At 38.7% G+C, this 207,887-nt stretch overlaps 3 protein-coding genes, 2 long non-coding RNA genes and 2 other non-coding genes across 13 annotated transcripts; 3 read left to right on the top strand and 4 right to left on the bottom strand.

The window, feature by feature from the left end:
• Positions 1–13,380: 13,380 nt before the first annotated feature.
• Positions 13,381–26,524, top strand: LOC141417186 (uncharacterized). The gene is made up of 3 exons (XR_012441773.1): positions 13,381–13,577; positions 13,685–13,806; positions 26,319–26,524. It is a non-coding gene; the product is annotated as an uncharacterized lncRNA (long non-coding RNA).
• Positions 26,525–57,604: 31,080 nt separating this feature from the next.
• Positions 57,605–167,002, top strand: Nfat5 (nuclear factor of activated T cells 5). 7 transcript variants are annotated; one of them, XM_074055749.1, is made up of 15 exons: positions 57,605–57,814; positions 59,518–59,571; positions 102,577–102,702; positions 115,945–116,503; positions 122,527–122,719; positions 125,505–125,695; positions 127,282–127,454; positions 135,303–135,437; positions 135,547–135,599; positions 142,724–142,856; positions 145,362–145,445; positions 154,147–154,295; positions 155,052–157,542; positions 158,135–158,374; positions 158,932–167,002. In XM_074055749.1, the coding sequence occupies exons 1-14, from the start codon at positions 57,742–57,744 to the stop codon at positions 158,368–158,370; spliced, it is 4,650 nt and encodes a 1,549-aa protein (XP_073911850.1). In that variant the 5' UTR covers positions 57,605–57,741; the 3' UTR covers positions 158,371–158,374; positions 158,932–167,002. The 7 variants fall into 7 exon arrangements, with proteins under 7 accessions (XP_073911850.1, XP_073911849.1, XP_073911851.1 ...); XM_074055748.1 differs by having other exon boundaries at positions 158,135–158,379; XM_074055750.1 differs by lacking the exon at positions 59,518–59,571 and having other exon boundaries at positions 57,606–57,814; positions 158,135–158,379.
• LOC141417732 (small nucleolar RNA SNORA51) lies at positions 81,317–81,448 on the bottom strand. Its single transcript, XR_012442371.1, has one exon. It is a non-coding gene; the product is annotated as a small nucleolar RNA SNORA51 (small nucleolar RNA).
• A 3,667-nt stretch (positions 167,003–170,669) lies between the features above and the next one.
• Nqo1 (NAD(P)H quinone dehydrogenase 1) lies at positions 170,670–184,178 on the bottom strand. The gene is made up of 6 exons (XM_020165507.2): positions 183,995–184,178; positions 177,270–177,434; positions 177,043–177,173; positions 175,070–175,183; positions 174,268–174,369; positions 170,670–172,576 (listed from the first exon to the last, which is right to left on the bottom strand). Exons 1-6 carry the CDS (start codon positions 183,999–184,001, stop codon positions 172,271–172,273), a joined length of 825 nt encoding a protein of 274 aa, XP_020021096.2. The 5' UTR covers positions 184,002–184,178; the 3' UTR covers positions 170,670–172,270.
• Positions 184,179–184,482: 304 nt separating this feature from the next.
• On the top strand, positions 184,483–199,607 carry LOC141417373 (uncharacterized). The gene is made up of 4 exons (XR_012441915.1): positions 184,483–184,697; positions 188,414–188,471; positions 192,836–192,905; positions 198,853–199,607. It is a non-coding gene; the product is annotated as an uncharacterized lncRNA (long non-coding RNA).
• On the bottom strand, positions 191,581–191,718 carry LOC141417693 (small nucleolar RNA SNORA8). Its single transcript, XR_012442337.1, has one exon. It is a non-coding gene; the product is annotated as a small nucleolar RNA SNORA8 (small nucleolar RNA).
• On the bottom strand, positions 194,316–204,808 carry Nob1 (NIN1 (RPN12) binding protein 1 homolog). The gene is made up of 9 exons (XM_020165458.2): positions 204,657–204,808; positions 204,426–204,558; positions 202,687–202,817; positions 200,537–200,608; positions 199,889–200,017; positions 199,602–199,790; positions 198,915–199,012; positions 196,647–196,791; positions 194,316–195,030 (listed from the first exon to the last, which is right to left on the bottom strand). The coding sequence occupies exons 1-9, from the start codon at positions 204,717–204,719 to the stop codon at positions 194,761–194,763; spliced, it is 1,230 nt and encodes a 409-aa protein (XP_020021047.1). The 5' UTR covers positions 204,720–204,808; the 3' UTR covers positions 194,316–194,760.
• Between the last annotated feature and the right edge of the window lie 3,079 nt (positions 204,809–207,887).

The raw sequence follows: 207,887 nt of genomic DNA, 5'->3' as shown, positions 1-207,887 counted from the left end.
CTTTTTGAGATAGGGTCTCTTGAACTATTTGCCCCAGCTGGCTTCCAGCCATGATCCTCTTGATCTCTGCCTCCTGAGTAGCTAGGATTACAGGCGTGAGCTGCTGGTGCCCAGCCTGATTCCAGTTCTTACAATATTGTCATCCCTGACTGGCAGGTGTAGTTCAGGACATTGAGAAGATCCTAATAACATCAAGGCTTTCAGGATTTTAGTACTCCTTGGATGAGTTATGGGGGTACAGTGACCTTTTCAGATCACGAGTATTTGTAGGACAGTAGATCTCAAGATTGACTTTTTAAGATCTTCTCCAAAGGTCAAGATTTCCCAATGCCCAGAATCGAATGAAGAAGAGGGAGTTTGGGTTCTGAGATAAACAAGCTAAGTACCCAGCAATAAATCAACTAGCATGAGATCAATTAAGGCCAACTGGAAGGCAGAACTAATGCCCTCTGTCTGGTCTCTTTCAAAATGAGAAACTGACAGTGGCCCCCCCCCCCAATGTATCCCAGGAAAAGACACTCATGACAAAGATATCCTATGTAGCAAAGTCCAACTCCTTGATCCTTCCTTCACCACCTGTCTAGCTGACATTACAGGTGTGTGCCACCACCCCTGCCTTGTTTGTTGAAGTAGGGTCTAGTTAATTTTTTGCCCAGGTTGGCTTCAAATCTCAATCTTCCTGACCTCTGCCTCCTGAGTAGCTGAGATTATAATGTGAATTACCATATCCAGTTAGATCTCAGGACTCTTGAGGGAAACCCAGACGAAGTAGGTTTTGCAGTTCCACCTGGTCGAATTGCCAAGTACTGTGTGAGGGAAAGGCTGGGACAGAATTCCTGGTGATTATATGTAGGAAAGCCAGGCAATCAAATATAATCAGCAGCTTAATCATACCCAGTGCCATAAACAAATGCATGACGCTGTGCTCCTTCTGGTTGGTGCTTGTAGCTCTCTGGTGGATGAATCTGCCTACTGGCAGAGAGCAATCTCCTTAAAGGGAGGAATTTGTCTGCTATTATTACTTGTTTTCTCTCTCTCTCTTTTAGTGGGACTGGGGTTTGAACTCAGGGCTTTGCACTTGCAAAACAGAAGCTCTATGGCTTGGACCACACCTCTAATCATTTTGCTCTGGTTATTTTGGGGGTAGGAGTTTCTCAAACTACTTGCCCAAGCTGGCCTCGAACCTCATTCTTCCCAATCTCAGCCTCCCAAATAGCTGGAATTACAGGCGTGAGCCACCAGTGCTGAGTATCACAACTTTTTGATTGAGACCCAAATTCTAGTCAATTTTGTTGAAAAAAATGTTGAGGGACATGGGAACATTTTAGGGTGACAGATAACTTCCTTGTCCTGATTGGGGTGATGATAGCATGATTTAATTATTATAAATCATTGACCTCTACATTTAATGTGCATTTGGGCTGGAGGTGTGGCTTGCCTGCTTAGCAAATCTAAGTCCCTGAGTTCATACCCAAGTATCTCCAAAAACAACAAAAACTGAAAACAAATGCATTTTATTCCATATAAATTAGATCTCAGGCTGTGGAAGTAGTTCAGTGGTAGAGTTGCTTATCTATCATGCACAAGACCCTGGGTTTCATCCCCAGTACCCCACCCCCAGAAGAACCCAACACATTTGAAACATTTTGATTTGATTAAGATGCAAGTCAAATTCCATAAAGCCACTCTGGGTTTTTTTTTAGGAGGGGAGTGTTGAACTCAGCCTTGGGCTTGCTAGGCAGGTGCTCTACTACTGACCTTGAACGCAGATCCTTCTGATCTCTACCTCCGAAGTGATTAGGCTCAGCTTGTTTTTGATTTTTGCGACAAGGTCTCACTATGTACCCCAGCCTGGCTTTAAAATAAAGATTCTCTTGCCTCAGCCTCCTGAGTGCTGGGGTTTTATAGACCTGTGTCACCACACCCAGTTAAAATTCACTCTTTTAGCCAGGTGCTACTGGCTCATGCCTGTATCTTTGCTACTCAGGACGCAGAGATTAGGAGGATGGCAATTTGAAGTGTGCCCTGGGCAAATAGTTCATGAGACCCCATCTTGAAAAAAAACCATCACGAAAAAAGGCTGGTGGAGTGACTCAAGTATTGAGAATGCCTGTTACCAAATGTAAGGCCCTGAGTTCAAACCCCAGTGCTACCAAAAAAAAAAATTAAAATTCACTCTTTTAAGGTGTACAATTTAAAACCAGTCATAGTGGTTCAGGCCTGTAATCCCAGCCCTTGGGAAGTGAAGGTGGAAGGATCACCACTCCCAGGCCAGGGGATGGGGGTAGTGCTCAGTGGTAGAGCACTTGCCTAGCATGTTTAGAGCTCTAGGTTTGATCACCAGCACACATACACACAAAAGAAGCAAGTGGTGGCGGTGATGGTGGTGGTGGTGGTTGTGGTGGTGGAGGTGGTGTTGGTGGATACAGCTTGGTGGTTTTTAGTGTGTTTCCACAGCTGGTTTCTAATTCCAGACATTTTCATCACTCCTAAAAGAAACTCTGCACTTATTAACAGTTACTCCCTGTGCTCCTACCTGCAACCCTGGACAATCACTAATCTCTCCCTGTCTCAATGGATTTGCTGGTTCTGGTCCAATGGTGCCAGGAGATTTTGAGGGTCGAGCAGGAGATTTTGGGCTTCTGAGAGAGGGGATGTGCCCACCACAACCTGGCAAAAGCCTGAACTGGAGTTTCTACTTGGTGCAGGTATTGGGTGGTGAAATCCAAGAGCATTTGAGATACCTATAGGTGACTCATGCCCTATGTCCCCACTTCCTCCCTACACCACCCCAGGTCCTGTGGAAGTGCAGCTTCCCTCCCTCCCCTATCTGTGGAAGATGAGAGCACTGAGGCACCCAATGCTTCAATGGAGGCACCCAATGGAGTTGTGGAGAATGGCCTCTCCCAAGGTCAAGGTGGCAAACACATCCCAGAAATGCAAAGAGGTGAAGAAAAAGTTAGAAATGTGGCCAACAAGGTGGGGGCTGGAAGGGGGTTTGAAATTGAGGCTGGAGGACATGGATCACTGTAAGTGCTGTTATTGGCTGCCTGGAGAAGGAGAAAGGGACCTGCAGGTGCCCGTAGGTGACTTGTGTGTATGTCCCTACATCCTTCCTAACTCAGGCCTGGTACTTTGGAAATGACCCTCACTCATGTCACCTTCTCTGCCTGGGAAAGGTGTAGACAAGACACTCAAGGAAGGGAGAGGGCAAGAAGAAAGTGACCTTACAAAGTCAGTGCAGCAAGCCCACCCCAGGAACTTCCCTAGCTGGCTGGTAGGAGGTGAGGCCTGGCAGTGTGACTGGGGCCACCTAGACCAATAATGCTAGCTCTGTGATCTTCTGGAGAGGGGAGGTCTCAAAAGAGCTGCCAGGGAGTGAGAGAAAAATTTCCTGAGGCTTTTGAAACCTTTTGTTCCCAACCAGTATCTCCAGGAACATGGAGGGACTCTGATGACATGTAAAGAAAGAACAAAGGCCTACCAACTAGATCCAATGTCTAGGTGTGGTTACTGGGGAAGGAAGCATGCCAGGGAGCATAGGTGCCAGCAATCCTTTAATCTCATGAACATATCATGTGTGACTATTTCTAATATCCCCACAGCTGCAAGGAACCTCACAAAAACGTCCTTCAGGGGAAGGGGCCACAGGGTCTGCCATTAAATTTTTTAACCAACTGTGTGCTGTTCATGCAATTTATGTTGTTTTTATTTGTTTATTTTGTGGTGGTACTGGGATTTGAACTCAGGACCCCACATAGGCACTCTTACAGTTTGAGCCACTCCACCAGCCCTGTTTGTATAATTTAAATATATGATCTATTCTAAAACTGATCTCTGTTTCTATTTTTATTATTTTTGGGGGCTGCTAGGGATCTCAGGATTTTGTGCATGTTAGGTAAGTGTTCTACCACTGAGCTATATAACTCAGAACCCTTTAATCTATTTTTAAATAAGTAATATAGTCATATGAAGAATCTCCCAGTCTTGTCCTCATGTCATAGGTAACTAATGTTCCTAATTTATCCTTCTACGTTTTTTTTTTTCTCTCCAAGTACTGGGTGTTGAACTCAGGGCCTCTTACTTGCTGGGCAGGTGCTCTACCACTTGAGCCACTCTGCCAACCTGGTATTACTGTTTTTGAGATAAAGTCTTGCTAACTTTGCCTGGGCTGGCCTTGAACTCCCAACCTTCTTGCCTCCACCTTCTGAGTAGCTGGGATTACTTTCATGTACCTCCATTTCTGACTTTAAACAAACCTACAGGTGGCTAATGATTGATTTGGATTTTTTTGACATATATATGTATGTGAATAATTGATAAATGCTCACAAAGGAGTCAATAAATACAACAAAGAGTAAACCATCCTAAATTCTCCACCTCAAAATAGTAACAATTAAAATTGAACATTATTCTGGACCAATGGTGTCCAGTAGAACTTTCTGAGAAGATGGAAATGTTTTCCATGCTATCAGTTACAGTAACTACTGGTTACAGATGTATGTTGAGCACTTGAAATGTGGCCATTGACATTGAGTAACTGAATTTTTTAATTTTTAAAGTTAACTTTAACCTAAATAGTCCCGCACAGCTAGCACCTACTGGAATGGGCAGCCCATTTTTCAGCCTTTTTTATATGAATATATGGTAGAAGGATATAAAAAAAGGCAGGGATACATTACCATTTTGACAAGGCCTCCCCCAAAACTTACAGTTGTGATTAATCATTAACCTAGGAATTCTACCTTTAGAAATTATAAAGGAAAGTTATGATCAAGAGGCTGAGGCAGAAGCATCATGAGTTTGAGGCCTGCCTGGGCTGCATAGTATACTCTGTCTCAAAAAAAAAAAAAAAAAAAGGAAAGTAAAAAAAGAAAAAGAAAAGATCATAAATTTGCTCAAAATCTAGTTCTGAGAGTATTTATTATCATGAATAACTGGACCATTGTAGGAAAATATTTACCAACATGGGAATGTGTTTACCACTGTATTCAATAAAATTCAGTTTACAAAGCAAGATGATTTTATGAAAATAGAAATAGCCTTAGGAATCTTTCAAACTGCTCGGTCTATAGAAGGTACTTGAAATAAGTCTCTGTTAAATGAATGAGTAAATGTTAATAAGAGTGGGTGGTAAAATTATGAGTGATTTTCAGTTTTCTTCTGTACCCTTATTTGTATTTCCTAACTTTCTATGGTGAACACATATACCTTTGTACTAAGAAAAAGCATGTATTGAAAAAAGAAGGATCATTATGGTGTCAGAATATCTCAGAGCTGGCAAGAAGTTTAGAGACAAAAGGCACACAGGGTCAGTTAACGGTAGAAACCCAGATTTCCTGACTACACACAAAAATCTTCTGACGCTAAGGAGAAAATAGTGTTGGATTATCTCCTGTTCTGGATTACCCCTGGTCAGGACAAACTCTCCATGTAGAATTCAGGAGTGGAGATGCAGGGAGGAAAACAAAGGGTCTTAATGCTTCTGAACAAGATACAAAACATCACAAAATATCCCACTGACAAACCACAAGCATCTTAACCTTTGCTCTAGCTGGACGTCCCTCCCCTGCAGGACCCCAAGTTGGGACATCACAGGGACACTCTCCAGGACTCCCTATGCAGCCAGAGTGAGGGATAGAAGTCTCTGTCCCTTGTAGGAGGAAGTCGACTGGTTGTCCTCACATTTCTGCTCTTCTTCAAATCCTTTTTCAACATTCTTAACTGAGTCATTAAAGTGCCTACTTCAGATGTCTTCTCATTTTATTTAGCCTTTGTCACTGTCACATCACAGCTCTTAGTTCTGTGACTTAGTTCCTTTATCATTTTTTGAGTACTGATAAGGTGTGAAGCATTGGTAGATAGGAAAATGCACAAAAAAGGTATTTATCCAAGAGAAATAAAAACAACTTTTGCCCATTAAAAAAAGACTCATGCAAGCTGGGTGTGGTGGTACATTCTTGTAATAACAGCACTCCTGAGGCTGAGGCAAGAGGACTGAGAGTTCAAAGCCAGCTACATAATGAGACCCTGTTTCAAAAAACAAAACAAAAACAAAAAACAAAAAAGATCTACACAAGAATGTCTACAGCAGGTTTTTGGTTTTTTTTGTTTTTTTGGTGGGTGGGACTAGGGTTTGAACTCAGGGCCTCGCACTTACAAGACAGGTGCTCTACTGCTTGAGCCACTCCACCAGCCCACATAGCAGGTTTATATTCAGAATAACCCAAATTTATAACAACTTTCATGTCCATCCACAGAAAGGATAAATAAGTTGTGTCATGTGAATCCAATGGATAGTGCTGAGCACCAGAGAGGGACAAAGTCCCGACAAAAATGACACCTGAGTGAACCTGAAATGCACTGTACTCAATGAAAGAAGCCAGGAAAAAGAAGAGTCCAAAAAAGATAAATAAATGGAAATAAGCACATGCATGAAAATGTGCCTACATCATTAATCCCTGGGGAAATGCAAATCAAAATGAGCTACCACCTCACACCCGTTAGGATGGCTCCTATCAAAAACCAGAAAGCTACGTGTTGATAAGGATGTGGAGAAAATGGAACACTTGTGCACTGCTGGTGGGAATGTTAAAGGTGCAGTCATTATGGAAACAATAGGGTGGTTCCTCAAAAAATTAAAACTAGAATGGGGTCCAGTGGCTCATGTCTGTAATCCTAGCTACTTGGGAGGCTGAGATGGGGAAGATCGAGATAAGAGACCAGCCTGGGCAAATAGTTCTCAAGATTCCATCTTCAAAATAACTAGAGCAAAATGGACCGGAAGTGTGGCTCAGTGGTAGAGCACCTACTTCCAGAGGCAAGCCAGAATGGATTCAAACCCTGGTTCCTGCAGAATCTATTTATAAAATCTTAGACAATTCACTTGGACTGAGCTTCAGCTTCCTTAGCTATAAAATAGGATGAATGATGTCTATTTGAGGGAAGAGGACAGAGGCAGACAATGCCCCGGCATAGTGTGGGCACATGGTCAGCCCTTGGCCAGTGGGAACTGAACAGAGAAATGAGTTGCCCAGAAGTCCAGGGGAGGAGCAAATGTAACTGCCTGGGCGTGGGGAGGAGGCCACAGAGAGGGGCCAGCTGTGGCTTCTGGACTGAGGCTGCTGATGGCCTGCTGCACAGTCTTGCAAGTTCCTGTGTGACCTCCCCCGCCCCCACCCCCACCCCATGAGGTCCTCCCAGGTCCCACTGGGACACAGCCTCTGTCTGCTCTGTTTGAACTCTGCTTAGGCCCTTATCTCACTGGCTTTGCCCTGTTTGGCTGCCTGTCACATTCAATCCCCTTCCAGGGAATTCATCCTGCCATGGGCTGAGTCTCCCTGAGCGTGAGTTCTGGGACCTGAGGCCTGGTCTTGATCATCCTGTGTTCCCACAATCCTGAGCAGCATGTCTGGAACACAGCAGGTTCTCATTATGTGGCTGTGGAAGAGAATAAAAATCAAGAGGAACCAGCTTCTGGGCTTTGATGTAGTTGGATTTCAAGGCACTGAGAAACACCCACACACATCCCTCTTCAAAAATACCTTCTTTCTTGGGATTCTTTTTTGCCCAAAATTCTATGCTTCAAGGTTCATTTCTTTGGCTTAAGCCAAATAGGAATCTTGTACCTGACAAAAATACAACATTTTGAGTTAGAAACCTAGCAGGAAACAGAAGCACATTCAAGAGGGTTTAGCCGAAGAATTTAATTTTTTAAAAAATAGAAAAACTTAGGAAAGGCACCCTTTAGGGTGAAGTGGTCAGGATAAACACAGAACCCCGCAGGGTGGGCGAGGCACCAAGGACTTACAACAGCAGGAAGCTCTTAGCTCCAAAGGGCTGAGTGCTGAAGGGTCAAAGGAAGTCCAGAGGGCTGAGCTGTGAGGAGCTGTGAGGAGCTGGGGATACAGCCACTGCCTAGTAATAGAGGCTGAAGTAGGCATGAGTATCTCCATGTTGCTCTCTCCTCTCTGTTAGATCTCCTAGCAGCAACCCTCATTGGCCACACTCAACCAGGAACCAGAGGGTCAGGAGGCCTAAGCCATGCAGTCAGTCCCCAGGGGTCAGTCTCCCAGGGGCAGAGAACAGGAGAAAACAGATCAAGGCAGGGCATGATGGTTCACACCTGTAATTCCAGCACTCAGGAGACTGAGGCAAGAGGATCTCAACTGGGCTACATAGCCAGACCCCAAAAAAGAAAGGCTCTTGGCTGGTGAGGGTAAGGGAGCAAACTGAGAATAATAAGCTTTCAGAGGTGGCATATTTTGCTACCATTAGTGAAAATAAAGACATCAGGTCCTTTAAGAAGTAAAGAATGGAAAGACAGAATGCTAAAAAAGAAAAAAAAAAGAAGAAGAAAGAAAAGTAGAGGAACTGTAATCACAGCTAGTCAGGAGGTGGAGTTTGGGAGGATCACAGTTCAAGGCCAGCCTGAGTAAAAAGTTCTTGATACCCCATCTCAACCAATGTCTGGGAGTGGTGGCATGCACTTGTCATCCCAACTATGAAAGGAAGTACAGATAAGAGGGTCATGGTCCAGGCTGGGCAAAAAGTGACCAGAGACCTGTAATCCTGGCTACTTGGGAGGCTCAGATTGGGAAGATTGCTGTTGGAGTCCAGTCTGGCAAATAGTTGATGAAACCCCATCTCCAAAACAAGCAGAGCAAAATGGACTGGAGGCGTGGCTCAAGTGGTAGAGTGTGGCTTTGCAAGTGTGAAGCCCTGAGTTCAAACCCCAGTTTCATCACACACACACACACACACACACACACACACACACACACAAAGTGATCAGAACAAGAAGGGCTGAAGGTAGGTCTCATGCAGTAGAGCCTACCCTGCTCCTAATTTCAGCACTACCCATACACTGTGATGCTTCTCTGATCACTTCACTATTTGTGTGCTTGGGTTTCATTTCATTAACTCAACTATGCTCCCTTTATATCCCCCATTCTAACACTAAGTGACCCTGAATTCTAAATCCAAGAAGATGAATGAATGAATGAATCAATCAATTAATGATACTGTGTAGATTAAAAGTGCCCCAGGTAACTGTGAGACTGGTTCCTTTTTCCTATAATCTATCAACCAGCTCTGCAGATCCTGTTATCCATTTTTCCTGTGTATACATGATTTTTGAAATGTGAATGTTTATTTCCTGTAAAGGATCTTTAGGAAGAGCTGTCAGGGCAAGATAGGAGGCCTAGCACAAGTTGATGTCTAAGAGCAGGGACTCAAGCCATCTGCCAGGGTTCAAATCCTGGCTTTGTTATTTACCACATAGCATACCAACTCTGGGTGTGTTATTTAACCTCTCTGCTAGAGTTTGAACCTGGAATGTCCCCCAAAAGTCCATGTGTTAAAGGTGTGGTCATCAGTTTGGTGCTATTGGGAGGTGGTAGACCTTTAAGAGCCGAGGTCTAGCAGGAGGTCTTAGGTCACTGGGGGTATGTCTTTGATGGGATTGTGGGAAGCTGGGTTCTTCCTTCTTCCTGTCTCTCTGCTTCCTGGCTGCCATGAGATGAGCAGGTTGCTCCAACATAGCTTCCTGCCATGGGACTGATTGACCATAGTATGGAAACCTCTAAAACTGTGAGCCAAATTGACTTTGGCTTTTTGGGGGGGTGAGGGGGTGGAAATGGGGTTTGAACTCAGGGCCTCGTGCTTGCTAAGTAGCACTCTACCACTTGAGCCACTCCCCAGTCCTTTTGCTTTTAATTTGTTCTTCAGATAAGGTCTCACACTTTTGCCCAGTCCAGCCTGGGACTGTGATCCTCCTACCACCACCTCCCAAGTAGATGGGATTAAAGGCATGTACCACCACACCAGGCTTTTTTTTTTTTGAGACAGGATCTCAAGTTCAAGGCCAAGCTGGATTACCTAGCAAGACCCTGTCTCAAAAAAAAAAAAATACTGAGTAAATGTTTTAAAACAGAAAAATGAGGTGAAGAACTGCTGTGTATTGGGGACTGCAGTTCATTTGCCTGATCTCGGGTAGTTAGGAAGGCCTCAGAACATCATCTGTGAATGGTGAATGGCTGGAGGAAGCTGATCTTTCCCCCACATGTGTGAGAGCTGGAGGAGAAAGGTCTTTGTCCCCAGGAGGAGGCCATCTGGGCCGTGCGCCATCACAGTCAGTAACCACTTTCATGGGAACTGGAAAGATCTCCTTCTGCCATCCCTCTCCCTGGGTGCTTTGTGATTGACTCTCTTGCTGGGGATCTCCTTGACCTCCTCCTCTTTGAAGCTTCAGGGCCCAGTGCCCTCTCCACTTCCTCTCACTGCTAATTGGAAGCCAGAGGGTTGGCTCTGGCAGGCAGATGGTGATACCCTGGCTGAGCTGGCAGTGAAACGATTCTGTAGAGCTGAATTTGTGAGCTCTGAAGGCCGAAGGACCAGTGTGTTTAACGTGGGTGTTTTGAGGCCTGGATGGGGCTGATTCTCATGTGTGTGGCACCCACACCTGCACTCTCCCTGTGTAGTGGAAAAGGGTTCGAGCTGTGAGCCCTGACATCTGACTGGCAGCAGGGGGAGGCTCCTTCCTCTAGGCCAGCTCAGAATCAGTTATCTTAAGCTTTGTCTCTAAGACATTCTTGGATTTTGCACCAGAATATCTGACCAGACTACCTGTACTCTGGCAGGGTCAGGAGACGTTTCTGTATTCTGGTCCCAACTCAGAAGGAAGAACTCAGCTGGGTGCCAGTGGCTTATGCCTGTAATTTTAGCTACTTGGGAGGCTGTGATCAGGGGGATTGAGGTTCCAGGCTAATAGTTTGGGCAAATAGTTTGTGAGACCCCCATCTCCAAAATAACCAGAGCAAAATAGACTGGAAGTGACTCAAGCTGTAGAGCGCCTGCCTAGCAAGTGTCCCACCAAAAGAAGAAGAAGAAGAGGAGGAGGAAGAGGAAGACGAAGAAGAACTCAATCTTGAGGAGCAAATAGGGAGCACTGTCACTTCCCAGAGTGGAACCACATAGAGGGGAGCCACTGTGATGTTCCCAGACTCCAGGGAAGGGCTGGTGCAAGTGGAGTTCCCTAACTCAGGAGCTGACTCAGGGGTCACAGGGACAGTGCAAAGTTTGGGTAGTGTTGGGTTCCTCACATCTGCCAGTAGATGTTATCATCTCAGATACTTGTCACTTGGGGCACTAAGACAGTGACAGCCTGATCAAATCACAAGGGTAATTGACAGCCACCTGACTTCTGCTTCTGTTTAACTTTCATGTTCTGTGAAGGAGCTAAGATATCTCAGTCTCTCCTTCCCTTGACAGGAGATGTTTAGGGGGTTCTTTTTCTTCTTTGGAACTTTTTATTGTCAAATAATTTCTATACAAGAACTCCCATATATCCTTCCCCTGGATTCATAAATTGTTAACATTTTGTTGCTTTTGTTTCTGTTTTTGTTTTGGGAGTTTTACTTGTATTTTTGAGACAGGGTCTTACTATGTAGCCCAGGCTGGCCTGATACTCAAGATCCTCCTGCCACAGCCTCCCAAGTGCTGGGATTACAGGCATGCACCACCACACCCAACAATATATGATGATTCTTTTGCTTTGGTATTTCTGAGGATTGAACTCAGGGCCTTGGGCTTGCTAGGCAGTTGCTCTATCACTTGAGCCATACCTCCAGCTTGCTTTTGTGGTTTTTTTTCTCTCTTTCTTTGTACCAACATGAGTTGGTACATGAATGTGTGAATGTGTATGTATATAGTTGTCCCTCAGTATCTGTTCCTCTGTACCTAGTTCCAGGGTCCCTCAAAGATACCAAAATCCATGAATGCTCAAGCCCTTATATAAAATGATATATATTTTCATATAACCTATGCATATCCTCTAATATACATTAATCATCTGTTGATTATTTACATGTTTTCTTCTTTTTTGGGGGGATGGCACTGGGGTTTGAACTTGGGCCTCATGCTTGCTAGGCAGGTGCTCTGCCACTTGAGCCACTCCAGCAGCCCTGTAGTCTCCTTTACTCTACTTTTGTCCCTCAATCTTTGTCTTTCATGTCCTGGGGACTTTTCTAAATGAAAGTAAACCTACAAGCCTTCTTGTGACTGTAACTTCTCTGAATGCCAACTCAAAGGAAAAGAAAGAAATCCTGTTTAGTTCCTTGCCTTGAAGCCTCAGAACAGGTAGATCCGACAACAATCTAATTTGGTCATGCCTGGGCATTTTTGGCTTATCCATCTACATGAGTCTCAAATGATCCTGAGATTTCTTGGGTTCACTGTAGATTAATAAGTACTTGCTGATTTGCCAGGAGAGAAAGAGGATTCTACTACTGTATTAAATAACCCAAACGATATTCCAGGAACGTTTTGCTGACGTGGATAGGGAGACAAAAGGTTGCTCTTTTAGAGGTGAATACCAGAGCGCTCAACTCCAAGGACAGCACATAGGCTTAGAGGGGTTTTTTTTTGTTTGTTTGTTTTATTTTGTGCTTTTTGTGGTACCAGAGTTTGAACTCAGAACCTGGCACTTGCTAGGAAGGTGCACTTGAGCTATGCCTACAGCACTTTTCACTTTATTTTCCAAAGAGGGCCTCACGTTTTTGCCTGGGCCAGCTTGGACCTCACCCTCCTACTTATGCTTCCACATAGCTGGGATGACAGGCTCACACTGCTGCACCCATATTTCATTGGCTGAACTGGGATCTTGCTGACTTTTTGCCTGCGCAGGCCTCAAACCACAATCCTCCTGATCTCCACCTCTCCAGTAGCTAGGAATTACAGGCGTGAGCCACCATGTCTGGCTTCAAATGCATTTTTAAAAACATGGATTGATGGATGGGTAGAGGATAGATGAAGTGATATGGCAAATATAATAAAATATTCATTTAGACTATAAGTGGTTTGTAGATAGATGTTCACTGTATAATTATTTCAACTTCTCTGTGTGTTTGAATATTTTGAAAATAAACTGTTGAGTTGGGTGCATTAAACATTAAAAATGTCTAAACATGTTCATAGCAGCACTATTTGTTATGGCCCCCAGATGGGAACAACATATATGTCCATCAACAGTGGAAGGGATAACTAGATTGTATTATGATCATATAACAGAAGGAATGAAAGATATATGACTATATGCAACAGCATAGACCCGTTCATGTAAGACACAAAAACAGGCAAAACTAGTCCATGCTGCTCAGAGTCAAGAGGGCGAGGGCCTCAGGCAGAACTGCACCTGGAAGAGGAGGTTCCTTTGGGGGTCTTGAGGTCTGGCTAATGGTCATAGCGGGGCTGGTTCCATGAATGTGTTCAGTGTGCAAAAACTTACTGACTGGTGCACATTCCTCTCTGTTATTTACTATATCCTCCAAGAAAAAGTTTTTAAAAATTAATGTTTGACTTCACTGCTCTTCAAACAGGTTCCTCAGGCCAGCCCCACCCCTGGGAATCCTTTGCCAGCCATCTTTCTTCCATCTCTCTTCTCCCAGTTCCCAGGCTCTGACATGCCTGTCTTCCTCACCTGCCAGGGAAAAACTCAGTGCAGAAGAATTCAGTTTCCAACCTCTACCCTCGTCTAGGCTGCAGATGGATCCAAGGAGGACAGCCTCATTATAACCCAGGCAAGTGAGCTGTGTGGACCCAAGATACATTCCTTTGCTGCCTTAAAAAAAACAACAAAATGCTGCATGCATTCTTAAGACGCAAAATTGGTCTTCCCTTTACGCAGGTGCATACATCTTCCCCTTTTACCACCATTAGATCAGACTTCCATCCTCCTGTCTTTGAAGCAACAACTTGTCTAGGAGATTGTTCTGGAACTTCAGCTCAGGCCCAAGGATACCTTGGCTGGTGAGTCAACCTTCAAATCCCAGCAAAGCTAGGGTAGGTAGGAGAAGAGGAGGTGAGAGACAGGAGAGGGGGAGGAGAGTGGTGGGGAAAGATAGAATTCTAGGAATAGAATAGAATACAGAATTCTGGGATACAACCCTGCCCTTCCCAAGGTTGGTTGAGAAGTTTCGGTGAACACACATCTAAACCAAGCAAAGAACTATAGTTAATTCTGTACTCCCTATTTTATCTGGTGGCTTAAATTTCAGTCCTCTTGTTACTTGACCAATCAGAAGTATTGCAGACAGTCACTTTTCTTCTTCCTTGAAACACTTCTCTGGGTTCCTCCTTATCTCCCTCCTCTTTCTTGGTCTTCTGCTGTTCTTCCTCATTTATGTGTTGACATGCTCCAGCCCATGGTTTTAGATCTCTCTCTCTCTATTTTGTGGGACTGGAGTTTGAATTCAGGGCTTCACACTCACAAAGCAGGCACTCTACCACTTGAGCCATGCCTTCAATCCATTTTGCTCTGGTTATTTTGGAGATGGGATCTCAAGAACTATCTTCCCAGGTTGTCTTTAAACCTCATTTCTCCCAATCTCAGCCTCCCAAGTAGCTAGGATTACAGATGTGGCCACAGGTGCCTAGCTAGACCTCGCTTTTTAAGTTACTTTCACTTCCTTGATTTCCCCCAATTTTCTTCCTTCCTTCCTTCTTCCTCCCTCCCTCCCTCCTTTCTTTCTGGTACTGGGTTTGAACTCGGAGCTTCAGCTTGCTAGGCATGTGCTATCCTATTTGAGCTACACCTCCAGTCTTTTTTTGCTTTAGTTATTTTCTTGATAGGGTCTTTTTGCTTTTGTCCTAGTCCAGTCTTGGACCATGATCCTCCTATCTACGCCTCCTGAGTAGCTAAGACGACAGGTACGTATCCCCATGCACAGCTTTATTAGTGGAGATGAGGTCTCCCTAACTTTTTGCCTGGACTGGCCTCAAATCTTGATCCTCCTGAACTCTGCCTCCAGGTAGCCTGGATTACAGGCATAAACCACCTTGCTGAGCTTAATTTCTCCCAATTTTGTGGCTTAAAATATACCATCATTTTGCTCTTGGATTATCAATAGCTCCTGACCTTGTCCCCCTTCGGCATGCTCTCAAAATAACAGCCAGGGGATTACTATGGAGATGTAAGTCTTCTCAAATTCCTCCAATGGCCTTCCTTTCCTTCAGGATAAATGCCAGTGTCCTCATGGTGGCTCTCACCAAGACTCTGAGTCTGGCCTCCTCTCCTTACCTATCACACCCTTTTCCCACTGCTCTTGCCTTTTTAATTTTTTTTTGGTGGTACTGGGATTTGAACTCAAGGCTTTGCACTTGCTAGTCAGGCACCCTACCATTTGAGCCCTGCCCCACTGTCCCATCCTTGCCATTCCTTGAACACACCGGGCACACTGCTCTGTGTCTTCAGAATTGCCCTTGGCTCACTCTTAACCTCCATTTAATGTTAACTCTGCTATTGCCTTCTAGTAAGGCCTACTCTGCTAGGCAGGTGCTCTACCACTTGAGCCACTCCACCAGCCCGTAAGGCCTACTCTGGCTACATCTAAAATCGTGCCTTTTCTTGAATATTCCCTATCTCTCTGCCTTCTCTCTTAAGTTTATTTATTTCTCCTCTCTCTTTATTTATTACTGGTCTTTAGCGTATGTTCCCCTCCACTAGAATGTAAAATCCATGAGGGCAAGGATTTTTATCTGTCACCACTAGAAAAAGCCCTGGACCAGGGCCTGATACATATAGGCGCTCAGTGTTTGTTGCAGGCATGAACGATTATTTCTGAAAAGCCTGGGAGGTGCTACAGACAAGAGGAAGTAAGCCAGTTAAGGGAGGGCCCAGAGTGGCTGCAGATATCTGGGAGGGGACAGAGAATGAGGCCTTGGGAAGGGAAGAAGAAAGACCGTTTCCATCGTGATTGAGAGCATGGAATTTGGAGCCAAACACATGGGTCTAGTCTTCCTATCTCAGCCACTTGCCAGCCATGGAGAAGTCACCTAACCTTTCTAAGCCTTGGCGTCCATATTAAAAAAAAAGATTGAAGATAATCATAACACCTACATCATAGTTTTTTATTTGTTTTTGTTTTAAAGATCTAATGAAAAACCATATAAATAACATCTAGGCACTCCGGAAGACTTTGCTCAATAAATGGCAGTAATTACCAGTATGGAGAGCTCAGGGCACCTGTAAACTAAGACTTCTTGCTGAAAGCATGGGGAAGGGGGACTCTAAACAGGGGACAGAGAGAAGGAGCTAGTTAGACTTAAGAGGTGCAGCCCCTTACCAGTATAGCAGTTTCATGTCCAGTAGGGTGGTGAACACCTGCAATTCAAGCTACATGGGAAGCAGAGGCGGGAGGATCTTGAGCTCAAGGCCAGCCCGGGCAAAGTTAGTGAAAGCTGAGGATATAGCTCAAGTGGTACAGCGAATGCCTAGCAAGTGGAAGGCCCTGACTGAGTTCAATCCCCAGTACTGCCAAAAAATAAAGACAAAACAAAACAAAAACTTGAGTGTAGGCAGCTAGGTAAACATGAGCAGACAAAATCATAAAACCCCTAATGGCCCATAGCAGGACAAGAATTGACATAATGGCCCACACCTGGACCAAGGATTAAGCTAATCTATATCCTTACGGAGCCCACCTCCCCTGTCAAGGTTGAACCGGGAAAGGCAAAGAGGACCAAATGCGCTCAAATGCGCATGCGCGGGCCTTCCTGCGCTTGGATAGCCCCTGCGCGTTGTCAAACCACTTGGGGAGGGGCCATAAGAATAGGCCCTCAGTTTCCCAACGCAGGTAACTCTTCTCTGTTAGATAAAATGCCAACCCAGCTTCCGGTCAGGTCAGTGGTCCTTATCCAACTGCCTGCTTCAGACTTGGAGGTGTGCTTAGGTTTTGCTAATCAATCACTCTTTGCTGTCTTTATATTCTTTCTGGCTCTTTTGTTGTATGGCCTTTTTGCTGCCTTTGGGGTCGTGTCCTAATCGTAGACACTGTACCCAAGAAGCAAGGAACTCTGAGCACTCCATATACTGCTAGCAAAACAAAAAAAAAAAGGGGGGGGGAGAGGAAGGTGGGGGAATTAAGCAAGAGCAACAGAGGAGCTGGAGACATGGTTCAAGTGACAGAGGACAGAGCACTTGCCTAGCAAGCAAAAGGACCAGCATTCAAACTCCAGTATTACTTAAAAAGAAAAAAAAAAGTAACAGCGATGTTGGGGCCAGGTGTGGTGGCTCGTGCCTGTAATTTCCCAGCTACTCCAGAGACAGAGATTGGGAAGATCGTGGTTTGAGGGCAGCCTGGACAAAAACTTACTGAGATCTCAACTAACAAGCCAGGTATGGTGGTGCATGTCAGTAATCCTAGACTCACGGGAGGCAAAGGCAGGAGGATCATGGTCTCAGATCAGCCCTGGGCAAAAACAAAACAAAAAAATCTTATTCTAAAAATAACTAAAGCAAAAAAGGACTGGAGGCATTGGACAAGTGGTAGAGTGCCTGCCTAGCAATTATGAGGCCCTGCGTTCAAACCCCAGTCAGCCAAAAAAAAAAGAGTAATACCAGGGGGTGAATCTGATCAAAGTACATTATATGCATGTGTGTAAAAATCATAATGGAACCTCTGTGCAATTAATTTATGCTAATAAAAATTATATTTAAAAATAAATAAAAACAAAAGGGTTGGGAGTATGGCTAAAGTGGTAGAGTGCCTGCCTAGCAAGCTCAAGACCTTGGGTTCAATCCCCAGCACCACACATTCACAAAAAAAAATCAAACAAAACCAGCTTGTGTGTCAGAATGCTCAGAATTGGGCACAAATGTGGTGTGAGGCCTCCGTTGGGGACTGAGTAGCTAGCCTGTCGCTGATGCAATCAGAGCAAAGAGGAGTGATTCACTTCAATCTTGCCATTCACCTTGGGATTTTGTCCAAGTGCAAGTTTGGGGTTGGTTGGAGGATTATTTTTTCCCCTTCTTAGGTTGAAAGGGTAACTTTGTGTTTCCAAAAGGCACTTTCTTTGTGCAGAAAAAAATCTGCGGTGAGGTTTTGCTGGGTTGGTCTGGGATGAACCACCTTTGCTTATATGTCTGGGGAGAGAATGAAATCTAGGCCCCTACTTTTTTTCCTTCCCACCCAGTAAAGGTGCAGAGCTGAAAGATGTCTTTCAGAAGGGCTGGAGGACAAGGGGAGTCCACTCGTAGGTAGAGGGAGGCTGGAGCCGAGGCTGCCAGAAAAGTGGTTTCTTGTTTGTTAGTGTGGGTTTGTGGTGAAGAGGCCTGCGAGCTCTCCCCCAGAGCACCAGGGACTACACAGAACAAATAAAACCTCTATTTGCTCCTCTCTACCCTGGATTGAGGTGGTGCTTTAGGGCCAGGGTTATTGGGATCAGCTGAAACCCAGGCAGAATGTTTATTATTGGGATGGCAAAGTCACACAAATATCTCTCTGTCCTTCCATTTTCCGGGCCAGGAGAGCAGGAGACACCTCCAATCTGGCAGCAGGCATTGAAGAGTGATTTTTTAGGTGCCTTCTGTGTCTCCAATGCTGAGGCACATAAATAAAATTTTTTAAAAAGTACAAACTCAGGCTCCAGCGCTCAAGGCATATAAACTCCACTTAGCAGAAGGAGGCTTGGTGGGCAAAACAAACTCAGGAGAATCTTAACAAACAGTAATGTGAGGTACTTACAAGAGGAAGAGGGAGAAGTGTGGGGGGGGGTTGTGGGCAGGGTCGTGGGGCTCTTGGAGGAGGCCATCAGCAACGTGGTAGCAGAATGCTCCATCTGTTTTGTTCTCCACTGGAGCCCAGCACTTAGCATAATGCCTGACAGAGTGGGCATTTAGTAAATATTTGAGGAATGAATGAAGAAGGAGGTGGCCCACAGCAGAAGGATAAATAGGTGAAGAAGGGGGAGGAGGGCATTCCAGCACAAGGAAAGGCCCAGAGAAGTGAGCTGGTGTCTCGGTGAGACTGGTTTAACCACAGTGGAGGGTGTGTAGTGAGGAGTCGTGGGAAATGAGGTTAGATATGGGGCTAGATGGGGGAAGACTGGAAATCCAGGCAGAGAAACTTAGAGGAGATAAACATCCTTTCATTAAGCTTTTTCTTTTTCCTTCTTTTTTGGTGCTAGGGATTGATCCTAAGGCCTCACCCAGCGCCCCTTTCTACCACTGAGCTGCCCTCTAAGCCCCTTCATTAAGCTTTTTTGAAGTATAGACCATGTGCTGGGCACACAGGTAAAGGATGCTAATGGAGACAGAAAGATAAATAAGAAAGACGTCACCATGCATTGGGGATAGGCAGAATAATATCCGTCCTTATGGTAATAACTAATAATGGCCTGAACAAAACATCTGGATGTTCTAGTCTCAGTTTAGTTGCAAGAAACGAGTTCATGTCAAACTTGCTCAAGTGAATTGGGAGGTTTATTGAAAGGCACACAAGACATCCAATGCTAGGAAGTGGGCTTCGAAAGTGATACAGTGGACATGGGGAGCTGGGGTGGGAGGGTAAGGGGTTTGATTCAACCTGGTAAACTGGGCATCACCCTTCCTCTCTTGCAGGAATGGCTCAGGATGGTCTCTGCTTCTTTCTCCGTAGGTTTCATTCTTTAGCTTCTGTTATGTGCCGGTGAAGGCAAGGACCCTCGACACCAGAACATAATATTTCCTTTTCTTATTATTAGAATTTTCCCTGATGCAACTTGACTTTAACACTATAATACCTTCCCACTGTCTAGGACCAGCCATCCTCACTCATTCTGAAATGTTGAGATGAGAATCTTAAGGATAAAGAAGCTGACTGGTTCATTTCAACACCTGGATCAGTCAGAACCAATCAGCTGTGATCAGAAGGCAAGACACATGAGAAAAACATGGCTGCCTAAGCCTACTGAAAAACTGGGGCTATAGGACAATTGCAAAGAAGGAATGTAGATGGGGAGGCAAAAATAGATGTTTAATTCCTCCAGGTTAACAACACAGCAAATCTACTCGGGAAGAGGTGGCTGAGGGAGAGGGCTTCATTTGGGCCTGGATTGTGTGTTAATTTCAGCCATCCATGCAAGCAGCATTTTGAAACAAGTAGACTGGCCACAGTCCAGAGGAGACACTGAAAAGGTTTTGGAAACTGAAAGGTTCAGACCATCTCGAAAGTCTTTGCCTAATCCAGAACTGAACAGGTTAGAGGTAAAGATTTATTTTTTGATGTAGCATCAATTTTTTTTTTTTTTTTTTTTTTTGGCCAGTGCCTGCTTTTCACTTATTGCTATAATCCCAGGCCGCAAGGTAAAGTTCAGGTAAAAACTCACTACACATTTTTTTAAATTGAATTGAATTTTCCTAAAACCCAGACAATTAACAAACATGTTGTTCTTTGAATTTGGTTAGGGACAGAGTCTGGACCAGGAACACAAAACAAAAAATAAAACATGATTTTTCTGATTACTGATGGCAGGCTCAGATCACTAGAGAAAGACATGGCAAGAAGTAAAAATGCAGTAGAAGGAGAATCAGAACCAAGGTGCCTGGTGGAGGGTGAGAGAAATAGATAGCACTATGCCCAGTGGCTCCCAGGCCAGATAAAAGCCAGCTACCGAAGCCCAGGGAGATCTCTCACCCAGCCCCCACCCACCCTCACAGATGAAAAGCCACACCGTTAGTGGTCACAACTTTGAACACTGCTAGCATGCAGGCATTTGTGATAAATTCTTTATAGTTTCTTATGTAGTTCTCCTCATCAGCTGTGAGATGACTGAGCCCGGGGGTTCACAATCCAGTCTGCCACTGGGGCAAGTGTCCCAACTACTTAACTATGTTGTGTCTTACTTTGTGTATTTATAAAACAGGGATAAGAAACTCCTTTGAAGGTACAGAGGTTGAGAAGATGAACAAAATAATATGCATTGGTTCATATGCGTTTACTCTGCTGAGCAATGAAAACATGGCTGGCACATAGCAAGCACGATTACCACAAGGGGTACCAAAAAAAAAAAAAAAAAAAAAACCTGCAGAGATGATCTTTCTTAACCTGGAGGGTCCTGGAGACCATTAAAACTCACACAGACCTAGCAACATGCTGGTGGCTATGATTTGATTCTGCCTAACATCTTTTCTTCTGGGAGCAGACCCCTTTATTGGTCCAGGAACAGAAATAGAAACTAAGCCAGGCCAATCAGAATTCTTCCCTGGGATTTTTCCAACTGGCAGAAAAGAGAATACCTCCTTCATCACTTTCCCCTCTTTTTGGATTTCAAATAGTAAAGGACATGAGTTTAGAATGGCCTTTACTCATGTCTTCCTCCACTGCGGAAGTTGGCTGAGAGGATGAAGCTAATTTACAGAGCCTTAGCTGGGACAGAGCCCAGAGTCTCTGAATCCAGTTTGCTGTGATCCAGACATCCACGCCCACTGACTGACAATTTGATTGCAGAACTTATTAAATCAATTTCTCTCTCTCTCTCTCTCTCTGCTTAAACTTTAGAGTCTGTTACTTCCAACTAGAATTTGTGTGTGAGAGTCAATTTTGCAGGAAAATATTTCAGCTTGCTCTTTATGTACTTGAAGTTTTCTGGCAAACAAGGTAGGTTCTTAACATTTATATGACTTCATTTTTTCTTATTTCTTTTTTTTTTTGTTGGGGGTCTGGGTTTGAACTCAGGGCTTTGCACTTGCAAAGCAGGCCCTCTAACTGCTTGAGCCACATCTCCAGTCCATTTTACTCTGGTTATTTTGGAGATGGGTTCTCACCAACTATTTGCCTGGGCTGACCTTAAACTGTGACCCTCCTGATCTGAGTCTCCTGAGTAGCTAGGATTACAGGCGTAATCATCAGTGAGAAAATTGATGGTGCTTTGTAGCCACTTAAAACGTTCCTATCTTGGAGCACTTGAAAAGGAGCAACCTAGCAGCAGCTTTTTTAAAGTTTTATCTCTTACATTTTTAAGCACTACAATGGCTGGATTGTGTATACATAAAGGATTACAAATGCCTATGCTATAGGGGCCAGACAGTAGTGAAGTGGACAGGTGAGTGAAAGAGACAAGAAACTGTGATAGGGACACTGGCAAAGTGGTGGGTGCTTGATCCAAGAACTGAATGGACTGTTACCACTTAGCCCCAGCCCATTGCAGGTTTTGTTTGGCTGGTTAGTTTTTTTGAGACGGTGTCTTGCTATGTAGCCCACACTGAACTTGAACTCGAAATCCTCCTGTCTCAGTCTCCCAAATGCTGAGATTACTCGGGCGTGGACCACCACACCCAGCTTCAACTCATTGTTTCTATGTGTCAGTTTTTAAAAGAAATTCTGCAATTTGAAATGTTTAATACAATATCTTCTAAGTTTTGGATACTGGCTACAAGTCTGATTTTTATTTGTAATGATTGTATGTAGGGTGACAACTATGCCAATTGACCCAGGACTAAGGGATATCTAAGATACAGACCTTCCATTGCAAATCAGGACCAGCTGGTCCTTATATGTGCAGATCAAATGAAATTCACGTGAGACCTCTGGCTTACACACCTGGTCTCATTTCACACCATGAGCTATCTAAGTAAGGTACACATGTTCTCCAGGTCCCCATCCTCACAACCTAAGAGGCAAATGCCATCATTATTCCTATTTACAAGTATGAGGCAGGGAACACGTTTATTCCACAGTCCAATGCAACAAGCTCCCCTTGTGGGATGGGCCTTGTGTGACCAACAAGACTTAGGCCTCTCCCAGCTGCTTCCAGAAGCTTCTTCATGGTTGTAAAATCTCCTCTCTGTTGGGGAGGGCAGGGCCTCTAGGCAGCCAGGAGATTAAGAACATTTTTCCCTAATTCCTCTTCTTTCTGCTGAAAGAAAAGCTACTTTTATCATTATATTCTGTGCAGTACATTTGGAGCTGGTCTGCTTTTCCTGAATGTGGAATCCAGAGACAGGAGGGGACTTCCTTGAATACATAGCAGAGTGGCAGTACATTAACCACTAGGATCTCATTCCCGGGTTTAGTACCTGTCTCCTTTCTTAGGGAAAGTAAAGGGAACCAACATGTGCTGCCCGCCTCTCTTGGGTGCCAGGCCCCACACAGGACACTCATATAGCCCTCCTAATTCCCCCATTACTCCCAAGGGAAGGATTGGAGTTCCAGGCCCGTAAGCTTTCCACATCACCACCCTGCCGATCCAGGCGTGCCAGGAGGGCGTTTGGAATTGCCAGGTTGTCGTTGCACAAGGGGAGGACCATGCGGCTTAGAACAGAGTGATAATAAGAGCCACAAATATGCTTTGTCTGTACACAGCTGACCAGGTGTTGGTGGCTCCGTGGGTGGCTTGCAGGGAGAGACAGGCCCACCCTCTTGAAGTCGGTCTCAGATGAGATGATGCATGTTAAGTGAGCAATAAACTTTTAAGAGCACATTCCACGCCCACTTATAAACATTAGGAAGCCTTCCCTTTGGGAAAGCTGATAGTCTCCAGGCAGTAGAGCGTAAAGGGGGCGCACTGGAGGGGCCACCCCACCTCCCCCAGTATATCCTCTCTGCACAAGTCAGCATTCTTGTAAGGGAGCCAAAATTAGAAAGTGAGGTTTGTTTTTTTATTAATCCCTTTAACCCTATGCTATTAGTGTCTTTGGACTTGAACACAATGATAGGAAGTCAGAATCACCTTAGTTCCCAGCAAGGAATAGTTTTGTTGATGTTGTCTTGTTTTTGGATCTGTGTTCAAATTCCATCTTTGTCACTAATATGCTGAGTGAGGTAGAAAGCCAGCCACTGAAGCTCTCTTGCCTTCAGATTCCAGTCTAGGAAGGAGCCTAGCAGAGCAGGTTAGAGGGCTATTGTAAAGATGAAAGTGAGATAACATGAAGATGATATTCTCTCTGCCATTCAGCAGTTCTGCTCCTGTGTATTCACCCAGCACTGAAAATGTCTGGGGCTGTGGGTGTGGCTCAAATGGTAGAGCACCTGCCTAACCAGCAGAAGGCCCTGAGTTCAAACCACCAAGACCACCAAAAAAGAAAATCTGGTTGAAACAAAACAAAACAAAAACCTATCTGTAAATGTCTGTAACCACAAACAATAAACAATCCAAATGTTCTTTTATTGACATACAGAGAAGCAAACTGTGGTACATCCATTTAATGAAATACAACTCACCAGTAATGAGGAACAAGCCATAGATAAATGGTATGTATATTTGTATAAAAGAACATTTGAGATTGCTGCATCATGTCAAGCAAAAAAAAAAAAAAAGCCATCCACAAAGATTGCATTTTGGCAGTATTGGGATTTGAACTCAGGGCCTCACACTTGCCAGGCAGACACTCGACTACTTGAGTAGCCTCCAGCAAAAGACTGCATCTTGTATGATTTCATGTATATGACATTCTGGAAAAGACAAACTATAAGGACAGGGAACATATCAGAGGTTGCTAGGGGTTGGAGATGGCAACAGAAAATGACCACTGTTCCGTATCTTGATTGGGGTAGTGGATATGTGGCTGTATGCATTTGTCAAAATTTGTGGGAATAGGGCTGGCAGAGTGCAGGCCTAGCAAGCATGAGGTCCTAAGTTCAAACTTCAGTACTGCCAAGAAAAAAAAAAAAAGATTAATCCAAAACTTGCAGGACTGTAAAGAAAACTTGCAGGACTGCCATTAAAAAGGGTGAATTTTACTGTAGGTACGTTATGCCCCATTAAACTTGACTTTTAAAAACATACAAAAGCCAGGGCCTAGCCGGTGCCTCCAGAAAGAAAATACCTATAGGTTCCTTTTCACTAAAGTATCAGTAACCAATGCATTCTTATTCAGCATTACTTTTGTAAAAGGAGTCTTCAACTTCTGTATAAAAAGAAGGGTGGTGGGTGCTCGAGTGTGTATTTGTATTTTTTTATATAATCATAAGGAAACTTTGAAAAATATGCAAGAGATTCATAACAGCAGAGATTGTGGTGGAGTTGAGTCTGGGTAGAAAAAGAACTTAGTAAGAGATATTTTTCAATGTAGTGTATGTGGTGTGTACAATGTATGGAATTTTTTTTTTTTTCAAAACTGTGGTTTGAACTCAGGGCCTCATGCTTGCTAGGCAGGTGTTCTACCCCTGAGCCACGCCTCCAGCCTTGTATGCAATTTAAGAATCATGTGAACGCATTACCTATAAAACAGTATATTATCAATTTGTTTAAAGTTTAAAAGAAAGGGGAATGCTTAATCCTCAGGCATGACTCCAGGCTGCTGGAATCTGTGAGGGGTGGCATTCTTCTTGTGACAACTCTATCACACGAGCATGGGCTCACTCTATCCTGGCTTTGCGTACCTTCAGCTAATAAACTGAAAACAAGGCTGGACTCCTGGATAGATGGCTGAGAGTGGCTCATGGTTTGGTTCAGAAGGGAGCAGAAGTGAGAGCACTCTTTTCCCTAAGACATCACCCCTATGTGTCTCCCAGTAACAGAAATTCTTTTTAGTGTTTCATGCCACAATTGAAGTAGAATTTCACCTGCAGGTCCTTCTTGAAGGAGTAAGGATGGACTTAAATTCATATTTAAGTGTAAATGTCTGATATCAGACTGGCTTTTTTATTTTTTATTTTTTGTATTGCGGGGATTGAAGCCAGGGCCTTGCACATGCTAGGAAAGCTCTGTACTAGTGAACCACAAACCCAGCCCCAGGCACCAGCCTCTTAGACTTTTTTCCATGGACATATTTTATAAGAGAGCAGGGAGACCTGGACAAATGAAATACAGGGCGGTGGAAACTTGGAATATACAGTTAATTATTTCCCAGTCTTGTCTGGGGCAGACCTAGTGAGTGCTCCAAGAAACCCAGACCGGCAAGGTCCAGCCATGTTTTGTTGCTCAGACGTTGGAATCAGGCCTGAATTTGAATCTCACCTCAGACTCCTTCTAACTGTGGCCCCTGTGCCAAGTATGTAATCTCTCAGTGCCTCAGTTTCCCCCAAGGGAAAATGAGACAGCTAATAACACCTATGTCAAATGTATTGACCTGATGGTGAGGGGGAGCCGGTAGTGACCACAGTCAGCACCTCAGCCCCCAGGAGCTGTTCCAGGCAAGATCTGCCTGGGCCACAATTCAAGGCTGAGCGTGTGGTTCAGGGGGAAAGGGTGACAGACGGGGGCAGCCACATGGAACAATACCAAGAACGAAAGCAGGGCGGTGGGACTGACTCACTGGGTGACTCACTTCCTTGCCCAGAGATGTTCTCAGCTCTGAGCATCCATGGAGTTGCTTCTCGCTCTCCTCATACCCACAGTTCCCTTTTTGTGGGGAAGATGTCCCTGTCCCCACAGGGAGAGGGAGTAGGATGCTGAACGTCTCTGTTCATAACCAAGATCAAAGGAGAGTTCAGCTAGCTGGACCATCATTTTTGAATTCACAAAATAACAGTCCTCCAAAGGTTTTACCAACAGTACAAGAAAGATAGAGGACAGTTTTTCCCTAGAACCAAAGATTCTAGACTCCTTTTGTCCTTTTCTAGCGTATCACAAGGATAGCTGTACCTCATAGAACATTTGGAGAAGCCCAGAAGAGTGTCAAGAAACTGAAAACACCACCCATAATGCTATCAATTAGACTCAATCCTAGTGATCAGGTTGGTATTTTTCTACTCAATTTTTTCCTCTACATTTTTTTCATTTTACAGCCAAATTTATATTACCTATATCAACAGTAACCAAAAGAAATATGCAAATGACAGATGTGAGTCACGTAAGTAATTTCAAAGGTTTTGGTAGACTCATTAAAAGAAAAATGGAAACAAACAGGTGAAATTAACTTCAATAATGTATTTCATTTAACCCAACACATCTCAAATATTCCCATTTTATTATATCAGTCCAAAAATATCAATGAGTTATTTTACAAATTTACACATCTCAAGTGTGGGAGTGGCCACATTTCACATCTCAGTAACAATGTGGGACTGGTGGCTGCCATAGGAAATGGCAAAAGTCTGTACAATTGCTTTTTGGTTTGGCTTAAATTATATCCTAAATATTTCCTTGTAGCATAAAATATCTTTTGAAAAAGAACTTTTTTTTAATGAGTCAAATATTTTGTTCATTTCTCACATTTGAAGTACTCTTCCATGACGTTGTTAGCCTAAGATTAATATATAGCTTTTTGTTTTGTTTTGTTTTGTTTTGAGGGGGAAGACAGGACTGGGGTTTGAAATCAGGATTTTGGGCTTGCAAAGCAGGGTGCTCTGCCACTTAAGCCACACCTCCAGTCCATTTTGCTCCAGTTTTTTTGGAGATAGGGTCTTGCAAACTATTTGCCTGGGCTGGCCTTGAAGGGTGATCCTCCCAATCTCAGCCTCCCAAGTAGCAAGAATTACAGATGTGGGCTACCAATGCCCCACTTTAAAAGATAACTTTTAAAAGCTGCAATAGCATGTATTACTCTCTAATACCAAAGGTAACACATTTGGTTTTTGGTGTGTCTCCTTTTGGGTTTCTCTCCATTCAAGGATGATGTGTGCCATCCTTATCATGTAATTATTTTAGAGTATTTTCTTAGTAGATATGCATATTAAACAAACATTGGGCACATTCAATATGTAATTCTTTAGAAGAGAGCCATGCTCCTTCAAACACTTGTTCTCTTCTCAGTGATGGGAGGGGTAGCATTTCTGTTCCTGTTTCTAAAAAATGGAAACTGAGGCTCTAGAGGGAAAAAAAAAATTTTTTTTTGATGGCACTAGAGTTTGAACTCAGGTCCTCACGCTTGCTAGGCTCTTGAAACTGGGGCTCTAGAAAAGTAAAGGGATTGTTGATTCTTGTGAAGTTGGGATTCAACCCAGTTCTGATTTTATCTCCAGAGCCTTCCATTTTCTTCCTTCCTTCCTTCCTTCTTTCCTTCCTTCCTTCCTTCCTTCCTTCCTTCCTTCCTTCCTTCCTTCCTTCCTTTCCTTCTTTCCTTCCTCCCTCCCTCTCTTTCTCCCTTTCTTTCTTTCTTTTTTCCTTCCTCCCTCCCTCCCTTTCTTTCTTTTTTTTGGTGGTACTGGAGTTTGAACTCAGGGTTTGCTAGGCAGGAGCACTACCATTTGAGCCTCTCTGCCAGTCCTGAGCCTCCCATTTTCATGGTCTCCTTCTGGAAGGAGGCAGGTAGGGGACCCAAGATATGCAAGAGACACAATTTACAAATTAACTTCTGGAGTAGAAGTGTCTACAAATTGGGACTTTCTCTACTCATAGTTTGGCATAACAAGTTATGTAATCACCCAGGTAAATCCTTTCCTCCCGTACCTCATTCCAGGGCTGCCATCCTCTCCTCTGGAACATTCTTTCTCTTCCAGGTTTCTCCTTCTCTGTAACTTCCAAGAAAGAATCTCAACCGTCTCTCTAAGCCAAGGGTTTCCAGCCTCAGCACTATTGACATTGAAGCCAATCTTTGTTGTTCTGTGCATTGGAGGATGGTTTGCCAGCATCTCTGACCTCTACTTATTAGATGCCAGTAACACCCTATCCCCATCCCTAGTGTGACATTCAAAAGTATCTGCAGACATTGCCAAATGGCACCTGTAGGGACATCCTCTCTTGGTGACAAACACTGCTTTAAATGACAGATGAAGGAGTCTTTTCTAAATCAGTCATCAAGTGTTACCCAGGAACTAGACAGGACAATTTCTTCCAACAAAGATGACATAGCTGACAAAGACAGGAAAACTTTCTCTCCACCGTGGACTCTCCAGTGTTTGTATATAGTAAGCACTCAATAAATGTGTGCACAGCCAGGTGCTGGTGGCTCATACCTGTAATCCTAGCTACTCAGGAGGCAGGGATCAGGAGGATCAAGGTTCGAAGCCAGCTCAGGCAAAATAGTTTGAGAGACCTTATCTGGAAAAAAAAAATCACAAAAAAAGGCTGCTTGAGTGGCTCAAGTGTAGAGCTCCTGCCTAGCAAATTTGAGGTCCTGAGTTAAAAAAAAAAAAAAAGTGTGCACAATGAAGGACGCTGGTGGTTTTTTATTTTACACTTTTCAGGACTGAGCCAAATGCACTCAAGACATGTCCCAGATGTCCCCTGTAAAGATTTGCTCCTTGTCTCCTAAAGTTCCACAACTTTCAGTTTCTGTTCATCAATTTGTTTTCTTATACCAAAGAGAATTAGATGCAATCTTAGTAATTACATACCAGAATACCTCATTACACTTGGGTTGTGCATATATGCCCTAGGCTAGATTGACAAATATTTTTACAAGGCAAAGGATAATTCTTTTCTGGGTTTTTGTTTTGTTTTGTTTTGTTTTGAGACAGGATCTTGCTATGTGGCTCAATCTGGCCTTGAACTCTCGATCTCCTGCTTCAGCCTCCTGAATGCTGGGATTACAGGTATGCATCACCACATTTGGCAGGAAGTATAATTTTTATCACTTACATTATACATTATCTATAGAGCATACCATCATTAAACCATTTTTCAAATTGTTTCCAACTTTACCATATTAAATAATATTACAATGAACATCTTTGTGTATAAATTTGTCTTCCTGCCTTTTTTTTGTTTTTGGTGGGACTAGAATTTGAACTGAGGGCTTCATGCTTGCAAAACAGGCACTCTACCCCTTGAACCACACCTCCTGTTCATTTTTCTCTGGTTATTTTGGAGATGGAATCTCATAAACTATTTGTCTGAGCTGGTCTCCAACCTTGATTCTCCTAATCTCAGTCTCCGAGTAGCTAGGATTTCAAGTGTGCACTGTTAGCATCTCTCCCTCTCTCCCTCCCTCCTTTTTTCCTTCCTTTTTTTCATTCTTTCTTTCTGTACTGAGGTTTGAACTCAGGGCCTCACACTTTCTAGACAGGTGCTCTACCACTTGAGCCCCATACCCCTAGCCCTTTTTTCCTTTTGATAAACTATCTTTGGAATCTATAAAGACAAATCTCTCCTGCTCAGCCCACAGACTCTTTTATTGAATTTTACACCTGTGCATTACTGTGATTCAGAAAAATAATCTCCAACATTAATTGAACTAATCAAATTTCATTAAATTTACCTCAAGTTGGCATCCATCTTTGTGAATATAACTTGAGTAGTGGTTTTGTAAATAGTGTCTTTGCAGACACTTCCCTGTCACTCCATGTCTTTAAACTTCAATTTCCTCACCCATCAAATAGGAGTGATGATAAAATAAAATAAAATAGGAGTGACGATAGTACCAACCTCAAAGAACATTTTTAAGGATTAAGTAAGATAATCCATGTAAGCTTCCTGGCACATATTTTTAAAAAACTAATGGAAGAATCACAGTAATGGGTATATGAGTGTCCCCTATACGGTCCTTTCCACTTGTCTATGTTTGAAGTTTTTCATATTAAAATGTTGGGGAAAGAAAACTTAAGTGGGATGGGATCAGCGGGAGTGAGAAGGGGGAAAGTTGAGGGCATGGGGGGGTGAGGAGAATTGAAGTAGGTTACACACACATGTGTACATGCATATATATATATATATATATATATATATATATATATATATATATGAAAATAGTATAATGAAACTCACCAAACATTGTTGGGGAAGGGGAGGAAGGAAAATAATAAAGGGCGTGAACATGTTCAAAGTACACAGTACACAGCCAGGCACCAGTGGCTCATACCTGTAAGCCTAGCTACTTGGGAGGCTGAGATCCAGAGGATAGAGGTTCAATGCCAGCCCAGGCAAATAGTTCTTGAAACTTCATCTCCAAAATAACCAGAGCAAAATGGACTAGAGGTATGACTCAAGCAGTAAAGCCCCTGCTTTGCAGGCATGAAGCCCTGACTTCAAACCTAAGTCCCACCAAAAAAATCCAAAAGTACATTGATACATCTATGGAATTATCACAATGAAGCCCCCTTGTACTATTAACATATGTTAATTTAAAAATAGCAAAAAAAAAGAAAGAAAAAGAAAACGTATATGTTAAATTCGTTAGTATCACAATTATTTACTAAAGAGTGAATTAGGCAAATATTAGAGAAAGTTAGGTGCAAAGTAAACACATTACACTGAGCTCAAAATATGAGTTCTGTACCTTGGATATCACATGGAGTTTATTTAGATCCTCTGACGTAGATGTGTGGCCAGAATGCTGGAAAGGATTTTTAGGTTTTGTTTTACCATCTGGCCTCAGAATATAAACCACAGCGTGGGGATAGCATATGCTATGAAAGCAATTTGGTGGGTTTTTTTTGGTGTTTTTTTTTTTTAAGTTTCGAAGACTAAAATATTTAGTTTGTTTGCAAGTTACTTTGAAACATTTGGAACAAGGACCTGCTTTGGAGTCAAGTACAAAGGATTTGGGTTGGAACCCTTTCTCAGCTGGCTTTAGAATGTGACATTGTGTGAGATGCCTCTCTTACCTGGGCTCAGTTTCTTTGACTATCAAATGGGAATGGTAGAGTGTATTGCTCCCAGTAATGTGAGGATTAAGTGAAAGCCATAAAAGTGCTTAATGCAGGGCTTGGCTGAACAAAGGCTAACAATCCAGAGAGCAGCTTCCTCTCTTCTAAGAGGCAACAATTTACCCTTTGTTTTGCTAGGGAATTATTCAGAATGCCACTCCACTAATGGATCCAAGGGTGATTTTTCTGTTGAAAAGGTCACCCAGGGCCCAATATCCTGAACTGCACACAGGCCAGTGGTGAAACCCTCAGCTTCTCGTTGTTTTCAATTTCCTCCTATTCAGAGCCTCTGCAAGTGGTGACTGGCTTTATGATTCACGGAGATCTCTCCCAGAAATTTCACTTTGACCTTAAATGTATGAAAATCCTATTCCTGGCAAGAAGAGCAATTGCTTTAAGAAAGAGAGTTGAAGGTGTTTTGTGTTTTGAATCCTTTGCTAATATCAGTTAAAACCAGAGGACCCAAAATATACTCCCCTCTTATGGGCTTGCTATATCATTCTGTGAAATTCCACACTCCTGTGTTTCCTGATATTTCCAGAATATAGTACCCTTCCTATCCTGCACTCATTATTTTCTACAACAATTATGGTCATGGCCAACCTCGCCTTCCTCTTGGCACAGGATGGAGGGAAAGAGGCAATCTGTGTGAGCCTTGTGCCAAATAAAGAACACCCCCCTTCCTCCAGGCTGACATAGCCCTTCCCTGAGTGCATGACTTGGACAGCATGTGCGTGCTTCCGCTTGCCAGTCGCCTGAGCCGGGGAGACCCTGGGCACAGCCTGGAGTTTGGAGTTACACAGTCAACTTAAAATCTAGTCTCTGACATTTGGGCCGGTTACTTAACCTCTCTGAACCTGTTTCCTCATTTGATTGTAATACCAATTACATTATGACTGCTTGCAGGGTTAAATGAGATACAATATTTTAAATCTCTGTATGTGTGTGTGTTTGAATAAACATAAAAGAAAGTACCTGGAAAGAGACTGAGCTATTTAAGTGAGGCTAGAATTTAGGAACTGAATTACAAGGCAGAAAGAAAAAACTTTAATTCTTTTTATTGATATTTCTTGAAACACTTCTGGTTTGTTTGAACTTGTTTTGATGTGCTTCTATTACTTTTTTTTTAATAGTGGCATTATTTTAGAATAATTTTAGATGTAAGAAGAGATATAAGAATAGTTCAGAGATTCCTTTTATTCTTTACCTAGTTTTCCCAATGTTGATATCTTATATAATGTTTGTCAAAACTAAAACACCAGGGCTTGGGGTGTGGCTCAAATAGTAGAGACCCTGAGTTCAAAGCACAGTACCACTAATAATAATAATAAACTAAGAAACCAGTATCAGTACATTGTTACTAATTAAACTGCAAACTTAATTGGGATTTCTTTGATTTTTCCACTAATGTCCTTTTTCTGTTCCAGCATCTCACACTGCATTGCATATATGTATTATATACACATATATTATACCTGTATATGTGTATAATATATAAATTAATATATCATAGAGCCTTTTGTTGCTCCCAAAGATAGAAAAAAGAAGAGATTAAGATGTTTGAATGGGGTGGGGGGGAGGGGAGATCTAACCAATGTACAATGTAAGCCTTTTTGGAATTGTAGCAATGAATCCCCACTGTACATACAATAAGTATACCCTAATAAAAAAGAAGGGAAAAAAAGATGTTTGAAAATGACTCTGCCATGCATAGCTATGCAATTTTGATCGAGATGCGTCTTCTCTCTGGACCTCCGTGTTTTCTGTAAAAGCAATGCATAGGGTGGGAGGTCGTAAATTCCTTCTCTCACAGGCCAAGCCTATTGTTTTCAGGGGAGGAAAAAAAATGAGTAAGTTATAATAAGATGCAAAGGTGCCTTTAAAATGGAATTCTTAAAATACTAAAATAGATGTCATAGCGCCAAAGAGTCCCTTTTGGCCTCATTAAGGAAAGGAACAGAGAAAGGTCTAGTCACATCTTCTAACTGGGGACTCCTGACTACCATGGTCCCTGAGGATGAAGTATTTGGGGAGCTAACAGGTCTTTTCCATTTCTTTCTACTAGGACTTATTTTTTTGTTATGAAGACTCTTAAGGAGGCAGAGGGAGATTTTGTCCAAATTCCTTCACAAATGAGAAATGTGGCAAACCCCTGTTCTTGTGTACCTCTATTACTTATGACCTTGAGATCTCTGTTGAGGGAGATAGGATCTAAGACTGGTCTCCATTTTTTACGAGCTGGTTTACTCTTAAGTTCATGGCAGCTTGCTTAAGGCGTGCCAGCTGAGTGAGTTTTAGATAGTAGGATCTGAAATGGATCATTACCCATCAAATCCTAGTCTACTGTGATTAGGGGTATAGCTCCATGGTAGAGCTTGATCTTGACATGCATGAGACCTGGGTTTAATCCCCAGCACCAAAACCACACACACATACAGAAGACAGTCCATCTTAGTTCTTAGCTCTTAGGAACCAGACATCTGACTTCCTTTCCCCCACACTATTGGCATGGACCTGTTTATTCAGAATTATGTTCATGGCAGATTCTGTCTGTGTTTGGCTACAAGAAGAGGTGATATTGTTGCATCCTCAGGGAAGCATTCCTCATGTACCCTTAAAATTAGCTCAAAGTAGCCCTCCTATCTCCTTTACTGTACTCAGCACACTTGTCATCTTTTAAATAATTTGTTATAATTTCATTAATGTCTATCTTATCTTGAGATTCTCAATGGGGACAGTCTTGTGCCCCAGGTCTATGTATAAAGACCTTTTCTGGTGATTACAACAGGGTAAGGGGTATGCTGTTAGCAATTAGTATGTAGAGACCAGAGATACTGCTGAACATCCAATAGTGCACAGGACAAATCCCCAAAACAAATAATTATCCATCCAAAACGTCCATCTGGATCCTGTTGTGGAGTATGAGGGCTGTGGAAACAAGCCTCTGTTTGTCTGTTGTTTTCAACACTGACCCCAGGACGCTTATAGTGTCTGCCACAGAAAAGGCATTTGGTGTAGAGTTGAGAACTGATGTCTGCCTAATCTGGCATCTGGGATTTAGTGGATCAGATTGAATTTTGTTTCTCAAAGACAGAATCAGGTATCTGTCGTAAGTAAATGATTCCAAATAAATGAAGAATTTGTGAATGAATGAATGAATGAATACATCCATCCATCTATCCATCTTCCTTCCATTTACATGACCCAAATGGGCCCTCCTGGCAAGAACACCTCAGTAATGGTCTTCGGACAGTAGTTTGGGTTTTACCACTACAGAGCTAAGTGATCTTATGAATTTGACATGTATTTTTCTAGACCAGTATTGATCCATGGACCTTACTGGAAATGTATACCTAATCTCCGGTACTACACACACACATAAAAAACGTTATATATCTATGCAGTTCAATGTAATGGTCATTAGTCACATGTTTGTGACATCTAAACACATGAACTATGGCCAGTGAGACTATTTTACTTAATTTAAACTTAAGCGTCCAAATAAGGCCTGGTAGCTACTGTATTGAAGAGCAATGTTAGAGCTTTTCAAAGATTTTTACATTCAATATAGCATCACATATCACAAACATTGTATTGGTATAAAAATACCCTATGAGTTTTTATATAAATATGCCTTCATACATTCTGAAACTTGGCTCTTTCACTTTATCTACTGCACAGTGATTTTTGGTTGACTATTTTACATTTTATTAGCCATTCTCCTACTGATGGATATTGTGGTTGTTATAATTTTTTTTTAATTATACAATTTTTTTTTTGGTGGGATTGGGGTTTGAACTCAGAGCTTCACACTTGCAAAGCAGGTGCTCTACCCCTTGAGCCACACCTCCAGTTCATTTTGCTGGGGTTATTTTGGAGATGGGGGTTTCACAAGCTAATTGCCCAGGCTGACCTCAAACCTTGATCTTCATGAACTCAGCCTCCCAAATAGCTAAGATTACAGGTGGGAGCCACCAGTGCCAATACTTTAATTAGCATCTTTGCATGTCTCTTTAGGCTTCTTCTCAGTACCTCTCAAGAATGGAATTGCTGGGTCATAATGTGCTCATAAGTTAAATTTCATTAGTTCTTGACAAAATTGTGCCCTAATTTTTCCAACTTGTAAAATGAGAGAGATCCAGTGATTTCTAAGGTTTCTTCCCCTAGCATTAAAACCCAATCCTTCTGGAACAATAGAGGTAAGAGGCAGACTCTGAGCTCTTGGCAGTGATCTAGTCTATACTGTGCTCCATCAGATGCAGCAGAAACAGATAGCATCCAGGGTCATGTGTCCCCACTTGTTCCCTCTGTGGGTCTCTGGGAAGAGAAAACTTCATAATACACCAGATCAGATTTTCTTTTAATCCTCTAAGTAATGAAGTGGATAAAAGTTTTTGGCAGTGGAAAACTCCAGTTATTCAATTACATTAAAATAAATCTATCACTAGACTTGGAAACCCAAGCTTCTCTTGCTCAGATAGCTACAAAAGTAAAAAGGTTTCCATGCTATGCACAATTTTTCTAACTTCCCCCATGTGACTGTGACTTAGAGTCATTTTACCCACTCACACCTGCTGTTACCCAACTGTTAATATCAATGCAATGAGTGATAAAACAGACTGTAAGAAGAACCCTCTCTAGTTCCAATAAATACCTCATTTTTACTAATTTTGAATGTGTCAATTGTTTTCAGGCAGTAACCATGATTCATTATTTCAGAATATGTACACGTGCAGGCAAACATATATCCTATTCCTTAGAAATTAAAGATACAATAGAACTGGACATCATGGGCCATGACTCATGTCCGCATGATCCCAAGCTTACGAGAAGGCTTTAATCCACTTATCAGGGTGAGAAAATATTGTTAGGACAATCTGGGCTTTCCTACCACTTACTTGGTATTAGGCAGTATATTAGTAATATATATGTAAATATATAATATAAATACACATACATATATAAGTATATATGTAAATGTACAAGGTAGCTAAGTGTGGCTTCCATACTGATATTAACTGCCTAAGACTATTAGGGTTAAGTTTGCTAGAATCGAAACTTTAGAACAAAACAAAATAATTTGGTGGTTTGTCTCTCATTATTATGAACTTCCTGATTACAGAAACTGGAAGTTATAGAAAAGCAGAAGGAAGAATAAAATGATGATCACTATTGCTATTTCGGTGTGGTTCCTTTTCATTTTTTTTTTTTAGAAATTCTTTTAAATTTTGAGAAAAATAAATTAAATTACACAAAAGTAGAAAGAATTTTTAAAACCACACCTGTATTTCCATCATTTAGAGTTTTGTTACGTTTGTGATCAGTCTTTGTTTCTTTCTTTCTAAAACAAACCTCCCCAAAACTTTGTAGGTAAAGTTAAAGACAGATTTTATCAGTCCCCTGTCATGGACTTTGAATTGTTCTCAGTTTGCTTAAAATTTTGTAAAACATAATAGCACATTAGAGATACATATATTGTCTGCCTTTGATATCTGCAGGCTCTCTGTCATGGTTCTGTATCTGAGAATTCAACCAACCATGAATCAAAAACATAGTTACACTTACAAGGGTTGAGTGTATACTGAGCATGTACGGATTTTTTGCTTTTTGCCATTATTACCTAAACAATATAGTATAGGTCTGGGGATATGATTAGGCAGTAGAGAGCTTGCCAGGCCCTTGGTTTGATCCCCAGCACCGTGAAAAACAAACAAACAACAATATAGCATATTGTTTTCATAGTACTTACATTATATTAGGTATTATAAATTATCTACATGTGATTTAAAGTGTAGGAGGATATATGTAGGTCATATGCAAATACCGTGCTATTTTTATAAAGAACATGAACATCTGCAGATTTTAGAAACCCCTGAGAGGCTGGAAGCATGGCTCAAGCAGTAGAGCGCCTGTCTAGTAAGCACAAAGCCCTGAGTTCAAACCCCAGTACCACCCAAAAAACCAAAACCAAACAAACAGAAAGGATGGGGACTAATCTTGGAATCATTCCTTTCAGATACCAAAGAAAAACTGTATTTTATGTAAAACAACATATGATTTTTTTTTTTTGTTTGTTTGTTTGTTTTGTGGTACTGGGGCTTGAAGTCAGTAAGAGTTGAGCAACTCCACCAGCCCTTCTTTGTGAAGGGTTTTTTCAAAATAGGATCTCATGGAACTTTTTGCCTGGGCTGGCTTCAAAACGCTATCCTCCTGATCTCTGCCTCCTGAGTAGCTAGGATTACAGACGTGACCATTGGTGCCTGGCTTTAGTGTTTTTTTGAATGAATGTTGAACTCAGATCCTTATGCTGGCTAGGCAGGTGCTCTACCATTTGAGCCACTCCACCAATCCTTTTTGCATTGGTTATTTTTGAGATAAGATCTTGCTTTATACCTGGCTGGGTCTGAGCCTCTTATTGTCCTCCTATTGTCCTTCCTAATGTAACTAGAATGACAAGGCACATGCCACCGCACCCGGGTATTGATTGAGATGAGGTCTCCTGAACTTTTTGTTGGGGCATTCCTCCAAACCTTTACCTCCCAAGTAGCTAGAATTATAGCTTGAGCCACCACACCCCATGAAGTTTGAAATTCTTTACTTTGTTTTGTTTATTTTTTGTGGAACTGACTGGAGGTTGAACTCAGGGCTTCATGCTTGCTAGGCAGGTGCTCTACTGCTTGAGCTATGTGCCCAGTTCTTTTCTCACATTTATAATGCAGATTCTAGTAATAAGTCATACCTCTAGGTTGTTGTGACATTGAAGTAGGACAATGAAGTGAGGCCTTGCATGGGACCTGGCATTTTGTAAGCACTAAGAAACCGAGAGTCATTGTTATTATTATCTCCTTATCTCTGGAAATCTATCTCAATCCTGTTCAATGAGGCCATGGAAAAAATGTTGGGTGGTAGCTAGCCCTTGACTTAAAGAGCATAGGAAGATATCAAAAGTACATTGTGGTAAGCAAAATAAGCCTAATACTAAATGGTCTCATTAATTTGTGGAATCTACAAAGATTGATCTCATAGGAGTAGAGTAGTATGATGTTTATCAGAGGCTGGGGAGGGTAGCAGGATGGGGGGAGGGGAGAAGAGATTGGTCAACAGGTACAAAACTGGTCTAGAAAAATACATGTCAAATTCATAAGATCACTTAGCTCTGTAGTGGTAAAACCCAAACTAGTGTCCGAAGACCATTACTGAGGTGTTCTTGCCATGAGGGCCCATTTGGGTCATGTAGATGGAAGATGGATGGATGGATGGATATATTCATTCTTTCATTCATTTACAAATTCTTCATTTATTTGGAATCATTTACTTACGACAGATACCTGGTTCTGTCTTTGAGAAACAAAATTCAATCTGATCCACTAAATCCCAGATGCCAGATTAGGTAGACATCAGTTCTCAACTCCACACCAAATGCCTTTTCAGTGGCAGACACTATAAGCGTCCTGGGGTCAGTGTTGAAAACAACAGACAAACAGAGGCTTGTTTCCACAGCCCTCATGCTCCACAACAGGATCCAGATGGACGTTTTGGATGGATAATTCCAAGAGGAATGAATCCTGGGATTCTATTGCACAATAAGATGGCTATAGACAATAATGATATGTTGTATATGTCAATTATCTAGAAGAGCAGATTTTGAATATTTTACCACAAAGAAATGATAAATGTTTGAGGTGATGAATATGCTAATTATGGGATTAGGGGATGGTTCAAGTGGTAGAGTGCTTGCTTAGAAAGTAATAAGGCCCTGAGTTCGATCTCCAGTACCACAAAACCAAACAAACAAAAAAAGAGTTTAAACTCATTATTTGGCAAATATATTTTCAAAAAATCTTTTTGTTCTACTCACATTTATAAACAACCCAAAGAAATAATTCTCTGTGTAGAGTGAATTTCGGGTATTAGTTCCAGGTATGACTCCCTCTGACTGCATATTTACATCTCAGTTGGAGGCCTTCTGGGACTTGGTTCACATAAGAAAGTTTAGCTGGCTACTCAAAAATCTCCAAGGTGAAAATATTAGGGTAATTCAGAACACGCGTGAACAACTATGTACTAATCCTCAGTTTCTCAGACAGTTTGAGCACCCTACAGATGCTTGGTTCAGTAACAAAAGAGCTTTTTTTATTTTAGAGGCAATTGTCCATTTCTCTGTTGGACAGATCTTTTTGACCTTGGAACATATCTCATAAAACCTTTAGTCATCGGTTGAGAATATGGTAGAAAATTCTTCTTAGCTATGAACTGGCTATAATGTCTAAGGTCTTTCAAATGTCCTAGGGAGTTCTGTAAGACAGATGACACCAGAAACCAAGGTAAAGGTAAGCCATGGATAGGGAGGAGGCATTTATAACATATAACCAACAACAGATTTGTATTCAGAATATACAAATGACTAAAACAAATCAGCAAGAAAAAAGGTAAGTCAAGTGATACAATGGGCAAAGGAAACAAGTAGTAGAGGAAATTTGATGGTCAATAAATATCTAAAAAGATGTCTAAGCCCAGAGCAGTGGCTCAAGCCTGTGATCCTCGCTACTTGGGAGGCTGAGATCAGGAGGATCAAGGTTGGAGGCCAGTCTGGGAAAATAGTTCTTGAGATACCACTTCAAAAACAACCAAAACAAAATGAACTAGAGGTGTGGCTCAAGCAGTTGAGTGCCTGCTTTGCAAGCATGAAACACTGAGTTCAAACTCCAGTCCCACCAAGAAATAAGTGAATAAATAAAAATTTAAAAGATGTCAATACTCTTTAGTAGTAGAAGAATGCAAATCCATGCAGGTATAATTTTTGAATTTGCATGTATGCATGTCTGTGTGTATATGTGTGCATATGTGTGTGTGCGCTCATATAAATGTAGTGCGCTCATATAAATTCTAAGAACAAGCAGGAGATATTATATCCTAACTCCAGAATAGTGGTTGCTGTGGGGAGGAAGAAAGGAAAATAGTATGGGAAATAGGACTTCTGTGCTATGTATAATGTCTTATTTCTTTCTAAAAATGTGAAAAAACATGAAGAAATACAGGTGATGTTGACATGTGTCTAATGTAGGTAGTGAAAAAAAGGCATCTATTTTCTGCATATTTGAAATATTTTCTCTTCTAAAATTAAAAAAAATGAAAGAAAAGACTTCACCTTGAACTGATTGATACAATAATAAACCTTTGTAAGATCTCACTTAATGAAATAGTCTTCTATTTTAAGGGTTATGTTTATTTCTTTCATTTGTTGATGCTGTGCTTTGATCAACAGACTTATCTGAAGTGCTTTGTACATGGTAAACGTCTGAGACGTTTAATGTTGTGGTTTAATTAGCCTCTGGGGCCTAGAGTGCAAGCATTCAGGCTTTGCTTAATATTTGCTGCCTTTTCTCCTTTAAAATAACTGGGTATGGATTTAGATTAATCTGATCATAATCTCTAGATCAGTCAAGACTAAATACAGTTGCAAATTACAGAAAAATCATCTCAAGCAGGCATAAGGTGGAATTTTATTTGGATATGTTCCTGAGGAGTTCTGAGTTGCATAGGAACCGGTCAAGCTTCAGGTACCATTGCGTCCAGGGTCTTGGGGGTTTTTTTTTGGTTGTACTGGATTTGAACTCAGGACCTTGTGCTTGCTAGGCAGGCACTTTACCTAGATCCAGGGTCTTAAATGATAACCTCTTGTCCCACTTTCCACTTTTTCAATATTATAATTTTGCAATAAATATGTCTATTTATTCAAATGAATGAGAATTTCTCAAACCTAAAAGTGGAATTGCCAGGTCAAGAGTGTAGACATGAACAGGGGTATGGCTCAGGTGGTAGAGTGCAAGTGTGAGGCCCTGAGATCAAACCCCAGTACCTCAAAACAAAAACAAAGAACAAAAGTAAAGACATTTCCAAATTTTCCAGATAGTGACAAGTTGTTAGCCAAAGCTGTGTGTTTTTTCCTTCCAATTTTTCTTCCACTAGCATCAGCATGTAGGCAACTTCTCATTTCCTCTCCCTTCCATTTTTTTTTTTTTTTTTTTTTTTGGTGTTCGATCTTGCTATGTTTCTCAGGCTAGTCTTAAACTTCTTGAACTCCCATGCAGCCTCCCATGTGCTGGGATTACAGGTGTGAACCACCACACCCAGCTTTTAATTTGAATTTCTTTTAATCTAGTGTAAGATAAGGAATTAGTTAATTTAACTTAATTTGTTTAAATAGGTAATAGGTCTGGTACCATTGAGTTTTTTTTCTTTAATCTTTTCCCATTGAGTTATAGTGGTATTTCTGTTTTATGTCAAGTTCTCTTATGTATTTAAGCTCTTTTTGGCCTAGCTGCTCTTTAATCTATTAGTCTATGCTGAAACAAATACCTATTTTTTTTTTTTAAATAAGGCTGCATGACAAAATTTTCTTACTCATTTGTTTCCTCAAAATTTTCTTGGCTATTTTTGACCCATTTGTTCTTTCATATAAAATTTAGGATCAGTTATCAGTTAACAAGAGGCATAAAAGTCCTTTTTGAGGCTATGGAGCACTTGCTCACCAAGCCCAGTCTTCAAACTCTAGTTCCCAGGGCAAAAAATAGTCCTCTTGGAATTTTGATTGGTGTTCCAATGAATTTTTTTGGGTGGGGAGAAGCTGAGATAGAGTCTAACTATTACAGTGTATTTATAGGCTAACTTTATAGTATTAAATCTTGTTCATGAACATAGTATACTCTTCATTTCCTTAAGTATACCTTTTATGTTCTTCAATAATGTTTTGTAATCTATCTTATAGTTTTGTTGCTCTTGAAATTGTACTTTTTATCATTAACGATACTATTGATTTCTAGAAGGCAGCTGTGTTCACCACTATTACAGCAACGCTACTATTGATTTTTAGATGTTTTCATTACCATCGAGTTGCTGTTAACTGGAGTTCTAGGCCAGAGGCCCAGTTATCTGGGATTCCACACATCAGTTCTGGTCACTCGCCCCGGTACACCAGAGAGGAGTAATGGTAAAGGGCAGAGAAAGGAGATTTATTATGTGACACAGACACATCAGGGGAAGAGGCAAAGTAAGCACATCAGCCCATCTTCAGGGTACAGAGATGAGCTTTAGGTTCAAGTAGAGGAAGAATTGGGAAAAGAGGGTAGGTATGTATAATTATTAAATAGCCCAGGTCACAGGTGTGGTGCAGTGACCAGAGGTGGTCTGGTTGCTCGTTTGGTCAGAAATGGCCAGGCTAGGCCTTGTTAAAATAAGTCAGTTGGGCACCTGTGGCTCATCCTGTAATCCTAGCTACTCAGGAGACTGAGATCAGGAGGTCCATAGTCTGAGACCAGTCTGGGCAAAATGTTCAGGGGACCCCATTTCAACTAATAGCTAGGTGTAGTGGTATATGACTATCATCCCAGCTACTGTAAGAAGCATAAATAGGAAGATTACAGTCCAGGCCTATCTGGGTATAAAGAGAGATCCTATCTCAAAAATTGCCAGAGCTGGCTGGAGGTGTGGCTCAAGTAGTAGAGCACCTACCTTCCTTGCAAGATTGAAGCCCTGAGTTCAAACCCTAGGCCTACAAAAAAAAAAAAAAAAGATGCTGTCGATTGGTCCTTTCCTCGAATCCAAGGTGATTACTGGAGACAGGAGAAAAACTCAAGAGTAAAGAGACAGATGCAAAATAGAGGTAAGGATGCCAAGCTTTCATCTTGAAAGCTTTGGACATTGGTAGACCCAAGTGAGGAATCACTGCTGTTCTGCACAAACAGTTGCTTTTTTTCTTACGTTCTTTCTCTTTTGGCAGTACTGGGGTTTGAACTCAGGGCCTCACACTTGCTAGGCAAGTACTCTACTACTTGAGCCATGTCCACAGCCTATCAGCAAAAGTGGTTTCTAAGCACCAGTTATATTGGTGAATTATTTGAATGTTTTTCTTAGGTTTCCTAAGTACACAATTATTTCAACTGCAGAGAACAAAGATTTTTTTTCTTTCTTACTTTCTAGTCCTCATTCTTCTCATTTATTTATTCTTTATTATATTGGCTAGAACCTCTAGGACAATGTTTCATGGTTACACAGTGCAGAAAACATCTTTGTCCTATTTCTTATTGCAAGGAAATTCTTCTGAAATTTCTCCATTAACTATGGTGTTTTTGTAGGTTTGGTAAGTACTTTTCTGTTTGTTTGGGTTTTTTTTGATGGTACTGTGGTTTGAACTCAGGGCTTCACACTTGCAAAGCAGGTGCTCTACTGCTAGAGCCACACCTCCAAGTCCATTTTGCTCTGGTTATTTTGGAGATGGGGTCTCAAGAGCTATTTGCCTGGGCTGGCCTTGAATCATGATCCTCCTGATTTCAGCCTCTCAAGTAGCCAGGATCACAGGAATGAGTCACCAATGCATGGCTCACATTCTTTCTTTTTTTGTGGTACTGGAACTTGAACTCAGGGCCTTGCACTTGGTAGACAGGCACTCTATCACTTGAGCCAGTCCAACAGCCCTTTTTTTTATTGGGAATGTTTGAGATAGGATGTCATGAATGATTTGCCTGGGCTGGTTTTGAACTGCAGTCCTCCTGATCTCTGCCTCCTGAGCAGCTAGGATTACAGGCGTGGACCACTGGCACCCAGCTCACATTCATTCTTCATAGCTGAGGTAGAACAGCTATCTTGATCCATGAGATAGGAAGATGGCAGGAAATCAAAACAAAAGGAATTTGGGGTAATGAAGATCTTGTTGCTGCCAGACTAGCCGGGAATTGCCTGTATTCACACAAGTAAGAAAACTGAGCTACTGTTGTTGTGCGTGTGTGCGTGTTTGGTCATTTGGGGCTAACTCTATCTTAATTAAATCTCTATTAGGTTAAGAAACTTTCTTTTGGTCCTAGTTTCTTAGAGTTTTAAAATCATGGCTAATATTACACAACACATTTTTCTGCATTGCTGGAGAATGCTCACAAATTTTATCTCCCATCTTTCTACCTCGTTTATTTCATTTATTTATCTTGTGTTTGTTCCTAACTAGGATTGGAAGATTTATTATTTCAAAACATAGATTGGAATGGTATGTTTTCTGTCTAATTAGAAATATTTTGAAAGCTGGTCAGAAATAAAGTGACTAAGGGACACAGAACTCTAAGTATTTTCATGTTGGGATGAATTTTGGGTTTTTTTGTTGGGGGGACTGGGGATCAGGATTGAATTTAGGACCCTGTGTTTGCTAGGCAAGTGCTGTACCACTTGAGCTGTGTCCCTAGTCCAGGATACTTTTTTTTTTTTAAATGGATTTGCCTAGGTAATTATAAACTTTAGAGAAACAAGGAAAAAATATGACAAAGAAAAAATTATTCTTTATATATTTAAAAATTATTAGAAATGATTCATGACTCGTAAGTGAACTGCCAAATATAATAGCATTCTTACCTACTATTTTTCAGTCCTTATTTAGATACTCTTGTTTGCACTTTGATGATATTGGAAAAATGCTTATTTTGAAAACTTAGGTCACTTTAAGCCTTCGTGTATGAAAAAACTACTTAAACAACAGCAATAAAAGTGTACAGAGTGAGGGCTTGGTGAAGTGACTCAAGTGATAGAGCGCCTGCCTAGCAAGTGTGAGGCCCTAGGTTCAGACCCCAGTGCCACCACCAAAAAACAAACAAAAAAACCAAACAGTACATAGAATGAGACTCCCTTCCCACCTAAGTCTTAGAATAAATTTTCTGAATGGGAGAGTATATTTTAATTCAAGCTTTTAAAGACTGATTTGAGTCTTTGTTTTTATAGGATTATTATTTGATGAGAGGTTTATTAACATCCTCTCAAATCAGTAAATTCTTATATTTATGGGCTGGGCATGGTGGCACATATCTATCTAACTACAAGGAAGGCAAAGGTAGAAGGTTCTTAGTTGGAGGCCAGCCTTGTCAAAAGTGCAAGACTCTATGTAAAAACAAACTGAAAGATAAAAGGACTGGGGTCATGGCTCAAGTAGTAAGCACTCAAGCACAAGGTCCTGAGTTCAACACCCCCCCCAAAAAAAATCACATATGCTTTCTGATCTTTGTGATAAGCTCTGTCTTAGTAAAGGGTAAAATTTTCAGTACTTCACCAAGTGCCATAGTGATTACTGGGAACATCTTGTGATGGCATTATATTTTTTTGTTTGTTTTTGGTGGATCTGGGGTTTGAACTCAGAACTTCATGCTTGCAAAGCAAGGCACGCTACCAGGCTACCAGTTGAGCCACACCTCTAGTCCATTTTGCTCTGTTTATTTTGGAGATGAGAGCTCTCAAACTATTTGCCTTGGCTGGCCTCAAATTGTGATCCTTTTGATCTCAGCCTCCCAAGCAGCTAGAATTACAGGTGTGAGCCACTAGTGCACTTTACAAAGCATTTTCTTACAATTTACCTCATCTCCCCCCCCCCACAAGACAAAGGTTACTATTATTAAGCCCATATTTCAGAGAGGGGAAACTGAGGTTTCGGAATGATTAGGAGATTATGAACTGGGGATATAACTCTGATATAGACCACTTGCCTACAAAGCCCTGGGTTTCATCCCCAGGGCTGGAAAACAACAATGATATTTATGCATTAAAAAGGGGTAGAGTGGAGACTTAAAATGAAATAGTCTCCTTTCTCACCTGCACTAGTAGTGTTTGAGCTCTACCAAATCAGATCATGCTAGCTTCATTCCAGTTTTGAGAAGAAAAATAATTAATGGGCCAGACTTCCTCAATGACAAATTTTTCTCTGATGTGTCTTCTTAAATAGATACCTCATGCTGGTCTTTTCTGAGACCTGTGATAAGAAGGTATTTGACTTAGCATGAAGTTATATGTTCTGTGTGTGTAAGTTTCCCCAGAAAGCTCAGATTTCCAGGTGTTGGGCTGTGGGAATGTATTTTAAAACCATTGCATTAGGTTATGCTAAGTAAGCCCTGGAATCTGCAAGCCAAACACATTTGAAGTCCCCAAATAATGGCAAAGTGCTACCATGGGCCTGCTTCAATTTCTCCCATCTCATATGAAATACATATTGTTTTTCCTTACATCCAAGTAAATCCTTGAGGAGTGTGTCCAAAAGAGTCAATGTTCAAAGGCCATAAGCACAAGTTTAGCTACAAGGATGTTTGTCTCAGTGGTATTTACACAGGGTTTTCAAAAAAGGGTGAACTAAATGCTGAGAGTATAAGATTGGCTAAAATAAAGTATTTCTTATCATGGAATTACTGCTCTCTGTCATTATGCATTAAGAATATTTGTTAAGTTGGGTGTTGGTGGTTCTTGCCTATAATCCTAGCTACTCAGGAGGCAGAGATCAGAAGGATTGAGGTTCAAAGTCAGCCAGGGCAAATAGTTCAAGAAATCCTATCTCAAAAATACTCAATACAAAAAAGGATTGTTAGAGTGGCTCAAGTGCTAGAGTACCTGCCTAGCAAGCATGAGGCCCTGAGTTCAAGCACCAGTAGCGGGCTGTGAACATGTGGACTCATGTTCACAGTTACATCAAGAAAGCAGGATACATGATATTTTTGTAAGCCAGGCATCCGTAGCTCATGCTTATAATCCTACCTACTTGAGGGGCTAAGATTAGGAGGATCAAGGTTTGAGGCCAGTCCAGGCAAATAGTTCTAGACACCCCATCTTCAAAATAACCAGAGCAAAAAAAAAAGGAAATGAATTAAAAAATTATATATGTGTGTATCTATATTGAGAGAGAGAGATACAGTAATATGTAGTGCAAAATATAGGTAGGAAAGAAAATTCCAGAAAGATATACAAACTAAATATTAAACAACATTCTCTATGTTATGTGTTTTTTTTCTTGTGGTTCTGGGGCTTGAACTCAGGGCCTACACCTTGAGCCACTCCACCAGCCCTTTTTTTCGTGATAAGTTTTTTCAAGATAGGGTCTTGAGAACTATTTGTCCCGGGTGACCTGGAACTGCAATCCTCCTGATCTCTGCCTCCTGAGTAGCTAAGCTTATAGGCCTGAGCCACTGGTGGACAGCCATGTTGTGTTTTATGGGTTTTTGACTAGTGGTTCTTACTTATTGACTGGGGTTTTTTGTTTTTTGTTTTTTTGGTACTGGGGTTTGAACCCCAGAGTTTGGGGATACTAAGCATGTGCTCTACCATTGTAGATTCTACAATGGGTACTTCTTGCTTTTGTGGTATAAAATCCCTACATAACTTATTTTTTATTTTAAAAAAGAAGCATTCAGTAATTATTTTTTCCTGGTTCTAGGGATTGAACCCAGGTCTTCGAGAATGCTAAGCAAGGACTCTGCAAATGAGCTGCAACCTCACTTCTTTGCTCAGACTTTTTCTTCTTCTCTGCTCCTAAGCTTACTTCTCAGATGCTCAGGCTTTGCAAAACATTGGTAACCGTGTTGCCTGCTGCATTCTGTCAACTTAGAGCGCAAAGGAAGAGGAAATGGCTGTGTACAGAATTTAATTTAGACATAGAAGAATTTCCTGAAGGTAAGGCCTTTAATCTGTTAAAATGGGAAGGAGCCTAGATAAAATCATCAGGCGAAGAGAGGTGGTCAGGGCAGACTCAGCTATGCAGGGCTGAAAGTGTAATGGTGGAGAGGATTTAAAGGTAGAAAATAAAAGGCTTTCTAAAGTTGGCTACCTAGGATACAAATTGCCGTGGTAATGACTCTGTGAGGCAGTCAGTTAACAAGCGTGCATTGAGGACAGCGTTCTGGGGAGAGAAAAGAAATAGAAACTTAGCTCTCAATTATTCATTCATTCATTTATTACTCAAACATTATCGATTGCTCACTACAAATCCAGCATTGTGCTGTGTTGGGCTTTGCGCTTGACAAGTTTACAATTCAGTGGGAGGGATGAAACTCAAGGCTATTAAATCATTGAAGAGGACTGGAGAGTAGAAGGGAAAGCCAAACAGTTTAGTTCACTGAAAGAAAGTATCAGAATAACTGGGATTAGTGAGAATAAGCTTCTTAGAGATTGGAATTTAAAAGTTTAAGCAAGTTTCAGGGAAAAGGTAGCAAATATGCAGAGCTTTTGGCTATCATAGGACATCTCACTTGTACCATTGTTATTTGATGTGTGGGATACACTTCAACTTCTCTAAAACTTTAGATTTAAAAAACGTGACCCCTTTCTGTTACTGGTGGTTGGGGTATTCCTGGTGTCCTTGATTCTCCAGTACAGTGTCTGAGATTATGGCATTGCCTCAGGTGCAGCAAAAGAATCGCAGAGGGACTGGCAGTGTCGCTCAAGGGGTACAGCACTTACTTTGCAAATGTGAAGCCCAGAGAGTTCAAACCCCAGTCCGCCAAGGGGAAAAAGGAAAAAAAAAAAAAAATCACAGAGTAGGGACATGATAAAGAGTGATTTATTAGGGAAAGCAGTTGCACCTGGATGGGTGAAGTGGGCAGTTCAGGTAAGAACTGATTGCCCAGAAGCTGGGGGCAGAGGGCTTTCGGTTTAATCCAAAGGGTGGGGTTACTAGATGGCACAAAGCTGAGGGCCCTCTCCTTGTGGCCCTCACCAAATGGTTTAGCCACTGGACAGAGGCTGCCCAGGTGTGGGAAGGCATAGGCTTGTTTATTTGATCCTTTTTGCCTTTCCAGTTGTTTAAATCTTGATATGGGGAGTGGGGTCCATAAAGACATACCTGAATTGTTGTCCCAGGGTGTGGGTCATCGTATCAGTCATTATGTCAATCACTGATCCAGGTGTAGGTCTTCTGGGGGTTTTAAGCCTCTATTATTTATTTATTTATTTTTGGCGGTGCTGAGGTTTTTAACTCAGGGCCTCATGAAGCACTCTACTACTTGAGCCACGAGCCACACCCATCAGCCCCGATCTGTGGGGGTTGAGAATGGAGTATTGTAGCCCATGGCATTTCCTCTTTTTTTTTTTTTGTTTTTTTTTGCAGTACTGGACCTTGAACTCAGGGCCTTCACCTTGAGACACTCCACCAGCCCAATTTTTTGTGATAGGGTTTTTCAAGATAGGGTTTTGCAAACTATTTGCCCAGGCTGTCTTCAAACTGTGATCCTCCTGATCTCTGCCTCCTAAGTAGCTAGGATTATGGGCATGAGCCACTGGTGCCTGGCTACTTTTTTGTTTTTTTTGAGACAGGGTATTACTATGTAGCCTAGGCTGGCCTTGAACTGGAGAGCCTCCTGCCTTAGCTTCCTGAGTGCTGGGATAACAGATCTATGCCACCAGGTTGGGCTAGCTCTTTTCATTAAGAAATGATTAGTGGAGCTGGGGAGGTATAGCTTTTTGCTGGAACATTTTCCTAACATGTATAAAGTCCTGGGTTTAATTCTTAGTACCACCAAAACAGAAGAGAGACGAGAAAAGGAAATAGAAAATAGAATTACAGAATTTCAGAGTTGGAGCTTTATCTTTGGCAGATATTGTAATTGTCCACCCAACATCTTTTTTTCCCACTTTTTTTTTTTGTACTGGGGTTTGAACTCTGGGCCTCACGCTTGCTAGGCAGGAGCTCTACCACTTGAGCCACTCCACCAGCCCTTTTTTGTGTTTGGTATTTTCAAGATAAGGTTTCATGAACTGTTTGTCTGGGCTGGCTAATCTCTGCCTCCTGAGCGCCCCACTCGATTAACAACTGACCCCAATTTTGTTCAGAGCCTCAATGTACCTACAAAATCCTACACATTTCCCAACCTTCTTTTCAAATGGGGTGACCATGAGACACAGTCCTGGCCATTGAGATAAAAGTAGAGGCAATTCCACTTAACAAAGCTGTCCCTTTTGCCCTTTTGCCCTTCTTCCCTCCTCTTTTTTTTAGACTGCAGACACGATGGCTAGAGAGGACAGCCATCTTGTAAGTATGAGAACAAGGCAGAGAGGAAAGTTTATGTGCTTCCTGGCATGGTGGGGCTGTGAGTACAGCCGTAGACAGTCTAACTCCAGACTTGCAGGAGAAAAAGAAAACCTCTAAGCCGTGGGTGTTTGCCGCTTATAGCCAAACAATCCTGGCACTGATTTCATACGAGACAGGCTCATTCCACAAACCTAGGCAGATTGTATCAAGTGAAGATTTTTCTTACTTTGAAGTGACAGATAATCCAAATTCCAAACCTCTTAAACTAAAATGAGGAATTTATCAGTTCAGATAGTTGAAGTCAGCTACAGCTTTCTTCAGACTCCAGTCTCCCTCCCTCCCTTCCTCTCTCCTCAGAGGAAAGACACAGAACTCAGGAGAAGTGTGAGTGCCTGGGGGGCTTGACAAAGGGGACATCCTCTGCTTAGTAGGTGTCAAAATAGAAATAGATGGGCTGGTGGCATAGTTCAAGTGGTAGAGCACTTGGCTAGCAAGCATAAAGCCTGAGTTCAAACTGCAGTACCACCACAAACAAAAACAAAAAACAAAACTAAAATTTAGGACTCCATCAAATAGCCTGTGAGAAACTTAACATCAACAGTTATATGCAGCATTCATGTGAAATATCAGATATTCCTTTGGATCACATAAATGATTATATGTTCCTTTGGAAGCTTTGATTACCGAGGCATGTGAGTGCAAAAGGGAACATACCAAATGTATGGAGAAAAATACTAATTCATTGGGTGCCACGACTAAAGATGACCCCAACACTAAAGACCAAGTGTGATTCTGAGTTTAGTGTTGACCTGCTCATGAGCAGTGATATGGGTTACATCTTCCTCTTTGCTTCTAGAGGGAACTTACTGGGACAACACTCTCTATTGGTTTTTTCTCTCCTGGTTTTCTCTTTTGATGTTGGAGATTGAATCCAGGGCTGCATGCATGCTAAACCTGGATATTTGCTTCTGAGTTATCCTCTTTGTCATGCTGCTCTTATACCAAAAAAGCGTTACTCGCCACAGAAGGCAGATAGATGACCTGCTTGTTCCTTCCAGCTTTGGTTCTGTTTCTCAGAGCTGAGTTCAGAGTTCCCTCAACTTGTTTTGTACGTGGCTTTTATATGCATTCATTCTTGGTCCTTATGGAGTAAAGCTTGGATTCATTATTACTTAAGTCTTCCATGAAGGAAAGATTTGTAGATTGATCCTCTTTGAAGTCATGATAAGTTGCTTTTTTTCATTTTTCAGAAGAATTGTTGGCCATTAGGATTTGTGAGTTTCTTTTAAGTTATTATTAAAGTGAACATTTAGTGACTTAAATAGTAATGCTCAAGTATGTTCAGAGTGAAAACTGGGAATGCTCATGTATATCTGCATTTACTTATTCATTTATTTATTTATTTTGTGGTACTGGAGATTGAACTCAAGTCCTCACCCTTGTTAGGCAGGCACTCTACTCCTTGAGCCACTCCACCAGCCCTAGATTTACTTTTTCACTGAGTTTCAACAGATTATGTTTACTTGGATTTTCTACTGGTAAGGAGTAACTCAACGATCATGTCTTTTCTGGTTAGAGTATTTGCTGTTCCAGATAACAAAGAATATAAAGTTTCTTGGGTGATTCATGTCTAGTGGTGTTTGCTTTGCCGTTAAATATCTTTTTGGTGGGTTTTTAGGTAGTGGATTGCAATGAGGAAGAGCCTATTTGTGGATGTTTCAAGTCTTTGTCCTGCCATCTCCTTTCTCAGATTTTCCCTCTTCCCGACTCTCAATGTGGGAACAATTACTGAGTTCTTTTGATTCTATTTCTACAGTGTCTTACATATACAATTTCTTTCCATTTTTAACTCTATACTCTTTAGGGCCTCATTGGCTCTTGGTGAGTTTATGCTCCACACTGATGCTTCTGTTACTTTCTTAAAATGTACTCTGGTCAGATTATTGTCCTCTTCAAAACCTTCTATAGAACCGGGCATGGTAGTACTTGCCTATAATGAGCCAGGAGTATTGTTGAGTTCAAGACTAGCCTGGGTTACATAGTAAGACCCTGTTTCAAAACAAACAAACACCACCAAACAAACAAACCAAAACCTTCAATGGCTCCCCAGTAACTATAGGATAAAGAATAAAATCCTTGGCATAATGTTCTAGGCCTTCCCCCTATCCTTTTCTTCCCTTTCCAGTTTCTTCTTCCATTCTAATAATCTCTGAACCCAATGTCAAATTCCTATTACAATGTCAACAGATGGCTACTGGAGAGTTTGTTTCACTCTGTCTGAGTGACAAGGCTATGTGCTTACACTCCATTATAAACTGTTTAAGGTATGGATTATATTTTATTAATTTTTTTAGGTGCTGGGGATCGAACCCAGGGCTGCAAGCTGTCCTCCAACCCCATGTTTTATTCATTTTTACCTTCCTAAATACTGTACAGCCAAGTGCTCTCAATATATCAGCAACAGATCCATGGACTATAATTCATTATGATGATTGCTGCACTAACAATTTGAATGAAATGCTGAGGGAATCCAGAAGACAGAACAATTAATATTGCGTAGAAGAGTTCAGGGTGAATTCACACAGGAAGCGATATTTGAGTTGGACTTTGAAAGTAAAGAATTTTTCAGGTGGAGAAATGGAATGAATGAATAAATAAATGAATATTCTAAGTCCCGTATAATTAGACTCTAACACTTGTCAGCAGATCCTTTGTATATCTCTTCCCATATTTGAGGCAATCCACATTTTTTTAAATTCTGCTAAAACAAATGCAATCTCAGATGTTATAGGTTACTTCTAAAGTTAGTCTAGTTTCTCTAATAACTTCTACTTGGCTGTTCAATTTGGAGCTTAGTTGTAGATGACCAGTTAAACTATTTTATCATTGTACCCTTAACCTGAGTATTTAGCCATAATCCTCAGTAAAGTTGATATAAAGACACTTGGTGTTTTTTGACCATCCACTGACAAAGTCCAACGAAGCCCAGGTATTTCTTGGAATATTTGCATCAACATATCATAGCTGTGATGCACCACACTGTAAACACGAGTGTGTCAGAACTTTGCCCTGCAACTGTCTAGCTTCTTTCAACCTGTGTAGGAAATTGCTGTTGGAATGAAGAGATAGCAGCTGTAGGGGATCGTGGGAGGAGAAGAAAGAATGTGGTATGTGAGATAGCATTCCTTTCTCTTCCTCCTCAGCCCACTAAGAAAGCAAATGGATAATTTATTTGTAGATACCTATATAGATTTCTAGCCTAGTGTCTGTCACAATGCATGTGTTTGCTTACAGGCTGAGTTTATTTCTTAGATTTATCTTTGTAAAATCTTTGTAGCTCCTATACCTAGAAGAGTTTCTGATGCCCATTTGCAGGATCAGAAAATGGATTTGCTTCCTATAGTGGAATGGTTTTTCCATCTTTTCTTTTTTTCTTTTTTTGAAGTACTGGGATTTGAACTCTGGGCTTGTTAGGTGCTCTACTACTTGAGCCATACCTCCAGCCTCTATCTTTTCTGGGTTATGGCTCTTTCCAAGTTTGTGAAGTCTCAACTTTTAACCTTTGTTTCCCAAAGAAAGAGATGCATGTAAGTACAAGTTGGTAAAAATTTGCATACCAGGTTAGGGAGATGACAAATGCCTTGAAGCAAACCAGTGAACCTCTGGTTAAAACTCCCCCAATTAAGTGAGAGTGTAATAGGAAATTGTAAAACCTTTACCAATTCAGTCTTGCTCAAACTAATGCCACGTGTTGAAGTGGGGCAACTAGCAGACTCAGTACATACTATGATTAAAGGTGGAAAAAGTATTTATAATGTAAAGTGGTTTTGGGGCCAGCAAGAATTAGGGCTTGCTTGGGGTGTTTGAAGACATTATCTTCTTTCTTTATTGGTTTACTGGGCTCAGGGATTTCTATTTCTTACTAAAATTTCTCCTCCTTAATCATCCTTTGCATCGCACTTGTCTTTCAGATTTTAGCTGATTGCACTGACTCTCTGGATTTATAATTGCTCTGTATCTAAAGAGACTTAACCCGTCTCTATAACTTCAGGAGCAAACTCTAACTCAAACCAGCTTATAAAATGCAGAAGTACCTCTTCCAAGTGAATTAAATGGCCGTTTATAATAAGATGTAGGTAGTTTTTGGAAGATTGAAGGAGCAGAGAATATTCTAGACCAAATAGTATAGAAACTAATTTTGCCTTCAGAAAGAGATGCTAGAACATGTTCTCAGGAGTGAAAACTGATATATAAACATAATGAAAGAAAAATTTGGTTATAATTTAAACACAAATGAGGTCACTGCTATTTCTCACCAGTATCAATTCTCATTATTATTAAGGAGTGCCCCCAAGGTGGGGCAAAAATAATTTTTGGTCTAAACTTTTTTGGGGGGATTATTACTGGTATTGCTCTGGAAATTTTCCTTTCAGATTTTGTGTTTGTTTAACTGGTTCTTCACAGTATATGTGTGACTAAAATTATTTTAACAGCCTTAATTGTTTTACAATGACAAAGATTCTGCAGATCTTGTGACAACACATTCCTCTGTTCTGTATGAGTTTATTTAATTCCTTTTCAGTGGTTGATATTTGAACCTTTTTCATTTAGAGTAGATTCAACTACTCAATTCACAAAGTGCCTAAACAGGTCCAGGAGGGGTTAAAGAACATACTGCCAATATAAAAACTGCCACTGTCTTGCATAATCTATACAATCTTGTAGTTGAATCGGGGTTCTTGTGAAATTTTAATCAAGTGACTAGGGAATGTGATATATGATTGGGAAGTAATATAAAAGAATTCTACAAACCACTGAGTCTGTATGTTTTGTTCTATGATCCTATTGTAATTTTCAATGAGAGGAAATTTCCAAATTTTACTCATGTAAACGCTTTACTTTTTATCATGCACTTCTTCACGTCTTATGAAGTGTTATGGTGGATAGTTTTTAAAATATATCATTACAGAGTCCTTACTTCCATTTCCTGCACAGAGAGCAAGAAATGTTTCTCCCTTTCTGCCCATTTCTCTTACTTTTATCATGTCATAGTAAATTTCTTCCCTGATAAACTTTGATATCACTTGCTAAAGACACAATGATCAAACCTTGAATAGCATGCTGGTCACATGGTATTTTTCTATCAGAGAATAGCAAACATCAATGAAATTTGAAAATCTTAGGTTTCTATGTTGCCATAAAACATGGTCATTAAAATTATCCACTTAACCAGGTTTTCTAAGGATGTATCTCTGAAAAGAACAAGATGGGCATGAGGTGGGGGGAAAGGACCATTAAATTTTCAAATACTTACTTAGATACAGTCAGTGCTTAATGGAGGGCCTGTTGTGGTGGAGCCTGAGTCCATGGAATCCCAGTCTAAATTTACAAATTCACTGTCTGTGAAAAGTGACACTTTGGGTTACCCCTCTTCATTTTGCTCTTATCTAATTAGGGGAAATCTGATTAACACAGCAACAAAGCATAGTGGAAAAAGAAGTCACAGAAGAGTAAAAAATTACTGAGAGAAAGGGGAAGAGGCCTTGACCATTCTTGACTTGTTAATTGGGGTCAGAACAGTAATGGGGGATTTCCTATACTCTAGGTTTGTTGTGGGATTGTGTAGGTCTGTGAGAAAGGAATATGCTTGGTGACTTACCCAGCTTTCTTAGTATTGGAACTCTTCACTTATTATCTAGTTACTGATGGAGGGACAGGTCTCCACCAGGGTTCCCTGCACCTCAAAAGCTATGGGATTTCAGTTGGTCTTAGCCTGTTGAAACCTCTCAAATGAGTAGAACTCAGTTATGAAGGGACTTCCCTTGAGACTTGTTACAACAGCTTACTGTGGTTGTAGAATTTTTTTTTCATTTTTTTGTTGTACTAGGGTATGAACTCAGGGCCTTGCACTTGTGAGGCAGGTGCTCTACCCCTTGAGCCATACCTTCAGCCCTTATTTTATTTTTGAATTATTATACATTAATAATATGAAGGGAATTTCATGATGATAATTCCATACTCCTGTCTTGCTTTGCTATCTTGGAGTGGCTCTGAAGACATTACTGCTCACATAAGGAAAATGTTCACAGAATTCAGTAATTGGGCAACGTGAATCAGATGTTCAGATGGAAAGAAATTTGATGACACAAGTTTAAGTTCTATGTCTGCAGATAAAGGTTTTTAATAGGCCACCCCAGAGAGACCGAGTCTTCTTTTGCTGGGAATTTCTTCCCTAATCCCAGCACTCCAATTCTAGATGAGATGCCCAAATTCATGGGCAAGGTCTGTAAATTATATACACATATATAATACATTTGTTTGATATGTCATTATCTTTGAAGTTAGAAAACAAAAACTAAATCTCCAATCGCTCAAAAACCTTGCCCATGTGTTTTCTGGCATCAATATTCCACACAAAATTAAAATTATTTCCCAAGATGCACACCCTGTGGTCCAATTGATATTTTAATAACTTGATTAAAAATTTCCCAGAAGTCTATTAGTCAGGAAACAGTCTGCGGTGTAGGTGAGGATTTTTGTTTTTTTGCAACGGAAATTTTTGGGCCCCACGAACAGAATAGCAAGAACTCATTTACGTGTCCTTCCTCCATTCTTTGCCTAGTCCAGAAGTAAAAAATGAAAACTTGTTTCGAAGGGTAGCGTTTTGGGTTTGCTTTCCCCCTCCCCCGTCAGAGGCCAGGTGAACTCACATGATCCAATTTTTAAATTGTCTTGTATTTTCCACTCCGAGTAAATAGGGGCCTTCTCGCATAATCAGAGGGATCTTTAAAACAACCACAAAATCAACTTCCAAAGGTTGGGGGCGCCCGGAGGGGGCGAAGGTACTTTAATTTACAAGAACCAATAACTTGGGCTCTTTAGGATATGGTTTGCCTTTTCCTAATTAAGAAATGAATTTGCCAGTCCTTTGTAGACAGTGCTATGAAAACCCCAAAGCCCTGTTCGCTGTCCAAGCGATGAAACTCCGATCTCGGCCGCCTCCTGTCCTCCTGGGGTCCTGCCCCTCCTAGCAGACACCTCGGCTCTCCGGGGTCGCTGTCCTCCAGCGCACATCGCGGCGGCACAGGGCCGGCCGCCTCAAGCTCGCCGCCACCAGGTCGGTGCAAACATCTTTCCCCTCCCCGGGGCCCCAGCGCGCGGTCACCTCCCTCCCTGCCGGCGGGGCCCTTTCCCGGCTCGGGATCAGCAGCGGCAGCTCGGGCAGCAGCGGCAGGAAGCAAAGCCCTTGTTGATGCTGTTCCTTGGCGCGCCTGCCCGCCCTCCGGCGGCTGCCGGGCTCTTCCCGGCTCTTGACCGCCCCCCCCTTCGCGCCTGCGCAGTGCCCCCGGGGGCGGGGCTCAGATTCCTGTCAGCGGCGGCGGCGGTGGCTGCGACCGTCAGTTTTTGCTGAGGAGAAGCACGAAACGGACCCGTTGGCTCTCCCCCCCTTCCCCTTCCCCGCCCTGAACCTCTCTCCTGGCTCGCCGGGAATCGTTCCCCGTGGAGTTTCCCTCCAGCCCACCGCCGTTTCGTTGGTCCTTGGCCCGGTGGAAGTCACTGCCCTCGAGGAAGGAGGCAGCTGCAGTCGCCTTCGCCTCGCCGCCCCCGGTTCGGTGCCCGCGGTCCCGGAGAGGAGGTGCCGCCGCCACCGCCGCTCCCCCCCCCCCCTCCCGCTGCCCACGGGCCGGGCTGGGTCGAGCTGCGATGCCCTCGGACTTCATCTCATTGCTCAGCGCGGACCTAGACCTGGAATCGCCCAAGTCCCTGTACTCGCGAGGTGAGTCAGGCTGGGGGTGGGGCGTGGGGGCCGGGGAGGGGGGCGGGGAGGGAGAGCGCCGGGAAGCCCCGGGGGTCCCCTTCGGCGCAGGGGCAGCGGCGGGGGCGGCGGAACCCGGGACGTCTGGAGTCTGGCTGGGGTCAGGGAACGGTGACGGGGTCGCGGGGATGGTGGAAGGGCAGGCGGAGGAGTGGCGGCCCCTCCCCCGCGGTGCCGCTGAGGTGGGGGGACTCTGGGGGGCTCCCCGATTTCCTGGGTCCCCCCGAGTCTCTGCGGCACCGCGGGCTCGGAGGCCCCGCCACTCTCCGCCAGGCCTTCCTCGGTTCGGGGAATCACCCTGAACTGGGCCCCGCTCGGGGGCCGCCGCTACCGGGCGCCCCGGCTCCTTTTTCCGGGACTCTGTCCCCCAGCAAAGTTGCCCCCACACCCTTCCACTAGACTGGATTGGGTTCTGGGGTCAGGATCTCCATTTTTTCTCCTCCCTTCGGTTTGTTTGTGCGCCGTCGTTGTACCCCGGCCTAGTCCACTCCCTCCCCTTGCCGGGACGGCCCCCCTCAACCAGGCGTTCTTCCTTTCCTCGTCATCTTCTTGCTGGAAAGAGCCCGAATTTTCTTCTCTTTCCCCCACCTCCGTGGCATTTTAATGACTGACTTCTCCCCTGTTTTACAAAGATCGGGGTGCTCTCCCTGGTTTAGTTTTATTCCTTTCCTCTCCCTGGAGTGTCAGGCGCAGGCACAGATGCTGTCCTTTGAGAATTTTCTCTTCTTTGCCGTTCAAAGGTTCCTTGCAGGGAGGGGGCACTGGGCAGAGATTCCCATTTAAAAACTCCGTTTGAGTAAAGACTACAGGGGATTCCCAGCATCTAAAATATTAAACACTTCAGGTGATCTCGACTGGGTTAAATTCCTACACTTGACACAAGAATGTGTCAAAACAGGTTCCGTGTGAGGGGCTTCAAACCAAAAATAGCTCCCACTGCACTCATCACCACTTTTGACATCACTGGGAGGGGGCAAAAGATGGAAGTGGGGTAACTATTCATTTCATCATATTAAAAAAATAGATGCCACCGTGAGCCCTTTTCCTGAGAAATTCAACCGTTCCCTGCTTTGGGTTTGAGATATCCATCTGCTGTTTTTACCCCCTCTAAAAAAATAGGGACTTGAGCTTCACAAGTATTTAAGTGAATCAGAATGACATGGTTTACTCTGGAAGTTACTGGACTTTATAGACTATTGAGTTTGTACACAGAGTCCTACTTAGTAACTGTAGCTATTGTCCGTTGATCCAGTGACTTAAGTTGGCAGTCATTATCCTGTAGGATGTTTTTCAGTCATTACCTGTAATTTAAAATATTGTAGTTTTGAGTGTCAGTCAGAAGAGACACCATCAAGAGATGATTCTTAGAACAGGGTAATGCCAGGGTAATGTGGTACAATTGGGTGCTAAAAATAGGCAAGACACTAACACCATTTGGGCAGTAATGATCAGATAATTTTCCATGAAACAAATGCTTTATCAAAATCTAAGTTTAGCTTAGAGAACAATGTGGAAGCATTCAACTTTCCTTTTGCAATGAATAAATTCACAAATATGAGCTTCAGCTCTCAAAAATGCATGATAGTTACATAAGAAATGTATGCTATACTTGGCATTTTTTAAATTCAGCATAAAAAGTACTTAATGCTTTTTGTGTTTTTCAGATTCTCTGAAGTTACACCCATCACAGAATTTTCATAGAGCTGGACTATTGGAAGGTCAGCAAAGTGCATTTTAAAGCATATTGTGTTAGTATGCAAAGGCTTTCTCTTACATGGAGTTTAAATGGGAAAGTGTGAAACTTTGCAAACTCACACAATGTAGTTTTCTCCTAAAGAGCCTGATCCTTCTTTTAGAGCAGCTAAATGTTTCAGTGGATTTTGTTGCTGTGTTTGAAGTGCTTGTTGGCTGTTGGATCTGCTTTGAGAAGACTTGGAAAAAAAACCCTTAAAAATCACTTAAAATTATGTGTTGGGTGTTTTACTTTAGAAATCCAGATCTTAATTCTATCTTTATACACAGATTCAGACATTAAGATGATGAATTAACAACTATAAGAGTGACACCAAACACGTCCTTAGCTTGAAAATGCCGAGTTTAGAACTTTTAGATACTGTGCATTTCAAAATGATATGTTAATTATTTATTTTTGAAAGCCTTGGTGTTTTTATTATTGCATTATATTTAAGGATAAGAAAAGCCAAGTAACAGAGAAGATGATTAAGCTCTGCTTAGAAAAAAGGGCTTTAGAAAGTTCTGGAAATGTTAATAGACTCTGTAGAACAAACAGCTGACAATTACTTTAGAAAGTTTTGTGTTTTTAGTAAACATTTTAAGACATAAAATACTCCACTTGTGTTGTTTTTGTAAGTTTTGTAGATTTTACACTTACCATCTTTGAATCTTGTAATTCTGGTATTAGACAGCAAAGATACTAATTTCTTCATTATAGAGATGAGAAAGAGGCTGAAATTAAGAAACTTGGGGAAAGAAAAAAGTCCCACAGCAGCAGAAACAATGCTTTCTGTGTTTTAGTTAGCACTCCTTACCCAAAGCCAAGTTGCCACTAAGAAATACATATATAACTAGCAACTTAAGCATTTTATGCTCCACTTTAAAAAGGCCCACAGTATTCAAGTTTGACTTGAGTATAGGTTTTTCCTCCCTTAGAGGTAGTCTTGTAGGTGTAGTGGGGGAAAAGTGGGTGTTGTAATTGAGCTTAAGTTTGAGTACTGGTTAAGCAACTTACTGGCTTTGTGACCTGGGGCAAATGATTTTTCTTCTCTAAACTTTAATATTCTTTCTATAAAAACAGGTATCTCAAGTTTAGTTAGCTCTTGTGTATTAAAGTGCCTACCATAGTGAGTCTCTGGTTTAGTAATGTTAACTTTCTGCTTTAGCATCATCTAAATTGTTTCAGCAATATAATGTATAGTATATAAAAGGGTTTTAAAATTATTGATTATATTTGTATATATATAGGAAGCCCATAAATACATATTCGGATGAAAATCAAATATTTTTAAAATTACAGTCTGAAAAGAGAAATTTTTAGAAGTGTTTCTTAATGAAGCAGATTGCTGGTTTTTATTCCTGTTGTTGAGTTTGTAACACTGTTATGGAGTCGTATTTGTCTGCACTGTCCCATCCATTTCCTGGGTAACAAACCAGAAAGTGTCATGATCATGGAGCTTATTGGATAGGAGAAAGAAATGGTGTTAATTATTTAAGCAAATATTTTTAATGAGTTGATGGCAATACAACCACTTAATAAATGTTTTTACATGGTTGTGTCAATATCTGTTAATTTTTCATTTTGGTTGAGGGGGATACTTAACTATTTAAGACCACCCGTGTACAGATTATGTAGAATACAAAATGTGTAAGTGTGTAAATATCAAGTATGTCAAGGCCTTTTTTTGCATTACTTGGATTTGAACTCAGGGCCTCATGCTTTCTAGGCAGGCAGTCTACCACTTGAGCTATGTCCCTAGGCTTGTTTTGCATTTTTGACACAAGGTATCATAAGAAAATTATTGATTGTTTAATGAAGCATTTAATCTATGCCATGCAATTGTTGCTTTTTAACCTATAATTTGCACATTTTAAAGAATACATGAAAGTAGAAAGAATAAAATAATGAACCCTGCATGCCCATTACCATACTTTAACAATTATCAATCTAGTTTCTTTTACCCCTCCACTGTCCCAAACTGTATTATTTTAAAACAGATGGTGGAGTAGTTCAAATGGTACGAGAGTCTACCTAGCAAACGCCAGGTCCTGAGTTCAAACTCCAGTGCCACCAAAAAACAAACAGATATCAGACATCACTATCATTTTATGCACAAATACTTCTGCATTAGGGTGACTTTTTTGGTGAATATGGGATTTGAACTCAGGGCTTTGTACTTGCAAAGCAGATGCTCTATCTCTTGAGCCACACCTCCAAGTCCATTTTGCTCTGGTTATTTTTTGGAGAGGAGATCTCGATAACTATTTGCTCAGACTGGTTGAAAACTTTGATCCTCCTGATTTCAGCCTCCTAAGTAGTTAGGATTATAGGTGTGCAGCACTTGATCCCTCTTGAGGATGACTTATTTGTTGTGTTGTTTTTTTCTAGTTTTTGAGGGATAGGATCTCCATATTTAACTCAGGCTGGTCTGAAAGTTGGTGTGTAGCCCAGGCTGGCCCTAAACTTGTGATTTTCCTGCCTCTGCCTCCTCAGTGCTGGGATTACTGGTGTATACCACCACCCTGGCTTTTACATTAGTTTTCAAAATACTCTGTTTTATTCCAAGAAATACATATTCTAGTTTATTCAGCAAAGTTGCCTGTGGCTACCCTGCACTCTTTTCAGTGTAGCATACAGCTGAAACTACTGCTTCTAGTGTGTTGGTATCTTGTAATTACCATTTAAGTTATAGTCCATGCTTTTAGACTTGGGTTCAAAAACTTATTCTGATGTTTACTTGTGGGAGGCCTTGGCCTAATTATTTAATCTTATTGTACTTTAATTTTCTCAACTTTAAATACTTGTAATAGTATCTTCCTATGTTGCTCACTTGAGGCGAATTCATGTAAAGCATTTATTTTGGTGGCACTGGGGTTTGAACTCAGGGCCTCACACTTGCTAGGCAGTCCACCAGCCCTTTGTGTTGGGTATTTTCAAGATAGGGTCTGGAGAACTATTTGCCTGGGTTGGCTTCGAACCTCAGTCCTCCTGATCATTTAGGATTACAGGTGTGAGCCACTGGCACCCAGTTTAAAACATTCAATTTAGTGCACAGTAGATGCTCAATAAATGTTTGCCAAATTAAAAATTGTTAAACAACAAATATCCACAGAGTGCTTACTCTGTGGGAAGAACTTTACAAAGTATGAACTTACTGAATTCTCATAACAACACTTTGGAGATGGTAAATAGCAATTATCTCACTTTAGAGATGAGGAAATAGAGGCATAGGAAAGTTCAATATAGAGTCACATAACAACTTATGATGTCATTTTTTTTTTCTTTTCTCCTCTTCCTCCTCCTCCTCTCTTTCTTATTTCTTTTGTAGTAAAAGTGATAGTAAAATTTATTAGGAAAGGAATACACTCTTTTTTTCCCTCAGTACTGGGGTTTGAACTCAGGGCCTAAACCTTGAGCCACTCCACCACCACTTTTTTGTGAAGGGTTTTTTTGAGATGGGGTCTCACCAGCTGTTTGCCCATGCTGGATTCAAAGTGCAGTCCTTCTCATCTGTGCCTCCTGAGTAGCTAGGATTACAGTCATGAGCCACTGGAGCCTGGCCAGGAATACACTAGAACGAAAGTGGGTTGTCTCTAGAATGAGAATGAGAATGAGAATTATTTTTACCCTGGTACCAGTTTTTACTGAGGTGGAAGGGACTTGGAACATACTTCCTCCTTGGAATGAGGTATTTTTTGTTGTGGTGGTGGTTTTTTGTTGAGACACAGTCTCATTGTATACCCCAGTCTGGCCTCCAATTTACAATCCTCTTGCCTCAGTTTCCTGAGTGCTGGGATTCCAGGTATGCACCACCTCACATGGCCAAATTTAAGTTCTTTTAGGAAAACAAGTTAGAAAATTTGCAATTGAGTATTTAAGGCTTAGAAATAGGTTGAAAATATCCTTACCATCTAGCTGAGTTTGCATTTAACCTGATTATTAAACAATGATGTTCCTTCCTGCTATGGTATTTAGTGTGGTGATTGCCTGACAATGGGAAAAGGGATGTAGCTGATTAATGCCATATATAGAACCAATAAAATGGTGTTTCTGAGGACCCTGTAATTAACATGTGATTATAAAAACGGTACTGTAATTATCTTAATGTTTAATGCAAAATATCCTGGACAAAAATATACGGATTTTTAGTTCTTGATTCTATTTTTGTATTTCTCTTCTTTAACATGGTTTGTATATATTTTTTAAAACATAAAATGATTTGCAGTTAGGTTTAAATTCAGACCTCTAAAACTAGGGATCTTTATTCAATTGACTAGAAAAAAAAATCAACTACATATAAAGTGTCACCATTTCTTACACATTCTGTACTGAAAAATACTCATTTTGGTATATGTTGTTTGCCATCCAAGAAAACCTAAGATGTGATATTAAATGAAAATAAACAAGTAGATTAAGAGGTTATTCTAGAAATACAGAGGTAGAGGGCTGGAAGTGTAGCTCAAGCAGTAGAGTGCTTGACCTGGGTTCAATCCCAAGTATCACAAAAAAATAATAAGATGAAAAGCCTAAAAATAATAGAAGTATAAGATAAGAGGGTGGAAAATCATAGATAAAACACGAAAAATAATATATGCAATTTGGAAAAAATAGAGAAATAAAACTAGTAGATTAAAATTTTTAAATGCTTTGAAAAGTGTGAGAGATTATATGATGGGGGTCTGGAGATACATTGCTCCATGATGCTGAGCTTGCTTAGCATATATGAGGCCCTGTTTTGATCCCGAGCACTGAAAAAACAAAACAAAACAAAAAATCCCAAGAATATGATGGATCAAATTAAAGATGTGGTTACATAAAAGCTAAGTGCCAATATGATGCAATCTTGAACCTAGGACCTTTCAGATGCTAAGTAAGCATTGTGTATCCCTGACCTCATTAACTATTTCTTTTTTTCTTTTGGTGGTACTGGGGCTTGAACTCAGGGCCTAAACCTTGAGCCACTCCACCAGCCCTTTTTTGTGATGGGTTTTTTTGAGATAGGGTTTTAAGAACTATTTGCCTGGGTTGGCTTTGAACCTCAGTCCTTCTGATTTCTGCCTCCTGAGCAGCTAGGATTGTAGGCAAGAGCCACCGGTACCCAGCTTCATGGAATATTTCTGACTTGTTATTAAGCCTGATTTCTCTTCCAAGGGCCCATGTTAGTAAGGTAGTTAGACTATAATGCTTATAATACATGGAGATATATTACTGGAAAGGATTTATTGAAAATATTTAACATTAAAAATGTATTGAATTTTATTCTTATTCAGTATCTATTGATCTATGTTGATCCATACCTAATAAACTAAAAATATTATGTAAATAATGAAGTCCAAACATGTCAGAAGTTGTATCTATTTCATCCTACCTGCTTGCCAATAGACCTACTTCTCTCTGATTTCCTATCATCTGTTTTGGGCTTTTTTTTTTCCTTCCATCACTTCACTTGATGGCAGATCCTCAACTATTACCTGGTTCTGTCTCTTCCTAACACTGTTTGTATTATTTTCATTCAATATTATAATCCTATTGTTTATTACAATAAATAGATTGAAATCCATACTCTTAACAATGTGACCCATGCCTGATTTTAAGTCACTCTTGACTCTATTGTAATTATTTAGGGAGTCCTCTAAAACTCAAAGTGGTAGTACAGAAAAACATTTCTTATTTTAAAAAGTAGCCACTTTTTATTATAAAAAGTTGACCCATGTTCTATTAGGAATAACCAGTACTTAGAAAAAAAATAGATTATATTATTTGAGAGATCAATTGGGCCTGATTGTTTAGTGGCACAGAATAGTACTCAGTTCTAGGGAGATAAAATGGACAGAGAGATAACACTTGCTTATCATTATTGTCTTTTCTTGCTGTTGGCTCAGATTTTATTTCAAGTTACATAAAAGATTCATGTTTTCTGTTTGCTGTGTGTTAATTGCTGTTATGTTAAAAGTCAAGATTTAAAAAACTAACAAGGTATAAGACATTAATTGTAAACATGTACTTGATAAACTTTGAAATATTCTTTATGGATTAACTATGGATGCTCGCTTCAGCTTTCAGAAATAAATAAAACCTGATGTGATAAAAGATCCTTATTGTTTATGATTTGAACTGAAGGAATGTTACGTGTGATTTCAATTTATTCTTAATAAGTTTTGAAAAATAGATGTTTTTCTCTGTTTTTTATTTTTTGTGTTGCTGAGTATTGAATCCAGGGCCCAGCACATGCCAGGCAAGGGCTCTACCACTGAGCTACACCCCCGACCCTCTCATTTATTTTTGATTGACTTGATAAAGAGGTGATGACCATTATTGCTGCCCAGCCATGAATATCACTTTTTTCCATTCAGAAAACATCGGTTAATTCTTTACTAAATTTGGTAATGAGTTTTTTTGGAGGGGTGGGCGGGGACCATATAGGGGCTTGAACTTAGGGCCTTGTGCTTGCTTGGCAGGCACTCTACCACTTGAGCCACTCCACCAGCCCTTGGTACCTAGTTTGAAAATGAGACAACAGAAAAGTTTCAGGTAGTGACTTATGTTGTTGATTACATTTATCTTTATAAAATTAGTTTAAATTTTTTTTTCTTTTGTCATCCTCGGGATTGAACCCATGGCCTTTAGCATGCTAAGCAAGTACTCTTATCACTTGAGCTGGGCCTCAGTCCTGTTTTGTTTTTTTTAATTAATTAATTAAGCTGGGGAGTACCGTGCAAGCTCTGTACCATTTGAACCATGTCCCTAATGTCCCTAGTGTTTTTTGCTTTTAGTTTGTTATCATATAGGGTGTTGTGCTTTTGCTCCTGTGGGCCTCAGATCATGAGATACCCCTACTTCCACCTCCCAAGTAGCTGGGTCCACAGGTATGCAATGCCACTCCCAGCTTGTTTTTTTTTTTTTTTTTTTTTTTTTTGCGGTACTGTGGTTTGAACTCAGGATCTCACACTTGATAGGCAGGCGTCTGCTACTTGAGCCACCCTGCCAGCCCCTTGGCTTGGCTTATTTTTGAGATATAATCTTGCTAACTTTTTGCTTGGGCTGATCTTGATCCTTTTATCTGTGCCTCCTGAGTAGCTGGATTATAGGTATGCACCACCATGCCTAGCTAAAATTAGTTTTAATTTTTAAAAAATCTACTTAATCTTTAATAGGAATGTTAATTGAGAGAAACAATGTTGGTAGTTAATCAGAAGAATGGTAAATTCAGTGTTAGTAATAGTTGAAAATCCTTTTTGAGAAATTTATGTGTCAGTTGATGTGTACCAGCATTTTAAAGATATTCTTCTCATTTAATTCTCAGAAACATCCTGTGAGGTAAAACCATTATCCCTATTTCATGAATGAAAAGAATGGGGCATGAAAAATACTATAAAGTGATACCAATATCCCTATTTTATAAATGAGCAAACTGAGGTAGAGGGTTACTTGCCTAATGAATGAGGCTGAATTGTAAACCTTAATGGTTTTACCCTGGAGTTGCAAGCTTATATATATAGGCTCTTATAGTGAAAACATTTTATAATTGGCATTTACACTTTGGGCCCTAATAAGATTATACCACTATTGAGATAGTATGTACAGAATACTTTGTGGTGCTGGCAAAAAGTTAGTGAGACTCCCCACTCATCTCAACAAATAAGCCCCAGGACATGGTCCTAACTACAGGGGAGGCATAGGTAGGATTGTAGTCCAAGGCTGGCCTGTGCAAAAACTCGAGACCCTATCTGCAAAATAGCTAAAGCAAAAAAGGACTCAGGGCATTGTTCAAGTAGTAGAGTGCCTGCCTGGCACTGTGAGGCCCTGAGTTCAAACCCCAGTACTGCCCTTCCTTCCCCCCTACCCCCCCCAAAAAAGAATACTTTTGTAGAATTCTTTAGCTAAGCAACTTCCATAAAGTAATAAAATAAGTCACACATTAGAAATCAGTAAAATATGGTGATCCTTTTGGGGAAATATTTAACATTTACAACTAGCAAATATTGCCTGACTTTTGTGAGCATCTTTAAGATTAGCTGAACCAAGCTGGGAGCCGGTGGCTCACACCTGTAATCCTAGCTACTTGGGAGGCTGAGATCAGGTAGATGGAGGTTTGAGGCCAGCCCAGGCAAATAGTTCACAAGACCCCATCTCCAAAAGAACTGTAGCAAAATGGACTGGAGGTACGGCTCAAGAGGTAGAGTGCCTGCTTTGTAAACCTGAAGCCCTGAGGTCAAACCTCAATCCCATAAAAAAAAAAAAAAAAAAACTAGCTAAAGCAAGTCAGTACCTTCTGTCTTGGCTGATGATGGGACTCAGAAGTGAAAAGTCAGAAGAAGAATCAGAAGATACCATCTAAGGAGAATTTAGAAATGGAGGTATTTGGGGCTCTTGATTTCTTTGGCAGTACTTCCGTGAAATCATGGAAGTCATGCTTGTGAATTTCAGAAACAGAAAATTAAAAAAGATATGGGCAGGGGCTGGAGGTATGGCTCAGTGGTAGAGCCAAGGGCAGGGCTGTGAGTTCAACTCCAGTACCTCCAAAAGGACAAAAAAAAGGAAAAAGGAAAAAAGAAAAAAGAAGAGATGGGCAGCAGAAGAAACGGTACTAATAGGAGCCTTAGGAATTAGTTGTCTTTCTTGCTGTGGTTGGTCTTTGTTTCTTGAATTTCTTGGAAGTTCTGTTAGGAATTAGATTTGGTTCTAATTCTAGTTTGGTGGAGACTGTGGAAATCATGGAAGCAGTCCTTCACCAGAAACATTGTCAGTACTCACTTAAGAGTTATGAGGGTGAGCTGGGTGCCAGTGGCTCATGCCTGTAATCCTAACTACTTAGGAGGCAGAGATCAGGAGGATTTTGGTTCAGAGCCAGCCCCGGGCAAATAGTTCATGAGACCCTGTCCTGAAAATACCCAACAATGAAAAGTAATTTGGATTATAAAATTTTTGCTTTAATCAAAATTCCTTAAACAGTTAAAAAAAGAAAATGCCCAATATAAAACGGCTGGTAGAGTGGTAGACTTCCTGCCTAGCAAGTGTGTGGCCCAGAGTTCAAACCCCAGCACCACCAAAAAAACAAAACAGAACAATAGCAAATAATCAAAAAAAGAAAAAAAAATAGTTATGAGGGCACTGGAGAGCACTTGTTTTTTAGCATTAAGTACTGAGTACAAAATGCTAGTACCATGAAAAAAAAAGTTACAAGGCAGACAACTGAAATAATGTTGAAGGGCTTTGAGAACTATAAAATGTAGAATCAGTAGTGATATTTTGTGTAGGATCTTATTAATTTACTTTGATTCTCCTTTCCTCTTTGTTTTTATCTCCCCACTCCACCTCTGCCCATGTGTTCATTTTCATGAATACTCTGTACATTTTTTTTTTTTGGCAGTACTGGGGTTTGAACATAGGACTTCACACTTGCTAGGCAGGTGCTCTTTGGCTTGAGCCATGTCTCCAGCCCTATTCTGTACATTTTGTTGGTTTTACTATTATTTCTTATATTTTTCCTTTCCTTTCATTTCCAAAACAATCTTTCTTTATAGATGTATAGATCTGCACACATTTTAAATGTTCCATGAGTTTTTAAAAGTGTATGTAAGTGTCTATAATTACCATAGTCAAGATACAGAATATTTCAATCATACAGCAAGACTACCTCTTGTTCCTTTGTTGTTAATCCTATGCACTCCAGCCCCAGACACCTACTAATTGGCTTTTCCTAACTGTAGATTTATTTTGCCTTTTTAAAAATTTTCATTCCAGCCAGGCGCCAGTGACTCACAACTGTAATCCTAGTATCTACTTCTTTGGGAGGCTGAGATTGAGAGAATCATGGTTCAAGGCCAGCCTGACAAATAGTTCAAGAGACGCCATCTCCAAAATAACCAGAGCAAAATGGACTGGAGATGTGGCTCAAGTGGTAAGAGCACCTGCTTTTCGAGCACCTGTTTTGCAAGCTTGAAGCCCTAAGTTCAAACTCTGGTCCCTCAAAAAAGAAACAAAATAATTTTTCATTCCTTTCCTAGTGACCTTATCACAGTCCCAGCCCAGTCCCCTGTCAAGTTATTCTCATCACCTTCAGGAGTCCCATATAAATAAGTAAATAAAAATGAAAGAAATTTTGTTCTGAAAAAATTCATGTACAGTAGGGAGGTATATTTTTCCAAAGGTAAGTGCAGGCAAACACTCAGCAGATTACACAATGATTTAAACACAACTGACGATAATGTGGGACTGACTGAGAGCTTCTCTGCATCCATTGAACTGTGGAATGTGTATGTGGGGAGGTAAGTGCTCTACCACTGAGTGTTACATTCCCAGCCTTACAACACAGTGTTTTTGTTTTTTGTGGTACTGGGTTTTGAATTTAGGGTCTTTTACTTGCTAGGCATGCGCTGTACCTCTTGAGCTATACTGCCAGCCCTTTTTTGCTTTTTAAGTTATTTTTCAATTAGGGTCTCATTTTTATGCTTGGGCAGGCCTTGACTGTGATCCTCATATTTACATTTCCTGAGAAACTGAAATGACAGGCATGCTACCATGTTCAGCTTTGTATTAGTTGAGATGGGGATTTTGCTGTTTGCCTGCTTGCCTCAAACCATGATCTTCCGACCTTTGCCTTCTGAGTAGTTAGGATTATTGGTGTGAGACATTGAGCCAGCTATAATACGGTGTTTAAAAGAGTTTACTAATACAGTCTAGATTTGCCCCTAGTCTCGATTAGTGTAAATTAAAAGTTTAGAAGTTTAAATTTTCTTTTTAAAATAGTTTACATCTTAGAGTTACAGTATGTGGGGATATGTACTTAATACTCTGATAAATAGGTTTCATAGCCAATCATAAATGTAAAAATAGAATATGTGCTTTTGGTCCCTTACAAGTGAGTATTGTCTTGTGCTTAACTATAATTTGTAAATATTGATTTCGAATGAAATCCAAATTTGATCAATAATTATATGTAGTATATTCTAAATGGCTAGTTTGTATGTTAGGCATTAAAATAATTTTTTTTTTTTGGCTGTACTGGGGTATGAACTCAGGGTCTGCTAAGCAGGCACTCTGCCACTTGAGCCATTCCATTACCCTGTATGTGTTGGATATTTTTGAGATATGGTCTAGAGAACTGTTTGCCCAGGCTGGCTTTGAACCTTGATCCTCCTGATTTCTGCCTCTGAGTAGCTAAGATTGGAGCCATGGGCCACCATTGCCAGACATTGGACATTAAAATAATTTTATTAGCAAAACAATGCAACACTTACATGCTTGGTGATGGGGTGCTGATTATACAATTCTTTTTGTTTGAATTAAAGTTTTCATTATAATCATCCCTATAAATTAGTAAAACAGGTCAAGTGTCTTGTGAGAATGACCGTAAACCAAACATAGGCTTAGGCTAAAAGGTAGATGTCTTTCACAGTGGAGTTATAATTAGAAGTCTTAGGGAATTTGTTAATGTTTCTTTTTTCCAGTTGTTTTTTTTTTTTTTTTTTTGTGGGACTGGGGTTTGAATTCAGGACTTTCTGCTTGCAAAGCAGGTGCTCTCCTACTTCAGCTACAGTTAAAGTCCATTTTTGCTCTGATTATTTTGTATTTTGGAGCTAGAGTCTTATGACTATTTGCCCAGGCTGGCCTCAAACTTCAGTCCTCTAGGTCTCAGCCTCCTGAGTGGCTAGAATGGATTATAGGTATGGGCCCTTGGCACCCTGCTCTTTTTTCCAGTTTTTGAAGTTGAAACTTGCTTGTTAGGTCTGCATTCTGAAACAAAGATTTTACTGGAAAAAATACTATTGTAAAATAGATTTATTGGTAATGTTCTCAAATATATTCAATTTATAAGTACCTAAATAATAGTTTTTAGACTTTCGAAGTGACATAAATGTTTACTTAAGGTTTTATAAAATTGTATTGTGAACTCCAAGACATTTTTCTTTTTCTTTTTCTTTTTTTTGAGACAGGGCTTCCTATGTAGCCCAGGCTGGCCTTGAGCTGTAGATCTGCCTGCTTCAGCCTCCTGAGTATTGGAATAAAGGCATGTACTACCACTCATGCTCTTACGACTTTTCTTTATTTTTTATTTGTTGCTAAATTATATCACCTAGACTATTAGGCTAATGTAAAGTGAATGACTATGTAGGCAGATTGAGTTTTATAACTTTTTTTTTTTTTTTTAGATAGTACGGTACTGGTGTTTGAACTCAGGGCCTCACGCTTGCTGGACAGGCACTCTACCACTTGAGTCACTCTACCAGCCCTTGAATTTTATAACTCTTTCTTTTGGCCCTACTTGGGGTGGGGAGGGGGGATGGTGAACTCAGAGCCTCAACTTGCTAGGCAGGTGCTCTAACCCTTGAACCATACCTCCCGCCCTTTAATTATTAAAGAACCTTTGCCGGGTGCTGGTGGCTCTCGCCTGTAATGCTAGCTAGCTACTCAGGAGGCAGAGATCAGGAGAATTTTGGTTTAAAGCCAGCCCAGACAAATAGTTCGTAAGACACATTGCTTTTTTTTAAAATCAAATTGAAGTGATTGAAATATAGAATGTCATTAATTAAAACAATTACTACTCTGTTATGGTAAATACAAAACCCATTTACTATGTATAGTAAATAAAAATTTAAAAATAACTTTCTCAAAAATATTTTTGACCACATCAAAGTAGTAGAATGGAATTATCATATAAATTCTGCACATAAAAAATTACTTTATACTAAACTGAGAACAAGAATTTTTCTTAGAAATTAAAAATAGTAAAGATGATAATAGGCAAATGAAAGTCTCATATATTTATCAGGCTTGTGATTGAAAACTCAGTTGCAGGAACTTGCATTACTAATTAGCTATGTGATTTTTAGGGAAGTTTCTTAACTTTTTATAACCTAGTTTATTCTTCTGTAAAATGAAGATAATAGACTTATTGATCTGCTCTGAGAATAAAATGAGTTAACTTTTTTTTTTTTTCGTGGTACTGGGGTTAAAACTCAAGGCGTCTCACTTGCGAGACAGGCGCTTTGCCACTTGAGCCATGCCTCCAGCCTGAGCTGACATTTCTAAAGCCCTTGGAGTAGTGCTTACACAAAGAACCAGGAGTTTGAACGCCAAATCAAATTTATATATTAAGGTTTAGGCATTCATTGTACTTTGTTATACAGGATCCATTTCCCAAAATACAAGTCTAATCTTAATCAGTTGCTTAAAAATCTCTCTATGTTATCCATGAACTTTAGGATGAAATTCAGGTTCCTGAAACTTTGTTCCTGATTACGTTTTTCCAAAAAAATGATAATGTTCATATAAGCACATCATTTTAACCTTTTAAATGTACAATTGAGTGTTTTTCAGTATATTTCCAATGTTGTACAGCTATTACCATTGTCTTAATTCTAGAACTTCTTTGGGGGTGCTATGTATTGAACCTAGGGCCTCTCCAGTGCTATGTATAAACTGTACCACTGAGTTACATCTCATCCTCTAGAACATTTTCAACACCTCAAAGGATAGCCCTTTACAAACTAGCAACCACTAATTAAACCTCTCCCTTTGGATTTTCTTATTTTAGACATTTTATATGAAAAGAATCATATACTATGTAGTCTTTTGTGACTAGCTTGTTTAATTTAGCATAATGTTTTCAAGGTTCATCCATATTGTTGTATGAATTAGTAATTCATTTTCTTTTCTTTTTTTTCATTTTTAAGTGGCTCAAGAAAGCCCCATGGCTGTGAGAACACAGCTGGGTGCTGTCCAGGCCAGTAATTTATTTTTTAAATGACTGAATAATAGTCTGTTACATGGAGATATCACATTTTTTTATTCTCATCTGTTCATTTGTAATTGATATTTGCTTCCACATTTTGACTATTGTAAACAAAGATACTGTGATCATTAATGTATAAATCTCTGTGTAGATACTTTTATTTCTCTTGGAATGGAATTACTAGGTTTTATGGTAATTTTATATTTAACTTTTTGAGGAACTGTCAAACTGCTTTCTATAGTGGCTGCACCATTTTTACCAGTAATACATGAGGGTTCTGATTTTTCTGCATCCTTTCCAATTCTTGCTATTATTTATCTTTGGACTATAGCTTTTTTAGTGGGTTTTATGTGGTATAGTGTGCCTTTTGATTTTGATTTATGTTTCCTTAATAACTAATGATGTTGAGGATCTTTTCATGTATTTACTGGACATTAGTATATTTTTGGAGAGATGTCTACTCAAAACTTTTGCCCATTGTTTCTTAATTAGAAGTTTTGTCATGATGTTTTGAAATATATATGCATTGTGGAATGGCTAAATCCAGCTAATTAATGTATGTGTTACATCACATTTTTACAGGGTTGTTTTTGTGTGTGTGTGTGATGAGAATGCTTACAATCTTCCCTTAGCAAATTTGAAGAATACAACATATTAATTTTCCCATTTTATTCATTTATTTGTTTGTTTCTTTGGGAGGGGGGATGCTCGTAATTGAACCCAGGACCTCATACATGCTAGGCATGTATGCTAGGCATGTTCTACTACTGAGCTATATTCCCAGCCTTCATTCTGCTGTTTCTAAAATTGGGTTATTTGTCTTTTTATTATTGAGTTGTAAGAGTTCTTTGTATATTGTTCATACAAATCCCTTATCAGATATATGACTTGCAAAAAATTTCTCCCATTCTGCTTTCAATTTATTGTTAGTATCTCTTTTTTTCTATTTTTTTTTTTTGGTGGGGGGAGGGTGGGACAGGGCTTTGAACCCAGAGCCCCACACTTACTAGGCAGGCTCTATATCACTTGAGCTACTCTGCCAGGCCTGGGAATATCTTTTGAGGCAAAATGGTTTTTAAATTTCATGAAGTTCTATTACTTATTTTTTCTTTTGCTCATATTTTGGTATCATATTTATGAAACTGCTGCTTAATCCAAGATGACAAAGATGTATGCCTACATTTTCTTCTAAGAAATTTATAGTATTTTTAGGTCAATGATCCATGTGTAGCCCAGGCTCCTACCTCAGCCTGCTGAGTGCTGGGATTCAAGTGTGTGCCACCATGTTTTGCCCCATTTTTGTTAATTTTTTCCATCTAGTATGAGGTAGCAGTATAGTAGCTTCATTCTTTTGTATGTGGATGTCCAGGTACCCCAACATTATTTGTTGAAGAGACTATTGTTTCTCCATTGAATGTGCCCTGCTAAACCTTTTTCTTTCTTTTTTTTAAAATCTTTTTTTTCCCACTGATGGAACTATTTTTTTTTTAGAAAAGAACCCCAGGAGTGTAACTGCTACTACTAAGCAGGAAATTAGACATGGAGGGAAATGAAGGGAGTAGAGAGCCCAAGGTGGGAGTAATGAGGGAAGAGGCCAGCCAGACTTGCCCCAGGTTTTGGGTTTCTGTTCTGGGTGGGGACAGAAGGGCTCTTGCCTTGTACTAGGAGTGAGAGGAGTGATCTCCAGGGAACTTGGTTGGGATAAGGAGAGAAGTTAGAAGAGACTCAGCATGGGGCAGCAAGGTGTCACAGAAGAGGAGCCTCTCAGCAGCAGTGTCCCTTCCCACTGCACAAGTGGTTGAGATAGACCTGTTACTTTATACTATAGGTTTTCCTGTTTCAAGTAAGACATTCAACAATGATTTTACCACACTGACATAGCTGACTCTTACAGGAGCCTTTGTTTGTGGCTCAGAAATTTTGCCTCTGCTCTGGCTAAACTTGTAACATTTCATGCTGCACCTCTGTTTCTCTAGATGGAAGTAGCAACAGTCATGGTGGTATAGCACTAGTCTCTGGCATCCTTTGGAGATCTGATGCCACCCAGGCCACAGTGGCAACTGTAGAAGCCACAACTGGTAAGGCATTCTTTCCTGTGGTGAACTTGATCAAATATCTGCCAATTCTGCCAGTTTTCCATAGGCCTGAGAGAAGCCAGGCATAATCACTGCCAGCAGTAGGAAGGTCTTCATGCTGGTGATGCTATAGATGTGCCACTGTTGATAACTCCAGTGACTCTTCAACATGGATTTCGTTGTTACTAGGGTTTGAATTTGGCTTCACACTTTTGAGGCAGGTGTTGTACTTCTTGAGCCATGCCTTTAGCCTTCATCAGTTTTCTTTTTATAAAATTGTTTGGGCTATTTAGTGTTTCTGGAATTTCTATACAAATTTTAGAAAAAGCTTCTCAGTTTCTACAAAGAATTCAGTTGTAACTTTAATAGGGATCTTGTTGAATCTGTAGGATAATTTCACAAGTTGCCTACCACTTGTGCCATACCTCCAGTCCATTTTGCTGTGGTTATTTTGGAGATGGGGATCTCATGAACTATTTGCTCAGGCTGCCGATCCTGTCTGATCTTAGTCTCCCAAATAGCAGGTGTGACCCACTGGCATCCGTTCAAGAAGTTGCCTTTTTTTTTTTTTTCTTCAGTACTGGGGCTTGAACTCAGAGCCTTCACCTTGAGCCACTCCACCAGCCCTATTTTTGTAAAAGGTTTTTCTTTTTTTTGTTTTTTTTTTAATTTATTTTGTTTTATCGTTTTTACATTTACTCACATGTGTGTACATTGTTTGCGCCACCTCGCCTTCTCCCCTCCAAGGGTTTTTTGAGATAGGGTCTCTCAAACTATTTGCCCAGGCTGGCTTTGAACCATGATCTCCTGATCTGTGCCACCTGAGTACCTAGGATTACAGGCATGAGCCACTGACATCTGGCAGGAGTTGCCATTTATCTAAGCCTTTTTATCCATGAACATGGGATATTTTTCTATTTTTTAGGTCTTAATTTTCTTTGAGCAATATTTTATAGTTTTTGAGAATAAGCTGTGTGCTTGTTTTAAGTTTTTTATTTTTAATTATTTTTCTTTAAAAATTATTGTTTATTATGTGTTAAAAGTTTAGAAATAAATTAAGGAAAGGTCTCTCAAACATTTGGGAAAGCTTTCATATTGGAATAACAGATTGCCATGAAACAGTGGCTTTTGCCTATAATCCTAGCTACTCAGGAGGCAGAGATCCAGGAGAATTATGGTTCGAAGCCAGTCCAGACAAACAGTTCGTGAGACCCTATCTCAAAAATACCCAACACATGCACAAAAAAAGGGGCTGGTGGAGTGGCTCGAGGTATTAGGCCATGAGTTCAACTCCCAGTACTGCAAGCAATAAATAAATAAATAAATACCAGATTATAATAATCTCCTTTTATTTGTGGTTTCACTTTATGAGATTTTAGTTATCCATGGTCAACTGTGGTCAAAAATACTAATATTTGGGACTGGGGATATAGCTTAGTGGTTAAGTGTTAGCCTAGCATGCACAAGGCCCTGGATTCAATCCCCAGTATCGTAAAAAAACAAAACAAAACAAAAAACTCTTAATATTTGTATTGATTCTATCAAAAGAGAGAGACCCCATATTTGTATAACTTTTATTATAGTATATTGTTAAAATTGTTTTACTTTGTCACTAGTACTGTTAATATATTACTGTGCTCAGTTTATAAATTAATCTTTATCATAAGTATGAATGCATAGGAAAATATATAGTATAACTAGAGTTGGGTACTATCTTGTGGTTTCAGGTGTCCCCTGGGAGTCATGGCATGTAACTCCTGAAGATAAAGGGCAAACTAGTATATGTATATATTCAGGGAAAGAAACCCAAATCATGGTAAGATAATCTTCTATAAAGTATTAGGATTAGTCACAGAAGTAGAACTGGAGTAAACCATAAAGAAAATCTACTGAAGTTAGGTTTTGCTTAAAAAGTTAAACAGGGCCAGGTACTGGTGGTTCACATCTGTTATCCTAGCTACTCAGGAGGCAGAGATCAGGAGGATCAAGGTTTGAGGCCAGCCCAGACAAATAGTTCGCAAGACCCTACCTCAAAAAAACTCCATCACAATAAAAAGGGCTGGCAGAGTGACTTAAGTGGTAGAGCACCTGCCTATCAAGTATGAGGCCCTGAGTTCAAGCCCCAGTACTGCCCCCTCCAAAAAAGTTACAATGGACTGTCAATTCTGAAGGCCAGTGACCATATTTTGCATTTTCATTCACTTGGCAAAAGTGTTTTGTTTATGACAGGTTCTTAATATTTATGGAATGAATGAATACTGCATCCAGAAAAGAAGGATGTTAGAAGTCTGAGAGATTGTGCTGCAGTAATATACAACCAAACTTCAATTAGAATAGTAATTGCATTAAAATGAGTACTATAGATGAACTAGGCTTCAAAGAATTGGAGCTATTTAATCTGTAAATATAGGAATTTAGATAAATAAGATAAAAATTGAGGTGGATTTGTCCACTAAACCCAGAATAATTGAATCAGAAATTTCTCTTAAAGCTTGAAAGAGGTAGCTTTAGGGCAAAAATATGTAACTATAAATGAGCAAAAATTCTCTTAGGGGATTTTGTATTTCTAACATATTAGAGTGAAAAAGTAGAATCTAGAGCAGTTACTTAAATTAATAGATAGTAGGACCTTCACAGATAATTGAGAAAGCTAGAATATGGCTTTAATTTTATGGTACAGAAAGATATCTATTGTCTATATCAGAAAGTATAATTTTTCCAAACTGGACTTGTTTTTTTCTTTTCTGTGTTTTGGAGGATTAGGCTTTGGAATGGGTCTTTGTAAATAGGGATTTCAAAAGTTTGTGGCCTACAGAACAGAATGTAACCAGTTAAAATGAGATGAAATAAGATAATTTTTTTTTTTTTGGTGGTACTGGAGTTTGAACTTGGGGCCTTACACTTGCTAGGCAGGTGCTTTACCACTTGAGCCACTCCACCAGCCCTAGTATTCTTTTTATTTTATTTTGGTGGCATAGGATTTGAACTCATGGCATTGCTAGGCAAGCAATCTACTATGTGGGAAATGCCCCTGGTCCTTTTGCTTTTCAGTTTATTTTTGAGATAGAGTCTAAAGTATCTTCCTGGTCCAGCCTTGGATGGTGATCCTCCTACCTTTGCCTCCTGACTCCTGAGTAGCTGGGACTATAGAAGTGCCCCACCACACCTGGCTTGTTTTTTGAGATAGGGTCTCCCTAATTTTTGCTGTGGCTGACCTTGAACTGTGATCTTCCTATCTCTGCCTCCTGAGTAACTGGGGTTACAGACATGTACAGCCAGCCCAACCCTGAATGATATTCTTGAGCATAGGAATTGATTCTGTTCATTTTTTATTTTCAGTTTTGTGTATTTATCAGTTTGTTAATTTTATTATTTATTAATTTCTCTACTTTTTTTTGTAGGATTGGGCTTCTCCCCTGTAAAGCAGGCATTCTACCTCTTGAACCACACCTTCAGTCCATTTTTGCTCTGGTTATTTTGGAGATGGGGGGGGTCTTACAAATTATTTGCCTGGACTGTCCTCAAACCTTGATCCTCCTGATCTCACCCTCCCAAGTGGTTAGTAGATGGCGGCAGAGTGACCGAAGTGATAGAGTGCCTGCCAAGCAAGTGTGAGGCCCTGAATTCAAACTCCATTAACTGCCCCCAACAAACAAAAAAAAGGAAAACCAAGTAGCTAGGATTATAGGTGTGAGCCACTGGACCCTGGCAGTTTGTTTATTTTTGAGATAAGGTCTCTCTGTGTGGCCCAGGCTGGCTTGAAACATGCTGTATAACCAGGCTGGCCTGGAATTATTATTTTTTTCTCTTTTTTGTGTTAGTGGGGTTTGAACACAGGGCCTTGTGCTTACTACACAGGCATAGCCTTGAACTCTTGATCCTCTGCTTAAGTGCTGGAATTAGATACGCACCCAGTCACTTGAGGCTTATTTTTGTTTTGTAGTTCTGGGGATTGATCCCAGGGCCTTATGCATACTGAGCAAGCACTCTACCACTGAACCACACCACCAGCCCAGGAATTAATCTTTTTAAAATAAAAATATATTAGTTAAATGAGAAAAATATTTAGTTGACTTACTATCAACACAATATGAATGGGGTCTGACTTTCATTTAGTGATTAGAACAACTATTTCTAAATTTTTACTGTCAACAAAATAATACTTGTACTGTTAAAGATAGTTTATATTTAAGGGCATATTGGCTTTAATATCTTTTTCATAAATATTGCTAAATATGTAAATGATGTCATTACATTTATACAGTAATATAACACTAATGAACACATGAGAAAAGTTGCTCAATATCGTTAACATTGGGAAATGAAAATCAAAACCTCAAGAAATACCATTTCACATCTTCTAGCATGGCTATAATGAAAAATATAGGTAAGCCGATGCCATGGTATATGCTGTAGTCCCAGCTGCTCATGAGGTTGAGGTAGGAGAATTCCTTTAGCCCAGGAGTTTCAGGCCAGCCTGGCAATATAGTAAGACCCTGTTTAAAAAAAAAACCCAAAAAACAACCACAACTCAAAAAGCGAAAAGATGAGAGCACATACTGGTGGTAGGAATGTAAATGGTACAGCTACTTTGGAAAGAATCTAGTAGTTCCTGAACAGTGTTAAAACATGGAGTTACCATATCATCCAGCAGTTCAACTTCTAGATATACATACCTGAGAAATTAAAAGATATATACACACAAAAATTTGTGGGTGAATGTTCATAGGAAAATTATTCATAATAGCCAAAATGTAGAAACATCCGAACTGATGAATTGCTAAACAAAATGTGGAATATCCATATAATGGAATATTATTTGACTATAAAAGGGAATGAAATACTGATGTACACGTGAACATAGATGAACTTTGAAAACATGTTAATCTCAAAAGACCACTATACTATATAATCCTATTACTCTCCTGAGGAGCTAGGATTACAGGCTGAGCCACTGGCCCTATTATGTGTGTTCAAAAATTTAAAGCGTGAGATACAAAAAATTTTGTTGTAAATATGACAGGTAATTGTGTGGTGGCACCTGGAAAAAGATTACTTCCATTTTGCACTTAACAAGAGTATATTTTAGTTGTCTTATCATTTATTTTTTTTCCCTGTTTTCACAGAGTGAATTTCTATTACTTTTTATATGGAACCCAGAATATTTAGCTTTAAATATAAATGAGATAACCTAAACTCACTAATATTGCTACATCTTTGATGATCTAAAACTCAGTCTGGTCTGGGTGCTGGTGGCTCACGTCTGTAATCTTAGCTACTTGGGAGACTGAGATTGGGAGAATCAAGGTTGGAGGTCAGCATGGGCAAATAGTTTGTGAAACCCCTCCCCCTCCAAAATAAGCAGAGCAAAATGGACTGGAAGTGTGGCTCAAGCACTAGGGCACCTGCTTTATAAGCAGGAATCCCTGAGATCAAACTCCAGTCCCACCAAACCAAAAAAAAAAAGAAACAAAACAAAAAAATCCTAGGGCTGGTGGAGTGGGTCAAATGGTGAAGTATGTGTTTAGCAAGAGTAAAGCTCCGAGTTCAACCCCCAGTACTGCAAACAAACAAACCCCCAAAACAACAACAACAAAAAGCAAACTAAATTTGGTAAACTAGTCTAGACTAAAATGACTGTAAATTTTGTGAAGTAGACATGTTAGCCTCATTCAGATTGGAAAAATTTTTTACTATTAATATGAATGGTTGATTCATCTTGTTGATTTTTAGAAAGCAAATGTTTATATTTAATAGCAAAATGATTACAGTTTTCTAATAAGTGTCACAGAATTGCGGCAGTGAGCCAGAAAAAAGAAAAACTCCATTAGTGAAGTGAGACATATTTTTTGTAGCTATGGAAACTATAAATCCTACTAAGTCTCAAAAAAGTACTCTTTTTATTTTTTTAATTCACCCCATGTCTCTCCATTCACAACACAGACCAGGCACAGGACCTGGACCCATGTGTATATTGGGTAAGTTTACTTTGCCTCCTCTTTCTGTATAGTCATTGTAAGAACACAACCTGTGGTGAGCACCAGGAGGCCTCAAAAAGGTATTCTTGTATTTGTATTATTAACTAGACATTATTAGGGGTTAATGAGGACCCTGGATGACTGGTAGATGAAACGTAGGTATAATTACATTTCTTGAACAGCTTGGTTAAAAGACATTGTTTGGTAATTTAATATTGTTTTGTGTGAACATTAAAATACTTTGTTTTTGTTTAATTTATATGAAGTTTTATGTGAAATAATTTTTTTGGTGAGACAGAGTCTCACTTTGTAGCCTAGGCTGGCCTCCAACTCTTCTTGATCTTTTTGTCTCAGTCTCTTGAGTCCTGGTATGTGCCCCTGAACCTGACTAAATTTGTCTATTCTTACCTTTTGTTAAGTTTTCTTTTGTATTACTCATTTTCTCCCAGTGATTAGTCAGATTTATTTTTTTTTAGATTTGATGAGAAATACTATCTTATTTTAATAAATATTTTCCCAATTACTAGTGAACTTGAGCTTCTTTTCAGATTGCCTTTTGGTCATTTGCATTTTTGCTTTTGTGAATTTCTTATTTATTTTCATTGTCTTTTTTTCTTGATAGATTTTTAAAATCATGTGTGAACTCTTATATAACCCTGACCTTAGTTATGTTATAGATACTTTCTCCTGTATCACCATAAAGAAATGGTTTCACCATAAAGAAATGGTTTATTTTATGAACCAAACCTATCTTTCTGAGTTTTCTGCTATGGCAAAAAAAGTTAACATTCTCTTTTCTGACTTCTTTGTTTTTTTATTTTTTGGTAGTACTGGGGTTTCACCTCAGGGCCTTGCACTTGAACCATGCTTCCAACTTTTCTTCTCAGACTTTAAAAGTTACTTGTATGTGTTTAAAAAAGATTGCTAACGTCACTTTTTTTTTTTTTTTCAGTACTGGTGTTTGAACTCATGGCCTCACACTTGCTAAGCAGGTGCCCTACCACTTGAGCTACTCCGCCAGCCCTAAAGTCCACTTTCTTAATTAACCTTAATTAACCTTATTTTTGTAACTGTGGGGTGCTTCTCTGTTTTTACATATAAATACATGAATCTATCTAAGATTTCCTTTGGGTTAAAAACAGTGAATATAAAATTAATATTTTTAATTTTATCCAAAAGTATACATGTGGGTGGGATATGGTGGCTCATGCCTGTAGTCCCAGTTACTTGGAAGACAGAGAAAGGAGGACCACTATTTGAGGCCAGCCTGAGCAAAAGCATCAGCACAAAACAAAAAATGTACAAATGCACAGTTTAAGAAGGCAAGTATTTCAACAAAATTTAGTATTCCAAAAAGTTGTATCCCAAGACTTCCCTATTTCATAGTGGAAAGAAACCTCACATTGTACAAATCGATGAAGTTTTTTTTTTTTTTTTTTGTGGGACTGGGGTTTGGACTCAGGTCGAACCCCAAGTGGTCCTCTACCACTTCACCCACACCTCCAGCCTTAATCAATGAGTTTTTAAACCATGTAATATGAAAAACATTACCTTCCTAAGAAAATTAGTAAAAATCTTTTCAAAGCTATGAAAACAATTAAGCTTTATTCTTTCTGTTTTTCTATGGTACTTATTGCCTGTTAGGCCTAGAGCATCTCCTACCAATAACCTAAAAGGGAAAATGATAATCATTTTCATATGGATAATATGTGGTACTTAGTCATCTTTATTTTTTTTCCCAGTCAAAAATTATTAGGGCTAGCTGGGTACTGGTGGCTACACCTATAATCCTAGCGACTTGGGAGGCTGAGTTCAGGAGGATCACTATTTGAGGCCAGCCTGGGCAAATAGTTCATAAGACCCCCATCTCAATGGACACAGTTGTCATTCCAGTGAAGGCGGGAAGCCTAAAATAGGAGGATTGGTACAGGCCAAACTGGGCAAAAAGCAAGACCTCCATCTCCATAATAAGCAGAGTAAAAAGGGATGGAGGTGTGGTATAAGAAGTAGAGTGTCTGCTTCGTAAGTGCGAAGTCCTGTGTTCAAACTCCAGTACCACCAAAAAACAAAGAAAGGAAGAAAGAAATTGTAGTGTTTGTAAACTTGTGAATATTACATACTCTAAAAATCATAATCTTAAGCAGTTTACATGTACTTTATTTACATCACTGAAATTAAAGTGGAGTTGTTTTGGTTCTTCAAAGACATTAAAAGGTTTTGTGTGTGTGTGTGTGTGTGTGTGTGTGTGTGTGTGTGTGTGTGTGTGTTTTGGTGATAGAGTCTTTCTATGTAACTCTTGTTTTGGTTCTTCAAAGACATTAAAAGGTTTTGTGTGTGTGTGTGTGTGTGTGTGTGTGTGTGTGTGTGTGTGTGTGTGTGTGTTTTGGTGATAGAGTCTTTCTATGTAACTCTTGTTTTGGTTCTTCAAAGACATTAAAAGGTTTTGTGTGTGTGTGTGTGTGTGTGTGTGTGTGTGTGTGTGTTTTGGTGATAGAGTCTTTCTATGTAACTCAGAATACCCTGAAACTTAAAATCCTGCCACTGTATCCCAAGTGCTGGGATTACAGACATGTACCACCATACCCAGCTTAAGTTTTTAAAGAGAATTAATACTTAAGAAATTCATAGTTTTATCATCTTTTAGCATTCCTCTCAATTCATCCTGCTTTTTTTGTTTATGGTACTGACTATTGAACTCAGGGTCTGACAATTGCTAGCCAAGTGTCCTACCACTTCAGCTAGTCCCTCAGACCTTTTGTTTGTTTATTATTTATTTATAATATTTGATGGTACTGAAGTTTGAACTCAGAGCCTTGTGCTTGCTCAGCAAGTGCTCTATCACTTTTGCTTTTTTAGTTCTTTGGGGGATAAGGTCTGGCACATATGCCCGTGCTAGCCTGGACTGCAATCTTCCTATTTATGCTTCCTGTGAAGCTGGGGTGGGAGGCTCACACTACCGTACCCAGCTTTTATTGGTCGAGATGGGGTCTTGAGAACTTTTTGCCTGGGATGGTCTCAACCGTGATTCTCCTAAACAGCTATAATTACAGGCATTGGATACCATGCCTAGCTCTTTGGCTTTTCAGATAGGGTCTCTCGCTTCTGCCCAGGCTCACTTCATTCTTCTTAAAAATATGTTTTAGTTGAAATGACATTAGTAGGGCTAGGTGAAGTGCTACAAACCTGTCTGTAATCCCAGGTACTTGGATGGCTGAGTTAGGAGGATCTCAGTCTGAGGTCAGCCTGAGCAAAAGTGTGAGACCCTATCTGAAATAGTAGTGGAAGTTATTAATATAATACTACTAATATAACATGCTATACTATACTGTATCTCAGTGTACAACTAGGGGGTGTAGATATATTCTTAAAGGCAAATTGTGTTTGAGCAGTTCATTATAAAATCTTCAGCTGTTCATATATAAATGTTTGTTAATTGGAATTTTAAAGATTTTTTCCTATGTTTTCTAAAGTATTCATCAACATAAATACATGTTCTTATAGTTACCAGTAGACTGACTATCTCTTTGTAAGCTCCAGTGTTAGGTGCTTAGTACTTCTGAGGTATATTAAGATATTTGTGGTAAAATTTTGCATCTCTTCAAGTGTCATTATTCCAGCGTAGCATGTAAGGAATTAGTGATGATTACCTAAAGTTGAAGTAATTGTTCTAATCTAAGTATAAAACTATGTAGCTGTTGATTTAAGAGGCCATTTAGGTTACTTTCTGTAAATATTAAATGGGACAATTTGGTTTTGGAGTAAAATAAGGTTTTTATTTCAGAATTTGAAGCTGGGCAGAGAAGTGTGGAGATAAGAGTGGATTAGCATCCATTTTCTGAATTATTTAAGAATTTAATCCTTTTTAAAATTCAAAAATAATGGGAATTATTGGTATGTGAAAGAGCCATGGAAATTCCAGGTTAAAATGCTTATTTTTTCTAGTTACATTACTGCCCAAAACTAATGAACTGGGTTCTGATATGTTTTCAACATTTTATATACGAGTTGTTGAATATGAATATCTGGAATCTTAGAACTTTATTTTTACCTGTCACCTTAAAAACATGTCACTTTTGCCAGGAAAGGCATGCTGATAATCCCAACACTTGGGAGGCAGAGACAGGAGGATCTCATGTTCCGGGCCAGATTGGACTACATAACAAGACGTTGTCTCAAAGAAACAAAAAAGCAAGACAACAGCAACAAAATGTTACTTTTGCTGAGTTCCTCTGTCTTTTTAGATGGCAGAGTGAAGCATCTAAGGAGGAACCTCAAATAAAATGATATTTGACAAATTAATTACTTTAATCATCTCTTGGTATTGCAGCACCCTTAAGTTCTTTTGATTTGTTTGGTGGGAGTGGGGAGAGCCATGGGCACCCGGCTCCCTTAAGTTTTTAGCAAAGTAATTTTGCGAACATAAGTAAGAGGAATGTGATCCTAAATAACTAGTTGGTGTGTAGAATGAGGCGATGAAAAGGAGAGGAAATTAAATTGAAAAAGAGAAAATGGTAAGTGGAAAATTTGAGTTTATTATTGGAAAACTATTCCATTTTTATATAATATAAGAATGTAAGGGCTTTAGAATTTTTCATATAAAATATATATTTTAACCTACTCTCTATTAAAGCCATTTTTCCCTTCAGATACTGTTTTTAGTTACAGTTTATGGGCTGAATTTACTTCAGTCTTCCTCGTTGTTCATTAACTTATTTGCACATTACTACAGTAACAAGTTCAGGAAAATCTACTTGTTAGTTGAAACTCCGAGAGCTGAAATTGAAACTGTTCTGCTCCTAGAATACCACCAAATGAATTGATTTTGTTTTGAGAGAAATTACTTTTAAGGTGAAATTTGTGACTTGAATTTTGTGATAAACAAGTTAGTATTATTTAGATTATAGGAGGATAGGAAAGTAGGTAATTTATACCAGTTTATACTATTGCATACAATTTGTAGGGCCCTTTTTTTTGGTACTGGGATTTGAACTCAGGGCCTTGTGCTTGCTAGGAAGGTGTTCTACCACTTGAGCCACTCCTTCCAGCCCTGTAGAGTACTTTGATATATGTTATATCCCTTAATCTTTTTGACACCTGAGAGATACAGTTATCACCCTTTCTATAGATCATAAGACAAAAACTCTAGATGATTAAGAGACTTGTCCAATTTGACATTGTTAGTAGAGAAGTAGGTCTAAAACAAAAGTGTTCTGACTTTAATACATTTCTTTTTTTGTCTAGCCAAGATCATTTAATGAGTTTCTGCATATATATAGTATGCCCTTGGTATTTGCAGGTATATGATTCAAGAAGACCTCCATTCACCATGAATGCTTCAGTACTATACAATCGATGCTTGATTCATTTTTCCACACCTTCACCTAACATCCACTAAAGACATGCCACCTTTCAACGCATCTAAAATTTTCAGCACATCTAAAATTTTCAACTTTATCACTTAAATTAAACACATTAATTCTTAGCTTATTTTTGAGGCACTATTTGCTTTTATGGAGGCCTATATTCATAAAATTAAGCTCAGGGAAACAGCAGATTACACAATGATTTAAACACAACTAATGATGATACAGGACTGACCAAGCTACACATCAGCTGAGATGTGCAATGCGTGTGTGGGAATTTAAAATTTTTGTTTTTGAAATTTCTTTTGATTAAAAAAAATTTTTGATGGTGCTTGGTCAAAGCTGCATGTAATAAATCCACAAATAAGGCAAGCTTATTATATAATGTTAAAAGACAAAAATATTTTTCCTACCTAAACTGAGATTACCTTACATTAAGGGAGACAGACCAGTAAATAATTGTAAGCACTACTAAGGAGGGATTAGGGAAGAGGGAGAGGATCAAGGATGGGGGGTATAAGGGAAAGTAGTGGGGGTGTGTATGATCAAAGTACATTATATGAATGTATGAAAATGTCACAATGAAAGCATTTTGTACAAATAATATATACACTAATAAAAATGTTTTTAAAATCCTATATTAAATACTCTGAAAAGGGAAAGCACATTGATGAGGTAGGGCCTAAGAGTTGTGTTGGTGTGCTTGGGGATCAGGAAGGCAAATAGAAGTCAACATCTAAACACAGTTCTAAAATCATAAAAATTAGTCACGTAAAGGTGAAGGGTCTGTGTTAGTAGAAGGGTGTATCAGGCAGAAAAGAGAATATCATGTTGGAAGATTTAGAGGGGAACAAATGCTTGGTGTGTTAAAATCCAGCATGGTTGGATAGAAGTAGAAATAATGTTTTTGAAGTATAAAGAGGCTTACCTGGACTGCTAGCCTGTGGAAAAAAGTGAGACTCTTTCTCAAAAACAAGCAGGGTATGATGTAGCATGTGTATAATTGCAGCTACTTAGGAGTTGGATGTAGGAGGATTTCTGTTCAAGGCTGGCCCCATCCCAAAGCATAAGACCCTATCTAAAAAGTAACTGCAGCAAAAATGGCTGGTGGTGTAGCTTAAGATGATAAAGCAGGAGGCCCTGAGTTCAAACCCCAGTACCACCAAGGAAAAAAGAAACCAGCTCACATGTTAATAGGTAGACAGATTTCTTTGCTCTATTAAAGTAGCACAGTTTCAAATGCTACTTTACAATAACTTTTTTATGCTAAAAAATAGCAAAAAGATAGTTCAGTTTAGAATATGTTGAAAGTGAGTTGCTTGTAGCATATTAAGTACCTACTGTGCACCAATCACTGATGTAGTTGAGAATATAAAAGTAAAGAAAATGAAGCTGGGTGTCCATGGCACATCCTTGTATTCCTAGCTACTTGAGAGGTGTAGATCCAGAGGATCATGGTTCATGTCTAGCCTGAGTAAAACATTCTGAAGACGCAATCTCAACCAATAGCTGGGAGTGCATTTGTCATCCCATACTATGCAGGAGGCTGAGATAGGAAGGAATGTAGTTCCAGGTTCTAGACTAGCCCATACAAAAAGTTTGTGTATTGGGGGAAGGAGTTCTTGAGACCCCATCTGAATAGAAAAAAGCTGGATGTGATGGTTTGCACCTATCATCCCAGAGAAGGTGGGAAGCCTGAAATACTGGAGAATCGCAGTCCATGCCAGCCTGGGCACAAAGTGAGATCCTATTTCCTGTCTTCAAAATAACTAGAACAAAAAGGGCTGGAGGCATGGCTCAAGCAGTAGAGCACCTGACTACGAAGCATAAAGTCCTGAGTTCAAACCCCAGTGCCACCAAAAGGAAGGGAGGAAGGGAGGGAGGGAGGAGAGAAGGGGAAAAGAAATACTTTCCTCAGGTACTTTATGGGTGGCTAGAAACAGACAATAAACAAATACAAAAGTTCAGGGATGAGAATAGGCAAATCTATAGAGACAGAATGAAAATTAGTGATTGCTAGGGACTGAGGGGATGTATGGGCATGGAGAATGACTTTTAATAGGCATGGGGTTTATTTTTGTGGGAGATGAAAATGTTCTGGAATTAGAAAATAATGATGACTATAAAACTTTGTGAATATACTAAAGCACACTGAATTGTATACCTTAAAGGTTGAACTTTATAAATTTTATCTAAAAAGTTCAGGGAAAGAAAAAATAAAGCATGGTTAAGAGGGATAAGACAGTGGTAAGGTGGTGTATTTTGCCTAGGGTGTTTGGACTGCTTCTTTGAGTGCTGCCTCATTTGTGCATACAGAGACCTGTAAGGAATTGAAATAGTAAGCAATGGGAGTATCTGGAGAAAAAATATTTCTTTTTTTGTGATACTGGAATTTGAACTCAAGGTCTCACACTTGTTAGGCAGGCAGTCTACCACTTATGTCACACCCCAAGCTCTTTTACCTGAAAATAGGTAGGGTCTCAAGTTTGTTGCCTGGGCAGACCTGGAACGTGACCCTACCTATGTCTTCCAGGTAGTTGGGATGACAGGCATGTACCACCACACCCAGCTTACTGGTTGAGAAGAAGTCTCCTAAATTTTTGGCCAGGCTGGCCTCAAATCATGATCCTCCTTTGCCTGCAAAGTAGCTAGTATTACAGGCACGATCACCATGCCTGGTTTTTTAAGTGCTTTACGAGTATGATTGCTAATTTCTGTGAAAGTTTATTCCTTTTTTTAAAAAAAAATAGGAAGTATTTTTTGTACTGCATCCTTACTTTTACTGTGTGGAAGATCAGGTACTTACCAGCTCTTGGCTGTTGTAGTCAGTTTCTTTCTTACTAAATTTGCCACTAAGGAATGGTGTCTGATCAAGAAAGCTGAGATCATTTACTCTTCCAGTCTCCTTAATAAACTCTTGTAATTCTTTCAAGAAAAAACTCATCTTTTGTCTTGTTCCACAAAAAAAGACCTCAATCTTACAACCCAGCTGTTGGAATTGAAAAGTCAGGCACCTGCATTACACAGACAGTTGTAATGCAAATCATTGAAACTGGCTAAATGGTACTTTCTGTAACTAGAGAGTAAACTAAAGTGGGTAGGCACCCCCAGCTTTTCTCCTGGGACTATATATAGGTTTTGTGTTGCCAGATCTTGTGGTTTGTCAAGAGAAGCCAAAAAAGTCTGGATTTTTATGTAAAATCCCATTATTCAATGTTGACGATGAATTCAAAATGTTTTAAAACACTGTACAAGCCAAAGGGAACACTTCTCCAGATATGTACAGGAAGTATAAGACTTATAGAAAGGAAAGCTGTATATTTTGAAGTGAAATTAAAGTCATCCTGAAGTGGGCATGAGGTATTTATGTGATTGCCTTTGGAATAAAAGAAATAATGCCCATAGAGTATTTTAGTAACACCTCCTCATTGGATTCCCATTTGAGAGCAGAAATTGTGGCTTTATGTTATTAGAAACTTCAGTTAATATAGTAATAATAGTTTTACACCTGATTGGTAGCACACACAAGTGCAGAAGATAGGTAGGTATTACCATTGTTTTATGAGACAATTAAGTGTTTCTATATTAAGTAATTTTCCCAAGGCTACAAAATGTATGATGGAACTATAATGACTTTCTTTGCTTTTTCATTATGACATGCTGTCTTCCTCTTATTTATTGCAAACAATAATGGTATACAGTAGTGTCTTCCCCTTATGTGTGGAGGATGCGTTCCAAGAAATTCCCATTGGTTGCCTGAAATCATCAATAGTGCTGAGTCCTATATATACTGTGTTTCTTCTTATATATATATAACCAGAATATAGCTTATAATAAAATAGAACAATTTTAACGATATATTGTTTTTTTTTTTTCTTTTGACTTTTTTTTTTCATTTTTCTTTTATTATTCATATGTGCATACATTAACGATACATTGTAATAAAATTGCCAGTATCTTGCCCTGTGGGGCCATTATTAAGTAAAATAAACATTGCTTGATCTCCCAAGTAGTTGTGATTACAGGCATATGCCACCTTGAGGACACATGCCACCTAGTTAAATCTCTTGTACATGTCCTTATATCTACAAGCATTTTCTTTTTTGTGGGGGGAAGGGGCAGTACTGGGGCTTGAACTCAGTACCTTGTGCTTGCTAGGTAGGCGTTCTACCTCTTGAGCCAGACCTCCAGCTCACTTTATGGTATCAAGTGTACCTAATTTATTCTTTTACTCAATAAAATAAACCTTTTATCTGGCCCTGTCTTAAGAGTCTTTTTCCTTCTCTTTGGAAAGACTTTGTGAATTAGTAGTCTATATTTCTACTCACTCTGCATTTATTTTCTCAGTTTATTTGGACTAGAACTCTTTGTGTTCTGACTTCTATTCCTCATCACTCCCTTCTTTGGCAAAAGTATCAGGACTATCTTTTGCCACATTGAGTAAATGCATTCTTTCAAGTTCTTCCTTTTTGGCAGTCTGCTCCCTAGATCGTGCTTTCTTGTACTATTTATTTAGCCTGTTATTGAGATTTGAATTCAGGGTCTCATGCTTGCTAGGCAGGTGTTCTACCACTTGAGCCATGCCCCAGTCCTTTTTTGCTTTAGTTTTTCATATAGGGTCTCATGCTTTTGCCTGGGCCAGCCTTGGACTACAATCCCCTTACCTTTACCTCTTGAGTAGCTGAAATTATTGACACTGTCCTCTTAAAAGTTCTTTTCTGTTTTTTCCCCAGCTTCTTACTAGTTTCTTTTCACATTCTGATTCTTTCCCCTCTTTTTCTTTTTCTCTTTTCTTTTTTTCCAGTGGTACTGGGGTTTGAACTCAGGGTCTCACACTTGCTAAGCAGGTGCTCTACCACTTGAGTCATTCTGCCAGCCCGTTTACATGTTGGGTATTTTCGAGATAGGGTCTCTTTAACTGTTTGTCGGGACTGGCTTCGAACTGATAACCTGATCTCTACCTCCTGAGTAGCTAGGATTACAGGTGTGAAACTACTAGCACTTGGCCCTACTTTTTCTTATATTGTCTGTCCCACTGAGTCTATTTTCTTGCTCGTTCTTACTTATCAAATGACTGCCTATTTGTGTCAAGCACTGTGCTGTTGCTGAGGAGATGGTATGATTGAGACTAACCCAGCCACTGTCCTTATGATGTATACAGCGTAATAGGAAATACACACAGGTAAAGTGGTAGTTACTGAATGAACATTGTACAGTGAGTATGCTGCTAAGTGAAATACATAGAAGGGATAGCTAATTAAGATTGACATAGTCAGGAAAGCCTAATGGGAAATAAGTAACCGTTGAAAGGGGCTGTGGGAAGTCAATGTTTCAAAAAAAAAAACTCAATGGCATTTGCAAAGAAATAACACAAGAGAGTATGTGTATGAGGAGTTGAAAATTATTGTATCTTGAGAACGTGGAGGAAAAAAATGAGAAAGGAGAGGTAAGTCTGCAGAATCATAAAATAGGCACTTGTAAATATTCATCCAACAAATATTTAATTAGTACTATTGTTATTTTATAGCTATACAGTTAACATAATTAGAATTTTTCGTTTGCTTTTTGCGGTGCTGGAGATTGAACCCAGGGATAGAGTATGTAAGAAAAGCATTCTACCACTGAACTATGTTCCCAGTCCCATTATTGTAAATTTTAATAGCCAGACTTTCACTGTTCCTGCTATGAACAATCAAAACTAGGTTTTAGAAGGTGGCTGGGTCTATATGGGTATGGTTGCTCACTTCTGTAATCCCAGCTACTTGGGAGGCAGAGATCAAGAGGATTGTGGTTCAAGGCCAGCCAAGGCAAAAAGTTAGCATAACCCATTTCTATTAAAAGCTGATGGCACACTTGTAATCCCACCTACCTTGGAAGAATAGGTAGTATGTCGTTTAGAGGCCAGCCTTTGGCAAAGATGCAAGACCCTATCTGAAAAATGACTAAGGCAAAAAAGGGTTAGGGGCTTGGCTCAAGTGGTAGAGTACCTGCTTAACAAGCATGAAGCCCTGTGTTCAAACTCCAGTACCACCAAAAAAAAGCATGTAGATTTATATTTGCTTATTACTTTTTTTTTGAATTTTTATTCATTTATTCACATGTGCATACATTGTTTTGGCCATTTCTCCCATATTACTGTTGATTGCTGTATGACAGATGGCTTGTTTTGCTTTGCTTTTTGGGGTATACTGGGATTTGAATTCATCCTTGCTAGGCAGGTGCTCTGGCACTTGAGGCATATACCCCTAGCCCAAATCATATGTTTTCAAAGATTTTTTTTTTTTTACCTGTGGGGAAGATGCAAGGACTAGGTCTTGCTCTGTAGTCCAGGCTGCACAAAGCCCTGAGTTCAAACCCCAGTCCCACCAAAAAAAAAAAAGCTTATAGTCTAGGCTGGGGTTGAACTCTGAATCCTACCTCATTCTCCCTGGTGCTGAGGTGGCAGCTATGTACCACCACTCCCCACACTTCAGAGAGTATTACTGATTTTTCAGACTCTGACTTCCTGTTTCTGATCTTTAATTGTAATTATTGTCTAATGTAGCACCTATTATTCTCTAGATCTTTCATTCATATATGTGTATGTTGGCCTATGCCCACCAGATTTTCAGTTCTTTGAGGACAGTAATTATTGTCTGTGTTTTGCTGTGCTGGGGATCAGACCCCTTGCACAGGTTAGGCAAGTGCTTTCCGCCACTGAGCTAAGTCCCCACCACACTACTGTGTCTTTAATTTCTTTTTGATCCTCTTTTTTTGCCTAGTATATAAAGGATACAGTTGTATGCACACAGATAATTTTTTGTACATCACAATATCGACTCTCATTTTTAAAAAATCTAAATGTGCTTAACCCGTTGTCTTTTATAGGACACATAGTATTCTTGATCTTAAAATTCTTCAAATCTGGCTGGAGATGTGGCTCAGGTGATAGAGTGTCTGCTTAGCTGCTCAGCAAGAAGGTAAACCTTGAGTTCAAACCCCAGTACCACCACCACCACCAAAAAAGAATCTTCAAATCTAGTGAAGGTTGTCAAGTAGAACATGGTGATGAGCAACATATTGATAAGGTTAAAATCACAATAGAACAACGTCTGCTCTCAGCCAAGATAGTGTAACAGACACTACGTTTACCTTCTTGCCTGAACCAACTAGAAAGCCTGATGAAGTATATGAAACAGCTGGGTGTAATGGTGCACAGCTGTACTCCTAGCCCTGGGGGAAGGTGAGAGGAATGCTAGTTCTAGGCCAGCCTTGACTGTTCAAAAAAAAAACCCAATGGCTGGGGGATGTGTGGCTTAATGGTAGAGTGCTTGCCTGCCATGCACAAGGCCTTGGGTTTAATCCTCAGTACTAGGGGAAAAAAAGAACGTACCAAAAAAGTAGTTATCTTTATATTTAACATCATGCAATGAAGAGTACTGATTCCTGAGAGACAAAATAAATGAGATGATCTCTGTAAAGTGCTCTCACTTACTGTCTGGAGAAAGTTTCCAGGCTTTTGTGCGGAAAGGGGGATTTCAGAAGAGGAGGTCCAAGCAGAATCCAGTGGTCTCCTTGAATTGAAGTAATAGAGCTAGGATTCTGGGGAAGACAGGATGGTTAGAATTCTGAGAGTAGAGTATAAAGGGGAGGGAAGCAGAACTCTAGATCTGTAAAGGATTTGCTTAGCCAATTGAACAGTGTTCATTGCATGCACGTGGGAGAACTATGCAAGATTTACAGGTCCCCACATTTCCTCTTACCTCCTATATTCTCTACTATGGGAAATGGCTCCACCTTCCATCAATTTTCCCAAGGCAGAATTCCTGTGAAAAGATCAGACTTATATGTGAAGATCATCCTGCCAGAGAAATGCAGAATAGTAGTAGAGATGGAAATGAGTAAGAAGGTTTTTACAATAGCCTAAGTAAGTCTTTTCTCCCATTTCCTGCATGGAGAGCAAGAAATGTTTCTCGCTACCCACCCCCCAACCTTACTGAAAAAAAATCCTTGCTATAAAAACAAAAGGCTGGTGGAGTGGCTCAAGTGGTAGAGCGCCTGCCAAGCAAGCATGAGTTCAAACCCTAGTACTGGAAAAAAATAAAAAACCTAAGAAATAATGAATTCCTAAACCAAGGTAGTGGCAGTGAGAATGATGAATATGATATGAGTAGGATATAAGTGTAAAGATGTTTAAGAAATAGATGAACTGAAACTGAACTGGATGACTGGCTCAAGAGGGACAGGAGAAGGAAAAGAACTCCAAGTGGTTTTCTTTTATATTTATGCCTCCAGTTCAGCATAGAAGCTAGTTTAATGGATGTTTAACTGCTATTCAATCAGTGAGAAGAGATGGCATAACTTGAAATGCTGAGCCTGTGAATGTGGCAAATAAGGCATCAAGCAAGTAAAAATGATCAAGAGATAATACATGGTGTATTTTGTAATTAAGACTGCTACCTTTCTCTACCAAAGTATTTGGCTTTGTTTGATTGATTTTAAGCAGAAATTATGGCAAAAGGGAGAGAGAAAACAATGCAGTTTTTTTTTGTTTTTTTTTTTTAAGCAGTACTGGGTTTTGAATTTAGGGACTCATGCTTGCTTCAGCAGATGCTCTACCACTTCACCATGTCCCCCAACCATTTTTTGCTTTAGTTATTTTTCAGTTAGGGTCTCCTGCTTTTTGCCCTAGTCCAGCCTGGTACCCAGATCCTCTTAGCTACGCCTTCCATGTAGCTAGAATTACAGGTGTGCTCCACCATGGCCAGCTAGATTATTTTTTGATGGCCAGATGATCAAACATGAAGACATGAAATAAGCTTGCTTCCTTTGATATTTTAATTTCTTTGCAAACAGATTTTAAAAAGTAAAATTACCAGTTACAAAGCTGATTTAAAATACTTAGTAATTAACTACTTATATATTAAATTTTTAATGAAACATGTGCATGTATGTACTTTTTTGGAACAATGCTGGGATTATAGGTGTCTACCACCATGCCTGGATTATAGTTTTTAACACTATTAAAAAGTACTCATGTAAGATTTTTGGAAATTGTAAATAAGCCATAAATGTTTCACTTAGTGATGTATAGATCCTTTATAACTTAAAGAGTTTTGTTTCTTCTAAGACAGATTAGAATAATTTCTTTAGGAAATAACATAAATAAATTTAGAATGTACATAATTATAATAGTTTAAAAATATATTTAAAAATATATTTTATTCTGTATTTCATGCTAGGAAATTATTTAGAAAATGCACATGAAGTTTTAAAGTACAAAGTAATCCCTAGTGGAAGAAAATACAAGATACTCTATAAAACAATATCTATCAAGTTCATTATCTTGTTCCTCAAATTGGCATAATGTATATTGCTGTATAATAATTAAAATTACCTTAGACCACTAAATTATAGGAAAATAACAATAAAATACAATCTGGAATAAGCGATGTGTGACAGCAGACTTAAACTTGGTTTAAACATAGAAACTGAAAAAATTTGTTAAAGCAGAGCATCACTTACCAGTTATTCTTGGACTCTATAATCTTTTAGAAACCAAATATCCAGTGGACCTGCAGCCAGTACATTTTTCCAGTGGGGATGCCAAGTATGATGACAAGTCTGAAGTGTTTTTTAACAAAATGAATGCTGTCTCTCTTCATGTAGAACTATGTTGGCACATTGGAGATGCCAGGCACTTCATTTGAGAATATTTCATGTAGAATCATGGCTTTGGGATTCACCAGGTTACTGAGATAGTTAAAGGAAAGATAGAAGAGTAAGGCAGTTATTTCCTAAACCATTTTTTCTGAAAGTTTTAGAAAACTTTCAAATGTCTTTTAGCAGCTTCAGATTTATAGTTAAAAATGGGGGAGGAGGAACCCTCCTAGTTTTAAGAAGATAAAAGTGTTTACAAATGGAGTTTCTGATGTTATAGTGTACCTTGTATCAGGGAGCATTCATTATTGTAGTGTCTTTTTTTGAGCATAGTTTCATTTTGTTTTAGAAACTTTTTTTTTTTTTTTTGTGGGGCTTGAACTCAGGGCCTACACCTTGAGCCACTACACCAACCCTGTTTTGTGTTGGGTATTTTCGAGATAGAGTCTCTCAAACTACTTGCCTGGGATGGCTTCAAACTCCGATCCTCCTGATCTCTGCCACCCGAGTAGTTAGGATTATAGGCGAGCCACCAGTGCCCAGCTAGAGACTTTTTTTTTAACCACAAATATTTCCATTTAGCTGCTTGCTTGACAATTTGAACAAAAACATCTTATTTACTAAATTTTCTTTTCATTCTTAATTTCCATCCCTACTAAGTAACCAGTATTAGTTGTGTACAGTGTTATTACCTGAAAGTAACTAGGTAACCTTGAGATAAGTCATAAAGTAGATGGCCTCTGACACTTTTACTTTGTCTTTTTTTCTCTCTCTGACCCCAAAGCAGTTAAATGCCAGTTCTCAGGTCAACCAGGATGAGATGGACATTAATAATTTACAGAGGAATAACAACTTAAGAGTTCTGTTAAGCACATTATCCTGCAGCTCTGTGAGACTGGGCCCTATTCTTTATGGCTCTATAAGGTTTTTTTGCCATAGGCTGGCGTCAAACTCCATATGTAGCTAAGGCTGGTTTTGAACTCACCATCCTTCTGCCTAAGCTTCCTGAGTGCTAGTGGCATGTGCCACCACACCCAACTACAGTTCTTCTTTATTATATAGTTTGTCTGTATATTTGTAAAAGGATTGTCTAGACCAACTTATTCTTTTAAAAAATTTTTATTTTATTTTTGAATTAGCATACATTAGTAATATGAGATGGTTTCATTTGCCCCAACTGGTTTCTGCTCCTCCTTTGTGCCTCTTGTAAAGGGAACTATTGTCCTGAATTTTATCCTGAATTTTATATTTATCATTCCCTTCTTGATTGTTTAGAAATTAAATGAGAATGCACACACACACACACACATACACACACAATGAGCTTTTGCATAGTGCCTGGTCCTTCAAAATACTCAATAAATGGTAGCTATAATTGTGTTGTTAATGTTGTTGTTTTGCTGAGGGTGAAGAACAAGAAAAATGCCCAGCTTTTCTCAGCTCCTTTCTCTAGTTTGTTTCCCTGGGCTTTTCTGGAGAAAGTGAGAAGGGAGTATGGGGTTTTGAGAGCTTTTCATCTCTTTCTGGAACGAGCAGTAACAGAATGAAGCAGTAGAGGATGGAATTTGGGCAGTCAGAAGTTAGAGCACAGAGTGCCCACCTGAGAAGAAAAAAGAAACTGCACTATCAAGTTACCAATGTTTCCCTTCTCTCTCACTGTCTTAGGCCCTCAAGATAGGATTTCTGTGTACTTTGAGCTTGATGGGCAATAGTGAAGTTCTTCTACCCCTTCATAGCCAGTGTTGAAGAATGAACTGAATTGACCCAGAAATAATTAATAACATAAATAGATCAATTAAAATTTACAGAATGACTAATCAGACAAACCAGCCAACCCATTTTTACATTGTTGCCTTTGTTTCTAACTTGGGAAGCATTAATTTGTTTTAGTACCTGAAAGTGGTGATTTCATTCCTCTGTCCCCTCCTTCCATTTTCACTAGGCACTTAAGCTTTTCTGAATCTGCTCCCCTTTCTTCTTAAGTTCTTAACTCATACCCTTATATTAAGAATTTATGTTAATTTAGTTATATATTTCATTGCACTTGCCCTAATTCTGCTACATGTATACCTAAATGTAGACTGAATGTCAACTGAAATTCATGACAAGCCATAGATGAGTTGATTAGCTATAATTACACAAATTATTAGCAAAATTAATAGAAACATATATATAAGAAAATAGTCACCCTAGTTAACAGACTGAGGAAAAAAATCCTTTAGAAAATTCTAAAATAATTTCTAGATTAGAAGCTGGGGTGATAGTGTGTATAAGTGCTATGTACTTTTTTTTGTGATGCTGGGGCTTGAACTCAGGTGCTCTACCACTGGAGCCACTCCACAAGTCCTTTTTTTTGTATTGGGTATTTTTGAGATAGGGTCTCCAGAACTATTTGCCTGGGCTGGCTTGGAACCAAAATCCTCCTGATCTCTACCTCCTGAGTAGCTAGGATTACAGGTTTGAGTTACCTGTACCCAGCTGTTGTATACTTTTTGTCACTTTTAATCCTGATTAAATTTTACCTTATTCTGTTGGGTACATATTTCTGTTTTTCGTCATTCATGATGAATTATGACAATATATATATCCCTCTGAAGTTTCTGTCATTTGCAAATTTGAAATCTTTGTTCAAGTTGTTAGTTTATTAACCACCTCTCTCCAGGTTAAACTTAAACACTTTTGAGTGTTTTGGGGTAGAAGTCATTTGTTTTACTAAGTCAACATATCTTCATGTTGTTTACAAGAGCTTTTAGAGACGTTCATCACATATTTTGGTGAATTTAGTATAACTGTGCCTGTAGCATTTTTCACATTCTCCAGAGGAGTCTTAAAAGTCAAATAATTTATAGGTTGGACTTCTTCACAGTTTTGCTTTTTATAAATAGAAACTGTTTTTGTCCATGAAGTTTATTAAGAACATTGTCATAAACTCTGTTTGCTCTTATGTAATTCTCACTTGTGCTTTCTCTCTCTCTCTCTCTCAATCTCTCTCTCTCACTCTCTCTCTCTCGATATATAATTTCCATGCCATAAATTTCACCTGTTTGAAGGAATACAATTCAGTGGTTGTTAGTATATTTACAGGGTTGTGTAATCATCACCGTAATCTGATTTTGAAACATTTTATCACCACAAAAGGAAACCTTAGTCATTTTCCCCCCCCCTCTCAAAAGTGTTTTTACTTTTGTCAAAGAAATCTTCCCTTAGAATCTCTTTCCAGGACTGGAGGTGTGGTTCAAGTGATAGCACGCCTGCCTTGCAAGCATGAAGCCCTGATTTCAAACCTCAGTCCCGCAAGAAAAAAAAAAAAGAAAAAGAAAAACAAGAATCTCTTTCCATTATGAATTTTCCAATCTGCTTTTTTTTTTCAATTTAAGTTTCCTTTTTTTAAAATACAGTGCTAGAGTTTGAACTCAGAGCCATGCCTCTAGTACTTTTATTTTGAAATCAAAACAACAGAATTACTTGGTTTGTGGTTGAAACAACCTTCGTGGGGAAAAAACCTAGAGTGTTCATTCATCAAAAAACTGACTCCAAAAGCCTGAGGTAGCTGCCCAATCTTCTCTCTCTTTTTTTTGGTTATGTTTTGTGTTTATAAACATAGAACTTCATTCTTCCCATACTTCTATAAACTAATTGAAAAGATAAAGCAGAATTAGATATTATCATGTATCATGAAATAACTAGCACTTATGTAGAACTGTCATTTTCATAGATTTAAAGTACCTATGCTCTGGTTCACAGGTTCATTCATTAGCTAGTGGAAACTGTAAAACTTTAATTTGATTGAATTTAGAACCAAATGACAATTGTACTCATAGCATAATTTATATTTTTTAATCTTTTGGAATTTGATGGGAAGCAGATTTAAGAAAAAGGCGAGTGTATGTGGTCAGGTTGGACAGGTACAGTTTGGAGGTAATGAGGTAAAAGAAGAGTTTAAGTTAGGCTTTAAGTTTTACAGAGGTTTAAAGTAGAAGTGCCTGAAATCAGAACCTGTGCTGATAATGCACTAATTGCTATTTCCCTTGGATATACAAAAAAATTCCACAAAGAAGTTCTTCAGTTTCAAAACACATGTGCAAATTAAAATCCTTCAAAGCAAAACACTTTGATGAAGGAATACATTCTTCCTACACTTTTTTTTTTTTTGGTGGGACTAGAGTTTGAACTCAGGCCTTTATACTTGCAAAGAGGCACTCAGCTGCTTGAGCCACACCTCCATCCATTTTGTTCTGATTATTTTGGAAATGGGAGTCTCATGAAAGATTTGCTTAGACTGACCTTGAAGCATAGTCCTCCCAACCTCGGCCTCCCAAGTAGCTAGGATTACAGGCCTGAGTTTGACCTAGAGTATGATGTATTTGTTTTGGGAGGCAGACTGTGGAAAAGATTGGGCTGTAACAAGTTCTGTATTTAGTTATTTAGAATGTACTTTTTTACTAACATTGCTTATATATTTCTAATAGAGATTCTTAGGGAAAGGTAGAATGTATCATTCCACAAGGCTTTTTTTTTTAATGGTACTGGAATTTGAACTTAAGGTCTCCAACTAGCTATGCAGACACTCTACACTTGAGACACACCCCTTCATTCCCCGAAGCCCAAGCCTTCCTTTTGCTTTGATTGATTTAAATAATGGGAGAGGTAGAAAAACAGTCTTCTGGAAAAGTGCTATTGGTGTTGGGCTATTATTGGGATAAGCTTTTCCCCTTTGATATGAGTCATAAATGTATTTATGATCCTATTCTCTTTTTATTTAAGCTGGGGTTTTTTTTGTTGTTTTCAGTTTTTCTTCTTACTTGGACAAAAATGGTCTTGTGTGTTTTTCTTTATGTCTTTGGATCTCTTTGTTTTCATTATGAATTGAGAAAGATAGCTGTATCAAAATAAGTATTTGGTGGTAATGCCATTTAATTAGATTTTCCATATCTCCCCACCTTCTGTCTTAGAAAGATAGAAATTTAAGATGTTTAATAACATTTTAATAAGCTGAAAATTTTCTGCCAGGCATATCATATTTACATAGATGCCATATTTGTCAAATGTTTTGAAGATGAATATTTAGAATGTTGGATAAATTGTTAATGATTAATTGGGAGGAGCAAAGTATTTAGAATTCAATAATCGGTTAACTAAAAGTGTTGTGTGTTACCAAGGATAAAATGTCTAATAGTGCTATCTTTCTTTCTGTAGTCACTCATGCAGATTATTGATATCTTCTTTAGTTGTTAGAATGTTGGGTTACTTGGCATATTAGGCAAGTCCATTAATTGTGCCTTCATTCTTTTTAAAATAGGTATATACTTCTAATTGGTTTTGTGAAGTTCATTCTAACATTGATTCTGCTATCTTTAGAGAATATTTTGAAAATTATTTCTGTCCAAAAAAATCTAACCACATACAAATCTAACCACAAAGGGTTTAAAGTAGTAGATATAAATCTAATTTATGGACAGTTAAAGTATGAAATACTTTCTAAAGATACAGGCTTCTTTTATCTGGGATGCAAAAATAGTCATAACCTGATACAGATACTTATGCTTTCTGATTTAAGAGTATCCTATAGGTGTTCCTTTTCAGGGTTGCAGATGCCTCAGAGAATAAAAAGTGTTCCTTGAGCCATGACAGTACTTCTTTTAGCTTCTTTAGGAGGGAGATCTGAGTTAGGGTAGTGTTGGGTTAAAATACTATTTGCCAAAGGGCATTGAATAAAGAGCAGTATTAGACTAATGAATTAATTGAAGAAGCCAATTTAAAGTTGGTATAAGCTAGAATATGTTATCTCTTATGTAAAGGATGACAAGTTACACTGGTACTGTTAACAAAGGAAAAATTTGGACCATCTTGGGTTGATATTTCTTATTAGTCTGTGTAGTTTTATCCAGTTTTAAAATTTAGTAACTTTTTCTAGATACTATCTTGAAGAAAGGGATAAAACCAACAACATAACAACAGACAAAAAATAGAAAAAACAAACAAACCCAGGTACAGAACTAATGGAAAATTCATTCTTTAGTTTTCAATAAAATTATACAATAAAATAAAAGTATTTGCTAATAACTCTTCATGATGTGGGGTTGATTTCTGTGAATAACCTACATCTCATGAGAAGAAGATATTCATTTCATACACATGTAATTAGATTGCTGATTGACTTTCTTAAAATTTTTTTCTCTCTCCCCTTCCTCCCCACAGAATCTGTCTATGATCTTCTCCCAAAGGAGTTACAGTTACCTCCATCTAGAGAAACATCTGTAGCATCAATGAGTCAGACAAGTGGTGGTGAGGCAGGCTCGCCTCCTCCAGCTGTAGTCGCTGCTGGTATGCACTTCATTTTACTTTATTAAAGAAAACTAGGGTATTATCTGGCCAACATGAACAGTGCTCGCAAAGTTCATATCAAAAAGAGTGTGATTTGAGGGTTTCTTTAGGAGGTTTTCGAATATATACTTTTAACCTTAATTTTTCAATATGATTTTTTGATGTAAATTATTATTCCTTAAAGTATCATTTTGGGGCCAAGCATGGTACTTCAATCCTGAAATTCTAGCTACTTGGGAGGTAGAAATAGGTAGGATGGAGGTGTGAGTTAATAAGAGACCCCATCTCAACCAGTGACTGAGCATGGTGGTGTGCGCCTGTCATCCTAGCTAAGCAGGGAAGCACAAAGTCCAGGCCCCAGCATAAAAGCAAGACCCTATTTCAAAAATAGGCTGTGAAAAAAGGGCTGGCACAGTAGCTTAAGGGCTAGAGCAACTGCCTACAGGTGTGAGACCCTGAGTTCAAACACCAGCATCAAAAAAAAAAAAGAAAAATCATTTTGGCACATTGGTAAGTGCCATCTGCTAAAATGGACCTTGTCTTCAAATATGTGAACCAGTTTAAAACTGTTTTGTTGAGTGTACTTAAAAAGGTAAAAACCAAGCTATGGATAGAAAATTATACGTAACTATATTTTAAAGACTTGCTGAAAGGAAAACATTTTATATGTTCTGAAAAAGGACTCAAGCTCTCAAATCCTTTTCTGTTTGTAGCATGTTGCAATAAACTTTTCTACATTTAAAGAATAGGTGATGTCATACTTTAAATTCATGTAAAGTATTGGAAATTTGAATGTATTTATGTAAAGATATTCACTAGTATTAATAAAGTAAAGAAAGTAATGCTTGAATTTTTTTGAGTTTATTTTTTGCTCAGCTTTCAAATCAAACACTTTGTAACCATAAAAAACTGGTTCAAATTTTCATTTTGAATTTGAATAAAAGATTGACAGATTAGCTAATAGAAAAAAGTCTTGATTAGTAATAAATTAGTATGAATGCTTTCCATAAAATTAGCTTACCCAACTGTAATTCTTTAAGTTGGGTTTATAGATTGCTGAGTGTGTTTGCTATAGAAAAAGAAAATATAATATGTATTTATAGATATGCAGATATAGATAAATATCCTAATTAGAGGTTTCTTCTCTGATACCTCTTATTTTTAAAAATGCTACTTAAAGTCCATCAGAACATTGTTTTCAGTAAGTTCTTTTAGTTTTACAAAGAGAACACTGAAGTAGAAGATTGTTAATTAATTGAAAATATTGGTTCTATAGTATAGTTTCATATATTTTTGCATTAACCGATGTGCCAATAACCTTTTATTCCAATATTTCCCAAACTGTGTAGTTCAGTATGAAGCCTTCCATGTTGAGGGCAAGAAAACTTTAAATATGTCAGACTTACTATCCCTGCTCACTGTTCATGTGTTGCCAGACATTTTCTAACAGTTTCTGTGGATTTAATTGTGAATTATTAAATTTTTTAGATATCAGATTGATAAAGATGACCTGGTTCACTTTATATCTACTGGATTCCAAAATGGCTCGAATATTTTTCTGCAATTTAAAGTTTTATATCTAGTTTAAAAAATTGTATCAGATATTAAAACATAAAATACCTTTTATTAAGCATTTCACTTTAAATCCACATATAGAAATGAACTAACTGACTTCTTTTATATCTTTTGAGATCGTTTTTAAAGACATGTTGAATATGTATAGAACTAAAAGTCTGTTTCTTCTGTGCTTTTTAACAACTGTTTTCAGTAGATCCAGTGCCTTTTAAAAGCTGAAAAAATGTTAGCTAGGTTTGGAAAAAGAACAATACTTTTAAATAATACCAAACTCAATTTTAGAAATTCTTATGTGCAGTATTAAAAGATCTTGATTTTGGGTTGCCAGTAAAGTATTAATTTTCCTCATGAAGTTGAGAAACTCCTCCTCAGATAAAGCACATTAAAAGCTATGCGTTTAAAAATCATGAAAATAAAAGTTTGACCAAAGGAAGTATTCTGAAGCAATAAATTTGTAGTATATTGAAATTATTGGCATTAAAAAGATGGTGAAGAGAATAAGGAGGTAACGGTAACTTTGAAAGTTTTATTTTTACACAGAAAGTTTCAATGATCTAAAACAAAGTTTAGAACATTTGCAACATTCTTTTATGTAGTTTACTTTCTGAGTGACCAATCTAGTTTATTGCTAGTATTCTAGAATTGTTGACAGAAAAAAGTACTTTAAATCTGGGTGTGATAATACACACCTGTAATCTCCACACTCGGGAAGTTGAAACAGAAGGATTGAAAGTTTGAGACCTGTCTGGGCTATATTAGATGGTTCCAGATCAGCTTGGGTTACGTTAACAAGACCCTGTCTCAAAGAAAAACACAACCAATAAAACCAAAGAGTACTTTATCATATACCATTATGGATAAGAGAGCTTAATTTACAGAATAATTACTGTAGAGAAATCAGTTAGGATATATCATTAGAGTCACATTTTTATTTGTTAATATCCTTGGTGATATTAAAGAGATTTGGAGTATATTACCAAGTTACTCACTGTTTTTTTCTGGTCAAAAGACTAGATATCTAGGGAAATGCACATTAATTTAAAAACTTGTGAGTTAAAAAAAGCTGTAGCATTTGCTGTTTAAATATGAAATGCATAAAAATGATGACTCTTGATATAGTTAATTCTTCAGAGTTTTGAAGGAGCCGGATTGGCTGCTATCAGGTATGAGGGCCTGGTGGGAACAGACTTCTAGTTCTGCCATAAAGGTTTGTGTTTCACAAGTTTTAAATCAATTTAAATTTTAAAATTTAGAGGCTGGGAATATTTGTGTTCAAGGAAATTCTTTGTTTAATTTTTTAAAATGTGTTTCTCAGATTCACCAATGTAGATGTTCTTCTTACATATTAATTAGAACATAAATAAATGATACTGCTAATCCATAATCCAGAATATTGGGTAAAGGAGTATTTCTTGATCCTTTATTTTTTTAATTTTTGCCTCCCTACTATTCATACTTTTATACACTCCCAATCAATAACATCTTTTTATCCCATGAGTCCCAGGGCTGGGGTGTAGGACTGGGAACAACAATTCCTCTCATCACCTCTCCACAGAGCCAAGTGTCAGACTTCAGGAAGTGTAGTTGAGAGTCAGCAGTCTGAAATTTGTTTACCTTCCCATTTTTAAGAAATCTGTTTTTGTTCCATGGAGAGGTAGTTAGAAGTTTAAGATTCAGTATGTTAATGGATGAAAGTTTTAGAAATAAAAACTTTTCTGAACAATACTGTAGGCTCTAAATAAAACAGGGACCATTTTTCTTGAACAACAAAGTTAAGCAAATAAATTGATGGTTATAGCAACACTAGAAGTAAAGTACCAGAAATGTAAGTCATAACAGGATTTGTTTTTTGTAGAATTCTATATTACAGGTTATAAAGAACTGAAATGTGAATACTATTTAAAACAATTTACATAGTTATGCCAGAATTTAGGATTTTGAAAAGAGGTATGGCAGATTTTTAATAACAGGTTTAATGAAATATTCACATGTCATACAATCAGGTATTTTTAATTATTTATAGATTTTTTAATCCTTAGATTTACTTACATTATGTATAGTAGGTAGTCTTTTACAGAGGCCAACAATAACCTTTAGTCTCAATTTAACAGATCAAATTATTTTATATTACCATAGGGTGTTTGTCTTTACATGGGGAAATGGCATTGTATTTATCAGTTTATGTCAATATATACACATATTTTGCTAAGGTAACTGTTTCAAATTTCTTTAGCATTTCTTGCTCAAATTCTTGTGCTGTCTGGGTATGGTTATGCACCTCTCTAATCCCAGCACTCCAGAAAGAGAGGCAGAGGATTGTAAATTCACAGCCAGCTGAGCTACATAGGGTAACCTTGTCTCAAAATACAAAAATAAATAAACAAATAAATGAATCCCTTGATTCTAAACAATGGATTGATCAAAGTATAGTTTTATAGGTTTATAATTCAGCCAAATAATTTTTTTTGAGGTGCTGGAGTTTGAATTTAGGGTTCTTGTGCTTGCTAGGCAAGTGCTTTACCACTTGAGCTACACCTCCAGCTCCAGTGTAGGTTATTAACACTGTAATATTGGCCCATAAATTTAAGAAACCTTACTAAATGGTGCTTTGAATTCTGTGCCATGGCAATTAATAAATCTCAAGTATGTATCAGATATTTTCTATGATAAGAGAATCTAATTGAGAACTATTTACAATAAAGGAAAGAAAGGAGAGAGCACTAGAGAACTAAATCACTGTTTTGTAACCAAAGAATAGTTATGTTTTAATTCATTAATTAAATTAAAACCATAGGAATGTCTTTGGGCAGACATGGTGGTATATGCCTATAATTCCAGTACTCATAGCACCTAGAAGGTGGAGGCAGGATGTAAGGCCAGCCTCAGCTACATAGCAATACCATGGGTTAAAAAATCAAGGGCTGGAGATACAGCTCAGTAGTCGAGTGCTTGCCTAGAGTGCACGGGCCTTGGGTTCCGTCCCCAGTACCACAAAGCAAAAAACAAAAAAAAAAGTCCAGGCTGCAGAATGGTTCAAGTGGTAGAGTACCTACCTAGCAAGCATGAGACCCTGAGTTCAAGTCCCAGTACTGCAAAACAAAGCAAAGCAAAGCAAAGCAAACAAAACAACAAAAGCCAACCCACCTAAAAAAAAAAAAAAAAAAAACCCAAACAGAACATTCTAAATCATCTAGAACAAAACTACAAAAAAAAGAAATGAAGAAAATGTGTTATCATTTTTGAGGTCCCACTGTGTGGTAGGAATCATGATAGTTAATTTGCATGTCATTGTAAGTAATCATATCTTAATCCTTATAGCTACAAGGTACCTCTTTTCTGAGGTTTTAGTTCTTGTTGCCATTTTACTTCAAATTTAATACTGTGTGCTATCACTCAGATTAGGAGTTCATAAGATCCTAGACTAGGTAGTGTCAGAACAGTTTTTCTAATTTCTATTTAAGCTTAATGATCTTTGTTTTTGTGTTAAAGTGACATTACTTTTCAAAGTAGCATCATACTTGTCTTTAAAATTTTTTTTAACTTATACTTCCTGGGAGCTTTCCTGTCTTTCTCAGTGTTATAAATGTAGTCAACAACTAGTATAATTTATTTTTGTTTGAACTTGAGTTAGAGGAATATGTCTGGGATCTCAACCGTCACCCATTATTGACCAGCGATGCTACCCTGAAGAACTTAAATCACTTGATGACAGAAAGCATTTTTATCTTTTTTTTTTTTTTTTTGTGGTACTGGGATTTGAACTCAGAGTGTTCACCTTGAGCCACTCCACCAGCGGCCCCCCCCCCCTTTTTTGTAAAGGGTTTTTTGAGATAGGGTCTCACGGAACTGCTTACCCTGGCTGGCTTTGAACTCCGATCCTCCTGATCTCTGTCTCCTGAGTAGCTAGGATTATAGGCATGAGCCCAGCTTTATCTTTAAGTCATAAAGAATTTTTAAAGCATTTAAAAATAAAATTCTTAACAACCAAGATGCCCCACTATTGATGAATGGATCAAGAAAATGTGGTACTTGTACACAATGGAATTTTACTCAGCCATGAAAAACAATGAAGTCTTATCATTTGCAGGTAAATGGATGGAACTAGAGAACATCATTCTGAGCGAGGTCAGCCAAGCTCAGAAGACCAAAAATCGTATGTTTTCCCTTATATGCGGACTTTAGATCTAGGGCAAATGCAGCAATGTGGTTGGACTGGGACCACATGACAAGGGGAGAGCACATTTGGGTGATATAGAAATAGGTAGAAAACCCAAAACATGAAAGTGTTTGATGTTCCCACTCCAGAGGAGCTAATACAGAAACTGTAAAGCAACAGAAGTTATCATGAGAAGGGGATCAGTAACCAGGGTAAAGATCAGTTAGAGATGAATCAACATGGGTCATAACACATGTACACGAAAGCAATGCTAGGAATATTTCTGTATAGCTATCCTCAACTCAACTAGCAAAAACACTTTGTCTTCCTTATTAGGCTTGTCTCTTTTCTTCAACAAAACTAGTGATAAAGGCAGAACACGACCTGCTTGGAACTGAGGGGGGAATGGGGGAGAGAGTGGAGGAGTGGGGCAGGGGGGAGAAATGACCCAAACAATGTATGCACATGTGAATAAAAGAATAAAAAAAAAGAAACATAGAGGTAAATAAATAAAATTAAAAATCTGAGTCTTAAAAGTAATTACCAATGAGGTGTAGGACTGGAGGTTGGGATGGTGTGGGTTTTAGTAAGTTGGTTAGGTAAGCTGGAGTTGGGGGTGGATTTTGATTATAGTAGGTCTTATAGTATTAGTTTTTAAACTATGTATGTATTACTTAGCTGAAAATTAAACTATAAGGTCAGTTAACCCATATGAAGTACATATTTAAAATGCATTTTTATGTGGAAAGATATTTTAATGGATATGAATCTTAAAGGCTTTGAGATCTTCCAAAAGGCAGAACTTAAAAGTCTACCTTGAAAATTAAAAAAATAAATAAGTAAATAAAAAATAAAAATAAAAATAAAATTTTGGGGCTGGGGGTGTAGCTCAGAGGTAGAACAATTGCTTAGCATGTGTGAGGCCCTGAGTTCAATCCCCAGCACTGAAAAAAAAAAAATCAAATTATTTGATGTGTACTTAAAACATACTTTATACAGTGTTTAGATAAGCTGGTCAACCAGCATACAGGACAAAAGATACATTTTATTAAACATTGATATGTCAGAATAAGCATTTTATTTTTTAGTAAGCATCCTTTGGTAAATACTCTGTGTATATTGTATTTGGATAAAGTAAAAATAATTATAGTTAGATGTCACATAATAATGGGAATAAGTTCTGAGAAAGGCATCATTAAGTGATTCCACATTATTTGAACATCATAAAGTATACATAACACAGCTAAGACTGCTGTGTTACTAAGTGATAGAACTCGTGGGACCACTATCACAGATACAGTCTGTTGTTAACCCAAAAGTTGTGTTACATGGCCCATAAATGTATTGTACGATAATTCAGATTAAAAACTAAAAATAATTATTTTATAGAAGTAGAACCTTGAATCACAATTTGATGGACTATGAAAGAAAGAGATGTTCTCCAATAAGTTATTAGCAAACCTTTTTCAATCAGCAGTGCTAATTACTTTTATAAAAAAGCCTTTTGGAGGACTAGAGGTATCCTCAGGTGGTAGAGTGCCTGCTTTGCAAGAACAAAGCCCTGAGTTCAAACTCTAGTCCCACGTAAAAATAAAAAATAAATCCCAGCAGAGCATAAAAAGCCTTTGGATCAGACATTTTATACATGTCTAATTTAAAGTTACAAATGCATAACTTTTTGCTGGGAGGATAAGGAAGTATGTTGGAATCAGTGTAACCTGAGAAATGAAAACATTCTTTTGTTGCTAACATACAGGTATTTCTTAACAGCTCAAGTGTATTGTTCAGAATATATCTTTTTCTACTCTGAGAAAGTTTGGGTTAAGGGCATAGCCTAAAAATACATGAAAGAGAGCATTCTGGTTTATGGATTAGATTGCATTTGTAAACACGATTACAATTTGGTGAATATGAGTCAACTAAAATTTTGGGTAAGAAATTTTCCTACGTGCATTTATTTGGATGTTAATAATTTAATTTTTCAAAGTTTATTAAAACATTGCTTCTTGTAGCATGTAAACTTATGTTGGGTGGGAAAAAGTATAAGTGGGAAATTGTTTAAACATGTAAATTAAATGATCAGCCCTAAAATTTTTGTTTTTTTGTGAAGTAATCTGGATTGCTTATTTTATATGCTGGGATGCTAGTTGTTTTTTCTATTAATACACTTAACTTGCATTCTAGCTTCGCCATTCAGAGACAGGCATCGTGTGGTGGGTTGTGTGACAGTGTCTGTCAATAGTGAAGAGAAATAGTGCCAGAGACACTTAACCCATCCAATCTCACCCAGGGTATAGGTCGGTCTCGTTTTCAGACTTCTTCATAAGTCTTTCTTTCTTTCCTTCTTTCTTTCTTCCTCTTATTTTTTTCTAAATAGTGGATTGATACTGATTGAAACTAAACCTTTTGTAAAGTTTTAAACTTTACGTTAATATTATGAGAAGAAGAAGAAAAGTAGATAATGAAGGTTGGCATGTAAGGTGTTGACAAAGCAGGTTTGCAGCCACTTTGTGTATCTAGTTATATTTTAGTATCTTGGCAATGTGAATGTTTGCCTTATAGTTTTTTTTCTCTGAATATCTTTCTTCTTTGATCTGAAAATATACTCTTATATCTGGTGACTTTTATCAGATAAGACCTTTAGAGTTGAAGTCATTGTTACCAGTAAGAAAAATTATCCTTACAAAGAATAACTTAAGGTTTAACAATGTGTTTTAGACCAGAAATTATTTCCAAATATCCTGTGTCAGTTTTTAGGATTAGTTTCTGAATAGTCAATAGTTTATTCCTTCTCCGTTCCACTATTGGTCCACTTAGCACACTTACAAAATTTTATGACTTTTGTTTCGGTGACTTTTTTTTTTTTTTAGAAAACTCAATTGATTTTGCACATTTACTAAAAAATTATAAAATACATATGTGTATTTAAATGATAGGGATCAGATTTGATCTTGAGTTAAGTATCATTTCTACCTCACGTTTTAAATCAGCAAAAGGTATTTATTTGTTTTGAGGACTTAAAGTTTCCAATTTCAGGGTTTTTTATAAAAAGTATGGGTAAGTTCCATATAAAGTAACTTCTCTTTTTTGTGGCATTTTAATTACTAAAATGATAGTTAAATAACTTCTAGTTGACATATCTAGAACTAAGTTCTTAATTTTTAAAATATAGTTTTAAGGAAGATAAACATACAGGTTTCTATATGTGGTACCACTTAAAATCTATTTTCATTTTGACCTCAAATTTAAAGTACTGGCAGGTTTTATCTGCTGGTCTTTTTATCCCAAATATTTTGAATATTCATAGTGCACAGTAATGATTCCATCAATAATTTTTGTACTGCCAGGAATGGAACTCAGGGCTTTTTGCATGCTATGAAAGTGCTGTAACCTTCTGTCAATTCTTAAAAGAAGTCATATATACAGTTTAGGTTATCTATAATTTTTGGCATTTGAACTAGTAATTGGCTACTGATAAATGTGTAGTTATTAGACTTAAATACAGAATACTATTAAATATGATGATTCCCTTCACTTTCAAATTTTAAATTAAACTACCAAGATTAGAAATTTCCATTAGTAATTTGTAGATGGGACTATCAGTTTTCTCTTTCACTTGTGGTATTTTCTATGTTCACAGAAAATATTGTGGAAAAATTAAATTACTCTATGTAAATTAAATTAGGTTTAAAAATAATTCTATCACAAATGAAAAACAAAAATTTATTTGCATGTTACTTGGATGGGAAATAATTTTAGGAGAGAAAGAAAAACTTAGAAGTTTATAAAGATGAACAGCAGACTTAAGGAACAAATAAAATTATGAAGTTACAAAGTAGAAATACTCAAATATTCTGCTCAAAAGAGAAAATAAAAGCAATTATTAAAACACTTTCATGTTGGAGTTTCTGTATTTTTTATAATTAAACCTAGACTGTACATTCCTAACAGTTAAAGAATAGAGACTGCACCAAAAAGGATATGGGGAGAGAAAGTAGTTGTCATATTTTGTTTACAGGAACATACAAATAAAAATGAATATATAGATGGGGCAAGATTATATTAGCATTTTAATTCTGTAGAAGGCTAGTTAAACTGTTTCTTGATATCTAATGATACTATGTCTGATAGGTATTTGTATATATATTAACACAACATTCCCAGGAATATTCTGATGCTTTCCTGGGAATGCTTGAAATTGACAAAAAATGATTAGAAATCTAAAATGTTCTTGATATCATTGTTTTTAGATTTATATTTTAATGGAATAATACTAAGGGTATTTTTATTCTTGGTAGATTTATGGATTAACATGCAAGTAGGTTTTGTCTTATATACAGTTTCAGGAAAGTTATTAGATCACTCTTTAGAAATAGCACGTAGTTACCACGAAGCACTTAATATTTTCCATTTCATAATGCTGCTTTAACAATATATATTCAAATAATTGTGTAGTATATCCTTTTTTTTTTCCTTCAGCCTACATTTATTTGCCAATTTAACTTGGTAAAATTCAATATACATTTCAAATTTTGGCTTCTGACTGACTATAAATTGAAATTCCCATGATCCTGTCCTTGGGTTCAATTAATTTGCTAGAGCAACTAATAGAACTCAGGGAAATACATTTTACTCCATATTTTAAAGGATACAAATAAGCAGTTCAGTGAAAAAATACACAAGGCAAGATCTACAAGGGTAGTGAATGCAGAAGCATTGGTCCCTGTTGTGACACCTCTCTCCTAGCATATGGATGTGTTCTTGATTACCTTCCTGAAAGCCTCTGAACTCAGTCTGTTTGGATTTTTATGAAGCCTTCATTATGTAGGGATAATTGATTAAATATTTGGTCATTGGTGAACAACTCAACCTTCAGCCCTCCCTTCTGTCCCTCATGGAGCTCTGAGTTCACACCCTTTGAGCACATGGTTGGTTCCCTTGGCAACCAGTCCCCATCCTGTGATAATCTAGCAACTTTCCTAATTTACCTGATTCATATAATCTCACAGGTGTTTGAAAGTTAGTTTTAAGTGAGAAAAAAAAAGACTGTCATCTTTATCATTCTGAAGCAAAAGGCCAAAATTATAACCAAAAATACTCTCAATGTTCAGGTCACTTAGGGAATTACAGGAATTAAAGGAGCTGTAATTTAGGAATCTTGAATCTGAAACAAAACAAAACAACAAAATACATCAGAATGTCACAGCCACATTATGTGGTATTGAGTTCATTATTGCTTTTCACATATACTTTCCATCTGTCATTGATAGGGATCCCTGAGATGTTCATATTCTGTATCATCATATGCATGAAACTTAGATTCAAAACAGAGGGTGGGGGAAAGCCACTTTATAGAAATACAAGTTCACAGCATTAATGCCATATCCTTTATGTGTTCCACTGCAGATACTGCCTGTGAACTACTTGTATTTCTCTGCAGATCAAAATCAGACTGATACACATGCACACACATGTACATACACAAATTTAGTTTTATTTTTGCCAATAGTTGGAACAGATGGAGGAATGTTTTAGACATATCTTTCCTATTTTTTCCTAAAATGAGTTCTGTAGTATTTTTCAAAGTTAGGAAAAAACTTTATATTTAAACCCAAAGTGGCTACAAATCAGCTCCTAAACTGTCACTGACATTAGCATCTAGATTTTATAGTTCTTACAAGTCTTCTAAAATACTTGTTTACTAAGAAAACATTGCAATAATGCATGATACAAATTTGATAGATTTTTCTTTAAATTGGAATGCAGTTTCAAAGTGACTGAATTTTCTAATTTCAGCTACTGCATTTGACAAGGATACAAACTGGAAAATGGAACTGGTATCATCTATTTCCTTTAGGTTCTTTAACTTACATTGGGCTGAAAATCTTTCCATGTGGCATTATGTACATTACATTTTTGATGGCTAATATTAATTACTGTGCTTTTTAGCCTTGATAGTAGTGAAAAATTCTGGGTGGTTGTAGTTCTTTCAAATAATTTAAATGTTTGATATATATTTTTCAATTGAAAAATAGATCTTTGGCATTGGCTTGTGGCTATGTAAACATTAACATTCTTACATCTTATTCTTTATAATTGATACGAGTATTGTAATTTCTATATGGCACATCACAGTTTTAAGTTTTATTGTACACTTTAAAACTGTGGCATACATGGCTATATGTGGAAATTAAATTTAAACATATTTTAGTTGTCTCACATATTACCTATTTTATGTGTATGATCATAAACCTTTACATATCTTATACAAGATAAAATGGTTTTTGTAAAGTTTTATGAATAACCATTTCCAGCCTAAGCAATGTTTAGCATCACTCTGAGGTTAAGTTAAGTTTGTCAAAGTAGTAGTATTCTCAGTACTACTACTGCCAGTTGCCACACAGTCTGAGAAGATCTACTTAATTCTTTTTTGCTAGGCATAATAGATATATGGTTTTATTTTTTAAAAACCCTCTTTATAGGGATTAATTCTGAGGCTCTCCAGAGATTTTCATGCTTAACTAGACTTAGCCAGTAAAATTTACTGTTCACTATCATGTCAGAAAATTACCTTAATAGTCATAATTAAGCAGGCCCTTTCAAGGAGAGAGGTAATGGGCAGTGGTAACCCATTTCTGAGCATGTAACCAAGTATTTTGTAAGAGAAATCCATCTAGTATTCCTTATTCTGCTTTGTATTTATTCTTAAAGGATGGATTTACTTGTTTTAGAGTTCATGGTTTTGAATTGCCACTTCTAACTTCTGGAGACTCTCAGTGGTTAACTTGTTTATCTTCTTCAACCCAGCATGTTCCAAATCAAACCCTTTCACCTTTATTTTCATAGATTTTACAATCAATTATAGTGATGGTACCAGTTCCATTTTGCCCCCAATTTAGTTGATTATATATTTTTCTATTTATTTCTCATTTTATAATTGATATCTGGAATAATCAGCAGCTCTTTTCTCATTTATTTTCTCATATTTTTATTCCAGGATTTGCCTCTGAAGCAGGGAGTGTCTGCATTAAAAATGACCTGTAGTTCTCTGCTTCATAGGTTAGAAACTTATTTTAATATTTTGTGGCTAAGCACAGTCCCACTTTTCAAATTCTATAATGAATTATTTAATTGGCATTGAATGTGGACCACAAGCATATGTTTCATATTGGGGTTTTCTTTATTACTTTAAATGATTAAAGTTCAACAGAACGTCCAGCTGAGGCAATAAAAAGCTTTATTCTTGCTTTACAGCTTAAAACACTAAATTACATTTAAAAAAATCTATCGATTACAACACGAAATAAAATAATGCTATTTGGGCATTTTAAAAAATTATATTTCTTAGGCCTTGTACGCTTAAAGCATTTATATTCTAAAACTTAACCAAATTCCAACTATTCATTTTGGGGAAAAGCAAATCAGTTCACAAATCACATTTTCAATGGGACTGCTAGCCAGCATTGGTGAAAACATGTATAGTGTATTTACTCTTGAATTGTACACTGCAGATGCTTCTTCAGCTCCCTCCTCTTCCTCCATGGGCGGTGCTTGCAGCTCCTTTACCACCTCTTCCAGCCCTACCATTTATTCTACCTCAGTCACCGACAGCAAGGCTATGCAAGTGGAGAGCTGCTCCTCAGCCTTGGGGGTAAGTAACAGAGGGGTAAGTGAAAAGCAGTTAACCAGTAACACAGTTCAGCAGCATCCAACAACCCCGAAGAGGCACACAGTGTTGTACATCTCACCACCACCTGAGGACTTGCTGGATAACAGTCGGATGTCCTGCCAGGATGAGGGGTGTGGATTGGAATCTGAGCAGAGCTGCAGTATGTGGATGGAGGATTCCCCCTCCAACTTCAGTAACATGAGCACCAGTTCCTACAATGATAACACTGAGGTACCTCGTAAATCACGAAAACGAAATCCAAAGCAGAGGCCGGGGGTCAAACGACGAGATTGTGAAGAATCTAATATGGATATATTTGATGCCGACAGTGCCAAAGCACCTCACTATGTGCTTTCTCAGCTTACCACGGACAACAAAAGCAACTCAAAAGCTGGAAATGGGTTGGTATTCATATTTTTTAAAGTTCTATCACCATTATACAAAACAAACAACAAATCATTCCCAACTTTTCTTAATTGCTCAGCTCAAGTTTGCTTATACAGCAAAGATGCTAATATTCTCACTGAAATCCGTGAAAATTTTAGCTTAATTATCAAGTTTTATTGGAGAAAAAATAAACTAACAATGGATTGTAGCGTTAGATATCTTATTACTGGTTTAGTGAGGTAGTAGAAAATGAAAGTAATCTATTTTGAAATAACTTTCAAATTTCAAATGGAATTGTATTTTTAAAGGATTTTAAAATATTTTTACGTATAAAAATAAGTAGCAATGTAATAGCTCTAGCTAAAACAACTCAAAACATTCTCCAAAAGCTAATTTATGCTCTTTAGCAGTGTTTCTCCATATGGCTTGTTACCATTACATTTTTGAGAAATTTTAGGTTTTATTTTGTTTTTTCTTTTTACCTCTCCAAGACAAGAAAAGAAATTGATGGCCAAATTCTCATCCTATAAGGTTCATATGTTTTAAGCTTTTTTCATTTGATACACTGTGCCAGTTGAGGATTTTTTTTAATCCCTATTTTTTCCGTGATTCTGGGTAATGGAACAGGATCATGGTACATGTTTGAGTTTTTGTCCATTTGCACCAGTACACACTACTCACTAAATATATTTCAGTAATTGTAATATAGAATATTCACTGATAGAATGTAGGCTAGTTTGACTTATTTTTAACTTTAATTTCTTTTAGTACTTTAATTGTAATGTTTATTTATCTTATTAAAGTAGATTTTCCTACAGTATATTCAATGTGGTTTAGTAAAATGTAACTCACTGAACTCAGAATTAATTTTGGGATGCAGGATATGATTTTTTTAGTTGGCCCAGGATCCCTTATAATTTGAGCTTATCACAAAAAGTAGTACAAAAGCTTTAAATTGGTTTACTGCTTGATCATTATCATTGTTCTCTCTTACATTAAAAATCTAGTTGAATATTATAATGTTCTTAATATATGTTAAACATGTCCTTAGATATACCCTCCGTACATTTAAAAAGTAATAGCAAGAATTAGTCTTACATTATTTTCTTTCATACTTTTTATTTAAGCTCCTTTAGGATGAAATAGTTAAATAAAAATAAACATTAAAGTGCTTTTCAGTTTTAGAAAGTCCAGATTAGGAAATTTTCTAAAAGAAAACAAGATATGGCCTTTCCTAAAATGTTGCCACCTAACAGAGTCAAGAATTCCAGAATGTAATAGTTTTAGAACTATTAAATGTATAAGGCTTTGAAACATAATACATAATCACTTAAGTAAGTGTGACTAATATCACAGATGTAAAGGTTTCATCAATTTATAAATACATTTATAAATTTATTTGGGTTTCAATGGAAGTCTCTTAAGTTCCAGTGAACAAGATCTTCACATTTGTGCTAAAATAGGTGTTGAAGGTTCAAATTAAGAGCAAGTAAAATTTTGACTTAGGGACACAGTGATTTGTAGCTGCTAAATAAAAAAATATCTTGACCTACATCTTTTTTGCTTATACTTTTATATGCTAGATAATATCTTAGAAATGATTTAAGTTTACCCAGAAAAAGTATAATGCCACTGGTCAAGACAACAATCTTTCATTGAAATAACTTAATTTCATTGAAATAATCCATCAAGCAGCAGAAGAAATGTCTATCTTCTTAGGGAATGGAAAATTATTTGGTGGTAGTATATAGAAATGAAGTTTAAATTTTGAATTTAAAGAAATACTGAGGAGGCCTGGAGGTGTGGCTTAAATGGTAGAGCACCTGCCTTGCAAGTGCAAACCACTAAGCTCAAACCCCAGTGCTGCCAAGAAAGAGAAAAAATGAAAAAAGAAAAGAAATATTAAGGAAAGGCTGAAACTAAATGTAAAATATATGGAAAAATACACCTTGAAAACAATTTTGTAGCCTCTAGCTAATTACCTGTGTTCTTCAACAAAGAGAAAGATATTAGAAGCATGAAATGTTAAAATGTTTTGAGAGATAAGTTATATAACACCTTATATATAATATGCCATGTTTTGTAGTTTATATAATGACACATATATTTAGAAAATGAACTTTCAAATATGTTGTATGTAGCAGTTTAGTCATCTTTAAGATACCATATATAAATCTAGTAACATGTGGAAAGACTTTTTATAAGTAAAATGTTAAGAATTTATTAAGAAAAAAATTGAAGAGAAGTCTGCTTTGTATTTACTTAAATATTGCTAACCATGTCATTCTTAAATTCTTCAACTAAATGCACTAAGAATGAGTAGCCCCCATTTCTTCTTGACATTTCTGTGAGTTCAGATATGATGCCATGTGGATATGAAACCTATTTTAGGCATCTTATAATGAAAATTATTTTGTGATACAGACAATCAGGATTGTGTAGTACAAAGGAATTAGAATGTCATTTTAAGATTTGTGAATAGAATATGCCACACACTGGAGTTTCCTTTTTAGTTCACGTTTATAAGTTAAATTCCAGCTTGGGGTGTTAGCTCAGTCATAGACTGCTTACTAATATGAGAGAGGCCCTGGGTTTTATCCTAGCACCAAAAAAATAAATAAATAAAACCCCATATTACTAATTGCTCTTTTCTTGTTTTTTCTTATGGCATTGTACCTTGAGAATTTATAATTTGATTTCAAGAATTAGTTGTTTTCTTTGTTTTACATGTCTGTAGATCTAAATATACATATTTTCTAGTTTAACACTTAAACTTAGATAATAAAGACTTTAAGAAATTTTAAAATATCATTTCAGAGGCTGAGATTAGGAGGATTGTGGTTCAAAGGCCACCCTAGGCAAATAGTTCAAGAGTCCCTGTCTTCAAAATAACCAGAATAAAATGAACTGAAGATGTGGCTCAAGCAATAGAGCACCTGCTTTGCAAGCACAAGTCCTGAGTTCAAATTCTAGTCCCACCAAAATAAATAAATTAATTAAAAACTATTTCAAAGCCAGGAGTGGTAGTACATTTGCTATAATCTCAGTATTCTGGAGGCCAGATCAAGGCCTGACTTGGCTTATATAGTGATTTGCATGCCAGCGTGGGCTACATAGCAAGACCCTGTCTCAAAAAAAAAAAAATCATTTCAGAAATTGCTTAATTCCATGTGTTATTCTTTATGCCTCAATGTATATGTATATATTTTGCCAACTTACTCTACGGTCTTCATCCCAAGTAAGGTATTTTGTTTTGGACTAGTGGAGTGGCTCAAGTGGTAGAGTGCCTGCCTAGCAAATAATGGGGCCCTAAGTTTAACCCAGTGCCACCAAAAAAAAAAAGAAAGAAAAAAATACTTCGTTGTACTGCAGTAATAGAACTCATTTTCATTTATGTCCCCACATAAAACATTAGCTTGACTAGCATAAGTGATTGTAAAGATCTATCTGGCCAAGTTGATTTTGATGTACCATACATATTTTCTTTATATTTCAAGATAAAAATTTCCTTCCTTGTAATAAAACTTATACAGATGAATTACTACTATTTAAAAAATACAAGAAAGTAACCCATAATCAATACACAAATCACACAATACAACCTTTTTTTTTTTCCACATTACTGGTGACTGAACTCAGGGCTTGTACTTGCGAGTGCTCTGCTACTTGAGCCACTCCTCCAGCCCTTTGATGGTTTTGCTACTTTTTACTTTGTTTGGCAGTACTGGGATTTAAACTCAGGACTTAACTACTTGAGCCACACTTTCAGTCCTGTAAGAAAGACAACTTCAATTATCATTTTTGCTATGCTGTCTTTCAGTTGCTTTTTGTATGTCTAGGTAGAGAGTATTTTTACATGGTTTCAATAAATGATGTTTTTGCTTTGATAGTAAGATGAATGAAAACCCAGAATGTTATTATAGAATTTCATGTGTAAGGAATTGCACACTATTCAGGTCAAATGTATGAATGTCTCCCAGAATGATTTTTAAAAAAACACAAGTTTCTTGTCCCATCATTTCAACTTCAGCTGAATATTTTTGTTCATAGAGTCTGTTCTTCTAGAGCCTTTTAAATGACTTATATAGGTGATCTTTGACTTAATTATGTCAAACTTACAGATCCTTGTACAATTAAAATCTGGTCTTTCTTATCTTAACATTTGAGAAGTTCCATTTTCCCACTGCTTTCCATTTTTGTCCCTTTCTTCTTCCTATTTGCTTTCATCAGCAAACATTTTTTCAATTCCTGTTGTTTCATGAACTGTGCAAGGTTCAGGTGATTTAAGTACAACATTTGCTCTGAAAACTGCCACATACTTAAGTGGTCCTTACTGCATTTCTGTCAATTCCACCCCTTCTTTCCTTCATTCTTCTGCCCTTTTTCTAGCCAAGGGGTTCAGCCTAGTTCTCCTTTTATTGAATCTACTGCCTTTTTTCCCTGTGTTCTTGATGATTGAGACAACAAGTTGTTTACTCCTGGAGTGGTAAACATTAGAGACAAGTGTAAGGCTGTTTAGATCCTCTGTATTTGAAGTCGTAACATTCCTCCTCTGATCTGCTTACTTGAGATTTTTGTTCAGTTTATGAGTTCTTAGTGTGAGTCAGAAAGCATGATAGCTCCTGACTTTTTAAAACTGTACATAGAGCTGGGCACCTACGGCTCACCCCTGTAATCCTAGCTACTCAGGAGGCAGAGATCAGGAGAATCTCAGTTCAAAGCCAACCCAGGCAGATAGTTTATGAGACCCTATCTGGAAAATACCCAACACAAAAAAAGGGCTGGCGGAGTGGCTCAAGTGATAAGAGTGCCTGCCTGATTAGCAAGTGTGAAGCCCTAACTTAAAATCCTAGTTATGTCCCCCATTCCCCCACAATGTATATGGAGGGCTAGAGGTGTGGCCCAAGCAGTAGAGCACTGGACTATCAAGTACAAAGCCCTGAGTTAAAACTCCAGTACCACCAAAAAATAAAAATAAAAAAAAAAGACTATCAATAATTTTAAATCTTCTTGCTCAAAAGAAAAAATGACTAACAGTATTGTTGTCTACTTGTTTTCATCACATATTTGCAATGCATTAGCTACTTTACAGATTAAGTAAAATGGTCTAAAGTCTTAATCACCATTTGGAATATTATTTTCTTTGAACATACATTCCTTATAGCAAATGCATTATAAACAAATAAACATTACAAACACAATTTTAAAAAGTAATTTAGATTTCCCAATGCTGTAAAGCCCAGATTAAATTTTTTGTTGAGAGCCTTATTCATTTAATCATAAATAAAAATAATCTAAAAACTCACACTTCTAGTAAACATTATTTATAATAAAAGCTAATTTCCCATAAAAATTAAATCACTGATTTTTTTATTATAAATTTCTCTTTTTACTGAGAAAGACATCTAAAAGAATATACTTCGCATATCTTCATTGTTACTGGATTCTTTTGGCCTTTTTTTGTGTGCATATTGGTTTGTTTGTTTTTATACTCCCACTTTTTCTTTTGCTTTGCAAGTCCTATTAGAAAGCAATAGTAATAGCTGATCTAGGTGGTGCATGCCTCTAATCCCAGATATCTGAGGCAGAGATGAGGATTTTTGAGTTCAAGGCCAGCCTGGGTTACATAGCGAGTTATAAGGTAGCCTGGACTGCATAGCAAGACCCTGTCTCAAAATACCAAAATAAAATAAAATAAAAAGTAAGTAGTACTAGTAAATCTTTGAGTTTTATATAAGGCTCACATATATGTAATTTTATAATTTTGTTTTGGACTTTGATGTGAATGATTAGTTTGATTGCATTCAATCTTCCTTCTTTCTCCTTCATGTATTATTTCTTTACCGTCCAACTTTCTTTTTTATATCATATAGTTAAACTTTGTTAAAGTTTAAAGATACTTTAAACTGTATCTTTGTCAGTAAGCTAAGTAGTTGGTTTTAATGTTATTGCCTATCCTGTTTCTTCCTTTATCTTAGATGACTTTTGTAGAAAACTGTTTTTGATACCTTCTTCACATTGTGCTTTGATTTCTCAGAACACTGGACAACCAAAAAGGAACTGGAGTAAAGAAGAGCCCTATGTTGTGTGGACAGTATCCTGTTAAAAGTGAAGGAAAGGAGCTGAAGATAGTTGTACAGCCTGAGACCCAACACCGAGCTCGGTACCTGACTGAGGGCAGCCGGGGCTCGGTAAAGGACAGAACACAGCAAGGCTTTCCTACAGTAAAGGTACTTATATGAAGAAATGTCTCCAATATTACTAATTATTTTCTTTTTTCATTCTTTTTTGTCCTTGGCGGTACTGGGGTATATACTCAGAATATTGTCCTTGCTATGCACATGTTGTAGCCCTTGAGGCACACCCCATCCTTTTTTGCTTTGGTTAATTTTCAAATAGGGTCTTAGTTTGTGCCCATGCTGGCCTGCATATAATACTCCTATTTACACTTCTTGCACAGCTGGGATTATAAGTGCACACCACTACACCCAGCTTTTATTAGTTGATACGGGGTCTCATGCACTTTTTGCCTCACCTGGTCTCAACTACAATCCTTCCGATCCCTACCTCCCAAGTAGCTGGAATACTGGTGTGTGCCATTGAGCCTAGTTATTTTGGTTTTTTAACCTCAGCAAAATCTGCCTAAGACAGAAAGGTAGAGTTTTTAGCTATTAAAAAAATAGAGTAAAAGTCTAATTGGATCCTAATCCAAATACTACTTTGATACCATTTGATTTTTAGTTTAAATAAAAGGTGAGATGAGAACGTGTTCTGAAAAGTAAAATGTCTGCAAATCATGAATTACCTTTCTATAGTTGATACTAATACTAAATTTATCCCAAACATTAGTTTTTTAGAAGAAATGTTTAAAGTGAATGTAAATATAGTAAAAATTATTAAGGACTTGAAAAAAGAAAAAAAAAAGTTGGCTAAAGTCATCAGAAATACTGAACCTAAAAAATAACTGGTTGATACATAAGAAATAGAATAATAATTGAGGACATCTTTTTGAATTCAGAATAAAAGTGAAACAGTGCTTAAATTTCAGCACTTCAGATATTTTGTTGTAAAGAATATTCCTCTTTGATGACAAATCAGAAAAAAGTGTCATGGGTGATGTTTAACAAGTATTCTTACCCCTTGTAAAATACTGCTCAGGGAGGAGTGTTGGCTACTTAACTTGATAGATTCTTATTAAGTACAGTTTGTGAAAATGGGTCAACAGTATTTAAAGGTTATGTAGAGTTGAACTGCCTTTCATTTTATGCTTGAAAGCATTTTATGGCTGAAAGTCAGTATTGGGAAACTTGCCCATGACTATTTATAAGGTTGGTTAATAGTTACTAGTACAGTCTTTTCTTACTGCAGTCTTACCTATCACTCTAACCCATCTTCAATCCTTTAAAACCAGGGCAAGTAACAGATAATGAGAAATTCAAGTTTATACTTTATGTAAATATTTGTCTATACAGATATTTTGATAGTTTTGTCAATATTTTTAACCTAATTGCCTTGACTTCATGTTACTTGCTTAGTTAGATGTATTGTGAGATTAATTGCCAAACTATCACAGGGAATGAATTGGCTGACTTTTACATCCTTGTTTATCCATTCATTCAACAAACATTGGACCCCTGCATGTGCCAGGATCAGGTATTGCTAATTAATAATGTGAGTAGTTTGCTTGTTTGTTTGATCATTGTCTGATTGTGATAATCATTTCACAGAGATACCACTGCACTGTGATTGTAAAGATGTGTGGGGTTTTTTTAATAGCACTTTGGTATGTACTGTACAAATTATTTTATAATTTTTCTGCACACTGTAACATCAACTTTGATTTTTAACTGCAAGCCTTATCTAGAATTAAAATTGCAAACATTTGCTTGGCAAGAAAGAACTGAGAAATAAATTGCTGGGCACTGGTGGCTCAAGCCTATAATACTAGTCACTTGGGAGGCTGAGAATGGGATGATCGTGGTTTGGAGCCAGCCTGGGCAAATAGATGTGAGATTGTGGCTCAGGCAGTAGAGTGTCTGTTTTATAAGTGTGAAGCACAGAGTTCAAACCCCAGTCTCACCAAAAAAAAAAAAAAAAAGATTGGAAACATTTGTTTTCGAATGCTTTTAAATGTTTATGTGTTCTTCCCCATATGAATTATTTGTGAAAGGCTTCCTAGAGATCCATGGGTCCTGGTTTGAGCAAGCAGTTTTTTTAGATCATAATATTCTGGTCCAGGATTTCATGATGTCACATATATATGACATCATATGTATGTATGTATATGTATATATATATATATATATATATGTAGTTTTAGAAAATGAGGTTCATTTCCCTATTGTTCATAGAGCTGCATTTCAAACACTTTTGTACCAAAATGGCTCTTAGTAGAGTAAAAATTTAATATATATACTCCTATATCACGATAGAGACTATGACACTAATACAATTCAATGTATATCCACTCTCATCTGCTTCAGCATGAGTTATAAATGATAATTTAGTATCTAACATCTAAAATTTTAATTAAAATGTTGTTATTGCAGTTAAACTATAGTCTTCTGCAGAAAGTTATCTAATTCTCTTCTTTTTTCTTTGGTGGAACTCGGGTTTGAACTCAGGGCTTAGTACTTGCAAAGCAGGTGCTCTTCTGCTTGAGCCTAGTCTAGTCTTGATCCCAGTGTTCCTCATGCCTCATCCTTATGAATGCAGAGATTATAGGCATGTACCACCTCTCCCAGCTCCAACTCTCCTTTATAAAAATGTTTTGGGCTGAGGGTGTGGCTTAGTAGTGGAGTGTTTGCCTACTATTCATGAAAACCTTCCTTCAACCCCCAGGACTGCAAAAAAAACAAAAACAAAAACAAAATTAACCTGGATTTTCCTTTAGGATTTAAATTGTTTATTATAATCCAGTTGCTAATATAGGATTTGGTCTTAAAATTTTAGTTTTATAATTATCTCTTTGGAAATGCTAATTAGCAGTTCTGTTGTGTGTTTATTTGGTACCAGCTGGAAGGCCATAATGAACCAGTAGTGTTGCAGGTGTTTGTGGGCAATGACTCTGGTCGAGTGAAACCACATGGATTCTATCAGGCTTGCAGGGTAACTGGACGAAATACAACTCCCTGCAAAGAAGTGGATATTGAAGGCACCACTGTTATAGAAGTTGGCCTTGATCCTAGCAACAACATGACATTGGCGTAAGTGTTTAGTTAGATTTCTCATTTTCTAGTATACTTTTCTGATAGACATAAAAATATTTCAGCTTCTAGTGTATAAAAGATTTTAAGGGTTTTATTAAAATGTTTTAAGTATTACAAGTAAAAAAAGAGATTACTACTGAATTGTAGTAATCTTAATGGTTTAATTTTTTTTATGTGACTTACATTTGAACTCAGGGCTTTGTGCTTGCAAAGCAGGCACTCTACTACTTGAGCCACACCTCCAGGCCATTTTCCTCTAGTTATTTTGGAGATGGGGTCTCCTGAATTATTTGTCCTTGCTGGCCTCAAATCTCATTCCTCCCAATTTCAGCCTCCAGAGTAGCTAGGATTACAGGTGTGAGCCACTGGCCCCTGGCTAGTGATTTAAAATTTTAAAGTTATTTTTGTTAAGCTTTTTGTAAAGTACTCTTAATCCTTAAATTGAGTCACAACAGCAGCAAATATATTGATATGGGGGTAGGCCTATGTTATTATTTGTAATAGGTAACTGCTAAAGAATTTTCTTCAGCTGGTTTTCAGATTCCTTTTGAAAGCCATTTTGAATAGATCAGTAAATAGTTAAATGGAAATAGAAAATTTTTAAAAATTTAATAACAATTTATTTTCATAGGGCTGGGGGCAGAACCAAAGTGGTAGTGTGCATGTTTAATATGTGTGAGGTGTTTGGTTTGATCCCCAGAAATTTTTTTAAGTATTTATGTACTTATTGTTTAAAAAAAAAAGTTGGGAGCACAGTAATTAAAAGATAAAAATGTACACTTCAAAACTCAGTTTCCTGGAGGTATGAGCCAAGTGGTAGAGCTCCTGCCTAGCACGCACAAGGCCCTGAGTTCAAACTCCAGTACCACCATAAAAGAAAAAAATTAACTTCCTAAAAATACACTGGTTCTTTTCTTTTTTTTTTTCCCCTAGTACTGGGGCTTGAACTCAGGGCCTTCACCTTGAGCCATTCCACCAGCCCTTTTATATGATGGGTTTTTTCAAGATAGAGTCTCACAAACTATTTGTCTGGGCTGGCTTAGAACTGAGATCCTCCTGATCTCTGCCTCCTGAGTTGCTAGGATTACAGGTGTGAGCCACCAGCACCTGGTGAAATAACCACTCTTTTAATGTTTATCTTCCCAGGCTTTTTAAACAAAATTGAGATAATACTGTGCCTATTGTTTTGTAACCTGTTTTTCATTGAACATAGGAATATTTTGCCATATCACTAAATGCTGTCTTATACTTTTTAATGTCTGTATAATATTCCATTTGGGGAGCCATTTACTGATTTTTTTTAAATAACCCATTCTATTTAATATCTCAATCAATTGCAAAAAAGAAAAGCTAAATTTATTTTTTGAAGTATTGTAAGCCATTAATTGTGTTCAGTTTTTGAAATAGTGATTTTATTACTTTATTATTTCTTACATTATTATAATCAGAAGATTGACAAGATTAGGAGCTATGAATGTTTAGAAATAATTAATAGATAAGCACATTTTTTTAAAAGAACTTTTTAAAGAATGGTGTACTTTTTATACAACAAAGTGTCAATTCATATTTTTTTTCTGTGTTAGGGTGGACTGCGTAGGAATACTGAAGTTGAGGAATGCTGATGTTGAAGCCAGAATAGGAATTGCTGGTTCCAAGAAAAAAAGCACTCGTGCCAGATTGGTTTTTCGAGTTAATATAATGAGAAAAGATGGCTCCACTTTGACACTACAAACACCCTCTTCTCCAATTTTATGTAGTAAGTAAGAAAATATGGAGATACTAAGTACATGGAAGATTTTTTATAAATTTTTCTGTCAGTCTTTCAGAGACCTCTAAATTTTAGATGTTTCACATAGTCCAGCTTGTGGTCATGCAAAATTTAAGATTTTAAATGCTGTAGTTAAGAGCCAGGTGTGGTGGACACACTTGTGGCCCCAACTATTCAAGAATCTGAAACAGGAGGATCACTTGAGCCCAGTTGTTTTAAGGCCAGCCTGGGCAATATGAGGAGTCCTTGTCTCCTAGAGAAAAAAAAGTATTTGTATTTTCTAGGCTAAACTGAAGGTGAGAAGTTGAAATAAAATTTAATTCGTTGTAGTTTTATATAAAAGTAATTTGAGCTGAGGATGTAGCCATTGGTGAAGTATTCACCTAGCATGCATAAGGGCCTGGGTTGATTCTTCAGCTCAGGGGTTGTGGGAGGTGAATTTACTGGAAGTAAATTGAAACACCAAAGGATTTCCCAAGCATCTTCACTGTGGTAAGTTGCTGTGGCCCTAACTCTGTTTCATGTTAGAACACAAGAGTCAAGTAAGCAGAACTTTGTATTTAATAGCAGGTCAGAAGTTCTAAGAACGAGTTATAGTGTAGTGAAGTGGGAAATGAATTTATCATTATTCTTTGTATAGAAAGAAAATGACTTGTGGGTGTTAGTGCATTCAATTTCAATCATGTTGTTAGAAGGTTCTCTCCTTTGTTATGATTTCTCTATAATAATTATTATAAATAGAGGAATATCCCCTTTATATATTAAGAATAATTTCATTATGGATTATTTTCTTTAGGATTACTTTCTCTGTTTGTTTTGTTTTTGTTTTTTTTTTGAAACAGAGTCTTGATAAGTAGCCCAGGCTGGACTTCTGCCTCATGAGTGTTGGGATTGCAACATATATCACCAAACCTAGCGTGGCATTGCTTGTTAAATAATTTATATTTTATTTCAAAAGAGCAAAAGGGAATTGTTCCATTCAGTTGAATTTCCTATTGGATTGCTATGGGGTCCTATGATCTTGCTACTCCTTGAACAGTTGAAGAACCGCCCCCCTTACTTAATTGTTCCTCAGTTTGGCAAATTATTCATCTTTTATAAATCATTTTCTTCTCTTTTAAATTATATTAGAAATTATCACACTTATACCTTAGCTTACCAAACACCCCATTTTTAAAAAGAAAGTGCTAGAAATAATATTTTTCACCCCAAGAGAGCTCAATTGGATTTCTTTATCATAATTATGCAAACTTTGGGTTTTCCTATTAGTATTTCCTTGAAGTGTTTTCTAGGTAATATTTATTTGTAGATAGGCTACTTTTAAAGATTGTAGATTATGTCCATTCTGTTATGTTCAGATAGGACAGAATGAATGATCCATATATATATGGTTCATTGAGTTTAAAGCTTTCTGAGTTTAGAGTGTTCAATTTCTTTTTTTATTTCCCAGTATTGGGGATTGAACCTGCGGCCTTGACATGCCAGGCAAGCACTCTACCACTGAGCTGTATCAGTTTCTGAATTTTCTGTAATTTATGATGTGACCTGACTTGAATATTATTAGGTTGGAGCTCCAATTTTATGGGAATAGATGCAGTTCTTGTTTTACATGATGTAATACTTTGAGCATGACCATAGCCACTCTCTGAAGGCCAGAGCAAAGGTGGTGCTAGACAATTCAGTTCATATTGCTTTAGCAGGAACTGGAAAATGCCAACTTTGTTTGCTCATTCCTTCATTTGTTCACTCCTTCCTTTCTTGTTTTGTTAAGGTATTGAATATATACAGCTAAAGGTGGTAGGATATATGAAAGAAATAGAAAATAGAAGATTTTCACCTGTAATTATCGTTTATTATCAGCATTGATGATAATATGTGTCTACATTACAATGAGTGTATCTCCCTGAAAAGATGTGTCTGGTATAGATTAAGTAACCCTAGGAAGTAAAGTATACAGTGGAAAGCATATAGCGCTAATAATAAAAGCCACTATATTTTGAACTCTGGCTATGTGCCTGAGATTTGTTAACTGCTTTAAAGCATTATGTCATTTAACCCTCACCATCACCTTACATGGATTCCATTCTGTAGTCAATGCAACTATGATTTAGAAACGTCACATATCTTCCTAAGATTACATAACTAGTAAATAGGAAGGTCAGATTCAAAAAAACCTCTGCTTTTGTCCACTACATACTGTATTGCCATCATAGTCACTTAAATTGTAGCATTGAGCCCAAGTTCAAACAATCCACTTCATCCAAGCCTTGGCTTCTGAGTGATTCAAACTGTGGATACAGTATAGACATGTATTTTATTCCTTTAATTACCTACATCGCACTTAGAGAATTAAGCATTGACAGTTGGTACCTTCTTCTAAAGAGGAGGAATTTTAAGATAACTAGAAAAGAAGTATGACATTTTTCAACACATATAAATGATTGTCTTAGGAAATAAAATGTTAAATACCCTGGTTTTCCTGTTAGATATTGTATAATGTATCAAATTATTTTACGTACTCTGAACCCCATATGTTCAAAGACTTGTGGCAATGATAATTTTTATTTAAAATAAAACTGAGCTGAAAATGTTGGTACACCTATAATCCCAGCACTTGGGAAGCTGAGATGGGAGGGTCATGAGTTCGAGACCAGTCTGTGTTACGTAGGAGAACCTGTCTCAAAAACAAACAGCTGGGGACATTACTTAAGTGCTAGAGCCCTTCCTCAATACTGCCAAAACAAATAAAAAGTCAGAAACCAATTAAAATAAAACTGGCATTGTATAATATTTTTCAGAAAGCTATCAGAAGAAATTTGAGTACTTGATTAAGATTAGATCATAGTAGGGGAAAAGACCTGGGAACCTGTGAAGCAGTACTTGGTATCTGTTTAATTAATGTGACATGAAACATTTTGAAATAAAAACAAAGGAACAAAAGAGAAAGAGAGACAGGAAGAAGAGAGAAAAAAAATTTTTAAAGTCCATCCTATATTAAAAATACTAATTTTGGTTGATCCTCATAGGTTTTACAGTGAATATTACGGGTCAGGTCTACAAGTTAGTTGGTTATTTACTAGCAACACAATGAAAGATATTAAGTTTTAAAAATTGCTTTTTAATTGTTTTTGCTTAAATGTTAGACTTGATGAAAAAAAGTATTAACAGAGTCTGGTGTTTGCTAGGCAGGTGCTCTGCCACTTGAGCAACTCCGCCAGCCCTTTTTTATGTTGGGTATTTTCGAAATAGGGCTTCTCAAACTGTTTGCCCAGACTGACTTCAAACCTCTATACCCCCGATCTCTGCCTCCTGAGTAGTTAGGGTTGTAGGTTTGAGCCACTGGCTCCCAGCCTAGAAAAGGCTTAACATAAATGTTAAGGTCTTTGGAATTGGAGGTAGATACATTAAAGGGAAACTGAGATGAACATACTACTTTTACTACTGCTAGAGAATAGGACTGAATCTTCAGTCCAAAATTAGAGAGAACAATCTGCCCAGTCAAAGCATCCTTCTACAGTTGTCCTACACCTGGCTGAGAACAGCCCAAAATGTATTCTTTGTTCAGATAGGCAGATGCAGAACAAGAGAAGGAAAAAGGCTAGGCTCGGCATGCAGAAGTCCTGCTTCTAATTCTCATCTGGAAAGTTCATTCTTCCTCTCTAGTGTGCTAACGGAGTTTTCCCTTAATGTTATTATACCTTACCCTGTTTGTTCCTGATAACAACTCTGTATCATTCATAGAATAGGAATTATTCATTTTACTTTTTATATATTGGGATAGGTAACAAATCTTGTTTATTCATAGTGGAACATGACAGATAAAAGAGGTAATCGAGCTTGTTTCACACTATAGTCTACTATAGAATATGGAAAGGATTTTATTTTGATTAATTGTAACAATAATATGCTTCCTAAATTATATGGCTTATAATTTATTGGCAGGGTATTAGCATATAAGCATTTAATTGCTTATTTTAAATTTAGGTACAATCAAGTTATGTTTTATGTTCCATAAAATGGAAGTTTCTTTTAAAACAGCTTTACTGAAAATACAACTCACATACCATAAAATTCAACCTTTTAGACTGTACAGTTAATTGGTCTTTAGTATATTTATAAAGTTGTGCAACCATAACCATTAAATAACTCTAGACATTTTTATTATTATACCCAAAAGAAAACCTATACTCAGTAGTCACTCTTCATTTCCCTGTCACCATCTTCCCTGACCACTAATCTATTTTCTGTCTTCATGGATTTTCCTATTTTTGACATTTCATATAAAATGAATCATAAAATAAATATTCCTTTTGTATGGCCTCTTTACATAGCATGTTTTAAGGTTCGTGTATATTATAATGGGCACTTCATTCCTTTTTATGGCTGAATGATACTCCACTTCATGGATGTGTATCACATTTTGTTAATTCATTCTTTGATGGTCACCTAGATCCTTAAGTTCTCTTGGGATGATATCTAGGAGTGCAATTGCTGGGTCATATGGTAGACAGTTTTTCGTTTAATATTTCTGTGAATTTCTATGTTAAAATTCACAGAAGAAAGTTGTTTAGAAAAAATTTCTGTATAGTTGTTTTAATATCATTTAAAAATATAGAAGGAAAACAAATTACTTGTTCCAACTTGATCATGTTGTCTCTGTTCCTCATTCATTCACTTGCCTTATGTTTTAAAAGTATGATATACTATCAAAAATTTCATATTCATGGAATCAGTCAGCAAATTTAGTCAGGCAGAGAAATTGTTTAGATGAACTTTCTTTCCTTTTTAACATTTGAACTTACTGGAGACTACAATTTAATTCAGATAAAATGTTCTACATTCTAATAATAAAATATTGCTTCATTGTCCAGTAATTTATTCAATAAAAATTAAATCCAGTGGTTCTCAATCCTAGAGTTACCTCTGTTGAATTAAAAGACATAGCACTTAACCAGAATCTCCAAATGCAGATCTTAGACATGTTTGTTTTTGAAAAGTCTTATAGTTTGGTTTTTAAATACCTAATTAATTTGGTGGTACTGGGTTTTGAATTCAGGGCTTCACAATTCCCAGGCAGGCCCTCTACTGCTTGACCCATTCCTTCAATCCAATTTTTAAAATTGTAAGTGGGGTCTTTAGTGCCCAGGCTGTTCTTAAACTCATGGGCTCAGATACATAGCACCAACTCAGATTACCATCATAGTAATATAATGGATAGTTAGAATGTGCCAAATTGTGAAAATAAAGAAAATACAGCTTTAAGGAGTTTATAGTGTAACAGGCTAGGGGGAAAAAACAAGTAAATTAACCGCCAATTGTATTATAAAATTAAACTAACATATACTGTATATGTGCATAAAATTATATAAACTTTTAATTATTTTGTCAAATTATATGAAGATATGACATCTCCAGTATATTTGCAAATAGGTTACAGTGGAAACAGAACATTTAATTGAGATTGCTCAAAGATCGTAAAACTTTTATGTCTTGATGGACAAAGGACATGAACATGGCAAAATGGGGTTTAGAAGGGCATTTTGGACAGAAGGATATACATATAAACACTTCATGATTCTTTGGAGGAAATTAAAAAATTTTGATAAGATAGGAACAAAAAGATACACTTGCAAAAGTATTAAGATGTGAGGGTAGAGCTTGGGAGGTTGGATATAGGGGAAGAATTAAAAATAAACATAATAATGCTTCAAAAGATCTTTTTATTTTAAAAATTAGAATATTTGTTACACTGTGAGTTTCTGGTGTATTTATTTATTTTTTGTATGAATATAACCTTTTTTGGCAGGTTTGAGCAGTGGGATGAGAGGATAAAAGGACGTAAATTAGTAAGAAAGATTGGAATTAGAATAAGCGAGAAAAGGAACAGGAAGTTAGGAGGGAAATAGAAAAGGAAGAGGGACCAAAAGGTGATCAAGGTAGAAGGGAGTGGGGGCAGGGGGGAGAAATGACCCAAGCCTTGTATGCACATATGAATAATAAAATTAAAAAAAAAAAGGTAGAAGGGAGGAGAGGAAACAGAAACTTGTTTTCTCCATCTAGAGCTTCTCAGTGGAAAGAAGGCCTTGTGCCAAGATTAATGCTGTGCTTCGGTGGTCTTGAAACAAAAACAAACCTGTTTTGAGTTGTTGGTTTAACAATGGCTATTGTGTCCTTTGCCCTTCCTTTGTTTTTAAAGAGATAGAAGAACCACTCCTTTTACTTAACATCTTTATAGAGTTCTCCAGGCAATATAAGTATAGATATATTTTTTGTTTTGGTATAAATTTATATTATTTTGTTATATCAAATTAAGAATATCAGTTTTCGGGCTGGAGGTGTGGCTCAAATGGTAGTGCTCCTGCTTTGCAAGTATAGAGTCCTGAATTCAAACTCTAGTCCCACCAAAAAAAAAAATCAATTTTTTATCTACCCTCCTGTGGTAGTTTTTAATAGGACAAAATTAATTATACTTTTCTATAATATATAATGTATATATATTAGATTTTATCTTATAGTGCTTATTAAACTAAATCTGACTCTGAATTTAACAATTTCCTATTTCTCTTATTTTTACTTGTACCCTTAGCTTTGGGAAAAGAATATCGTTAACTTTCTCTTTTCATTTTTTTCAGCATTATTTTTGAAGTTTCTCTCTTAAAAACATCTAAAATAATACTTTTTAAAAATAATTCTATAAAGGTGGCTGCTTTTTGTGTACAATAATTTTCAAGCAATGTGATCACATTGAAGAGTCAGGTTATGTGGTAGAATGTGTGCTTCTCTTATATGAAACCCTAGCTTCAGTCCCCAGGACAAAAAAAAACCTCAGTTTACAGATTACTTAAAGATAAAAATAAAACCATTAATGCTTAAATAATCCTGACTTTAGTTCTGCCTAGTATGGCATCTTCCTGTTAGGTAAACATTAAGCTTTTTAATAGAAATGGCTTCTTAAAAGGTCAAAAGTTAAATTATCTTGAAAAGTGACAGACTAGTTCTTTTTGTAATATAAATACAAATATGTAGAAGATGGATATATTCTAAATCTTCAAGACCTCATTTAGCCACTTTTTGGGTTTAATACATAAAATAACAAAATGAGAAATGAGAAAGAAGTTTTAGCAGTCATCACTGACACGGAATTTCCACGTAGTATTTGAAGATAGAGGGAAACATTGTAGACTATGCATTTTGTTCTGTTAGTGCAAATCAATATAATTTCGCACCATTTATTCTAATAAATATTTACCATATTTTTCAACCGTCTTCTAAAAACAATTATCTAGCTCTTAAGTTGCTTCAAAAAAGTCACTTTTTAATTTTTTTACTTTTTATTTGCATTTATTTTATACTGAATTTATTCCCGATCCATTGTTTTTTATTTCTTCACTTTCTTCTGGGATCTTGTTTTTCTGTGCAGCCTCTTCTGCTTTAGGAGCAGTTTGTTTTTTTAGTAAAGTTTGTCTCAAAATGAGATTAGGACCTCATATATAGGTTATCCAACCATGAACTCTATAAGTATGGCAGTGCATTTTGGGTTCATTCATCTGCTTCAATGACCAAAGAACCTATATCTAAATCCTTAAGTTCTTCATTGCTCCCTGTATTTCTAAGAATGTGCAGTGAACATTCAGCACTCTTTGTGCTAGAAATGAATAGGACTTTTTAGTTTTTTCTCTGCTCTCTGTTAGGGTAAAAGTTGCAGAGTAAAGAAATTTAAATTCAGAGTCAAGAAAGACAACTCATAAAACTAGATACATAATTGCAAGTTGATTTAAGGTAAGCAATAAGAAATGTAGGTGGTTCTTTTTATACAATACTTATGTATACCCACAGCTCAACCAGCAGGAGTGCCAGAGATCTTAAAGAAAAGCTTACATAGCTGTTCAGTGAAAGGAGAGGAAGAAGTGTTTTTAATCGGCAAGAACTTTCTAAAAGGAACTAAAGTTATTTTCCAAGAAAATGTTTCTGGTAAGTAGGCATATTAGTGCTGCACAGATGGTTCCTTGTTTCACTTGTTACACAGTCATAGCTACAGAGTTAAAAAAGTTCAAAAATTTAGTAACTGTTTTTATTTCAGATGAAAATTCTTGGAAATCAGAAGCTGAAATCGACATGGAATTGTTTCATCAGGTATATTTTAAGCCTTTCTCTAATTTGATTGTTTATATTCTGAGCAATTCATTACTCTTAAATTTTCCTGAACCAGTATTTTAAATTTTATCATCATATGGAATTGATGTGAATCCATTAAGCATTTTTTTTTGTAGGTTAAAATAGAATTATTCCTCTGGTGTTAGAAATGACCAATTCTCCATTTTCAAAAACTAAGAGCATCACCAAAAATTGCCATTATTCATAAATGAAACATTTTTTATATACATTTTCTCTGAAGATTTAAATGATGTTAATCTACTCTATAGTTAAGTTAAAGGGAGATATATTTATTTATTTAGTATTTATGTTTCAGGAGCTTTGTGTTTGTTAAACTTCCTTTCTTGTATTTAAAAACAGCCTGGCATGGTGGTGCATGCCTAGAATGCCTGATCTTGGGAGATGGAGGCAGGAAGATCATGAGTTTGAGGCTAGCCTAGCTACCTATTGAGACCCTGTTTCAAAAAAACAAAGAAAAAAGTTGGGCACTGGTGGTTCACACCTGTAATCGTAGCTGCTTGGGAGGCTGAGATTGGGAGGATCAAGGTTCAAAACCAGTCTGAGCAAATAGTTCAAGAAACCCTATCTCCAAAATAACCAGAGCAAAATGGACTGGAGATGTGGCTCAAGTAGTAAAGCACTTGCTTGGCAAGCATGAAGCCCTGAGTTTGATCCCCAGTTCCACCAAAAAAAAAAAAAAAGAAAAGAAAAAAGTCTGAATTTATAGGACCTTGCTATATATCTGTATTGTTTTCCACATAACAGGGAAAAATAACTAGAAAATAAGAATTAAAGACTTGAGAATTAGTATGCAGAGCAAATAAGACCAAACCCATAGAAATTGCTACTAACAGAAGAGAAGGCTAAACTTATGAGCCAGTTAGAAGGCACATACAGAAGAATAGTATGTAAAGGTACAGATGGGGAGGTGGACAAGATAATGAGTGTAAAATACTCAGAGCCTAAAAATTTAATGTATGGACCTGATATAGATAGAAAAGAGCACAAAAAAGCAGAGATGTGGAAGAGACAAGATTTGAAGAATCTATAGCCAATTTATCCAAAATGCTTGCAATTCCTTTGTGGTTTTTAAATTTACTTTTTATTCCTCTGGGTATTAAAATCTAATAAAAATTTAGAACATTTATATCCAATGTATGGCCAAATTCAAGGTTTAAGTGCACAAGAATACCTTTACTTGGTATACCAGTGTCTAGTTCAGAGGTTCCCAGACCACCGTCCCTTTTTTTATCCCCCTTCCCCAGTACTGGGGTTTGAACTCAGGACCTACACCTTGAGCCATTCCACCAGCCCTTTTGTGTAATGAGTTTTATTTTTTTGAGATAGGGTCTCAAGAATTATCTCCCTGGGCTGGCTTTGAATTATGATTTTCCTGATCCCTGCCTCCTGAGTAGCTAGTGTTACTCAGGAGCCACTGGTACCTGGGCCACCATCGCTTTTGAACAGCTTGAGCCACTGGTACCTGGGCCACCATCGCTTTTGAACAGCTTGAGCCACTGGTACCTGGGCCACCATTGCTTTTGAACAGCTGGCTTTAAAGTTAGGTTTTCCTACTCCCCAAATTTAATACTTTGCTAGAATTCACAATTCTGGAAAGTACTATGCTTATGTTTATAAATTTATTGTAACAAAAGGATAAAAAATGAGAACCAGGGCTGGGGGCTTGGCTCAAGTGGTAGAGCACTTACCTAGTAAGTGTGAGGCCAAGAGTTCAAACCCCAGTACCACCAAATAAATAAATAAATAAATAAATAAATTTAAAAAAGAAAAATCAGAACCAGCTAAAGGGAGAGACATACAAAGCAAAATCTGAGAGGGTCCCAAAGGCAAAGTTTCTGAAACCCTTTTGAACTCATTATCTTCTTAGTACATCACTGTGTGACAAATATGCAAAGTTTGCAACCAGGGAATCTCACCCAAGTCTTTGGTGTCCAGGGTTTTTATTTGGACTTCACTACGCATTGCCCACGTAGCTGACTTGTAGTCTCCATATTAGATCTGATATGGCATGTTTCAAAAGCTCCTACCATATATCATGTTGTGTTAGTTTATCTGGTGGCCAAATCCCCAAAGACATGCCTATCAGAACGTTGCAGGAGCCTAGAAATAATCTCCCAGTAGCCACAGTCAAAGACTAGATCTCTCTGAGTAAATTGTTTACTAGACAGTATCACATAAAGTGGAGCTTCCTATATACATAGCCATGTAGAAAGTTTTTCTCTAACCTTACTCTAGTCCATTCTGTGGAAGAGACATATACTGTTGGACATATTTGCTAGGAATTCATTGCCAGACTGGTCTTAACTGACGCTCTAGTACCTGCTTTGTCACTAGTAATCTGTGTTGTCTGTGAAAGACAAGACACAGTTGTGCCCCATTTTTCTAATCTTTGTAGATTAGAACAAGGTATTAAAGATACCTTTTATATATAGATAGATAGATAGATAGATAGGTAGAACAAGATTAAACAGGTATTTCACTTGATTATTTGAAACTCTCTAACTCTTGACATTTTATGCTCTCATGTAACTTGATGAGACCATCCAGACTCCCTGTATATCTGCAGTAGTTTACTCTAGAAGACTTCTGAAGTTTAGGGCAAACAGTATGACTTTTCTGTGATGCTCATAATACTTAATAGATACTCATAAAATACTTGTCAGTTCATTTTATTCCCCTTGAAGGAAAAGAGGACTCTGGTCTAAGGTCTATTTGTTTTTTCTGAAGGCATTTCAACCCCTAATTTTTTAAAAACAGATTATTATATACTTATATTTTTACTGCTGACTTAAGTTTAATCCATGGAATACTTTTGTGTGCCACATGCATGTGTTGATTTTGACATATTGGTTAGATTAATGTTGTCCCCTTTTTAACACTCTCTCCTTTCCTCTCCCTTCCTCTGTTCCTCTCTATTCCCTCCTTTCTTCTCTATTCCTTTCTCCCTCATTTTTTCCCTCCTTCCCTTCCTCCCTTTCCTTTTAGTTTCCCTTGAGGCATGGGGTAGTTATGTTCTTAAAATACTTTTTTTTTTTTTGCATACTTGCAGAAACTCTAGATATAGCCACAGAATAAGAATATAATTCCTGTCTATTTCTGTGTCTTATTTTTATGGTTATTCTTCTTTAATCTATTGTAGCTGACATAATTGCCCTGAAAAGAACCTAAATCATAATATGATCTACCATTAATTCTGTGATTTTGTTCATTTTTAAGTTTTTATCTTTTTCAGAGACAGTTTATGATATATGTATTTTTTCATAAGTACCTTTTTGGAAAGTGTTTTCTTATAGTCAAAACTGGGATTCTACAAAATTGACCCTAGACATCATATTATAGGGGAAAATCAGAAATTAAATATTAGAAGGAAGAAAATATGTTGAAAGAAAAGAAATCTTTGAACTGATCATGGTGTTTCACATCTGTAATCCTAACATCAGGAGGCTGAAGCAGGTGGGGTTGCTAGTTTAAATTTGGACTACATAACAAATTCCAGGCCAACCTGGGCTACATAGTGAAACTGTGTCTCAAAAAATCAGGGAGGGGGGGTGTGGGGTAATGGGGGCTGCGGCCTTGATACTGGTGGCTCATGACTGTAATCCTAGCTACTTGGGAGATTGAGATTGGAATGATCACAAGGTTCAAGGCCAGCCTAGGCAAATAGTTGGTGAAACCCCATGTCCAAAATAACTAGACCAAAATGAAGTGGTAGAGTGCCTGCTTTGCAAGTGTGAAGCCCTGAGTTCAAACCTCCCCCAGTCCCACCATAGAGGGATGGATGGATGGATGGATGGTAGGGAGGGAGGAAGGAAGGAAATGTTGGGGCTGGGGGTGTAGCTTGGTTTTTCCCTTGCATGCATGAGGCTCTGGGTTTGATCCCCATCACCGCCACCAAAAAACAAAACAAAACAAAACAAAAAAACAGGAAGGAAGGGAAGAAGGGAAAAGAAAAGAAATATTAAACCTATACAGAAAAGGTGAAAGGACATCTACAATACTTAAAAATACCAGAAGATGTTATAGTACAAAAGACTATTTAAAGGTAAATAGTCAAATTCATTATTAGCAAATTGCATTATGAATTATTACAGTAGGTAGTTCACTTGCAACCCCAGAATCAACTCAATATAAATATTGGATTAATGAAGACTAGAAAAATAGTCCCTCATTTATTGTTTGACTTTTCTAGTCAAGGCCATAAAATACCAAATATGTGTGCATGGTCATTATATCTACTGCCTTTTAACCAATAAATGAATTATTTATAACCTCATTGGCTATTTAAATATGTATATATGCACATTTGTGTATATGAATATTCATATGTATAAAAGAATATACATATGTGTGTGTATATATAATATATAGATATCTGTGGGAAGATAGAATTATCTTTTTTTTCCCCTTTTTTCTGGTGATAGTTGTGGTGATTAAACTCAGGACCTTCCACAGGCTAGACAAGCACTCTACAACTTAAGCCATGGTACCACAACAGAGGAAATTCTTGAAAGAAATGCCAAAAAGATTTTCAGCAGAATTTATCAGAACAACTAGACTAAATAAAGAATTAAGAGAATATATATTTCAAATTGTCTCTAGTAGAAACTTGGTAATGTGTTCTTGGTCCAGGCTAGTTATATGTATCCAATACTTTAAAATGCATTTTGCATTTTAAATGCAAAATTAAATTTAAATGAATAATTATCTCATAGGAAAATGAAAAATATCCTATATCTTTGTATATATTGCTTATATACACTGAAAAATATTTTCTGCTAAGGGAAAAATAGTTATCTTGAATTCCAGAGATTTTTTCTTAGGAAATTAAAATTCTGACATTTCTTTTTTTTTTTTTTATCCCAGAGAACATTATACCTGCTCTGAAAGCTTGCCAACCTTTTGTATATTTTGTTTGTATTCCTAGCTGAGTGGTAGTTAATTATTCCTCATTTTTGAGACTTCTGTTGGAAACAACTTATGATAACTTTTCAGTTTACTTTTTAATTCAAATCTATTTTATTAGTTAGGTTTTCTGTTGAGGAGAATAATTCAATTGGATTTTGCTAGATAATTCAAGACTAAAAGAATACTTAACTAGCCATCCATTCAGCTATATCCTTGATGCGAGGTGGACTGCTTCTGTGAGGGAATTTTAGGGTAAAAATGAGAGTAGCTGGGCACCAGTGGCCCACAGGCAGCAGAGATCAGGAAAATTGAGTTTTGAGACCAGGCCTCATAACAAAAGAAAGACCCTATCTCAAAATTAACTCAACACAAAAAAAAAGGGTGGTGGAGTGACTCAAATGGTATAGTCCCTGCCTAGCAAGTGGTAAGGCCATGAGTTCAAACCCCAGTGCTGGGAAAAGAAAAAGGCAAAAAAAAAAAAAAAAAAAAAGGTAAGATTTAAAAACTATCTCTAAGAAATTGCACTTCACATTTGTGAGGCAGATTCTTTACCTCTAGATATACAACTCCAGCCCATTGCAAGTGTGTTTTTCATGACCATATTTGTTTCCTGCTTCCAACTTCTCCTCCCCCCACCAAATAACTGTGGATGCACACACACTTATAATACATGTTTTTCCACCTGATTTGAAAGTATGTGGGGTTTTTTATTTTGTGTTGAGGGCAGCTAAGTTAGAAGGCATTCTGTTAATGTTATAAATTAGGAGCTATAAATTTATTTTTGTAGAATTTTAAGATGGCTCAGAAACAAATTAAATACTCAGAAATCAAAACCTTTACCATGACTTCATCTTTCCACTTTCTTTTCAACTGAATCCACCACCTATAGTCTAAATAAGAAATGTTATCAAAGTCACTTTACCCTCAGATGTCAGCTTTGTCCACCTGCATGTCAGATCGCCAGTAAAAAGGCATAATCACTACTCCTGAGGTTATTTTGTATTATTATAATTTACTAGTCAAATGTGATTCACATTATCTTCTAAGAGATATAGCTCTCTTGAAAAGTGTTAATGAAGCATTTATGAGCTGTACCTTTTTTTTTTAAACTAAGGATGGTTCTGTCACTGTTCTAACTAGAAATACATTTGACTTACTGGAGTATGAATAAACTGAACCCTGTTTGACTTTAAATGTAATTAAAGTGGTTACAAGTAGTAAAATATACTGTGAACTACAAATCACATTGAGGCTGAACAGAACTTGTGCAACTGACTTTGCTGTTACTGGAGCATATTTTTTTTTCTCATAATTTATTTTTTTGGTTGTTGTTACTGGGATTTGAATTCAGATCCTTGCACTTTCTAGCCAGAGGTTCTACCACTGGAGTTATGTCTGAGGCCCCCCACCTGTTTTGTTTTTATTTTTATTTATTTGAGACAGGTTCTCACTCTGTAGCTCAGATTGGCATTGAGCTCATAATCCTCCTGCCTCTCACAAGTGTTGGGAGTAATTTACTCTTTTTTTTTTTTTTAAACGGATACATTCAGAGTTGTAATTTACTCTTCAGCAAAGACATTTGAGTGTATTTTTTGTATGTTACTATTAACAAAGGAGACAGAATGAGGGATAAAATAGTTAGATTCTCATGGAACTTATATTCTTGTAGTTTGGAGAGAGACAAAAACCAAACAACAGCAAAAGACCCAATCAGTAATTTCAAGTGGTAATAAGTGGTGTTATGGAAATAAGTGCCATTGTGTCACCAGGTTGGGGAGGGGTACTCTTTATTAAAAGAATGGACTGAGAAGATCAGTAAACTGGGGAAAAGTGAAAATGAGATGAAATTGACAGGGAAGAGATGTTGTAAAACATTTGGATTTTTTACCGTAAAAGAAATATTTAAGATTAATGGACCTACCAATCTGAGCTTTAAAATACATTATTTTTTGTTGGGTGGGATGGTTCATGCCTGTAATCCCAGCCCTCAGGAGGCCATGATAGATCTCATGAAGCCAGCCTAGATGCCATAGTGACATCTTGTCTCAAAATAATAAAATAGAGTACATTTTTTTCTAATTAGCCTTTAACATTTTTTCAGCTAACAGTAAATAGACTTCATTTTTAAAATTTAAATATTGCTTTTTGTCCTGACTCTTATACTTTTCTTTAATTAGAACCATCTTATTGTGAAGGTTCCCCCATATCATGATCAACATATAACTTTGCCTGTCTCTGTGGGAATATATGTAGTGACCAATGCTGGAAGATCTCATGATGTTCAACCATTCACTTACACTCCAGACCCAGGTAGGTCAAATGAAAAATTCTCAATCAAAATGAAGAGTTAATTTCCTAGTTCTTTGAAAAAAAAAAAATGTGAAGACCAGCCAGCCAAAAAGAAAAGGTTGCTCACTAAGTAAGATGAATTAATACTAATTTGTTTTGAAAATGGCATTATTTCCTAAAAAGACAGCCAAGAAATACTACATTTACTGTTATGTTAACAGAATCAAAATTCAGTTAATAGTTTAGTTTAGCTGGTTTTAGAGGATCTTTTTTGTTTTGTTGTTTTGTTTGTGGTGTTGATCATCAAACCCAAGGCCTCATGCCTGCTAAGCACATGCTCTACCTCTGAGCTCCACCCCTGGCCATAGGGTGCATTTTGAGAGAGGTGAGAGATAAACTTGGAGTGGTAAGTGATAATAACATCAAAAGTGTCAGACTGGTGGTGAATTTTGGGTTTTTTTTGTTTTTGTTTTTATGTTGGTTTTTTTTTTTTTGGTGTTACTGGATTTGTACTTACTTGGTACTTGCTAGGCAGGCATTCTACTTTATGAGCCATGCCTCCAGCCCTGATAGTGAAATATTAAATATAATTTTAAGCATTTAGGTAAAATAAGATGCTTTAGAAATCAAAACAAGAGCAACTGAAATGTTAAAATTTTAGAAGTTATCTGGCTAAAAAGTGTCTTATGAGTTTTTGCCCACATTCATTTAGTTGCTGGAAGAAGAAAAAACCTTTTCCAGGTGAAGAAGGGAGAGCATTTTGGAAATAGAAGTTTTTTCATGTTACATTGACCTAGGCTTAGTTTCTGCTATGCTTAGTTAGCAAGCTAAGGTAGGAGGATCACTTGAGCCCAGGAATTCTAGACCTCCCCCCCTCAAAAAAAAGTGAAAAGCTGGGCATAGTGTTTCATGCTGTAATCCCAGTACTAGGAAGGCAGAGACAGGTGGGATGTGAGTTCAAGGCTAGCCTGGGCTACATAGAAAGACCTTGTCTCTAAAAAAAGGAAACAAGGACTGGCAGCCTGCCTCAAGCAAGCAGGAGGCCCTGGTTCAATGCCCCAGGAAAACGAAAAAAGAAAACAATAGCTAGGGTTCTGTATAGCTATTCATCATCATTACTTTTTTCAATTCATCTTTCCTCTATGTTCTTTTTAGTCGTGACTAAATTTGTTTTTCGTTTTCTTTGTGGGACTACAGTTTGAACTCAGGACTTCATGCCTGCAAAGCAGGCACTCTAACCAGTCCATTTTTCTGCAGTTATTTTGGAGATGGGGGTCTTACAAATAATTGGCTCGAGTGGTAGAGCACCTACCTAGCAAGGTGAGGCCCTGAGTTCAAGCCCCAGTACTACCAAAAAAAAAAAAAAAAATCCAGCTAAAAACAAATTATAAGTAGAAATTTAAGTTTTTTAAAGATTAGTTTCTGTTCTTAAATCTTTAATTATTAAAATTAAATGCCATACATAAAAGGTATACATAGGACTTCTTATCTATGTAATTCTATATAAATTAGTTGGACCTACTATGCAGCATAGTAAGGTAGTTATTTAATTTCATTTTTAGGAGATGTGTACTTTTTGCCTCTTTGTTCAGCTATAACTGTTGACATTGTCATAGCAAGAATAATACATGAAAAAGGAACTCAAATCTCTTTTTATATAGGTTAATGAATATAAAATAAGTACTCTGAAAGCCAGATATTGTTGGTACACATTTACGATCCCAGAACTCAAGAGGGTAAGGGTGGAATGGAAGATGGCTAGTTGGAGACCATCCTGGGCTACATAGCGAGACCCTGTCTCAAAAAACATAAACAAATAAACAAATAAATATATATTGAAAATAGAAATTAAAGTGTATTTAAATAAAATTGATATATTGTTATTTGAATCAGAACCCATTTATTTGCAATTTATTTAACTATCATTTAGAAAAGAACTACAGTATCAGGCTCATTAAATTTAAAGTTGTTATAGAAGATTTAATTGATATGACTGGGTAGAGTAGCCCAGCAGTTGTCCAGTAATGCTAGCAAAGGGTTTTTTTCCCCAAAATATTGCTAAAAGAATATTCATAATGTTACAGATTTTGTGTGTTCATCTCAGTTATGTTGATGTAGCTTAAACATTAGTTAACTAATAGTTTCGGATCTGTATTTTTTAATAAATCATTTATGAAGGTAAATGGTAAGTTTTTTCTTGCTCTAGTGTTCTGATATGGTTGATAACTTTTAAATGTCTGATAGTTTAATATCATCTTCTACTGTGCTGAAATAGTCAACATGCATAGTGTTATGAGAAGGATTCGTAAACTTTGCTGTTTTGGTAGATATTTTGTTCACATGGAGATCAGTGAATCTCAGAGCATACAGACTTCTGGTTACAAAATATTACCTCAACCTAGAATTTCCACTAAACAATCAAGTTAATGATTCTCTGAGAGCATGCTCTAATTGAAGAGTTTTAAGATTCACATTTTGTTAGGATACATAAATTTAAATTTAAATACTTGAATTTTTTTTAAATAGCAACAGCTGGTGCTTTGAACGTAAATGTGAAGAAGGAAATATCTAGTCCAGCAAGACCTTGCTCTTTTGAAGAGGCCATGACAGGTACCAACTTGATTTTTCTCAAAAATTGTAATTAGGTGATCCTGTTTTCTCTAGAAAAATTTAATGTGTTGTTTTTTTCTCTGATCTTGTTATACTTAACAAAGGTGTCTTCCGTATTGTAAAATTAATGTTTGTTTAACTTTACTGAATGTGGAGACTTGTTTTTCAAATTGATATTTTCCCTTATTCAGCATATAAACCCAGCTTAAAATAAAAGCCAGGTGCCAGTGGCTCACACCTATAATCCTAGTTACTGATGAGGCAGAGATCAAGAAGATCGAGGTTTGAAGCCAGCCCGGGCAAATAGTTTGCAACAACCTATCTCGAAAAAATCCATCACAAAAAACGGTTGGTGGACTGGCTCAAGGTAAAGGCCCTGAGTTCAAACCCCAGTACTGCAAAAAATAAATAAACAAACAAACAAATAAATTGGGGCACACCACTGATCCCATCTCTTGGAAGACTAAGACAAAATGGTTGCAAGTTCAAGGCCAGTCTGGGCTACATAGCAAGACCCCATTGCAGAATACCAAAACAACAACAAAAATATATGTTGAAAGACATGTTTTGTTTTCAATTCTTCAATATTAAAACTCTTAAAAATAAAAAGCTGCTGGGTATCAATGGCTCATGCCTATAATCCCAGTTACTGATGAGGCAGAGATCAGGAAGATTGTGGTTTGATAACCAACACAAAAAGGGCTGGTGAAGTGGCTCAAGTGGTAGAGCACCTGCCTAGCAAATGTTAGACCTTGAGTTGAAGCCCCAGTACTGCCAAAAAAAAAAGTAAAAAGCTATGCATGGTGGTACACACCTGTAATCCCTGCATTTGATAGGCAACATCTGAGGCAAGGAGCTTTGTGAGTTTGAGGCCAGCCTAGTCTACATAGTGAGACCCCGTCTCACAAAAAAGAAAAAGAAAAGAAGGAAGAAATGGTGAATATAAACTCATCTTCAAGATCTTATAATATGGTTGGTTAGATTATTTCCTTAGCATATTTCTAATACACGTGTGATACATAGTGATGAAGCTTTTGTGCCTTTGTGTATGAAGGCATAGATTTAATGGCATATTTTTATAATTTTGGCTTTTTCTTATTTTACTGCTCATGAATTCATATGCATTAAGTTAAATTTTAAGAGTTTAAATGGTCATTTATATTTTCAAGGGGTAAAATGCACTTAATAAATTTTATCAAATGCAATGAAACTTTTTTCCATAGTAAAATTCATACTCGTTGTATACATGAGTATACAATGATATATAATTTGCCATTATAATTTCTGGCCACAAATATTTTTCCAGAGTAGTTTAGTGAGGAATTATGAACTAGTAAATAAACCACTGAGGATTATCAGGGTTTTCTGTTTGGTTTTTGGCTGTCCATGTGTTTGAACTCAGGGCCTTGAGATTGCTAGTCAGGTAGTTTACCACTTGAGCCATACCCCCCAGCCCTTTTTGCTTTAGTTATTATTCAGATGTGGTCTTGTGTTATCCCAGGTTGGCCTGGCCCTCGATCTTCCTTTTTATGCTTCTGCATAGCTGTGATAATAGGTGCACACCACCCATGCCCAGCTTTTATTGGTTGAGATGGGTTCTCTCAAACTTTTTGCCCCTGATGGCTTTAAACTGCAGTCCTCCTGATCTCTACCTCCAAATTAGCTAGGATTATAGCCATGAGCCACCCATGACCAGGCTAGGGCTAGATTACTTTTTTTTTTGCTTTTGGTACTGGGGTTTTGAACTCTGGGTTTCATGCTTTTAGGCCTTCTACCACTTGAACCATACCTCCAGCCCTAGATTATCACATTTAATTGAAGAAAAATTTACAGATCTGTGGATAGCTGTGGTTAACATTTATTGATCATATATTAAGTGGTAGGCAATATGCCAAAAAAAAATTTTTTTTTTTTTTTTTGCAGTACTGGGGTTTGAACTCAGAGGTAGGTAGATGTTCTACCACATGAGCCATTCCTCCAGCCCTTACCTGTTTAAACTTTAAATTTGTCATTTTAAATACAACAATTAAAGCTAGGTATAGTGTTACATGAGATCAAGACCTTCCTGGGCTCCATAGAGTTCGAGGCCAGCCTGTACTACATAGTGAGACCCTATTTCAAAACTCCCCAAAATATGTAAATAAATACAATAATTAATTAGAGATCCCCAACCAGTTTTAAAAATAGCTTTTAAAACTAGGAATTTTCCTTAACAAATAGCTTATTTTTAGTGATTCCTTGAAGTCAGAGCTTTAGTTCTCGTATCAAAGAGATTTAATTAGCTATATTTTAATGATGACTGCAGCATAAATGACTTGTAAATTTCTGTTATGGCAGTAATCCTTAAGGACGATACTTATAAATAGCTGTCACTTACACTAAGATTTAGAACTTGATACCCAAAGATGATATTATGGCTAGATATTGAGTACTTTCTCTCTAAAATAAACTCCCTCAACAGTATATACTATATACTGTTATATATATATTTAATATGAAAGTAATAGTAGTCAAATAAGATTAAGTGTACAGTATATACTATTTTAACAGTTTCTGGGGATTTTTCTAGAAAATGTTCTAAATATAGGTATAGGTATGTTTGAATAGAAACAAATAGATTGCTCAAAGACTCTGGTACATGTTTAGGACCTAGGGGTAAAGTATTGATATGCATTCTTTCAGTTTGGCTTTGTAAGAAGTGATTAATTCAATGAGTATAAATTGAGAGCATATACTTTTAATCTAACTAGTTGCAACCATATGGCGGATGTAGGAGCTTGGAGTAATCTCATTTTATAGCTGGATAAACAAAGGCTTAAGATGTTAAGTAATTTGTTGAAGGTCACATAGTTAAAAAGTGATAGAGATTACACTGGCACCAGGCTGTTGGTACTGGTGGCTCACGCCTATAATCCTAGCTAGTTGGGGACTCTGAGATCAGGAGGATCACCATTTGAGACCAGCTTCAGCAAATAGTTTGAGAGATACCATCTCCAAAATAACCAGAGCAAAATGAACTAGAGGTGTCCAAGCTCACCTGATTTTTAAGCACCTGCTTTGTGAAGTGTGAAGCCCCAAGTTTAAACCCCGATTTCACAAAAAAAAAAAGAGGTTGCAAATTAAATCTCCCCACAAAAGTCTATATTCTTTTCATTATCTTAGAAATCTTTTGTTTTCCTTGTTTAGTTTTTTTTTTTTGGTAGTACTGGGGTTTGAACTCAGGGCTTCATACTTAATAGGCAGGTACTCTACTGCTTGAGCCTTAAACTCTTGATCCTCCTGCTCAAGAGTTAGGATTACAGGCATATGCCACCATGTCCAGCTTTCTTATTAATCTTTTTTTAGTATTTTGAGCAGGGGCTCACGATATAGCCCAGAATGGCCTCAAACTTGAGATCCTTTTGCCTCATCTACTCAAATTCTGGGAATACACATATATACCATTACACCTGGCTTCCTACAAGTCTTAATTCATATTTTAACCAAACATTTATATTTGATGAGATGCTGCTAATTGCCAACAACAAATTACTACTAAATAGCTTGGAAATAATTCAGTCATAAAAGTACATTGAAATATGGAAAAAAGAAGCTGAAGTAGCTAGAGATCTCAGATCCGGAAGAACAACAGTATGTAAGTTTCCTGGGTTTTCTTTTTATCTCCCATTTATTCTGAACTGATTGACTGAGATGCCTACAACCTAGAACTGCTAATGGGCACTGAGAGAAAATAAACCAATAAAATACATAAGTAGACTAGGCCCTACACAGGTTAAACAGGGTTTACAGGATAAACCTGCTGAAATAGATTTAAGTAGGATCAAGAGTCTCCTTACATAATATGCATACTGGCCAGCAAACAAGAAAATAATCACTTTCACACTATGATCTAGGAAAATCACCACTTGAATTAAGAAAAGACAATTATATGAATATTACAGTAAATCAGATGTTATACATTCCTGACAAAAATATGAAAGAAGCACCTTAAGTGCTTATGAATTCCTTTGAAAGAAATGAAAAAAATAAAAAAAAATTTTAGTTAAAGAAGTGAAGTTATAACAAGAACCAAATGGAGCCTATAATCCTAGCTACTCAGGAGGCAGCAATCAGGAGGATTTTGGTTTGAAGCCAGCCCTGGGCAAATAGTTCACAAGACCCTATCTCAAAAATACCCAACACAAAAACAGGGCTGATGGAGTAGCTTAAGCAGTAAAGTGCCTGCCTTGCAAGCATGAAGGCCTGAGTTCAAACCCCCAGTACTGCCCACAAAAAAAGGAAAATAGAAATTAAAAATACACAATTAAAATTTGTTAAAACTTGCATGATAGGGCTGGAGTATAGTTCAGTGGTAGAGCACTTGTCTAGAATGTGCAATTCACTGTGTTCAATCCTGGTACTGTCAAACAATAAATAAGTTACATCTCTTAAGTGTATATTTTGGAGATGGGATTTCCTGAACTATTTGCCTGGGCTAGCCCGGAATCATGATCTTCCCAATCTCAGCCTTCCTGGTAGCTGAGATTATAAGATTATAGGTGCAAGCTACTGGCACCCAGCTATATTCTCTTACTTATAATGGACTCAAACAAGACAGCAATAATAGTCAACAAGAAAATCTTCAGACTCATGGAAATTAATCAGCATACTTCTAAGGAATCCTTGGGTCAAAGAGAAAGCTTCAAAGGAAATTTAAAAAAAAATAGATTGAGCTGAATAAAAAATAAAATGTGCCATATCAAAATTTGTGGGTCTGGAAGTGTGACTCAAGAGGTAGAATGGCTGCTTTGCAAGCACAAAACTCTGAGTTCAAACCCCAGTCCCACCAAAAAAATTTTTTAATTGTGGGATATTGGACATGATGGTATATACCTATAATCCTCCATGCTCTGGAGGTGGAGGCAGAATTGATCACAGATTTGAATCCAGCATAGGCTATATATGAAGACCCTCTCTCTAAAAAAAAAAAAAAAAAAAAAAAAAGATTATCTCATGAACACGAAAATTCCTCAGAATGTTAGCAAGTAATATCCAAAAGTGTACAAGTGGGATTTATTTTAGCCATGGAAGATTGATTCAGTTGAGAAAAGCAATCAGTGTAATCTTCCAATATTAGTATGCTAAAGAATAAATCAGGACTGGAGGTGTGGCTCAAGCGGTAGAGTGCCTGCTTTGCAAGCTCGAAGTCCTGAGCTCAAACCCCAGTCTCAGCAAAAAAAAAAAAGAATCATTTCATAATACCACTGACACACGATACAACATCAAGCCAGGCATGGTTGGCACACCTGCAATCCCAGCTACTTGGGAGGCAGAGACAGGAAAATCAATGAGGCTCAGCTAACATTATACTTACTGATAGAAAGACAATAGTTTTCACCCAAGACTGAGAACAACACAAAGGTCTATCCTCATCATTCTTACTCTGTATACTATTTTCTGTGTACTGCCATAAGGCAAAAAAAAAAAAACCGAAAAGAAAGGAAAAAAGACATACAGCTTGTTCTTTATTTTGCAGATGGCATGATTATACACATGTTAAAAGTCCCAAAGAATATACAAAACAAACCGACCTACAACTGAATAATTAGTTCAGCCAGGCTGCAGTTTATAAGATCACATAAAAATCAGTTGTATTTCTATAAACTGACGATGATATGGAAACCAAAGTTTAAAACATTATCAGTTACAAGGCTCCAAAGAAAATGTAACATTTAGGTATAAATTTAAAATGTATAGGATCTCTATGCTGAATAATATACATTACGAGTGAAAGAAATTAAGTGAGACCTAAGTAAATGGGGGAAGAGATCGTACTGATGGCTCAACATAATAAAGAAATAAAGAGATGTCCTTTTTTGTAATGATTTTTGATCTGAAGTTCTGTTTCAGTCAAAATCAGACTATGAATTGAATTTTATTAGTCTCTAATAGAGACTAGATAAAAATAGATTTAAAGAACTCATGAGTTCTGGGTGCTGGTGGCTCACACCTATAATCCCAGCTACTCAGGAGGCAGAGATGAGAAGGATCCTAGTTTAAAGGCAGCCCTGGGCAAATAGTTCTCAAGACCCAATCTCAAAACCCAATCTCAAAAAAACACCCAACACATACAAGGGCTGGTGCAGTGGCTCAAGGTTTAGGCTCTGAGATCAAACCCCAGTATGTGTATATATATATATATATATATATATATATATACACATACTGGTGTATTTACATCTCCAACACAAAAAGGGTTGGTAGAATGGCTCAAGTGGTAGAACACCTGCTGAATAAGCATATATCCCAGTGTTCAAATCCCAGTACTTCCCCCCCCCAAAAAAACCTCATAAGTATGATCCATTTCTCAAATACATGTATTTCAGACAATAATTGAGAAATTTATTTCTTTACTTTTGATCCATTTCTCAAATATATGTATATACACAATGGAGTTTCATTCAGCCATAAGGAAGAATGAAACCATATAGTTTGAAGGTAAATGGATGCAATCGGAGGACATCATGTTAAGTGAAGTAAGCCAGGCTCAGAAAGACCAAGGGTGAATGTGTTCTCTCATATGTGGAAAGTAGATCCAAAAGATAAGTTTATACACAAAAACAAACATTGTCATATACAAATTTATACGTAGAACATGTTTATAATAATGTAACTATTCTATGGAACTTGGGAGAGGAAGGAAAGGAGAAAAGAATGATAAAGAATCAACAATGTTGGACTGTATTACATCTGTATAAGTTGAGGATATAACAATATGTTATTGAAAGCTGTTCAGTATTGGGGGGATGGGAGGGAAGAGATAAGGGAGAGTAATGGAAGGGGTTGAGTAGACCAAAGTAAAGTATAGCGGGGATACGTCAAGAAACCCATTGAACATTGAGTTTGGAATTAATAATGAAAGACAGGACTATAAAATAGGTACCATGTGGAGGCGGTACTTGTGAGAGGGGAGAGGGTGAATAGAGAAAATGAAAGTGAGGGAAGATGGTTGATGGGCTTCATATACTTATATGAAATAAAGCAATGAAACCTCTTCCAGTTGCTTTAAGTGGGACAGAGAGGAGTTCGAGGGGGGAATATGGTGGAGGCGATCTAACCAGTGTACAATGTAAGGCTGTTTGGGATTGTCACAGTGAATTCCCCTGTACAATAAATATATCATAATAAAAATGGAAAGGAAAAAAAAAAAGCTGGGTATGGTGAGGTGCACCTGTCATTCCAGCTAAATGGGAGGCAAAGATAGTATAATCCTGGACCAGCCTGGCCAGAGAATAAATGTGAGACCCTATTTGAAAAATAACTAAAGCAAAAAGGACTGAGGGTGTGGCCTCAAGTGGTAGATGACTGCTGGCAGAGTGGCTCAAGTGGTCGAGCCCCAGCTTAGCAAGTGTAAGGCCCTGAGTTCAGATCCCATGCCTCCAGAAAAAAAGAAAAAGCAAGTGGTAGATGAGCTATGTAGCAAGCACAAGGCCCTAAGTTCAATTCAGTATGCCCAAAAAAGAAGAAAGAAAAAAATCAAGGGAGAACGTGTGTATATATATATATATATATGTAGTATTATCTACTTTATCTGGTATTTTGATGCCTCTCCTTGCTGTAAATCCATAGCCACTGAAAAATAGAAGTTGAAGGAGGTAGGAAATGCTTATTCATTTTGCTTTGGAAATTCTGTTGGTAAACCTAAAATAGTCCTTCTGTGTGGGGGGAAAAAAGTATTTTTTAAGTCCTGTATAAAAGAGAAATGTTTTAATGTGCCAACTTGAAAAATTCACATTTCATAAACAATAATTTAGAAAAGTAAATGTTATTGATTACTTGATGGTATTTTCTTAAATTTTTGTTGAAAAGTACTCTAAGAATCTCATAGTTCTTAAAAAGTTTTGAGATTTTTATATTGCCAGGCAGCCATATGCTAAGAAGGGAGTGTAACAGTGGTAACTAGAATTTAATCTCCTGGAGATTTCCAGTTATTTCCCAAAATATGCTCTGGTCATGTTGCATAGTGTATAATTCAAGGCACTTAGAAGTAGTTTGATGGATAGAGGTGACTCTTGAACTGCTTAAGCTTGTTAATAGTTAACCTGCAGGCTGGAGGTGTATGTCAGTGGTAGAGTGCTTACCTAGCATTCAAGAGGTCCTGAATTTGATCCCCTGTACTGTGTATATGTAAAACCTTCATTTTAAAGCCCAGCTGGGCACCAGTGGCTTATGCCCATAATCCTAGCTACTTGGGAAGCAGAGATCAGGAAGATTTCAAGACCCTATCCCAAAATGTCCAACACAAAAAAGGACTGGCAGAGTAGTCTCAAGTGGTAGAGTGCTTGCCTAACGAGTGTGAGGCTCTGAGTCAAACCCCAGTACTGTCAAAAAAAAAAAAAAGCCCATACCAGGAGTCCTCAAGCAAAAAAAGGTAAGGTAAATCTTGATACACCATTTTTTGTATCAGGCTACATTTAGGGGGAGGAAGAGATAAAGGAGAATGGTGCAGGGGGTGAATTCAAGTATGATATATTTGATACATTGTAAGAGCCATTATAAATGCCACAATGTACACCTATCCAGCACAATAATAATAAGAAAAAAATGATAAAAAGTATAGACATTTAAAATCGTGACTTATAGTCAACAAATTATAGAATGAAATAGTGGTCATTTTTGTGATTTTAAGCTTTTCTTTCTTTCTTTGTGGGTATGCATGTAGCAATGAAAAATACTGGATGTAACTTAGATAAGGTAAATATTCTTCCTAACGCCCTGATCACTCCACTCATATCAAGCAGTATGATTAAGACTGAAGATGTTACTCCAATGGAAGTAACAGCAGAAAAAAGATCTTCCCCTATTTTTAAGGTGAGTTATATTTAGTGTCCCAAATCTTGATCTCACATATAAAAAGTGCTATATTTACTTTTCCTGTTTTGTTCACATTTGTCTTGCATTGGATATTACTAATGAATTTTGCTTTTCAAAGTGAATGCTTCCTACTTCAACAAGATTGGTTTTAGTAACTTCCAGTATCCATTTTGACAAGGGAAAGAATTAATACCTGTGGGATGAAGGGTAGTAGGAGCTGGGCATGCTGTAATCCCAGCACTTGAAAGTCTGAGGCAGGAGGATCACAGGTTTGAGGCCAGCCGGAGACACTCAGGGAGATCCTAAATAAATAAAGCAAACAAACAAATAAATAAATATGCTAATTTTAGCATTTCCAGATTTTTATTTCAGTTTCTCCCCAGGCCTTTTGTATAACTCTTCCTCCCCTTTTCTCTTGTCTTTCCCTTTTGTGATGTTACCAGTGATCCACAGAGTAAAAGTATTTTGAAGTCTGCTATTCATGAGTCATAGTGTCAGTGTTCTCTTCCTGCCCTTAATTTGCCTAAGCATGTCAATAGCTGATTATTTTTCTAATTCCTTATTTGACTATGTTTACTTGCAATACTGAAAATGTTGTCATGGACAATCATAGTTTTGTACTTATTTTCTAAATGATAATTATAGAATGAAAAATTAGTCCTGCATATGCTTTTAGAATAGTAATAATTTTTAAAGTAGCATATGTACTTATTTATATATGTACATGTTATTTGGGGATTTTTATTTTTTTAGACTACAAAGACAGTTGGATCAACTCAGCAAGCTTTAGAAAATATTTCTAACATAACAGGAAATGGGTCCTTTTCATCACCATCATCCTCCCACTTAGCTTCTGAGAATGAAAAGCAACAGCAGCTTCAGCCCAAGGCATACAACCCAGAGACCCTGGCAACTATCCAAACACAGGACATCTCACAGCCTGGGACCTTTCCAGCAGTTTCTGCCTCTAGTCAGCTGCCCAGCAATGATGCACTCCTGCAGCAGGCTACACAGTTTCAGACAAGAGAAGCTCAGTCTAGAGAAGTATTACAGTCAGATGGTACAGTGGTTAATTTGTCACAACTGACTGAGGCTTCACAGCAACAGCAGCAGTCCCCACTACAAGAACAAGCACAGACTTTACAGCAGCAGATGTCATCAAATATTTTTCCATCACCAAATAGTGTGAGTCAGCTCCAGAATACTATTCAGCATTTGCAAGCAGGAAGTTTTACAGGTAGTACTGGTGGTGGCAGCACTGGAAGTGTTGATTTGGTCCAGCAAGTTTTAGAGGCACAACAACAGTTATCTTCAGTTTTATTTTCTGCTCCAGATGGTAATGAGAATGTTCAAGAACAGCTTAGTGCAGACATTTTTCAACAAGTCAGTCAAATTCAAAATAGTGTAAACCCTGGAATATTTTCCTCATCAGAGCCAGCAGTCCACACCAGATCAGATAATTTAATACCTGGAAGAGGTGAAAGTGTTTGTCCACAGACTGAAAACACATTATCTAATCCACAACAGCAACAACAGCAACAGCAAGTGATGGAATCATCAGCTGCAATGGTGATGGAGATGCAACAGAGTATTTGCCAGGCTGCCGCCCAAATTCAGTCAGAGTTATTCCCTTCAGCTGCTTCAGCAAATGGAAACCTTCAACAATCTCCAGTTTACCAGCAGCCTTCTCACATGATGAGTACACTATCTGCCAATGAGGACATGCAAATGCAGTGTGAATTGTTTTCCTCTTCTCCTGCAGTTTCTGGAAATGAAACTTCTACAACCACCACACAGCAGGTTGCAACCCCTGGCACTACCATGTTTCAGACATCAAGTTCTGGAGATGGAGAAGAAAATGGATCACAGGCAAAACAGATTCAGAATAGTGTCTTTCAGACCATGGTCCAAATGCAACATACTGGGGACAATCAGCCTCAGGTTAACCTTTATTCATCTACAAAAAGTATGATGGGTGTTCAAAATAGTAGTACTCAGCAACAAGGTAATGGTTTATTCCAGCAAGGGAGTGAGATGATGTCACTTCAATCTGGGAATTTTTTACAGCAATCTTCTCATTCACAGGCTCAACTTTTTCATCCTCAAAATTCTATTGCTGATGCTCAGAACCTTTCCCAGGAAACTCAAGGCTCAATTTTTCATAGTCCAAATCCTATTGTCCACAATCAGGCTTCAACAGCATCCTCTGAACAAATGCAGCCTCCTATGTTTCATTCCCAGAATACCATTGTGTTACAGGGCTCTTCAGTTCCACAAGACCAGCAGTCACCCAATATTTTTCTTTCCCAAAGTCCTATGAATAATCTTCAAACTAACACAGTAACCCAGGAAGAACAGATTTCATTTTTTGCAGCACAGAACTCAATTTCTTCACTTCAATCAACATCAAACACTGAACAGCAAGCTGCCTTCCAACAGCAGACTCCAATCTCACATATCCAGACCCCTATGCTTTCTCAAGAACAGGCACAACCCTCCCAGCAAGGTTTATTTCAGCCTCAGGTGCCCCTGGGCTCCCTTCCACCTAATCCATTGCCTCAAAACCAACAAGGAACAATTTTCCAGTCACAGCACTCAATAGTTGCTATGCAGAGTAACTCTCCATCCCAGGAACAGCAGCAGCAGCAGCAGCAACAACAACAACAACAACAGCAACAACAGCAGAGCATTTTATTCAGTAATCAGAATACTATGGCCACAATGGCATCTCAAAAGCAACCACCACCAAACATGATATTCAGCCCAAACCAAAATCCAATGGCAAGTCAGGAGCAGCAGAACCAGTCAATTTTTCACCAACAAAGTAATATGGCTCCAATGAATCAAGATCAGCCAATGCAATTTCAGAATCAGCCCACAGTTTCCTCACTTCAGAATCCAGGTCCTACCCAGTCTGAGTCATCACAGACCTCCTTATTCCATAGCTCTCCTCAAATTCAGTTGGTGCAAGGGTCACCTGGTTCTCAAGAGCAGCAAGTTACACTCTTCCTCTCTCCAGCATCCATGTCTGCATTGCAAACCAGTATAAACCAACAAGACATGCAACAGTCTCCTCTTTACTCTCCTCAGAACAACATGCCTGGAATCCAAGGAGCCACATCTTCACCCCAGTCACAGGCTACTTTATTTCACAACACTGCAGGAAGCACAATGAACCAGCTACAGAATTCTCCTGGCTCATCTCAGCAGACTTCAGGAATGTTCTTATTTGGCATTCAGAATAGTAAGAAACTCTTTCTAATTAATTTCTCACTACTCAGTTAAAATGGTCAGATGATAATGGTGATGATGCTGATGATGATTATAATGAAACAAAATTCAGTAGCTGTAAGAACACAGGCTGTATTTAGAATTCTACCATTTAAAGACTATGAGATCTTGGACAAGTTATTTGACCCCTATGGGCTCAATTTTCCACATCTAAAACTGATAATTTATATATTTGACAAAGAAATTGGGAAGATTGTGATAATACATTTAAAAATGTCTGTTTGCCATTTTAAGCTATGACTTCAAAGGCAAATGAAGACAGATAATATCTCAGCCAATTACAGTGAGTAGCTTTGAAGGAGGTAGACATCCATCTTTAATGTTTAGATACCATGAAATTACATAAGATTTATGATCATATCTAAGTAGTATTTGTATACTCTTAGAGGAAACCTAAGATTAATTCCGTTACCATTCCATGAAAACCTTTTTCTCAGACTGTCAGGTCTCACTTTTAGAAATCATGAATTTCCTCTGGCAAATAATCAACATTTTCTCTCATGAATTAATTAATCAGGTAGCTTCTGTTTTCATTGTCTCTGCAGACTGTAGCCAACTTTTAACCTCGGGACCGGCTACATTGCCAGATCAGTTGATGGCCATAAGTCAGCCAGGCCAACCACAAAATGAGGGACAGTCACCTGTGACAACACTTCTTTCTCAGCAAATCCCAGAGAATTCTCCACTGTCATCCTCTATAAACACCAACCAGAACATAGAAAAGATTGATTTGCTTGTTTCATTGCAGAACCAAGGGAACAACCTGACTGGCTCCTTTTAACTGGGTATCGTAAGTATTATATTTTGGCTTCCTACTGAAAAGCATCAATAATTTTATTTTTCTTAACAGGTTTGGGTTAAGTAATAGTAAAGTATGGCTTTCTCACAAGATTGTACTTTTGGGGCTGGTGCTATGTCTCAAGTGTTAGAGCGCCTGCCTAGCAAGCATGAGTTCCTGAGTTCAAACCCCAGTACCACCCCCCCAAAAAAAAAAGAAGAAGAAAAGATGTTACTTCTTTTTTTTTTACTCTCAATAAGTTATTTTGAATTATAGTTTATGGTCATATTATTAATATTGGGCATTCCTTTTGTCTCTTAACTACTTTGCCTTGGAATGACAGAATGTCTGGTAAACGCAAATTGCATTTCCCTCATACTATATATTGGGTATGGTCATGTCTCATTTCTCTTTATTTCAAGAAATAGTCAGAAAAGTCTATGGAAGAATAAATATGCTAAAACTTCATTTATAATAGCACAGTATACTTTGGGATTATTCATGGTGATAGACATTTTATAAATGCTTTCCTTCCCTAATGAGTAATGTTATTTTTTTTTCTAGAAATTTCCTGAGGAAAATCATGATTCCGGAATGTCCTGAGATCTTGTGGTTCGATGAAGATTACCGAATTGTTACTTTTAATACAAAATATGATAAAGAAAATGGATAGCTTTTCCTCTGACTGTAAAAGAGTTCATCTATGCTGCCTGTTGCAGTGATTAGCCACCAATGTTAACATATTCATATTTTGTATTCCTAATAACAGTAATGACTGAGAGTCTATTTGAGTTTCCAGCTGACAGAATTAATTGTTATTTTCCTAGATACAATGTCTTTATAAGTGCAGGTTAAATTCAAAGCTGGAACACTTAGTTATTATTGCTATTAGAAAATAATATTTGTCATGTTTACTTTTGTTCTTCATTATTTTCTTTCCCATATTATTTTAGTCAAATAATGGCTTATGAAAAAGTAAAGTTCAGTAATAACCAAGGCTGTGATTTTTTTTTTTTCAATACAGAAGGCACAGCTGTTGGCCAAAGTGAAGGAATCTTTTTTTCAATTTTTTTTAAGAAACTGATGGGGTAACATTCTGACAAATAAGCTGTATTAAGAACTGTGCACAGATAAGAGGACTTTTAATTAAACACAAAGGCAGATGACATACAAAATTGGGGACAGCTGGAACGTTACTGATTTTTCAGAGAGTTCTTTGTTTTTTTTCTACTAAGGGGTATAGTCGTAAATGTGCATAGAAAAATCATTATTTTGCTCTATGAAAAAATGAAAAGGGTAATATATGGTAAAGTATATTCTAGTGTCTTCTATAGTAGTTTAAACTGACAGTAATTTGAGTCTATTTTCTTCTTAACTCAGTCTTAGGCTGGTATTCCCTTTTTATATGCATCTATGTTATTTTCCACATACTTTTTATCTTTATTTTAGACATTAGTTAATAGAATACTGGCTTTTTGACTCTGTAGAAACGTAAAGAAAAAGGCCACTTTTATCCAAGGTGACCTAGCAATCCTGCAGCACAAGACAAGGAGTATTCTTTTAGGAATTATTGGGAGCTGATTTCTGAGGGAAAAAAAAACCCTGCATTTTTTTTTCCCATGAACGGTGCTGTTCTGAAGTCTTCAAAATTTTCTCTGTAATAGAAAACAGTATAAATTTTCATTGTAAAAAAGGCAAACAAAAATTTCTTGAAATATCACTTCTTCCTGAGCTGCAGTGACTACAATTCACTTGTCACCTCAGTGCTTTTACAGTTTGAAGTGGTCACTTACCTAATGGTTCCCACAAGCCTTAGGCTTTACAGGGTCATATCATTGGCTTAAAATGAAGAATTAACTTATGTTACTTCTATAAAGAGCAAAATAACACTCCAGAACTTAGAGTTGTAGCATTAGTTATACAGTTTTGGGTGTTCTTGCCACCTATGGGATGCCTGCTTCTAACTACCACCTGTGTCTGGACACGTGCTTATGTCTCATTTTTCTTTGGCATGTGGAAAGCTGTTAATGCAGTGTAAGGCCAACTGTGTGTGGCTTCTGTGTGTTGATATAATGTTTTGGTATCCTTGTCCATTTCTTCTATTTTTAAGTGTATAAAAATAGCCTGCTAATGATTGTTGAAGGCTACTTTTCTTTTTTTCTCCTCCTACCCTATGCATTTAATGTTGGTTTTGTTTATACAGCCAGATTTTTTCCCCTTTTTTGTGATGGTCTTCCTTTGTTCTTCTAATTTTTTTTCTCTCTCTCTCTTTTTACTTTCCTATATCCTTCCCTCCACTCCCAACCCTTTCTTTCTCTCTCTGATTGAGAGGCATTGAATTACGTTTTCAGTAGTACAGGCTTCTTGCCGATATGAAGGGAACTTTTCAGAAAGAGACCTACTCTGGGTCATTTAATTTTTGAATACAGTTTTCAATCGTTCAAGTTTTGGATGGTTTATATCTAATGTGTGTTTCATTTTTTTGGAAAGCTATATTTTGTATTTAGGAAATGGTATACTATTTTGCTATTTGTACTGAGTGAGTACATTGGCATAAATATAGAAATTTATATATATACATATATATAAACTATTCTTTTTTTGCCACACATTTTTGTGGTAAATTTGTGAGTTTGTCTGATGTTCTACCACAACGTGGCGTCTGATAACAGTGAGGGGGGGTTTGTTATGTCTTTATTGAGTATTTAAGTACCTTTTGAAACAAATGACCTGTTCATCTGTAGCCATTCCATCAGGCAGTTCCTTGATGTTATTAGTGGGCTAAAAGGCAGCTTACTGTGTGTTTGCTGGTTCTTTCATTCAGCAAAATGTTGGTTAAAGAGTAAGGAATCCTATCAAGGCAGTTGTATCAAATGGTGTTTTACAAGAATGAGCCATTCAGTCTTTGCTCACTATATATTTAATATTTTATTGTTATTTTTATTATTAATTGGCTTTCTGTATTCTATGCCTTTTATTTATAAAGACACTAAAAAATTTGTAATTTTAATAACATTTTCTCCATCTTGTAATACCCAGAGCTACTTTATAAATTCTCTGAACCAAAAGTGTTTTTCTCAGTATATCTCTTCTCCCCGTCCCCTAATATAGTTCAGGTTATTAGAAGGATCAGCCACACAATCCAGTGCTTCACTTTTAAAATGTAAAACTAACTCTAAAAGGTTGCCTATAATGTCAGAGAAAGCAGGTATTTAAAAAGAATAAAAATTAAAAAACTATTATTTCTGATTTTTTTTTCTAAAATCACATAGGAGACCCAAGAAGTGTATTTGCTCATCAAGATCTAATTAGAATGTTTGTTGATACTGTACCTTGGATGAAGTGGTGGCAAAAAGACTGGCTTGTGTGGTGACTTCTGTCTGTTCTGTGGTTTATCAGGAGGTTTATCCTTATAAAATGCTGATTGGCAATGCCAAGTCACCGGGACCAATTTTCTGTTTTATAATATCTAAGTTTAGAACAGAACATACACCTGAACTGTAGTGGTTTGATTGCATAGAGGCAGAAAACCCAGTTTTTATTCTCATAAATCTTGTGGTTATTTATATAAGGGCTGTGCTATACTACCATATTCTGATTCAATAATGATAGGGGTTTTGTTAGGTTTGGGTTTTTTTTGGGTTTTTTTGTTTTTTTACATTGTTAAATGTTCTTAACCCCTAAGGTCAATGTTAAGTACAACATTCTGAATTTGATTACAAAGAGTATTTGTCTTCTAATTGAAGAGTTAGCTCAGTGGTTGACGCTTGTGCTAATAATGCAGTTTCCCAATTACTGTTACAAGTTACTGTTACATATGGGAAGGACTCAGTGAACCAGCAAAGGCCTTGGAAACAATTTATTGATTTATGGCAGAAGGACCTAAATAAACTGTGAACCACACTTTATTTCTTTATATTGTTACATTCAACTGTTCTTGCTTTCAGTGACTCACATAAATACTTGGAGCTTATCTCTCTCTCTCTCTTTCTCTCTCTCTCTGTGTGTGTGTGTGTGTGTGTGTGTGTGTGTGTGTGTGTGTGTGTGTGTGTGTTACTCCTTATCATCATTCCATTATAGATCCACACCAAGGAGGGAAGATAATTAGAAGTCATATTTTGCTTCTGAGCTTTATCATGTTACCTTTCTGATTAGAGTATCATGTTATTTAGCCAATGCAAATGTGTTTCACCAAGACTCCCTAGAATAGGTTTTTAAAAGGGCTTTGTTTATTATAGAAGCAGTATTAATGACAGGCCTACTTCTTTCCATCCTTTGATTCTTCCATTCTCTGTTGCTTTTGTTGTTGTTGTTATATGTTCTATAGTTTGGGATGTCATTATAGTCCATTTTTTTGCCCATCAGAACCTCAGATAATCTACTTTGGAAAAATAGTGTCAAAGGAAATAAGGAAAAAGTTATATCTATATTTTTCTAGAATGGGCATAATAATTCCTTTTGACCTTTTTTTATTGTTTTTTGTTTGGCTTTTGGATTTTTTTCTGTTTTGGGGGCAAAGGGGTTGTTTGTTATTTTATTTTACTTTTGAAATGGGGTCTCACTGTGTTGCTGAGGCTAGCCTTGAACTCCTGGAAATTAAGTAGTTCTCTGGCCTCAGCCTCCCAGATAGCTGGATCTATAGGCATGGACCACTGTACCTAGCCCTTTTGACTTTTTAAGCCATTATAAATGCTTGTTTTGGATAAGTTAAATCTGTCAGATATATCAACAAATAAGGACCACAATAAAATGACTTAAATTCAACATAGTTATAAATATTCACTATGAGTAATCTGAGAATTTTTCATTTTTCTGTACAAAGTTTGTTATCTTATTTCTTAATTGATTTTTTAATTATTTGAAAATTATATGAGATCTGTTAGCTTATATCTGCATGCCTTCAGTAATTTTGAGGGACTCAATGAACGAGAAAGACTGTAATTCAGCAGGTATATTAGAAAAATAACACATGGCTTGGAGTGTGGCTTAGTGGTTGAGCACTTGCCTACCATGTTCAGGGGACTGAATTTGATCCCCACAGCACCCCAACAAAGAACGAAAGAGAATTCAGAATATTTACCCTAATAAGTGGATTAGTAGAATCTTATATTTTAGAAAGTAATTTTCCTTTCTGCTTGATTTTTGTCATGAGAGCAAGTTGTGACGTAATGTAGTAGTAGTGCTCATAATGTAATAAATATCAGAATAATAGCTACAATATTATTCGTGAAATGTCCTAGTGCTCTAATTACTTTTTCAGGCTATTTTCATGCCATTCTAAGCCTCACTTATTAGTAAAATTCTCTTTTTATCCCACTTGCTCTTTCAGGAAATTTTTACATTACTATTTTATGCCTGTATTAAATATTTATAGAAAAGTGCCTTTTTTACTATGATAGTGCCCCTTAAAATTACAGTTTTCACTGTTGCCAAAAACATGTAAAAAACTGGTTTTACTAGGTCCCAACTTTCAGTATTTTCATTTAGCTATTCTTCATTTCCATAGAAAACAATTTTGTAAGTTCTTTTGACTGAAGAGTAACAAAAGAAGATGCATTGCAGGAATTGGTTCTTTGAGGAGAGTTAAGTAAAAGATTACAGAACTATACTGTTTGTCTTACATAAATCAGTTATTAAGTCTGACTTCATGTCATTTACCTGACTATTAATATTTTGCTGTCTGTGAAATTCCATGCACACAAATGTGCATTGTTAAATTGGGGGAACTATTTAAAACATCTTTGCTGGTCTTAATTAGATAATGAAAATAAATCACTAAGACATAGATTAAGTAATGCTTGGTAATGTCAACTTTTCTAGCTAAACAGGGCAAAGTAGTTCATTATAAGCATACTTCTTGCCCATCAGAACATCACTTAATTTGCCTAGAAAAACTAGTGTCAAAAGAAATGAGGATTAAGTTACTGAGTCTTCAGACCAAAAATAATTTCTTGCTACCAAATATAATTGAATTGAGTGTCCTTCTGGTTTTATTAATTCTGCTTCAATTCTAGCTCCTTAAAACAGTGGTGGTGCTTGAAGAAAACCACACATCCATAGCAGATCAAGGACCTTTGAGATAGAGCTGCTTTCCCATGCAAGTAGTTTTGTGACTGTTAGTGGCACTGAAGACTGCAAACCTTTATGCAATATTCTTAATGCCCTATTGACATTATGCACTTTAATCATTCCAAAGAAACCAAGAATGCTACATAGTGATGATTCCTTCTTAATGAACACATCTTAACTATTTACAAAAATGTATCCATTTTTGGTTTTGGTAGCTGACTTGGTATGTGTTATTGTTATGATATATTTATATCTGAGATAGTAAATAAGATGGCTTGGTATGAGGGTTAAGTGGCTGTTTTCTAAAGGATTAAGACCTTGAAATATTATTAAATACAAGGGGAAATTATTACACTTTAGCAAATTATTTTAAAAACATTAAAATGTTCAACTTGCTAATCTGTATGTTTGAGAATTAGTTAAAACTAACCCCATATCTGTGTATTTTGTGTCATGTTTTACACAGTTATATTAACATTATAGTATACAGTTTTCTACTAGTATATGTAAACCAGTGGTTCTCTGAGTATGGTCCTTATCCCACCAGCTAGCATCAGCATCACCTGGAAGCTAGTTTAGATATGCACATTCTTGGGCCTTGTCCCAGACATACTGAATCAGAAACTCTGGAATGGGTCTGAGCATTGTGTTTTAACAAACCCTCAAGATGATTCTGATGCACACTAAAGTTTAAGGACCACTGGTATAAACTATATCCAGTGAGAGCATGAAAGTTTCTTTTCCCACTTACAGAGATACTGTAATACATTATTCTTTGTGTAAATTCAGTTTAATCTGATTGTCTTTAATCATGTGTTGGCAATGATAATTTATTCTCAGTACTGCCTAAAAATACTTTATGTATGTATTCAATTAGTCTAGTTAATGATAATTCAGTTAACTTAGTTTGGCATTTTCTTGCCACTTACTAAAAAGTTTACATTAAATGGCTGATTTAAATATATAGGTGCAGTGTTCTGCATTTCTTTTTAATTGTTGTAACAGTAAGTCGCTAATTGATGGGTGCTAAAGTCTCCTGTTTATCTATCAAATGGGTACACTCTAGTCAATGTAATACAAGCTTTCTCTCCATTGCCTCTTACTTTACCAGCAGACCACAAATTTGCTCTGGCTAGACCAGCTCTCAGAACAAAATTATCATTCCTTATAATTATATTTATATCTGAGATAGTAAATAAGATGGCTGCCAGGCCAATATAGCACCTTATTTAATTTCTTCTTTTAAAAGATGAAATTGCTTTAAAAGTAGCTTGCTTGGTATAAGAATGTTGTAGTAGAGATATACTTCAGGTAAGAGCTATTTACTAAAATAAATATTAGACAATATAATGCACTATACAATTTGGGTATCTCTCTTCTCAGTTGCATGCATTATAACTATATGCTAGCCACAAGTAGATTTGTTCATTTTTATTTCCTAGTATAATTCAGCACCTCCATAGTCCATAATTTTCCACTACTTACAAATCACTAACTAGTTAACATGAACAAAAAATTTACTTGTCAGAATAAAAGTAAATATGTACTCACTTTCTAAAAAATCACCACTGCTGTCTTTCCTTAATACTAGCAGTGGAAGTGTAAGTGGCTTACTCTACAAACTATGGTGCTGGCAAATACATAGGCAAACTGTCGAGAGATGCTGTAGTTACATTCCTCTTTTCTTACTCCCTTTCCCCACTTTATTGCATAGTATTTTTCTGTGCCCAAAGCATTCTGCCACAATTCTAGTCAACCCCGGTTTTTAATACCTCCTCTTAAAATCCTATTTAACCATATCACTGCTACTTGCTCACATTATTTCACATATATATCACACGTAATGCTTCATATTGATTCATTCCCCCCACTCCAGAAGTCATTTGCGTGGTTTGTAGGGATTTATTGTCGTCATCATCATTTTATCTAATGAACCTCAGGACAACACACACACACACACACACACACACACACACGAGCTCAGATATTTGAGTGGGTTTGGAATTAGACTTTTGTGTCCAATAAAGAACTATTGCAGCGAAGTTAGACTGATTCCGATGAACTTAATGCTTATTTCTTCTCATCTAATGAATGTATCTGTTCACCTTGTTCTCTTCTAATGATAAGCTCCAAGTGATTACTACTTTTTTTGGCAACTTTAATGAGTTTCATTCGCTTCTCTAGAGTTTTAATGAGTATAGTACAGATATTTCATTAACCTGTTCTCAAGTGGTTTAGTTACCATTCTGCCATTTAAATTTTTTATTTAATTTGATTTGCTCGAGCACACTGATCAACCACTGAACTGCCTTCTTCCATTGTCCTGCAATGATATAAGAGTTACATTTTTGTGTATATGGCTTTCATAGTTGGGATTTCAGAGCACTGACACCAGATATTTTCAGTTTATTCTCTGGGGGAATATCATTTGCATCTATGTTTTTAGCTATCTGTGATAACTTGTTAAATATTAAAAAGATATTTTGCTTCTATTGGAACATTTGTATACTCGCAACTATATTTCTGTAAACAGCTGCAGTCAAAAATAAAACATTGAAAGTTTTCATTTTGTGTTGGCAGCAGTCTTTTTTCCTCAAAGCTTTTTTTGGTGTATGGTTGTTGGTTTTCAGCAACATAAGTGTGGGGCTGAAATTACAAAATCATTAGGGAAGAGATATAAAATATAGAAATTTCTCATGCAGAAAACAAGTGATGATATGTTTTGCCAAGCAGAGTAAAATGACAGCCTTTTCTTGTTTTATGTTTAGTTTGTTTTTTGTTTAGTAAAGCAATACTTACATATAGAGGTACTTTTGATGAAAACTAAGTCTTACCCCTTAGTTCCACACTCAGATTTTGGTAATTATTTCCACACATGTAAATTAGTGTTTACCAGAATGTGGTTGGTACAACCACTAGTGGTACTCAAAATGATTTCAAGCAATACATGGATAAACATTTTAAACATTTCTAAACATTTCAGTACGTGTTATAATGGGCTGGGAACATGACTTGGTGGTGGAGGACTTGCTTAGCATGCTCAAGGCCCAGTATTCTCTCCCCAGTGCAAATGAATGAATGAATGAATGAAAATTTGTGTCCACCAACCATACAGTGGGGGGAAAAGTGAGTAAAATTAAAAGAAAAACATTAAATAGTAATACAGATGGTACAAAAATATCATGAATGTAGTATATAAATAATCTTAAGAGATACTGTTTTAGATAGTATACTTATGCCTTCTTACCAAATTTAGACAGTATAAATATAAAATTATGTACTTTGGTCTCCCAGAAGCCCCATATGTAGGCAAAACATTGATCTGAGAATGGGACTACAATGGGATGTGCTGCCAGAAATACTGATGTAATGTCAGGTTGCATAATGTTAAGTACAGAGTCCAGAATAAGGAAGGTACTTGTCCAGTTTTACTTAAAGCTGGAAGAGCCTTACTCTAAACCAGGTGTGGTAATGCATATCTGTAATCCCAGGCTGATGCAGAAGGCTCATGAGTTTGAGACAAGTCTAGGCTACTTTGCAAAACTTGTCTTATAAAGGGAGCCCTATTATGTTAACTTGTAAGATTCTCAGCAGCCATATAAAACTAGAAGAGAACTGAAACGTCCCTGCCCAGGACAGAACAGGAACTCTGGAAATGAGCAAGTACAGTTTCTCAACAGCAAGAGGTACTAGGCAGGCACAAACGGCTTGCACCTGTAATCCTTGTTACTTGGGAGTCTGCGGTCAGGAGGATAGCAGTTCAACCCAGCCCAGGCAAGTAGTAGGCAAGACCCCATCTCCAAAACAACTAGAACAAAATGGACTGGAGGTGTGGCTCAAGCCTGCTAGAGCACCTGCCTTGCAAGCGCAAAGCCATGCGTTCAAACCCTAGTCCCACAAAAAAAAAAAAGGAAAAGAGGTACTGATTAATGATTGGTATTTTTGTGCTGTAGTTCATGATGCTAGCATCTCTTTTGCTACTGAGGCAATGAATACAGTCTATAATGACATGGACTTTTGAATTTGTTACTCCTGTGGAACACTGACTGCTACACGTTTCTGTGTAACCTCCGTGAATTCTTCAGTTTCCTTTTTTATAAAGTGGAAACAATAATAGAACCGTTCTTGTAGGGTTGTCACAGACTTAAGAGGATTACTACACGTAAGGTAACTTAGTTCCTGGCACAGAGTAAACACCACACAAGTGTTACCTTGTACTAGTATTATTAGTCCTGATACTACTCTCCTGTCTCTTGTGCACAAGATACCATTTCCTTCTGCTTTATTGAAGGATATATCTTTTTTCCCTTTAATTCTCCACTTAGTCATCCCATTGGTATGTATATTTTGCTGTAAGGTCTCATCTCTTAAAAGATAAATTACTTTCTTTGATCACATCTAAATTATTTCCACTTTCTTTCCTTCCATTCTCTCTTGAACCTATTCCAGTTATGCGTCTGTCACACCATTCTGCTGAAATTGCTGTTGTCAAAAATCACCAAGGAGGGCTGGATAGCTTAGTGGTAGAGTGATTGCCTACCATGCAGAAAGCCCTGGGTTCAATCCATAGCACTACAGATCACAAGTTTGAGGCCAGCTTGGACTACATAGCGAGTTCAAGGCCAACCTAGGATACATGGTGAGAAAAAAAATCACCAAGGAATGGCCAAGTCCACTCATCTTTCCTAAGGTCTCATCTTTCTTGGCTTGTTAGCAATACCTGACACACTTGTTCATTCCCTCCTTAGTGCACTTCCTTCACTTGACTTTCTAGGTACCTGTTGACTCTCCTGTTTTTTTTCTTCTGTGGTACTGGAGTTTGAACTCAGGGCTTCACACTTGGTAGGCAGGCACTTTACTACTTGAGCCATGCCACCAATGCTAGCCACTCTTTTTCACTCTCCCCTGACCTAACATTGTAGAGCCCTAGAAATCATCAGATCTCTATCATAACTCAATCCCTAGGTGATTTCACAATTTCATTATTTTAAATTTCCACTTCTGAGTTGAAGTTCTCCAAATGTGAATCTTTGGCCATAACTTGTCCCTGAACTCCAGGGTCTTGGTATCCTGCTGCTTACTTGTCAGTTTAACCCAGCCAACTTAATAGAAATCTCAATCATAATGTTAGGAGCCAAATTTGGATCACACTATCTATTCTTGCTCCAAATGCTCTTTCCAGGTTATTAACACAAATGGAATCTCTATTCTACTCATTGTCACAGCCAAAATACCTTTTGAGGTTTTTTTTTTTTAACTTGACCTAGACAATCCACCATCAAATCCTGTTACCCCAACCTTTGAACTATACCCAGAATCTATCTACTGCTCAACACATCTTAGCTATTCACCCTTTTCCAAAGCATTGGCAGACTGTCTCCCTGCTTCCATGCTTGACCCTTATGCCTGATCCCTCACTTACCAACCAGAATTACTCTTTTCAATATAAGTCTTAGCACATCTCTGCTCAAAACCCTCCAGGGGAACCAGGCATGGTGGCACACATCTATGCTCCCAGCACTTAGGAGTCTAAGGCAAGAGGAGGGTCACAAATTCAAGACCAACCTGGTTTCCATAGCCAGGTCCTGTCTCAAACAAAACAAAACAAGAACCCTCCAGGGGCTTCCTAGCCTTAATTCTTACAATGCTTGTAAGGCCCCAGTGCTCTGATCCCAGCTAGTATACCACCTGTCAATCCTACTTCTGGGATTGCACTGAACATACCTCCTGCCTGGAGTGCTCATTTCTCATTATCACTTTGTCAGATCTTTATTAACTGTGGTCTTGGGAGGTCCTTCTTGATCATCCGTTATAAAACAAAACTCCCTCTTCTTTCTAGGATTTTTAACCAACTGATTTGTTTGTTCACTTAACTACCATTCTTCACAAGAGTGAGTACACTGTTGAGTTCCTAGTGCTTAAGAGTGCAGGCCTATTGATTGAGTAAGTCAGAGTAAATATTTCCCCAAAGCATTCATTTACAGCATTTCTCTTTCTTGATTTATGCACCATTCTCTTTCCCGAAGCTCTTTTAAACTTCTTTGAAATACCCTGAGAGGATCTGATACATTCTTCCATGACCATTCAGTGTGAAACAGCCCTGCTGGGCAAGTTATGACCATAATTTGTTACTGAATCCTCCGATCCTGTCTTCCAGTAGATTCCACTCTTGCCTGAATGTGTCTATCATTCGCTTCACTGATACCAGTAAGGATGGATTTGTTTTGCAAAACTGAATTTTACTTCTTTAATTTAGAACTTTTAAAATTTACACAAAAGTTAAGATGAAGGCAACACAAAACGTTTTCAGACTGAAATATCTAGCCGTCTGCTATTAAGGATACTATTGAGGGGGAAAACATCCAGTACTAGTTGGCATCTGGTGTACAAAAAAGTCCCGCCCAACCTGTGCCATCATTCCTTGGCAGGTTTCCCGTTTTCAGGCCACTAGGCTTGGCATCCCTCCTGCTATTTTCTTGTAATACACAAGAGGGCAGTCTTTCATCATCTTCTTCTTGAATTATAGCAACAGCGGAAAAGAGATGCAGTTCAATAATTTACATTCAAGGGCTGGAAGTGTCCATCGAGCGCAAGACCCTGAGTTCAAACCCCAGTACTGCCAAAAATAATAATTAAACTGGAAATTAGGATATTACGCCAAAATTAGGCTGGGATGCAGCTCAGTGGTAGAGGGCTTAGGTACCATCCAAGAGGGCCTAGCATCTCAAGACCCTGAGTTTGAGCTCCAACACCAAAACACAAACAAACAAAAAACTATGCCAAAATTGTTCATTAAGCCAGGTGCCAGTGGCTCACACCTGTAGTCCTACCTACTTGAGGGGCTGAAATCAGAAGGAGCTCAGTTCCAGGAGAGCACAGGCAAATAGTTGGTGAGACCCCCTCCCCCCCATCTCCAAAATAACCAAAGCAAAATGGTCTGGAGGTGTGGCTCAAGCAGTAGAGGGCCTGCTTTGCAAGTAGGAAGCCCTGAGTTCAAACCCAGCCCCATCAAAAAAGTAAGTCATCAGTTTAGCAATGTTACAGAAACAACCTTCCAGAAGTTTGTATAGATCAGATATATTCTTTGTGGAAAGCTACTGTTTTTGTTTTTTTTTTTTTTTAGCTACCGTTTTGAAGTATTGAAGGTACGATTTCCTTTCTTGAACTCACTTGGTATAGCAGATACAGAGTGTAGGTGTGTTGAGTTTTTTCTGCAAACATTAAATTAGAAGACTGAGGTAAGAAGAGACTCTTATTATCTGTTCATTTCACAGTATATGTGTGTACAGCATGCAAAAAGAGTTGAAGAAAGAGAATACTCATGTGAGGGATATTAGTCAATTGTGTAGTAATTGAAGCCAATATATACCATAACCAAGAATTAGATTGCTAACTACTAAACAAGTTAAGTCCCTTAGGCTACATAAATTCAGTCATTATTTTCTCTAAACAATTCCCTTCTGTCATAAACCACAAAGAGGAAATTAAAATAAACTGTTGGGGAGCTAGATGCTGTCTAGCCAGAGTTAGCCCTAAAAAGAATTAAATTGTATAGCTGACCATAAAGAATATTGTTTTCTATCATTTTTCTCCACCTCTCCCTGCTTTCCATGCCAACTGGCCTCTGATGCCTAGCAATAACAATCCTAAGAATCACCTACACTTAGTAATAAAACTATATAAAATGTTATGAATATAGCCTGCTCCCCTTCCTATTCATTCCTTATGGACAAAAAGAGAAGCCCAAATTTTGAACACTAAAGGAAGTCATGGAAGTTGAAAAAAGATACTTAGATTTGACTACATGTTAGAAAAAAAATAAGTCATATGAGTCTTATTTTCTGGCTTTGATCTGGTTGTCAACTGGAATGGACTTGCCCAAGTGATGGCCTACAGAAAGCCCAATTTTCTTTTTTTCCTCCTCCTCCTGTATTTCTTTTTTCATTAAGAATCCTGCATGGAAGTCTAGGTTAAAGAGGCTGCTTGGAGCAAAATACAGTGGAGTCTCATCCCAGATATTCTCCAGGCGTCTCTTCCACCCTTCCAGAATCTGAATGCGGGCATCCACTGGGAGATGCCCAATGCCATAGGTCAGCTGAGGCTCTAAGACCTGGAAGCCACAGAAATGCAGAGTGCCACTCTGGGGAGACATAAAACACAAAGGTAAGTCACAGGACCAATCTTGTCCCTCATACTGCAAACACACACCAAAAGAGTTCTGAGCTTCCCAATGAGAGTCCAGGCAGGAGACCTGAGGTACCCTGGGGAATCCATTCACAGCTACATTCTCTTGCTTTTTGTCCTCCCTTCCTCACTGCTGTTTTAGCCTATCAGCTGTGCTCTTCTTTAAATGAATGAAACCTTGAAAGTGTGCCAACCTGGGTCCTTTGCCAAAAGAGCTGAATGAAGTTCTATTACGTTAGGGAGAGCGTCTTGGTAGCTGACTCTTGCCAAGGCAAGCAGCTGCGCATTTCTCTGCCTATCCACATAACAAGATCAGTCTTAACAAATGATTCTTCCAGTAGCCATTTCACTCGCCCTCCTCTCCAACCCCCTTCCTTACAGGAGATTATTTTAAAGCTGGGCACGATGGTACATGCATGTAATCCCAGCTGCTGGGGACGGTGGAGGTAGAAGGATTATGGTCCAAAGCCAGCTCCAGGCAAAAAATGTGAACCCCAAATGAGCTCCAGGCACTATTGGCTTCCAAGAAATGTTTCCTTTGTCCTTTAAAGACTTATCCCTAAATCAGGTTATACAAACCAAAGTGCTGTATCATTCAATACATAAGTCTAAATTTTCCTGAGCTGGTTCCTTCTTGTGTGAAACTTGAAAAGTGTTTATTTACTTATTTATTTATTTGGTGGTAGTGGGGTTTGAACTCAGGGCCTCACACGTGCTAGGCAGGTGCTCTACTACTTGGTCCACTCTGCTAGTCTTAAAACTTGAAAACTTCTTGAAACATGTTCAAGGCCAAGCCTTCACTTAGTGCGAATTGTCAAACATCTATTTCAAATTCCTGTCTGGCATGGGATCGGAGTAGGGTAGTGTGTTCCACACGTGTGGTTACTTCACAGTTCCTACCGCACAAAGTGAGGTCATAGGATTCCCCATAGACACTTGTTCCAGGGTCAAGGGAATTTTATCTGATAAAAACCAGAGCTTAAACAATGAACTTGCAATGAAAAAACAAAGCAAAATGAAACTACAACAGCAAAAAACCAAAAACAAAAACAAAAAACAACCCACACAAGACCCTTTCCAAAAAATAACTGAAGTGAAAAGGACTTGAATGGGTTGGAGGTGTGACTCAAGCAGTAGAGCACCTGCCTAGCAAGCACAAAGCCCTGAGTTCAAACCCTGGAAATAACAAGAAAAAAAAAAAAAAAGATTGAGAGTCCAGTGGCCCCCAAAAGCCCACCTCAGACATCAGTTTTTATTCATCTCTAAAAATGGCTATTTGAAATCATTTCTCAAATTGTCCTGGGCTCTCATGATCTGTGACACTATGGCAGCAGCTTGGAGGAGGCCAGAAAGATTGGAGAGCAATGTGAGTCATCTGGAGAGAACCAGGGCCCCAAGCTACAGAAATTGAGGGCCATGTGCACTAGTGCTTGGCTAGGAGAGAATGATGTTTGGCTAAGTGCACAGGGTGTGTGCGATAAACACATGAGCCTAGGAAATCAGGCAAGTTCCTGAAGGAAACTCCTGGTACCTCGGAGTCATTGCTGTGCTTTCATCTTCACACCTCCCATCTGTTTTCAGCTGCTGTCTGGAGGTTCTGCACTCCGTGAAAAGCTCAATTAATGAATTCCCCTGAGAATGAGGTACCTGAATTGGCCAGAGATTAATGTTCATGTCCCCATGGACACCCTGGACAGAGTACATGGAGCTGCTGCTGCCAGTGGTGATGGAAAGCACGGCCTTCTTGTTCTGTGAAAGAGAAAACAAGCCTCATTGCTTCACCCTCCCCTTGGTCACAGCAAGTTAATGAAACAGCCTCAGCGAAAGGTACACATAAGTCCACCCCATTGGTTGTTTCTGTTTTTTCATACTTGGGAGCCACATAGCATGACTCTGCAGAAGATCTAGCCTAGCTGGCTCACATACAGGCCAAGGAGCTACAGGTGGTCAGCAGGTGAAAATGATCCCAGGAACTAGAGTCCTGTGGCGGCCGCCAGCTTCCTCAGTACAGTTACTTATTTAACCTATCTCCCTATGGTGCTAGGCTTGGAGGAGGTAAAGACCTTTTACACAACAGGTTGCAAAACACTTCTTATGCAGCATTTGGGTCTCCAAAACACAAAGACTTTTTAAAATTTTTTATTACGGAAATTTTCAAACATTCATAAAGATGAGAAAACAGTTCAATGATGTATTTAGCATCCAGCTTCAACTTTCAATACTTTGCCATTCTAGTTTTATCTCATCCCTTCATCCCCACTTCCCTTTTTTCTGTAATATTTTAAAACAACTCCCAAACATTGTGTCATTTCGTCTATAAAAATATTGTCATGCATTCTTCCCAAAGGACCTGGAGCCTCGTCTTAGTGACTGGTTGTACTCAAAGCTCTGCCTCAGGACAGAATCTACCAGACTCCAGCTTTTAGGAAACTCAGACCTGCTCACCTACCCGGAAAGGGCCGTTGTCATACATGGTAGCGTAGGTGTAAGCAAACTCCGCCGTGAACACTCGTTCAAACCAGCCCTTCAGAATGGCAGGGACTCCGAACCATTGCAGTGGGAACTGCAGGATAAAAGCCATCCAAGAGTTTAGATCAGGGATCCCACCCCCAACCCCATTACCAGTGCTCAAGCTGCCCATGCTGTTACCACGGGGACACCTTTCGTCAGGCTTTGTCATTCCCCTTGAGGAGTCAGCACATTAAGAAAAAAGAAAAAAAAAGAAAAGTGAAAAAAGGACTGGATGTATGGCTCAACTGGTACAGTGCCTGCTTTGCAAACATGAAGACCTGAATTCAAACCTGTCTCTCATCAAAAAAAGTGAAAAAAGTTTGTTTTGAGAAAAGTGAAAATTAAAAAAAAAAAAAAGATTAATCTGCGCTGGGGGCATGGCTCAAGTAGTAGAGACATACCTAGCAAGTGCGAGATCCTGAGTTCAAATCCCAGTACTGCCAAAAAACCAAAAAGGTGGTACCCCACTCTTACAGTCCCAGCTACTCAAGGAGGCTGAGAAGAGAGGCTAATTTGAAATCAGGAGTTTGAGGCCAACTTGGGTAACATGGTGAGCCTCCATTGCAAAAAAAAAGAAAAGAAGAGCTGGGCAAGGTCAGGCATGCTTGCTTGAGATCAGCCTGGGCTACACATACATAGTGAGACCCTGTCTTAAAGATCAAAACAGGGAAGGCATGGCTCAAGTAGTAGAGTGCTTACCTAGCAAATGGCAAAGCCTTGAGTTCAAACCCCTGGAGGTTATGAACTGAAGCACTCTTCCTCAGGATCCTTTCTTTTCATATTGAAAAATGACCATGACTTTTCTAGAATAAGACTTTTCCTGTCATCTGTCATAATAAATATACAAATCTGCAGTGTTTACATTGTCCTTAGATGTGATGTTATTTGGCAATGCACAACGTGTACAGTTGTACTGATAGTGAAAAAACTTACAATCAGATAGAAGCTAAATGTAGAGACCACTAGGTCCATCCCAATTCTAAAATACAGTGATTCTGAGACAAGCTCTGAAAGCTACCCCTCTTGCTGCCTTGGCTGCACTATAGCAGGAAACATGGATCAAGAAGGCATTCTGTGTAGCTCAGTGGTAGAGTACTCACCTAGCATGCATGATGCCCTGGGTTTCATCCCAGCACCACACAAAAATAAATAAATAAGGCATCCTGTGGGGAAAGGGCTAACATTGCGGCATCAATGCATCAGTTCATAGCCATAGGCCTGGGGAGAGGAGAAAGGATTGGATACTTTGCAGTAGTTGCAAAAACTACAGCCTGTACCACTTCCTTGGGAAGTTTCCAGGGCCATACATACTCCACGTTCCACATCTAAAAGCTGGCGGGAATGGTAAGAGCAAAGTCATTGAGTACAGCCTAGCATTTAGACAAGATGACCCACAAGATGCACACACAGTCCCAGGATTTTCTGCTAAACGATGAGCCAGTTTTGGCTTTGGGAAGAAGAAAGACCATGGTGTGCTGCTGGAACACACCAGCAGGGCCAGCCCCCTCAGCAGGGAAACTACACCAGGAGAAAGTCAGGATTCTCATGGAAAGAGGGGGAGAAGTGCAAAACTTGAAAGAGTCCACCTGGAATCAATAAATGGAAGGTTAGACACATTGAGGGAAAAGCTGAAGGCTTAACTATCATCTTTGGAGTCACGGTCCTATAAACAAGTAGTAGTACGATCCCAGCACTTAGGAGGTGGAGGAAGGAGGATCACAAGTTTTGGGCCAGCCAGGGATACATAGTGGCCCTGTCTCAGAAAACAAACCAAACAAAATAAATGAGTACTACAGCCAGAATGCAGCTAGTGCATAGGTACCCATGCTAGGTTCCCACAGGCAACAGATCTAGGACAGGAAGAACTCAGGAGTCCTGGACAGTCTTTCTGATGTCCAGTCCCTACCATACCTGAAATATCACAAGGTCTGCAGCTTCCAGCTTCTTTTGTTCAGCCACAATATCAGGGCTCAGGCGGCCTTCCTTATAAGCTAGAGAAGTCTCAGCAGAATACTGAAATCTCTCAGGGTCCTTCAGCTGACCTGCCAGGAGGAAAGAGGCTGAAGCCAGAGGGGCCACAGAGCCCCCCACAAGGAGTTCCACAAAGAACTGATTAAAAGGGGAGGGGCAGCTCCTACCTGTGATGTCTTTTCTGGAAATAATAGCATTGAAGTTCATGGCGTAGAGGTCGGACTCGGCCACCTCCCATCCTTGCTTCTTTAGGACACTTACAGCAGCCTCCTTCATGGCGTAGTTGAAGGACGTCCTCTCTGGGTGTGCCAGCACAATCAGAGCTTTCTTGGCTGTTTCGAAGCACAAAAGATACTGAGAAAATCCACTGCGGGCTAATTGGAAATGCTTGGAACCACATGTGTTTCGGATTTGGGGCATATTGGTTGAAACTATATCAGTTAAGCATCCCTAATCCAAAAATAGGAAATTCGAAGTGCTCCAAAAAATCCAAAACTTTTTTTTTTGTGGAGTGGGGAGAGGCAGTACTTCGGCTTCAACCCAGGGCTCAGGCTTGTGAGGTTAGCACTCTACTCCTTGAGCCACACCTTTGCCCTGGTTATTCTGGAGGTAGGGTCTTGTTTTTTGCCCAGGTTTGCCTGGACAAACTTCAGGGAAACCTGGGAAAACTTCACATTGTAGCTAGGATGACAAACAGGTGCCATGGCACTCAGCTTTTTTCTGTTGAGATGGGGTCTTACGAAATTTTTTTTGCCCAAGCTGGCCTGGAACCATCATTCTCCCAATCTCAGCCTCCCACATAGCTAGGATGACAGGCATGTGCCACCACATTTGGTTGAGAAGGGGGTTTCAAGAACTTTTTGCCCCAACTGGCCTCCTGATTTCAGCCTCCCCAGTAGCTAGGATTATAGGTATGAGCCACCGGTGCCTGGCCAAAATTCAAAACTTTTTGAGCACTATGTTAACACTCAGAGAGACTCAGATTTTGTGGTGCACATCTGTAATCCCAGCAATTGGAAGGCTGAAGCAGGAGGAATTTGAGTTCAAGGCCAGTCTGGGCTACATAGTTACCGTGTCTCAAAATTAAGTTTCAGATTTGGAGCATTTTTTCCTTTGATTCTCTTTTGATTAGGGATGCTCCACCTGTACCAACCACCAAGGCTTCACCTACAGGGGAATTAGGGACTGTAAAGGAAGAAGTGACTTTTTAGTAATTAGGTTATTGAAATCCATCTGTCTTAAACCCACTTACTATTGCTATAACTGAATGCCATAGACTGGGTAATTATAAGAAAGAAAGGTTTATTCAGCCCAGTCCTAGAGGGCAGGAGGTTTACAGCTGCATCTGGTGAAGACCTTCTTGCTGATGGGATCCCAAATGAGTCCTGAAGCGGGGCAACATATGGCAGGAGGGGCGAATGCAAGACAGAGCCAAACTGGCTTTTACAACAGATTCACTCAAACAACCCACTAATCCATTAATTCCTTTGATGGTTTACAGCATCGATAAGGGCAGAGCTCTTGTGACCCAATCATTTCTTAAAGGTCCTACAGGGTCCCGCCTCTTAATACCTCACCCTGAGGACTGAATGTCAGTGTGAGCAAAGACATTCAAGTCATAGCACCATCCCTGCAGCCAAAACTAAAAGCAGCAGTGAATGCGACTGGGGCACAGCTTAGTTGTAGAGTGTGTGCTGTGTGTGCTTGAGGCCCTGGGCTCATTCCTGTTACGGGGAGTCAGAGGCTCGTGTACTGAACGTTTGGTCATGAGCTGGAGGTGCTACTTTGGGAGGTGGGGCCTAGCTGGAGGACATACATTTGAAGGTTATACCTGGTCTCTGTTTCTCTTCTCTCTGCTTCCTGTCCTCTGTGAAGTGAAATATCTACTCCACCAAACTCCCACAACCATGATGCTCTGCCTAAGTTCATGTGGCTGAGCAACCATGGGCTGAACCCGCTGAAATCGGGAGCAAAATATCTTCTCCCTTTAAGTTGTTCTCTCAGGTATTTTGACCACAGCTTCACAAAAGTAACAAATACCAACTTTGAAACAGACAGACAAACAGACACACACACACACACATACATACACACAGAGAGAGAGAGAGAGAGAGACAGAGAGACAGAGAGACAGAGAGACAGAGAATAAGAAGGTATTGTGATTCAATGAGAAATCAGTGGCTGATTTAAGAAATGTTGGCAGGGCTGGTGGAATGGCTCAGGTGGTAAGACCGCCTGCCCAGCCAAGTGTGAGACCATGAGTTCAAATCCTAGTACCACCAAAAAAAAAATAAGAGAGAGAGAGAAATGTTGGCATATTCAGTTGGCCACCTGCATGAAAATAAAAATGAGGTGACTAGAGCAGGATGGCTCATTACTGGGACTAACACACTTATGAAGGAGGCTTTCTGCCAGCTTGCCCTTCCATTTTCCACCATGTGAGGACTCCATGTTGCTTGCCTCTGGAATATGCACTCTGGCCAAATGGCACCTTGACCTTGTATTTCTCAAATTCCAGAACCGTGAGAAATAAATTTCTGTTCATTATTAATTAGCCAGCCTCAGGTATTCTGTTACAGCAATAGAAAATACTAAGGTACAGCCCTGTCTCACAAATTAGATACAATTAGCATCACCACACAATAGATGAGAAAACAGGCCCAGAAAAGTTCTGCAAGTTACTCAGGGGTCCACTGTGAGTGAAGCTGAAATATTTAAAGATAAAGATACAGATAAACCCGGGTACCAATGTGCAGGCACATAGGGGAGTGACAGAGAAAGGAAGGTTACGACAGTTGTGCTGATAATTTGTGCCACTACTTCATGCCCTAGTAAGCAGGAACAGGAGTGGCAGGGCGGAGAGAGGAGAGTTAAGCACATGCAACCTTGCAGGCTATTTGAATAAGCAGACATGATTAAGACAACTAGAAAGGCTCACTGAAGTTAAGCCTTCCAGCCTGTTCCTGCTTTGACTAGGAACTACACCTGACATGGGAAGTGCCTCCTGGGTTGAGAGCAGAAAGTCAGGGTCCTGTATGCCAAATGTGAGGATTTCCAAGCTTGGGCCTGGGGTTAAAGACTCTTTAATCTAAGACTCAAAGGAATGAATTAGACAATGGTTTCAGTGCTATGGAAGTGAGTTATCTGTTCTGGACAGGCAGCCTGGGGAAAAAAAATCAACAAATTCTTACTCCCTTTCTTTCCACTTCATGGCCTTAAAGTCCTGGGAGGAATGTGACCGTATGAAGTGCCCACATGCATTTTCTTTCTGACTTACATCATCACAGCTTACCAAACACCACTTTGTCATTTTTTATTCCATTTAGTTACTTCCTATTTTGATATTAAGCATTTCCTGATAGTAAAGTTGTGAAGGCACTTCACAGAAAATAATCAAGTTGGTGGCAGCATGGCTCAAGTGGTAGAGCACCTGTTAAGCAAGTACAAAGTCCTGAGTTCAAACCCCAGTCCCACCAAAAAAAAAAAAAGAAAAAAGAAAAGAATCAAGTCAGGTATCTATTTCTTGCTCTTTCTAAGAGATCACCTTAAAAAATTAAGATGAAAAAGGAAGGCTTGTAACTGTAATCCTAGCTACTTGGGAAGTTGAGATCAGGAGAATCAAAGTTCCAGGGCAACCTGGGCAACAATGGTTGTGAGACCTCATCTCACTGGAAAAAAGCTGGGCATGGTAGTTCATGCCTGTCATCCCAGCAATAGAGTGAAGCATAAAACAGAAGGATCATGGTTCAGGCTGGCCTGGGCAAAAATCAATACTCTATCTCCAAAATAAGCAGTTTAAAAGGGCTGGAGGTATGGCTCAAGCTGTAGAGTGCCTACCTAGCCAGTGTGAAGCCCCGAGTTAAAAAAAAAAAATTTAAAAAAGGAGCCAGACATGGAATACATGTAATCTCAGCACTCAGGAGGCAGAGGCAGGTGGATCATAAGTTTGAGGCCAGTCTGGGCTTCCCAGTGAGTTCGAGGCCATCCTAAGCTGCTTAGAAAGGGACATTCATTTGCAGTGAACAGAACAGTAGTGCTCATTTGCCATAGGTAAAGGGTGAATCAGAAGAAGATTTATTACCCCAAAACAATAATCCTGTGAGTAGTTTCTCTTTCCTTTTCCTTGAACAAAACAGTTTTTATTTTTGTTGTTGTTTTGTTTTCATTTTGAGGGTTCATTTCTCCTTCCTGCTACTTAACCAACTAGCAACATGACCTGGGACAAGTTAGACTTTCTTGGTATTTATTTACCCAACTACAAGGCACAATGGAGTGAGAGGAGAGTTAAAGGACAAAATTCCACAAAGGAAAACTGTCATCTTCAGGGCTGGGGGATTCAGAAGGGCCTTCCTTCCCTGGCAGCTCCCAGGTGAGCAGAATTCTTCAACACAAAAGGGGCTCCTCTCAGAGCCCCTAGCTTACCATCATTTCTGCTTGTCATAGGTCTGTCTCACTGAAGCAAACACAACAAACACAACTCAGCATGGTTGGTGTTTGGTCTTAGTTTTGGTTATTTGGTGCTGGGACTTGAACCCAGGACCTCATAAATGTGCTCTCCTACTGAGTCACACCTCCAGCCCCTAGCACATCTTCGTTTATGGCCCCTTCTCCGTGCACTGCTGCACTGCCAAATTGCCCTGTGAAATATGCATGTTCATCCTCACTTTTCCATGAACCTGAAAGCCCTTGTTCCTTCCCTACCACTTGTCTTTTATTTCCACACCAGCTAGCTTCTCTTTACCCCCGAAATACAAAGCAGTTGCTCAGCCTCTCTATAATTGTTTACTGGGCACCTCGTATGCACCAGGCACTATTCTGGGCATCGTTTAGGCTCCTCATCACTGTGGAGCCTAAATTCTGGTGGCTGAAATTATCTGGACTGTCCCCTGGGAAATGACCTCTATTCTCTTCTGTTCCTCCAACATTCCTCTGCCTTCAACCTCAAGCCAATCCGAAACCTAGACTTTTTACAAACCTTCTATATTAAACTGTATTCTCTAAGCTGTGTGGCTTGACAAACCACAAACACAGTAGAACTTAATGACAAGAAAAGTGTCAGAACAAGAAAGAGATTGTGGCATTGTTTTTGTTAGGGTGTTGTTAGCAGATTTATTTTCCACGATTTTTTTGGCAGAAAGTGTAAGTAAACTAAGGAAAACCAACCAGAAATATAATAAAGATGAGTCTCATATCAGTCTGGGGCATCCTGGGCTGCTTTCCATTCTCATTTGAATCCCAAAAGGAACGTGTGAATAAGTCAGGCACATTTGTAATTTGCAAACAAATGCCCTAGATGTTCCATTCAACCTCAAAACTTAGTCAGCTGCATACAGCTAAAACTAGTTACACAAGATCCAAGTCCTTCATCTTTCCTCATGGTGTCTGTTAACACGTAAATACATAATATTCTGTAGGATTGGAAAATCAGAAAGTAGTTCTTGTCCTAATTGGAGAAGGTGCTGGTGCATCAGGGCAGCTGAAGAGAGAAGTACAGTAAGTGGCACCTTATCCATGGTTTCACTATCCATGGTCTCAGTTACCTTTAGTCAACAGAGGTCAGAAAATACTAAATGGGAAATTCCAGGAATAATTAAATCATATTTTATATAACTTTAATTACAGTATAATTATTATATTAGTTATTAATCATACTGTGCCTAATTTATGAACTTTATCATAGATGTATAGGTATAGGACAAAACATAGTACATATAGGAGTTCCGTACTATCTGCAGCTTCAGAAATTCACTGGGGGCTTGAAATGCTTCCCCCCATGGACAAGGAGGGGGACTACTACATAGAGGGAAAAGGCAGTTACAGTGCATGCAGGAAGCCTCATCAGCTGTCAGAAACCCTTCCCTGCTATCTCTCCCAGCAATGCCAGGTGGATAGAGTTTAGCCAACAGCTCAGCCCTTTTCTTAGAAATTCTGACAACGGTAGACCCTCACCTGCAATAACAATCTTTTCCCTCCACGTGCTTTTAGCAAGATGAGATGTGTGTGTGTGTGTGTGTGTGTGTGTGTTCTGTGTGAAGGAAATCACACAAAGCTAGAGTCCTGCCCAGTTGAGGAAACGTCTACATTTTAGCGCTGTCCAGTCTGAGAGTGCTGCCCTGTGGGAAGAGCTTAGAGTCCCGGAGGTGTTGTAGCTGGCCAAGGATGTGCTAGAGGCCAATGAGGAATCAGACAGAACTGAGGCGACCCCTTAGGTCCCGGATTATGGCAGAGTGGGGAGGCTCTGTCACTAAAATGTGCAGAATACCATATTGGATTTGCTCAATCCAAGAGTCACAACTTCAGGCAGTCTGGACACTATCAAAGTAAAGGCAGCTGTCTCCTCAGCTCAAGGCCCCCAAATCTCCAGATCTTCCCACTTTTCCTCTAAAAGTTGGCCATTCACAGATTTTTCTTTTTTTGGGGGGTGGGACCGGGGTTTGAACTCAGGGCTTCGTGCTCTGCAGAGCAGGCGCTCTACCACTTGAGCCAAATCTCCAGTCCAACATTAACGTTTTTAAGTGAAATCGCCTAATTGCATTTCAGGTGTTAGCAACCTATTCCCAAATGTTTTAAGTATTACCAGGCCAAACGAGGTGTGGACAGTGGGCCAGACCTGGCCAGTTTCTGACCTCTGTTTTGGACGGGATTTTGGCTCTCCAGGACAATTGTCTATTTACCCTTAGACAATTCGTGGGGACGGGTAGAGGGAGAACGCACGACTCTGGCGTACGAACAGAAGCTCCCTTTCTTTTGGAGACAAGGGAAGGCTCACTCCAGGACCCTAACCTCTGCACTTTTTCGGTTTGAGTTAAGGAACAAGACTCAAGGCGGAGCTCCAGCGTCCTTTTGCTGACAAACTAGGGCTTGGCAGACAAGAGCATCTTGCAGCACTTACCAAGCATGGCTCCCGCGGCGCTAGGCAGAGGCGCGACCCCAGGTGCTGATTGGCTGGGCTGCTGACTGACTGGGCGCTGATTGGCTGGGACGACAGTCAAGGGACTGGCGGAATCTGCACGGATTTCAACCACTGAGGAGTCTCCGGGGCCGTGCGCCGAGCACCTGCTGCTTTATACCCTGCCCGCCCCACCCATTAGAACCGGCGAGGGCGGGGCCCGACGCCAGCGCCCTGGGGCGCTGCCCAAACAGAGCCGAAAGGGGGCTTGGGGACGGCAGTAGCGAGCCTTGGGTGTGGAAATCAAGAAGGATCCCCCTGGAGTCAGGGGGTGTGAGGGACCTCAAGGATCTGGGTGGCAATGGGAGGCACCCCGTCCTGAGAACACTTGGGGATACAGAGACCGTTTCGGATGGAGGCCCGGGCTGGGTGACATGCTCTTCCGGCTTCTCCCAGCGCCTGGAAGTCGCCTGTGCACCGAAGGGGTGGACCAAAAACTGAGTGCAGCTGGCTCGGATCACTTTCTGCTGAGTCACAGTGACTTCGGATTCTGCACTCGGAGGGAGGTGGATCGCCGCACTGCGCGCCCCGGGTCACCATTGAGTAGAGGAAACTGATGAAAGTTTAATGCCTTCACACCAAGTGTGCATGGGACAGAAGAGAGCAAGAAGGTTTATATGACTTAAAGTCATCCTACAGAATAGAGGTGAGGCTGCCTTCAAAAGGCTGAGAAAAAATAGAAGTTGAAAGTCACACACACCTCTCAGAAGAACAACAAATGAGGGAAGGAAGGAGAGGGCAGGGCAGGGTATAAGATCCTTACAGTTTGCCTCTGGTGGAGAATTTAAGGAAGTCCTGGAAAACTGTCAAGATAAATAATGGGCTCAAGTGGTAGACCATGTTCCTAGAAGCCCAAGCGCCTGGTTTCAAATCCCAGTACCTCCCACCGAAAGAAAAGAGAAAGAATGCTTTTTAGTGCGGTGTTTCTAAAAATCAAAATAAATGCCCCCCCCAAGTCACAGTGAACATAAAATTACATAAAGACAATGTTGATATTTTGTTTGCCCTAGACTTTTTTCTCTTAAAATACTACACTAAATTAATTTTTTAAAAAAATACTACACGAAAATGATCTTGATCATTGGGTTTTCTGTCATTTCCTTAAATTTTGTGCGTGAGGCAAGTGTTTCACATTATTTCAGGCTAGTCTGAGCCTTGGCTGCAAATATGAACTTAAGTGTACTATTTTTTCATAATACAAAGTAAATTGATACTGCCTAAGATGATAAATCAAGAACTAGAGGCCAACACACATTATGAGAATACAGCCACTAAGTACCTTGCTTTCAAATGTTTCTTCTAGGAGTGAAAAATGATAGATGTCCATTTTACCTGCATTTAAGAATTAAAACCATAAGCAGGGCACCTGTGGTTCACACCTATAATCCTAGCTGTTAGGAAAAATTCAGCTCACAAAGAAAGCTCAGGAGAAGAGTCTCACATCCAAGAGCAAAGTTTAATAGGGGGTGGGTGAGATGGCACAGCACAGACTCTGGGCCTGGTGTGGCTTTTATAGAAGGGGAGGGTAAGGAAGTTAGCGCATGCACGGGAGTCTCTGGTAGGGGTGGGGCTGTCTTAAAGCGCAGAAATTTCTGTTAAAGGCAGGGCTGTCCTTGGGAGTTTCTCAAGTGAGGTTTGAGGATAAAATGGCCGCTGATTTACAAATGGCGACATTATTGTTCTATCACTAGCTACTTGGGAGGCTGAGATAAGGAAGATCAAGGTTCAAGGCCAGCCCAAGCATATTTGAATAGTTCAAGAGACCCCCATGTCCAAAATAACTAGAGCAAAATGGACTGGAGGTGTAGATCAAGTGGTAGAGCACCTGTTTTGCAAGTGTGAAGCCTGTTCAAACCCCAGTTCCACCAAAAATCGATCAATCAAAGTCGACTACTATTCCACCAATAGCAAGCAGTAGAAAAGAAAATCTCAGGGCCACCTAGGGAAGTGTTTCCCTATGTTCAGCCACCCAGGCATTCAGAGACCACTGCAGCCTGGCTAATGCTCAAGCTTGCAGCAGTCCCTAGCGTAATCCATATGATTCTGGTTTCACAGTCATGCAGAATGTAAGAGTTACAGGGTTAGGAAGGTTCCCACCCAGATTTCAAAGGAAGGTATGGAAGGCCAAGTACTGTGTGTCAGGATCCCTGCAGGAAGCCCCTAAGAGGATAGTGTATGAGGTTGGAAGAATGAAGGTGAAGATGCAGTGGAGACCCCAGGGAGTTAGAGATGTCAAGAACATGCCAGCTTACTGCTGCAGGCAGTAAGTAGAGCCAGTCCAAGAGAGAAGGCAGATGGGCTACAGCTGGCAGGGCTGTAGAGGCAGGGCTGTCCAAGCCTGTTGGAGCTCACATCATGACATCACATGATGTCATGATGAACATGGATTTAATGCTTGTCCTGTTGAGCTTCAGTCTTGTTTTCATCCAGCTTCTTCCTTCTATGCCCTTACTCTTCCCTTTTGGAATGGAACTATTTTGATTCTATAGGAGCTCAGAGCTGAGTTTGCTTTGAGTATCAGAGATGACTTTGAACTTGGACTTTTGAATAATTCTGGAACTATTAAGTCTATGGGGACTCTTGAAGATGAACTGAAAACATTTTGCATTGTTAGGTGAACACAAGCCTTTGGGAGTCAAGGGAGGAATGTTATGATTTGAAAATGAAATGTTCCCCACAGCCTGTTGGGGACTTGGCTGCCCACTGATGGGCTTTTGGGAAGTGACTGGATCCTGAAGGATCTGACTTAATCAATGGATTATTCCCTTGACAGAATCATATTATGTTGGCGTTATTGGGAGGGGTGAAAAGTAGAAGGTGGGGCTTAGTTGAAGGAAGTAGTCACTGGAGTCACTTGACTGCTGTATTTTGCCTTGATCCCCTTCTGTATTCCCCTTCCTCTGCTTCCTGGCCACCATGATGTGATCTGTTCTGCCTCATTACACTCTTCCCACCATAATGGACTGATCCCTCTAAAACCATGAGCCAATATAAATTCTTCCCCCTTAGGTTATGTCAGGTATTTTGTCACAGCAATGACAAAAGTAACTAATACACAGAGAAAAAGTACAGCAGCCTAAAGACTGTAGTTCCTACTAAGACTGAAATAAGAGCTAGAGATTAAGTGATGGTAGGAGCCCAAAGGATCAAAAAGGTGGGCTGTTTGGAAATACAAGAAGTAAGACAAATTAAAATCCTGAGGCAACATCAGCAGTTTCAGAATGTGGGACACTTTTCGGTACAAATAGCCTGGTTTATGCAATAGTTCAATGCTATAAGAAGAGTGAGGAAGGAGTTAGGGTTCTCCACAGAAACTGAACCAGTAGCCTCCTACATGCTAGGTACCTTCTGTGTTACTGAGCCACACCCCCAGCTTGTGCAGAATTTTAAAAGTTAAACAGTGTATGATAAAACACCGCCTTCCCTCCATTCTTCCTCATTTGAGTCCTGTTTGCCAAACCTTCTTAGGGGTGCCTATGGTGTCTAGGTTTCTAAGCAATATGCTATTGTTTTGATATACCATTTGTAGGCATTATTTTGGTGCTCTATTATGAGAGATGAGGATGAACACTTTAATTCTACTCACCTCGCTTTTTCTCCCTCTAGTCTCCCAATATGGCACTATCCCAAAAACATTTTTTTTAATAGTACTGAGGTTTGAACTCAGTGCCTTGCACTTAAGTGCAAGGAGTCATATCCCCAGCCCTTTTTTGCTTTAGTTATTTTTCAGATATGGTCTTGCTTTTTGGCCAGGGGCTACTTACAATGACAGATGTATGCCACCATGCCCCAGCTTGTTTTGTTGAGATGGGGTCTTGCTAACTTTTTGCCTGGACTGGCTTCAAACTTCCATCCTACCAGTCTTCACCTCCTGAGTAGGGGCTACAGACATGAGCCACTGCACTTAGCTTAGAAAATCCTTTCCTCTCTCTCTCTCTCTCTCTCTTATGGCAGTGGGGTTTTAACTCAGAGCTTCAGTCTTGCTAGGCAAGCATTCTACCCCCAGCCCTCAAAGTTTTTACTAAGTCTATGTTTAGGGATTATGCTATAAAGGCAGTGAGCCAAGCAGTATATTATAATTGCATTTCCTTCTATAACCTTTTGTTTCCTTAGAGCTCTTTTTCTGCCTCTTTTTCTCATTTTTCTATGCCATGATACTAATTATTCCCAAACCCTGCGTATAAATTGTTCAAAACAAAACAAAAAGCATACCATGAATATTCTTTTTCATTTGGTCAAACCCTTCAGGTTGTATTAGTATTCGTGTATTAGTTTAGATTTATTAGTTTTCAATGTATTAGTTTCATTCTTGTAGAAAAAGTCCTAAAGCCCTCTGATCCAATATTGGTACCTTCTCTCTAGGTTTGCTGAACAGCTGTCTGTCTGGGATTCATTTGGCCTCTGTTACATTGGATCCCAGGTATTCCTCTGTTTCTCTCCCTTCCCTCCCTCTTTCCCCATTTCTCCCCTCCCCCTCTCCCTTGCTGGATTACATTCCCCAGTATTTTTCTAGGAAAGAACAAACGGAAAGTAAGTTTTCTGACACATTATCCCTTAGAATTTTAAAGGCACCGATCCAGGTTCAAGGCTGTTGTGGAGAATTTTTTACCCTCTGCTTCCTGGTTATTTGAATATGGCCTACTTTCTCCCTTGTAAAGCACTTGTGATCTGTTTACTCTCCTTGCTCTAACTTACTAGCTTTCTCTTTATGGTTTGTGCTTTTGGTGTCATAGCTAAGAAATTGGTGCCTAATCCAAAGTCATGTATGTAGGCAAATGTAGGCCCCAAAGTGAGAGTGAGAGTGAGAGAGAGAGAGAGAGAGAGAGAGAGAGAGAGAGAGAGAGAGAAGGGCAGGGGCTTAAATACCCCTCAGTGAGACTTGGCATGATCTGATTGGTTAGGATATTATGGTTCATGCTGATTGGAGGTTGCGGCAGAAGGGGAATTCAAGCTAGACTTGAGGCAGGACCATGACCCTGGGAAACAGAAGCTTAAGGGTGCAGTAAGAACCAAAACCTATAGGCGCCATCATTGCCAACAGTGTAAACTTACACAAACATTTTCTCCCAAGAGTTTTTCCACCTGGAAGTTATTTTTGTGTATGATGAGAGGTAGGGAATAAAATCTCCCATTTTACAAATGAGGAAAACTCAGATACCAAGTGGTTATGTGACTTGCCCATGGTTGTGTAGCTCTTCAGTAAAATAGTTCAGAACATGAACCCTGGTCACTTGGCTCCAGTTAGCTCACAACCCCTGATTACTGTCTGAGTTGGTCAGAATTTGTGAATCTAGCCAGACATGGTAGTACTTGCCTGGAATCCCAGCATCTGGGAGGCTGAGCCAGGAGGATCTCAAGTTCTAGGCCAGCCTGGAGTAAGATGAGGCCTCAAAAAAAAAAAAAAAAAATTCTTGAGTCTAGCTACAGGCACGGATCAGCTACTAAATGCTCTTCTCTTTGAACCCTGGCTGGGGCTGCACTGTTTTTGTTTCCTTCTGGCTTTAATTTGCTGTCAGTACAAGACCATACAATTCCCATCACATTTTCTGAAGCAGGCCTCTGTCCCAGGTATACATGAGCACTGGGCCCTGCACTAAAATCAGTGCTCTCAACCCCTCACCTCCCCCACTAGAAGGAGCAGGCCAGGCTCACAGAGCTATGAAGATTTGTTGATTGTCTTCATTATCTAGAACTAAAAAGCAGGAGCAGGAGAATCCTCAGGAGTCCCCCATCTTCCTAATTAGTCACCTGCTAATATATGGTGTCCATGTGGGCAGCTGCTTTTTTGCACAGTAAGTCCCCAAAGCCCCCTTGCTTTTCTCTGAGCTGAGGATGAAGGACTTTGTACATTAGCTCAGAGCCCTTCCTGGGTCTGTCTGGGGACCTGGGTATCTGTTGTCCTCTTTGGTTCCTGTGGATACCAGTCAAACATTCCTGGAGGAAACAGGCCCTCAGCATTAGGGGAGAAATGTTTCTTCTGCTATAAGCCCTGTCCTTTCCTGCCCTTCTGTCTCCCAGCACCACCACTGCTGCACAGGACATGTGCCATTATGTAGGACTTCCTGTTTGGGTGTGTCTTTCTGGAATTTTGTCATGTCATGTATTGCCTGAATTAGGGTGTTTTCTGTTGGCCTTAAAAAACACTCTTGATTAAACTGAAACTTCTGTTGAAATGACACACATTTGCTATGAGGGGGTTTGATCCTATATATCGAACCCTATATAGCCAGATCATAGAATGTAAGGGAACTTCTCCAGCAATTTAGCTTTTGTGTAAATACCTTTAGGGAGAGGAAACTCACTTGTTATTTTCAAGAGCAAATTAAAGGAAAAGGTATTTTTATGCCTCTTGTTTATTTTCTCCAGTCTGGTCAGAGTCATGCATTCAATTCAATGAGCATTCACTTTGGATCCAGACTTCATGAAGGATGTATAGATATACACAGTTGCCAACATCTGAGGATGTCAGAGCAACAGTTAGCAAAAGTATACCACCCCTCATCAGCATAGCTTGCAGGATTGCAGTGTCATCACTACCTGAATTATGCACAAGTTTACGTATGAGAATCTATCTCCAAACACCCCATTGTTACTGGAAAGCTGGTCCCCTGGCCTCACTGCCAATTCACAAATAATGAGAGCAGGGTTTTGAGGAAAAGAAAATAGTTTATTATTTGTCAGATGATGAGGACAGGGAGAGTCAACTTCTCAAAGCTCTGTAATCCCAGTTCTGAGAAAAAAAATGTCCACCTTCTAAAGGGGAGTTCAGGGTTCAGTCTGAGTACATGGTGAAATGTGTGTCCCAGAATGGCACCTTGTTTGTTCTCCAGGTGCCATGTCTCCAAAGTTGTATGTCTTGGCTGTATGTCTCTGGTGGTCAGAGAGCGATAAGGGGTAGGAGATTGCCTGGTTTAATTGAAGAGTAAAGGGATTTAACCTTGGGTTTTCCCATGTAGATAAAGAGGGAACAAAAAATGTCAATTTGATAAATAAGCACAGTGAACTGACCAGCATGCAAACTGGCTACACCGAATTTTTCCCTTTGTAGTTCCCAGCTACATTTTCCCCACAATCAATTTTTTCCTTTCATTTCTATGGAAAAGGGGTGTCAGAATCATGTTTCTTGCCTTTAGTTAATTTGTGGGCCCAAATAAGGAGTCAGCAGTACTCCTCAGCAAAAGCAGCTTTTAATCACAATCACATGAACACACAAACACAGTGGCCTAGACACATTCACCATCTCCACTAGAGATTTCTTCTCATCCCTATGTGCTGGAAAATATTCGTCTAGACAGCCGAGTTTGTTTTTCTTGGCTCTGCGCTCAAGCCCAGGGCCTCCTGTGTGCTAGGCAAGCACTGTACCTCTGAGCTACCGCACTAGTTCCCCTGTAGTAAAATCAAGTTAAATGTAGAACCTGATTAGTTTCCAGCTTTCCACTACATCTCAAATCAAACATGTAGTTTCAGCCAAATAGCCATCAGCTGTTGCATTTAATTGAAATAATTCTGCATTAGAATTTTTTTAAAGGTACCTTATTGATAGAAATACCAGGTTTAACATGCACAAAGCCAAGAAAACCAATGATTCCAGATACTCAGTTTCTATGGCACTGCCCTTTGAACACACCAGCAGTAATAAACTGCCGAGTGCAGATATCACAAAGACAAAAATGAAAAAAAGGGGGGTTGGAGGCAAGCCACTGGAGGGTTTTAAACAGAAAAGCAACAGACCTGGTTTACTGCTTGAGCCATTCTGCCAACCCTGGTTTATCTTTTAAAAGGTATTCACCAGATACTATGGGAATCAGAAAGTAGAGAAGGTATTTGCTGCTAAAAGCTAAGGCAAAGATAGGGAAGGCCCTATCTACAAAAATCTCATCAAACCAGGAATACGTTCCAAAAGTTTGAACTGCATTCTTCATAACAAACAGTACTGTACTAATCCTTTGGGGAAATGAACATTAACACAGTGCATGCATTAGTTACATATAGCGGTATTTTCCAGCTTGTAGGCCTTCCTGAAATATTTTATCTACTTCGCACAATATTGTGAAATGAATGTGATATTCCCATTCTGCAGAGAAGGAAACTGATCCTCAGAAAAGTTAAAGAATCTCCTCTAGGGTTATAGCTGGTACAGGGGCCTGAATCCGCACACAGGCCATAGCTTGCCATTTTCTCACTACTCTCCTGTCTCTTGTGTGGCTTAAGTCCTGGACGCCTACCACGAGAAATAGTAGCACAGTGTTGTCTTACAAACCAGCAAACTACAAAGTAAATAATACTATATTTATCTTGGGCTGGAGGTACAGCTCAGTGATAAGATGCAAGTTTCATATGTACAGGCCCTGGGTTTAATCCCCAGCACCAAATAAATTTACACTAGGTTGGCGGAGTGGCTCAAGTGGCAGAGTGTCTGCCTAGCAAGCATGAGGCCCTGAGTTCAAAGCCTGGTACGGGGGGGTGGGGGTTGGGGACCCAAACCTGACACTAAGTGCTTGATGGTGCTTTAAGGAAATAAACTTGATTAGAAATGCATGGGAAGTATAGGGACGTGAGTGGCCACGGACTTTTCACTTCAAAATGTAGGACTTTCCCAATAAGAAGAAATATTGAACTATTTTACAAGATATCACTACTTTTTTTTGACAGGAAGTACAAGTTAAAAGGTCAGAAAGGAAAATAATGAGTTTTTCTTTGGTAGGATAGTAGGATTATGGGGTGGGGGGGTTTAAAATTTCTTTTGAAGTTTTGAGATGATTTAGCTTTTTTCTTCTTTTCTAGTTATCCTTTTGGCTGTTACGAGAAACCAGAAGAGAATGGTAGTCCATTGGAGTTGGGAAGAACTGCCCTGGTAAGATATCCATCCCACACTTCTGTTATGCCAATGAATTCCGAAGAACATTCAGGAAAGCCTTTAAGTACAGTTGAATTCAGATGCATTCCTAAAGTGACCTGTAGGGGGCAGTGGTCACCACCTTTCCCCATTCCTTCCCTCTAGGGGTATGAACATCTTTAAAAGCAAGAAGATTTTCCACCTATCTTACTCTGAGTTTTAAAATTTGGTTCTTTACAACTCAGACATTTTTGGTATCTGAAATGTTTTCTTAATTTTAAGTAAACAAAGTGAGATGGTAAGACACAATGTAGCTGAATGTTGTATCACCTTACTTTTCTGTATGTTGGGTATTAATAAAGCATGAGAAGAAATAGAAAAGGCAGGTATGAATTCATCCAGGCTTGAACCACTCACTACTTAGCTTTTCTCCCACATCCTGGGCTTCAGCTGGACATCAGAATTCAGCATGAGTTTTATGATCTCTACAGGTGCATTGCTTTTTATCTTTTCCATGGTGGTACTGGACTTTGAACTCAGGGCCTCACGATTGCTAGGCAGGCGCTCTACCACTTGAGTCACTCAGCCAGCCCCACATTTGCTATTTAAAGCACGAAAGGACTAAGATGAAAACTTGGCCTGGCCACTAACACCCTATGACTTTGGGCAAGGCATTTAACATCTCTCTAGCCCAAAACTGCTAGAGATAACAGCACCTATTCACTAAATTACATCCTATGGATTAAAAGGGTTGCTGTAGGTTAAGTACTTAACATAGAGCCTGGGGTTGGGGACATAGCTCAAGTGGTAGAGCACCACCTGCCTAGGAAGTGTAAGTACCCCCCCCCCAAAAGAAAAACAAACCAAACACCCAAAACCAAACCATAGAACCTGTAATACTTACATTAAACGCTTGACCAGATGGCTTTTCATAATTGAGTACCTGGCAGGTGGAAAAACAGTAAGCAACCTGATCTCTATGAACTGACAAGGAGTGATTTCTAGTGCTGAGTATATAGTAAATAATTTTCCTGAATTTGATAAAGGAAGACATCCTCTTCTCTTGCAATTACTTTAAATGGGGCAGGGAGGGGGTTGAAGGGGAGAGACCATGGGGGCAATGTAACTAATGTACAATATGAAGTCTAATCGGAATTGTCACTACAAATCCCCCCATAAAATGAATACACACTAATAAATTGATAAAAAAACCCGACATCCTTTTCCTAGGAGACACAGACTTTATGTATGTGTGTGTGTGAATGAGTGTGTAGAAACAGAAAGCAATGAGACAAAAACGTGAGTTCTCTATACAGAGCTTCCCTGAGTGACTGATTTTTTTTTTTTAAGAGGTTAAAGGCTGGGGATGCTGCCTGCCTAGCTATGCAAAGCCCTGACTGAAACCCCAGTACCATAAAAAAAACAAAATAATAGCTCTTAGTTTTATTGTGAAATATTTATCATTTCTGGCAAAAAAGACAAACCTAGCACTTGTTCCTCAGGTGCACAGCTTAACTGTTAGTCTTCATGATTCCAAGGTGCAAGAACTTGATCTTCTTAAAACACACAGGAGCTGGCAAGCACATTTATTAGGAAAATATTACCATTTGGGAATTCCTTTCCTTGAAGGTTTAAAATCTGCTCTGTGCACTGTTGTTTCATCAAATCCCCTCACACAGTGGTAGTCCTGGCTCTGTGGATGTTCACAGGCCAAGGGATGGCCCAGTTTCACCAAAATCCAACATAACACAGCAAGTCATGAGCAGCGCTGTGAAGTTCCCATCAGATGCTCTGCAGACAGCAAAGCTGTAGGATGAGACAGCAGCATCCTTGCAACTGCATGCAGGCCACTTTGCCTGCAGGGGCTTGCACTTCACCTTTTCTTCACAAACTTCTTTCTGGAAGCATTGGGATTTAAACGTCTTCTCCCAGCTCCTAATGTGCTGTCTCGGACCTGCAGGGTGGCTGAGCGGCTGGAAATGTCGTTCTCTGCAAAAGGAGATACTCCAGCTATGTAGTCAGGGGCAAACACATTGGTCTTTTGCCTGGCCTTTCGGGAGAGTCGCAGTTGAGGGAAGCGCTGATCCTCAGTCAGATGGGGGTTGATGGCATACTTGCCTCCTTTGGGAGTGGGTAGTGAGTACTGCAAATAAGGTAAGGGAAGGCCGTAAGAGGAATGGGGAGGGAGGGAGGGAGGGAGTGTGTGTGTGTGTGTGTGTGTCTACTCATACAGGTGCAGATGACAAAGCAGGCAGCACAGTACTGCCAGCCCAAGACATGCATTCCCCCCGCCATCTTACTCTCACCTCAAGTTACAGATGAAAACCTGAACCTGACTATGTACCCTTAGCTAAAGACAAAAAGAATCACATGTAGACAGAGAACTCCAGTAAGTTGGTACCACTTTCATAATGGTATGTATCAGCAATTCTGAAAGGTAGTATGTGTTCTAGGGCTAAACAAATTAGTAAATTGTTATGGGACCTGGTATTAACAAGGGTGTTATGAATGCAGAGAGACTTGGGAGGCTGAGATCAGGAGGACTGCAGTTTGAGGCCAGCTTGGGCAAATAATTCATGAGATTTCCATCTCCGAAATAACCAGAGCAAAAGGGACTGGAGGTGTGATTCAAGCAGTCGAATACTTGCTTTGCCAGTGTGAAGCCCTGAGTTTAAACCACAGTCCCACAAAAAACCAAAAAACCAAAACCGGGACTGGACACTAGAAGTGTAGCTTGGTGGCAGAGTGCCTGCCTAGCATATACAAGGTCCTAGGTTCAATCCCCAGCATAGTGTAGTGGGCAAAGACATGTCAGGACGGAGACTAAAGAGAAAGGACAACTAAATGCAAGGTGTAATGCAAGATTGAACCCTGGACCAAAGCATTCCTCTACCACTTGAGCCACTCTGCCAGCCCCTTAAATCTTTGTTTTAGAACAAAGAGACATTATGCATAAAACACAGTTTTAAGTGGTTCAGAAAAAAACAAACAGATGTATGTATGTGTATATATAGAGAGAGTTAAGTAAATGAGGTAGAAGACTAACACTGGGAACTCCATGTATAGGGGAAATTAAAAGTCTTTGTAGTATTTTTGTTCCCAACTTTTCTATATATCTAAAATTATTTCAAAATACAAAGTTAAGGTCTGGTGGAGTGGCTCAAGTGGAAGAGCATCTGCTTGGCAAGTGGGAGGCCTTGAGTTCAAACCCCAGTATGGAGGGGGAATAAGGGTAGCAGGGAGAACAAAGTTAAGAAATGCTTCTCATGCATTAGTGGCACATCTGTCACTTGGTGATGTCAGTGCCAGGTCAGCTTAATTCTTGTGCTCCCTTGTCTCCGAATCCATCTCTTTCCTGATTCTCTCAAACAAATCCACAGCAGCTGTGGGTCCAGTCCAGACCTCTCTTCTGTACTGGACATTCATACATTCTTTTACCTAGGCTTCATGGAGCCCCCAAAGATCCTGCAGACTCCTGCACAAATTAGCCTCCTACTCCAAAGAATCCCTGCCTTGTCTCCAGCCCCCACGCAGTCCTCATTAGCACTCACTGCCTACAATTAGTTTCTCGTTAGACTGCAACTCCCAACTTCTCAGGAAATACACAGGAAGCTTGTCCTATGCTCTCTCCATCTGTATTGGTACCTAGATCTCAGGCTTTCAATCTGTGCCTGGTGGGACCAATTAGACTGGCTTTTCTTCTGTCCTCTAGTCACTTGGATTGTGGTGTTGTTAGGGCCTAGGATATGCACTACTCACACGGAGGCCTCGAGGGTTCAGCACCTTGGGGTTGCGGGAGAAATGCATATGCAGGGTGCCATCATCGCTGACAGTCACAGACACCTTCTTCAGGGTCTTGTTCCCACAATGTGCACAGAACACTCGGTTCATATCTGATGTTGTCCTGGGGGACACAAAAGGAAATGCTATGTATGGACTGGCACCACAGGCAGATCCATTCCCCATGCACGAGTCACAGGCTTCAGAGGAGGAAATCATAAGAAATGGGAAAACAGGGCTTGTGGAGTGGCTCAAGTGGTAGATGCCTGTCTACCAAGTGTGAGGCCCTAGTTCAAACCCCAGTACTGCCAAAAAGAGAAGAAATAGGAAAAGGCTGAACTGCATTATATCTCCCTTTATAAAAACAAACAGTACCCAGCCTCAAGCAGCAAAGAGTTCCTACATGGAGTGAGATGTCACCATGAAAAAGGAGCAGAAGGTTATTGCACTAACAGTACCCATTTTCTGAACACTCTAGGCATTTCTGTTCTCAACACTTCATGGGGGAAGTGGGATTCTACAAGTTTAATATCAAAATAACCCTGAGATTGGTCCTACCTCCATTTCATGGATGGAGAAATTGAGCCAAGCTAAGGTACCTTCTTCGAGATCACATGGCTAGTAGGGGGCAGACAGACCCAGGCAGTCTGGCTACAGTATGAAAGTTCTTGACATTGCTGTTCTTTCTCAAAGAGCTTATTACAGTTCTAACTTTGTCCCCAAATGTCAGTCTGAGGTTAAACCAGAAGTCGGTAAGAGTTTATCAATGAATCACACCGAAAACACTATAAAACCTGCCATGGGCGATGAGTGTAGATGCTGAGGATAGACACCAAGGCCTTGCCCCACTCCATCCACTCAGTTTCCCAGGAAGAGTTCTGGACAGGCAAAAGCTGCCACTATAAAGGGCCAGGCAGTAGTCCTAGTCCATCTCTCAGGGAGTCTTCCCAATGCTTAGAAAACAAGCAAGGGCAGGTGACATGGCTGAAGAAGCCACACCCTGTACTGCAAGTTTCCTGAGTGAATCAAGTGCCTCCACACAGGTGCTACAGATTAAGTAACTCTATAAAAAGCCCGCCAGTCACTGGAGTTTAATCTCACAAGAATGGAGAATATTTCCTGGTATTTTTAAGAATGAGTGTTACTTTGGAGAACTAAAAGATTTTGTACAAAGGACAATGGGGGAAGTGGGATTTTATGAAGCAAGGAGCTTTACTCACTAGCCCATATGTTTAGGAGTAGGAGGGCTGGCAGCATAGCTCAAGAGATACAGCACCTACCTAGTGAGCACAAGGCTCTGTGTTCAAATCCCATGAACAACAACAACAACAAAAAGACTAGGAAACAGACACATTACACCAAAGCTCAAAACACTGAGGCAGCTCTGAATGGCTAATGAGGGGTGGCAGGACTCCAGAGGGGGTGGTGGCAAGGCTGGGTCCCAGGCCATAAGGGTCAGATTAGTTTTAATTCTTCTGGGAAACAAGGCCCCCAGGCAACTCCACTCTTAGGTAACAGCTCCAGAGCCCAATGAAACACCTCGAAGCTTCAGAACCATCTGCCACAGGCCTCTGCATTGTGAGGCTCTGCTCAATGATCTACAAGATGACCACAAGATCCAGGCTAGAAGTCAGCCCAGTCTAAGTCCTGTGACCAGGTTTCCGCAGTGAGGCTGTGGGTTAAGTCTCTTCTACTCCAACTAGAATCTGGGGCTTTGCCATAGAACACTGGCCCTACCACAGGAAGTACCAATCAGACCCAGGAAAGAAATGAAGGGAAGAGAACAGCCAATAAACTAATAATTCACCTAAAAGGAGGCATCATCTATGTGCCAGACACCTGCTAAATCCTGTGATTTATCATCCTGGTTCCTACAACAAACCTTTCAATTTTAAGAAGAATCTGAAGCACTGAGTAGGTAATCAACTTTTGCAAAATCACACAGGCAGTAGAAGGAATCTGAATGTGAACTCAGGTACTCTGGATTCCGAGTTCACTTTTTTAAAGTCACATCCTTAACCCTAGGCCACTGAGAGAGGTATGTGTGTGAGGGTGTGTGGGGGTGTCACTGGCAAGCAAGCTCTGTCTCAAGGGCTTCAGTGCCCTGGTGGAGGCTGAAGCTCGGTATCATGGGAGCGCAGAGGTGGAAAGAAAATATATGTAATGCAGGATCTCTTTTGGGAAGTTCTCAGCAGGGACCAGAAGAGATCACCAGAGGGGCCCAGGTCCTGACTATCAGGTACGTACTTGAAACAGCCGTGGCAGCGCAAGATGTAGCTCCGGGCCTCACGGATCAGCGTGCCGTTCACCGCCAGCACGCGCAGCCCCATCTGCAGCAGAACATTCTACAACCAGCAAGTTAAAGAAGAACAGAAACAAGTTCTCTCTTAGCATTAACTATGTGGACAGCCAAGGGAACTCTACATGCCCTGATTTGGCTAACAGCCTGTAGCTTTTGCTCAGCAAAGTTAGCTGGGGAATGCTTCTCCAGACCTGTACACAAAGACAGGGACCCAGGATGCCCTTCAATTGCAAGCACTGAGGTCCGAGCTCATTATCAGCAATCTCTCTCAACACAGACATTTATTCTGTGAGGAAAAATACTCCCATTTCTGGGCTGGAAATCCTGTCTACCTTCTCCAGGAACCTAAGGGCCCAGAACATTGTACAAAATAAGAACAAAGTATCAATTAATCATGAATATTGAAGATTAAAAATGTAACACACTATACAGATCTTACCACTACATCATATGATTGTCCAACTTCCAAGCAAACTTAAAAATTATCAAAAATCACAAGTAAAGTTCCTAGGACCAGGAAAAGCAGCAGTACACAATAGTAGCTCTATACATATCCCCAAACCACCATAGGACCACTGCCGGTGACATGCACCACACACAGCTCAGGGCTGGCCTGTGCCCAAACCACTCACCTGCATGGCGAAGTCTGTAGTCACACAACCGACTCGCACGTCCTTTGGAACATCGCACTGCTCCAGTTCCTGCTGGATCTGCTTGATGTTGCTGGGGGTTATCCATCCACCCCCGTCATCATCACTATCTTCTTTCTTGTCTTCAACCCCATCTTTCTCCTCCTCCTCTCTCTCCTCTCCTCTGTCAATCTGAAACATCAATAAAACTTATAAACTCCCAGCTCATAGGAATGGCTTGGGGAAGCTACTGTGTTGTCATCAGAAAGAGATCACAGCCAGGGCCTTACCAACAGCTCCTGTAGTTCCCAATCAATATTAGGCAGAGGGCTCCTCCAGAACATGAATGAACTGAACTCTAGATCCTCAGGCCTGTTGGCTGGCTGTCCATGATCTAACTTTTCTTCTGGGAGTTTAGGCTGAGATGAAAAGAAATATGATTTTTTTTTTTTTTTTGCAGTGCTGGGGATCAAACATAGGGCCTCACGTATACCAGGCAAGCACTCTACCACAGCCTCCCAAAAACTTAAAACCCTGAAAAGTGGGCTGGGGGTATAGCTCTTGCCTATCAAGGACAAATGCCCTGAGTTCAAATCCTAGTACCATCCTCAGTAACCCCCCCAAAAAACCATACAAGTCAGATCAGACAGGGCTGGAAAACTATGTTATCCATCAGGGTAAATTTGGTTGGCTGTAAACAGACAACTTGTGGGGTGGAGAAATGTGGCAAAAAAAAAAAAAAAAAAGCCTGACAAGCTGGACTTGGTGGCATACCTGTCTATAATCCTAGGAGGCTGAGGCAGCAAGATTGTAACTTTGAGACCAGCCTGGGCAACAGAGTGAGACTCTGCCTTAAAAAACCAAAACCAAAACCAAAACCAAAAAACAAAACCAAAACAAAAAGGAGCCTGAGGAGCAGAATTCATAGAAGGAATTACCTTGGAGGGCAGATGGAAGCCAGCAATGTGCAGAGGAGTTTCTGGATGCTGACTTGAGGAACTTACTTTAACCTTAAAAACAAACAAACAAAATAAACAAAAAAGTCAGCACTGAGCAAGGAAATTTATTTTGAAAATGCAACATGAAGGGAAATTATAAAAAAGAAAAGGCAACATATTCTCCCATAGTTATGTAAAGTATCTTTGGTTATATCCTTAGGATGAATACCTTAGCACAGAGCTGCTGGATCAAAGCATTTGATACAAATGTCCAATTCTAGCCAGGCACCGGTGGTTCACACCTGTAATCCTAGCTACTGTTGAGGCAGAGATCAGAAGATCTTGTTTCGAAGCCAGCCAGGCAAACAGTTTTCGAGACCCTGATAATCTCAAAAAAAATCCTTCACAAAAAAGGGCTGGTGGAGTGGCTCAAGGTGTAGGCCCTGAGTTCAAACCCCAGAACTGCAAAACAAAAACAAAAACAAAAACAAAACAAATGTCTAATTCTACCAAAGAGACTGTAGGGAATCATGGACTGTTAGATGCCAATGGAAAATCTACTACCTGTTACACTGTTTTCAGACAGAGTCATAAACTATCCTCTTCACCCTTCACCCCAAAGCATTTTGGTAACACGCAAGTTTGTGTTTTAAGGCATCACTTTTAGACTTCTGGAGGACTCTAAACCTGGTTAAAATCAAGTGAAACACCTCTGATTTGTATCAGAATGTGAGTCATCACGGTTTTGGTAACTTCAGGTAGAGGAGACGAAGCCAATTCTTTTGTCCATGTTATTAGAAATCAATTATTATTAGGTTAATTGCTTGGTTTCCAAAGTCTTCTAGCCTGGAGAGTCAATGAGACTGAGTCACAAATCCACCATCTTTCTTCAATTTAACCAAGTTTGAGTCTCTACAAGCTCAACAGGACCCCAGAGTTTTAAAGATAGTAAGAACTATAAAAAAGGCAAGCACTTAAGAGTTCCTTCTCTTTTACTTCCAAAAAGCATTCTATTAAAAACAAATCCAGGGGGAGAAATGACCCAAACATTGTATGTACATATAAATAAAAGAACAAACAAACAAACAACAACAAAAAAAACAAATCCAGATGGGTGCCAGTGGCTCACACCTGTAATCCTAGCTACTTGGGAGGCTGAGATTGGGAGGATCGTGGTTTGAGGCCAGCCTGGGCAAATAGTTTTGAGAGACCCCATCTTCAAAATAACCAGAGCAAAAATGGACTGGAGGCGTGGCTCAAGCAGTAGAGTACTTACTTTGCAAGCACAAATCCTTGAACCCCATTCCCACAAAAACAAAATAAAAAACAGAATTTTTTTTTGGCAGTACTGGGTTTTGAACCCAGGGCTTCACACTTGTTAGGCAAGCACCCTCCCACTTGAGGCTCTTCAGCAGTCCTTTTTTTTGTCTTGAGTGTTTTCTTCTTTTTGGCAGTACTGGGGTTTGAACTCAGAGCCTCATGTTTGCTAGACAGGTGCTCTACCATTTGAGACACTCCACTAGCCCTTTTTTTGTGTTGGGTATTTTCAAGATAAGGTCTCAAGAACTATTTGCCCCAGCTGGCTCCAAACTTTGATCCTCCTGATCACTGCCTCCTGATAGCTAGCATTTCAGGTGTGAGCCACCAGCACCCATCAAGAGACATTTTTACTATGCGTTTTCCAAATTTAAACAACTCTAAGAACCTACAGCTCAAGAGACTCAGAGACATTTGCTAATTGCAATTTGTGAACTCTATTTGGATCCTGACCAAAATAACTACTAATAACATTTGTAAAAAATAATGGACAAATGTAAATATTGATTGGATATTTGATCACATTAGGGGTTACTATTAATTTTGGGTAGGTGTAATGATGGCTTGAGGTTACTTTTTTTAAGAGCCTGTATCATTAGAGACACACCAAGAAAAATACATCAGTGAAATATATGGTGCCTGAATTCAAAATACTCAGGACTGGGCTCATTATAAATGAAACAGACCTGATATGAGATAGTAACTGTAGAGGTGGATGGAGGATAGGGACCCTGGGTCCATTATACAAGCATTCCCTCTACGTTCATATATCTGATACTTCTTACAATAAAAAGTTTATTAAAACAAACAAAAACCCAACCCTCCTGATTTACCTTTTCTGGTTCTTGTTTTAGGTGGGACACCCCAACAAACTCTGCTTCCAGTTGGTAAGTGAGTGCCAGCACTTGGAGATCTGTGGCAGAGAGGCTGGGGTAGTCTCCAGTTTTCTTTGAAAACTCAGTTACTGTAAAGAGATTTCCAGCTTCAGTTAGGGGCAAAAAACAATAGGACATTGGATAGCCATAATCAGAGTATCAGAAGAACTTAGAAAAAAAAATATTTCATAAAAACTGCAATACTGTAATACTGTCATTCATTTTCTGACTTTTGACTTATAGCTGAAAAATCTGTATTCTCCACCATGAAGATTTGTGCCATTTAGGTCTCTCTTTACTGAGTGCAGATAAGGACCAAAATAGTTAATAGAAAGTCACTGAATGTGCTGGGTGCTCACACCTATAATCCTAGCTACTCAGGAGGCAGAGATCTGGAGGATCGCAGTTCAAAGCCAGCCTGGGCAAATAGTTTGCAAGACCCTATCTTGGGAAAAACCCATCACAAAAAAGGGCTGGTGACATGGCTCAAGGTGGAGGCCCTGAGTTCAAGCATCCCCCATCCACACCACCTCCCCAAAAAAAGAAAGTTACTGAATGTTAGTCCAACATTTGCTCAGGATGAGAGTTCCTATTCAAGCTTTGGTATTACATTAGAAGCCCTCTTCTCAGCTCTGAAAATCTTTGATTCTGAGTATAATAATCTAGATCAATATAATGATTAGATTCCAAAATGGGATGGAAAGTTAATTCAACATAGTCTATGATGAAATAAGAATACTGGGTTGTTTTGTAACAGTGGAAAGTTTTTGAAAATTTTGAAAAAATGCAAATCTGTGCTTTATACATAGTGAATGCCAGGTATTACTACTGTGTTTACTGAGACAGCAACAATACACACAATAAAATTTTCTGATGTCTTCTGTTACAATGGCACAAGGAAATGTGGTTCACATTTCCGAGGGAGAAGCTACAATTCTTGTGCTTTTACTATATATTGGGCACCACGTTAAGACCTTTACATGTTAATTCATTTCATCCTCAGTCAGATCCTCTTAAGTATTTAGTATTTTCTCACAGATTTTTCTCAATGTGGCAAAGATCCCAAGGTATTAAGTTGGTGAAGAAAGCTACAGAAACCAAACTATCAGAGTAGGTAACGTATCCAATATCAGCCTCTAACTTCTAAAATACTTCCAACTGCTTAGGGTCTTTCCTGAGTATCATTGCTTTGATTCCTAACGAGAATAACGCTGACTCTTAAAGTAAGAGACAACTGCTTGCTTAGTTTTCTTTCAGGTCTAAAATCATCCCTTTTTCTGTGCTGGGGGTGGATTCCACAACAGTCATCACTCCAAGGAAACGGAGGAGAGTAACAGATCTGGGTGGGTTTACTTTTTAATTAACGCTGGGGATCGACCCAGGGTCTTCAGCCTAAGAGGCATGCCTCTATCAACTAGATTCTTCTCTTGAATACAAACGAATTGACTGCATGCTCACAAGCGGTAGACACTCTTCCAAGTGCCATGTTCGACTGAATGTCCGGAGCAATCTCATTTTACAGATGAGGCCCAGTATCTGAGTGACATACCCGAGACGTGGCGCTAGTTGTAGCAAGGTCTGGCTGACTGAGGCCCAGAAAGTCCCTCTAACACCATTCCAGATCGGGATGTCCCTAAGTCAGATTCGCCACCCAGCAGCTGTGATCTGCCCCGACAAGGCCCGGCCGAGGCACTCACCGAGCCTCACGTACTCCGGGAGGGGCTCCTTGAACCGCAGCTCGTAGGGCAGCACCGCGAGTCGCCGGCGCGTGGCCTTGTCTCGAATCTCGCTGACCACCTCCCGGATGGTGTAGATGTTCTTCCCGAAGTCCTGAGGGGAGACGGGCCCAGCTCACACTCGCCTGACCCCACGCCCACCCTCAGGGGCTGCAGCCCAGACCCGGCTCCCCTCGGCTGGATCTCTCCTACCTGCAAAGGAGCGTCTCTTAAGAAAGCTCCGGCGTCAGCTACAACGTGTTCTACTGACGCCATGATGCCAGGACCAGCACGTAGCGCGCACGCGCAGAGGCTGCGCCTACGTTTCAATCCAGGCGTCTGGGAATGCAGAGCAGCGGCCGCAGCATCGCTCGATTTAGGTCTACCTTGCGCATGCGCAGCGACGCCGCCAGCCCCGCCAGGATGCCAAGCGAACGTGGCTGGGAGGTGATGGTAACTGGGTAACCCCCAAACAAACTAACTTGGAGTCATTTTTTTTCTTAATATTAATCCATCATTGCTATAAAACCACCTCTTATGTACCCCGACTTCATTTTGAGAAACTTGGGGCCAAGGTCTATGTTTTACTTATCTTAACATCCTCACCGCACTTCCCTAAGCAGGGCTTTTCATTTGCTAGAAAATAATTACTTGCTGAATTGAATGGAAAGGGTATTAAGTGACTTCCAAATTTCCTTTCAAACCTGCGATTTCATAATTATGAGATCTAGTCGATCACATGCTGGCAAATTTTGGCAAAATGTTGACTTGAGGCTCCATCTATCTTCATCCAAACTTTCTTCATCAGATCCTCAGTCTTTTTTTGTGTTACTAAGGTTTGAACTCAGGGCCTCATGTCTGCTGGGCAGGCACTGTTCCCACTTGAGCCACTCTCCCCAACTCTTTTTTTTTTTCTTGTGATGGGTTTTTCGAGATAGGATCTGGAGTCTATGTCCCTGGGGCTGGCTTCCAACCCTGCTCTCTAATCTCTGCCTCCTGAGTAGCTAGGACTACAAGCGCAAGCCACTAGCGCCTGACTCCTTCCTTACTAGTGATTTATGTGTTCTACTGCAAAAATTCTTCAGTGCCTTGATGGTACCCAGAGGCAGTTACCAAAATCCCTTTTCCTTCCCCATTTTCTGTCTTCACCTTTCTTATCGCTCAGTCTCTTCAACCCCTAGAGCCTACCTGTGCTGCCTGTCCTGAAAGAGCATTTCAGTTTTCTAGTGTATCCTGTGTTTTGGCTTTTACTTCTCAGCCTTCTTGGATTCACTGCAGGATTTGACATTGCTGATCATCTTTTTCTCTCTTTGCCTGGTTTTGTTAATTCTTCATGATCCTGGGTTGCTTCTTATCCTTTTTCATTGGATTCTTTTCTTCTTGCCTTGCAACCATGGTGCTCACCACAGAACTGTCTTTTTGTGTGTGTGTGTATGTGGTATTGAAGTTTGAACTCAGGGCCTGGCACTTGTTAGGCAGGCACTCTTAACACTTGAGCATCTATTTTTATTAAAAACATTACCAGTAGAAGCATTCAAGGTAGAAATCTCTGATTTATGCTCATCTCCATCCTCATTCTTTTTTTTAGTACTGGGGCTTGAACTCAGGGCCTACACCTGGAGCTACTCCACCAGCCCTTTTCTGTGATGGTTTTTTTCCAGAGAGAGTCTCATGAACTACTTGCCCAGGCTGGCTTTCAACTGTGATCCTCCTGATCTCTGCCTCCTGAGTTGCTAGGATTATCATGCTTAACCAGATTTCCTCTCACTACACTGTGTTGATGTCATTATGAAATGCTGTGGTGTCTGCCTCTCTTCCACATGTATTTCCACTATTCTAATCAAGTTTTTCTCTCCTCAGAAAATAAAATTCCTTCAACACTACTATTCCTATGTCTGATTTCTCCATTTCCAATGGATTTCCCACATTGACTTAAAAAGGGAAGGAAGATGTGAGAACTGGACTCTGTACTAAAGGAGGTTTATTGAGGTTAGCAGAGGTCACTGTAAACCCTAGAATGAAGACTGATCTAGGTCAGCGATTCTGAAACTCATCAGAACCACAGGAGAGCTGTGAAAACAGATTACTGGGCCTCATCCTCAGATTTTGTTTTAGTAGATCTGGGCAGGGCCTGAGAATTTGCATTTCTGGTAAATTCCAAGTAACTCTGATGCTGCTGACAGGAGAACACACTTTGAAAACTACTGAGTATTCTGGAAAACAAAGACCAAGTTTTGAGCTATTTTGTAGTAAACACTTAAAATATTTATTTATGTGAGAGTTCTTTTTTTTCTCTTGGTCCTTCTGGGTTTGAACTCAGGGCCTCAGCTTGCTAGGTAGAAGCTGTATCAATTGAGCCACACCCCCAGCCTATAGGAGTTTTCTTGACATTTCGTAGTATCTTTTGTAGCATTTTAATCTCTTTTGTTTCACTGTAAACCCCCCAACCCCACCGTAAAAGAACTTTCATTTAACAAGCATATATGGAGAGCTAACACCACCCTGGTTGGCAAAATAATAGCTGTGAACAAAGTAATATTTTGTGTACGTTCATTAACTTCAGAGTTTATGAATTTGGAGTTGGATCTTGAAAGATCACCAGGGCGAGGGTACTGAGGTGTGACAGTTCAAGGAATTGAGGGTACTGCTTGTTTATAGCACAGGAGTCGGAGAATAGAGTTTCTTCAGGATAAAGTGAGCCCCAGAGACAATTTTTTGAAGCTTGTGGATTTTATAAAAGGCAAAGGAATAAAAAAACCACCATTACCAAAATTATAGTCACTTTAAACAGTTTATATTAACAAATAAATAGAATTCATCCAAACTTGAAGACCCCAAGGTAATGGAATAATTAGTAGTGTACACAGTCCTTAAGGCTAAGTGATCATTTTAATTTTTTTTGGTGGTAGTGGGGTTTGAACCCAAGGCTTTTTGCCCTTGCTAGGCAGGTACTCTACTGCTTCAGCCATGTCTTCCAGCCCCTAATTTTTGTCTTTTTCTTTCTTGGTGCTGTGATTGAACCCAGGGCCTCGGGCATCCTAGGCAAGCGCTCTATTACTGAGCTATATCCCAGCCCCAGCCCATAATTGTAATCAATGTGATTAAAGGTGAGGCCAGGAGCTAGTGACTTATGTCTGTAATCCTGGTTACTCTGGAGGCAGAGATTAAGAGATCTTGGTTTGAGGCTAGCCCAGACAAAATAGTTTGCAAGACCCTATCTCAAAAATACCCAACACAAAAAAGGGCTGGCAGAGTGTCTCAAATGGTAGAACGCCTGCCTAAAATGTGTGAGGCCTTGAGTTCGTACTGACAAAAAAATGTGATTAAAGGTAAGAAACTGAACCTTTAGTCAACTTGTACTTGTCAAAACCAAGGGTCCAGAGTACTAATAAAGGATATTGGTTTAAAATGTTTCTACTAGCTGGGCACTGGCTCACGCCTGTA

The sequence above is a fragment of the Castor canadensis genome, chromosome 15 (genome assembly GCF_047511655.1).
Source record: "Castor canadensis chromosome 15, mCasCan1.hap1v2, whole genome shotgun sequence".
NCBI lineage: Eukaryota > Metazoa > Chordata > Mammalia > Rodentia > Castoridae > Castor > Castor canadensis.
This window is presented reverse-complemented; position numbering and strand designations above follow the sequence as displayed.

Bases quoted from the DNA above. Each gene is read 5' to 3' on its own strand.
- Nfat5 (XM_074055749.1), top strand. From the start codon at position 57,742: ATGCCCTCGGACTTCATCTCATTGCTCAGCGCGGACCTAGACCTGGAA. The intron at 57,815-59,517 runs GTGAGTCAGGCT...TGTGTTTTTCAG, and splicing joins CAAGTCCCTGTACTCGCGAG to ATTCTCTGAAGTTACACCCA. The intron at 154,296-155,051 runs GTGAGTTATATT...TTATTTTTTTAG, and splicing joins GATCTTCCCCTATTTTTAAG to ACTACAAAGACAGTTGGATC.
- Nob1 (XM_020165458.2), bottom strand. From the start codon at position 204,719: ATGGCGTCAGTAGAACACGTTGTAGCTGACGCCGGAGCTTTCTTAAGA. The intron at 202,818-204,425 runs GTGAGTGCCTCG...ATCTCTTTACAG, and splicing joins CCCGGAGTACGTGAGGCTCG to TAACTGAGTTTTCAAAGAAA. The intron at 195,031-196,646 runs GTGAGTAGTGCA...CCTTATTTGCAG, and splicing joins TGAACCCTCGAGGCCTCCGT to TACTCACTACCCACTCCCAA.
- Nqo1 (XM_020165507.2), bottom strand. The intron at 177,174-177,269 runs GTAGGAGCTGCC...TCCTCCTGGCAG, and splicing joins TTCCAGAAAAGACATCACAG to GTCAGCTGAAGGACCCTGAG. The intron at 172,577-174,267 runs GTACCTCATTCT...ATGTCTCCCCAG, and splicing joins TTAATCTCTGGCCAATTCAG to AGTGGCACTCTGCATTTCTG.